The 267086-nt window shown below is 38.4% G+C and overlaps 1 protein-coding gene across 2 annotated transcripts; it reads left to right on the forward strand.

Moving 5' to 3' along the window:
- The first annotated feature begins 10695 nt into the window (after positions 1-10695).
- pvrl2l (PVR cell adhesion molecule related 2 like) lies at positions 10696-219812 on the forward strand. 2 transcript variants are annotated; one of them, XM_056268404.1, is made up of 10 exons: positions 10703-11079; positions 72180-72289; positions 73621-73864; positions 76711-77004; positions 78179-78296; positions 80109-80257; positions 211912-212044; positions 212252-212309; positions 213505-213606; positions 219495-219812. In XM_056268404.1, exons 1-10 carry the CDS (start codon positions 11016-11018, stop codon positions 219693-219695), a joined length of 1473 nt encoding a protein of 490 aa, XP_056124379.1. In that variant the 5' UTR covers positions 10703-11015; the 3' UTR covers positions 219696-219812. The 2 variants fall into 2 exon arrangements, with proteins under 2 accessions (XP_056124378.1, XP_056124379.1); XM_056268403.1 differs by lacking the exons at positions 211912-212044; positions 212252-212309; positions 213505-213606; positions 219495-219812 and adding an exon at positions 91465-92107 and having other exon boundaries at positions 10696-11079.
- Positions 219813-267086: the final 47274 nt, after the last annotated feature.

A 267086-nucleotide genomic window follows, 5' to 3' on the forward strand; every position in this document is an offset into this window, starting at 1 on the left:
CAAACATCCATTACCAGATGGAAACACTAAACAGCTTAATTACATATTGTCTTGAGTTATTGTTTTTTTTTGTAGGGCAATTCAGTCAAATCTGCTTCCTCATTCCTATAGCAGTTTCACATCCTCTTAGTTGTAGCCAATTCAATTCAAATTTACACTCACGCACTGAAGGAGAGGAAATTCTGAGTCTGTTCCTCACACAAAGCTATTGTATAACTTCAGAACATTAGCAATATACTGCATAAGTCATACAGACTTCTTTCATGGTCAAGTCTTTTGTATTCAAAGTCTGATTTCATGTGCGCATTCCTTCAGCGAACACAAGCATTGCTTCAATAAATCATGCGCGGGATGACTGTGAGACCATCACTGACAAAAATGACATGACCTCTGCTTCCTCTCCATCATACACACACACACACACACACACACACACACACACACACACACACACACACACACACACACACACACACACACACACACACACACACACACACACACACACACACACACACCAGTGGAACTGAGTGTGTGTGTGTGTGTGTACTCAGGACCATTCTAAGCAGATCATGGCTGACAAGTAAACGTCCCACAGCTCTGTGATGACAAAATCCCTCCATCTCATTCCCATTCTCATCTGCGTCAAAGTGTGCCTGCACTCCGCAGATAAAGACTGCAGGGCTGTAATCAAACCGGTCCTTCCCTTCGGCTGTACACAGCGCTTTATGTTATTTACCAACAACTACGTGCCGCTCAGACTGCAGAAACACATCAGGACGCGACACGCAATGTATGTGGACGTGAGAAATGAGCTACACGCCAGACAAAGACGGCTGATATATGTTAAGATATTTGTTTTTGTGTGTGCATAAGACAAATTGCTATATGGAAAAAAACAAAACAAAAAGGAAATTAAATAAAAAGCAAAAAAGTAAGCAGAGGAGTGATTTGTTCTATAGACAAGGCCCTCCGGAAATGCCTCACTTTGCAGCATTAGGAGTATTTCGGAATAATTCCAATTGATTTTTTTTCCCCATCACACAATGTCTCATTCTGACTTTGTGAAAGGCGTTTTTTGAATATTTTAAATTTAAAACCGAAATCTCATTACATTAGCATTCAGAACTGTGTAGGGCAGCAGTGATTACATCTTCAAGTCCTTTTGGCTCGGTTTCTGAATAATCTTTCAATTTGTGAAACTCCTCCTGTTTATCCATGCACGCCTTCTTGAGCTTTGTCAGAAATTATGGATGTGAATCTATAAATGCAATCTTCTCTCCCTTTCCAATCGAACTTTGTTGCAATCTGACACCAGTCTTTGGTTGTTGTGATGCTTACAGTATTTTTCCATCTTTTCTCAGGTTGTGTGCACTCCAGGGTTTATTGTCTTCTGTACAGTCTGTGTAAGCTTCATTTGACTTGCTCTCAATGCTCAAGTGGCTTTTGTATATCTCTACTGTAGCATACAGACCTGATGGATGGAGTCCTGCAGAGATGGTTGCCTTCTGACAGCTTCGTCCATCTCTTTATTGTTAGAATTCACTCATAAAAATGGTTTCTAATTAGATCTGAGATGAGTTTTATAATCTGATGCAATACAGGAGAAACTTGAACATTTTATTCTCATGATCTTTCAAAAACAATCTACAAGAAGGAAATGTTCTATAACCTTAAAGGCTTCTGTCACGCGCTTCAAATATAGAACCTTTAAAGTTTTCCCAAGGGGTTATATTATATATATAGTTTTAATTAATGCATTCTAATTTTAATAAAATCTATCAGATCGGATCGTAAACATGTTTTATCACTAGAAAAATTAAATAACCCCTTAAATATGAAAGTATTATGCAATAATTTCAGACATTTCTCTTTATATAGAACCTTTTTGACATAATGGGTTCTTTTAAATTGAGTCAAAAACCATATAGGGTGTAATATAAAAACCCACTGAACCTATTTTTTTCTAAGGGTCCGCTAACACAGAAAAACACGAGACACGGGCAGTGGAATGAGGGAAAAATGCAAGGTCTCAAGACGTGTTTTTAAAAAAAGTTGAACTTCTTTTAACTTGAGAGCCGTGTTTTTAGTGCACCGATTCATAAGCGAGACCAAACACATCAGTCTAGCGCTTTTACATAGAAAATCAATGAAAAAATAGCACAAAGGAATTGAAAAACACATTTTTCTGGGTAAAAACACGAGGTGCAGGTCAGTGAAGCGAGAGAGAGAGAAACCGCAAGGTCTAGAAATGCATTTTTTTTTTTAAATTACCTTTCATGCAGTGTGAAATATAGCTTAAAACATTTGTAGTCAGTTGTCAGCAATTCCAGTCTCACTTCCTGTTACATACCTATAACAATTTAACAGATTTGCATCTATGGTCTTCATTGGCTGCTTGTGAACAATGTCTACTTTGACCCACCCTTAAAGTTGTTGCTAAGACTGGAAAGTTTGGTTCATGTCATGTTTTCTGCGCTGAGAAAGCAAATCCACTTTGCATGCACTTCAAAAGGACTCGTGCTGGAATTGATAAGGAAAAAAATTATCGTGTCGTTACTGTTCGTGTCAGTATAGCAAGCGCTGAGGAAGATCTGGAGCTGAAATTCAAATCTGGTAATAAGCGTTTTGTTTCTGAAGCGCTGTAAGCGGTAGACCAATCACAACAGACTGGGCCATCTGACCAATCAGAGCAGAGTAGGCTTGCAGAAAGGAGGGGTTTAGAGAGCCTGAATCTTCAAACGAACCGTTTTTCAAGTCGAACCGACTCTTTTATAAATTATGTGATGTGCAATGCACATTATATGTAACAAAGTTTTTTTACCTTTGATGCATGTAGCCTACATACGTATATTGTAGGAGACAAACCTTTAAAACAGCTGAGCACTCTAAAAGCTGAACTTGTTTTAACTTGAGTGCCCCATTTTTAGAATGCCTCGACATGCACTAGATGCTGCAAAATATGCGAGACGCGAGCAAGCGGTCAGACACGTCAGTCTAGTGCGTGTTTGAAGGTATAATGTTATTTTACACTCTTTTTAACATAACTTTCTCAATATCCAGAACAGATGAAATATTATTCACTTCAATTACATAATATATAACAGTGTATAAATATATAAAATGAGAGAGAACAGTCCCAGTGGAAGTGAAAAACAACATACCAACTTTCCTGCTTCACACATTCGACTCCAGCTATTTTTTCTCACTCTATCGCTCTTTTAATCCTTTTTTTTTCCAAATGTTGTTTGTGTCCCCCAGGCGGAGGATTTTCTATATATGGAGGGGTGTTGAGAGGATGTGAGCCGATCACAGTGAGCCAGTCATTGTGTGCGTGTCTGAGTACATTCTGGCTTGAGAAGAAGGCCACACAATTCAACACACACACAAGAACAGAGCAAACAGATGCATCGTGAAAAGATGTGAATGGGCAGAATTCATTGAAATGTGTGAGAAGCACATATGCGACATCTTTTTTTCCCATTTTCACACCGCAAGCAGATCCTTTGAAATCTTGAGCTAAATTGAGACATTATTAGTATTTTAGACAAGATTTCTGTATGCCTGTCTTGCTATTTTTTCCACGCTTCCTTCTCCTACACACGCGTAGCTTAAAACTCACATTTTAAACAAATCCGCAGTGAAGCATAAAAGATCTAATGAAAAGAACCACAAACCGGGAGCGAAACAAAGTGCCTGATATCACAGTAATCAAGAGGTGAATAAGCATAAATGGAGAGAAAGAGCACTAAAAAGGAATGTAATGAAAGAAGTCTTAAAGGAATAGTTCACCCTAAAATTGGGTCATTTACTTGTCATTCCAAACCTGTATGAGTTTCTTTGGGGGACTGAAGGTTTGGACACAAAAAGCAATAAAAATCATATTAGAAGTGGCCCATAGTGCACTATTCCACTTTATTCAATGTATTTGAGTGAGAAATAGACTGAAATTTATGTCGAGACTGGATCAATGAGTCAGCGAATTGAACTCAAGAACTAAATCAGTGCAATTTGTGACTGAACCAATCAGAACGATAGGGTTTTGAGAACTGAATGAACTCAAATGAACGATTCGTTCACGAATCATACATCTCTTTTTCTCTCATGAAGATTTTCAAGAAGATTTTCAGTGACTGACATGACTCATGAACCACTTCTATATGGCCCTGTTTACACCTGGTATTAAGATGCGTTTTGCTCGGTCGGATCACAAGTGGACGATGCTAAATACAGGTGTAAACGGGGTCTAAAACGTTTTGAGTTTGTCCACTTTCAAAAACTTCCAGAGAGTCGAAAACACATTAGTGTTAGTTGCTTTAGTAGTGTAAACGCTCATGTGGTCGAATGCGATCGAACAGCCACAAACAACGCCTACTCTCCGCCTACTGACTTAATGAGTAAATATTACGCTAGCCTGACAGGATTTAAACTTTGTCGGCTGGAGGCCCCAGTTTGGTTTGAAGATGAAAAATGTACAAAGCACAATGTTCTCTCACCATTCCTGATTTGTAACACACACTCACAGAGTTTGGCGTGGTCTTGTGGCTGTCAGAGCAGAAACGAAAGCTACTGCTCAGTGTATTTTTCCGATGTCTCCAGTCGCGTTCATATGTAAATTGCGGGAGCTTATTTCGCCTATGAAAGATCTGAAAAATCCCAAACATTTACCCGCCCATATCCCCTCGAAGAAATCAGGACAGTGGTTGAAAGTGGACAAAAGAGACAGATTAAACACCAGGTGTAAACGGGTATGTGTCTCCCTCGTCTACTTGTGATCGACCAAAACCCATACCAGGTGTATACAGGGCCTTTTCGAAGCTTGAAATGAGCATTTTGGGGTGAACTATGCCTTTAAGAAGACCTGAGAAATTAGACATTTGAGGCAAATGAACTGAGACATTTTAGTGAGTGTGTACGCAGAACGTACAAGAACCCTGCTGTGGGGTGGTAGCCTGCTCGGCCCTTTAATGTGTTTAATCATAGCGTATTATCAGCAGCCCTTTGGTGCGTCATTAGCAGAGCAACACTTAGCTGGGCCAGTTTAATGGAGCTTTAAGATATACTGTAATAATGAGGGGCAGAAGGTAACAGGATCGAGACCTGAGGAGAATAGAAAAATAAGGCAACAGTAAGGAAGGGGGATGGACACTTCAGTGTATTAATCAGTCTGTCTGAGAGGGAGAGTTATGCCGGTAAAGGTGTCGACAGGGAACTGATACATGATCACATTAAAGCAGCCACCAAGCTTAATCAATCTGAGCCTGCTGGGCCGAGCTAAGGGACAATCTTTCAGAAAGCTCGGATGGAGGGCAAAGTATGCGAGTGTGAAGGAGGTTTAAGGCCATTTTTTAAAAGGGTTGTCAGATTTGGACATTTTGCCATCCTATTGGACCTCCGGTTAGGACAGTGTGTTGGAGACAATGACATTGAATGCTTGAAAACGTATCATTAGTGCCAAACTGTCAGTGGTTGTTAGAAGCGTTTGGCCCGGTGAGCGGCAATTCAAGCTATTTTTTGGCCGAGATGAGATACACATCGTCAAGCGCAATTGAACACCCAGTACCAAGTGGGGGAATATAGACAGATTCTAATAGGATTCAATTGCTCTTTTTCCTGTATGCCGTCTGACCATGACTCAGCTATATTAAGGATGCATCTGTGTGAGAGGGGGTGAGTGCTGTTAGGTAACAATATAATCAGGAATCTTACTGAATGTTCTGTGGGGTGGTTAAAAGGTGCATATGAAGGTCATAGATTGAAGATGAATTTATAGCCCACTCCCACTGACTATATGTCACTCTTAGTTCACAGGACTCTTGATATACCAGCATTTACATTTGACCTTAAGGCACTCTCAGTAAATGGACACTCCTAGAAAAGCTGCTAATGGTGTACCCGAGGATTTTAATAGTGGTAATTTCCAGAAGGAAATGATTATTTGTATTAGGACGTGGAACTGACATATGTAGCCCTACCGTAATTATCTACCTATTTATAAGAAATTTTAATTTGATGTTGTTCAATGGCCCATTTTAACACAGCTTTGTCAGGTTTCTTGAAAACCTCTGAATGCCCCTTTGGCAGCCTAAGCTCTTAAAATTAAAGTTTAAAAAAGGGGGTTTTAGCAGCGATGCCACAGAAGAACCTTTCAGTGAACAGTTCTGAAAAGAGCAATTTTTTTATTAGTGTGAAGAACATTTTGAAAATATAAAGAACTTTTTTACACTACAAAGAATCTTTTGTCGAATGGTAAAGATCCATGCTAATGGATCCCTTTCTTAAAAAACAGAACTTGGACCCCACAGTGTTAGCCAATTTTAGACCAATCTCCAATTTTTCATTTATGACTAAAATTTTAGAGAAAATAGTCCTACAACAATTACAAAGCTTCCTGACTGATAATGCGATTTTTGAAACTCTTCAATCTGGGTTTAGAAAACATAATTCGACAGAGACTACATTGTTGAAGGTTTTTAATGATGTACTAATAACCTGTGATTCTGGCGACTATACGGCTCTAGTGCTTTTAGATTTAACTGCTGCATTCGACACAGTAGATCACTCTGTACTTATTGCCCGACTGGAACAGTGCGCAGGCATTACTGGCAGTGCATTGGACTGGTTTATATCTTATTTTACTAACAGAAGCTTCTCAGTGAAGATTGGAGAATATTCCTCTAGTAAGGCTGTGCTATTGTGTGGGGTTCCTCAAGGGTCTATTTTGGCACCCATTCTTTTTTCTTTATACATGATTCCACTAGGTTCTATTATTAGAAAACATGGGCGGTCATTCCATTTTTACGTGGATGACACTCAAATTTATCTCCCCTTAAAACACTCATCAGATAGTCTGGAAACTCTTATGGCCTGTTTGACCGAAGTAAAGATCTGGTTGTCTTCAAACTTTCTGAATTTTAATGAGAGCAAAACAGAAATTATTTTAATTAGACCCTCAGACTCCGACCTCCACCATTCCTTAAAGGTGGGGTATGTGATTTGGAAAACGACCGGCAGATTTTGAAAATATACAATTCAAATGGTCCTACCTTCTTTCCTCCAACGCCGGCTCTGACTCCACCCATTCGAAAAACATGGACGCGCAATCATGCACGAGCGAAAACTCAGATGCGCGAGAGATTGTAATGACGATTTACTACTAATCATGGAACCGGCTTTACTGACGAGATGCGCATGCGTCACAAACTTTGAGTATGCGCACGACGGGGGTCACGCGCGCTGGGGGGAGGGGGGTGTGGTACAACCGTTTGATTGACGGACTTACTATCCAATGATTCTGGTGGTCTTGGAAATGATTGGCTGGAGTTTTCGAGTCCTGCCCGTTCCACAGATGATTAAATTGCTTAATTTTCATTTCAGTGCTTCTAACTCAGTGGGTGTAAGTGGGTTAGGAATAGGATTTCAAGTTATTTTGAAAAAATGTACAAAAAAGAGAAGCACATACCCCACCTTTAAGTAAATTTTGGTGCTCTGTCTGCCTGTGAAGCCGTGGGTGAGAAATCTGGGTGTAGTATTTGATGAATCTTTGAAATTTGAGAGGCAAATAAATTCAGGACTGGATTATTGCAACTCTCTTTATGTTGGGACTAGCCATTCAGGAATGTCACGATTGCAATTAGTACAAAATGCGGAAGCTAGACTTCTGACGGGTGCAAAAAAACGGAATCATATCACGCCAATTTTACGTTCTTTACACTGGCTGCCAGTGCGTTATAGAGTGGAGTTTAAACTTTTACTTTTTGTGTACAAATCTCTAAATAGTCTGGCTTCACCCTACTTATCTGCTCTACTAACTAAGCATCATCCGACTAGATCACAACGGTCATCAAATCAGAGACTATTATCTATCCCTAAGTCAAAACTCAAGTCTAGTGCTTTCTCTGTAGTTGGCCCCAGATTATGGAATGACTTGCCCATTTCAATTAGAGTGGCCTCTTCATTATTTGTTTTTAAATCCAAGTTAAAAACATTTTTGTTGGATAAGGCATTTAACACATGCTAAAACATTATTCCATTCTATCTCATCATCATTTTAAATGGGTGAAGCACTTATCCTATAGTACTAAATGTATACTTGTGTTGTTGTATTGTTGTTTGTTTTTATGATTTTTATTAATATTGTAAAGCACATTGGACAATGTAAATTGTATTTAATTGTGCTAAATTACCATACCATACCATACCATACCAATGGTTCTTCATGGAATCATCGAATGCCAATAAAGAACCTTTACTTTTAGTGTGTGTGGTTGCACTAGACTTTGAGCATGCAGAATTGCCTTTGACCCCACAATGAATATAGATGTCAAAAGGATACAATGTCATTTAGGGCTGCTTCAATAAATCACAATTAACAAATATTATTACATTCAAAATGTCACTTACCGGAATACTGTTGGAATTTCCCCATCAACACTTAAAAATAACTAACGGGATGTTACTTTAGTCACCACCATCTTGGAAAAGATGCGTCACACTATGCTTACATGCACCCAAATGATCTGTTTATAAATGGATTGATGGCTCAATCTGACTGAAAAGCCATCATGTAAACACCTCAATCAAATTCGATTGAGCTTGATCTGAATGAAATTTCAATTGGATTGAAAGGGATGGTGTAGACCTGAAATAATCTGATCAACAGGGGAAAAAAATCATGTTAAGGCATGAATCCAACGATTTTCTCAATCGTATTCAAAAATACCTTGTGAACATGCGCAGTGTTGTGATGTGTTTGCATACTTATGTCTTACGAATGTGTTTATTATGTCTCAAGTCGTATGAACTGGTCAGTGGTCAATATTTACTAAATACATTCTATGACGTTAAGCCAAAAACAGCAATTATGCTTGCGGTAGCTCTGGTGACATTATCTCAGTGGCGTTCCCTGGTTCCGAGCATGACCATAAAAAAAAGTTGCTGCCTTAAATTTTTAGGTTCAATCAACTTAAATTGCATTAAACTGATGTAAATTAGTTGAATCTTGTATAACTTATTAAAAAAAAGTTAAAATGCTTAACTTATTTTGATGAGTTAAAGCAATGTAAAAACATATGTTGTTGTCATGACTTATTGATCATATCATTTTTTACAGCACTGCACATACGCTGGATAATTGTTCAGAATACCTATACAGAAGACTAATGCACATGTAAATGTATATCGGATTACAATGGGTTAAACAGAACTTTCAGATTGTGAAATTGGATTGGATTCATTCCAATTGATGGAAATTAGTGCATGTAAACATACCCACTGAAGTCCAGATCCAGTGGTTATTTTCAAGTAGAAGATGGGCGATTTCTTAGTAGTCTCGAATCCAGCAATAGTTCCTACTCTAATTAAACACCTGCAAGAGGCCATCTTTTTCAGTGAAAATGTGTGGCTTTTTTAGTCTATGTCTATTAGCCATGAGGTCGGTCATCCATATGCTAATACACTCCTAGCTGTTAACACAATATGACTAGCTAGCAGATAGGCCTATATGTGCATTTGGACCTAAGTCATACTGCACTGCACAGATTTTTGTCCAATCAAATGGTCTCTGAAATGAGTACGTTTCAACAGTAAACAGAAAAGAAAAGAAAAAAGGTGCCTTTCAATCTTTTCTTGGAGGTATTTCAAGTATTTAAAGTGCACACGCGGCCCATGCAACCTTTAAACTTCGCAGCTTTTTAAGTTTTTCAAGCTGCCAGGCAAGACTTTGTCAGCTAACATCAAAGTTTGCCTTGTCGAACTTCTAGTTAAAACTATAAACGGATACGCAAGCAACCGTTTATGCATAATCGAGGGGACGCTGTATTTCATTTGACAGAAATCTTCCGAGCTCTGCATGCTAATGAATGTGAGCGCGTAATTTCACAGACCAGTCAATAGATGGCAGAGCGAGGTCACTGATTAGTATGCAGGCCATTCCCAGAGGAGAAGATCACTGAATTCATCAATCCTGTCCTTCATTCCTCCTTATTTGAATAAATCGCATTGTTTTGACAGTCATTCAACGGTAGTTATGGGCGTCCGTGTAAGTATGAAGAAAGTCCGCCAATATGAGTTAAAATATTTTAACTTACAAGTTCAGATTCGACTACTAGGCCTAGAACATGCAAAAACAGCCAAGTCGTCTGATTTATATTGTCTGACAATTTTGCCAGTGTGGGAAATTAACTTTTTTATTATGGAATTTAATAGTCGCCCCATGGAAATTGAATTTCAGAATCATTTATTTTCATAATTCACCGTTTACGAGGGCATATTTTGAAGAACATAAAGCAGCGTGTCGTTTATTTGTCATTTAATATGAACTGAAACAAATCTTCAACTGATACAATGATGTCAGGAAACTCTCTTGTTAGCATAGGCTATATTTTTACATAATCGATAGTTCTTTGTTAGACTGTTGTTTACTGTTGTTTACTGTCACAAACTTTAATATCTAATTCGATTTACTATTTCGAATCAAAACAGTGCTATAGAATGTTGTAAATATACAACGTCACATGTTAGGTAAAAACCAGAGGAATTACCACAGGGGGATTTTTGACCATTAAAATCCCCATTTAATTTCGCATTCTGATTACAATCTCAAACAAAACAGTAGGTTACTTTGAAGCGGAGAACCAGAATATCTGAATTATACGCTTTAATGGTGTCTCTGGAACCCAATCCACAAGTTCTAAACTTCAATGCCCTTCCGTTCCCACTATGACGTGACGCGACGATGACATCACGACCACTTCCATCTGTAGCGCTCTCGCGCTCGCGACCGAACAGAACAAGTGAGCTAGTCTCGTCAGGCAGAAGGACTCAACGGCACCATCACGAGCACAATAACATACCTGCACACACTCCGGGCTTTACTAGCAGTTGGAGCGGACTGTAAGACTGAGATTCCGACCTGACGAGCCTCAACACACCGCCTCCGGTTCGCTTCGCTAAGTGAAAGAGATTTTATGCTAAAGTTTTCAGGATTTGTTTAACCTCCCGCGGACAAGAGCGGAATGAGCGACTTTACGATGATAAACTGTTGCCTGATTCTTGGCGCGTGCCTTCTGTCCAGCCAAGGTAATGTGACTCTGTAACTTGTGGGTTAATCTTTTTTTTTTTTTTTTTACTGCTCAACCGGTCTCTTGTTATTTTGAAACTGTACCTACCTAGAGGTAATTTGCATAATGTTTACCTCATGAAGTCGCCCGTCCCAAGTGTATTGATACGCAAGTTGCACGCATGTGTTTCGCTTGCGCGCGCTGATTTCTACGGCTTACCTGCTTATCTGGGTTATCCTGGTCAACTTAACAAGAGCCACTGACCGTAACCCATATCCCTTGTCTCGTACTCCATGTTACGCAAGGTGTGGCCTGTCGTGATCAGTTTTTTCTTCTAAGGCTGGAAGACAGCAGGTGTAATTACACTGCTTTACAGTTTGAAACTTTTACATCTATACATCTTTTGTTATATGTATTATAATGTATATTGGAGGCAAGGAATGCAACATGGTTTAGTTGTTAACACATAGAGGTTATGACAAGTCTATGTTGCTGACTGTAACCTTATAAAATGCAATAATGTCTGAATTTTATGTAAGTCTTCTGCTATTTTGAGATACCACTGCTATAAAATTGCATTTTAAGTTACTGTTCCCCTTGTTTGCCTCACTAGTCTTGCTAGTGGTGATGGTCCTAGACATTTCTTCCCTGGTGGTTTAAACATCACAGTGATTTGATGGTGTCTCAGAGGGGCTGGTTTCCTCTGATAAGGAGAGACATGTCTGCGGTTCTGTCTAAGCCGAGGCTACACTGCAGGACTGAAGCTCTGCACATATTTAAAGACTCAAGTTTCTTGTTTTTGTCAATGTAGTGTGCACTTTGCGCAACTAAATGCAGGTGCGTCAACTACAAGATGTCGTTTTTTAAAAGATTTGCACAAATAAAATAAGAAAGATAAAGGAAAATTAAAGAATAAAAGCCTTTAACAATAACCATAATGATGACATGTCCACACCAACAGACGATAACATTCTGATTATAAGCGCATTTTGCAGTTTTGTTGTCTGCCACTTTAAATGCTCATGCATTCTAATTGGCTGTCAATGTTTTTATTGTTCATCAGCTGAAAAAAAAAAGTTCTGAAAGTGATTCCTGTGATGTTATTGTTAAAGCTGGGGCGTGAATGTCACTATTCTCTTTGAATTAGAATGATTATTAAAACGCTAAAGTTATTGTCCTTGGTATGAATAGCACTTAAATCCAAAAATATGGATGACTTTTGCATGCATGTTTGCATTCTCGCTGTTTCATTGGCTGCGTCTCATTGCTGCTCACCCACTTGTTGGGACAATGTGCACACCTGTCAACTGGTCGGGCAGGTTTCAAACCAGTGTAAATGCACTTAGTTGACTATAATCCAGAGTATTTTATCGCATACTAGTCCCATACAATATTAGCTTCAGTCTTCTAGTGTGCACTTGACTTTTCAGGTACATGGGTAGGGCTAGGAGACTCGAGATGCTGGCAAACGGATGACTGTAAATGAAGTGTTCCCTGTGCACATATTTCACAAGAAATAAGACGAGCATCTTGGCCGTTGGATAAATGAGTTTTGGATGGATGAATCTTGGCACCACAATTAGTCATGCCAAGATTTCAGTGCCGCTCATCTTACGTGGGTACACTCTGGGGTTCGCCTCTATTAATTTCTTCGTGGGATAAGGCGCTTTACACCTCAGGATGAGCGCAAGACTTCTGGTTGCCCATTAATCTTGTTGGTACATGTCAAAGGTTTGTGTATTAGTTCTCAGAGGGGATCTTCAGGGGTGAGGTTAAGGTTCCTCGCAGTTGTCATGGAGACCCCTTTTCATTGGGGATCTGATGGCATCCATCTTGTTTTAGAGTCTTTGAGGAGAGTTTAAAACATTATTGGCGAGTGTTTAATTCAGTTTGGGATCAGGGAAGCACGACAAATGGAAGTAGATACTTTTCTTATTGGTTCCCTTTGGTCTTCTATTACTGTCAGAAGCAACAAATGTCAAAGCGGCGGCAAAGAGCAACTCCCTCACAAAGGCGTGATAATTTCCCTGTATTCTTTTTTTCTTCCTGCCGAACAATATGCTTCTATCTATGGCAACAGGTTTCCAAGAACAAAAGACCTCAGTGTCTGCATTGTCCAAAATAGAGCGTAGAATGAAACTAACACCTTCACAAGAAACCTTTCTCTGTCTTTCTTTCTGACTCTCACCCACACCCACATTGAGCATGCAAGGGACTAAAATTGCTAGCCTTTGAATGAGTGCCCTTTCCCCGCACCCCTCCTTTTTTTTTTCTCCCAGTGTGCATTCAGAGCTCTGTCTCAAGCCTTTGTTCTGGTAGCTTTAGTGATTGGTCGCCTATAAGACCCTCTGTCCCCTTTTTCTTCCATTGTTTATGAGTGTCTGAAGTGCACAGGAGAGCGTTTTTCTCGGAGTGTGTTGATAAAAAAAGTTTCCCCGTCTGTCCTCAATTTACCTCCGCCTCACACGGTTTACACTTTATTGTGGCCCCACAATCTAGAAGCCATTTCCGCGGTCTCTTTTGTAATGTAGATTATATACTGGAAATGAGTGAGTTCCAGAGCATACAAAACCCGAAAATTGTTTGATAGCTGCAATCTTGCTCGCTGGACTTGAAAATATGCTGCAGTCGTAAATGGGGAATCAGATGTTGCCGCATAACAGATGGAAAATCTGTTCTGTGTCTCCGTCCGTCTCCCGATTTATGTGTTTGTCTCACGGCGTGAAAGAGATCTCAGTCTCTCAGTCTCCCAGTCTCTGACTCCCGCCTCCCTCTTTTTTCTCTCCCTTGTTGTCCTCTCCTGCCGCTCAGCACCGATGTGGTCATACGGTGCCGTTAGTGAAGGTCGGAGGACTCCTGGAGGCCAGCCATGCCTTCTTATCACCCAAAACTGTGCTTGATAAAATGATGGTTAAAGAGAAGGTTTTTTTTGTGTGTGTGGGCTCTGAGATCAGCCTTTTCTGTGACCCTGGGCTCATTCAAAGGGTTTTTCCACCCTCTTAAAACTTTCAACGCCTTCATCTCTATCAATCCTTTAAGCAAAGAGCGACAGCCATCTCTCTACTGTGCTGCATTGATGTACCTCAAACATTTTGGTTAGGATTTGTTTTAAAGGGATAGTTCACCCAAAAATTTTCATTCTGTCATTAATTACTCACTCTCATGTCGTTCCAAACCCATAAGACTTAATTCATCTTCAAAACACAAATGAAGATATTTTTTAATGAAATCTGAAAGCACTTCAAAACGTTCATAAAGAGATAGTAAAATAAATCCACATGAATCGAGCAGTTTAATCCAAGTCTTCTGGGTTAGGGTTAGGGTTATGAGGGTCAGTAATGAATGACAGAATGAAAATTTTTGGGTGAACTATCGCTTTATGTTAAAATTAGTTTTATAGGTTTCAGCTTTCATTGTATTCTAACCTGATGGGATATACGTTTACAGAAATGGTTGGTTAGGACACAGTGTTTGCGTCACTATATTGAAGTTTTACTTAAAATGTAGTAAAACATTAATATTAAAGTCCTTATTAGTAGTAGTAGTAGTAGTAGTAGTAGTATCCTTTTATTCAGACTCATGGTCTAACCATACAAAATAAGATAAGATAAAAATACAATAATACAAATACAAATACACAATACAAATCTACAAATGACTCGTTTTTAAAAGACACTTATACCAGTGTTCCCAAAACTGAGACATGCAGCGTGTGGCACTGTACCTAACATTCACCAGCACCACAATTGATATCTTTAAAATGTGAATGACAACTGATGTTTGGGTCTTTTTCGTATATCTATATGCATATTGAATTGGGATGGTGGTGTTTTCTTTGTCACATATTTTTAACCACATAGTTTCCTTTAAATGTTGATATGTTGATTTTCGTATATGCTTGACAGAACACAAAACATGGAGTGTGGCTAGGGTTGTCACGGTACCAAAATTTCAGTTGTCGGTACCAATACCAGTAAAATTTCTCGGTACCAAAAGAGCAAAAACTGTTGAATTAATTGAAATTATAAATGTTGTTTTGTCTCGTCCGTTGGTCATTACTGTCAATCATCACAGTTTCAGATTCAATTACACATTTAAATATGGTAGGCCATTGCGTTCATGCGCTCAACAGATAGGATTGTGATCGACTACGCGCTTTTTTAGGACTGACTGGTACCAGTAGTGCTGGACTGGTACGTTTGACCAGCCCGATCTCACGGCAATTCGTACGAATTTTACGAGGTGGCTAATTCGTACTAATTAATACGACCTCACTCGTACAAATTCGTTCGATTTTTGCTAATTAGTACATATTTTACGAGTTACCAAATTTGTATGAATTCGTACGAATGACCTACCCCTGACCCCGCCCCCATCACGTGGGTTTAGACAAATCGTACAAATTCGTACGAGTGAGGTCGTATGAATTAGTACGAATTAGCCACCTTTTAATCACTCGTACGAATTCGTACGAATTGGTCGTGAGATAGCGTTGGTTTGACAACCTTAGTTATGGCCTTTTATTTGCACAGAACCAAAGCCTAAACCTAAACTTACTTCAAGCATTAGCACTTTTGATTGTTGCTGTGCAAGTGAAAAAAATGTCCTCAAGGAAAATGCAAATCTAGTTCTTTGCAGCTTAACGTGTCTTAAAATGCATGTCAGCTGTCCTTTCATCTGTCAGATGTATTGGTGGTGGATTAAGCACATGAGACACATAAATGTTGCTCTTTCATAACTGAGAAGACTTAATGGAGTTCTCATTTATGTTTCATGTAAGTGGGAACCTCTCGTTTATGTTTGTTTTTATTGCTCATAGGAGTTCTAGAAGAAACATCTAGCCTAAATAATTGAGTGTAGAGCTATAAAATGAATGTGGATAGCATAGACTACCAAAGGTAATTTCATCTTGGAAGAATTTGATGAGAAATATGAGTGCATATTAAAATCACTGACTTTTATTAGCTTAACGCGTCCATACATGCAGGTTAGCCGGCCCTCCATCCATCCGATGGATCGGTGATGGGCATTACGTGCTAACAGCCTTTGCCTGAGCTAGCGCAAACTACGCTGATTCATTGAGATCCTCTTGAGGGCGGAGCTGAAATTGCCTTAATTACTGACTGATCTTCTTCAGAAGCTCTCTGCTTGATTGACTTTCTTAGCCCCACGTCGTTAGCACGGTGCTTTTAATTGTGCCGAAACGCATGCGAACGTGTGTATGTCTTTATGTGCTTAATCTACCTTTTTAATAGAAACCACACTTTCACCTCAGCAGACCTCTGTAATTTACAGCCGCGTTAACCTCATTACCAATTATAAATTTGTGTCATTTAAAAAAGAAGGCTTATAGGATCTAATTTTCTCATCTTTTGCTTTGTATCTGAGAGATGAATTTGAAGACCATGTCAAATGCAATTTGCCATTAAATCTTGAGTTGGCCTACACTTGCAGAATGGTGATTTGGGTCTTCACAATCAGGTCGCAAGGAATTGAATTCTAGCACTGGAATGTTTTCGATTAAAAGCTCTTTTTTTTAAAAAGTCGACAAGTGTGTTTGCAACCCATTTTACTTCCATAATGTGATATTTCTGAATGAACACAATATTTAATGAGGAAAAAAAAGGTGGGAATTGATTGGATTTTTGCAAGTTGTCACAATTTGATGAAAGATTATGAAGATGAACTTGTTGTTTTCAGAAAAACATGCACCGATGAACTGTCGACAGTAAGACCATCAGCATGTATTAAGAAAGTAAATCGTGTCAATTTAGATTTTGTTTATTTAAAGGTGCACTATGCAGGAATTCCGTTTTTGTCAAACAGCGACCCCTAGAGTCGCTGTGGAGTACTTGTACTGTCGTGAATAGCACTCACGCAGAGATGGCTCGCACTCACGGCCGGATCCCCTCCCCCTGTACACCGGTACCTGTTCAGTAGGATGGACGCTGTAACGAGTGGAAATAAGGTGTGGCCCCTTTAAGAGCTGCGCGCGCCCTGTTTAACTGTCGGCAGTCTGTATTGTATGTGCGCCTCGAACACCACATGTATATGGCGGCGGGTTATTTCTGTTTGATGCTTACTTTATCAGAATTTTATCAGATCTTTTTTGCCGTAAAGCAATTCGTTACATCACGAGACCTGATATCACGCAACACTTCCTGATGCTGCGGCCGGCGGCCCAAAGTTGCAAGTGTGTTTTTTCCGCTCACATGCGATAGGGGGGTGCGAGACGACCACCATTCAACCCGAAAAGAGTAATATAACCATTCCAATGACTCCGAAGCTGTTCGGTTGAGGTAAAAAACTTGCATAGTTCACCTTTAAAAGCAACTCGAAAATAGGTAGAGAAACGACCATATGACTAATTTAGATGCAGAAGAGGATATTCTTTTGCTTCATTTTTAATATTTTGAGTCCCTTGGGTGATGGAGAATGACTTCCAACCAGAGCTGTTATACTAAGACTTTCTGTGAAAACAAAACAGAATAAATAAATAAGTTTTATTTCCTGTTTGGCTTTTAAGTTTGGTTCTGTGAATTGAGATGGCAGGCATGTCTCAAGCTGGAAACTTAAACCCTGGAGAGAATTTTCGGAGTTGCTGCCATCCAAAGCTGCTTGAAGGGTGAAAGGCTAATGTTTCTTGAGGATTCTATGGACCTCCAGTCATGATGTAAGGGAAAATGACTTCCGTGGGGAATTTTCATAAATGTTTATTTGAGTGGCTGACTGTGATGCGTTTGACTTAGTTGTCCTGTGTGTGTGTCTCTGTTTCTGCTTTTTAATTCCAGCTGACTTGGCGGTTATATAGCACTAGCAGTTTGTTCAGCTTTTTGTAGCGATGGAAATAGCTGAAAGTGGTTTTAGTAACGGAGCAGGAGCAGACGGGCTTCTGCAGACTTGTAGAGTTACAGTTTACAGAATCACACTTGTCTGGATACTGAGAGCAGAATCGCAAGATATCCAGCCATTGCTTCACACTCTCCTCAAGCACTCAGGAGCTTTTTTTCACAAGCATTTTGTCCACTTCCAGGCACACCTACGTCCTTGCAAATATAGAGAACATACAGGCTTATGTGCAAAGACACAGACACGCTGAAGACAATCTTATTTCTCTGAGGTTTTGCTCTTTTATAGTTCAGGAGTACAGTTATGTGCGGTTTACATGACATCGTCTTTAACAAAAAACGAACAACTTTTTATGCCTTTTGGCCGTTCACTTACACGACAACAGCGTTTTGGTGGGCTGAAAACGCAACATTTTGAAAACGGGTTTCTAAGTGCAAGGTTTTTGAAAACGATACCGCGTTAACTCCATGTAAATTACAAAAACGCGAATGGGATCGTTTTGACAATGGTGTCATCTGTGAAAAAATGCGAAGGATTATTGTACGTGTCGTTTACACGACAACGATGTACTAAGAATGGAAAAGTTTCAATGCCTGTAGTTCACATTGTAAGGTATTTTCATTTTATGTTTTATGTAATATTTCAATTTCTATTGTATTTTGAATTATGTATTATTATTTAATATTTATTTCTATTATTATTAGTAGTATTAGTATTATTATATTTAGCATATAAATGTTTTTTTTTATCAAATGTTCAAGGTTGTTTGCTACAATTTTTATTTATTTTTTGCTGCTAAATGATGGCACACATGGTAAAACATTCCTAAATTGATTCATAATTTTCAACTCATTCTTTCTAATGCTCCCTATACCAAGTCATTCTTGCAATTTCAACAAAAAATTTCCTTTTCTGTTATTGTTGAGCCCTGATCGAGATGCTAACGGAACCTGATCCACAAACTGTTATACCCAGAGAGTTGGTAAAAAGGTCTGAATCCATGTTGAAGGTATACCAAGCAGCGAAATAAGAAATTTAGCTTCTTCGGTATCCAACTAAGGTTAAAATAAACCCCACAAACACAGACATTCCTATCCAGACGTGAATCGATTTCTCAAAGGATGCCTGCCTGAGTTAGCTGAACAACAGCAGGTAAATGCTCCATCATTTTTACACAGGTTATGTGAGGAAAACAGATGTTTTTTGATTCAGATGGAATATAAACTACAAAGTACGCATGCAAAACACATCTTTATAGAGCTATAGTTGATGTCTCTGCTAGAGAACGTCTCAGATGTCTCCCCTCAAGTCAAAGTCTCCATTTGTTCTCCATTTAATCTCACTTCTCATTTTCCGTCCTATGTGAGGGGTCTGGAAAAGATTGACACTCTCATTTTCCCTGTTTCTTCCATCCGATAGCTATCTGTCTGTCAGGCAAAACCTCATGGTGGGTTGAGTGTCAGGCGCTTTGACACTGCACAGGTGGCTGCTCTCGGATCCGGAAGCCCAGAAGTTTCCAAAGTTTGGCCGTATTGTCAAAACCAATGCTGTTCTCAGGCACTCTTATGCCCATTTCTCTCTCTCTCTCTCTCATTCTCATTCTCACACTCACGCTGGCGAGTGTCTCATCCTGCACCATGTCTCAGAACAGTGATAGATAGAAAGAAAGAGTAAAGATCCGAAGGAAATTGACTGTAAATCAGAAGACAGAGGTTAAATACTGCTTCATTAGGAAGCGTGGTCTGAATCATAAGAAGGATGTTGAATGTGTAAGTCCCTCTCAGACTGGAGAAGAAATCATTTCTTGGAATGACACTATTGAATTTGTGGTGAATATAGAAGGCGATGCTGAAATTCAGGAGACGCTTAGAAAGGGAAATTGTCACTTTTCCAATTCATGGTATGTTAATAATTTAAAATACTGTTGGACCTAGAGTTCAGGATAATTATAATACATTGAAATTTTTGATTTTAATGCCATTTCATTTGCTTTTGGTTATTGTCGAGAAGATAATGACCGTTTCTTATACAAAAGTTAATCTATTTACTTGAAATGAGAGAAAAGCCCATCCTTGTGAAATATAAGTGCACTTAATTGTGTTGAATATGACTTGTAATGTGCTTTAAATCTTAAAAATATGTTTTACAATTTTCTTACTTTCAGGTAATATAATATTAATGACATAAAAGTGTACTAAATTACAATACATGACATTTCAATAGAAATAAGTTGACCATAAATGCTTGTCTCTACAGTTGGCAATTATGAAATTACAATGTATGTAAGTCCAAATTATGTAACAAGGAACTCTAAAGTTCAACTAATTGCATTCAATATAAATTTAAACTATAATACATTTTCTTTTAATATCAATTAACATGCAATTGAGTGCCTGAGTGAAAATATAAAAGAATATACTTGAGTGCGAACTGAATGTAAAGTATATTATTTCTGTAATAAGTACTCTTTTTACCAGTATGCTTAAGGATTTTTCACAAGGGTATAGTCTCAAGCAATATCATTTGTACAATTTCCCATAAACTGGGTTTGCTTCAGGAACCATATTTTATATTTAGCCCTGAAACCAAACCAGTTTATACAGGGTAATCCCCTATCATGTTGGCATTTTACAGGCTATTCTTGGATTTCACGTGATGTTATGATGTCGCGTTCCGTCATTTATCTTTTCATCAGCTGTTAGCCTTCTGGTTAATCACATGACCAGATTAAGGTGTGTGTGCAGTAGATCCCATTCATAAACATGCAGTTTCGCTTTCACAATCACATTTTCTTCTGAATGTCAACACCAAACATCCGTGTCCTGTTGCATCCTGCTTTGAACTCGTTGCTCAAGTATTAACCTGACTCCCATCAAATATTACTCAACACAAAAACAAGCTCGTTAAAATATAACATCGCGACCTGTCAGACGTTTCTTTTGAAGTGGCGTTATTTGAGTGGCGGCTTGGAAACTTGCATTGAGCTGTAGACGTGTAGTGTTACACCTGAAATGAGGTCTCTCTGATGAGTCACAATGCCGCAATGCATTAATGCACAAAACTAGACTTGAATGTGTCATTTTAATGTCGTCTTTACCCCCCAAATAAAGCTCTTTTTTGGCACATATTATCACACATATTTCCTGATAGCTTTACTTGAGGAGAGCTAGGATAATGAAGGGAGGTGGGATTTTGCGCTTTGGTGTTCTTGACTAGTTTAGCATAAGCACTGCCGTAGGCCGCGTCACAATCGTGACATATTTAGAACTATTTTTGAAGTCATGATTACAGAGATGAAGCGTGTCCTGATTAGGCTGTGTATATTGTTTTAAGCTCAAATGTTTATGTTGAAATATTTTCTTATGTTCAAATATTTTCTTGTAACAGTCAGTCATTTGTAGATTGTAGGTCTACTACCTGTATTTGTTGGTTGATTCTCCAAAAAATGTATGCTATGCAAGCATCCCAACCAACCTGACACATCAACATTGTCTCAACTCTCAACCAATGGCGTGAGTTTGGGGGTGGGACTATTTGTTTTGTGCAACCAATAGAAGACAAATGGCTGTTTTTGGAAAACCTGTTTGAAACCGTATTTTATTTTGAAATTCAGTTTAGTCAGCCTTGAGCTGCAGAAATTACACAAGGCACTCTAAGGTGTTTTTCTTTCTTCATGTTCCTAGTCATATTGTGATTCATCCGTGAATGTTAAAACTAAAAATAGATATTTTTGCAATCACCTGGCATATAGAGACCACTTTTCTTGATCCAAAAATTTCAGAAGATGCAAAAAAATGTTTTTTTTTTCTTGTTGAATATGATGTTTCACTCTGAAATAAAATGCATAAGACAAGTAAAATGGGAAACAAATGCAATTTTATGTTTACTTTAATTGGCTGCTTCCAATATTCCAAGATGCGTTGTCGCATAAAAGCAACATTTCTTCTTTACATGTGTAAATAAAATGGCATGGCAGAGGCATCGTCAACTTTTCCTTTGGAAAACCAGATGCATGCTGATTGTCATGACAATTTTGTGATAGCCGGGGCTTGACAAACACCCGCCAAATGCGGGTGGATTTCAGCTGTGGCGTGTAACACAGTCACTATACTAGCCACTTTGGCAGGTTGAATTTTATAAATAATATATATACATTTTTCAATTGTAGTATTTGTAAAAAGGCATCTGAAATAATAAACTAAGGGCAATGTAGTGTTGTCAAAAATATAGATTTTGCGCTATACCAGCTGCGCTTTCTCGCTCTCTTATCCCTCCGACAGCGAGTTGACACACAAACACAATTCTCGTATAGTCAGTTATGTTTTAAGTGAACGTAAACGGTTGAGAAAGAAAACGCATGTGTACCAGTATAGTGGATCCGTACATCAGTTCTTAAAGTGACAGCAGCCTAATATACCTGCTGCCAAATTATGAGATTATGGCAGTTTTTCTCATTGATATCAGAATTCTGGCCAGTGAAAATGTTGAGTGGCTAGTAACTTTGTAAAACTACTAGCCACAATGGCTGGTGAGCAAAAAAGTCAAGCCCTGGCGATAGCAATAGTGATTTTTTCATTGCCTCTGCTTTTGGCCGCTTTAAAAGTCATTTTGCAGCCCATTTTACTATAAACAGGATATTCCGTATGATAACGCAGGGTGGGAAAAATGCAAAAATGGTTTCTGTGTGACAAGTGTTTGGAGGTGACATCAGCTGAAAAGAAAAGTTGTTTAAGAGGCAGAGGTAGTTATTGTATTTAATGTAAGTGTACAAAAAAGATGTGTTTCTTTGGAATAACGTGCACTGATGAATCATTCCCACCCCATCTTTTTATGAGGTGGCGATTTTGTTTGAATTCGTATTATGTGAATTGTACAAAACCGTATGATTATTAGAAAAAAAAAGTAAGCATGAATGAAGGTCCACCCCTAAACATATGCGCGTAAGTAGATTGTATGCATGAGATCATACAAATTAGCCACCAATAAGCCAAAACGTAAAATAGTTACGAATTGCCATGAGATTGCGTTGATCATTCACAACAAGTTTAGTTAATATGGACAATATCTAGTCTACTTGTATAGTAAATTTTGTGCTATATATTCAGTGTCGTGCTGCCTTTGCCATGCACAGTTTTCCGTATTACTTTAAGACCAGCATCAAGAAGGCATTTTTCATTCACTTTGTCGACATACTGCATTTTCCCTCAACACTGGTTCTGCGGCGACTCATAACTGAGTCCTTCACAGATGAGCCCAACCGAATCCTGTCAAATCTTGCTGAGTCTATGCAGGGGTCCTGAGTTGGCAAGAGAGTCGGGCCGGTCATGTGGGCGTCCTTGGCATGGCAGGGAGCTGAGGTGGGCCTGGTGCCCTTCCAGATGCCCAGCACTTGCAGGAACGGAGGAGATAGCCAAGACTCGCTATGCTTGCGTCCTCAGCCTCATGTCCGATGGGATGAGTCACACTCGTACGGCACAGAGGGGCCGTAACTAGGTGTTTGTGGGAGGTAGCTGTATCAGAATCTCTGCTTTCAAAATACCTGCAGTAATGAGGATGCTTGCGATCAGCCAACACAATGTATGAAAAGTGCAGCTTTTGACTGGCTGATATCAGAGTAGTAGTTGACCAAAATGGGTTTTTTGAGTGGCTTGTTCTGATCTCTTACTGAAGCATAGTGATTAATCTATTGGATGATAGTAGTCACTTTTACAAGCCACTTTCATACTTGTTATATTGCAGTTTTACCTTTCCGGTAAATGTACCACATCTGTTAATCTCACACGCATGCGCTTTCAGTCTTTTATGAAAAGATTTGGATAAAATCTTTTGATGGAATAGAAACATATAAATAATCTATCATTTTAAACAATAAATTCATGTTTATTTATTTATTTGCATATTTATTCTCTTATTAGGGATGCACAATATATCGGCCACCATATCGGTATCGCCAAATACATGGTCATTTTTAATGTTATCGTTATCGGCCCGATAAGAAAATTTGGCCAGTATATTAAAGCCGATAAGTAATGGATCATTTCCTTCAGCTGCGACACTTCAAATGTGCACTGTTCGCCATGATGGTTTTGAATTGCTTGAAATATGATTGGAAATTCATAAAAGGAAAAAACAGTTAGCCTAAGTGCAACATGTGCAGCGCAAGTCTGTCAATGTCATATAGGCTACATACAATTATAACAGCATTGTAATCGTGTGCTTGGGACATGGCTTTTAATGGTGAGACTTTTGTTTTTGTGATCAGGCTCTTTTAAAAATTCGATAAAAATTTAGATTAATCTTGCGTTGCATAGATATCGGTTATCACCTTTCAAATGTAAAGAGTTATCGGTTGTCGGTATCGGCCAAAATTTTCATATCGGTGCATCCCTATCGCTTCTTCATTTTTTATTTGCTTGCTTGCTTGGTTGGTTTTGCATTCTCTTGACTAAAATTAGATGCCTTTTCAGTAAAATTAACTAAAATGAATAATTTTTTCTGCAAAGGCAAAACCTTGAACACAAAAAACTGTGTAAAAAGGAACGTTGGTCAAAAAGCACCCTAACAACGTACGTGCTCAAAAAAAAACAAAAACATTTCACACATGCAGGACATCAAAATTCAGCATCTTTGCAACTTCTGTATTTCAACAACACATCGTGCCCACACACAACCTCTAAACTGATGAAGAAATCATGTGTGAAAGCGGCTATTGAATACCTTCGTGCATGATAAATTCTAGCACCCACCCATCGCCTGACTCCATTTTGGTATAGAAGAGACACTTGTTGCAATCCAGTAAATTCCCCATACATTTATTTTCTTGTTGAGTATCCTGCACTCCGATTGCAGAAGTAAATGGGCTGCGGAGGTCATTTCATGTGGACCCTAATAATTTGATGATGGCAGTTGTGTGTGATTTTAATTTAGCTGAGTATCTCTTCTCTTTCTATCTGTCAGGAGTTCTTGTAAGGTTTTTCTGTAGAGTGTTTATTTCTGAGTGTCGGTCTTCTCGTTTCTGAGAGATAATGTGTTTTGTAATCAGCATGTCTGATTGCTCTCTCTCTCTCTGTGTGTGTGTGTGTGTATGTGGGAACGTGATGATGCTCTCGGCTCAATACAGGTTACCCCCTCTCAGTCACGCATTCCATTACCATATATGGGCATCAGAGCAAGACGAAGCAATTACTGTCGACCACAGTGTTCTCTCATCGGATCCTCCTCTTCTCGCTCTTCCCTATCCCTTTTATCTATCGCTCTCACTCTTTTCCTTTTTTCTTGGTCTCCATTGTTTCTCCTTTCTTCTTTTGTATGTTCTTCTGTCTTTCGTCTTTCTCCCTGACTGTCTACACCCACATCAATCCCTTCACTTTGTTCCTTCCTTCTTAATTTCCTTCCTTCAGTCGTTTACTGCATTCCGATTTGCATACTTACATTACGCACTTAAAGGGATAGTTCATCCAAAAATGGAAATTGTGTTGTATGACTTTCTTCTGTGGAACATAAAAAGAAGATATTTTGAGAAATGTCTCTGTGATTACATACAATGAAAGTCAATGGGGTCCAATGGGGTAAAATATTTTCTTAGAAGAAGGAAAGTCATACAGGTTTGGAAAAACACAAAGGTGAATAAATTGACAGAACTTTTTTTTTTTTGGATGAACTATCCCTTTTATGTACTAGGGATGCGCAAAACCAAAGTAATACAATAATAAACTACTACAAGGATCAAAACTAAATCTGTTTTGATGGAATATTATGAGAAATATAAAGTAAATGCATTTACTGTATAATGTTACAAACAATGATTTCAAATAAATGCTGTTCGTTTGAATTTTCTATTTAAAGAGTCCTGAAAAAGAATGTAAAAATTAAGCAGCACAACTGCACAATCATCATATTACAATGATTTCTGAAGGATCATGTGACTCTGAAGACTGGAGTAAAATTCAGCTTTGCCAATATTACTTTTCTTTTTAAATGTATTTTGGACCTAATAAATGTGTCCAAACTTACAGACTTGAATGCCTCTTGTAGGAATCATGATTTTGAAAACCAACTTGTTCTTGCATTTTGTCTCCTTTTTCTAGAAGTTAAAAAACTATCACAAGCTCCTTAGCCTCTGTAGAAAGGGATTGTGGGTAATACTATCCTATACTATGGATTTGAAAGTGAACCCCACTAATCCATGTATTGCATGCTATATTGATAGTATGGGATTTAGAATACAGCTCTTGTTCAATTTCCTTCCAAACACCCCACGCAAAAACATGCCATTGGGTCCCCGTCTCCTGGGCCGAGGTGTTCTGTGTCTCTGTTACAGAAGCAGAGCTCAGCCCTTTAACAACTACACCGTTGACGCTCTTCTTATCAAATGCTTTCCTTCGCCTTGATGACATTTCCTTGCCGTGTTCGCTCGCGAATGGGTTTCGATTTAAAGTGTATTCTCTGCAGAGATTCAGAACAATGGAAGGGTTTTAATGCATCAGCCTGGAGAAAAAACATAAATGGTCCTGTCAGGCGGGAAAAAAAACATATCTCTGTTCTTGTGCTGTAAAAGGGTTTAGCACAATGATTACTTGTGAAAGCTAAATTGGCTTTCTGGCCCCTGTCTTCCACTGTCGCCCGTTCGGTATCTCCAGTCCCTCACTCTTGTTTTGTGTCTCCGCCTCGCTTCTCACTAACTCCTTATTTCTTTCATACATCGTAACACAAAAAACTCTGCGCTCCTGGAAATGAAGCCTCCCTCTCTCTCTTTCTTGTTTGGCTCTCTTGTGTAAGTGTATTGAGAAGGTCAAGACTGTGTGTCTATTTTAGTTCTTATCTTTGTCAATGACCTCCTTCAACCCAAGCGGAGATTCTGTCCCCTGATGTCTGACAGACCGACTCAATCTCCCTCCCTCTCGTCTGTCTTTCTTCCTCCCTTGTCACCTCAATCATCTCTTTTATTCCCCTTATCCGTTTTCCCTGCACTCCTCCTCTCACTCTTAGGCATAATTAAAGTTTGACGGTCGGAATACAGACTAGGGATGGCTCAGGATTAGGGCTGACGAACAATTAAGAATTCTAATCAAAGTACATGATATGCCGCATAATACATTATTAATCAAATTAATTGCAATACATTTTTGTTGAGAGAACACTTTAAGATAATTTAAGGGCACATACTTTCATTCCGTTTGTCATTTTAATTAAATGATGATCTATGTACATATGGAGATTGGCGTCTGCGGTGTCTTTTCTGTGTTTTTAAGTCCTTGTTTCATGATAAAAATGCATCCTGACACATTGTTAATTGCCTAAATATTTTGTAAATTTTGATGATTAATCACAATTTAAATTGACAGTTCTGTGATGACTCTTTCGTATAAACTGTTCAATGGCATATTTTAATAACTCTATTGATAAATAGATCAAGTAAAACATTTGGCAAATGGACTGAGAAAAGCAATTGCCCATTTTTAAAACTATTTTTTTAATATATTCTTAGATATTATACAGCAGTGGCCAAAAGTGATGAAGGGATATTTGTTTTTAATGACCCTGCAAGTTCGATTAAACAAAGTATGTGGAAAATATTTTATAATTTTTACATTTTTAAATATGAGGGAAGAACAGAACACTAAACTTGGTTAAGTTATCTGACAAAATTATTTGGCAAAATACAGCTACAAAAAGCTCACAGGAAAAAGCAAACATAATCCGTCATTAATATTTCATTGGTTCTCTCTTGTTTTTGTACGTGCTTTATAATTTCTTTGTGTGATAGTCTGGCCAAAAATGATGTCTGCAGTATTTGGCATGTTTCATTACATTATCACACGGAAAACAATTGACTCCAAGCAAAACTATGCAATGTGCTTATAAATCTTTTAAAAACATTTTTTTCAAAATTGAATAAACGGTAAAGATTTCAGTTTCCCTAGACTGGACATCACTTTTGGACATTACTATTTTTTAATATTTTAGCCATTAGTTAAACTGGGTACTGCAGTCCAAATTCACAATATTGGAGAGTTGTTTCCCGCACCCCTCCTCCTCAGACTGGACGCTCACTTGGGTTGCCAGATTGAGGACACTCAGCAGAAACGAGTGTAATGGACAATGGAACGCAACAAGCTTTACACTGTTAGTTGATGAGTTGATTTATTTTAATACGCCTCAGTCTGTTCATAGAGCTTTTTAGATGGATGCCGAGGCTTTTTAGGTCGGGTAGAATCTTCGTTCGCTGGGTTTCATTGCTGCAATGCGCTGTATTTTCAGCCAACTGGCAACTCAGGGTGTTGAAATACTATTGGGTAAATTGGCAGTGGGCGGGATCACACAGTCCAAAACAAAAACAGATATAGCGACACGGAACACACATTTCAAAAGAGAATAACTGACTCTAGCATTGTTTTGTTTCCAAAATATCTGCAAACATATTATGGTATGCTTAATGCTTCAGGACATGCATACCTAAAATTATATACAGCACCTTTCATAATTTTCTTTTACATTTAACTTGCTTTTAAAAAATGACTACTTAAATTAACACTTTTAAATGTCTTCATTTGTCAATTTAAAGAGTTTATTTAATAACACTGAGTTAAAATAATGCAGTGTTAAATGTTAATTTATTTGTCATTTTATTTATTTACATTTGGACTTAATGACTTGAATTCCTACATTCCAAGAATGGAAATTCTGTCATCACTCACTACCGTCATTTTGTTCCAAACCTGTTTGAGTTTCATTCTTCTGTCGTCGAACACTAAAGAAGAAATTTTAAAGAATGTTGCCATAGGAAAAAAATACTATGGAGGTCAATCGTCAGCTATCCGGTTACCAGCATTTCTAAAATATCATCTTTTGTGGTCAACAGAACTCATACAGGTTCGGAACAACTTGAGTAATTGATGACAGAATTTTCTGTTTTGGGTGCACTATCCCTTTAAGTGGCACTTGTTAAAGAGATGGTACCCAAATAAAAAAAAATTCTCTCATTCAACTCGTTTTGAACACAAGAATGCATCCTTCCTGTGTGACTTAGAAATGCTTCCGATCATGACCCTAAATCAGCTTAATTGTACAGCGTTTCCATAAGACCGACCGCTCGGTTATGAAAATATGTACTTCTGCGCATCTCTGCATGCGCTCGCACGCTCAGTCCTGCCCGCCTGTCTAGTTAGTGTGACAAATTCTCCTCATTTTATTACCAAACTATGTAAATATTATAAATGATTATAGTGCACGATAACAGACCGCTCTATCTCTCCCCTCCTTCTGTTCCGGATACACACTCCTAATCTGTCATTCCGAGGCTCTGCTAGCATGAGCCTGGCTCAGCAGATATCATTGAGAAACTGTCAGCGCGAGACATGTTTATTCTCTTACGTTCTCTTAGAAGCTCTTTTCTTCTCTGCTTTCCTTCCCCCGAGGTGCTTTCCACCATCTTTTCATTTGTATATGTTTTGCGTATGTGTACTGTTTGTTCTCGCTGAGGGCCACTGGTGGGTGTTTAGTCGGGATGATGTAAGAGCGAGTAGATGGACTGGTATCATTAGTCTGCCGGTGAATACTAAATGCTGCGCTTATGTCTCTATATCAGTTAGTATTAGTTTTCTATTATTTCGATTCCTCTACCTCTGTAGTTTATCCGTCTTGTGCGTGGGCGTTTGTATGGACTGTTCTCTGGCTAATTAACTGGTAATTTGTGTGTATGTAAGCGTAATCATCTACTTGCCGGCTTTATGTGGCCTGTTTATGCACACGTGTGTGTTTGTGTGTGTTCGTGCCGCTGTGTGTGTGTATGTTTGAGTGTTTGTAAAGCTGACAGTTCCCATATTGCAGTCGAACTGGCCTTTACCGAATGTCTCAATCCCACTCCTGCTGAGATCTCTGACAGGTTCTTCACTTCGACATCAATCTCCTGCTGCAGAGACTAACAGCCTGAAACACACGCCAGATTATCTGTCCGTCTGTCCGTCTAGCTTACTCTATCTTTCTTTCTTTCTGTCCGTCGTTCTATCTATTGTTCTGTCATTCTATCTGTGTATCGCTCTGGAGTTTTATCTATCGTTCCATCTTTTTGTCATTCTGTCGATCCATCTTTCAATCTGTCTGTCTGTCTATCATTCTGTCTGTCTGCGGTTATATCATTCTGTCTGTCGTTCTTTCATTCTGTCTGTCGCTCTATCGTTCTGTCTGTCATTCTCTGTAATTCTATCGTTGTGTCTGTTTGTCTTTCTCTGTTGTTCTTTCATTCTGTCTGTCTGTCTGTCTGTCTGTCTGTCTGTCTGTCTGTCGTTCTATCGTTCTGTCTGCCATTCTCTGTAATTCTATCGTTGTGTCTGTTTGTCTTCTGTTTTTCGTTTTCTGTTGTTCTTTCATTCTGTCTGTCTGCGGTTCTATCGTTCTGTCTGTCATTCTATCGTTCTGTCTGTCGTTCTATCATTCTGTCTGTCGTTCTTTCATTCTGTCTGTCGTTCTATCGTTCTGTCTGTCGTTCTTTCATTCTGTCTGTCGTTCTTTCATTCTGTCTGTCGTTCTATCATTCTGTCTGTCGTTCTATCGTTCTGTCTGTCGTTCTATCATTCTGTCTGTCGTTCTTTCATTCTGTCTGTCGTTCTATCGTTCTGTCTGTCGTTCTATCATTCTGTCTGTCGTTCTATCATTCTGTCTGTCGTTCTATCATTCTGTCTGTCGTTCTATCGTTCTGTCTGTCGTTCTATCATTCTGTCTGTCGTTCTATCGTTCTGTCTGTCGTTCTATCATTCTGTCTGTCGTTCTATCGTTCTGTCTGTCGTTCTATCATTCTGTCTGTCGTTCTTTCATTCTGTCTGTCGTTCTATCGTTCTGTCTGTCGTTCTTTCATTCTGTCTGTCGTTCTATCGTTCTCTCTGTCATTCTCTCTGTAATTCTATCGTTGTGTCTGTTTGTCTTGTTTGTCGTTCTCTGTTGTTCTTTCATTCTGTCTGTCTGTCTGTCTGTCGTTCTATCGTTCTGTCTGTATCATTCTCTCTGTCGTTCTGTTATTCATTCTATCTGTCATTCTGTCTATCGTTATGTCTGTCTGTCTTGTCATCCTATCGTTGTCTGTCTGTCATTATGTCTATAGTTCTATCATTCAATCGTTCATTCTGTCGTTTATTTTATCATTCAAATGTTCATGTTGTTCATTTTGTCATTCAAATGTTCATTCTGTTGTTCATTAAATCATTACTCTTTTAAATGTTCATCCTATTATTCTATCATTCAAATGATCATCCTATCGTTCATTCTATCGTTCTGTGTGGATGTCTAGTGGGCTAGTTTGTTAGGAAGGAGGGAATGCAAGTGTGTCCATGGAAAGTTAAAATAATGTAAAAAATGTGTCCATCTAGCAAGCTGAATTGTTGTCTGGTGGGCTCGTTTATTGTCAGATAGAAGAAAAAGAAGTAGTTTTATTTATGTAGCGCCTTTCCGTAGCTCAAGGTCGCTTTACATTGTACATTACAATACATTTACACACCCGCACACACATTACAGTCACATAAGGACACATATAGTCACATCATCCAAAATACATGTTACAGTTTTTCTCGATTGCTTAAACACATTTCTTGAAACTACGCCTCGTATTCTCAAAACAGTAAACACAAATCCATAACGTCTCACCCAATTCCCCAAACATCCTATTTTCAGGTCAAAATGAAGCTTTACACTCAAAAACATTCACTCTTGCTGAAAAACCAAACTTTGCCCTCAGACAGGACCAATGTTCCCTCTAATTTTTTTTCTTGCTGAGCAAAACTTTTTTCTATTGGGCGGACATTTTTCGCCACCTGAGCAAAAATATTCTTTATACCTGACCTGTACAGCATACGTAGAAACACAATGGTTTCAACATTCAGTTGTAACTTTTAACTTGAATGTGCCATTTCTATGTTATTTGACCCTTGATGTAACTTATTGGTATTAAATCATATTTTAGAAAAACAAGCCTCTTAACAAATTAAGAAGTCACTAAATGAAGCACATTTTAGGTTACCTGATTTTTTTTTTTTTTTTTTTTTTTACAGTGCTGTTAACTGTACAGTCTTTAGCAAGAAATCCTATGAAAAATAATTTACAAAATCTTCTGCAGGACAGTTCAATTCTTTACAATAATAGAATATAGTATGGAAGAAAATTAAGCTGTTACACTGAGATGGTTTGGGAAATCCATAAAGTGTTTTTGTACAGTGAATTAATTGTGTAAAGGAAGCATTAAATCATCAAAGTTAAATGATTGTTTATTGCTTATGAATTTCCAATATTTTCTTTAGCAGGGGGTTTCAAACCTTTTAATGGCAAGGAGCCCTAAACAATACCCTTGTGAGATTCTTTATTTAGGATTATAATATAATAAAATATAGGCCTGATATAATATAATATAAAAAAACGAATTGAAGTATTTGAAGTGATATAATATATCAGTTTAAATGCTTCAATTTGTTTACATATTATATTATTATAATATGAAAACAAACTGAAGCATTTAAATAGATCTAATATCTAAATATTTTCAAGAAAAGTGAATGTGAACTCTTTTATAATCTAACCATCCCTGAAACTCCCCCCCACACAAAAACATCTATTTAAACTAATGATGTATTTTGAGTTTGCACGCGGGTGGGTGTGTAATTGTTACCGTTCTGTGTTCATCAACCGTTATTTCCACCACTTTAATCAAACCACTCTTCTTTAAAACATGATGATGTGATTTTATTGCACGTCTATGCGTTTCTCGTTGCCTCTCGTATTGAGCTATTTGGTCTGCACACACGACTCACTGCCAATCACACGCGCTCACATCGTTCTCTTTCTATGAAACCTGTAAACTGCATTCACCAGTTTTCACTCTATAGCGGTTGACCAGAGCACTGCAATTATTTCTCACTTAAAATACAATCAAATGGATTTCCCCACACATTTCGCGTCAGTCATCTGCGTGGCATTTTATTCTTTTCTGCGCGCCGCCGCTTCAGAAGTGCGCGGCCGAGGCATCAGAAGTGCGCGGCCGCGCACGCGCGCAGCTTAGAGGGAACATTGGACAGGACACACAAGCCCTCAAAAATACACACACTACAACATAGTCCTACACACTGGTGCTATAAATTCAAAACAACATTTCCAAAACTGGTAAGTCATGTTGCTTGTGGTTTTACTCGCTCCTACTCTTACATAAGATGTGTGTGACCATCATATGACAGTAAAAGAGCACACACAAACCTTATTCAAATCTGGAATTGTATTGGAATGGTAAAGAGTGTTGGTACATGCCTCCACTCAAGGATACAATATGATGAACAAGTCTAAGAATGTTCCACATATGGTTGAAATACCATCATTGGCCTAGAAAGATAACAATTTGGGAGTCAAGACTATAAAGGAGAAAGGATGCCCTCCCTTCACTGTCACACTCTGCAGCCACTCTGTGTGACTGGCCACTGCTGGCCTTTTCTTGCAAGAACATAAACCTCATCACAGACAATTGGAAATGTTTGTCTCTTATTCAGTGATATAAATGTGTTTGCCACCACACCTCCCTGAAGGCTCTGATGATGGAGGCGACGGTGAAGGGACTCAAATTTGTCTGTACTCGTTGCCCAGCCTCCCTCATAGTCATACCATGGACAAGGACATGGTCAACTAAAGTGGCTTGAATTTCATCCGAGACTGCTTGTCTTCTTGCCCTTGCCCTTCCTCCTCCTCTTCCTCCGCCTCTTCCTCAGCCTCTTCCTCCTCCTATTCCTCTTCCTCCTCCTCCTCTTCCTCTCCCTCCTCGACCTATTGCTTAATTTCTCTGTGGATCCATTGTTCCAAAACTCAGTAAACTGATTTTTATCTTTTATGAAAGATTGTATAATTATCTAGATAACTATCTTTTATCTATCTATTGAAGGATCTGACTGATGTGTGTTAAATTTCGACTCTTAGTGTTTTCACCTGGGTAATTGTGTGCTAACTGAGCTGAAGCTGTGCTGACTTGAGTGAACAATATTGAATGCTAGTGCTTTCTAAATGACCACGTGGTGTAGGCAATGAGAAATGAAGGGATTTGTGTGTAGAGTTTTGCAGAGACCGTTCAACAAATCTGACTAATGTGTCAAAACAGGGGAATAGTGTTCATAGTTCAGTGAAATGGGTGTGCTTTTTGATAAATGGCATTATGCTTTTGAAATTTTAGTTCAAAAGCCTGGTTATAGTGTTTAAGCAATCGAGAAAAACTGTAAATAGATATGTTTTTAGCTGAGTCTTGAATGTAGCCACAGATGAGATATTATGAAGTGTAAGGGGTAGTGCATTACATAATTTAGGAGGAGCATTAACACTAAATGGCCTTCCACCTACAGTAGACAACCGGAAACGAGGGATGGACAAACCAAGTTCAGCTGATCTAAGGGACCGGGTCTGTCCATCTGTCTAATGGGCTAATTTGCTGTCTATCAGTTTGCTTGTCTGTCACATTTTTGTGTTATTTCCTTTTAGCCACGGTGAGAGAGGGGAAAAACCACGCAGTCTCTGCGGTGTAGCTTTATTAAGTCTTTACTGGTGAACTTGGCAGGCCGTTTGTTTCTCTCAGCGCAGGGGCAGAAGTCAGCATTTTGCTGAGGCGTTTTCTGCCTTGTATTTAAAATCGCTTTTGCTTATGCTTAATCTGTTACATGCAATATCTGAAAAAACAAAATGCTAATAGCAGATGATGGGGGAACACTTTTACCACCTAATACATTTTAGAGCTGTTACAGCAAGCTCATTAATCTCAAATCAGATATTTGAGATCTCCCTGTGTGTATACTGTACAGCGTAACGTGAGACTGTCTGATAACGAGAGCTAATAGTTTGATTGATTTCCCCATGCATAGGAAATAATGCAATACTTCGTTGTACAAATTCCCCTTAAACATCAATCTTGGGTCCATATTGGAAACACTGTTCTGGAGAATGCCTGTAAAAACCCTTTAACATGGACACTTAAATGTGGTTTTTGGCTGGTTTCTTCACTTTTTCACTATACAAATCTCATTAGTGGTGACATGGTGGCAGTGTCAGTTTCATTTCCTGTTCAGTCAGTGTGATCATAAAATGTGATTGGGGCCTTTGGGATTGGACTTACATTTCCATTACTGAATACAAATCTCATAATGTGCATATGGTGAGCTGGCTGATGGCATTATCTAATAGAGCCGCACATGTTAAGTATTTCACACAAGCACTCAGCCATGTGTTCGAAAGCTTTCTTCCTTGAATATGATGGATGATGGAGTCTGATTTGTGTTTTCCATCAAATTGGTGCTGATTCTCATCAGCTGGTGCAGAAACTTTTCCTAACCTTACCATGTTTTCACTGACTTAAACTAAGCTGAACAATAGTCCACACTCAAACATACAGTAGTGCATACTATTTTGTCTACGAGTCAAACTCTTTTACATCTATAATAAATTGTTTTCATGTATTTATGCCATCAGAAGCTGGTTTAAATAAGTCTGTTATTTTGTTGCGCATCACTGCAACCTTTAATGGCACGATCTAAATATAATTCTAACTCTTTTCATGATTAGTTAACCTTGACGGCTGTAATATAAAAAATTTGGTAAAATACTTCGCTATTTCATGCAAAGATATTAGCCAATCGTAGTGGGCGTTTACACTGACGTCTCACAGCAGACACGCCCCTTCACTGTAAAAAAAAAAAGTGGATACCTTAAATTAAGTACAGTCAACTTTGTATGCTTAAGTTATTTCAACTGAAATTACATCAAACTGACTTAAAAAATTAGTTGCACCTCAAAGTTGAAAACTGCTTAACTTATTTTGATGAGTTAAAGCAATGTAAAAACATATGTTCTCATAACTTATTGATAATATAACTTTTTACAGTGTTCCAAGAGAGCGTTCAATTTAGAGGGCTAAAATAAAAATGCCTTTTAAAGATTATAAAATAATAAAACAATGAAACAATGCAGTTCATGCCTTTTAATAATTTAATTTATTTGTACTTTTTTTTAATCTGTTTATTTTAATTAATTGTTATTATTATTTTTTTTGCTGTTGTTTTGTATGTATTTAATTCACAAAATATACGTATGGTAAATGTTCACATTTATGGAAGATTAAAAAAATTGGTCAAACCCAACAAAAGTCCAAAAAACGACTTGTCGCTGTGGAGCTGAATATTCTGTTCCGGAATTGTTTTATCCAAAAATGAAATGTTACCAAATTGGACTCCGACTCAAAAAAGGGTGTGTGCGCGGAAGTGTGTGTTTTGTGCTGTCTAAAGGGCAAGTGGGCTTGTGGCTTGGGCGCAATCATCTGAGAAAAGGGAACAGACACCATAGATTTGAGAGACGGTGACTTAACCTTCCCCTCCAGTGAGCCGTGTGTGTGCACGTATGTACGCTTTCAGATGGTCAGGCCTGATATGTCTTCCTTAGAGGCCTTCCTGACATTTCAATTCAACAGCCATTCAAACTTCAGCGGCAGCGCTCAAGTCATTAGCAGCTGCCCACCCAGATTTTTCTAAATTTACACACATGCTAACAATCATCTACTGATAAGACTTCCTCTCCGGGTACAAATACAAAGCGGACAGATGTTGTGAAATTTGCATTCTATTACCCCTCCCTTCAATCTTAAACTCTCACGTTCTCCCCTCTCGCTTTTAGCCGGTACACTATTTGATGCGCGCGTGTCTTTTTAATCATCTCTAATTCTCTTCCTCCCACATTCTTCCTCTTCTCTTTCCTCTTTTTTTTCTCCTTCCTTCTGGCCTGAAATCATAAGGATTCAGGAAGAGCTAGCGGAGGTTCGGGGGAGTGGTGTCAGAGAGGCCGTGGGCTAGACAGAGGTCACACAGGTCGCTTGAGTCACCATCAAGACTGACAAATATGGCAGAGGCAGACCAACCCTGATGAAAATAGTTGGAGTTATTAGGTGATTCGGAGCGTATCCACACTGGAGTGGGCAATAGCCAGCGCTCAGCCATCCAAGAACACAACAGTGAAAGAGAGGAGGAGGAGATGGCGAAGAAAACAAAACAATGACAACGTTTTCACAATTTACCTCCAAAATGTCTCTCAGAGGATTCTTGTTTCATCATGTTTCATATGGAAGTTGCTGGACCAGCAGTATTCTCATATATTTTTAATGGCAATACTGTATGAATTGCATTTAATTTCTTGTGTTTTCTAAGGCAAGCATTGCTAGCTCCTTTCTTTCTTTCTTTCTTTCTTTCTTTCTTTCTTTCTTTCTTTCTTTCTTTCTTTCTTTCTTTCTTTCTTTCTTTCTTTCTTTCTTTCTTTCTTTCTTTCTTTCTTTCTTTCTTTCTTTCTTTCTTTCTTTCTTTCTTTCTTTCTTTCTTGAAAATATTTTTAAATGTATTTATTTATTTTGAATTAATTTATTTAAAAACTATTTATTTTTAATGTATTTTATTATTTCTAAATTATTATCTTTTTGTAAATTAAATTAGATTTATTTTTAAGTTATGTAAAATTATTTATTTCTAAATTATTTTACAATAATTTTATTTTTATTTTAAAATGACAAATTATTTATTGTAAAATATTTTTATGGTAAAATATTATTAATATTACATTTGATATATTTTTGTTTATAATATTATTTATAATTTTTAATTCACTTTTTATTTGATTTATGTATTCATAATTGTCGGTACATTACATAAAGGTAGGGGTTTTCAAACTCCCTTTTGTTGTATTATTGTTCTGAGAGAACAATAAAGAGTGACCTGAATAATATTGAGGAACCAAAAAATATATAATTAATAAATAACACTAGGCAACAACCAAAAACTGCTCTAGCAACCACATCATGTAAGTGTGTTTTGTACGGGCAACAACAGAAAATGTGAAGTTTTTTAATATAATTTTCATGCATAAAGCAACATGAACATTAGCAGTGAGCAAGCAAACCGACATACGTGGTAAAATGCGGCATGAGTCAAGCAGATAAATTGACAGTAATGTTGCTCTAAGACTTGTATTTTTAGAGAGAAAACATTAGCTTTTAATACAGCCACATTATAAAAGCTGTAGCCTTGCATTCAAAGATAACAGAAAATTTACTGAATCCTCTTACATAGGAACGTGCTAAACTAGTTGGTGGTGGGACGCTGCACGACTAGTCAACGAATCAATCTCAAGGAAATCCCGAATAAATAGACTGGCTTTAACTGTATTTTCTTCTATTCAGAGTAGGGGTGGTCAGTTAGTCAATTAGTGAGGTAGACAAATTGATCTAGATTTTATTTATATTTATAAAAAATAAATCTAGTTTCATACAACCCCTTTCAAAAGTTTGGAGTCAGGAAGATTTTGTTTTTAAAGAAACATTTATTCATAAAGGATGCATCAAATTGATCTGAAGTGACAGTAAAGACATTTTGACAATTTTTGTGGAAATTGTGATACATGGACTTCAGAATTCTATTATAAACCAAAAGTTCAAAAGAAAAGGATTAAGCAGCACAACTATTTTCAACATTGATGATAATAATAAATGATTCTTGAGCATCACATCAGCATATTAGAATGATTTCTGAAGGATCATGTGACACTGAAGACAGGAATAAATCATGGATGGATGGATGGATGGATGGATGGATGGATGGATGGATGGATAGATTAAATTTTAAATTCTTACATTTCATTATTTGATTTGGAGCCCATATAGGGACAAATGTTTGAGGTTAGGACCCTTGGACGGGCGAGTGAAGTGTGTTTGTTGGCTGGTGAGAGCTTATCAACAGAGCAGCAGAAGAGAGACGATAACAGGGCTTTTAGAAGCATAGCTTGGCTTATCTGTGGTGTTTAGCGTGGCTAGTCCTCTGGGCTTTAGACACTGTCTGCTCCATCTGTCCTTGCTTTGCAAAAGCGCATGGACAAGAATGGACACAATCTCTCCCGTGGCACACTGTACTGGCTTTCTTTTCCTCTCCAATGCTCCACACACACACACACACACCCGTACAAGCTATTACCCTAAGAGGGCCTCATGATTTCGCCGCAAGGCACTGTTTGTAATTTGTTCAGTGTGTGTGTGTGTTCGGATACAGTGTGTAATCGAGTTTTTGGGGAGCGGAGGGAAATGGGAATGGGGGATTGGATGAGGAGAGGGAGTCGTTCTGGCCGTGCCGGCTCATTCGGTGCCCAGAAAATTGCTCTTCCCCTCTTGAGCACCCCTTTCTTCAATCTGCATTGCTCTACTTTCCTGACTCGTTCTTGCGTGCTCCTCTCATGTGGGGCGACTCCGAGCAAACTTTGAACAGAACCAGATTAAAGCCTGCAGAAAACACTCATCTGCTGTGCTTTTTTCCTTCCTGTAGCTCCTTCCCTCTGTCATCTCCCCGCTGAGTGTGAAGAGGGTTTGTCAGCAACTCATTAGTTCATCTTCATTACCACCTTCAGCCTCACAGCCCTTCTCGCATTCTTTCCTCCTTTTCTTTCTTTTTTGTTTGCTTGTATGTTTACTCATTCTGTTGTTTGTCCTCTCCTTCGTTCAATTTTTTTTTTTTGGTTACTTTAGGTTGTTCTGTTGTTGTTTGTTTAGTGTGTCCTTGCTTTTGTTTCATTTGTTTGCTCATTTATCGCTTTGTTCAGTTTTTTGTTAATTTGTACTTTTGTCCTTGTTTCTTTTGTTTGTCCGTTCATTTGTCTTTTTTGGTCCTTTTATTATTTCGATTGTTTAATCTTTTTGTTTTTTTGTTTGGACTTTGTCCTTGTTGTCTGTCTGTCATTTGTTTACTCCTTAAATGAGTTTTTTGTTTCTCCTCTTTTGTTTGTTCTCTTGAATGTTTGTTTTGCTTGTTCAATTTTCACACTTTTTTACTTTCACCCATTTCATTTAGTTAATTTGTTTGTTCTCTCGTTCTTTTTATCAGTTTATTCATGCTTTTATTTGTCCTTAATTTGCTTGTTTTTGTTTGGTCAACTTAAAGTAGAAAATTGCTTAACTTATTTTGATGAGTTAAAGCAATGTAAAAACACATGTTGCCATTACTTATTGATAATATAACTTTTTACAGTTTTCAAAGGAAACGTTTGTTTTTGTTTGGTCAATCTTTCATTTGTTTGTTTCTTGATTTCTTTAGTCCGTCCATCCATCCATCCATGAGATATTGATTAGTAGAGAGATGATAAGAGAGCAAGATGCAGAGGAGAGGGAACGTTGTTAGATATGGATGTGTGCGTATGTGTGTTCTGTGTGACGCAAGCCGCGATTACAGCTGTAACACTCCCCGATTAAACACACATTTAAATAGACACTGCCTCAGGAGAGACGGAGAGAGTGCGAAAGAGAGGGAATGTCAGAACCATGTGCTTTCATCTACAGAGCTTGCATAAGATATTCACACACAGTCTCTCTCAACCTCTTCTAGTCTTTCTGTGTTTCGTGTACTTTCACCTTTTAGTGCACTTTTCCCGATCTGCCATCCTCCACTTTCTTTGACTTTTCTGTAATTTTGCTCGGTCTTTCAGCTAGCAGTACCTCCATTTCATCCCATCTGTAATGTTTTTCTTTCTTCATTTTTTTTCATTTTCTCTCCCCTTTTCAAGTCCTCTTTCTTGTCCATTTCTTTTGCCATCTATATCTGTATTCTCAGTGCCGACATCCTTTCCCCTAATTTGCTCACCTCTATCATTCCCTCATCTCAATCCATCCTGCCCTCTCTTGTCTTTATCGCTGCTCCCTCCCAGATTCGGCCCTTTTCTTTCGTACGCTATCTGTCATTTTGCCTGCTGCATAAATGGTTTCCTATTTCCACATCCAACGGCCCTTTCTTCTCTTTTCATTCTTCCATCGGAGTGTTGCTTATTTGTGTTCTCTGCTAGAAACTACATCTCTCTCTCTCTCTCTCTCTGTGGTATTACTTAAGGCTGCCCATACCAGGTTGAAGTGCCCTACTTTTTCTCCCCCCAACCCTCTTTTCCGCACCCCCTCCCTGTGTTGATTTATTCACATGCAGAGAGCAGAGATAGACAGATAGAGACCCGACTAAATGGAAGGATTGAGGCGGAAGGGAGGTTTGGAAAGAGGAGGTCAGTGGAGAAGTGCAGATGACTATATCTTACGTTCCACTCGTTAAATTGGAATTGGACAACCAATCAGAGAGACAGCAGTTTACCTCTGAAGTCGAATACTTCAGCTCTTCTGCTCTTCAGCTGGTATTAACATGGAGCACACTTCGTGATGCATGTAGTTTGTTGACAAGTGGTCACATTTAAGACTAAGTGTAAACAAAGTGTCTCAGCTGGCCAATTATGAACAATCACCTGAGGCGGATGGTAATACCACCGTGTAAACGGGCCCTGCAAGTTTTGCAGTTTATAAGACAATAAGCTAGTGCAGTGTGCAGGTGCATTTTAAATTTCTATTTAATATAGTTAATTTTTATTTGTATAATTTGAATACAATATTTTTATATTTAATTATAAATGGACATTTTAGATATACCACCAGTCCATGCATCATCTATTTCTTTATTTATACAAAATTCAAATAAAGAAATGTAATATATATATATTAGGCCATGAGACGGGACCCCAAATTTGGGCTAACGGTACCATTTTCAGGGATTACATTTCTTTTGGATTTTCATGAAGGTACACATCTCTAGTGTTGGAAAATGTGTGATAGCATCCGATCCATGGTAGCTTTCATTAGAAATCAACACTTATATCATCCTACCTCAAGGTAAGGTGTTCAGTGACTACAAGAGAGAAAAATGTATCCTTTTATAATTTAAAAAATGTATTAAAAAAATGTAGAATTTTTTTATTATAAAAATGTATAAAAATGTATAAAATTTTATAAAATTTAAAATTTATTTACAGATAAATTCATTTATCCTTTTTCTTGACATATGTTTGAAAATCGTCCTCCGTAACCAAAAACTACCTTGAATCTAATGCTATCACACATTTTTCAAATACAGGGTCATATACCTATACACAAAAATCACCATGCGGTTTAATCCCTCAAAATGGTACCAATCAACCCTCTGTCTCACGGCCTATATATATATATATGCTACCTCTATATTGAATTTATAAATAATAAAAAAATATAATTTTTATATAATATATATATATATATATATATTATATTATATAAAAATTATATTTTTTTATTATTTATAAATTCAATCATTTATATATTATAAATATATACATATAAATTATCTATAATTTATTATATATAAATTCAATAATTGTTATTATATATATATTTAATTTTTATTTTTTATATATATATAATAATTGAATTAATCAATATATATATATATATATAATATAAAAAATAAAAAATATATATACCCCTTTTATTTTATATATATATATATATATATATATATATATATATATATCTCAATATTTTTTTTATTATTTATATTACTATTTTGTTATATATTATATTTATATTAGTCATGATATTTTTAATATATTGTTTATGCATTTGGCTGACACCTTCATTTAAGTTGATACACTGCATTCAAATAGTAAATTTTCTAGATGGTGAATCCATAAACTTCCTGATGTTTTCACTGTACAGGAAAACTATTTAAAATTATTATATGCAAATTAAAACCTTGTCTGTATCCATAGGCATGTCGTGTCTTTGACATTATGTGCATCTGTAAGGTCAGCCTATGAGGTCTGGTGTTAGTCTGCTTGTGTTTCACGCTCAAATTGATTTCGTGACATTGCTGAAATATAGAGGTAGCATGTTATGGTGGAATTAGCAGCTTGCTTCTCTTAATAGAGGCGACTTGACGACAGTGTGGTGTCGTAATATCTCTAGCCGGTTTTGGTGACCCTGAGCACCCACCAGTAATGTGTTTTTATATGACACTGATGGCCAGAGACACTCCGAGTATCAACAGCAGATCATACGTCGGAGGATGTGATGAGCTGAGCTTGAGCATGACAGAGCGTTCTTTGATTGGAAAGACACATACATGGACACACTCGCTCACTGGAGACGGTCCAGGATCTTCTCCGTAAAAGGGAACGGTTTGATGACTCCATTACGGGCCACGGCTACAAGACTTTATTAGACTGGATTTGTACCCGGGGGATTTTTAGTGGAACCAGCCGTGTGTATGGTCCATGTGCACATGACAGCCTGTGAGTAGTTGCCTAATTAATTAGCTCGCAGAAAAGAGCCGGAAAAGTGTGGCTTTATTATTCGCCGGAGCAGTCGTGCAGTAAACCATTTATAACCGCCGAAATGCTGTCAGTTTTAACCGATACAAATTTGCTTGGAGTATCTGAATTAAATGTGAATTGTGGCGTGATTGAAGATCAGCAATCGAGTGACGAACAGAAAGTCAAATAGGGCCTTTTTGGGGGGTTAATGAGGCACAGGTGCTCGAGAAAAGCGAGAGGGGAAGAAGTAGAGAAGGCAAAAAAGATGTTTTGTTAAAGCTAAACAAGCTCGGGAATGTTGAAAAGCAGGATAAGATTGTGGAAGGATACAGTTACTACAGAAAATAGGGCCCTGGCATAAAAATGGAATTTACTAGTGTAGCATGGAATGTTATGCATGGAATGTGGCAAATTTTAGAATAATAAATCAAAAGTAGAGCTGTAAAATTAATTCAATTTAAATCAGGATATGAACTAGAGGAAGTATTCATAATTAAACCACAAAAAGCACTGCGAGAGTCGGCTAATGAGCATTTCACCATTTCATTTGTAAAAAATGATCGGCATGTGAAATACTCATAGAACTCAAAAATCTTCATGACAATCTGCCAGAATAAAAGTTTGGTTAAAGAAATTATGATTATATAATAATTATTATTTTTATTAATAACGACAACAACATTTTTAATATTATTTTAAATATTATAATTATTTTTAAGAATTTCATCATTTTTACATCTAAGTTTAAATTTATACAGTAAAGTTCACAGTTGTACAGCGAAAAATTAAAAAATGGTGTATTTTATTGTAAATTAATAGCTTAACTTTCATTAGATTACTCAATCAATCAAGACTTCAAATGATTAGAAATGCTGTTTAATGAGACAAACTTTTATCAAACCTTTTAAACATAATCCAGGAAAAATAAAACAGAAAACAGAATTTAAACAAAAAAAAACACACACACAAAAAAATGGAACAGAAGATCAGATCAAGATCAGCTGAAGGTGAAAAAGAAAGAGGTGAGAAATAAAAGTCAACTTGAGTGAGGAAAAATGAACGACAGCTCAATTGGTAGAGTCTTTTTGGCACTTAAGCCCGAACGAGTTTGAAGAGGAGAAGGAGAGAAAAAATGTGTGGGGTAACCTCATTATAAGTGTAGGAATCTAAAAACAGGAAAGAGGAGTGCGAGTCTGACAGGGAAGGTGTCTGTAGAGCCCGCTAATGAGCTGATGTGATGCGAGCTTGTGCGAGCGGCGAGGTGATGAAGAAGATTAGGGAGGCCTGGCGCTGGAGTTTCCCGCTGGAAAAAAAAGCCGCCGTAGGAAATGGATGAGGCACGGTTCTACTGACACCAGATCACAAACCCGGGGCCGAATCAATGGCTCTCGGCCTCTGATCTCAGCCGGCATCAGAGCTCTCCTCTAGACTTCACAGCTGACCTCCAGGCTTATCGTGGGCCGCTACGTCTCGGTGTGCAACCGTAACGCCGTGCTACTGCGGACCGCTTTGTTCCGTGGTGGGCCGGTTTAAGTGGTTTACAAGAAATTTCAAAAACTGCCGGCGACTGCTCAGATCAGTAGATCGCACAACTTGTGTTATTACTTCTCACAGCAGATCCCTCTTAGAAGCTGTTAGTTTAGCTACGGGAACCTTGAAGGCGTCGCTTCGCACAAAAATCTGCTTGTGGTTTTCTTTGAAGGTGGAGATGTGTTTGTAGCCTGTTATTGTGAGCTTAGCGAAGCGCTGGAGAACTCCTGTAAGGCATGCAGGAGCTGTCCACCCATCTTGTTTTGTTAGGGGAAGAATTCCTCTGGGAATCCACATACTTTTGGAGTTTGAGGTGTGGGTTTATGAGATACTACATGTTCAGGGCACTCTGTCTGATAGCTAAACTGAAATGCCTTGTTTCATGTATCTTGCACTGTATTGAGGCTAATTATCTATATAGCATCTGACACCGTTGTAGTCGATAGCAATATTACTGAGGTTTTGACCATACCACATAGAATTTGTGATTTGTACCTGCTTTGCAGTTTTGTTTTGTTTGGTCATTTTTTTTTCTCCAAAAAAAAAAAAAAGGTTACATCACCATTCAGAGGTTTTGGGCTGGTAAGATGCCCCAAGGCTGCATTTATTTGACCAAAATTACAATAAAAACTATTGTGAAATATTACTATTTAAAGTAACTGTAAAATGTCATTTATTTCTGTGATGGAAAGCTACATTTTCAGCATCATTACTCCAGTTTTCAGTGTCACATGATCCTTCAGAAATCATTTTAATATTATTATTTGTTGAATAGAAAAGAACAGCATTTATTTGAAATATAAATATTTTGTTATATTATAAATGTCTTTGCATCATGTCCCTTATCCTTGCTGAATAAAAGTAAAAAAAAAAAAAAAAGTCTTACTGACCCCAAACTTTTAACACGGTACTAGCGTACATTTAGTTATCTATTCATATTTATTTATTTTTAATTGATATTGTTGCTCTCAGGTTAAAATGAAGTAAAACAAAATATAATATGACTGTACATCCATTATGATGGAACTCATGCTGTCATAGGCCAGACTCAAAGCACCATCATTCTATCCACCAAGGGGTCCGTTGGCTGAAAAAGGTTGATGACCTCTATTTTAGCGAATCTCATGATGCTTTTAGTTTTAAGTAAGTGTCGCACTTTACATGTTTTACCATATTTAAATTCATTCCACAGATCTTCACTTTTCCCCCCCATCAAATCAGCACCCAAAAATGCAGAAAAATCTGCAATTCTTTCTGGGCCTACTTAGTGCAAATGAAAAATGTGTTGATGTGGGAGAAAAGAGTCCCGACATACTGTACCAAAAAGAGGAAATGGCATGAAAATGACTTTGCTGCATGGCTTAGTTGTTTAGACTGGCTTTGAAAAAAGGAAGTAGGACACGAAAAATGTTTGATAACATCACTGAGGCTCATGACTTGGCTTTTCCTCCCAGTTCGTCCAAAGCAATTCTAGGCCATTTGTTTTATGATTAGCCCCCAATAGGTTTGCATGATGACCACCCAGTGCAGTTTGGAGACGAGAGCTTCTGGAGCCAGCTAGGCCAGGCTTTCCTGCCACAGTCTCTCTGGTTTTTCTTGATAGGTGAGAAATTAGCACAGCGAAGCTTGTGGAGAGCAAGCTGGCGTTTGGAGATGCCGCAGACTCTTGCTAGGGGATTGCCAAATCACAGAGGCTCTTTAAAGTGCTGAAGTACCCTTTTCCTGCGAGCCCCAGTGAAGATTGATGTGCAGATTGTTGTATATTGTGTTAAAGCTCATGTGCAGCCCAGCCCTTTGAATACACTTGCCAGTTCAAGTTTGAGGAAGCACGTGGGTCTCGAAGGTCTTTTAATGCCGGCAGTCCATCTTTATTGTGACCGGTGTGTTCTGCTTTTAGTGTGACAAATGGAGGTAAGCATTATTAAATAATAATGTAGACGCAGGAGGGAGAGCACAGGAGAGCTGTAACTGTCAAGAAAGAATTTCTGCTTGTAAGGAAATCTTTCACCTTGTTTACGCAGTTTCTTTGAATAGCCGATTAATAATTTGTTGGTAACCCAGATGGTTTTTATAGTGTTACATTGTGAGATTGCGTTTATTTGGGTTCAGTTATGGACTATGAGTGAATCATGGGTCAAATTCCACTTGAAATTTAAAAAGAAAAAGAAATAAATTATGAAGTTTATATTTAATAATAAGCCAATAATAATTTAAGCCTATTTTTTCTAATTATCGTTCTCAGTAGATTCTCATTACTACTGCAATTGTATTGAAATTGCTACAAAACTATTATTAAAGCAATTTTGTACTGTAAAACATTACTTTATATTATTAAATAAATAGCAGTACAGTCAGTCTTTTTTTTAACCATGATGTATTTACATTTTAAATAGATTTTTTCCTGCTTTTTTCCGCATTACGGTAATGCGAATTGCTTAATTTGAATGAAAACAGTGTCACAATGAAAAAAATAGGCTTTATTTTGTTACAAAACCGTATTTCAGTTTTCTTTCTTTTGAGTTTGGGGTGAAATATCACCTGGAGATATTTTTTGACAAGTTTGTGAAATTCAGCCAGTAAATTGACCCTTTGCGATGATCGGCGTGGTGTGCCGGAGGAGAACCGGGGTGTTCATGCTTCTGAAGGTCTGCTTAGCACATTGTTTGTTGTTTTTTGAGATGGGTGTTGATGAATAGATGGAGACAGTGGAAGAGGGGGAAAAAACAGCTGGAGAAAGAGAACAGATGTCACATTCTGAGGTAGAACAGACAACGCTTGGAGGCAAAGCAAAATAACTATTGACGGCACATGAGGAATCCAAAAAAGAAGTTCGCAACAGTTGGACTAATTCTCCAGCCCTTTAATGTGGTGTTTTTCTTTATCCTCATGGAAAATATAGCAGGACATTTTAATGTATATAATAATATATAAAAAAGTTCTGCTATATTTTTCTGTGAGGATACAGAGAAACGCCAAGTCTATCTGTCGTTTTTTTTTTAAATAATAAATTTAACATATCATTTAACATTTTTGAGTGGTGTGTGTATATATATATAAAATTTCTCTCTCTCTGCCGTTGCATTTCACTGCACAGCACTGGTAAATCTATCAATTAGAGTAACAAATCAACAATTCCTTAATTATTTTTTTTAGGCAATCAGGAATCACTCATGCTAACACATATCAGACAACATCATCAAGATTACTGTCTGTCAGACTATTGTCTGTTAAAAAAAAAAGGGAAAGAAACATAGCATTGGGATTTGTTGATGTAACAAACTCATATCAAACCCAAAAACCGAGGTACGTACCGAACTGTGATTTCTGTGTACCGTTACACCCCTAATATACTGTGTATATATCAGCTGTTCTTTAATTTGTGTGCCAAAGGAACCCTTTACAAATACATTTATAAAGTGTTTTTTTTAGCCACTTGCGTTTGTTTTTAATGCGAAAGGAACATGTCGTAAGTAAAGGAAACCTTAGATTCCACAGGATTTCGTTAAGGCCAATTAGTTGGCTAGTTGTTCAGGCAACCAACTAATTAGTTCATTTTTGAAAATATGCCGTTTTGAGCATCCCTACTTTTTCTCTCTCTCTCTTCTTGTCTGTTTCTCCATCTCTCCGCTGGCACTCTCTGCTCTGTTGGCACAAAGATGAGCGCTCTTGTCGCCAGATGTGACTGTGAATGAGCAGCTGTTGCTCCGTCACCCAGCTGCCTCTTCTCTCGCTGTCGCCTTGACGACAGTGACTCTTATCACCACAACAAATGTTCCTGGAAAACAAGGGGCGTGACCGAGATTGCAGCTTTTTCCCCCGTATCCCTTCACCATCCTCTTCTCTTGATGTCTCGACGCACTTGTATGCGTTGGCCTTTGATCAGTTCTTCTTTTTTAGGCGGTGTTATTTTTCAAAGAGGAGAAGGGCGACCTTTCTTCCGGGGAAGCGCATATCGGCAGCATATTGGCAGCATATTGTTAAAGCCCTGTTCTAACAAACCCCGGGCAAGCTTGTTAGAAGCCCATCAGGACACGGACTTGCTTGCATAAGGATGTGCTTGCAGTATGGGTTGCAATAGACACCGCAAAGGGCATTATATCAGGCCGCTGATCTCGGATCAAATCCGCATCTGCCCCGTCTGATCAAAGTAACTGTGAGCTAATGAGTGAGAATGATCTGCAAACAGCCCTCTGACTCCAAAAAGATGATAGTTGAATGCCAAAGGCTGTGGCTCTTTAACGTTGTGTACTGAGGTCATGGAAAACGGGGGGATTTCAGGGGTGGTGGTGCAGGGTAATCTTGGCTTAGGACGTTTAGATGTATTGTGATTGATTTGAGGGGCATAACATCTGTGAGAGAGATGTGTGTCTATGTGTGTGTGAAGAGGATTAGCGTCTGAAAAGCTGAATGAAGGGCTTACACACAGCCTGGTGTGAGGTGTGATGTGACAGCCATCTACATTTAAGACAAGATCTTGACCAAAATATGTATGTATCTCTTGATGGAAATAATTGTGATGTTATTTCCATCAAGAGGTGTATACATTTTTAGTCAAGATCTTGTATTACAAAGGTTCAACACAAAGTGCACACATCCAATGGGCAAAAAGCTCAATGAGGTTGCTCAACCTCAATAAATTGCAAAAAGCCTGATGAAGAGACATTAGGCTCGTCACCTGTGGTGAAAACATGAAATACATATTTTTCTATTTTTGGAGCTGCGGTGTGCCAACTTTCTCTTCCTTGTTGCAAGATCTTGTATTGACAATGCAAGAGTCAAGCACTCTGTAAAGTCTTCTCCAGCACATCCCAAAGACTTTCGATGGATTTAACGTCTAGACTCAGAAGTGCCAATTCATGTGTGAAAATGATTCTTTATGCTCCCTACCAACCATTCTTTCACGATTTGAGCCTGATGAATCTTGATATTGTCATCCTGGAATATGGCCATGATGTGTTTTCCTACATGATTGTTTAAGAAATGAAAAGCTACAAGGGTTAAAAGAACTGTTGCCAAACATATAACATAGAAACATAATAATCACTTCAATAATGATCCAATCATATAGACTCTTAAGTATTTGCCTATTTAAATCCAAAAATGCGATGCCCAGGCAGTGTGTCCTGCAAAATTGTAAAGGTTTTATCAAGCCAAGATTCAATTTCTCTTTCACCTGTGTGATTATGGGATATCATAGGCAGTGAGGAATATGCTACCTGCAGAAATCGACCAGAGGAACGTACGAGGTTCCTTAAAAAAAAACACAAAATATCAGAGAATCCTAAATTGTGGCCTTTAAAAGGCATAGAGGGGAGCAAAATCTTAAAAGGTCATGGACAATTTATATTCTCTGTATATATATATATATTTTTTACTAGTTCTAAATGACCATTTATAAGTGCAATCTCTATAGAAATATGGATATTTTTACATCTCTAATACCTTAAAGTCCTGTAAGAAACATGATGTAAATGAAATTGTCAGAAAGTGTGGGAAATGTATCACACAGGACAGGATGTTGTACAAACAATGGTATCGGATGTGCCTTCTTGTCTTCGCATCTCGGTTTGTCATCTTTCAGGAACAGCCCAGGATGTTTTCCTCCAGATGAACTGTAGCCAGCTGGACCTTGACCCCTCAGGATGTTTTGTGGCTTGGCACATCTCAATGTAATCTATCTCAGGTTAACCCAGATGGTGTTCATGCCCTGGCGATCAAATTATTGAGTATTGCTTTTGGTGAAGGACGTGCACGGATGTGATTGACAGCCAGATAAGCCAATGGGGTAATCTTATTAGATGTAGGTAACGTCCTTCATGCTACATGATGTGCAAGCAAGCCACCCAAGGTGAAGCCGATGTTATATAATTGGTTTCCACAGCTCTTGTTATATATATATTTTTATGCATAAATTGAGTTGTAGATCCTTGAAATCCCAGGATCAGTGTGGCGGTAGACACGGAATTAAGCGCACGAGAGAGAGAGAGACCAATACCACGCTCTAAACCGAACCAGAGATTGGGCGCTTTTAATCAGAGCACAGCTCGCTATGGGGAAAATGCGACAAGCAACCTAATTTAGAGCTCCAAATCCCAAAGCCATCAGTGTGTGTGTGTGTGTGCGGGTTTGCCTATGCATGGATACTAACACCAGCGAATGAAAACACCTGACGTTTAGCCCAGATAAGCTGTAGCAGGGTGGTTGTTCTGCCTTCTTCAATTCCAAATACCGTGTTATGATTAAAACGCTTGATATAGAAATCCGCAGCCTTGCTGAGTGTGAGCTTCTCCCTCTAAAATGATTCAAAGGAAACCTGCCTTCTGCGAAGGCCATGGATGCTATGATCTGTTTGTCCGCAGGTGCACCTCTGCCTTGTCTCATATTGAGTTTTTTTTTGAGAGATTGGAAAGTTCAGAAAGGGTATAGAGAATTCAAAGTGCTGGATTTGGAACAATCATGTTTTGTGTACATGTCTGCTTCAGATAGCGTAGTGTTGATAATGTACTGGGTTTCTCCAACAAGTTCGTTGGTGACTTTTTACAATAAGATTTAATTCATTAATATTAGTTAATGCTTTAGCTGTCATGAACTAACGATAAACAACCATCTTTGTTGGTTAATGTCAGCATAGGCGCCGGAAAAGGCCGAGCACCTAAATTAAAACACAACATTCATTGTAACCAATCAAAAAAATCGATTGAGATTCGGGAACCTCTGATTGGTGGATCTTGCATATCGGATTCTTGCGGGTAGTAATTATAGCATTATATTTAGCATTACAATAACCTGACACAAAAAGCTTGTATTTTCTGGGTTTTTTTTTTTTTGCACGATGATAAATTGCATTTTGAAGTAATTAACTGCAAAATCATCAGGTGTATCAGCGAGAGAGCGACTTGTGACAACACTCATGGAAAAATGGCTTTTTTGTTTGGTTGGTAATGTGTTTACAGTCCATGTTTTTCACGAGAAACAAATAACTTTTGTGTAATGAATTCATCAAGCGCACCATAGCACGGAGAGAAAGACAGTACTCTTGACAAACTATCACCAAGTATGATTAATTATTGAGAAATGAGCATGGTGAAATGGTCAAAATCAAAATGAGAATCAATTATAATTGAGAAATCGATATTTTTAACTCGACCCTAGCTATATAATGGATTCTCTAGAACTTGTTGCTTCATTGTATTGTGTCTGGTTAGTTGAAATGCATTTGGTCCTTTCTTATCTAAGTGGGCTAATCTCGACCATAATAAGCTGCAATGATGACCAGACTTAAATTCAAAAGTCTGGCTACGCCGTTCCTCGATTCCTCATTGAGTATTGGAAACATGCTCCGTCTCTTCCACGGTTACTGAATGGAAAGCGTGACTCTGTAAAAGCCTTCAATGTCAGAGCGTCCTGATTACTTGCGCTAGTGTCTATTGTAATCCCTCCCGTTTCGTCTGCTCACTTGTTAACCTCCATTATTCTCGGGTGGATACTCACTGAAGTGTGCTCAGCAACAACCCGCTATCATTTAGGGGGCTAATCACCCGGGATGGGAGCGTGGCGTTTTACCACAGTGGAAGCTCATAAACTTACAGTGGGAATTTCCTATAAATATGAACACTGAGAGGAGCTGCCAGCTGCCGTCGCCTCCAAAAGTTGTTTTTTGCCATGCTGTCTCCTACCAGAGATCAGCGCTAACAGTTAGCTCAGAGGCTACACTCCGGCTTTAATGTGATTTAGGGCTTTTCGGTAATGTGATGAACGCTGAACATTGCATGTCGACAGTAGCTCTCGGGGGAATGTGTGCTCGTATCTAAGTTTGTGCAAGTGGCTCGCTGGAGCTCCATTTATGGGGCGGTCTTGACGATTTTGGCCCACTCATGGGAACATGTCTTACTGTAGCACACACAGGTGTCCGTTAATTGATTCCCGCGCACGGCCGTCGGCCGACACACAGCCACTCGAGTCACACGCAGATGATCACACTTCATCCGAGAGCTCCAGCGCACCTTGAATAATCTGAACGCATGCATAGGCCTACTCACTCGCCCCCATTACGCCCACATCTTTTTAAACATACCGAATCAGTCACGTTTACATCCGTGCCTGTGACCCTCTCATATTTGCTGTGGTGAGGTTTTCTATTATGCAGTTTTTTCGTAATGCGATTAACCTTTGATTCAGTGGGAGAAAGTCCCAGAAGACCGCATTGCTAATCCTTAACATATGAGTTTTGCTTCCCCCTCCCCCGATTTCATTCTCCCTGTGTAAAGGAAAAGTTCACACAAAAAGTATTTTTCACTCTCATGACTTTCTTGTGAGGGGGAAAAAAAGATTTTTTTTAAGTATATCCTGATCTCTTTTTTTGCTATTATGAAAGTGAATGAGACTTCATTTCGCTTTCAGACTTCACAATGAGTAAGAAGAATGATAAAAGTGCTTCATATGATTTATATTCTTAAGTCATATGATACGTTTGAGAGGAACAGACACATTTTGTGAGTCCGGCTCGTGAACAAAAGGTTTTTCTTTTGTCTTTTTAAAATAATAATTTGATCCAGTTCACAAAACTAATCTGAATGATTCATTCAGTGATTGAACGGATTCGGTTCTGGAGTTCAACTCATTTCGTCTGTTTTAGTAGTTTTTATTTTTATATCAGCTATTACAATAATGAATAAGTTTTCATTTTTGGCTGTGTTAATCCTTTAAGCAAATTACTTCTAACTTCTCTAGTCTGAATCTACTAGGGAATTCTGGGAAATGCAGTCAATCAGAAGGGGATTTGGAGGCGAACGCACTGGTCTGGGGAATTTGCAGTTGGCACGCTGTAATTATGGTGGCGGCGGCGGCGGCTTTTCTTTGTTGCCCTGACGTGTGGTAATATGGGAAAATCAATGCCTCGCTCCTGCTGTGGAGGGAATACTTTTGTCCAAACATGCACACTCGCACATGCACACATTAGACACAGTCGGGCCCCACAAAAGCGCAGCGCCTCTCATTCTCCCTCGCTGCGTTTGTGTGGCTTGTTTACATGCTTGTAAGGTAATTGTACACTGTCGTCCCTTTTAGACAGAGTGGCGGGCAAACAGCTTCACTAGTCCTGAATCAATTCTAACAAAGTGATCAGACCTGTGCCGGGCTAATGAGGAGAGAGAATTGATGACGGCGAGTAAATATGCTGTAACAATCCCCGTCTCTTTCCGTTTCTTTAAGTGCTCTCTCCTCCCTTCCGCTCTCACCCTTATTCTCCGTGTACAGTGTTAGTGTAAGTGTACAACCGGAGGAAAGAAAACTGCCTCTAATGGCACTCAAATAAGCCTGGCTGTCCAGCGCCTCGAGGCCCCTGGTGATTCGCCATCCAGCTGGCGGAATAATGGAGGAAGTGCAGCGTTCACGTACGTGTGCCCACCTGCAGACTGTTTATATCGGTTTCTCTCATTTCTTTGTTCTCATTTTCTTCTTTGTCATGCAGATGAGCTGTTTTCCCTTCACTTATCCCCACAATCAAACCTACGTTTTTAGAAATGCACCCACACTCTTAAAAATAAAGATTCTTTATTGGCATGGCATCCATTGTTCCATGGAGAACCTTCAAGATCCATGGAATCTTTCCATTGCACAAATGGTTCTATATAGGGGAAAAAGGTTCTTTTAATTATTCAAATGTTTTTCACAGAAAGTTAAGGGGATACTCCACACAAAAATGAAAATGCTGTCATCATTTACTCACCCTCAGGTTGTTGCGAACCTGTATGAGTTTCTTTCTTCTGCTGAACACAAAGGAAGATATTTTGAAGAACTTTTGGCACCATTGACTTCCATAGTATTTTTTTTTTCTACTATGGAAGTCAAACAACTGTTTGGTTCCAATCGTTCTTCAAAATATCTTCCTTTGTGTTCAGCAGAAGAAAGAAACTCATACAGGTTTGCAACAACTTGAGGGTGAGTAAATGATGACAGTATTTTCATTTTTGGGTGGAGTATTCCTTTAAATTTTTTTTTTTTTTTTACTTTTTTGTGGAAACGAAAATGGTTCTTCTATCGCATCACTGCGAAAACCTCTTTTCGAACCTTTATTTTTAAGAGTTTCTATTCTCGCCAATATCAATGAGCTAGTATTTTCATGATATTATAAATCTACACTATATTAATCAGTAATTTAATATGCTACAAGGGAAGCTTGGCTTCATACAGCATGAAAGATGGAGAAATCATGCATAATTAGTTTATTATGCCTAACAAAGTATCATTTGTAGAGGTTGTTCAAACTTTTTTTTCAAGTATTTACTTTGCCGGCTCATTTCTATGCATGAATGCTTACAGCTTGGGATCTGCTATCGTTATGTGCTTACAGCCACTCAATCTAACATACGCTCTTAAGGGAAAAGAGCTCTTCAGAGCGTCCTGCTTCTATGGATAGTGCTCTTAAAGGGTTAAAGACCCCGTGAAATCTAATTTAGAGTTTTTCTGGCTTTTTGTCCATGTCTGATAGCGCCAAAGTCATCTTAATGCAAGTATTACCCTAAAAGGGAACTAAATTTACATTGAATATTTAAAAAAATGTCTTTCTCTTCCAGGAAAATGGAGTGAAATAGAAATAATAATGCAAACACACTTCTGCTTGGTATTCTCACAAATCACAATATCCAATGTGGTAATGATATATTGTGCAGCTCTAATCCTTTTGAATAAATACTTGCTCTTCTTCTTTCTTCCCTTCTCCCCTGGCATGCTCTCTTCCCCTCATTTGCAGTTTTCTCTCCTCCACCTGTTCACCTTTTACAGATTGGCTCTCCCCCTCACCTCTGCATCAGTGTTCTCTCGCTCACTCCCCGTTTTCTCATTTCACCTGCATCTTTATTCTTTTATTATCTTTCCCTTCTGCTCTCATGCCCTGCAATTCCTGCACCCCCAGCTCCGATCTCTCTGTTCCACCTCTTTCACCTCATTCTTTAGCTCCCTTGCCATCTCCTGCTGCTCCTCTCTCTCTTTCTTTTCAGTCTGTTCCTTCTCTTTTCCCCATACACTCTACATCCTCATTTCATTGCCAGCTGTTCTTTATCTGTCTGTCTTTCCCATCTCGTTCTTGCTCTTCTCAGTGCCCATTTACAACTCCATTTCCTAATGGCAGAAATGGCATGAACATGCCCTTGCAGGGTCCAAAATTATATGCTTTCCCACCCAATTCACTACTTATTTAATCATTTAAATAATGCAGATGTATTTGCTTCTAGTTATAAGTCCATTTTCTATCTAGTAGATTTAATTTTAACTGTGCACATCTCTTACATCAGAGTCGGTCTTAAACCATGTAGCATCTTGCAGTTCCGATTCTAAATAGAGTTACCAGCCAACTGGCAACTACATTTTATTTGGCAAAGCCAATTTTCACTCTCAGTCGGCATTTGGCAAATGTCCATTTTGGATCCTCTGAATAAAAGAAAAGTTATATTGCTTGAAGAATCTTAATGACCCTTAAAACAGGCGTCATTGTCTTCTCTAATTCTGCTCTACAATCTCTCCTCCTCTTTCCCTCCCGGCTCATCAGTTTCTCCTCCTCCTCCTCCTCCTCCTCCTCCTCCTCCTCCTCGGGTCAGGTGCCGGCAGCATAAATGTTGCCTGTCAATAATTTAATAAGAGAGGAGTGGCTGTCTCCCCCTCTTTCAAACAGTTGTATCAATAATACATGGCTTACATGTAGAATAGGTTTGTGCAGCCAACCTCTGCTTTCTGTGTGGAAAATAGCCGTGAGAATTTGTAAAATGAGCAGAAGAATGCATACACACTCATGGCAAAGAAAATCAGTGCATGAGGGTTATGGGAAATAATTCATGTGGCGTGAGTGTAAAGACTGCATGAAGGCAGGAGGGCTTTTTGTCTCCATTTCAGGCGCTCTCACTTGGGGATGAAGAAATGGGCCCCTGCCGCACATGTGCACAAACACAGACAGACACACACACATATGAACACCATCTCCTGGGGAAAAAAGATGGGGCTGCGACTGCTGTTGCTGCCGTTTCGTGGTCCTCGGGGAGGATGGCGAAATGCATGCCTATCTCACACATACACGTGCAAAACAGCCATAATCTAGCGCACCACAGACACTTCCAGTAGGCATACCCATAACCTCTGTCGCGTAACAAAACTCGCACTTTAAATTATTCACCCAAATAAATGCACAATGCGGGAAAGACAATTTGCGTGAAGTGACCTGTTACGGTTTATAGAAAATAAATACGATATTACTTTAAGTAATGTACACACATGCTTGTCAGTGTGTGTTCATAATCCAGTGTCAATACAATAAGAAAACCTATAAGCTGAGCATTTGAAGGCAGCGCACGAAGGCTATTTCTTTGCCTTCTAGGATACCATATTTTGGCCAAAAGGCCCTGCAAAAACATCTCTTAAAGGGTTAATTCACCCAAAAATTAAAATTCTGTCATTGATCACTCACCCTCATATCCTTCCACAGCCGTAAGATTTGCGTTTATCTTCAGAACACAAATTAAGATATTTTTGATGAAATCCGAGAGCTTCCAGTCCCTCCATTTGGAGCAACGCAGTTTACACGTTCAAGGTCCAGAACGATAGAAAAGATATCATTAAAGTCATCATGTGAATCCAATGGTTTAACCTCAATTTCATGAAGCGAGCAAGTGCTTTGTTTGCACAAAAAAAACACAATTTACCACTTTATTTAAAAAAATATTGACTTGCAATCCAGTAGGGTGAGCACCACTCAAGACCGGAAGTTGTTCCATGAACGCGCTTTGGATAATATTTTTTTGTAAATATAGAGGTCAATTATGTTTTTTTGTGTGCAAACAAAGCACTCACGTCGCTTCATAAAATTGAGGTTAAACCACTGAAGTCACATGGATTACTTTAATTATGTCTTTATTATCGTTCTGGACCTTGAATGTGTAAATTGCTCCCAACAGGGACTGAAAGCTCTTGGATTTCATCAAAAAGACCTTCATTTGTGTTCCGAAGATGAACGAAAGTCTAACGGGTGTGGAATGACATGAGGGTGAGTAATTAATGACACTTTGGGTGAACTAACCCTTTAAACTGCCCTGAGATGGTTTATTGGTTTTGGTTAATAACCAAATTATTGGTTATTATTTATTAGTATAACTAAAAGTATTAATCGATTAATCAGAAAAATTGCTAGATAAATCGATTAATCGGAAACATAATCGATTAGATTAATCAATTGAAAAAAATAATCGATAGTTCCAGCCTTACTATTTGTGTGTGTGTGCTATATGAGTTGTTTTAATTTTTTGTTTGTTTTCACTTATAGTATTGCAGTGTTAGCTTAGCAAAATGCTGCTATCAAACTCTTTAGAGTGCATTAGCGCCTATCCACTTTTTCTGTGCCGTTGGTTTTTAAAAGTATTTTCCCATTTATTTTTCCCATAGAGATTTTTTCGTTTAAGAGTTACAAGCCATGAATCAAACCAACCAGCTATGACGTAAATTGCACCATTACAAACATTATGAAATTAGAGAAAATGACAAAACTGTGTAGCGTTGAGTAGAAGACTGTGTAACGTATGTAATTGAGAGAAAGAACTACAATCCCATGTGTAACGTATGTAATTGAGAGAAAGAACTACAATCCCATGTGTAATGTATGTAATTGAGAGAAAAAACTACAATCCCATGTGTATCGTATGTAATTGAGAGAAAGAACTACAATCCCATGAAGCACTGCAAATTACATAATCAAATTACAAAAACTATTGTTTTAAAGATGTTGATTGTGTATATGAGACTGTATAGTACAGAGACTGACTTTGCTTGTTTTGATTCTCTGATTGGAGATTTCTTAATCATGGGTAATGTAGTTTTTCCACCAGGAAATCTGCTGTTAAAGTAATTCACGCCATAGCAGAATAATCCTAAGAATGAGATTCCGACTTGTAAAAAGCGCTCACATCCTCGTACAACTTAAAAAATACAACTTGTAAAGAATTTGCGGATACTCTCACTTATGAATGTTGTTCCCTAAGTAGGCAGTGGACGGCTAGGCGGCTAACTAGCCTTTAGAACCAAACTGAAGTGTACAAAAACAGAATGAGCTGAGTTTCAGTGGAGGAGGAGGAGATGAGAGTGGTCAGGAAACCACGTTCCACTTAGTCGCATGGAAACCTAATGGCACACTTCCTGTTTTAGAGAAAAGGGCTATCTTAGCAGGCCGAGGATGAAAGGCGCAAAGCTAACAAAAGATAAAAGAATGAACCATAAAGTGAAATGAAAGTGAAGTGAAAGTGAAAAGAATCAAAAAATTGAGATGCGGAAAGGAGATGCAGGTAGACAGGCATGAATAGAGGAACTATATAGATGAAAGAGAGAGAAATATGGAGGGATGGTTGAGAGGAAGACACAAGGTGACCTTGAAAAAAAAGGGACGGGAGGAGGGAAAATAAAGATGCAGGAGATGTGATCAAGAAGGAGAAAAGATCTGCTTGATGTCTGAGAGGGAACACACAGCTTTAGGCGGTGTGTGCTCACTCCGAGCTAGTGTTTTATGTCTGGATGAGGGTGTGTCCCCTGGCGTACGTTTGACAGGGGGTGTGTGAGTGAGAGACACAGAAACAGAGTGGGTTTATAAAGGATAGAAGATTACTAGGTAGTGAGAGACAGTAGAGGGAGGGCGAGCCGGCGAGGGTATAAAGCGCCGTCGATGGAATTAGTTTCACGATTTCACATTCAACAGAGTGAGAACTTCAGAGCTGTAAAGGATGGTCGAAATGAAGAGAATAAAAAGAAAAGTACCAGAGAGGGACGGATATAAAGAGAGGTGAGCCGGGCCACCTTTACATAATTCCTCTCAGTGGCCATTTTGCTCCAATCACACAATCAGCAAAGCTAATGGATTCAGTGAGCTGGAGGTGTGTGCGATGATCAACACACACACACACACACACACACATTCAAGGTCTTCTTTATTAGGGCATGGATACCATCGTCGTGCCTGCAGGGAACACCGGGGTCATTCGGTTCACGAGTGAGTACGCGTATGTTTTCACACCCGGATTATAACAAGCTCTACTCGCTACTTTCCCATCACAGCCTGCCTTCAAACTCCAGCGCCTCCCTTTCTTCACCTCATGCCCTCTTCCCCTCTGCTTCCACAGTGACCTTTTACACCTCCGGGCCATTTGGAGATTAAAGATTATAACTCACCTTACTGTCGGAAAATAACTTGCGTCGTCACATACAGCACGTATAGGAGACAGTATGGGTTGGTTCCCATTATTATTTTGCATTTCCTTCCTAAAGAACTGTACTTATTCATATAAAGGCCATAGGTTTGGTTGAAACATTGGTAGGAACCTTTTAAATCAGTCAGGTTACATAATTTGTAATTATTACTCAGTTAAACTGCTGTTACAGCTCATCGGTGGCTCTTTATTTATGGAAGCGTATACGTCCTCATTTGGCCTTTAGCTTTACTACACTTGTTTATTTTATGCAGTGTAAAACTATATGCATTTTTAATGAGTTTAAATGCTATTTTATAGCATACAATTATTTTAAATGTGGAGGCTCTAATGTGAACTGTAAAAAATTAAGTGCTTGAGTGCAGTTTAGAGCCACACAGTTTTGATACTGGTTTATGTGTTGTTGTCTGTCCACTATAGTTCTTCTACATTTTGTTACAAATATGATGGAAATATTAAATTAATTAGTTAATTATTTAAGGTGCAACTCAGTATTTTTGTTTATTTTGTTTTAATGTGTCGATATGGCAGGGTTTGACTTTCAATGACACTGTTGCATCACGCTATTTAAAAAAAAAATTAATTGCTAATTTTATTCAACGATAAAAATACTTGTATTCAACAATCTGTTAAACTGGTCAAAAGTGACAGTAAAGGCATTTACAAAGATTTCTTAAATGCTGTTCTTTTGAACTTTTCATCCATCAAAGAATCCGGAAAAACTGTAAAACATTTTCGATTAAGCAGCATCGATAATCAAAATTGATAATAAGAAATGTTTCTTGAGCATATTAGAATGATTTCTCAAGGATCATGTGACTCTGAAGACTGGAGTAATGATACATAAAATTAAGCTTTGCCATCTCAGGAATAAATTACATTTTAAAATGTATTACAATAGAAAACGGGTATTTAAAAAATATTTCACAATATTACTGTTTTGACTATTTTTATTTAGGCAGCCTTGGTGAGCATAAGATACTTTAAAAACATTAAAAAATCGTATCGACACCAAGTTTCTGACCATTAGTTTACATTGTAGAGAATCTATTTGCCCTGATGAATGATTTATTTATTCCACAAGTGAAGAAAGGCCAGTTTCAGGGGAGTTATTGAGGCAGAACTAGTTGTATTGGTCATTAATCATGTTTTTCAAAAGTAGGCCTACTTGGTGTAAAACTTTTTAATGAGGAGAAAATTACAGTGTGTCCCTTTAAAGTCCCCCTGTAGTCAATAATTTTATCCCTTAAAGGGTTAGTTCACCCAAAAATGAAAATTCTGTCAGTCTGTAATTACTCACCCTCATGTTGTTCCAACCCCGTAAGACTTTCGTTCATCTTCGGAACACAAATTAAGATATTTTTGATGAAATCTGAGAGCTGGCTCACTCCTCCATAGGCTTCTATTGTAATTGAAACTTGCCGGTCCAGAAAAGTTAGTAAAAACATCGTTGAAATAGTCTAAGTGACTACAGTGGCTCAACCATAAGTTTATCAAGTGACGAGAATACTTTTTGTGCGCAAAACCCCCCCAAAATATTCAACTAATCATTTTCTTCTCTGTGGGCCTATGAGTGAGTTCACATAGTGTAACAGCGCAGCGCTTCTGTGTTGTATGTCACACGGATCACACTCATGACCAGCATCGGCCAATAGTGAGCCTACATTCTGACGTACAACACAGAAGCGCTGCGCTGTTACACTATGTGAACTCACTCAGAGAAGTTTCATTTTTTGGGTGAACAAACCCTTTAAGTTAACTAATCTTTAGCCCTATTCGGACGGGACTAGTTTAACATGTAGAGGTGGGGTAAAGTAATAATTACCAGATCTTCTAGGTGATTTTCCGAATGTGCCATCTCAGTAATCATTACGGAAAATGTCAGTGAAGTTTACGGCGACTTTTACCTTCAGTAAAAAGGTCCGGAAAAATTACCTCAGGTAATACTAATCCTGCTGTAAATATGTACATAAATATGTTGTCATTTAGTGTTTAAAAGTAGTTTTCCGCAATTTTTCCAAGTATGGAGACGCTTGAAAAAGCATTCAGTTCTAGACGCTAGGACAAGTCTGGCAAAACTCAATACAAGTGTTTTCCACATACATCAGAAAGAAGATAGAAAGCACTTGTTAGAGGCACGAAACATCTTTTAGCATTAGTTAAGTGTCTATTACCAACACAATCCAATCTGAAATTAATTAATACATCGTTCGACCAGACATAACTGGTTTATGTATAAATATAGGTTATATGTGTTTGCGCACGTGATATCAGGAAGCAACGTAATACCACATGATGATGGGAGGTTGACGGCAATAGACCAACGCTACTTTTGCGTCATCGAAGGGTAACGCCCCTTTTTGGGGGAAAACAAACGGATTCCCCCGAGAACAGAACTCGCTCTAGATCTGCTAAGTTTCTTCAAAAATGGCACAAACATACACACTCTCTTTGCCGGCCGAGGACCGTGAGCGGCAATAAGCTACTGGATACGGGGTTACAGAGGTGTCCCTTTGAAATGGTCGAAAACTGGATGAATGACCCACGCAGTGGCCCAATATGGACTATTCAGACATCTAACGTTACCACTATCTCGTGGAATCACCAAGTAAGTAACGTTAGCCTATTTTTTTTGTCATTAACACTCACAGTATGACAAACTAAACCTTAGCGTGCTACAGTATGACAAACTAAGCGTGCCTAGTGAGAGCTAATCACGTAACGTTAGCTGCTAGCAGCTTCGTCTTTCTAACTAGTAACTAGTATAGCTAGTCGACAACAAAACTATGTCAATAGCTTAAATCAAGTTAAATATGATCCAAGTGACATGGCCTCATCGTAGTTTGTCATACTGTGAGTGTTAATGACAAAAAAAAATAGGCTAACGTTACTTAACGTTACTTGGTGATTCCACGAGATAGTGGTAACGTTAGATGTCTGAATAGTCCATATTTGGCCACTGCGTGGGTCATTAATCCAGTTTTTGACCATTTCAAAGGGACACCTCTGTAACCCCGTATCCAGTAGCTTATTTAAGTTTGTGCCATTTTTGCTATCAAGAAACTTAGCAGATCTAGAGCGAGTTCTGTTCTCAGGGGAATCCGTTCGTTTTCCCCCAAAAGGGGGCGTTACCCTTCGATGACGCAAAAGTAGCGTTAGTCTATGCGCAAATCGAGTTACACCTCCCACTTCTGCTAGTTTTACTGAGATATCTTATCCCGTGCGAATTGGCATTAACAGTTGTCCTGTGGTAAAATTACATCCATCTACCCTTAAATTAATCCCGTCCGAATAGGGCTACCAAATTAGTCACCCTTGCCTCATTTAGTATACGCTGTTCTATGAATATGCAAATTAGCCCCGCCTCCACACCTCACACTAGCTCAGAGACCCACACCTTGACGATCACACGTTGAACTGATTGGTTACAATGTAGTTTGTGACATCATCAGAGACACGACAAACGCGTTTTTGAGACTGTCTTTGGCCCCCAGCAGTTTTAAGGAGAAAATACTCCGCAGTGGTGTTAAGTTATGAATTTGCACATTGTTTGTCTTAAAGCATATTTTTAAAAAAACACCACATAGACATAAACAACATTAAAAGCTTGATTTTCACCACGGGGGGACTTTAAGGAATGCCTTATTTTACCGGAGTCATTATAATAAAACTGAGAGACTTCATCCGAGATTCAAACTCGTATAACGGTCACTCGGGCGGCGGGAAGAAACACATTCCTGTGAGATTCTAAAAGCGCGTGCTGCGTGCCCTCATGTCGCACTCTCACTGTGCTAATTATTTTCCATTCTCACCCCGTGGTCCAACGCCTCCGTTAGCGTCTTTGAGGCTTTTACACATACACGTGTGGAACGGGCTCAATAGCTAACGAGTTCTAGAAATACTTCACCGTTCACGATTGACCTCGGGGAAGCCGCTAGAACCCTCAGAAGTCGACGCGCGTCCCTGTCTCGCGCGCACGGTAGGAGAGTTGAGGCTGGCTGAGAGGAATGTAGATAAAGCTGCTGATAATGTGAAGATATTTCATTACACAGCAGACTGAACAGTCAATCCCTGATTGGTATACCTATTTATTTTTTTAGTTCAGTGGTTTTGACATCAACAAACGATAAAGAGAGCTTTTCCGTAAGTATGTAGCCTACAGCAAGCATGTGTGGTTTGGTAAATGTCTTTTTCCCCTTAAATGTGGTTAGTTTGTGCATCATGTGACTTTAGAAAGACAAGGACGTCTGGGAGAGAAAAGAAATTGAGGCTTAGTGCAAGTAGAATTTTTTTTGATAATGAAAGAAGTATTTGAAAACAGGCTGAACTGACAAGTTCTTGAATGTGTATTATGGCCTTGTCAGTTAAATTATTTCTGTTGTCAATGACATTTTTTTTCAAGGAAGCATTGCTCAAAATATGGTGTGAAATACGGCATACTGAAAAAGACAATCCAAATATTGTTTAGTTGGCTCAAACCTCCATTCAATTTGTGTGGTGTTTTCAAATGGCAAAAGGAATACTTGACTTTCTTCTGGGGAACACACAAGGATTTTGAAGACTCTAATGGATAAGGATGCAAAAGCACCATAACAGCATTGTGTAGTAGTAGCCAATACTACTCATGCACTAGTATCCACATTATTTTTTTATTTTTTACATGAATGTGTGCTCCAGTGTCAGCTGCTTCCAGTTATTTTAGCTGTACAAAATTGTCCGTAATGCCGTTTAATGTTTGTGTTTGGCAAACTGGTAGTTGTTTTCATACTTTATACTAAACATAAACACACTGATTTGTAGTGTAAATAGCTTTACCATTTACTTTTTAGTTGTTTACCTATAGTGGCAATATGAATCGGAAGTCTCGCACATTCACAGGAAATTACTTGCTTCCATGATGAAAAATAAGGTTGATGTCCCAAGTGTTCAGAAGTCATGTGATAACTTTTGTGAGAGGGGTGGATATTAGAAATGTATTTGATTAGTCACTGACAAATCTTCCCCTGCATTGAGCTTTTCAACTCTGTGTCTGGATTGAATTAGTGGACTTGAAGTGGATTCATCTGATTCATAGCATTCACACTGATTTTCTGAACAGAATCAATCAATTCATTGAAAAATCAAAGTCGAAAACGGGGACGGCGCAACACCCTGACTATCCTGCCCCCTCAGTCAAGATGAATGTGAAAATGGATTTTAATGATGAAATGGAATAGACTGTTTAGAAAAAACACATTTACCATAAGCTTTCTTGCGTTAAAGTTCACCCAAAAATGAAAATTATGTCAGTAATTACTCACCCTCATGTTGTTCCAACCCCGTAAGACTTTCGTTCATCTTCGAAACACAAATTAAGATGTTTTTGATGAAATCTGAGAGCTGTCTCACTCCCTCATAGGCTGCTAGGTAATTGCATCTGCCGGCCCAGAAAAGTTAGTAAAGACATCGTTAAAATTGTCCAAGTGACTACAGTGGCTCAACCTTAAGTTTATCAAGCGACGAGAATACTTTTAGTGCGCAAAAAAACAAACAAAAATAACGACTTTATTCAACTATTAATTTTCTTCTCTGTGGGCCTCTGACGCGAGTTCACGAGAGCGCCACAACGCATGCGCGAGAACTGAGAAGAAGACGCAGATGGGTCTCGATGTAGTGTTTACAATGGTTCTAAAGTGTGCATTCGAATTGCGAGAAAACAACGAGAAAACGTAAAAATGCCTTACCAATGCCGTAAAATGAATGGCTTACCTTTCACACTTTCCCATCAAATGATCATGAACGTCTTCTCAGTTCTCGGCATGCAAAATTAATAGTTGAATAATTTTATTTATTTTTGCGCACTAAAAGTATTCTCGTCGCTTGATAAACTTAAGGTTGAGCCACTGTAGTCACTTGGACTATTTTAACGATGTCTGTACTAACTTTTCTGGGCTGGCAGATACAATTACCTAGCAGCCTATGGTGAATTTTTGGGTGAACTAACCCTTTAATATTTGGCTACTATAGCAACATTTTAGTTAAGAGGATAGTTCACCCAAAAATGTACCCATTTAATGTGGCACTGCATTGCAAAAATGTTTATAACCAAACAGTTGATGGACCTTATTGACTTCCATACTAGTATGGAAAAAAAAATACAATGGAAGTCAAGGGGCCCATCAACTGTTTGGTTACCCGTATTCTTCAAAATATCTTCTTTTATGTTCAGCAGAAGAAAGAAATTCATACAGGTTTGGAACTTGAGGGTGAGTAAATGATGAGAGAAATGTCATTTTTGAGGCCAGTCTGTTTAACAAAGTCACATTTTGATTGGCACATTTGACACACAAACTTCCCGCTTCATTGATATAGATGAGTCGAAGTTTTGAAAATGTTGGCCTAGGAAATTTTGCTTTTTATGTGTTTTTATTTCCTTTCGTTTCTTCGGACTCTTCAGTGCTTCACTGGCGCCAGCTCTGGTCAAAAATAGATTTGATACAGTACAAACTGGACATTTCTACCTCTTTTGTGAATTCATGAACAGTCCTACTATTTTAAAGCTATCGTATGGCTTCAGAAAACTTAAAATGTAATGCATGAGTCATATGGACAGTTTAATGATTCTTTTTGCTTTTTGAAGTTTAATAGCTTCAGTCTTCATCGATTACATATTGGTTGTTTTTTTTGGAGCAGTTACAATTTAAGGGTGTATTCACACCTGCCTTGTTTGGTTCGATTGAATCGAACTCTAGTTCGTTTCCCCCCTTGGTGCGGACCTTTTGGGCAGGTGTGAATACAGCAATCGAACTCGGGTGCGGACCAAACAACCGAACCGAGACCCAGCAGAAGAGGTGGTCTCGGTACGGTTCCAAACGAACTCTGGTTCGGTTCGTTTACGGTGTGAACATGAACCGACCCAATTGCAAGAAAGCACTGCGCCTTTGAGTTAAAAGGCTTCCGTAGACGGAGATTTTGGCATAATGGTTTGTGTTATTGTTGTTTAAGTGCGAAAGAGAATTCCATTCCGGCGCGCTGTCTGGCCACACGATACTGTTGTGCGTCTTTCTGCGCGTCATTGGAATGGAATGAATGAATGAGTGTGTGCATCAGGACATTCACATACAGCGCGTTCTCTTTAGTCTAATCGCGCATAGATGCAAAAAAAGCTTTTGCAGTTCATATAATGTAACGATAGTTACAATACAAGGATGACGCTGCATTAAACTGGACAAACTTAAATCGCAATCGTTAACATTGACAGCACTTGTTAGCAGTAGCCTATATACAATAAGATTCTCATTATTTGAATGTGTGAACATAGCCCCTCTCTTTGAATCAAAACTTTATACCTTATCCGTCTTCTGCGCAGTTTCTTCAATTGCATTTGTACAGAATAACACAAAATTAGTAAAATAACAAACATTGGAGTACGAAATATCTCCATGCTGAGCCTTTTTTGCACTTCCTGATTTCCCTACTTGAGAATCCTTGTCCAATGAATGGACGACCTTAGCACACGTGTGGTTTTGTTGACAAATTTTTGGTTCACTTGCAAAAAGAGCAGTGTGAAAGCGAACCGTACCAAAAAATTTTTTTATAAAAAATTATTTGGTCCGGACCAAAGCAAGTGAACTATCGGACTTTCCTGGTGTGAATACACCCTAAGATTGATCAAATCCTCCACGGAGGAAAGAAAGTTGTACGGAATGGCTTTAGGGCGAGTAAATAGTGACAGAAATTTTAATTACTGGGGGAAGTAATCCTTTAAAGTTACACCTAAATATATACCTAAAATTAAACATTTATGCTAGTTAGTGTGCAAATAGGTAACGCCCCAGGGCAGAGTCATCCCTGCGGTGCGTATATATGAATATATTAATGACTCTGAGGTGAATTTCACACGTTATTTAAGCACCGATGAGCTTTGCATTGAGTTCATAAAGCAAGCTTATGTGCTTTTGGTAAATTGCTTCTGCCCCTTAAATGTGTTTGTGTTTTATTGAAGAGCCTGTTGCGGTCCTTTGGTTCGTTTGTCATCCTTAAGTAAAGCGTATCAGCAGTGCGCAGACACCCCGACTGTTTCAGAGGTATTAAAACCAGTGCAAATAGTAGATCAGTACAGGAATATGAACAGAAACACTTGAACACAAAGGAAGGGGGTGAAGCATGCTGGGTATGCATGCAAATGAGACAGATATTTGATCCATGTTGGTTCTTTTCTTTATTGTTCTCATTTTTTCCTTCTTTTTGAACCCATGGCGTTCTTTCATTGACCCTATGAAAAACGAATGACTAAAACATCGTACAACTACATTCCACCCGATGACTCATTTGTTGATGTGTATGGAGGAAGAGGGAGAGAGGGAAATAGAGTTATGAGCCAAAGATAGAAGGAAACAAAAGAGGAGCGGAGCTGAGCGAGAGAGAGAGGTAAAGGGAGCGAGGTGAGTGAATAAATGCTTTGTGTTTCTGTTTCTTATACCACAGAGCTGGTCTGACAGGCCATTGTGTACCTTCAGGGGGAATTCTGCTACATTGAGTCACACGCAGCTCCTCGCCTAGTGAAAACACACACTTCTTGACATGAGAGCCCTGGATACGGACGTGCACTAAGCACACTGACTGGGATATGTGCATACCTTCGCATACCTCTATCCTCGCATGAATGGCATGTTAATTGGAACCTAAATGTAAATACCCAGAACAAATGCATTAGTCAAAGATTATTTGTCAAATACAAATAGCGATACAGCAGCAGTTCTTGTAATGAGAATGAAAAGTTTAGATGAAAATGAATCTATATAAAATTAGTAGTACATAAAAAAAGCTAAAGGGAAATTGGCTTCTATGACAAGATATTATTTAATATTGTCTTTCTATATAAAGTCCATATAAATCTTTATAATGTCTGTATATAGAAACTGTCAAGAGACATAAATTGTGTTGAACAACTATGCGTAAACATTTACATACACTACCAAAGCTGTTCAGAAGTTTGGGGTCTTTTAAAAGTTTTTGAAAGAAAGTTTCTTATGCTCAAAAATACAGTAAAAATAGTAATATTGTGAAATATTATTACAATTAAAAAATATACACATCCTTAAAATAAAGTTTCCAAAAGTTGTTGTTTTTTTGCAACAATTCCACTGAAGAAGCATTTTTGGCTCCCCAAAGAATCGTTCAGTCATCAGCTCTTAAAAGAACCATTTTAATGATCTAAAGAACCTTTTTCCACTAAAGAACTGTTTTTTCAATTGAAACGTTCCATTGATGTTAAAGGTTCTTCATTGACCCATAGATGCCAGTATAGAAGCTTTTTTCTTTTCTTTTCTTTTCCATTACTCCAGTCTTCAGTGTCACATGATCCTCCAGAAATATGCTGATTTTCTGCTCAAGAAACATGCATCTCTTAATATTTAAAAATTTTCTTTGACGAACAAAGTTTACATTTATTTGAAATAGAAATGATTTGTAGCAATATAAATGTGCAGTGCATTGTCGTTGTATGTACCATGGCCCGAAACATAATCTACACAAGTGCATGCGTGCAACTAGCCTACTTTTAGTCGTGCAAGCTCGATTTTGTGCATTGTGCTTTCTTCAAATGTGGCACTTCATTGCATTCTCAGTCTCTCCACAAGGGGTGCTATAGTGGCCTTAACAAACACTGCTTTATGGCTGTTTTTCTGCATGGTTGTCTTTGTGTAAAGTTTGTACCTGGTCTAATATGCGTCCTTGCATTATTGTGACAGATATAAACATCATTAGAATGCTTAATGGTGCGTATATGGAATTTCCTTAAAGTGTCTGTGCCATTAAACCACATCTATTCGATGCTATTCAGGTAAATCAGCCAGGTAAACATGGCAATGTAACTAACTTAAAGCTGTTCAGCAAGATTTTCTTCAAACTGTTGCACAATGGCAGTCCTTGACTTGAAGGAAAAACTGACCATAGACGAAAGCAGTTTTTGCTAATGGATGCTTTAGCACCCCTTGTGGCGTATTTGCAATATAAATTGTGTTTTGACACAATCATGGATGAACTCAAGCTTAAGTCATTGAGCCTAAGGGTTTTTAATACAGACACATTACAGTACAAGTATTTGGCATCTTCTGTAAGTGTGTCGTATACCTTTCAGTCGGTGTTAGGTAACAGATCTGATTTAAGGGAGGTTTGCGAACCTGAGGTCATATCAATTTAATGCCTTTGTGGAACATAAACCGAGTTGGATCCTTTCAATGTGGCGAAGGGGTTATAGCTTAAGAGGAGAATGCTTTGCGTTTCTATAACAGAATCCAGCTCTGTTTATGTATCATTTTATGTGGCCGCAACCCTGTATTTGATAGATTTATTTAATCCTCTCTGGGGTACATGCAATTTGAGGTCTGTCTTTAGAGTGTGCTGATGTTTCTGTAGATTGTCAAATGCAGCTGCTTGTGAATGTGTGTGTGTTTGTGAGCACTGAGCCGTTCCTTATTCCATCAGTATATATGGAGCAGCTCTCATGCTGTTCGCTGGCCTTTGACTCCTAGAGCTCTGAGCTGGAGGTCTCTCGCTTCTGTCTCCACAGGAGCTCGCTGGAGTCGACGGACTACCCGAGTCAAAACACGGGTTGTTTATTTTAACCTGCCTTTGTATACGGCCGGGTGAGAAAACGTGAAAGCAAAGAGAAAGCGAGCGAGTTTTGAAAAAGTTGAACTTTGCAATCTTCCATAAGTGAATGCTGTGCCGACACAAAGATCACTGTCTGGGATCATGGCTACCGGGTCAAAATGTTCAAATGCAGAAGGAAAGCACTTTAAAAGTGCTATGGCTGAGACTGCAATGCAGTGTCAGTTTACCATCAGTGTGATGCAGACTGCAGAACAACTCGTATCGGGTTATAGAATCACAGGTTTGTTTTTATTGCGCTAATAAATGTGCAATCATTTTCTTTTATAGGCTTTAGCCTCCCACTATAAAGTTTTGATCACTTGGCTCAGTTGGCTGTTATGTTGAAGGGCAGAATTGTTTTAAAAGCAGCAGAAACGTCATTTTAATGATGATTTTTAATTATTTGCGCACTTAATTACTTACAAGTCAAGTGTGTAATGTCATTTTCAGTTTTGCAGAATCCATCTGTTATTTGCCGAGAGATGTGTTAGTCGGTGATGCTGAGTAAGTTAAGACTAATTATATTGCGCACAAGCAAAAAACAATTAAATTCTGTTCATATTAATATGAAGCATTTGTACATATAATTAAGATCTAAATTGTTTTCCCCCCCAAAAATGAGAAAGATTTCTATGGGTGGTATATAAAAAGTAAACTTTTTAAAGTGAACCTGGATCAAACGACCTTTAGTTTATTAACTCTTTCCTTGCCATTGACGGAATTTTCTGTCATTTATGACAAATGCTTTTCCATCATTTACGAAATTTTACGTCATTTATGATACAATGGGCGCTATTACGCATCTTCTAAAAGAGTGCAGAAACAGCTAACGCGATCATCAAACATTAAACGGCATATAAATCAAAATTACCGTATGAAATGTCGACACGGACGAGGTATGGGACTGTGAATTTTTGGGGGTGCTTATGGAAGTGACCTACTTCATCTGTGTTTTGATAATCAATCTAAATCTGATCCAGGCGTAGTCTTTGACAACAATGCTTTTTTATGAAACATACCCACATTCAAGTGTTGATAAAAAAAGAATGCAAGCTAAAATGTTTTTTTAAAGCAGAGGCTCTGTTTTTTCTTTTGATTATATTGCATGTTCTGACTGACAACTTAAATAATTCTTGGGGAAAGAGTTAATTTCCTCTTAAAAATAAAGGTTCTTTCTTGACTTCAATGATTCCATGAAGAACTGTTAACATCCATGGAATCCAATCATGTTATTTATGTATAAAATCAAGCGCAACCCTACTTTTTCTTTATTGAACGTTTATTTTTCACTTGGGAATGCATTGCATTATAGAAGTAAAACGTTTCACTTGACTTTTAGAATTGTTCTCATTCAGATGCATTTGTTCAACCGAGCTCTGATCCATATTCGTGATCGTGTAGATTAATGCTGTGATGATGAGATAGCTCAAGTTTTTTTTTTTCTTTAATTATGGGCAATCAAAGCAGGATAAGTCTCATGCTGAGACAGTCTGCACATGCAGTAGATGGATGTGAAGCCACTGAGCTCTAATCAGTCTAAGACTGCATTTTTTCCCGGAGGAAGCTCAGGCCCAGGAATATTACAGTCACTTTGGTGGTGTGTTTCATATTAGTCTGATGTCTGGGTTTCATTTTCATCATTTTAATATAGGCTACGATGCTGGAAAGTTCTAATGTTTCGCTCTTTCCTCTTTTGCAGCTGTCTGGAGTCAGCGTGTTCGAGTAGAATATGAGGTCACTTCGAATCCAAATGGGTCTGTCAATCTGCGCTGTGAGTTCACCGACAGTGGAAGCACCAAACTCACACAGGTGAGACAAGATAAGTTTGATTAGTGTCAAAAATTAGATATTTGAGGCTCTCGCCAATGTCGCCATATATACAGGGTGAATTGGGATACTTTTTGCCATTGAAATGACTGTGTTTTTTTTACTATTATCCTGAATAATCCTATTTTACACAAATATATACAGTACACACACACACACTATGTTGGGTTTCCATGTTTTATGGGGACTATGCATAGACACAATGATTTTTATTCTGGACAAACTGTATATTCGATCCCCTAACCATACATTTCTACACCTAAACGCAACCCTCACTGAAAACTTTCTTCATTTTTGCATTTAAAAAAAATCATTTTGTATAATTTGTATACTGTTTTTCTCATGGGGACTGAAAAATGTACCCACAAGATACAAAATATTAAGCAGCACAACTGTTTCCAACACTGATAATAATAAGAAATGTTTCTTGAGCAGCAAATCAGCATATTAGAATGATTTCTGAAGGATCATGTGACACTGAAGACTGGAGTAATGATGCCTGAAAATTAAGCTTTGATCACAGGAATAAATTATAATAAAATAGAAAAATAAGTTAATGATTTCAAAACTTTTGGAGTTTTAAATCATTAACATTATTGCTTTACTGTATTTTTGATCAAATAAAGACAGCATTGGTGAGCATAAGAGAATTTCTTTAAGTTTGATAACCAGCTGATTACTGATAGCTGATAATAACTCTCTCTCTCTCTCTCTCTCTCTCTCTCTCTCTCTCTCTCTCTCTCTCTCTCTCTCTCTCTCTCTCTCTCTCTCTCTCTCTCTCTCTCTCTCTCATATATATATATATAATGTATATATGTGTGTGTGTGTGTGTATATATGTATATGTAATTATATTTTCATGCAGGTTTTCTTGAGAAAATTGCACAAACAATTTATTAGGCTTTTTAATTTGCCAGAATTAGATAAGATTATACATTTTATACAGAAAAAATGATAGCACCATTCTAAACTTATGCTTTCAAGGTTATCAGAAGTCATCATCACAGTTTTTGATAAAATCTGTCTGCCTGCTTGATAATAATACATTAGTGCATATTTAAATATGCAGAATTCACAACAAGGTTATTCAGTGCATACATGAATATTAATTATTGGCAATCAGTGAAACATCTGTACGTGTTGAAGAAATGCAAGATATAGTGATAGTTCAGCACAGGCCCAGTAATTGTCCAATGTTATCGCCATCCATATGGTTAATCCTGAGTTTAAACAACAAGCAGATGGCTGGCAGCATGCTGTATGTTAAAGCAATGCCATGCAAGGATTAATTCCCTATTTCTTTCTGGTTCGTAGGTTTCGTGGATGTTTGAGCGTGTTGAGGGTGACAGGCACAACATTGCTGTATTCCACCCCATATATGGAGCCAGTTTCCCCAATAAAGATTTTGAAGGCCGAGTTAAGTTCACACAAGGCTCCCTGGAGAACCCATCCATTAGGATCGACAAACTGAGGATGGCTGATGCTGGCAGGTACATCTGCGAGTACGCGACTTACCCCACTGGAAACGAGCAGGGAACGACCACTCTTATCATGCTGGGTAAGTAACTCACTTGTGTTTATTTATAGGCCTGCTTCAATGCTTCCTGCAAACAAGACAGATTCAAGTATGACAATTTAACCATTTAAAAAAAGAATAAAGTTCCATGCCAAATGCTGACGCAAACATACCGGTAGTATAATTGAATTAGTGTTTTCAACCAATGATTTGATATGGTTCAAAAGAACTGATTCATGAAAATGAATCAAACTTTCCAGTCGCTTTTTTGGGCCTTTTGGTTAAAATCAGAGATGCTTTTAAAGAAGCCCTGCTCTCATTCTCCTGAGTCTTGACATGAGCAGGGAGTGTGAAATTAGCCTGCTGACATAGTCTTTAGGAAATGTAATGGCCAGATAATTAGTGCATTCAAATAAAAGCACTGTTTTCTAATTTAAATTGCCAACAAAATTCTATCAAATATGTTTAAAATGTTCATTACATATCTGCCTAAACAACATACCTCAAGGTTGATGCTTCGACTGCTGAATCTTTAGCTACTCTGGGCGTAGTTAGGAGTCGTGCTAAACTACATTAGCTTTGCTCACAATAGCATTTCTGCTGTCTGCTTTAACACTAATGTCACCCATTAGCCTGATTCATCATTTGAATGACTAAGCTAATGCTATCATCAGAGACAGAGTGATGGTATGAATCAGGGCTGCCCGTTTATCCATGTTGGCTGGCTGTGTTCAAGCGTTTCGCTCTGTTTGTCTTTCACTGTTTACCCCTGGGTAAACCAAGTAGAACATTAACTCGGCGTTCATCTTGTATTGTTGTTGTTAACCACTTGCTTTTAAATGTGCTTGGCTAATTTGAAATAATCATCTTACGTCATCTTACACACATCCTGTGTGTGTACAGTATATATATGTACACACACAGTGTGTGTGTAAGATGATCTTATATGCGCAATGATAAAAATAATAAAGATCAGTATTTAAACATTTTAAAATCATGTATAATTTCACAGAGTGATTATTTTATTTAGCTTCAGCTATTTTGTGTCCCAGTTGGTTTCATTAAATTTTATATTCATTTTAGTGGATTAAGTGTAAGGCTGGAAACTTACGCCAATAATCGGAACGAAAAGGCAGTTGAAGGATAACGTGAATAATTCATATATCTGACTGCAATGTAATTAATCTGACTCCATTACAGTTGTTGTTATTCTTAGAATTGATAGGAAAACGTAGGATTTAACCTGAACGTTTAGATAACGAAAGTTATAATCACTTTTGCTTTCAACATAATCAGTGATAAAAGGAAAGATTCTCAAAGCCTTTAAAGCAGACAAAGTTATTTATTAAGATACATGTTTAAATATACAGACAGTAGAATGGAACAACATACTGTATAGAAAACTTAGTTGTAACAAATACTCCTAGCTTTCTTCTAGTTTGAGGTTACCCACTATGGAGTGTGGGAGTGGCGGGGTTAAAGCCTTTCTCCCAGATCAACACTAACCTTTCCTCCTCATACCCTGAGCAAAGCATTGTTAAACATGAGTGGAATACCAACACAGAAACCGACCGACAGGAAACCAAAAGATGAGGCAGATCAAGAGGGGGAGAAGAACATTAGCATACTCTCCTCGATGCATGTTTAACCAATAGTACCTGGATTGTACATTAGGATACTTTAATATCTCTATTAAGTTCACCACCATTCATTTCAGTTTATAAGCTGTCAGATGAGACCAAACATGGCATAGTTACATATTAGAACACTAGTAAATAAACAGTATGTAGTTGAAAGCACATGTCCTGTGAAGCAAATGGTACAGACGTGTCATTGAGGTGCAAATGACTGTCTCTCCCGACAGAACCATCCCGTGCCTGGAGTGTCCCAACAATCCTCAATCCGCATACTGATGAAATCCCTTGCACTAGATAGGCATTAGCATACTGTGATGATGAAGGCCATAGTGCCACGTTTAATTCACATGTATACCTTTAAAAGGCTTTTTGGAGTCCTAGGGCATTAAAGAGTTCTGCCCATATTTGCTCAGCCCTACAATTACGAAAAAACTGTGTAAAAAATGCTGCAGTATTGCAGTAAATACTTTTATTAAATGTTAAATAATCTCAAAATTGTCTTGTTGCTAATATTATATACACATGTTACAATTTATAATAAAAATCAATATTTGCAATACATATGTTTTTTAATTAAAACATTTTAAAAACATGCAAATTGCCACAGAATTATTTAATTTTAGCAATTTAGATTATCATTTCAATTAATTCTATTTAATTTTTCTTTCATTAAATTATCAAACAAACAATGATAATAATAATCAAACAAACAGTTTTACGTTTGGTTGCCACCATTTGTCTTTAACATTTGAGCTCCTCCTTGGCCATCAGGAACATTGATGTCAGAATCAGGCACTGAAAAACGCATTATTACACAGTTCTCTGATATGCGTGATTCCACTCAGTTCTGTGATTAAAATATGTTTGTATAATGACCTCTATAATTGACCGTCCTAGATTGTCCCTGGCATCCAGTTTCCTACATAACTGTGCTAATTTCATGTCTCTTGTATCACTCTGCGCTCTTTCTTCTCATGTAATCAATCAATATTTCAGGTTTTTTATTTGGTAAGTAGCTGTGTAATAAGGTCTGAATGTTTGAAACACCCTGTTGACATTTATTTTTTGAAAATGACCGGCTGCCTGTACATTATCCCATTAATAAGAGTCAATGACATGTCTGAGTACTGTGTTGCTTTGCTGCATGCTTTTTTTTGTTTAGCTCAAGCGCCACTTGATTAATAAAAAAGGCTATTGAAAACCAAATTCATGTTGTAACCTATTTTTTAAATCTTTTTTTCTCTCCATCAGCTAAACCCAAAAACTCAGCTTCCGCCATCCCAGTGCAAGCCGGCTCTTCTGAGGTTGTCGTGGCAAGATGTGAGGCAGCCCAAGGGAAACCAGAGGCAACAATCTCCTGGATTACAGCTATTGCTGGCCGCTATAACCACACTTCAGTGCCCGAGATGGACGGCACAGTGACCGTGAAGAGCGAGTATCGGATGATCCCGACACCTGCTGAAAACGGAAAGGAGATCACCTGCTTGGTGAATCAGAGGACGCAGACCGAACCGAAACCCTTCCACTTGAAGCTGGTGGTGGAGTGTAAGATTCATACATACACACTGCAAGAAGCAGTTCACCCGAAATAAAAATTCTCTCATTATTTTGCTCACTGTATCCATAAGACTTTTTCTTCGGTGGAACACAAAGAGTGACTTTATGAAGAATTTCCTGGCCAGTCAAAATGAATGGGGCTGTTAAGTTCGCTATAAAATGAGAGAATTTCATAAGATATGTAACAATGAACCATTCAGTTTATGAATCTGATCTTTTCTAAAAAAAAAAAAATCTGATCCAGTTTACAAATCAAGGCTTACCCATACAATATATTGTAACAACATTTTCTACAATCTCCTTAGGCTTGCGAGGCGAATGCAGCCCTGGTCTGAATGATTCATTTGTGAATCAGACTGATTCGGTTCTTGAGTTCATTGACTCCTGTCACAGCAGTTAATAGCTAACCGGAGGGGGGAAGATTATCAATAAATACAAGACTTAAATTGTGGTCTGTTCCTCACACATAGCTATCGTATGACTTCAGAAGCCTTTCACAAAAGTTATAGTGCTTTTTGTGTCCCTTTTAAAGCTTGAAAGCTTCGGTTCCCATTCATTGTAACTGAAAAGAAAAGCCAAACAACAGATTATTCAAAACTTCTCTTTTTGTGTCTCACGGAAGAAAGAACGTCAAATGGTTTTGGAACGACACGAAAGTTAGTAAACGAGGACAGAATTTTCATTTCTGGCCGAACTAATCCTTTAAAGAAGTGCGTTCTCAGTGACACACACATGAACTCATAATCCGTCCCGTATCATTCGCTCATAACACCTCTTCTCCCTCACCCAGCCTCATTTTCATCAAAAAATGCATTTTAGCATCTTCGCCTCTGCCACAACACATTGTTCGCATTTTTTTTTTTTTTTCATGAAAGCTATTTACAGAGTGTTTGCATAGCTGAGCGGGAATGTTTGAGGATGTCACAGATTTGCAAGTTCCCCATTTCTTTATATAAATGCCCCTGTTGGAACATCCTCACCTCTTGCACTTTCATTCTGCATTTCTCCAGCATGTCAAAGCCCTTTAAGAGTCTATAGGGCAGTGCCAACTTCAGCAAGCCTGTATCTTCCCTTCCCAACCCTGAACGGCAGATAACCAGCCTTTGAACTGCTTTTTCAATGCAGGATTTTCAGATGAATGTCTCTCTCACATTCTTTCTAGACCCACCCACTGTGACAATAGAAGGATATGACAATAACTGGTATATGGGTCGAACTGATGCCGTTTTGATCTGCGAGGCTGACGCCAACCCAGAACCCACTAATGTTACCTGGACAGCGTGAGTACATTTATAACTTTAAGTAATCGTTTAAAATTCTGTCATCGTTTATGCATGTCATTCCAAGCGCATACGATTTTCTTTGGTCGAACACAAAAGGAGATGTGCTTAAAGGAGAACTCCGGCGCAAAATGAACCTTTGGTCTAATAAAACATTGGTACCTAGTCAACCGTTCTCTGAGATTTGTTTTCATGATAATCGAATGTAAAGAGTTTTATCTCTAAAAACTGTTTAGCGTATAACGCTAGTAATGGGGGCATATAATAAGTCAAAAGAAATCGCTAGTTTATACCACTAACAAGGCTCAAAATAGCCCCACACTAACACAGTAACATAATGAGGGTCCCTACATGCAAAACGAAGCATTGAGAACTTTGTAAGTGTACAGACCGTTTAATAAGAAGATAAAGATAAAGACAGTCCACTTCGTGTATACAGACAGGAGCCATCTTTGGAAAACAGTCTCGACTAATCAAACCACGAACGCCATTCATACAGTTCAGCTCACTTAGCACGTCATTCGTGGTTTGACTAGTCGAGACTGTTTTCCAAAGATGGCTCCTGTCTGTATACACGAAGTGGACTGTCTTTATAAAATATCTTCTTATTAAACGGTCTGTACACATTCGATTATCATGAAAACAAATCTCAGAGAACGGTTGACTAGGTACCAATGTTTTATTAGACCAAAGGTTCATTTTGCGCTGGAGTTCTCCTTTAAGTGAGCACATTTAAATTTGACTTATGCTTACCAAGGCTGCATTTAGTTGATCAAAAATACAATATTATAGTATTATAATTTTAAGTAACTGTTGTCTCTTTTGATATATTAAATTGTAATTTATTTGTGTGATTAATTTTCTGAATTTTCAGCATCATTACTTTGAAATAGAAATCTTTTGTAACATTATAAATGTCTTTATTGTCACTTTTGATCAATTTAATGCATTCTTGCTAAAAAAAGTATTAATATATATATTTTTAAACCTTTTAAATCCTTTTTTTTTTTTTTTACCCACTTCAAACTTTTGAAGTGTAGTTACAAAATAACTGCTTGGACATTCTGCTAAATATCTCCTTCCACAGAAGAAAAAAACAACAGCACGAGAGTAAATTATGACAGAATTTACTCAAAAGAGAAAGAAACAATAACTTTTGTTTTTGTTAGGATTAGTATTTGTTTAGTCTGAAGAGAATCCATATTTCATATTTCATATTTATATTGCTGTGTTGTTGTCATCTCCAATATGACTGAAACAAAGTCAAATATGGCAGTTTTGCTGCAAACAACAGCCACAGGCTAATTGGCTCTGAATTGAGGAAGCATCTTTGCCTGCGGTATAAAAACAACAACAGCCTATTAATGCTTCACTGCTTCAACTTCATTTTCTCACCAAAAACCAAGGAGAACATGAATCGATACAGATCGAGAAACGACATTTATTTGCAAGACTTTTTGGGTGATACTTAGATGTAGCCGTTTGATTGCAGAGTTTTAAGTTAGTTGACAAATATGCAACACTTACGGATTTATTTGGCACATTTTCGAATGGAGTAGGCCTAATTATATAATAGTGTGCATTAAAGTGTCTTAAAAAACCCTGTTTCAGCACACAAAGACAAATTTAAAAAAATAACACAATGCAATCATTGTCTTCTATGTGTCACACAAGTTAATGTCTCAAACGTGTTTAACATGATATTTAGAGATATACGATGTATTTTCAGTAAATTAGTTTTACGTTTTTGAAATAAGCCAACATGCTATCAAAAACTAGCTAGAAATGCAGTTTTCTGTGTCGATTCCTCAGTGCCTCGGGTCAGTTGCCGCCTTCGGTATGGGTTGATCAGAACCGGCTGCGGGTGAGAAAGGTGGATGAAACGGTGAACACCACTTTCGTGTGCGAGGTGAAGAACAGTCTGGGTTCTGCCAAGAAAGAGCTCTCCGCCACAGTCATCGGTGAGTGGCGCAATGCAGGAATGACACATGCACTCACAAGTCTGTGCTGTTGTAAAAATTCAATACACTTTTCAGCTCAAGCACAGTGTCCTAACCAGGCGCAGTGAGCTAAAGCATTTGGTGCCTGGTTAGGACACGGTGTTGCACGCCACCTCCCTCGCACGTAGGAGGACACAAAATGTGGGAAAAGGGTTTCTCCTTGCTAAATACAGATACATTTTGGCAATCATGTACACTTCTTTAATGTGGGTGGGCTTCAAAAGCCATACTCCTACTTGGTGGTTGGATTTCTAGTTGGCCTGTCTAACCTAATTTTGCGGGATTTTCTCCAGAAGCCTTTGTACTATGTGAAGTCACTTGGTGTGAGCCAGTTTGCCGGGTTGCTTTTTATTTCTTCTTTTCACATGTTTTCTTTTCCCTCTTCACCATACCTAACAACACCGTAATGTTGTATCTTTATTTAACCTCTCTTAATGGAAAAAAAAAATCTATTTTTCTTTTCCTCTCTGTTCCTGTGCATGGTTTTCTTTCTTTTCCTACAGCTTTGTTGTGCCGAAAAGCACACTCGCACACATTCTGTGTAAGCATTAATCCACAACACCGTCTTGATGTTCCATTGCTTAAAACGTTAGCCGTAGTCAATAAGCTTTGGAGTGGCTGCTTCACTAAATGGACGTGTGTAGGCCCGCGAGCCACTATGCTTTTGGCACTTTCTCATGCCAAGGCAAGCGCAAGAGCTGCATTTAGAATCCGTGGGAATCCTTTTGGAAATTTCAATTGTCTTGTGGGAGAACAAAGGCTCTTTGTAGGCGCACTGTAGCGAGAAAGTGTGGGATGTTGTTCAAATGTTTTTTCACAACGATATTATAAGGAGACTTTTATCACAGTCATAAAGACGCCTGGTCCTCACAGAAACATTCACGTACCTTCACTTGATACATTCACCGTTGACGCACAACAGTGGCTTGTCACAAAGGCTAAGTCACTGCATTGTTAAATATCTGTTTCTTTTGCGTGATGTTTTGCAAAGCCATTTTGTCTCTGCTTGAAAGGCTGGTTAGTACTGGTCTAGCAGGTCTTTTCAGCAGTATATTTGAGTTGTTTTACTGGGAATTGAGTTGTTATTGAAATGTGCCTTTGGCAGAGAAGTACTCGACTGTATGTGTGATCTTTGATGCTTTCCTTTATACACACTCATATTAGGGATGGGGAAGAGTACCAAAGTACTTTAGTTCTTGGGCCAGCAATGACTAATCTTGCAAACCCTTCTGAAAAACAAGCAGTTTAAACCATCCTAAATAGTTTGCTAGATTTAACTGGTTTAAGGTGGTTTAGCTGGTCTCCCAGCCTGGCAACCAGATGTTTAACTGGTCAGTCTAATGTTATCTCCCACCCTGACCATCTGAAATGTATCCAAAACCCCTGTAAATAATCAAAACCAACCAATTTAACCAGCCAGGTTAGGTTGGTCTAACGCAAACGCGAGTGTGCGTTTCCGCAAAACAAAGCTGGTTTTAACTGGTGGTTTACATTTTTTAGTAGTTTAAACTGATCTAGATGGTATCCCAGAATGGACAAGCTGGTCAGTCTAGCTGATTTCCAACCCTGACTAGCTGAAAATTGTCCCAAATCCATCTAAAATCTGGTCTAATCAGTTTATACAAACTGAGAGACCTTATGATTTAAGCAGTTTTTCTAAGTGCTTGCGGTGACAGCAATCATGAACACCCTACTAAAAAATTTAAACCAGCTCAAAGTAGAAATCTGGTCTTACCTGGTTTAAGCTGTCTAATGTCTCCCAGGTTTTTATGGTATTAGAGGGGTTTTGGACACTTTCAGCTGGTCAGAGCTAAACACTAATTTGTCAGGCTTGGAGACTAGCCTGACAAACCCCCCCCCCCCCACACACACACACACACACCAGGGAACACACAGGGGATAATTCACTTTGAATTGTTCACTACCTACTAGCCGCATTTTTATTTTTACCAGCCACAATTTGTGCTTGGTATTGTATTGCGCCATGTGTATTTCAATTAAGTCATTAAGTCAGGTGTAAACAGGGCCTAATATAAATGCAGACACAAATGCCACACCATGACAAAGCTCAGCGGATTGCAGACGAGACTTGTGCTGACGCAAAAGGAATTAAAATCCCCCTAACTCCTAAAACTGTACACGTGAATGAGGCTAGATTGCACTGGTTCCCAGTGGGTCCACCAGCCAAGCTGGAGAGAAAGTGTGTGTGTGTGTGTGTGTGTGTGTGTGTGTGTGTGTGTGTGTGTGTGTGTGTGTGTGTGTGTGTGTGTGTGTGTGTGTGTGTGTGTGTGTGTGTGTGTGTGTGTGTGTGTGTGTGTGTGTGTGTGTGTGTGTGTGTGTGTGTGTGTGTGTGTGTGTGTGTGTGTGTGTGTGTGTGTTTGCATAAAAAAAGCAGGAAAAGAACGGAAGGAGGGCTGTTTTTAAGAAGAATATCCCCCAGATAGAATTCTCCTGAAGTTGAATTCACTCTCTTTTTCTCTTCCCGTTTTCCTCTCTCCTTGAAAGGAGGGAGACCTTAGCTTGTGCCAGCTAACAGACTAATCATGCAGCTTGCCAAGAAGGAGTGTTTCCTCATTTCTTTCCCCTCCTTAACCATTTTCAGACAGCTAATGCAGAAAACTGAAGGCTTTCATTGTAGACTCTTTAGGGGGAAATGAGAGGCCATTTAGCTGCTTAAATTCTTGGCTGAATCTTAGTGCTGTTTATTGGGGTTGGTAGTGGCTGCACTTAAGGAACCAAACAACTGAGTTTTTGCAGAAAGATGCAGGCGCCCATTTGCATGCATGCATGCAAGTGCATGCACAGCTTAAAACAGCACACAAGGCACGTCCCTGCTGAAAAGACCATTGTGTTTTGAATGCATGAGTTCATTTGTCAGTAAGGCTTCACTTGTCAACTAGCTTCACCAGAAAGTCCATGCTCTTTGACCCATCTTGCCAGCTGAGAAATAATCATCATACTGTATTTTGAGGATTTTGTTTTGCTTTGCCACAGTGCAAAGAATTTTTTTTTTAGCCAACCACATAAAACAACTTTAAGACAAAACAAAAGATTTACAAGTTCCTGCTATGGTTAGTGCGTGTTTGTCAGTCTCTGCTTTACATCTAGACATCACATTGGATAATTAATATTCATGAGTCAAGATATTAAATATTAACTCATCTTGACCTTTCTACTTTTCCGACCATTTCTTCACCCTCAGGGTAAATAGCATGGCTACTGGTCCATCATAGACCAGCACCAAACATGCACTAAAAAAGAAGCTTTTTCTAGTCTAAGCTGGTCTTTTCAACAAGGACATTGAGAGAAGGAGTGAAATGATTTTCTGAATCGAAACATTAGCTCATGCAGTGCTGATTGCAGACTGCAACACTCAACTGCACTCGTTGATGATCTTAGCCATCAGATATGGTTCTGTAATTACTAGATATTCAGATTAATGCTCAATTGTACTGGCCTTAAATGGTTTATTCTTAAAGGTAAAGTGTGTAATGTATAATAAAACTGTTCAAATAAGTGGCACTTTTTTTTTTTTAAGGAAATCAACCTACAAATGTCTATGTTTACACGGAAACGATCTGAAGAGAAAACGCAAAAGTGGCGTTGCGTTATCACTTTTTATTCTGCGTTTAGACGAGTGTTATGGTTGGGAAATCCGCGTGCATATGGTGACGCAAAAGTGTGTGAAATCCGATGTAGTATGCACTCCAGGCTGCTAGGTGGCAATGTGAAGCACTGCCACACAACAACACCAGTATCTTAGAATATTTTGTACAACTGCTGAAAAGCCTCTTGTATGTTTTTCAGAGCTGCTAGGGCAACTTGAAGGTCGGACGTATGGAAATAATCTGACATGTTGGTTGTTATTTTCCTGTGCTGGCGCATGCATGTGACGTAAACGCGTACGCGACAAGAGCCACCGTGAGCTGATTTGCGTTTTTACCGTTTAGACGGGAACGCGACGGTGGAGCGTTTTTAAGATTTCCACTCTGGAGGGTGGTTTCACTTTTTTGCGTTTTTAAGCCCCCAAAACGCTGTTGCCGTGTAAAGGAAAGGCACATCCGTTAAAATATTTTTACGTTTTCACCCGGAATCGTTCTCGTGTAAACGGGGCCTTATTATCAGCCAGCTCTCTATAATAAGTTGGATATACAAGTATGTTCAACTTCATCTGCATACAGGTTTATTACGACCCATCGACACCCAATGCGATATCAACCAATCAAAGAGGTTCCCGAATCTCAATCGTATTTTGATTGAATAAAATTAATTGAGAATATTTTGTGGTTTTCCATGGGTCCTCAGCCATAGATCGGCTCTTACGCTTCAAGTTGACTTTTGCGTAAACATCTAAAAACACACTTCATCTTTAAATTATGACATTTGGTCCCTCCAGTCCTGAACATGTGGTTGTGTACTCGATCAGATTTGATGTATTCCCTTTCTCAGAGCTTTCATATCATATCAAACCCCTGGTCTGGCACTAGCGCTCTTACCTGTAGCGTCTTCAGCCTTACGGTGGGAAAACAATGTCTGAAACTCAGCATGTGAGATAAGGTGAGGGAAAGACCTCACTCGACTGACACCTGGGCGAAGCTTATCACCCCCGGCTTAGCAAGAGAAAACCGAGACAAAGAAAGAGGCAATGAGAGGCCGAGGAGATTTCACCCTGCCAACATTAAGTGAAATGTCAGAAAAGTGGGCTGCCAAGATTACCTGGCTCTTAGCCCACACCGTCCATCATTAGGGCTCATTACAGATACTCCGAAACCTTAGAGCTCACCGTAGAAACATGAGGGCTCACCGGGTTGCCTTTTTCTTTGCTTTGATCAATTACAGAATAAAAATGAGGCTTTCTCTGGGTCTTGCTTTTGGCTATACCTTTCTGACCCGCACGGATTCTAACGATTTAATGATTTATTGGTCTTTCCTTAAATAAGCAATGAATAAATGATTCATCCAGAACATTTAAGTATTCATGAACATTATTAGCCATTTTTTAGAAACCATGAGTTGGCAACAGTAAAAAATTGAATTATGTATTCTTTTAATTAAAATGTTTTTTTTTTTTTTTAAGCAACGATAAATTGAGTATCAAAGCTGCTTTCTTTCTGATGCATCGCTTGTGCAATCTAGCCTAGAAGTGCAGCTCGGAGTGCTTTTAAAGATGTGTCTAGCGATGCATCTCTGGGTCTGAATCAATGGAGGCTTATTTAAAAGCAGGATTTTTACTGAGCCGCTCCTTCATTCTCTCTTAGCAATTCCGTACACATGTCAGAGTTTAGAATGTGCCACGCCGCATATACCAATGCTTTAATGTTCAAAAACAGAATACACGCCGTGCCTAGCCAGATGGAGCCGGCGTTTTTTCATAAACATTTAGTTTTCAGACTCTCATTACTCCTCTCGATTTTCTTTGGGAAAGTAGTCTTCTTTTCTGAGTGGATTATGAGGAGCAGCCTGTCTGAAATGGGACAATGGCACATTTTTCACGAATTTCTCATGGATGTTGACACTGATGTGATGGCGGATGCAATGAACTGTTGAAAAATCATTACAGGATCCTTTTACAGCTTAGTTGTAGTTCTCCTGGCTTAGCTGAGCGATTTCTTCTGCTTCCACAATCCTGTTATCTGTCATTATTCGTCATTACCTGAGCCTTCTCTCTAATAAACTTGTGCTCTGCTTGAAGGGCTGGCCGATAAATGGATCTTGATATTTTCCAACCTTTTGATGATGTTCTATATATATCTATATATCTATATATCTAAATCAGAGGAGTTATCATTTCAACCATAGAGCCAATTGGAGTCAAAACGTGTCATGCAAAAGTGAAATACAAGAAGTCTAGTTAATGTTTTTAATAACTCAAGACTAATCCTTTATTTATTATATTATATTATATAACAATAAACAAAGCAATATTTTGTCTTATATTTTGTCTCAACAAACAGCAATAATTCCCTACACATATTCTTACAAAGTCATTTTAATAAATGAAAAAAATGTCATGCAGTGATTTCTATAAACATTTCAGAGTGATGAGAACATTTTCAGAGTTTTGATTGGAGTCATTGAAAGTGTCTGTATTTGTATATATATATATATATATATATATGTATGTGTGTGTATATATATATATATATATATATATTCAGTATATGTGTGTGTGTGTGTGTATAAGTATATATTTTCCTGAGGCACAAGTATAATTACAGCATTTAGGGTAATGATTTATGTCATTATGATTTGTCTAAGCTATATAGGTTGTAGGTAGAGACCACTTGATGCTCTACAAACTGATTGCTAGCAGAGCTCTGTGTGTGTATATGTATGTGTGTATATATATATATATACACACACACACACACACACACACATGTATATATATTTTTTTTATATTTATTATATATATATTAGGGCTTGATAATGAATCATAAATCATACACACACATATACATATACATGGATAATGTGATTCATTATCCAGCCCTTTTTGCTTGTTATGACATTTTTAGAAAGCTCATGTTCACGACCCAAGACCTGGCAAGGTTTTTTTTCTTTTTATCCTGATGTTGTAATCCACTCAGCATGCTTACGTCCGGGTCTTTGATGTACAGTGCACATGGTGACTTTTGCAGGACAAAAGAAATCAAGATAGGCACCCTGGGATTATTTCCTGCCACAGATCGAAATTGAGAAACATGCATGTCAGAAATACCATCCTCCTCCAGAGAAGCTCTACCGCTCTTTAAGCCGTCAACCCCGTGAGCGGTGTGTGTGTTCTAGCATGGAAACGAGTGTCTCTGACAATAGGGTTATTAGGATCTGCTCAGAGCCCAATTATACATTTGAAATCTGTTGGATTTAGCACTTTCTAACAAGCGTTGCACATGACCTAGTGATATGCGCACTCAATTATGCATCTCAAAACCGGGCCTTCTACTTTTTTTCCAAGTAATTAACTTGTGTAGAACTCAGCTCTTTGGTCAGTGAGCCCTTAGAGCGCTTTCCCATATCACTTTTGGCAGCACCATTAGTGGTCAACACGTCACCTGTCAGTTAGCCTGGGCTTTAGGAGGACAGCAGGAGAGGTTGGTGTAAGCTGAATGTATGTGCCCTGAGTTCTCCAATAAATCAATACAGGACGTGTGAGACTCCAGAAAGGAGGGGCCACCGCAGGCCATGGCTGAGATTTGAGCCTATCCTTTACAGTCAGAGGAAATGCGATCTGTCTGTGTTTGTTTCATCCATCATCTCTTTCCTTTTGTACTGGCAAAAAACCTGTATATTTTAGTAGAAATAAATTAGAATATAATGATCGCACTCACGCGGTGCATGTGCGGATCGCTTTGGGTACGGTGTTTTTCTGTGTGATTGATTGCTTCCATAGCGTTTGTAGTTCTACCTGGGGTGGTGGTAGTTGTGTTATTTTTATAAATGGGAGTTTATAGTCGAGTGAAAAGCGGGTGCCTTTGTGACTTCTCGGTATAGAGCTCTGCTAGCAATCAGTTTTTATTGTGGTAAGTGGTCTCTAACTACAACCTATAGCTTAGAAAAATGACATAAATCACGACCCTAAATGCTATAATTATACTTAGCGTATTCTTGTGCCTTGCCGTCTTGTTGAGTTGAAATTAGCGCGAGTTTATTAACTCTAGTGGGAAACGCAGACGCAATGTGGAGAACTTAATATTGTCCAACATTCGGATAAAGTGCAACAATCGGGTTAATTTTCTGATTGATTTTTATTGTTAACTTATAAACTTTTAAAGACAGTTATACTGTGAGCTCCTAGGTTGTAAATTGATGGTATATGCTTTTGTTGAAGCCATCAGTTTGTATTAGTGCAACCTATTTTTTAAAGAATCTCATTTAACAGTAGGATTCCTGGTGGAAAAACTACATTACCCATGATGCTATAAATATTAGAGAGTCACAGCAAGCAAATCGCAGCAAAAGATCTCAGCAGTAAACAAACACCCACTTCAATGAAGCACCGTGAATTTACTGTACGTACTCAAGTCAGACTCCCTGTGCTCTCAAACTGCTTAAATATTTGTATGCATATTTAGGAATAAATGTAAAATATATTGCTTCTTTATATATAATCAACATCTTTAAATAAAGTTCTCCATTGTTTTTATTTGATTCATGGGGATTATAGTCTTTTTGTCCGATTTTCAAATACTTTTTTTAGCTTCAAATACATTTTTGTAATGTTGTAATTCACCCCGTAACTGGTTGGTTTGGTACATGTTGTAAAATCCCTTATTGAAGACTTTAAAAAAAAAAATCCCTATGAGAAAAATGAATGTAAAAAATACTTCCGGAATCAACACCGCTAAAAAACCTGTGCAGGCACTGTTGCTCTTTATATACCGGTTAATAAAGTCCCTCAGAAGTTGTCATAATTTTTTTAGCTCTCTTACATTATTAGCATTAGTACGCGTGCTACCAAGCAACTGATTCCAGCTATGGATGCATGCAGGAAAAATTGACTTTAATGTCGAAGGGTTTTGTAGCATGCCATTAACAGAGTGCAGTGGAATAATAATGCGCTGTAGTTATGGCACTTGAGGAGCGTAGCGGACAAGTTAAAGGTCACGAGGGCTGAAGAGGTGCTTTGTCCTCGAGCCCATCAACATTCTTAGACAATAATGACCTTTAACAGCTTCCACAACTCTCTAAAGGTTCGCTCTCAATGTGGGTTGTAGGAACTCAATGTTTTTTCAATAACACTCACACAGCGTTGTGCTAGTAAATTTGGCGGCTTAATGTTTTATTAGCCCTGGAGTAGATCAATACTATGAGACTTCTTTGCTGGCCAAGTGCCGTCATTTCAATAACGATATCTCAAATTTAATCAAAGAAAGGATAAGCCCTCACACTACGGCCTATTAAAGATGCAGGGTTGTTAAAATTGAAAATATCCAGAGTGTACTGCTCTTTTTTACCTTAGAACAAGCGGTGCCGTATCTTTCCGCAACCCACCTTTGTCTTTTGTCTCAGTCTTTGAGCCTGATGTCGACCGTAGTTTTCACGGATACTGTCTCCCAGGCCGATGAATAATGGATCCTGAGCTGTGGCATCTGGCAGAGATAGTGTCAGGAGAGTGAGGTTAAGAGAGATTGGGGATGTTAGCTGGCTGTGTAGTTGTGTGTATGTGTGTCTTAGTCCCACATACGAGCCCGTTCTCAGTAGCAGCAGAGCTTGAAGAGACTTTAATAGCAGTGGACTGAGAGGCACGGCGAAATGGAACAGGGTATCCTAAGAAAGAGCTCTTTTAGCACCTCTCTGTCTCCCGGGATAAAACAAACCAGCGGAGGAGCGAACGAAAAGGATGAAAAGTTGTGTGGGAGAGGGAGCGGCTGTATGCTTGCTATATTGCATGGATATTAAGTCGTTTCCAAATTGCGTGGGAAGAAATTGAATGTACGCGTGTACATTTTCGCACATATTTTTTCATCAGTTGCTTACTGTTCAGTCTTTCATGAAAGGTTTCTCAGTAGATCCAGAGACCGTAGTGCGAAAGAGAACTTGAGCAGAGACTGCATGATTTTTAGGGAAAAGCCTCTTGACTTGTTTCTAGTAGACTGAATCCATAATCACTCAAATTGTCATGGTAACAGGGGAAATTGCAGGAGGTGGAATTGGTGATTGCTTGACCGAGAGAAAAGCATACGTTTAGAAGAGTTTGCATGCTATTTGGCCTTTGAATTAAACAACCTAGAAAGCTTCGGTTTATTTCAGTAGCGCTGTTTGCTAAGGCTAGGGTCATTGTTACTCTGACCCTCATAATTATATTATGACCAACGGCACAAACTGCAGGCGGGCAAATTGCGTTTATACCATAAACATTAAGTTAATGTTGAGTAACTTGCATATCATATCTTTGCTTCGCTAGTTTGAAACAAATCCACCGCAGCATAGCCTAACTGTTGTAATTCTCCTAGGAATACACAGTAGTGGTGTTTTCTGCCTGGACGAATTGGAGTTTTATTATTATTTAAACAACCATACACATTGCAACCATATGACTTGGTCAATAAATATAATATGTAAAACCAATGTTTTCTATTATGATTCAAAATAGCATTTCTTGAGTTTGTGAGTCTTTTTGAATGATTATTACAATACTCTATGGACATGATTTTGCAAATTGTGCATCTTGAAGAAAGTGTCCTGTTGTATTTAAGAGACCACTTAGCAATACCTTGGCACCTACAACACTTTAGCAGTGTAGCAAAGAGCTTTGCACTGACAATAAAAACTCAGAAAAGGTAAAAATCTAGCTGTTTTTTTCTAATCAGTGAACTTTTAATCCATTTTAGCTTCTTACAAAACCTCAAACTCATGCACTTTTTCCTAATTCTCTTGCTTTGCATATTTATAAGGTTAGCTGTATGACCAGCGTTTTTTATATATTGACCAGTGTAATGCAGTAATGTAACCAAAATCAATGCAGTGGCCTTGCAAATTACTGTTCTATAAGTTGCACAGACAGGCTCAGTCAGAAAACTTTTGATTAAATCAGACTGTAAATGTAATTACTCTTGACTTCACCACTATATATATATATATATATATATATATATATATATATATAAAATGAATATAGACATCACTTCCTGTGCACGCTGCCTCAGCAGCACATTCCATGCAGGCCCTGTGGGTTGCAGCATGAAATGGGGCTAATCCTTCCTGAAGCAGTTGTTCCTTTAGTGTTTGTGACTTCATTCCCGGGAATTTGGCGGGAATGCACAATCTGACCAATTAGCTGACGTTAGCTGGAAGACTGCGTTCCCAGCATAACTTACGATTCTTCCTCTTTGCATGACCATACTGTGACATAATCTTTACATCCCTTCTCCATCTGTGTGTTTCTCTTTCTTGCTCTCTATATGTGTAGTGTAATTTCACCTGGTCAGCTCCCGAGCGTAGAAGGAACGGACGTTTGTGTTGTTTTCTTGAAACGAGAACCGAGAGCGGATCCGGCAAACTTGGCTCACACCATAGGACTTGTAGCTGGGAACTGGGGGCAGCCAAAAACCATTTCACAGGCTAAACTGAACCAAATCGTACACCACCAAGCTATTGTATGGTGAAGAATAGCTCCCACCACCAAGCAGCAACTTCCTCTTTTGTGCCCCTCCCCTCCTCTGCAGAGTCGACTGAAGCCCCCTCCAGTGCAGGCATGGTGGCCGGAGCCATCCTGGGCAGCTTCTTGGCCCTCGTTTTGGTCGGCGCGTTGGTCACCGTGTTAGTGATGCGAAGTCGTCGCCAGCAGCATGGATATTCGGGCGACGGCGAGCAGGGCGCTTACGGCAACAAAACCCGTCTTTTTGGAGGCAAGAAGGCCAGCAAGAACGGCACAGGGGCCAACAACAACGGCCCAATCTACACGTACCGCGAAAGCGAGCCGGGAGCCCTGACAGAGAAATGCAATGAGTTCCCTCACATGACAACCAGCCCGCCAACCGCTCATGACATCCTGCTGAGCGGCGAGCTGAATGAAGCGGTGCGAAGGAAGTTCGACGCCCTGAACGACAGCTTGGAGGAAGAGGAAGAGGACGCTGAAAGGTACGACCGTTTCAGCGGACTGCCGCCCAGCTACCAAATCCACCGGCACGAGGACGAGTGTGCTCCTTACCTGGATGACGACATGGAGTCTCAACGAGACGGCTCAATCATCTCCCGGACTGCCATCTATGTCTAGAAGAATCAGATAATGCACCTGACTGATATTTACTTGACCTTTTAAAACAAAGACGGAAACGTGCCATCTGAGGAGTGGAAGCAGAATGGTTAATGTCATATCTGTGGATGAAAACCCTCATTATCGAGCAGAAAACACATTGGTTTTGCTTGCCTCACGATGCGTACTTTTAAGAGATATCATAAGTGATTTGATTGTCATGTAACTGTAACCTGTTGTTAACGCCCATTCTAGTCAGAATCCAACCTTCTGTGGTTCATTCACACCCACGAGCACAATACTCAAGCAGGCCCTTTGAAGTGAATAGAAAGCCTTGTGATTGCCCATACAGGGTTGTCAATGCTACATTGCACGAGAGGCTCAGCATCTGTGACCCAGAAGCTAAGGCCGCACTCGCCAGTTTGTATACGGCTTCTTTTATCAATCGCAGAGAATGTCGTCTTCGAGAACAGCTGGATGTTTTGTTAGCTAAACAGAAAACAGACAACGCAACGTTCGCGCCAGCATCTGGGTCATTCATCTGTGCCGCCGATCAACTCCAGTAGTGAACGCTTTTAACTTTCCCCCACAATTTTTTAGTTCTTGTTCATTAATCGGATGTCTTGTTACGCTAAAGGAAATCTCTGATTCGCTCAAGTTCTCGGCAGAGGCGTAATGGTGTTTTTTTTTCTCTTCGGACTCTCCTGTCGGCCTCTGCAGTTTGTTCCAGGCCATGTTTAATTCAGAGTGTTGTGCATTAGCTGTGAGCATTTTGGGCTGATGCATGTTCCCCATCCACCCCCCGCCCCTCGATTAATCCAGTTATATCAAAACCATAGAATGCTACATCTAAAAACTGCAGACAGGAGCACTTCAGCACGACTTCAGCCTCTCGCATTAGCACGAATCCTTCCAGGAGAAAGGCTTGGACTGTTGTTTTTGTCTTTTAACTTCACTACAACAGATTAAGTAGATTAATGCACATCATAGATCTGTGGGGAAGGCGGGGCCTTGAGAGAAAAGCAACTGATGTGCCTTTGAGTGTGGGATTATTTGGACAGCGGAGCGCGGATGGACCCCAGCAGGGACCGTTAAGCCAGGCGGCATATGTTGCCAGGTTCAGCGGAGTCCACGGTCTTGAAAAGCTGCCAGCTGTGAAAAAAGGTCAAGGGACAAGGCGCTCTCACCGTATGTTCAGCAGCGAGATTAGGACACTCACTTTACCGCATTCCTCTAGAGCGGGTCAATGGTTTGTTTTGATGCCTCACGCATAAGCCGACTTTTTTTAAAGTGACAAAAGAAGACATTTCAGACATTTTGTTAACTATGTGTGTGTAACCGTAACGGTGTGAGTCCAGATGTGGATGCATTTGTCTCCGGGTGTCGGCGAATGCGTGTTTTGCATAATATCATGCAGCTTGTATGGATGCTTTGGCAGTGCTTTGAATTACTTGAGCCGTGACTCATTCATCCTTGGTTTCGCTCATCGAGCCTTCGGTGGAGGGAGGTTAGAGCGATAATGACAAAGGAGCAACACTCTCACCAATGCGACGCAACCCAGAGAGAACTCTGTATCCAGCAAAGCAGATATAGCATGAGTAATTTGGAGATTATACTATCTGGACCCAGTGACTGTAAAGACAGTAGTTACTCTAGCCTGCAATGTTCACCCACGCTGCAGATTTGCAAGGCTGTTAATTTTTTTCCCCTCCCTAAAGCTCTTCAAGTTGCAGCACTGAAAAATAAGGATGGGAAAGCTACTTTTCTGAGAGCTGCTAAGGCCTTGACATTTTTTCGACGGAAAAAAGAAGACGCAGAGAGAGAAAATGGGGAGCTTAATGCGTCAGTCAATAGTGTGTTGTTTGCAGTAGTAAATGTATTAACTTTACCTGTTTAGTTATGAAATTGGAATCAATGTCAGGCAGATTCGTGCATTCAGAGAGGCCTGTGATGTCTTGTGAACATTTGACTTTAAAAATGCTATTCGAGACTTGAGAATACTAAAAGAGCAATGTTGCCAAATCAAGTTTTATCAACTCTTAGTATTCGTGTTTTAATAGAATCTTTGGTTGAACTTTTCTGAATGTTACTATAGAATATTAGTATTAAGGGTTAGATGTGATGCCATGTTCTCATTTGCACAATCCCAAGGCTACATAGCGATTAATTATTGAAATAATTGGGTAAAATCTGTCAAGAATATGTCTGGGTCATATTTTACTGCAGAATCTAAAGTAACTTTAATTTACATAAAGACAATTAAGTAGCATAGATACATACATACACATCACAATTTTTATCACAAAGATATTGAAATATATTACGGTAATGAAAATGTATGGAAGCATCCGTTTAATTGTGAAGAATATAATGCCATAATGCAACGTTAGACACTATATATTTATGTAACTATGTACTGAATTTTGTTGATGTTTGATTTTGGAGTGAAATATGACCTGGACTTCGCCTGGTTATCTGGTAATGTTTGAAGATGAAAGTTACCATCTATCCACGTGTTCTCAATATAATAAAACAAAACAGTATGTTTTGATAAGTTGATGTAAGTGCCTTCTGGGATGTGTTTTTAGGGTTGGAGGCTTGCCACAATTCATGCGATGTTGAAATCAAATCCCTGTATATTGTAAAGTAATGCTAGACTTAAAGACTGCAATCAATCAACGATATTAAGGAAAGAAGAAAAACAAGACTGCCTAAACAACGGCAAATTGCCCCCACGTGATGATCCTTAATTGCTCCACATTATGGTGCAAGTCATTATTAACTCATCAGCTGTGGATGCCATCCCGAGCTGGTTTAAACTTGTTATTCATTCACTCTGAATGTTGTGTTGTGCTGTCAGGTTGTGACACTATGTGTATGACGAACACTTGGACTGAACGCTGTTGCCTGGCGTCAGACTTCCTGTTTCTTTTGTGTAAAAACTGCAACTGTCCACGGTTTCCTATCACATCACGTAACTGCTGTACTACAACGAATCTTTGTCAATACTTGTGAGAACGATCTATACTCTCTTCTTTTTGTTCGTTTAGTTTGTTATATACTATGGATGGAAAACCAGTGTTATCCTGTGAGGTTTTGATGGTGTGTATTATGACGTGACGTGTCCTGTGTGTGAGATATCTATATACTGTATATGTATGTATTTATCATCAAGAAATCCAGTGAGAGAAAAGTGTTATTTATCAGCAGTGTAAATAACAGATGTAGTGGTCAGTTATGGCCAGCACCAAATATAAAAGCAGAAGTAGTTTAATAGCCCAGAGTAGATGAGAATAACCTCAGCTGCCTTGAGTCCGGTGATTTCGACAGGCGGGAGTACTGCGAGTTCAGCAGATGTAGCCTCCCCGACGCACACTAGTTAGTTAGTAACTGACTCGCGGCCTGTGTTGAAGTACAGTACAGATTGACGTTCGCACACAAACTTTTTGCACTGACAACTTTTTGCTCTCTCAGCCCTCAACGACATGGCACACACTCTCAGCATGACAAGACTTCAACACTAGATAAACACACACACTCACTCGACTGTAGCGGGCGGATCTTACGCACATGTCCTGGTCATATGACACCCGTGACTCGGAGGAAAGAAATAATACATTACATTTTGTTTAAAGACTATTGTTCCAACGGTCATGGAGAACCTGGAAATATAAGGACCTTTTCAAAGTGGGATTTCCGGGCCTAAAAAAGGGCATAATTATTTCATGACTTTAACAATATTCATTTTATTAGATTTATTTTATTTAATCTGAATTTATTCAAAATATAAAATACAAATATATCACTTTTAAATTAACTTGAGTAAAACGTAAATGTTTTAATAGTTTAAATTTTAGTTGAGTTCATTTTTTAATGTACTTTTATATTTTGAATAAATATATTTTTTTCAATATTGTAATGATTGTGGCATAGAAAACATGCATAATTGTTATGCAAAATAATGGTACAACACTAAAAATCATAATGGTCTTTTTCATAGAAAAATATAATACATTTTTTTCATTGAAATTCATTGGTCAAATGTGCATCATTTTTTCATGACTGTAACAATCTTTATTTTATTACATTTCATCTGAATATTTGAAATTAAAATATTAATTTCAAATAAAAAATCACTTCAAAATTACCTCAAGTAAAACGTAAATGTTTTAATGGTGGAAATATTTTACATTTTAGTTGAGTTGTATTTTTATTTAATATTTGGAATAAATCTTGGAAAATATGCATAGGTTTTATGAAAATAACGAAACAATGCTAAAAAAAAATCATAATTTTTCCTATAAATAGCTAAATAAATTCCTTGTATTGGGCTGAAATCTTAAATCTTAAATTTTATTAAACTGAATATTTAAATTTTAAAATATTTATTCCAAAAAAAAAATACATCACTACAAAATTAACTCAAGAAAAATGTAAATGCTTTAATGGTGTAAAGAGTTTACAGTTGAGTTATTTTTGTAATGTATTTTTATTTGTTTATATCCAGTATTTCAATGATTATATTGCATAATTTTCATGAAAATAATGGTACAATGCTAAAAATCATATCATTTTTTCTTATTTACTTTTTATTTCCTGTTGATGTTGGGCTGAAATATGAACCAGGCATGTTTTATTGTTTTGTTTTTTTGTGAGATTCGCCCTCAAATCACCCCGCGCACACTGTGTCCATCAAGGATTTATTCTCCGCAGTTAAAATCAACGTGAGAAACTATTACGCTGACATACACCAGTATTATCCAGTTTAGTAAAAGACATTATGAAGATTCATATTAGTTTCCTCCGTTCCTCACTGGTCATGGGGTTTTATAACCCTGAAAGACTCCAGATGAAGTGGGAAGCGCTGAGGCACTAATCCTCTCTGAAAATGGTGCCGCAGCGGGCAGAACACTGCCAGGTTAAAACCCAATGTTTCTGGCATACAATTACGCAGCCTGTCCGCGGCCACTACTCTTAATTTTTGACAACAGAAATGGGTTATGGCATCTCCAGTTTGCATCTGCCTCTAGTCTCAAAGCAACTCGGAGTCATTAGGCAAAATTGCGGTTCCATGTGTTTTCATTGCCTGTTCCCTCTCATCAGCTACTTGTGAACACTATAAATAAATTAGAGAACTAGCAAACACATTACTAATTGATACGCAGCCCTGCATTACCTCCACGCCATTCGGTTGTTTTGCGTTTGGCTTGTTGCTTTTTGTTTTGTTTTCATTGTGTAAGATATGTAGTCTCTTTTAGTGGGAATCACTAAGATGTTCCACTGATTAACACTAACAGAAACACTTAAACTTGTGTGGAGTGTTTATTTGGAGCGGAAACAAAACCGTGTACATTCCAAGTCCCAGTTTCGTCCCGTCACATTATTTTTGTATACTGGTTGTAATTAAAACCTGGTGGATTTCTAAGTGCTTTGTCTGACGTGTCTGCTTGTTGACTTCTTATTTTCTGCGTCTTGTGTTCTGCGATCAAACGCAGTGCGTTCACTTCCTCTCAGGAGCGGGATGAAGATACACAGCGTACACACTCCCCTACAGAAATCACATTCTGACCCACCAAAACGCAATCCTTGAAGAATGTTGCTGTGGGTTTTTTTGTACAGCAGGAATAGCATGACGAGCTGCTAAACTCCTCGAGCACACGTCCCAAAAAGTGGGTCACATGTTGTCAGCGGGATCAGCGGTGGGATGTGCTCCATTAGAGGTCAAATTGACAGAAACATGCAGTTTCACAAACAACATTAACTGAATCCTGTCGTCAAACGTCACTAACATACATAGAACCAGTTAGAAATTGGTTTCATATATATATATATATATATATATATATATATATATATATATATATATATATATATATATACGCTGTATATTATGTATCTCTAGGTCTATATTTGTTATAAAATGTTATATAATATAAAAATTATTAATTTTATATATATATATATATATATATATATATATATATATATATATAGTGTGTATATATTCACACACAGTAGGTTATTATTATATTCATATTTATTAATAATATATTAATATTTACATTAAAATCGTTATTGTATATTATCATATAAAATGTAATCTTTTATATTCATATTTATACATTTATTATTTGAATATATATATATATATATATATATATATATATATATATATATATGATTATATAAAAATATTACAATATATTAGAAATATTATATTTCATACAATAGTTTAATATATTCATATTTATATTAAAATACTGTATATTGTCAAATAAAGTGTATATTATTAGTAATATAATTTATAAATATATATTATTTTAATATATTATTGTGTGTGTATATGTATATATATCATTATTTTTAATATTATTAGGGCCCAAGCCCAAAGGGCGAAGGCCCTATTGTTTTCCTTAGGATTATTAGGGCCCAAGCCTTGAAAAGGCGAAGGCCCTATTGTTTTCCTTAGGATTATTAGGGCCCAAGCCCAAAGGGCGAAGGCCCTATTGTTTTCCTTAGGATTATTTATTATTATTAGGGCCCAAGCCTTGAAAAGGCGAAGGCCCTATTGTTTTCCTAAGGATTATTATTTATTATTAGGGCCCAAGCCTTGAAAAGGCGAAGGCCCTATTGTTTTCCTAAGGATTATTATTAGGGCCCAAGCCTTGAAAAGGCGAAGGCCCCTATTGTTTTCCTAAGGATTATTAGGGCCCAAGCCTTGAAAAGGCGAAGGCCCTATTGTTTTCCTAAGGATTATTATTAGGGCCCAAGCCTTGAAAAGGCGAAGGCCCTATTGTTTTCCTTAGGATTATTATTATTATTATTATTATTATTATTATTTTATCGACTATTCGGGCACTTTTGGGGCTCTTAACGTGCACGAAAACTCTTGAAACTTTGCACACTGGTCAGAACCCGCGGCCATCAGGGCCGGGCTGAAGCTGGTACCCGGGCGTGGCAGGGGGGCTCGACAGCGCCCCCTGGAACGGGGTCCGAAAACTTGGTCCATAAATCAAACACGCTTCCATGTAATAATATGAAACTCGGTACACATATAGATCTCATCGGTTCATATATCCTTTGTACTTTTACTTTTTACCCCAGCCCAACAGGAAGTCGGCTATTATGGTTTGTTTGGAAGCGTATGCCCCTGGAATTCGATATACTCCTCCTAGAGAATTCAACCAATCGCAAGGAAACTCGGTCAGCATGATGTCAAGACATTGAGGATGAAAAATTGCCAGGGGATTTTTCATATCTCGAACGGTTTGGCCGTGGCGAGGAAACGAATTTATGGCGAATAATGGAAACAGGAAGTGTGTTATAACTTCTGCATACATTAACTGATCTTGATGAAACTTCAACAGTGTGTTCGCTGTAAGAGGCCGATCACATGGATGTGACTATTGTGAGTCAAAGTTATAGCGCCACCAACTGGCAGCAGGAAGTGTGTCACTTTCTAAATGCTTTTGACAAAAGTGGGGGGGTTAGTTTTATCTACAGTAACAAAACTCGATATGTATATTGTACTCTTCGAGCCGGACAACTTTCTAATTTACCGTAATTAGCTACGACCAACAGGAAGTCAGATATTTTGGTTTGAATGTGGATTTCAGATTCTGAGTTTTTAGCTACTCCTCCTAAGTAGTTTATTTTATTCATGCCAAACTTTTTCAACATGATGAAAATACATTGAAGATGCTAAATTGTGAACAGATATTGAATATCTCAAACGGTTTTGCTATGGTTAAGGGATTCAAGTAATGTCAAAAAAAGAATCAGGGCATGTCTCATATCTTTCTAAAATGTAATTATACACCATTTATTTTTATATAAAATTATACAAATATTAGAACTAAACCCATTTTATTCCTTTTTTTCAATTTAAGAATTATTTTTAAGTTTAAAAACAGCCAGAATGGTTGTTTAGTCAAAAATAATAATAATCCAAATCATATATAGTGCTATACTGCCCTCTTGTGTTCAAAATCAGGTAGGCCTATTGAATTTATACATATTTATATATTAGGGATGTTACTATGGGAATATTTTCCCACCGGTTAATCAACGTGTGATTGTGTAAACCAATTGTGTAAACCTCCCGCTGGGGGGTTTAAAAACACTAACTTGAAAGCGAAAGTATAATATGGACGTCCGCACGGACATTGAAATGGTGGCGCTCGAATGAATTCCTATGGAAGTAGAAATTAACTAAACGTTCGCTCAGCTCTGCTCGCTCGTCGCCATGGACGCGCACCGTTATGAATGCCAGTGCAGCCGCATACTTTTTAGTGTCACTAAAATTAGTGCAATTTCGGGGGCCGATTGCTTGAATTGTGAGTTCAATAGTCTATTGTTTTTCACGGAAAACACAACAATAAAAGAGTACAATGACAGATTCGCTTAAATAGGCGTTTTTACATAAAATAGCCTATTCCGTCATCATCTTTTCAGTCAGCTCTTCACTCTCGTGATTAATGAAATTTGACTCCTGTTGCTGATATTTGCTGCAACTTTCGTTCAGCTCACAATTTAGTAAGCAAACACGTTTCAAATGTGTTTTTATTTTATTTTTGTGTATGTGTGTGTGTATATGTATGTATATATATAAATATAGCTTATGTTTCAAATATGAGTTAATTAACAATCGTTGGAAAGAATGATACTTTTAAACATAACACTAAACCGTCATTAGGTGTCGCCAGGCGACCGTCTTAATGAGCGAGTCATTGATTCATTCGTTTGAACGACTGAGTCATTCATGAATGAGATAGATGTTTATGGATTGATTGGTCATTGAATCTTTGAGTCAACCGATTCGTTCAAAATGCTGAATCATTCAGTAATGAGAACGCGTTGCTGTGAGATGCGCGATGGTTCTGCTGTGATCTTTGTTTAACTATTTTCGCTGCTGAAACAGAAAAAAAGTCAATATTGCATCTAAAATGTAAGTGATTTGACTTGTGTGTGTGTGTGTGATTGTGTGTGTGATTGTGTCTGTTACAGTGATAAGAGTTTAACCCTTGTTAAACTTTAGGCCTTGTCTTTTTGGATATATATCTTTTTATATTAAAAAATAGTCATACAACCCATATATTTTAAATGTATTGTTTGCTTTAAATTACATTAAGATTGTATGTTTGGTAATCGAACCTGAATGAATTATAAATGAATGTGCTATATTTCAGATCATATATTTGTTTTCCTTAAAATTTGAACTAACACTAACTTTATTCTCATCTGAATGATAGATTATTTATTTCTGTATAAAATAAAAACACCTTTGATTTTTCTTTTTTAATCAATGTAGAATGTGTAACTGAAAAAATAAACAGATTAGGGCTCTGTTTGATGACAAGAAATGAAAACCAATGCGATATGATGAATGTCCAAAAGATGGCTCCCACAGACTGTTTTTAAATAGGATTGTTTGATATTTTTTGCTTTTAAACTGTGTGTGTGTGTGTGTGTGTGTGTGTGTGTGTGTGTAAGAGATTTTGGTTGGGTGACAGTTGTAGTTTACAGTTTGACAAGAGTTTATAGTTTGACAAAAGCACAATGTTGTGTTTTATTGCGAGTGTACACAAATATAAGTAAACACTTTGCAGTTTGAATAATGTCCTGTATGAACAAAAGGACGGAGTATGTCTTTATGTCTACATTGTTCAATTACGCCACACACACACACACACACACACACACACAAACACTATTTTTCTAATCAGATCAGGCAAGTAATATTCTGTCTTGTCTCTTAAAAAAACAATATATATATATATTTATGTATATATATATATATATATATGTGTGTGTGTGTGTGTGTATATATATATATAAATATAGCTGCGAGCAGCGATGAAAGGGCCAAAGCCGGCGGCACCGCCACCCCGGTTATAGCGCCACCAACTGGAGCAGGAAGTCTGTCACTTTCAAAAAGCTTTGAAATCACCTGATTGCTTCAAACTTCACTACTATGATGTAAACACACGGCAGATGTAGACCTGGATGTAGACCTGACCTTTCAGAAGGTTGCTCTCGCATACTTTGTGGTTGACATGTGCCCTCAATGCACACTTTTGCAGAGCCCACACTGATACAAGCTCTACAGCACACTTCTTTTCGACAGTCAAAGCAGGGTTACGTTTTTGCACGTCGTGCACAATAACCCTAAAGGCACCAGGGTGGCGGTGCCACCGGCTTTATATATATATATATATATATATATATATATATATAAATAAATATAGCTGCGAGCAGCGATGAAGGGCCAAAGCCGGTGGTACCGCCACCCCGGTGCCTTTAGGTAACTAAAGGCACCGGGGTTGCGGTGCCACCGGCTTGGGCCCGTAATCGCTGCTCGCAGCTATATTTTATTATTATTATTATTATTATTTTACTACCTTTTGGGCACTTTTGGGGGCCTTAACGTGCTCGAAAACTCTTGAAACTTTGCACACATCTCAGAACCCGCGGCCATCAGGGCCGGGCTGAAGCTGGTACCCGGGCGTGGCAGGGGGGCTCGACAGCGCCCCCTGGAACGGGGTTTGAACACTTGGTCCATAAATCAAACACGCTTGCATGTAATAATATGAAACTCAGTACACATATAGATCTCATCGGTTCATATATACTTCATGCTCTTACTTTTTACCCCAGCCCAACAGGAAGTCGGCTATTAAGGGTTGTTTGGAAAACACATGCAATGGAATGTGAAATACTCCTCCTAGAGAATTCAAACACACGGCACGAAACTCGGTCAGCATGAAGTCAAGACACTGCGGATGAAAAATTGCCAGGGGATTTTTGATATCTCGAACGGTTTGGCCGTGGCGAGTAAACGAAATTATGGCGAGAAACGTGAAACAGGAAGTGTGTTATAACTACTGCATACATTAACTAATCTTGATGAAACTTCAGCAGTGTGTTCGTTGTAAGAGCCCGATCACATGGATGTGACTATTGTGAGTCAAAGTTATAGCGCCACCAACTGGCAGCAGGAAGTGTGTCACTTTCAAAATGCTTTTAAATCACCCTCTTATTTTTACCCGATTTGCTTCAAACTTCATGTGCATAATGTAGACACACGCCAGATGTAGACCTGTGAAAGGATTATTGATATCTTAGATACTGTTGCCATGGCAATGCATCAAACATTAATATTCCTTTTTTTAAGCTTTTTCATGCTTTTTTATGCTTTCGGGCACTTTTGGGGTTCTTAACGTGCTCGAAAACTCTTGAAACTTTGCACACGGGACAAAACCCGCGGCCATCAGGGCCAGGCTGAAGCTGGTACCCGGGCGTGGCAGGGGGGCTCGACAGCGCCCCCTTGAACGGGTCAGACAATTTGGTCCATATATCCAACACGCTTTACCCTATTTGCTTCAAACTTGATGTGTATAATGTAGACACAAGCCAGATGTAGACCTGTGAAAGGATTGTTGATATCTTAGATGCTGTTGCCGTGACAACGCATCAAACTTTAATATTCTTTTTGGATACTTTTGAGATTCTTAGCGCACTTTTGGGGCCCTTAACATGCTCAAAAACTCTTGAAACTTTGCACACGGGTCAGAAACCGCGGCCATCAGGGCCGGGCTGAAGCTGGTACCCGGGCGTGGCAGGGGGGCTCGACAGCGCCCCCTGGAACGGGGTCCGAAAACTTGGTCCATAAATCAAACAGGCTTTACCCGATTTGCTTCAAACTTGATGTGTATAATGTAGACACACGCCAGATGTAGACCTGTGAAAGGATTGTTGATATCTTAGATGCTGTTGCCGTGACAACGCATCAAACTTTAATATTCTTTTTGGATACTTTTGAGACTCTCAGCGCACTTTTGGGGCCCTTAACATGCTCAAAAACTCTTGAAACTTTGCACACGGGTCAGAACCCGCGGCCATCAGGGCCGGGCTGAAGCTGGTACCCGGGCGTGGCAGGGGGGCTCGACAGCGCCCCCTGGAACAGGGTCCGAAAACTTGGTCCATAAATCAAACACGCTTGAATGTAATAATATGAAACTCGGTACACATATAGATCTCATCGATTCATATATCCTTTGTACTTTTACTTTTTACCCCAGCCCAACAGGAAGTCGGCTATTATGGTTTGTTTGGAAGCGTATGCCCCTGGAATTCGATATACTCCTCCTAGAGAATTCAACCAATCGCCACGAAACTCGGTCAGCATGAAGTCAAGACATTGAGGATGAAAAGTTGCCAGGGGATTTTTGATATCTCGAACGGTTTGGCTGTGGCGAGGAAACGAATTTATGGCGAATAAAGGAAACAGGAAGTGTGTTATAACTTCTGCATACATTAACTGATCTTGATGAAACTTCAGCAGTGTGTTCGCTGTAAGAGTCCGATCACATGGATGTGACTATTGTGAGTCAAAGTTATAGCGCCACCAACTGGCAGCAGGAAGTGTGTCACTTCCTAAAGGCTTTGAAATCACCCTCTTATTTTTACCCAATTTGCTTCAAACTTTATGTGTATAATGTAGACACACGGCAGATGTAGACCTGAGAAAGGATTATTGATATCTTAGATACTGTTGCCGTGGCAACGCATCAAACTTTATTATTCTTTGTTGATGCTTTTGAGACTCTTAACATACTTGAAATTGCATGAAACCCGACAGACACATCACATTTATTAGACAGTAGACATGTGCAGAGTTTCAGAAACGGGCGTGGTGAGGGGCTCAGTAGCGCCACCTTTTGTCAAAAGTGGGGGGATTGATTTTATCTACAGTAATAAAAATCGGTATGTGTATTGTTCTCCTCCAGCCAGACAACTTTCTAATTTACACTCAATAGCTCCAACCAACAGGAAGTCAGATATTTTGGTTTGAAAATTGTCATTTTATGTCTCTCTCTCTCTGAGCCTACGTCTATGTGTGTGTGTGTGTGTCTGTGAGTGTGGGGAGGGGGAGGGGGGCTAGATTAACCATTTGACTGCTGTGTGGTTTGGCCTGCATTAAAAAAGAAAAAAAAATGTCTTACGCCTTGTATTTTTTAAATAAGTTGTATTAATAAGTAAAGGCATATAACCAGTTGAATTGTAGTGCATTGAAAATAGTTTTATATAATTAGTTTATTAATTAAATTAACTTGGTCAGAAAATTTGGTCCATAAATCAAACACACTTGCATGTAATATTATGAAACTCTGTACACATATAGATCTCATCGGGCCAAACAACTTTAAGCCAGCCCAACAGGAAGTGGGCTATTTTGGTCTTAATGTGGATGTTTTGCAAAACCAGGCTCTACATTTTTACCCACTCCTCTTAAGTGGTTTATTTTATTCCCACCAAACTTTTTCAACATGATGAAAATACATTAAAGAAGCATAATTGTGAATATCTATTGAATATCTCTAATTGTTTTGCTATGGCGAGGGATTAAAGTCATGTAAAAAAAAATAAACACTAAAAGCCTCATATCTTCTAAAAATTTAATTATACACCATTTATTTCTAGATAAAATTATACAAATATCAGAACTAAACCCATTTTATTCTTGTTTTCAATTAAAGAATAATGTACAAGTTTAAAAACAGCCAGGATGCACTATTCAGTTAAAAAATAAATATATCAAATAATACATAGGGCTATACTGCCCTCTTGTGTTCAAAATCAGGTAGGCCTGTTGTATTTAATATAATAGGTAGCTGCTATGTGACTCCGAGAATTTTTTCTCACCGGTTATTTGACGTGTAACACCGGGGGCTTTTATATCGCTAAGTTAAAAGTGAAAGTAAAGTAAGGACATTTATAGTGGTGGCGCTCACAGTGCGCTCGAATGAATTTCTATGGAAGTAGAAATGAAAAAACGTTCGCTCTGTTTTGCTCGCTCGTCGCCATGGACGCGCACCGTAATGAATGCCACTGCAGCCGCATACTTTTTAGTGTCACTTTAAAATTAGTGCAATATCGGGGGCCAATTGCTTGAATTGTGAGTTCAATAGTCTATTATTTTTCACGGAAAACACAACAACAAAAGAGTACAATGATAGATTCGCTTAAATAGGCGCTTTTACATAAAATAGCCTATTCCGTCATCATCTTTTCAGTCAGCTCTTCACTCTCGTGATTAATGAAATTTGACTCCTGTTGCTGATATTTGCTGCAACTTTCGTTCTGCTCACAATTTAGTAAGCAAACACGCTTCAAATGTGTTTTTATTTTATTTTTGTGTGTATATATGTGTGTATATATATATATATAGCTTATGTTTCAAATATGAGTTAATTAACAATCGTTTGAAAGAATGATACTTTTAAACATATCACTAAGCCGTCATTAGGTGTCGCCAGGCGACCGTCTTAATGAGCGAGTCATTGATTCATTTGTTCGAACGATTCGTTCGAACGGCTGAGTCATTCATGAATGAGACAGATTATGGATTGGTCATTGAATCTTTGAGTCAACCGATTCGTTCAAAATGCTGAATCATTCAGTAATGAGAAAACACGTTGCTGTGAGATGCTCGATGGTTCTGCTGTGATCTTTGTTTAACTAGTTTCACTGCTGAAACAGAAAAAAGTCAATATTGCATATAAAATGTAAGTGATTTGACTTGTGTGTGTGTCTGTGTGTGTGTGTGTGTGTGTGTGTGTGTGTGTGTGTGTGTGTGTGTGTGTGTGTGTGTGTGTGTGTGTGTGTGTGTGTGTGTGTGTGTGTGTGTGTATGATTGTGTCTGTTACTTTTTGGATATATATCTTTTTATATAAAAAAAAATAGGCATACAACCCATATATTTTAAATGTATTGTTTGCTTTAAATTACATTAAGATTTGTATGTTTGGTAATTGAACCTGAATGAATTTTAAATGAATGTGCTATATTTCAGAGTTTTCCTTAAAATTTGACCTAACACTAACTTTATTCTCATCTGAATGATAGATTATTTATTTCTGTATAAAATAAAAAAGAGATTTTGGTTGGGTGACAGTTGTAGTTTACAGTTTGACAAAAGCACAATGTTGTGTTTTATTGCGATTGTTCACAAATATAAGTAAACACTTATGAGATAGATGTTTATGGATTGATTGGTCATTGAATCTTTGAGTCAACCGATTCGTTCAAAATGCTGAATCATTCAGTAATGAGAACGCGTTGCTGTGAGATGCGCGATGGTTCTGCTGTGATCTTTGTTTAACTATTTTCGCTGCTGAAACAGAAAAAAAGTCAATATTGCATCTAAAATGTAAGTGATTTGACTTGTGTGTGTGATTGTGTGTGTGATTGTGTCTGTTACAGTGATAAGAGTTTAACCCTTGTTAAACTTTAGACCTTGTCTTTTTGGATATATATCTTTTTATATTAAAAAATAGTCATACAACCCATATATTTTAAATGTATTGTTTGCTTAAAAATTACATTAAGATTGTATGTTTGGTAATCGAACCTAAATGAATTTTACATGAATGTGCTATATTTCAGATCATATATTTGTTTTCCTTAAAATTTGAACTAACACTAACTTTATTCTCATCTGAATGATAGATTATTTATTTCTGTATAAAATAAAAACACCTTTGATTTTTCTTTTTTAATCAATGTAGAATGTGTAACTGAAAAAATAAACAGATTAGGGCTCTGTTTGATGACAAGAAATGAAAACCAATGCGATATGATGAATGTCCAAAAGATGGCTCCCACAGACTGTTTTTAAATAGGATTGTTTGATATTTTTTGCTTTTAAACTGTGTGTGTGTGTGTGTGTGTGTGTGTGTGTGTGTAAGAGATTTTGGTTGGGTGACAGTTGTAGTTTACAGTTTGACAAGAGTTTATAGTTTGACAAAAGCACAATGTTGTGTTTTATTGCGAGTGTACACAAATATAAGTAAACACTTTGCAGTTTGAATAATGTCCTGTATGAACAAAAGGACGGAGTATGTCTTTATGTCTACATTGTTCAATTACGCCACACACACACACACACACACACAAACACTATTTTTCTAATCAGATCAGGCAAGTAATATTCTGTCTTGTCTCTTAAAAAAACAATATATATATATTTATGTATATATATATATATATATATATATATATATATATATGTGTGTGTGTGTGTGTGTATATATATATATAAATATAGCTGCGAGCAGCGTGAAAGGGCCAAAGCCGGCGGCACCGCCACCCCGGTTATAGCGCCACCCACTGGCAGCAGGAAGTCTGTCACTTTCAAAAAGCTTTGAAATCACCTGATTGCTTCAAACTTCACTACTATGATGTAAACACACGGCAGATGTAGACCTGGATGTAGACCTGACCTTTCAGAAGGTTGCTCTCGCATACTTTGTGGTTGACATGTGCCCTCAATGCACACTTTTGCAGAGCCCACACTGATACAAGCTCTACAGCACACTTCTTTTCGACAGTCAAAGCAGGGTTACGTTTTTGCACGTCGTGCACAATAACCCTAAAGGCACCGGGGTTGCGGTGCCACCGGCTTGGGCCCGTAATCGCTGCTCGCAGCTATATTTATTTATTATTATTATTATTTTACTACCTTTTGGGCACTTTTGGGGGCCTTAACGTGCTCGAAAACTCTTGAAACTTTGCACACATCTCAGAACCCGCGGCCATCAGGGCCGGGCTGAAGCTGGTACCCGGGCGTGGCAGGGGGGCTCGACAGCGCCCCCTGGAACGGGGTTTGAACACTTGGTCCATAAATCAAACACGCTTGCATGTAATAATATGAAACTCAGTACACATATAGATCTCATCGATTCATATATACTTCATGCTCTTACTTTTTACCCCAGCCCAACAGGAAGTCGGCTATTAAGGGTTGTTTGGAAAACACATGCAATGGAATGTGAAATACTCCTCCTAGAGAATTCAAACACACGGCACGAAACTCGGTCAGCATGAAGTCAAGACACTGAGGATGAAAAATTGCCAGGGGATTTTTGATATCTCGAACGGTTTGGCCGTGGCGAGTAAACGAAATTATGGCGAGAAACGTGAAACAGGAAGTGTGTTATAACTACTGCATACATTAACTAATCTTGATGAAACTTCAGCAGTGTGTTCGTTGTAAGAGCCCGATCACATGGATGTGACTATTGTGAGTCAAAGTTATAGCGCCACCAACTGGCAGCAGGAAGTGTGTCACTTTCAAAATGCTTTTAAATCACCCTCTTATTTTTACCCGATTTGCTTCAAACTTCATGTGCATAATGTAGACACACGCCAGATGTAGACCTGTGAAAGGATTATTGATATCTTAGATACTGTTGCCATGGCAATGCATCAAACATTAATATTCCTTTTTTTAAGCTTTTTCATGCTTTTTTATGCTTTCGGGCACTTTTGGGGTTCTTAACGTGCTCGAAAACTCTTGAAACTTTGCACACGGGACAAAACCCGCGGCCATCAGGGCCAGGCTGAAGCTGGTACCCGGGCGTGGCAGGGGGGCTCGACAGCGCCCCCTTGAACGGGTCAGACAATTTGGTCCATATATCCAACACGCTTTACCCTATTTGCTTCAAACTTGATGTGTATAATGTAGACACAAGCCAGATGTAGACCTGTGAAAGGATTGTTGATATCTTAGATGCTGTTGCCGTGACAACGCATCAAACTTTAATATTCTTTTTGGATACTTTTGAGATTCTTAGCGCACTTTTGGGGCCCTTAACATGCTCAAAAACTCTTGAAACTTTGCACACGGGTCAGAAACCGCGGCCATCAGGGCCGGGCTGAAGCTGGTACCCGGGCGTGGCAGGGGGGCTCGACAGCGCCCCCTGGAACGGGGTCCGAAAACTTGGTCCATAAATCAAACAGGCTTTACCCGATTTGCTTCAAACTTGATGTGTATAATGTAGACACACGCCAGATGTAGACCTGTGAAAGGATTGTTGATATCTTAGATGCTGTTGCCGTGACAACGCATCAAACTTTAATATTCTTTTTGGATACTTTTGAGACTCTCAGCGCACTTTTGGGGCCCTTAACATGCTCAAAAACTCTTGAAACTTTGCACACGGGTCAGAACCCGCGGCCATCAGGGCCGGGCTGAAGCTGGTACCCGGGCGTGGCAGGGGGGCTCGACAGCGCCCCCTGGAATGGGGTCCGAAAACTTGGTCCATAAATCAAACACGCTTGAATGTAATAATATGAAACTCGGTACACATATAGATCTCATCGATTCATATATCCTTTGTACTTTTACTTTTTACCCCAGCCCAACAGGAAGTCGGCTATTATGGTTTGTTTGGAAGCGTATGCCCCTGGAATTCGATATACTCCTCCTAGAGAATTCAACCAATCGCCACGAAACTCGGTCAGCATGAAGTCAAGACATTGAGGATGAAAAGTTGCCAGGGGATTTTTGATATCTCGAACGGTTTGGCCGTGGCGAGGAAACGAATTTATGGCGAATAAAGGAAACAGGAAGTGTGTTATAACTTCTGCATACATTAACTGATCTTGATGAAACTTCAGCAGTGTGTTCGCTGTAAGAGTCCGATCACATGGATGTGACTATTGTGAGTCAAAGTTATAGCGCCACCAACTGGCAGCAGGAAGTGTGTCACTTCCTAAAGGCTTTGAAATCACCCTCTTATTTTTACCCAATTTGCTTCAAACTTTATGTGTATAATGTAGACACACGGCAGATGTAGACCTGAGAAAGGATTATTGATATCTTAGATACTGTTGCCGTGGCAACGCATCAAACTTTATTATTCTTTGTTGATGCTTTTGAGACTCTTAACATACTTGAAATTGCATGAAACCCGACAGACACATCACATTTATTAGACAGTAGACATGTGCAGAGTTTCAGAAACGGGCATGGTGAGAGCAATTAGAGAATAATGTTTAAGTTTAAAAACAGCCAGAATGGTTGTTTAGTCAAAAAAAATTTTTTTCCAAATCATACATAGTGTTATACTGCCCTCTTGTGTTCAAAATCAGGTAAAAAGCGAAAGTAAAATAAGGACGTCTGCACAATTCATTAATAATGGTGCAGAGTAGAGTGAGCTTTTTCAATTAATTCCTATGGAAGTAGGAATGAACTAAACAACGTTCGCTCTGTTCTGCTCGTCCCTCACCGTGGGCGCGCAGAGTTATGAATGCCCGTGCAGCCGTGAGCATTTTAGTTTCATTTTAAAATTAGCGCCATTTCGGGGGACGTATTACTTTAATTTATTTAACAAAAACACAATGTTGTGTTTTATTGCGAGTGTACACAAATATAAGTAAACACTTTGACGTTTGAATGATGTCCTGTATGAAGAAAATGACGGAGTATGTTTCACTGTTCAATCGCGCTGAGCCACCCAGACCCCCACACACACACTGACACACACACACACACACACACACAAACACACACACACACACACACACACACACAATAATAAAACATTCAACCTAACATATACAAATTACACTGCTATGTTGAAATAGTCAGTAGTACAATTTGTATCATTCACAGTAAGCACCGCTCCACTGTGATTTTTCCAAGCACATTTTTGCACAAGTGAAGAGGATGATTTTTTCCGTCGATATTGGAACGTGAGTGAAGTACAAAGCCTGTAATAAAGAATAGTTTAGCATCCAAATACATCGCAAATGTTGCAACATTTAGATTCTAAAGAGAGATTTACGTGAGCCTAACACCACTTACTTTTACTTTTGTTTTAAATTATTTCGTTTTGGCTTTATTATAGTTATTTTTTTATTCGTGTTCTGTTCTGAATATCATTAAATTTAAAGGATTTGTTGTGGAATATTTTGAGTGTATAATCAAATAACACTAAACCGTCACTAGGTGTCGCCAGGCGACCGTCTTAATGAGCGGGTCATTGATTCATTCGTTCAAACGATTCGATATCAGTACGAATCAACGAATCATTCAGTAATGAGAACGCGTTGCTGTGAGATGCTCGATGGTTCTGCTGTGATCTTTGTTTAACTATTTTCGCTGCTGAAACAGAAAAAAAGTCAATATTGCATCTAAAATGTAAGTGATTTGACGTGTGTGTGTGTGTCTGTGTGTGTGTGTGTGTGTGTGTATGATTGTGTCTGTTACAGTGATTGTTTAACCCTTGTTAAAGTTTAGGCCTTGTCTTTTTGGATATATATCTTTTTATATAAAAAAAATAGCATACAACCCATATATTTTAAATGTATTGTTTGCTTTAAATTACATTGAGATTTGTATGTTTGGTAATTGAACCTGAATGAATTATAAATGAATGTGCTATATTTCAGATCATATATTTGTTTTCCTTAAAATTTGAACTAACACTAACTTTATTCTCATCTGAATGATAGATTATTTATTTATGTATAAAATAAAAACACATTTGATTTTTCTTTTTTAATCAATGTAGAATGTGTAACTGAAAAAATAAACAGATTAGGGCTCTGATCGAGGACAATAAATGAAAACAAATGCAATATGATGAATGTCCAAAAGATTTTTTTTGCTTTTAAACTATGTGTGTGTGTGTGTGTGTGTGTGTGTGTGTGTGTGTGTGTGTGTGTGTGTGTGTGTGTGTGTAAGAGATTTCGGTTGGGTGACAGTTGTAGTTTACAGTTTGACAAAAGCACAATGTTGTGTTTTATTGCGATTGTACACAAATATAAGTAAACACTTTGCAGTTTGAATAATGTCCTGTATGAACAAAAGGACGGGGTATGTTTTTATGTCTACATTGTTCAATCACGCCACACACACACACACACACACACACACACACACCAACTATTTTTCTAATCAGATCAGGCAAGTAATATTCTGTCTTGGCACACTTCATATAACTTTCAAACTTGTGTACTTATTTCATGTGTCCATTAAGTCCATGAGACCGTAGGGTGTCTCATTTTTCATTTTAGGTTTCAGAAGGTTGCTCACGCATACTTTGTGGTTGATATGTGCCCTCAATGCACACTTTTGCAGAGCCCACACCAATGCAAGCTCTACAGCACGCATCTTCTCAAAGGTCAAAGCGGAGTTACGATATTGCCCGTCATGCACAGTAACCCTAAAGGCACCGGGGTGGCGGTGCCACCGGCTTGTTATATATATATATATATATATATATATATATATATAAAGGCACCGGGGTGGCGGTGCCACCGGCTTGTTTATATATATATATATATATATATATATATATATATAAATATAGCTGCGAGCAGCGATGAAGGGCCAAAGCCGGCGGCACCGCCACTCCGGTGCCTTTAGGTAACTAAAGGCACCGGGGTTGCGGTGCCACCGGCTTGGGCCCGTAATCGCTGCTCGCAGCTATATTTTATTATTATTATTATTATTTTACTACCTTTTGGGCACTTTTGGGGGCCTTAACGTGCTCGAAAACTCTTGAAACTTTGCACACATCTCAGAACCCGCGGCCATCAGGGCCGGGCTGAAGCTGGTACCCGGGCGTGGCAGGGGGGCTCGACAGCGCCCCCTGGAACGGGGTTTGAACACTTGGTCCATAAATCAAACACGCTTGCATGTAATAATATGAAACTCAGTACACATATAGATCTCATCGGTTCATATATACTTCATGCTCTTACTTTTTACCCCAGCCCAACAGGAAGTCGGCTATTAAGGGTTGTTTGGAAAACACATGCAATGGAATGTGAAATACTCCTCCTAGAGAATTCAAACACACGGCACGAAACTCGGTCAGCATGAAGTCAAGACACTGAGGATGAAAAATTGCCAGGGGATTTTTGATATCTCGAACGGTTTGGCCGTGGCGAGTAAACGAAATTATGGCGAGAAACGTGAAACAGGAAGTGTGTTATAACTACTGCATACATTAACTAATCTTGATGAAACTTCAGCAGTGTGTTCGTTGTAAGAGGCCGATCACATGGATGTGACTATTGTGAGTCAAAGTTATAGCGCCACCAACTGGCAGCAGGAAGTGTGTCACTTTCAAAATGCTTTTAAATCACCCTCTTATTTTTACCCGATTTGCTTCAAACTTCATGTGCATAATGTAGACACACGCCAGATGTAGACCTGTGAAAGGATTATTGATATCTTAGATACTGTTGCCATGGCAATGCATCAAACATTAATATTCCTTTTTTTAAGCTTTTTCATGCTTTTTTATGCTTTCGGGCACTTTTGGGGTTCTTAACGTGCTCGAAAACTCTTGAAACTTTGCACACGGGACAAAACCCGCGGCCATCAGGGCCAGGCTGAAGCTGGTACCCGGGCGTGGCAGGGGGGCTCGACAGCGCCCCCTTGAACAGGTCAGACAATTTGGTCCATATATCCAACACGCTTTACCCTATTTGCTTCAAACTTGATGTGTATAATGTAGACACAAGCCAGATGTAGACCTGTGAAAGGATTGTTGATATCTTAGATGCTGTTGCCGTGACAACGCATCAAACTTTAATATTCTTTTTGGATACTTTTGAGATTCTTAGCGCACTTTTGGGGCCCTTAACATGCTCAAAAACTCTTGAAACTTTGCACACGGGTCAGAAACCGCGGCCATCAGGGCCGGGCTGAAGCTGGTACCCGGGCGTGGCAGGGGGGCTCGACAGCGCCCCCTGGAACGGGGTCCGAAAACTTGGTCCATAAATCAAACAGGCTTTACCCGATTTGCTTCAAACTTGATGTGTATAATGTAGACACACGCCAGATGTAGACCTGTGAAAGGATTGTTGATATCTTAGATGCTGTTGCCGTGACAACGCATCAAACTTTAATATTCTTTTTGGATACTTTTGAGACTCTCAGCGCACTTTTGGGGCCCTTAACATGCTCAAAAACTCTTGAAACTTTGCACACGGGTCAGAACCCGCGGCCATCAGGGCCGGGCTGAAGCTGGTACCCGGGCGTGGCAGGGGGGCTCGACAGCGCCCCCTGGAACAGGGTCCGAAAACTTGGTCCATAAATCAAACACGCTTGAATGTAATAATATGAAACTCGGTACACATATAGATCTCATCGATTCATATATCCTTTGTACTTTTACTTTTTACCCCAGCCCAACAGGAAGTCGGCTATTATGGTTTGTTTGGAAGCGTATGCCCCTGGAATTCGATATACTCCTCCTAGAGAATTCAACCAATCGCCACGAAACTCGGTCAGCATGAAGTCAAGACATTGAGGATGAAAAGTTGCCAGGGGATTTTTGATATCTCGAACGGTTTGGCCGTGGCGAGGAAACGAATTTATGGCGAATAAAGGAAACAGGAAGTGTGTTATAACTTCTGCATACATTAACTGATCTTGATGAAACTTCAGCAGTGTGTTCGCTGTAAGAGTCCGATCACATGGATGTGACTATTGTGAGTCAAAGTTATAGCGCCACCAACTGGCAGCAGGAAGTGTGTCACTTCCTAAAGGCTTTGAAATCACCCTCTTATTTTTACCCAATTTGCTTCAAACTTTATGTGTATAATGTAGACACACGGCAGATGTAGACCTGAGAAAGGATTATTGATATCTTAGATACTGTTGCCGTGGCAACGCATCAAACTTTATTATTCTTTGTTGATGCTTTTGAGACTCTTAACATACTTGAAATTGCATGAAACCCGACAGACACATCACATTGATTAGACAGTAGACATGTGCAGAGTTTCAGAAACGGGCATGGTGAGAGCAATTAGAGAATAATGTTTAAGTTTAAAAACAGCCAGAATGGTTGTTTAGTCAAAAAAATTTTTTTTCCAAATCATACATAGTGTTATACTGCCCTCTTGTGTTCAAAATCAGGTAAAAAGCGAAAGTAAAATAAGGACGTCTGCACAATTCATTAATAATGGTGCAGAGTAGAGTGAGCTTTTTCAATTAATTCCTATGGAAGTAGGAATGAACTAAACAACGTTCGCTCTGTTCTGCTCGTCCCTCACCGTGGGCGCGCAGAGTTATGAATGCCCGTGCAGCCGTGAGCATTTTAGTTTCATTTTAAAATTAGCGCCATTTCGGGGGACGTATTACTTTAATTTATTTAACAAAAACACAATGTTGTGTTTTATTGCGAGTGTACACAAATATAAGTAAACACTTTGACGTTTGAATGATGTCCTGTATGAAGAAAATGACGGAGTATGTTTCACTGTTCAATCGCGCTGAGCCACCCAGACCCCCACACACACACTGACACACACACACACACACACACACACACAAACACACACACACACACACAAACACACACACACACACACACACAATAATAAAACATTCAACCTAACATATACAAATTACACTGCTATGTTGAAATAGTCAGTAGTACAATTTGTATCATTCACAGTAAGCACCGCTCCACTGTGATTTTTCCAAGCACATTTTTGCACAAGTGAAGAGGATGATTTTTTCCGTCGATATTGGAACGTGAGTGAAGTACAAAGCCTGTAATAAAGAATAGTTTAGCATCCAAATACATCGCAAATGTTGCAACATTTAGATTCTAAAGAGAGATTTACGTGAGCCTAACACCACTTACTTTTACTTTTGTTTTAAATTATTTCGTTTTGGCTTTATTATACTGTTATGACGACTGAGTCATTCATGAATGAGACAGATGTTTATGGATTGGTCATTGAATCTTTGAGTCAACCAATTTGTTCAAAATGCTGAATCATTCAGTAATGAGAAAACACGTTGCTGTGAGATGCAATGGTTCTGCTGTGATCTTTGTTTAACTATTTTCGCTGCTGAAACAGAAGAACAGTCAATATTGCATCTAAAATGTAAGTGACTTGACACGTGTGTGTGTGTGTGTGTGTGTGTGTGTGTGTGTGTGTGTGTGTGTGTGTGTGTGTGTGTGTGTGTGTGTGTGTGTGTGTGTGTGCGTGTGAGTGCGTGCGTGCGTGCGTGCGTGTGTGTGTGTGTGTGTGTGTGTGTGCAATCAATCCCAGGTAAGAGGCATGAATAATGAGAATTGGACTTCTAGGAGTGAGGTTAATATTCCGGAGACGGTTCCCTCGGATTGTGAAAAGGAGGCGGCGCGGGAGTGGCCAGGCATTGCGCTACTTCTATTTCAAAGTTTAAAACAATGCTAATATCATTTTTTTGAACGATTTCATTACAAATGTTTATTTTATATATTTATAAAATATTATAAAATATAATAACTATGTTTTGTCCTATTAACAAAAGACAGGCAATGTACTATTAACAAATGTTAATAGTTTTTTAAAAGTTAAAATGATACTTTATGCATTTGTTTTGTGTCAGATGATTAACAATATAAATTAAACAAAGCTTAAAACAAACAAAATAATAAAACGAAAACAAAGCTTGAACATTTTATTTAATTGAAAAGCCTTTTTGAAATAAAATGTGTTTTTTTCCCTCTGAAATAGCAAAAGCATCGCACACTTAGCTGTACCTGCTCTAAATAAATAATAGTATTTAAATAAAAATACAAAATCGAAATAAATAAATTATATAAAACAAAATCAAATCAAAGAAAATAAATCTTATTAAAGTTATGCAGGCACACATTTAACAATAATTTTCAAGTGACAAATAAAATCAATCAAAATTCCTTACACATGGAGTTAATCCTGACGATTCCTGAGGCGCCTTTCCTCATGACACTCGCTTTTTTTTTCGAAGATATATTTTCTTTGGTTTGATTTTGTTTTTGTAATAATTTATTTTATTTAGTTCGATTTTGTATTTTTATTGAATTACTATTTTTTATTTAGAGCAGGTACAGCTAGTGTGTGATGCTTTTGCTATTTCAGAGGAAAACAATAATTTTATTTAATTAATAATTTTTGTTTCAGTCCACCATATAATTATGTTGTGTTTGATCTATGGAAAAAAGTTAGTTGTGAAATGGTTGAATATTAACAAAAGTTAATAGTTTTTTACAAGTTAGAATAATACGATATATATATATAAACAAGCCGGTGGCACCGCCACCCCGGTGCCTTTAGGGTTACTGTGCATGACGGGCAATATCGTAACTCCGCTTTGACCTTTGAGAAGATGTGTGCTATAGAGCTTGCATTGGTGTGGGCTCTGCAAAAGTGTGTGTGTGTGTGTGAGGCGTGATTGAACAATGTAGACATATAAATATATATATAAAGGCACCGGGGTGGCGGTGCCACCGGCTTGTTTATATATATATATATATATATATATATATATATATATATGAATATAGCTGCGAGCAGCGATGAAGGGCCAAAGCCGGCGGCACCGCAACCCCGGTGCCTTTAGGTAACTAAAGGCACCGGGGTTGCGGTGCCACCGGCTTGGGCCCGTAATCGCTGCTCGCAGCTATATTTATTATTATTATTATTATTTTACTACCTTTTGGGCACTTTTGGGGGCCTTAACGTGCTCGAAAACTCTTGAAACTTTGCACACATCTCAGAACCCGCGGCCATCAGGGCCGGGCTGAAGCTGGTACCCGGGCGTGGCAGGGGGGCTCGACAGCGCCCCCTGGAACGGGGTTTGAACACTTGGTCCATAAATCAAACACGCTTGCATGTAATAATATGAAACTCAGTACACATATAGATCTCATCGGTTCATATATACTTCATGCTCTTACTTTTTACCCCAGCCCAACAGGAAGTCGGCTATTAAGGGTTGTTTGGAAAACACATGCAATGGAATGTGAAATACTCCTCCTAGAGAATTCAAACACACGGCACGAAACTCGGTCAGCATGAAGTCAAGACACTGAGGATGAAAAATTGCCAGGGGATTTTTGATATCTCGAACGGTTTGGCCGTGGCGAGTAAACGAAATTATGGCGAGAAACGTGAAACAGGAAGTGTGTTATAACTACTGCATACATTAACTAATCTTGATGAAACTTCAGCAGTGTGTTCGTTGTAAGAGCCCGATCACATGGATGTGACTATTGTGAGTCAAAGTTATAGCGCCACCAACTGGCAGCAGGAAGTGTGTCACTTTCAAAATGCTTTTAAATCACCCTCTTATTTTTACCCGATTTGCTTCAAACTTCATGTGCATAATGTAGACACACGCCAGATGTAGACCTGTGAAAGGATTATTGATATCTTAGATACTGTTGCCATGGCAATGCATCAAACATTAATATTCCTTTTTCTAAGCTTTTTCATGCTTTCGGGCACTTTTGGGGTTCTTAACGTGCTCGAAAACTCTTGAAACTTTGCACACGGGACAAAACCCGCGGCCATCAGGGCCAGGCTGAAGCTGGTACCCGGGCGTGGCAGGGGGGCTCGACAGCGCCCCCTTGAACGGGTCAGACAATTTGGTCCATATATCCAACACGCTTTACCCTATTTGCTTCAAACTTGATGTGTATAATGTAGACACAAGCCAGATGTAGACCTGTGAAAGGATTGTTGATATCTTAGATGCTGTTGCCGTGACAACGCATCAAACTTTAATATTCTTTTTGGATACTTTTGAGATTCTTAGCGCACTTTTGGGGCCCTTAACATGCTCAAAAACTCTTGAAACTTTGCACACGGGTCAGAAACCGCGGCCATCAGGGCCGGGCTGAAGCTGGTACCCGGGCGTGGCAGGGGGGCTCGACAGCGCCCCCTGGAACGGGGTCCGAAAACTTGGTCCATAAATCAAACAGGCTTTACCCGATTTGCTTCAAACTTGATGTGTATAATGTAGACACACGCCAGATGTAGACCTGTGAAAGGATTGTTGATATCTTAGATGCTGTTGCCGTGACAACGCATCAAACTTTAATATTCTTTTTGGATACTTTTGAGACTCTCAGCGCACTTTTGGGGCCCTTAACATGCTCAAAAACTCTTGAAACTTTGCACACGGGTCAGAACCCGCGGCCATCAGGGCCGGGCTGAAGCTGGTACCCGGGCGTGGCAGGGGGGCTCGACAGCGCCCCCTGGAACAGGGTCCGAAAACTTGGTCCATAAATCAAACACGCTTGAATGTAATAATATGAAACTCGGTACACATATAGATCTCATCGATTCATATATCCTTTGTACTTTTACTTTTCACCCCAGCCCAACAGGAAGTCGGCTATTATGGTTTGTTTGGAAGCGTATGCCCCTGGAATTCGATATACTCCTCCTAGAGAATTCAACCAATCGCCACGAAACTCGGTCAGCATGAAGTCAAGACATTGAGGATGAAAAGTTGCCAGGGGATTTTTGATATCTCGAACGGTTTGGCCGTGGCGAGGAAACGAATTTATGGCGAATAAAGGAAACAGGAAGTGTGTTATAACTTCTGCATACATTAACTGATCTTGATGAAACTTCAGCAGTGTGTTCGCTGTAAGAGTCCGATCACATGGATGTGACTATTGTGAGTCAAAGTTATAGCGCCACCAACTGGCAGCAGGAAGTGTGTCACTTCCTAAAGGCTTTGAAATCACCCTCTTATTTTTACCCAATTTGCTTCAAACTTTATGTGTATAATGTAGACACACGGCAGATGTAGACCTGAGAAAGGATTATTGATATCTTAGATACTGTTGCCGTGGCAACGCATCAAACTTTATTATTCTTTGTTGATGCTTTTGAGACTCTTAACATACTTGAAATTGCATGAAACCCGACAGACACATCACATTTATTAGACAGTAGACATGTGCAGAGTTTCAGAAACGGGCGTGGTGAGGGGCTCAGTAGCGCCACCTTTTGTCAAAAGTGGGGGGATTGATTTTATCTACAGTAATAAAAATCGGTATGTGTATTGTTCTCCTCCAGCCAGACAACTTTCTAATTTACACTCAATAGCTCCAACCAACAGGAAGTCAGATATTTTGGTTTGAAAATTGTCATTTTATGTCTCTCTCTCTCTGAGCCTACGTCTATGTGTGTGTGTGTGTGTCTGTGAGTGTGGGGAGGGGGAGGGGGAGGGGGGCTAGATTAACCATTTGACTGCTGTGTGGTTTGGCCTGCATTAAAAAAGAAAAAAAAATGTCTTACGCCTTGTATTTTTTAAATAAGTTGTATTAATAAGTAAAGGCATATAACCAGTTGAATTGTAGTGCATTGAAAATAGTTTTATATAATTAGTTTATTAATTAAATTAACTTGGTCAGAAAATTTGGTCCATAAATCAAACACACTTGCATGTAATATTATGAAACTCTGTACACATATAGATCTCATCGGGCCAAACAACTTTAAGCCAGCCCAACAGGAAGTGGGCTATTTTGGTCTTAATGTGGATGTTTTGCAAAACCAGGCTCTACATTTTTACCCACTCCTCTTAAGTGGTTTATTTTATTCCCACCAAACTTTTTCAACATGATGAAAATACATTAAAGAAGCATAATTGTGAATATCTATTGAATATCTCTAATTGTTTTGCTATGGCGAGGGATTAAAGTCATGTAAAAAAAAATAAACACTAAAAGCCTCATATCTTCTAAAAATTTAATTATACACCATTTATTTCTAGATAAAATTATACATATATCAGAACTAAACCCATTTTATTCTTGTTTTCAATTTAAGAATAATGTACAAGTTTAAAAACAGCCAGGATGCACTATTCAGTTAAAAAATAAATATATCAAATAATACATAGGGCTATACTGCCCTCTTGTGTTCAAAATCAGGTAGGCCTGTTGTATTTAAATATAGGTAGCTGCTATGTGACTCCGAGAATTTTTTCTCACCGGTTATTTGACGTGTAACACCGGGGGCTTTTATATCGCTAAGTTAAAAGTGAAAGTAAAGTAAGGACATTTATAGTGGTGGCGCTCACAGTGCGCTCGAATGAATTTCTATGGACGTAGAAATGAAAAAACGTTCGCTCTGTTTTGCTCGCTCGTCGCCATGGACGCGCACCGTAATGAATGCCACTGCAGCCGCATACTTTTTAGTGTCACTTTAAAATTAGTGCAATATCGGGGGCCAATTGCTTGAATTGTGAGTTCAATAGTCTATTATTTTTCACGGAAAACACAACAACAAAAGAGTACAATGATAGATTCGCTTAAATAGGCGCTTTTACATAAAATAGCCTATTCCGTCATCATCTTTTCAGTCAGTTCTTCACTCTCGTGATTAATGAAATTTGACTCCTGTTGCTGATATTTGCTGCAACTTTCGTTCTGCTCACAATTTAGTAAGCAAACACGCTTCAAATGTGTTTTTATTTTATTTTTGTGTGTATATATGTGTGTATATATATATATATAGCTTATGTTTCAAATATGAGTTAATTAACAATCGTTTGAAAGAATGATACTTTTAAACATATCACTAAGCCGTCATTAGGTGTCGCCAGGCGACCGTCTTAATGAGCGAGTCATTGATTCATTTGTTCGAACGATTCGTTCGAACGGCTGAGTCATTCATGAATGAGACAGATTATGGATTGGTCATTGAATCTTTGAGTCAACCGATTCGTTCAAAATGCTGAATCATTCAGTAATGAGAAAACACGTTGCTGTGAGATGCTCGATGGTTCTGCTGTGATCTTTGTTTAACTAGTTTCACTGCTGAAACAGAAAAAAGTCAATATTGCATATAAAATGTAAGTGATTTGACTTGTGTGTGTGTGTGTGTGTGTGTGTGTGTGTGTGTGTGTGTGTGTGTGTGTGTGTATGATTGTGTCTGTTACTTTTTGGATATATATCTTTTTATATAAAAAAAAATAGGCATACAACCCATATATTTTAAATGTATTGTTTGCTTTAAATTACATTAAGATTTGTATGTTTGGTAATTGAACCTGAATGAATTTTAAATGAATGTGCTATATTTCAGAGTTTTCCTTAAAATTTGACCTAACACTAACTTTATTCTCATCTGAATGATAGATTATTTATTTCTGTATAAAATAAAAAAGAGATTTTGGTTGGGTGACAGTTGTAGTTTACAGTTTGACAAAAGCACAATGTTGTGTTTTATTGCGATTGTTCACAAATATAAGTAAACACTTATGAGATAGATGTTTATGGATTGATTGGTCATTGAATCTTTGAGTCAACCGATTCGTTCAAAATGCTGAATCATTCAGTAATGAGAACGCGTTGCTGTGAGATGCGCGATGGTTCTGCTGTGATCTTTGTTTAACTATTTTCGCTGCTGAAACAGAAAAAAAGTCAATATTGCATCTAAAATGTAAGTGATTTGACTTGTGTGTGTGTGTGTGATTGTGTGTGTGATTGTGTCTGTTACAGTGATAAGAGTTTAACCCTTGTTAAACTTTAGACCTTGTCTTTTTGGATATATATCTTTTTATATTAAAAAATAGTCATACAACCCATATATTTTAAATGTATTGTTTGCTTTAAATTACATTAAGATTGTATGTTTGGTAATCGAACCTAAATGAATTTTACATGAATGTGCTATATTTCAGATCATATATTTGTTTTCCTTAAAATTTGAACTAACACTAACTTTATTCTCATCTGAATGATAGATTATTTATTTCTGTATAAAATAAAAACACCTTTGATTTTTCTTTTTTAATCAATGTAGAATGTGTAACTGAAAAAATAAACAGATTAGGGCTCTGTTTGATGACAAGAAATGAAAACCAATGCGATATGATGAATGTCCAAAAGATGGCTCCCACAGACTGTTTTTAAATAGGATTGTTTGATATTTTTTGCTTTTAAACTGTGTGTGTGTGTGTGTGTGTAAGAGATTTTGGTTGGGTGACAGTTGTAGTTTACAGTTTGACAAGAGTTTATAGTTTGACAAAAGCACAATGTTGTGTTTTATTGCGAGTGTACACAAATATAAGTAAACACTTTGCAGTTTGAATAATGTCCTGTATGAACAAAAGGACGGAGTATGTCTTTATGTCTACATTGTTCAATTACGCCACACACACACACACACACACACACACAAACACTATTTTTCTAATCAGATCAGGCAAGTAATATTCTGTCTTGTCTCTTAAAAAAACAATATATATATATATTTATGTATATATATATATATATATGTGTGTGTGTGTGTGTATATATATATATAAATATAGCTGCGAGCAGCGTGAAAGGGCCAAAGCCGGCGGCACCGCCACCCCGGTTATAGCGCCACCAACTGGCAGCAGGAAGTCTGTCACTTTCAAAAAGCTTTGAAATCACCTGATTGCTTCAAACTTCACTACTATGATGTAAACACACGGCAGATGTAGACCTGGATGTAGACCTGACCTTTCAGAAGGTTGCTCTCGCATACTTTGTGGTTGACATGTGCCCTCAATGCACACTTTTGCAGAGCCCACACTGATACAAGCTCTACAGCACACTTCTTTTCGACAGTCAAAGCAGGGTTACGTTTTTGCACGTCGTGCACAATAACCCTAAAGGCACCAGGGTGGCGGTGCCACCGGCTTTATATATATATATATATATATATATATATAAATAAATATAGCTGCGAGCAGCGATGAAGGGCCAAAGCCGGTGGTACCGCCACCCCGGTGCCTTTAGGTAACTAAAGGCACCGGGGTTGCGGTGCCACCGGCTTGGGCCCGTAATCGCTGCTCGCAGCTATATTTATTCTTATTATTTTTCTGCTACCTTTTGGACACTTTTGGAGGCCTTAACATGCTCAAAAACTCCTGAAACTTTGCACACTGGTCAGAACCCGCGGCCATCAGGGCCGGGCTGAAGATGGTACCCGGGCGTGGCAGGGGGGCTCGACAGCGCCCCCTGGAACGGGGTCCGAAAACATGGTCCATAAATCAAACACGCTTGCATGTAATAATATGAAACTCGGTACACATGTAGATCTCCTCGTTTCATATATACTTCACACTCTTACTTTTTACCCCAGCCCAACAGGAAGTCGGCTATTTAGGGTTGTTGGTAAAACACACGCAATGGAATGTGAAATACTCCTCCTAGAGAATTCAAACAAACGGCACGAAACTCGGTCAGCATGAAGTCAAGACATTGAGGATGAAAGTTTGCGAGGGGATTTTTGATATCTCGAACGGTTTGGCCGTGGCGAGGAAACAAAATTATGGCGAGAAACGTGAAACAGGAAGTGTGTCATAACTACTGCATACATTAACTGATCTTGATGAAACTTCACCAGTGTGTTCGTTGTAAGAGCCCGATCACATGGATGTGACTATTGTGAGTCAAAGTTATAGCGCCACCAACTGGCAGAAGGAAGTGTGTCACTTCCTAAATGCTTTGAAATCACCCTCTTATTTTTACCCGATTTGCTTCAAACTTCACTACTATAATGTAAACACACGGCAGATGTAGACCTGTGAATGGATTCTTGATATCTTAGATACTGTTGTCGTGGCAACGCATCAAACTTTAATATTCTTTTTTTATGCTTTTGAGACTCTTAGCATGCCTGAAATTGCTTAAAATTGCATGAAACTCGACAGACACATCTCATTTATTAGCCAGTAGACATGTGCAAAGTTTCAGAAACGGGCGTGTTGAGGGCTCAGTAGCGCCACCTTTTGTCAAAAGTGGGGAGATTAATTTTATCTACAGTAATAAAAATCGGTATGTGTATTGTTCTCCTCCAGCCAGACAAGTTTCTAATTTACACTCAATAGCTCCAACCAACAGGAAGTCAGATATTTTGGTTTGAAAATTGTCATTTTATGTCTCTCTCTCTCTCTGAGCCTACGTCTCTGTGTGTGTGTGTGTGTCTGTGAGTGTGGGGAGGGGGAGGGGGGCTATTAACCATTTGACTGCTGTGTTGTTTGGCCTGCATTAAAAAAGAAAATAAATGTCTTACGCCTTGTATTTTTTAAATAAGTTGTATTAATAAGTAAAGGCATATAACCAGTTGAATTGTAGTGCATTGAAAATAGTTTTATATAATTAGTTTATTAATTAAATTAACTTGGTCCATAAACTTCGTCAGAAAATTTGGTCCATAAATCAAACACACTTGCATGTAATATTATGAAACTCGGTATATAGATCTCATCGGGCCAAACAACTTTAAGCCAGCCCAACAGGAAGTGGGCTATTTTTGTCTTAATGTGGATGTTTTGCAAAACCAGGCTCTACATTTTTACCCACTCCTCTTAAGTGGTTTATTTTATTCCCACCAAACTTTTTCAACATGATGAAAATACATTAAAGAAGCATAATTGTGAATATCTATTGAATATCTCTAATTGTTTTGCTATGGCGAGGGATTAAAATCATGTAAAAAAAAAATAAACACTAAAAGCCTCATATCTTCTAAAAATTTAATTATACACCATTTATTTCTAGATAAAATTATACAAATATCACAACTAAACCCATTTTATTCTTGTTTTCAATTTAAGAGTAATGTACAAGTTTAAAAACAGCCAGGATGCACTATTCAGTTAAAAAAATAAATATATCAAATAATACATAGGGCTATACTGCCCTCTTGTGTTCAAAATCAGGTAGGCCTATTGTATTTAAATATATTAGGTAGCCTATGTGACTCCGAGAATATTTTCTCACCGGTTATTTGACGTGTAAAACGTGTTAAATCGCTAAGTTAAAAGTGAAAGTAAAGTAAGGACGTCCGCACGGACATTTATAGTGGTGGCGCTCACAGTGCGCTCGAATGAATTTCTATGGAAGTAGAAATGAAAAAACATTCGCTCTGTTTTGCTCGCTCGTCGCCATGGACGCGCACCGTTATGAATTCCAGTGCAGCCGCATACTTTTTAGTGTCACTAAAATTAGCGCCATATCGGGGACCGATTGCTTCCGGTTTTCAGGGAAAAGACAACAACAAAAGAGTAAATGACAGATTCGCTTATATAGGCGCTTTTACACAAAATATTCCGTCATAATTTTTCCAGTCAGCTCTTCACTCTCGTGATTAATGAATTTTGACTCCTGTTGCTGATCTTTGCTGCAACTTTCGTTCTGCTCACAATTTAGTAAGCAAATACGTTCAAGTTTTAATTGTAGTGACTAAATGATTTTATTATACACACACCAAATTGACGGTGGGGGGCCATGGTATATTTAAATCTGCCAATTGTAATATCTGCTGGGCACCCCTAGTCTAGTCTTATTAAATGTATGCTTCATCTTTCATTTTTAATTTGTAAATTTGATCAATAAATTCAATTATTTAGAATAATAAGACACTATATGGCTGTTACTCTAGGTAGGGGTGATCAAATTAAATCGTTTACACTGAAAAATAACAATGCATTAAATAATGTGAGATTGTTTTAAATATGAGTTGGAAAGAATGATACTTTTAAACATAACACTAAACCGTCATTAGGTGTCGCCAGGCGACCGTCTTAATGAGTGAGTCATTGATTCATTCGTTCAAATGATTCGTTCGAACGACTGAGTCATTCATGAATGAGACAATACATGTTTATGGATTGGTCATTGAATCTTTGAGTCAATCGATTCGTTCAAAATGCTGAATCATTGTGTCTCTTACAGCGACAAGAGTTTAACCCTTGTTCAAGTTTAAGGCCTTGTCTTTTTGGATATATATCTTTTTTTTAAATTCCAAAATATGCATACAACCCATATATTTTAAATGTATCGTTTGCTTTAAATTAAATTAAGATTGTATGTTTGGTAATTTAACCTGAGATGAATGTGCTATATTTCAGATCAATATATTTGTTTTCCTTAAAATTTGAACTAACACTAACTTTATTCTCATCTGAATTATAAATAACTTATTCCTGTATAAAATAAAAACACATTAGAATTTTCTTTTTTAATCAATGTAGAATGTGTAATTGAAAAATAAACAGATTAGGGCTCTGAGGACAATAAATGAAAATCAATGCGATATGGTGAATGTCCAAAAGATGGCTCCCACAGACTGTTTTAAATGGGGTTGGATAAATATTTTTTGCTTTTAGACAGTGTGTGCGTGTGATTTTAGTTGGGTGACAGTTGTAGGTTACAGTTTGACAAGAGTTTATAGTTTGACAAAAGCACTTTGTTGTGTTTTATTGCGAGTGTACACAAATATAAGTAAACACTTTGCAGTTTGAATGATGTCCTCTATGAACAAAATGACGGAGTATGTTTTTATGTGTAACAGTTCAATCGCACCCGCACCCGCACCCGCACCTCACCCACACACACACACAGACACACACACACACACACACACACACACACACACACACACATATTGAAACCTGAGTGAAGTACAAAGCCCATAATGAAGAATAGTTTAGCATCCAAATACATCGCAAATGTTGAAACAGTTTGATTCTAATGAGAGAGTTACGTGAGCCAAACACCACCTACTTTCACTTTCGCTTTCAATTATTTCGGTTATTTCTTAATTATAGTTTTTTTTTATTCTTGTTCTGTTCTGAATATCATTAAATTTAAAGAATTGCTTGTGTAATATTTTGAGTGTATCATCAAAACAGATTAATTCTCTCGGTTTAGTGATTCCCTAGTTATTTTTTTATTGTTTTCATTGTTCTAATCCGGTAAGGCAAGTGATATATATATATATATATATATATATTTTTATTTTTTTATATATATATATAATTTATATATATATATATATATATATATATATATATATATATAAATATAGCTGCGAGCAGCGATGAAGGGCCAAAGCCGGCGGCACCGCCACCCCGGTGCCTTTAGGTAACTAAAGGAACCGGGGTTGCGGTGCCACCGGCTTGGGCCCGTAATCGCTGCTCGCAGCTATATTTTATTTTTTTTTTCTCCTCTTTTATTTTTCTTACGACTATTCGGGCACTTTTGGGGCTCTTAACGTGCACGAAAACTCTTGAAACTTTGCACACGGGTCAGAACCCGCGGCCATCAGGGTCGGGGTGAAGATGGTACCCGGGCGTGGCAGGGGGGCTCGACAGCGCCCCCTGGAATGGGCTCCGAAAACTTGGTCCATAAATCAAACACGCTTGTATGTAAGAATATGAAACTCGGTACACATATAGATCTCATCGGTTCATATATACTTCATGCTCTTACTTTTTACCCCAGCCCAACAGGAAGTCGGCTATTTAGGGTTGTTTGTAAAACGCATGCAATGGAATTTAAAGTACTTCTCCTAGAGAATTCAAAGAAATGCCACGAAACTCGGTCAGCATGAACTCAAGACATTGAGGATGAAAAATTGCGAGGGGATTTTTGATATCTCGAACGGTTTGGCCGTGGCGAGGAAACGAAATTATGGCGAGAAACGTGAAACAGGAAGTGTGTTATAACTTCTACATACATTAACTGATCTTGATGAAACTTCAGCAGTGTGTTCGCTGTAAGAGGCCGATCACATGGATGTGACTTTTGTGAGTCAAAGTTATAGCGCCACCAACTGGCAGCAGGAAGTGTGTCACTTTCAAAATGCTTTGAAAGCACCCTCTTATTTTTACCCGATTTGCTTCAAACTTCACTACTATAATGTAAACATACGCCAGATGTAGACCTGTGAATGGATTCTTGATATCTTTGATACTGTTACCGTGGCAACACATCAAACTTCAAAATTCTTTTTTGAGGCTTTTGAGACTCTTAGCATGCTTGAAATTGCATGAAACTCGACAGACATGTCACATATATTAGCCAGTAGACATGTGCAAAGTTTCAGGAACGGGCGTGGTGCAGGGACTCAGTAGCGCCACCTTTTGACAAAAGTGAGAGGGTTAGTTTCATAGTTTTACCTGCAATCTTAAAACTCGGTAGGCATATTGTTCAGATCAAGCCGGACAACTTTCTAATTTACAGATTTTGGTTCCGAACAACAGGAAGTCAGATATTTTGGTTTGAATGGGATGTTTTGGAGTAATCTCTGTCACTCTCTCCCTCTCTCTGCATACCTCTGTGTCTGTGGGGGGAGGGGGATGTGTCTGTTTGAGTGACAAAGCTTTTAATTATTGTTGATCAAGGTTTTGGGGGCTTTTGGGGCCCTTAACATCCTCTAAAACTCTTGAAACTTTGCACACGGGTCAGAACCCGTGGCCATCAGGGCCGGACTGAAGCTGGTACCCGGGCGTGGCAGGGCGGACCGACAGCGCCCCCTGGACTGGGATTCGAACACTTGTCCATAAATCAAAGACACTTGCATGTAATAATATGAAACTCGGTACACTTATAGATCTCATTGGGTTGAACAACTTTCGTGCTCTAAGTTTTACGACATCCCAACAGGAAGCCGGCTATCATGGTTTGTTTGGAAACGCATACCCCTGAAATTCTATTTAATTCTCCTTGGGAATTGATCGGATTTCAAGCAAACTCGGTCAGCATGACGTCAAGACATTGATGATGCTAAATTCCGGAGGGATTTTTGATATCTCGAACGGTTTGGCCGTGGCGAGGAAATTAATTTTATGACTAAAAAAGGACACATAAAGTGTGTTATAACTTTGCTCGTTTTACCTACAGTTACAAAACTTGCCACACATATTGTTCTCATCAAGCCAATCGACTTTCTAATTTAAAGTCATTAGCTCAGAGCAACAGAAAGTCAGATATTGTAGTTTGAATGGATTTCTTGTCCCCCTGCCATTCTGTTTGTGTGTGTGTGTGTGTGTGTCTGTGGGGGGAAGGGGGAAGGGGGAAGGGGCTCTTTGAGTGATAGTTTAGTTTAAACACCAACTCATACATAGGGCCATACTGCCCTCTTGTGTTCAAAATTATATACATATTTGGTATGTGACTGAGGATCGAGAGCTTTTAAATACGGACGTCCACATTGATAATGGTGGCGCTTGCAGAGCGCTCGAATGAATAAATTAACTAAACGTTCGCTCAGCTCTGCTCGCTCGTCGCCATGGACGCGCACCGTTATGAATGCCCAGTGTTTCCCCTAGGATTTTTTTTCAGGGGGGGGGGGTGGGGGATTGGGGGAACTGCTAGTGTTGCGGAGCAGGTGTATTACGAATACGTGGTGTAAATTTTTTAGCAATCAAAAAGCATGTCTAATTAATTGAAATAGTGTATTATGAATCATTAAACGTATACAACATTTAAAAAAATATATGAAAAAAAATGTCACACTAATTCTGTGTTGTGTTTTTTCTGGTAATAAAATGAAGACATAAAACACAAATTTTATCATTTATCATCAATTTTAATCATATGAAATTAAATAAACTTTTTGTCAAATAACGTGCTGCACAATGAGCTTTACTGTTAAAATTAAAACATGGATTATTCCTTAAATTCAGTTTTGATGATAATTTATTTGGATTAGTGTTAGTATTATTACATTGGGACATATCTAAATTCTACTGTACACCGGTAATATATTTCTGTCAAGTTAAACCGAACTTTTATTTTGACGGGTTGCCGTGAAGACATTTTGAGTTTGTTTGTTTATGTCATAATGATAGTTTTTCTCAAATGAAGCGGTTAAATGATCACGAAGTGACTTTCGGAGTGGATCTAGAGCCTAAATACTAGTATCTATTAATAGGTACTAGTATCTAAAAGGTAATTCTCTCTCTCTCTCTCTCTCTCTCTCTCTCTCTCTCTCTCTCTCTCTCTCTCTCTCTCTCTCTCTCTCTCTCTCTCTCTCTCTCTCTCTCTCTCTCTCTCTCTCTCTCTCTCTCTGAGCCAATATGGCAAGCCGTTTTAACATTTAATCATTTTAACCTACTAGTCTCTATTTTCATGCTACTAGTACTTATTTTTTAGATACTAGTATCTATTCCATTAAGTACTAGTACTTATACATTAGCGACCAGTGCTTATTCTGTTTAGAATATTCAAAGTGCTTATTCAATTTTTAAGCTTATTTATATTTTCAGAGCAGAAAATCCGATTTTTCTGCTTATTCAATATTGCATCTAAAATGTAAGTGACTTGACGTGTGTGTGTGTGTGTGTGTGTGTGTGTGTGTGTGTGTGTGAGAGAGAGAGATTGTGTCTGTTACAGTGACAAGAGTTTAACCCTTTAAGGCCTTGTCTTTTTGGATATATATCTTTTTTTTTTATAAAAAAAAAAGTGCATACACGCCATATATTTTAAATGTATTGTTTGCTTTAAATTAAATTAAGATTGTATGTTTGGTAATTGAACCTAAATAAATTTAAAACTAATGTGCTATATTTCAGATAAATATATTTGTTTTCCTTCATTTTAATCAACACTAACTTTATTCTCATCTGAATTATAAATAACTTATTTCTGTATAAAATAAAAAATCCCGAATAATCCAGACCAACCAGAGCGCACTATTTCTACAACATCATCAGTGTTGAAGCAGAACTACCAGAGCCGTTCGGCAGATAGCGAGCAGATATTTTGTGTCACGTCGTGCACAATAACCCTAAAGGCACCAGGGTGGCGGTGCCACCGGCTTTATATATATATTAGTGCTGGGCAACGATTAAAAAATTTAATCGCGATTAATCGCATGATTTCTTGCGATTAATCGCGATTAATCGCATTGTTACGCGCAATATTGAATAATGAATTCTAAAGTAGTGTATTGCGCACTTTTGATTTAAATGTACTGCTACAAAAGTGCAATAACATGTGGTTTGCAAAAACTTTAAACAAATAAGGTGCTTTTATACCAGCAGTATTCCCTTTACACAGTATCAATAAAATATTTCTTGTAAATCTCAACTTAAACATTAACATAATCAAATCAAATATTTAAACAAAGCTATTTGCCACTGCCAGGGCATTACCTTTTATCTAGCTTGTTAAAACGAGTCCAGTTTTCTTTTCTTTTTTTTCTGAACAGGTATCTTGTATCAGGGAGCAGCAGAAACAGTCTATGTAGTCAAAGGGTCATGATCACTACTACAGATATAAGTCGACCAACGTTACTTCTCTGATAGCAGCTTAGGTTTGGTCATGGCATGCCATGGTTTCCCACGTAAGATTACATTAAACAGAGGTAAAGCCCAATTTATACTTCTGCGTCGAACTCACGCCGTAGCTGTGTAGCGCGCGTACCCTGACGTGCATCTCTCCAAAAATGTAACGTCAATTCTACGCGTACTGCAAGCGCTGTGATTGCTAGAACCGCTCCCCGGGTTTCACACTCTCCCTCTGCATGTGTAATTGCGCGTCAACGACGCAGATTTATAAATGAAAACCAACGCGTAGTCTATAGCGTAGAGGCTCCGGCTTAGGTCCGACGCAGAAGTATAAATCAGCCTAGAGTGAGGTGAAGTGGTCGAGCACTGGTGCAGCGACAAGCGGGTGCGTTCCTGTGAAACTGTTGCGGTCATGCTCGCCTCACGCACGGGCCCGCGCGTTGCCGAAGTTGAATTGTCTAACTTTTTGTACACGACGCGCAGCACAAATCATTGGAAGAGAGACTGATCCTTGGCTCGCTGTTTGTGAGTTTCCAGAATCTAAATAGTTATCAGGACATCAACAGGAGGGAATTCACATGGCAGAGCATCCCCGCTAAACTAAACGCAGGCCTATCAGGTAAAGTTATGTATAATTTTAATTTAAGTTAAAAAGACTACAGCTGCGTAGCGCACAGAAGCCGTTGCATGGTTACTATCCATAGAGCGCCTGTCATTCACTCGCGGAGCGCTTTCTCCCTTTCTGTTCACCTGAGAGAACCTGCCAAAGCCTCTCCACTGCTTGTTTGGGTGGGTTATTTGCTGGCTGACCAACATCCCACCCCTCCTGTGATCATGGTTTGACTGTAGGCCTATGTGTATTCAGAGCCAGTGAGCAACGGACTTTCAAAATAATAATAATAAAAAAAACTGCGTTAACGCGCGATAAAAAAATTGTCGGCATTAATTAATAAATGCGTTAACGCGATAATAACGCGTTAACTTGCCCAGCACTAATATATATATATATATATATATAAATATAGCTGCGAGCAGCGATGAAGGGCCAAAGCCGGCGGCACCGCCACCCCGGTGCCTTTAGGTAACTAAAGGCACCGGGGTTGCGGTGCCACCGGCTTGGGCCCGTAATCGCTGCTCGCAGCTATATTTTATTATTATTATTATTAGGGCCCAAGCCTTGAAAAGGCGAAGGCCCTATTGTTTTCCTAAGGATTATTTTTTTTTTTAGGGCCCAAGCCTTGAAAAGGCGAAGGCCCTATTGTTTTCCTTAGGATTATTATTATTATTATTATTATTATTATTATTAGGGCCCAAGCCCAAAGGGCGAAGGCCCTATTGTTTTCCTAAGGATTATTTTTTTTTTTCTCCTCTTTTATTTTTCTTACGACTATTCGGGCACTTTTGGGGCCCTTAACGTGCCCGAAAACTCTTGAAACTTTGCACGCGGGTCAGAACCCGCGGCCATCAGGGCCGGGCTGAAGCTGGTACCCGGGCGTGGCAGGGGGGCTCGACAGCGCCCCCTGGAACGGGGTCCGAAAACTTGGTCCAAAAATCAAACACGCTTGCATGTAAGAATATGAAACTCGGTACACATATAGATCTCATCAGTTCATATATACTTCATACTCTTACTTTTTACCCCAGCCCAACAGGAAGTCGGCTATTTAGGGTTGTTTGTAAAACGCATGCAATGGAATTTAAAGTACTTCTCCTAGAGAATTCAAAGAAATGCCACTAAACTCGGTCAGCATGAAGTCAAGACATTGAGGATGAAAAATTGCGAGGGGATTTTTGATATCTCGAACGGTTTGGCCGTGGCGAGGAAACGAAATTATGGCGAGAAACGTGAAACAGGAAGTGTGTTATAACTTCTGCATACATTAACTGATCTTAATGAAACTTCAGCAGTGTGTTCGCTGTAAGAGGGCGATCACATGGATGTGACTATTGTGAGTCAAAGTTATAGCGCCACCAACTGGCAGCAGGAAGTGTGTCACTTTCAAAATGCTTCGAAATCACCCTCTTATTTTAACCCAATTTGCTTCAAACTTCATCTGTATAATGTAAACACACGCCAGATGTAGACCTGTGAATGGATTCTTGATATCTTTGATACTGTTGCCGTGGCAACACATCAAACTTTAAAATTCTTTTTTGATGCTTTTGAGACTCTTAGCATGCTTGAAATTGCATGAAACTCGACAGACACGTCACATTTATTAGCCAGTAGACATGTGCAAAGTTTCAGAAACGGGCGTGGTGCAGGGACTCAGTAGCGCCACCTTTTGACAAAAGTGAGATGGTTAGTTTCATAGTTTTACCTGCAATCTTATAACTCGGTAGGCATATTGTTCAGATCAAGCCGGACAACTTTCTAATTTACAGATTTTGGTTCCGAACAACAGGAAGTCAGATATTTTGGTTTGAATGTGGATGCTTTGGAGTAATCTCTGTCCCTCTCTCCCTCTCTCTGCGTACCTCTGTGTCTGTGGGGGGAGGGGGATGTGTCTGTTTGAGTGACAATGCTTTTAATTATTGTTGATACAGGTTTCGAGGGCTTTTGGGGCCCTTAACATCCTCTAAAACTCTTGAAACTTTGCACACGGGTCAGAACCCGCGGCCATCAGGGCCGGACTGAAGCTGGTACCCGGGCGTGGCAGGGCGGACCGACAGCGCCCCCTGGACTGGGATTCGAACACTTGTCCATAAATCAAAGACACTTGCATGTAATAATATGAAACTCGGTACACTTATAGATCTCATTGGGATGAACAACTTTCGTGCTCTAAGTTTTACGACATCCCAACAGGAAGCCGGCTATCATGGTTTGTTTGGAAACGCATACCCCTGAAATTATATTTAATTCTCCTTGGGAATTGATCGGATTTCAAGCAAACTCGGTCAGCATGAAGTCAAGACATTGAGGATGCTAAATTCCGGAGGGATTTTTGATATCTCGAACGGTTTGGTCGTGGCGAGGAAATTAATTTTATGACTAAAAAAGGACACATAAAGTGTGTTATAACTTAGCTCGTTTTACCTACAGTTACAAAACTTGCCACGCATATTGTTCTCATCAAGCCGATCAATTTTCTAATTTAAAGTCATTAGCTCTGAGCAACAGAAAGTCAGATATTGTAGTTTGAATGGATTTATTGTCCCCCTGCCATTCTCTGTGTGTTTGTGTGTGTGTGTGTGTGTGTCTGTGTGGGGAGGGAAGGGGAGGGGAGGGGAGTGGAGGGAGGGTTGGTGTCTGTGTTTATGTGTGTGTGTGTGGCTGGTATGATTTTTCCTGCATTAAAGGATAAAGAAATCTCTAAGTCCTTGTCTTTTTGCATAACAATTTTGTATTTCTTTTTAAATGACAAAATATGCATATAACCCCCATCTTTTAAATGTATAGTTTGCTTTAAATAAAAGTAAGATTGTATTGGTAATTGAAGCTGAATGAATTTAAAATTCATGTGCTATATTTCAATATATTTGTTTTCCTTAAAATTTTAAAACACTAACCTCATTCTCATCTGAATTACACATATTTTTTTTTCTGTATAAAATAATACTCTGACTAAAAACACATTTGATGTTTATTTTTTAATCAATGTAGAATGTGTATCTTAAAGGGGTCATATAATGGTACATGCACTTTTACAAGTTGATTGTACTCAAATGTGTGTTGGCAGTGTCTGTACACAGCCATCATATAATGATAAAAATCCATCCAGTGGTTTTGTTTTAATCTCCTTATATGTTTTCCCCTGCCTCAAATCAAGCCGTTCGAGCCTGTGACGTCACAAGCTCGCACGCCCCTCCCACGATTGTTGATTGACAGCCGCGTTTCAACACAGACCCACCCTCGCTCGTGAGCTAGCTGTCAATCATAGTCCGCGTGGACCGGCGCGGTCATTGTTGATATGCTGGAGCTCACAGCGCTGAGAGATCCAGGGAAGAAAACATTTGAATTCGCCACTGAAGTAATGACATCGCTGCGAGATCTAGTGAGAAGCATTCACATTTCTCCGTTATTAACCGTAGATCTCTATTAGATCAAACAGCGCTGACGTGGACACCAGGAGAAATAGTGTGCCGTGAATGAACTAGTAATACTTTACGTCCACAGACCAGCAACATTCACCATGGATTTAATATAGTAACACTAAATGTAACCAGTTTGGCTGGAATAGTGAAATGAAATGCTTTCAAGTACTTCACACATCTTTTTCCAGCACTTCAAAACTCAAATATTATATAAATAAATATATGAAGAGTTCAGATGCAAAAGCCATTTGAAATTTTCTTCTAGAATTATCATTTTTATGAAGCTTGTATATTTAAGTTCAGTAATTTCACTCAAATGACAATTAATAGGTAATCTTCATTGCCATTTAAGTGAAATTACTGAACTTAAATATACAAGCTTGATAAAAATGATAATTCTAGGAGAAAATTTCAAATGGCTTTTGCATCTGAACTCTTCATATATTTAAATGTTATTTTTAATGTGATTACCAAAACATTATTTGTTCATCCTTCAAAGATGACACCCATTTATAAACCTGAAAGTTTCAAGATGTAGGAAAACTCACACTTATTTAAAAAATATTTTTTCTTTTAACAAATAGGAAATTTCTCTGGCATTTCTTACTTTTTGCTGTATCGAAAACGTACCGAACCGTGACTTTAAAACCGAGGTACGTACCGAACCGTGATTTTTGTGTACCGTTACACCCCTACAGGTAAAATAAGTGTTTTCTTACAATATTTAATTTTTAATTAAAGTATATTACAAACTTTTAATTTAGACCCTAAAGAATCATATTAGCTTGTACAAAAATGGCATTATATGACCCCTTTAAAAATAAACAGATTAGTGCTCTGTTTGAGGACAATCCTGTGTGGGGAGGTGGCAGGGGGATTTCTCTTTTGGGTGAGATTTAATTTAAATTATTGTTTTTCAAGGTAGCATTCTAATCAGGTAAAGCAAGTAATATTCTCTGTATCTTTATATAAATATACACACACATATATATATATATGTATATATATATCACTCTTCGAGTGATAGTTTAGTTTAAACACCAACTCATACATAGGGCCATACTGCCCTCTTGTGTCCAAAATTATATACATATTTGGTATGTGACTGAGGACCGAGAGCTTTTAAATACGGACGTCCAAACATGGACATTGATAATGGTGGCGCTTGCAGAGCGCTCGAGGGAATTCCTATGGAAGTAGGAATGAACTAAAAAACGTTCGCTCTTCTGCTCGCTCATCGCCGTGGACGCGCACCACTATGAATGCCCGTGCAGCCGTTAGTTTCATTTCAAAATTAGCGCCTTTGGCGCCTCTGGGGCTGATTGCTTGAATTGTGAGTTCAATAGCCTATTAGTCTTCATGGAAAACACTTCATCAAAAGAGTATAATGATTCTATTCGCGTTTGGTGTGAACGCAGCATAATGAAGAGGCTGCGATGTCAAGATTGCAATGCTGCGCTGAATTGTGTGTGTGTGCGTGTGTGTGCGCGCACGAGAGAGAGAGAGGGAGGGGTGCGCGGGCGCGATCAAACGGTGTGTGTTATGAATGCCCGTGCAGCCGTTAGTTTCATTTCAAAAATAGCGTCTTTTCTGGGGCCGATTGCTTGAATTGTGAGTTCAATAGCCTATTATTCTTCATGGAAAACACTTCAACAAAAGAGTATAATGACAGATTGGCTTAAATAGGCGCTTTTACACAAAATATTCCTTCATCATCTATTCAGTCTAAATAGCGATAAATTTCGCTCTATTCACGTTTGGTGTGAACGCAGCATAATGAACAGGCTGCGATGTCAAGATTGCAATGCTGGAGTGTGTGTGTGTGCGCGCAGGAGAGAGAGGGTGAGAGATAGAGAGAGAGAGATCTTTTGCTTTTAAACTGTGTGTGTGTGTCTGTCTGTGTCTGTGTGTATATATATATATATATATATATATATATATCTTTTTTTTTTCTCTCCAAAATATTCATATAACCCATATCTTTTAAGTGTATGGTTTGCTTTAAATTAAATTAAGATTGTATGTTTGGTAATTGAACCTAAATGAATTTAAAATTAACGTGCTATATTTGAGATCAATACAATCAATGTTTTCCTTCATTTTAATCAACACTAACTTTATTCTCATCTGAATTATAAATAATTTATTTTTCTATAAAATAAAAAATCCTGAATAATCCAGACCAACTAGAGTGCACTTTTCCTACAACATCATCAGTGCTGAAGCAGAACTACCAGAGCCGTTCGGCAGATTTTCATTCTTGTGTGCTTATTTCATGTGTCCGTTAAATCCATGAGACCGTCTGTAGGGCGTTTCATTTTTCATTTTAGGTTTCAGAAGGTTGCTCATGCATACATTGTGGTTGATATGTGCCCTCGATGCGCACTTTTGCAGAGCCCACACTGATGCAAGTTCTACAGCACACTTCTTTTCGACAGTCAAAGCGGGGTTACGTTTATGCACGACGTGCACAATAACCCTAAAGGCACCGGGGTGGCGGTGCCGCCGGCTTCTTTTATATATATATATATATATATATATATATATATATATATAAATATAGCTGCGAGCAGCGATGAAGGGCCAAAGCCGGCGGCACCGCCACCCCGGTGCCTTTAGGTAACTAAAGGCACCGGGGTTGCGGTGCCACCGGCTTGGGCCCGCAATCGCTGCTCGCAGCTATATTTATTATTATTATTATTATTATTTTATCGACTATTCGGGCACTTTTGGGGCTCTTAACGTGCACGAAAACTCTTGAAACTTTGCACACTGGTCAGAACCCGCGGCCATCAGGGCCGGGCTGAAGATGGTACCCGGGCGTGGCAGGGGGGCTCGACAGCGCCCCCTGGAACGGGGTGCGAAAACTTGGTCCATAAATCAAACACGCTTGCATGTAATAATATGAAACTCGGTAGACATATAGATCACATCGGTTCATATATCCTTTGTACTTTTACTTTTTACCCCAGCCCAACAGGAAGTCGGCTATTATGGTTTGTTTGGAAGCGTATGCCCCTGGAATTCGATATACTCCTCCTAGAGAATTCAACCAATCGCAACGAAACTCGGTCAGCATGATGTCAAGACATTGAGGATGAAAAATTGCCAGGGGATTTTTGATATCTCGAACGATTTGGCCGTGGCGAGGAAACGAATTTATGGCGAATAATGGAAACAGGAAGTGTGTTATAACTTCTGCATACATTAACTGATCTTGATGAAACTTCAACAGTGTGTTCGCTGTAAAAGGCCGATCACATGGATGTGACTATTATGAGTCAAAGTTATAGCGCCACCAACTGGCAGCAGGAAGTGTGTCACTTTCAAAATGCTTTGAAATCACCCTCTTATTTTTACCCGATTTGCTTCAAACTTGATGTGTATAATGTAGACACTCGCCAGATGTAGACCTGTGAAAGGATTATTGATGTCTTAGATACTGTTGCCATGGCAACGCATCAAACTTTAATGTTCTTTTTGGATGCTTTTGAGACTCTTACGTGCCTGAAATTGCTTAAAATTGCATGAAACTCGACAGACAGATCACATTTATTAGCCAGTAGACATGTGCAAAGTTTCAGAAACGGGCGTGGTGCAGGGACTCAGTAGCGCCACCTTTTGACAAAAGTGGGGGGGTTAGTTTTATAGTTTTACCTACAATCATAAAACTCAGTACGCATATTGTTCAGATCAAGCCGGACAACTTTCTAATTAACTGTCATTAGCTCAGACCAAGAGGAAGTTGAATATGGTGGTTTGAATATGGTCATTTTCTCTCTCTCTCTCTCTGAGCCAATATGGCAAGCCGTTTTAACATTTAATCATTTTAACCTTCTAGTCTCTATTTTCATGCTTCTAGTACTTATTTTTTAGATACTAGTATCTATTCCATTAAGTACTAGTACTTATTCATTAGCGACTAGTGCTTATTCTTTAGTACTAGTGCCTATTCTTTAGATACTAGTGCTTATTCTTTAGATATTCTTTTGAATGCGTATTAGTAGCTAATGAATAAGTACTGGTATCTATTTAATAGATACTAGTATTTAATGACTTAGTACTAGTATTTATTGAATAAATACTAGTATCTATTAATAGGTACTAGTATCTAAAAGGCCATTTTCTCTCTCTCTCTTTGAGCCAATCGTATGCCCCTGGAATTCGATATACTCCTCCTAGAGAATTCAACCAATCGCAACGAAACTCGGTCAGCATGATGTCAAGACATTGAGGATGAAAAATTGCCAGGGGATTTTTGATATCTCGAACGATTTGGCCGTGGCGAGGAAACGAATTTATGGCGAATAATGGAAACAGGAAGTGTGTTATAACTTCTGCATACATTAACTGATCTTGATGAAACTTCAACAGTGTGTTCGCTGTAAAAGGCCGATCACATGGATGTGACTATTATGAGTCAAAGTTATAGCGCCACCAACTGGCAGCAGGAAGTGTGTCACTTTCAAAATGCTTTGAAATCACCCTCTTATTTTTACCCGATTTGCTTCAAACTTGATGTGTATAATGTAGACACTCGCCAGATGTAGACCTGTGAAAGGATTATTGATGTCTTAGATACTGTTGCCATGGCAACGCATCAAACTTTAATGTTCTTTTTGGATGCTTTTGAGACTCTTAGCATGCCTGAAATTGCTTAAAATTGCATGAAACTCGACAGACAGATCACATTTATTAGCCAGTAGACATGTGCAAAGTTTCAGAAACGGGCGTGGTGCAGGGACTCAGTAGCGCCACCTTTTGACAAAAGTGGGGGGGTTAGTTTTATAGTTTTACCTACAATCATAAAACTCAGTACGCATATTGTTCAGATCAAGCCGGACAACTTTCTAATTAACTGTCATTAGCTCAGACCAAGAGGAAGTTGAATATGGTGGTTTGAATATGGTAATTTTCTCTCTCTCTCTCTCTGAGCCAATATGGCAAGCCGTTTTAACATTTAATCATTTTAACCTTCTAGTCTCTATTTTCATGCTTCTAGTACTTATTTTTTAGATACTAGTATCTATTCCATTAAGTACTAGTACTTATTCATTAGCGACTAGTGCTTATTCTTTAGTACTAGTGCCTATTCTTTAGATACTAGTGCTTATTCTTTAGATATTCTTTTGAATGCGTATTAGTAGCTAATGAATAAGTACTGGTATCTATTTAATAGATACTAGTATTTAATGACTTAGTACTAGTATTTATTGAATAAATACTAGTATCTATTAATAGGTACTAGTATCTAAAAGGCCATTTTCTCTCTCTCTCTTTGAGCCAATATGGCAAGTCGTTTTAACATTTAAATAATTTTAACCTACTAGTCTCTATTTTCATGCTACTAGTACTTATTTTTTAGATACTAGTATCTATTCCATTAAGTACTAGTACTTATTCATTAGCGACTAGTGCTTATTCTGTTTAGAATATTCAAAGTGCTTATTAGTTTAACCCTTTAAGGCCTTGTCTTTTTGGATATATATCTTTTTTTTATAAAAAAAAAAAGTGCATACAACCCATATATTTTAAATGTATTGTTTGCTTTAAATTAAATTAAGATTGTATGTTTGGTTTTTGAACCTAAATAAATTTAAAATTAATGTGCTATATTTCAGATCAATATATTTGTTTTCCTTCATTTTAATCAACACTAACTTTATTCTCATCTGAATTATAAATAACTTATTTCTGTATAAAATAAAAAATCCCGAATAATCCAGACCAACCAGAGCGCACTATTTCTACAACATCATCAGTGCTGAAGCGGAACTACCAGAGCCGTTCGGCAGATAGCGAGCAGATATTTTGTGTCACGTTGTGCACAATAACCCTAAAGGCACCAGGGTGGCGGTGCCACCGGCTTTATATATATATATATATATATATATATATATATATATATATAAATATAGCTGCGAGCAGCGATGAAGGGCCAAAGCCGGCGGCACCGCCACCCCGGTGCCTTTAGGTAACTAAAGGCACCGGGGTTGCGGTGCCACCGGCTTGGGCCCGTAATCGCTGCTCGCAGCTATATTTATTATTATTATTATTTTTCTGCTACCTTTTGGACACTTTTGGAGGCCTTAACATGCTCAAAAACTCCTGAAACTTTGCACACATGTCAGAACCCGCGGCCATCAGGGCCGGGCTGAAGATGGTACCCGGGCGTGGCAGGGGGGCTCGACAGCGCCCCCTGGAACGGGGTCCGAAAACATGGTCCATAAATCAAACACGCTTGCATGTAATAATATGAAACTCGGTACACATGTAGATCTCCTCGTTTCATATATACTTCACACTCTTACTTTTTACCCCAGCCCAACAGGAAGTGGGCTATTTAGGGTTGTTGGTAAAACACACGCAATGGAATGTGAAATACTCCTCCTAGAGAATTCAAACAAACGGCACGAAACTCGGTCAGCATGAAGTCAAGACATTGAGGATGAAAGTTTGCGAGGGGATTTTTGATATCTCGAACGGTTTGGCCGTGGCGAGGAAACAAAATTATGGCGAGAAACGTGAAACAGGAAGTGTGTCATAACTACTGCATACATTAACTGATCTTGATGAAACTTCAACAGTGTGTTCGTTGTAAGAGCCCGATCACATGGATGTGACTATTGTGAGTCAAAGTTATAGCGCCACCAACTGGCAGCAGGAAGTGTGTCACTTCCTAAATGCTTTGAAATCACCCTCTTATTTTTACCCGATTTGCTTCAAAGTTTATGTGTATAATGTAAACACACGGCAGATGTAGACCTGTGAAAGGATTATTGATATCTTAGATACTGTTGCCGTGGCAACACATCAAACTTTAATATTCTTGTTTGATGCTTTTGAGACTCTTAGCATGCTTGAAATTGCATGAAACTCGACAGACACAGGTATGCATATGGTTCAGATCAAGCCGGACAACTTTCTAATTAACTGTCATTAGCTCAGACCAAGAGGAAGTTAGATATTTTGGTTTGAATGTGGATGTTTCTGAGAATTTTCTCTCCCTCTCCCTCTGACAGAGAGAATGCACCCTGCCATTCGTGTGTGTCTGTGTCTGTGTCTGTGTGGGGAGGGGGGGAGGGGCTCTTTTAGTTTAAACACAAAATTATACATAGGGCCATACTGCCCTCTTGTGTCCAAAATTATATTTATATATACATTATACATATATTTGGTATGTGACTGAGGACCGAGAGCTTTTAAATACGGGACATTGATAATGGCCACGTGCAGAGCGCTCGAGGGAATTCCTATGGAAGTAGGAATGAACTAAAAAACGTTCGCTCTGTTCTGCTCGCTCGTCGCCATGGACGCGCACCATTATGAATGCCAGTGCAGCCGCATACTTTTTAGTGTCACTTTAAAATTAGTGCAATAACGGGGCCGATTGCTTGAATTGTGAGTTCAATAGTCTATTATTTTTCACGGAAAACACAACAACAAAAGAGTACAATGATAGATTCGCTTAAATAGGGGCTTTTACATAAAATAGCCTATTCCGTCATCATCTTTTCAGTCAGCTCTTCACTCTCGTGATTAATGAAATTTGACTCCTGTTGCTGATATTTGCTGCAACTTTCGTTCCGCTCACAATTTAGTAAGCAAACACACTTCAAATGTGTTTTTATTTTATTTTTGTGTATATATATGTGTGTGTATATATATGTGTGTATATATATATATATATATATATATATATATATATATATATATAGCTTATGTTTCAAATATGAGTTAATTAACAGTCGTTGGAAAGAATGATACTTTTAATATCACTAAACCGTCATTAGGTGTCGCCAGGCGACCGTCTTAATGAGCGAGTCATTGATTCATTCGTTCAAACGATTCGTTCGAACGGCTGAGTCATTCATGAATGAGACAGATTATGGATTGGTCGTTGAATCTTTGAGTCAACCGATTCGTTCAAAATGCTGAATCATTCAGTAATGAGAACGCGTTGCTGTGAGATGCTCGATGGTTCTGCTGTGATCTTTGTTTAACTATTTTCGCTGCTGAAACAGAAAAAAAAGTCAATATTGCATCTAAAATGTAAGTGATTTGACGTGTGTGTGTGTGTGTGTGTGTGTGTACGTGTGTGTGTGTGTGTGTGATTGTGTCTGTTACAGTGATTGTTTAACCCTTGTTAAAGTTTAGGCCTTGTCTTTTTGGATATATATCTTTTTATATAAAAAAAAATAGCATACAACCCATGTATTTTAAATGTATTGTTTGCTTTAAATTACATTGAGATTTGTATGTTTGGTAATTGAACCTGAATGAATTATAAATGAATGTGCTATATTTCAGATCATATATTTGTTTTCCTTAAAATTTGAACTAACACTAACTTTATTCTCATCTGAATGATAGATTATTTATTTATGTATAAAATAAAAACACATTTGATTTTTCTTTTTTAATCAATGTAGAATGTGTAACTGAAAAAATAAACAGATTAGGGCTCTGATCGAGGACAATAATGTCAAAAAAAGAATCAGGGCATGTCTCATATCTTTCTAAAATGTAATTATACACCATTTATTTTTATATAAAATTATACAAATATTAGAACTAAACCCATTTTATTCCTTTTTTTCAATTTAAGAATTATTTTTAAGTTTAAAAACAGCCAGAATGGTTGTTTAGTCAAAAATAATAATAATCCAAATCATATATAGTGCTATACTGCCCTCTTGTGTTCAAAATCAGGTAGGCCTATTGAATTTATATATATTTATATATTAGGGATGTTACTATGGGAATATTTTCCCACCGGTTAATCAACGTGTGATTGTGTAAACAAATTGTGTAAACCTCCCGCTGGGGGGTTTAAAAACACTACCTTGAAAGCGAAAGTATAATATGGACGTCCGCACGGACATTGAAATGGTGGCGCTCGAATGAATTCCTATGGAAGTAGAAATTAACTAAACGTTCGCTCTGTTCTGCTCGCTCGTCGCCATGGACGCGCACCGTTATGAATGCCAGTGCAGCCGCATACTTTTTAGTGTCACTAAAATTAGTGCAATTTCGGGGGCCGATTGCTTGAATTCTGAGTTCAATAGTCTATTATTTTTCACGGAAAACACAACAATAAAAGAGTACAATGACAGATTCGCTTAAATAGGCGTTTTTACATAAAATAGCCTATTCCGTCATCATCTTTTCAGTCAGCTCTTCACTCTCGTGATTAATGAAATTTGACTCCTGTTGCTGATATTTGCTGCAACTTTCGTTCAGCTCACAATTTAGTAAGCAAACACGTTTCAAATGTGTTTTTATTTTATTTTTGTGTATGTGTGTGTATATGTATGTATATATATAAATATAGCTTATGTTTCAAATATGAGTTAATTAACAATCGTTGGAAAGAATGATACTTTTAAACATAACACTAAACCGTCATTAGGTGTCGCCAGGCGACCGTCTTAATGAGCGAGTCATTGATTCATTCGTTTGAACGACTGAGTCATTCATGAATGAGATAGATGTTTATGGATTGATTGGTCATTGAATCTTTGAGTCAACCGATTCGTTCAAAATGCTGAATCATTCAGTAATGAGAACGCGTTGCTGTGAGATGCGCGATGGTTCTGCTGTGATCTTTGTTTAACTATTTTCGCTGCTGAAACAGAAAAAAAGTCAATATTGCATGTAAAATGTAAGTGATTTGACTTGTGTGTGTGTGTGTGTTTGATTGTGTGTGTGATTGTGTCTGTTACAGTGATAAGAGTTTAACCCTTGTTAAACTTTAGGCCTTGTCTTTTTGGATATATATCTTTTTAAATTAAAAAATAGTCATACAACCCATATATTTTAAATGTATTGTTTGCTTTAAATTACATTAAGATTGTATGTTTGGTAATTGAACCTGAATGAATTTTAAATGAATGTGCTATATTTCAGATCATATATTTGTTTTCCTTAAAATTTGAACTAACACTAACTTTATTCTCATCTGAATGATAGATTATTTATTTCTGTATAAAATAAAAACACATTTGATTTTTCTTTTTTAATCAATGTAGAATGTGTAACTGAAAAAATAAACAGATTAGGGCTCTGTTTGATGACAAGAAAAGAAAACCAATGCGATATGATGAATGTCCAAAAGATGGCTCCCACAGACTGTTTTTAAATAGGATTGTTTGATATTTTTTGCTTTTAAACTGTGTGTGTGTGTGTGTGTAAGAGATTTTGGTTGGGTGACAGTTGTAGTTTACAGTTTGACAAGAGTTTATAGCTTGACAAAAGCACAATGTTGTGTTTTATTGCAAGTGTACACAAATATAAGTAAACACTTTGCAGTTTGAATAATGTCCTGTATGAACAAAAGGACAGAGTATGTTTTTATGTCTACATTGTTCAATTACGCCACACACACACACACACAAACACACACACACACACACACACACACACACAAACACTATTTTTCTAATCAGATCAGGCAAGTAATATTCTGTCTTGTCTCTTAAAAAAACAATATATATATATTTATGTATATATATATATATATATATATATATATATATATTTATGTATATATATATATATATATATATATATATATATATATATATATATATATGTGTGTGTGTGTGTGTGTTTGTGTGTCTATATATATAAATATAGCTGCGAGCAGCGATGAAAGGGCCAAAGCCGGCGGCACCGCCACCCCGGTTATAGCGCCACCAACTGGCAGCAGGAAGTCTGTCACTTTCAAAAAGCTTTGAAATCACCTGATTGCTTCAAACTTCACTACTATGATGTAAACACACGGCAGATGTAGACCTGGATGTAGACCTGAGCTTTCAGAAGGTTGCTCTCGCATACTTTGTGGTTGATATGTGCCCTCAATGCACACTTTTGCAGAGCCCACACTGATACAAGCTCTACAGCACACTTCTTTTCGACAGTCAAAGCAGGGTTACGTTTTTGCACGTCGTGCACAATAACCCTAAAGGCACCAGGGTGGCGGTGCCACCGGCTTTATATATATATATATATATATATATATATATATATATATATATATATATATAAATAAATATAGCTGCGAGCAGCGATGAAGGGCCAAAGCCGGTGGTACCGCCACCCCGGTGCCTTTAGGTAACTAAAGGCACCGGGGTTGCGGTGCCACCGGCTTGGGCCCGTAATCGCTGCTCGCAGCTATATTTAATAATTGACTTTTTTAAATAAATGTTTATGAAATGCCATTTATTTTATTATATATGCACTTTTGTTAAATTTCAGTCTCTAATGCTCACCAAATCTGCATTTACTTGAGGAATGTTATACACTGATATACACAGGAATATCATGAACTATTGCAATTTGAATATATTTTCAAATGTTTTTTTTTTTCTGTGATCAAAGCTGAATTTTCATCATCATTACTCCAGTCTTCAGTGTCACATGATCCTTCAGAAATCATTCTAATATGCTGATCTGCTGCTCAAGAAACATTTTCTTATCATTATCAATAACAAAAAGCTGTGTTGCTTAATAATTTTATGGAAACTGACACATTTTTCAGGATTCTATGATTTATTTGAAATCAAATTGACACCATTGACAATTTTTGAAAAAACACATCATTGCTGAATAAAAGTATTAGTTTCTTTCCAAAAAAAACCCCAAAAATTCTTAAACCCAAAACGTTAGAACGGTAGTGTATATGTAACAAAAATATATACCTGACCAAACTGCCTCGGGGTTTCCAGAGGTATCCTCCACCAGGATGTGCTCACAGGAGTCTCAGCCCCGTCCTGTTATCCTAGACCTGCTAATGGCTTTTGACAAACCTGGCATCCATTGTGTCCTGGTTCCCAGTGAGACACAGCGAGCCTCCCCTCAGCCTTGAGGGCCCACTTCAGGCTCCCGCATCTGTCGTCTTGACAACGCTGTGTCACCAGCTCCAGTCTCTCTCGTTCCTTCCCTGCACAAGGACACAGTCCACTCGGCTTCTGTGCCAGACACGTCGCTCAGTTAATGAAGAACACCGACTACTGTAGGAGATCTTAAAATAGCTCTGCATTACTGTTTAAATAGGGACCTAGGGAAAGGTAAGGTAGGGAAAGGTACAGTACATCAGCGGTTGAAAAAATTGTGATCTTCCAAAAGATGATCTCAGATGATTGTCATTATTTAATAACATTACATAACTGGAATTGGAATTCCTGAAGGAATGCCACATTCGGCCATCTGCCAGGTGCTTTTACCCGTAGTGCACAGACGCATAACAGGGTGAATTCCGGTAAATTGGCTTTTTGCCATTTATTTGATTTGCCATTTATATATACAGCAGGGTCCAAGAATCTGAGACCAATCAGCGCTCAACAATAGGAATGGCCTGGAGCCAGTGTGAGAGTGTTTCCAGAAAGTTGACAGGACTGTCACTCATCCCTTCAGGCCAGTGCTGCCATGCCACAAAAACTTTATATTCATTGAATATAATTCAATCTACATCCGTTACATGCCTTGTAAACGTAAAGGTTTCTGTGATGTATTCTATACTGTTGTTGCATTACACTGCTGATTTTGTCACCAAGATTATCTATCTGGCTAAAATAGTTTAGTCAAAATTGCAAAAATGACTGTTAAGGCCCGTTCACATCAAGAAAGATAACTATATTAGCGTCCACACTGGCGGATGATATTGTTCCGTTTATTCTAAGTGCGTGCGTGTCTGTCACTTTAAATGCTCGAGCTCGTTACTGCAGGATGGATTCTGATTGGCTGTCAATGTTTTTATCGTTCATCAGCTGGATAAAATCGCTCTGAAAGTGATTCCAACAATATCGTTTCTCTGTGCCATTATCGTTATAGCTGTGGTGTGAACTATTCTTTAATATTGACAACAATTTTATCTTATCTTTATACTTATACTTATACTTATCGTCCTTGGTGTGAACGGGCCTTTAGTCTCGAAAGAATGCTTTATTTTCCTCTGATAAACCGTTTTGTAAAGAAACATTGTAAATAAAATGTCACATTTATTTGAGGATATACATACTTCATATGAAAATACACAGCTAAAAATTTTAATATTTTCAGTTATTTATTATTAAAAACAAGTGTGAAAAGTTGAAACAATTAAAGGGATAGTTCACCCAAAAATGAAAATTAGCCCATGATTTACTCACCCTGAAGCTATCCTAGGTGTATATGACATTATATTCTATATTATATATATATATGAAAATATTAGTATTGAAAATGTATCTACTGTAATTTTCCGTTTTCTATTAAAACGGATATTACCAACATTAATATATATGACACACACTCTATGCATGACAAGACATCAACACTAGATAAACACACACACGTTAAATGAAAATATAAATACTATTTTTTAATATAAAAAATTATATTACCAGTGTAACAACATTGAAACAATTAACATAAATGTAAAAATATTATCTTAGTTTTGAAAACTATTTTAGAATAGATAGAATAGAATAGATATATTTTCTCTTTGTAAAGAAAAAATTGTAAAGAAAATTTTACATTTAATGAAAAATATTAATATTATATCTTGAAAATATAAAAATACATAGCTAATAATATCAATACTGAAAATGCACCTTCTGTATTTTTTATGCAAAATTATATTTCCAGCATAACAACTGTGAAAAGTTTAAATGAATAACATGAATGTGAGAATGTTGTCTTAGTATTGAATTATGTCTTTATTTGCTTTAATTACCACAGTTGATTTCACACACACATATATTTGATTAGTGCATTAGTGCATAGTGCAGGCTCTTAAATATGACGTATGCATTTTATGTCATATTGATTTTCTAAGGATTTTAAAAGGGTAAAATGCTGTTTATTTCCATGTTTAGATGAAAAAAAAACATTTCAGATTTTCTATGTGGTTTCAGTCTTGTGAACCGCACTATATATATATATATATATATAGTCAGAGAAGACACCATATTTTATTTAACACAAACTCAGAAAGGCTTTGAAGGAAGTACAGTCTGTTTGATGTGCCGTCCTGTTTAAAGTCTAAGTCACGTGACGCGTCCCAAGAAAATTTGTGATAACATTTTTGTAATATGAATATGTAAACAAAGCTGAATGCGTGACACATACCAGAGGTGATAAGTTGTTTCGTCGTTTCGGCTATTTAACTTTTTCACAGCGAACAAGGCAAAAAAACCTTGCTTGCTAAATAATTAGTCCTGTTCAGAAACCAATTTCTCGAGGAATGTCGGCTTGCCCTGTTTCTCTCTGCACTTCTCTTTTAACATTCATTTTTCCCGCTGCTTTTCTCAGTGAGAATGTTATTTTTTAATGGCTCACTGAGGACTGATAGGCCTCAATTATCCTGTGCAGCCATTTGCTCAGAGATTTTTGTTTGTCTGACATGGCTTCATGCCGTGGACGAATAAAAATTCTCAAAACAATTCTCTAGAACTACATTTTTTTTCCCTAAAGAACAGGGAAGACAAAGTTATATCAGAAAGTAAGTTGTTTTTTTTCTCCATCTCACTGTTTTCCCCCCTTCCTTTCAGATTGTTGCTTGCATCAAGATCTTTTACATCTAATAAGAAGAGGGTTATTCATTTTTACAGGCTCTGCAGTTTCACAAATTTCCCTTTGAGCCTCGAGAGGAAAGAAAGCTCTTTTTAACCGCTCTTTTTAACCAATACCTATTACCTCAGCCATCTGTTCCCTGGGCGTGAAATAATTCACATATTCTCCGATATTATCTTTTTCATTTTGCCTTGTCGTATTCATTTGAATTATTTTATTCCTGATCTTTAACTTTTATTCGTTTCACAGTCTTGGTAAATTCACCCTTTTGTGCTCGGGCTCATTATGGTTAACACCCCCACTGGATGTGAGATTTTATTAGTCCTCTTGCCTCCAACCTCCTCGTGGGGTCTTCAGAAATTAAGACATTACCAACCAAACGCTTCATGCTGAACTAATGAGCCACTGAAACATGCCAGTGGGGGACTCAGCCTTTTCGCATGACGATCTGCACTCTGTATTAAAGATAAAATGGGCTAAATATTTGTTTCTAAAGTTGGTTTGCATTGCAACAAACCTGTTTGATGAAACTTGTATCAAGTTGTGCTCACTGCAAAGCCAAATGACGTCCAACTCCCCCTCTCTGGATCGAATGGGTTGAGCTTGACCTAATTAGGTTTAGGGTGTGGCTGGACCTTCAAGCCACACCCATTATGTCCAAAGAGGGGGAGCTGGATGTCAAGCTCCACCCATTGGCTCTGCAGAGAGCAGCCTTTTATTTTGAGCTCGAAATCAGCTTTCATGTAATGTAATGCCGTGACAGATCAAATTGCGTTGGGAACGTTGAACCGACTGCTGCCATCTGGAGTTTAGATGGACTTGTGGTAAGACTGAGTGTTATCGTCCATTAACATCAATAATCAATGTGGCGTAAAAGCCACGGCCTAGCGTTTAGCACACATACCTCGCTGTGGTGTGTAGACCACATGTGGCATATCCTGATCTCGCCTCTTCTCTGCATCATTTCCTGTCCTTTTTTGACTCCCTTCACAAATTAAAGAGGCACGAGGCTAAAAGTACTAGATTCTAACAGATGGTAAAGTTCATCAATAGTTAATGCAATGAATTAACAATAACAACATTATTATTTCAACACGTATATTTGGGTTCATATTCATTTACTATTTTAAAGTTTGGGGTTGGTAAGATTTTTTTGAATGTTTTTGAAAGAAGGCTGCATTTATTTGATCAAAAATAGAGTAAAAACAGTAATATTGTGAAATATTATTAGAATTTGAAGTAACACTTTTGTATTTGAATATATTTTAAAATGTAATTTATTCCTGTTATGCAAAGCTGAATTTTCAGCAGCATTACTCCAGTCTTCAGTGTCAGTGTCATTCTAATATGCTGATTTGCTGCTAAAAAAAAATAAAAAAAATTGTCAATTTCTTTCAGGATTCTTTGATGAAAACGAAAGCTCAAAAGAACAACATTTATTTGAAATGGAATATATGAATATATGAAAAAATATATATCAAACATGCACAGTTTTAGCAAATGCTTTCATTTTGGATACATGTTGAACTGTCATTACTCATTATCCTCATTATGTTGGCTTTTAGTTTCAAATGGAAGAGCTGCTAAATGAAAGTGTTTTTTCTGAATGTCCTGAAGGTCTTCCAAGGCAGGTTATCAAAAGCCAGTTTAGGCTACGAGTTGGTTTTAGTGCCAGACGAAAGCCACCAGAGCAGTCGCAGTTAAGTGTCCTGCTCAGGGGCACGAGTGTGCTGGACAGATCAGGACCGTAACCAAATCATCCCCCCCTTGCGGTTGGCTGACTCTCCCTGCCCGCCAGGGCTGGAACTCAAATCCCTCGCCCTTGGCTTGATGGTCTGACCTCACCGAGAGGTCGGGGCGCGCATGGGCTGTCTGGCTGCCGTGGTATTGATGTTTTCTAATGGCTCGTCTGTGTCGGCTAATGGAGGGATGGGATTGGTTGTGACTTGAATCTTATATTTCAGTGTGTGTGTTTGTCTGTTTGTCTGCCGCCAATGCGCACTGACCTCTTTCTGCTGGACATGGGTGGGTTAAGTAGTATGTTAGGATCAGCAGAAAACCATCCTCTTATGAAGAACTTTGTTCTATAGGGTTCTGCCAACGCTATCTCACGACCAATTCGTACGAATTCGTACGAGTGATTAAAAGGTGGCTAATTCATACGACCTCACTCGTACGAATTTGTACGATTTGTCTAAAACCACGTGATGGGTAGGTTTAGGGGCGGGGTCAGGGGTAGGTCATTCGTACGAATTCATACGAATTTGGTAACTCGTAAAATATGTACGAATTAGCAAAAATCGTTAGAATTTGTACGAGTGAGGTCGTATGAATTAGTACGAATTAGCCACCTCGTAAAATTCGTACGAATTGCCGTGAGATCGGGCTGGTTCTGCCTGTTTTCCCCCTGATGTCTCCGCTAAACAGTGTAGATGCTAGCTGAGCATTTTGCCAGATTTAGTCACCTATTTAGGCAAAAAAGTGGGAAATGGACAGGCTCGTCCAGTTGAAGCTGAGATTGAGTATTTGTGTTTCCAGTGCCTACATATCACATAATTGCATTGGTTTCTGGGAAAGGCTGGTTATTATCATGGGTTTTGCCCAGATTTTGCATCTATGTGGCACCCTTGACCGATCTTATAAGTACTAAAGTACCTTTTGAGTGGACCACTGTTTCTCAACAGGGATTTAATGGAGCCAAAGGCCCGTTGGCTAGTGCTCCCGTGCTTGTTGCACTAGACTTTTCTCAACCTTTTTGTTTAGCTGTAGATGCCAGCGAAAAGTTAGGATGGGGTAGAACATCCAATTTGTTATTAAAAAAACAAAAAAACAGAAAACAATGTACATCAGTGAGTTTACTCTGTCGTGGAGGAGGTGGCACTTGCCCTTTTCTTGGCTATCCAACACTTTTATCACACAAGTTTATCTGGGATGATCTGCCATTCCAATTGTTGTGTATATGGATCATAACCCTTTATTATTATTTTACACCGTATGAAAAATTGTAAAGAGGATAATAAGGTGGAGTCTTGTTTTACTTCCATTTTACCTTGACATTAAACATATCGGGGACAGTGAAAATGTTATTACTGATGCCCTTTCTCGAGTATGAGGTTGTATATTCTGTGTTGTGTCTCCCCTTTTTCCTTTTCTTCTTGTTCTATCCTGTTTTCCTAGATCCCAGTAAGCGGGAACCCATTGATGTGAGGAATAATTGTTGGAGTCTTGGTTTTAATTTTTATTTTTGCATTCCTTCGAGGAACACTTTTGTGGGGGAGGTGTAATGCCTGGCTGTTTTCCCCCTGTTGGCTCTGCTAAACAGTGCAAAAGCTAGCTTGGCAACAGGTGCATTTAATTAGTACGTAACCCTCCGATATGGTGTCAGTATAAAGACACATGCACCTTAGAGTGCACTCTCCCTTTTCTCTCTCATTAGGGAATTATAAAAAAAATTATATATAATTTGTTTCCCCTATTATTTTTAGTACTAGAGCATGTGCACATTAATTAACCACACACGTTTATTTCTCCCTAGAAGTCGGTTGTCTTTTGATTGTTTAATAATAGTTTTCTTGTCTTATAAATAAATTGATTTATTGGTTGAAGAATTTGTTGTTTGCCTTATTTATGTTGCAGTATACGGGCCAGCTGTAACATTTTGAATAGCTATTTGTTAAAGTTCTTCATGTTGATTTTGCTTATAGGTTCTTCAGATCACTGTGTCGGTTTAGAGGTACTCTAATACAGGGGTTTTCAAACTTTTAGATGCCAAAAAAAAAAAAAGAGCATCCATGTGCAAGGGACCCCATCCTTAAATTTACAAGGCAGCTATGTATTATCATTTATAAATACCTTATTTATACTGTAAACAACTATTTGGAAAATTGTCCCCGGATCCGCAGTTGGTCTAATATTGCTAATTAAAACAAATGGGACCCCAGCTTTTACCCTATTCGTGAAAAGTGCCATTTTTAAGACCGTAATTGAGGGCGGTTCACAAAGGTGTTCTTGCATCCATCTCCATTCAATTTAATTTAATTATGGATCATGCTAATTTAGAGAAGTTGAACTAAAAATGTGTTGCAATCTCAGCATCTTGAATCCTTTTTTTACTCTCTCACTTTAGAGAGCTCCAGATGTGTTGGATGTTTTTAAACGTGGCGTAACTATATATAAGCGTGTCGGTGTGAGTGTGTTCTTCGTCCCCTGCTCTTGTCTCTCTATTATTCGCTGCAGCTCGATACAGATGGACAGATAAATGGCTCAGGAGGATTCTCCAAACTCACTGTTAAACTCCACTCCACTCTCTTATTTCTCAATTTCAATCCTTTGTTCTCATCCTCCTCCGCAAGGGCCTCCCCAAAACGCAGTGAAACATTCTGACACACACTCGCAGCATCTCATTCACACATACAGTCACTCTCTGTGGGACTTACCCCCTCTTTCATGTAGACAAAACCATGGAGGTTGGATCATCATGTCTGTCTGTTCTTCTGTGAAGCGCTACAGCAGCTCCCGTTGCCTAAAATAGTGTTTCTTCACAGGTTGACATGCTAAGAGAGACAAAGTGAGGAGGAAGGTGAGAGGTGGATGGTAGGATGTGCGGTTTATGGTGTCTACTTTTACATCAGCCATCATCCAATACTCACCTAACATTGATCTTTAAAACGCTAATTGTTTAAAAAACACTTCTATTTTTGGCACTTGTTTGCACTTGCTCCCACAGTGAAATCTCATTTGTCCAAAATAGTTTACGCTGCACATGTAGCTGCGTCCCAATTTCCCTACTTATACTATGCTCTAAAAGTAATGTATGTACTGTTTTTGTGAAGAAAAAGAAAATACATACTTTTGAGTGTGTGGCAGAAGAGTAGGCAAGCTTTGGGACATACTTTGTCATGATTGCGTCTTTAACGGACAGCTTTGTCACTGGGCGTTTTCACACCTGAAAGTCTGCACCAAGGTCTGAACCAAAGTTCATGTTTTGATACATTTTATACATTCAGGAAGTTTTGGTTTGGTTTCACATTGCAATTATGCGAGCGCACTAAAGAACTATACATGACATACTTGCGTCCTGTCGTCATCATCTATGTGGGCTGCATCTTGACATTAGCCATGTTTCCATCCACTTGTCAATCGAATTATCTGAAGTTCGGTAAAAAACCTCATGTGAATAAAGCTGGTGAAAGTGTGTTTCCATCAAACGGCTTTAAAGCGGATAAAAACCTGTGCGTAATGACGTCACATGCTGTTTTGCGATCAAATTGGTATATCGAATTGATTTGAGACATTTTAAGGTGTTTCCATTCATTTTCTCACCGAATTGTACAACATTCAAGCCAACATTTGAGAACAAAGTTTTACTAGGCAAAATGGATCGCACCATAATAACGTTTCCATCCGCGTTTATCGCATAAGCTGTATATCGATCAAGATAAGATCCGATGAGACCGATCGTATTTCATTTGAGTCGATATTCATGAAATTCAATCGAATTTACTGTTTCCATAAGGCATTTTTCATTCGATATCACTTAATGCGGATAAAAACGTGTGGATGGAAACATAGCTATTGATTGGTTTGTAAACGGACGTTCGTCTGACGTCAGCGTGTTGTCAATTCGGCGGGTACTAACTAAATATCCTAATTCTTTTTTAGTTTTTGGAGGAGATTTTAACGTGGCTTTGGATAACATCTTAGATAGATGGCCTCCAAAGTCACCAGATAACTCAAGTCTGTACTTAAAGAGGTTTATGCAGAGATTTTCTTTACTCGACAGTTGGAGAGAAACTCATCCTTCTCAAAAACAATTTACATGGAGCAACAATTCTCTTTCAAACCAGTCTCGTATCGATATGTGGCTTGTCTCTAGTGATCTAAATAATGCATCCTCTGATATTACTCCATCGCCTCTCTCTGATCACAAATGCATATCCATATTTATTCCTCTTTCAGATACTGCTAACTTGCAAAGATTTACCTCCTTTTGGAAATTGAACAATTCATTGCTTAAATATAAAGAAGTAAATGATACAATTAAATGTATAATCACTAGTTATTGGGAAAAAGCAAATAAGGAAAACAATTTTTGCAGTAATTGGGAATTAGTGAAATTTGAAATTGGTAAATACATACGTTCTTTTGGAAGCAAATTGGCTAAAAAGAAAAACAGTGATGAGAATAATATAATATGTAAAATTTCAAATCTTCTATCTAAATTGGTTCTATCTGATGTTGAAAAGGTTGAGCTTGCTCATCATCAAAATGCGTTGGATGAGATTTATAAACAAAAAGCTGAGGGGGCATTTATTAGATCACGAAAAATATGGATTGAGGAAGGTGAGCAAAACTCTTCTTACTTCTTCAGATTGGAAAGACAACAAATGAAAAAAAATCAGATTGAAAAGCTTATGATTGATGGAATTCTCTGTGAAGACCAAAGAGTCATTGCTAATTTTTGTGCCAAATTCTATCATGATTTATACACATCTAAATTTAGCAAGCAACATGCTCATATTTTTTTTGATTCGTTATCTTCCATTGATCAATTGGGTAATGCTGATCAAGCCTTCTGCGATTCTCCCATTACTTTAAAAGAAATTGATGAAGCAATTCAATCTTTAAAAATAAACAAATCCCCTGGTACAGACGGACTAACGTCAGAATTCTATCATATATTCAGTGAAAATATAGCTCCTTTCTTATTAAATGTCTTTAAGGAAAGCATAAACAAATCGTCTCTCCCTCCTACATTATGCCAAGGGCTGATCACTTTAATTCCCAAACCAAATAAAAATATTAATTTAATAGATAATTGGCGTCCTATAACGTTACTAAACAATGATTATAAAATAATTGCTTTAGTATTAGCCAAAAGATTAAAAGGAGTATTACATTCTATTATTGACGAAGCACAGTCTGGCTTTATGCAAAATAGACACATATCTAACAATATAAGATTAATATTAGACATTTTAGATTATTCTGATATAATTAATAATGACAGCTTAATTTTCTTCTTAGATTATTATAAAGCTTTTGATACTTTAGAACACAGCTTTGTATTTCAAGCTCTTAAAAAAATAGGATTTGGTGATTTTTTCTGTAAGATGGTTAAAATGTTATATGTAAATGGAAATAGTTCTATTAAACTAAAAAACGGTACCTCTCCCAGATTTTTCCTTAATCGTGGTGTTCGACAGGGTTGTCCAGTGTCCCCTTATTTATTTTTAATTGCAGTGCAATTTCTTAATTTGCATATTACAAGGAGCAACCTAAAAGGCATCACTGTAGGAACTAAAAAATTAATCATAAGTCAATTAGCTGATGACACAGCGTTGTTTTTAGAAGACTCCTCTCAAATCCCCGTAGCCTTAAATATCCTTCAGTCATTCTCTAGAGCTTCTGGTCTAAGTTTGAATAATGATAAATGTGAATTATTACCCATTAAAAATTGTAATGTTTCTTCAATATGTGGCATAGCTGTTAAAAGTACTGTACAATATCTTGGCATAGAAATAACTAAAGATAAAAATAGATGTGCAACAAACTTTAATCCGATTATTGCTAAAACAAAGAAAAAACTTAATTGCTGGCTTCAAAGGGATCTATCTATTAAAGGAAGAGTTTTGCTCACTAAGGCTGAGGGACTTTCACGTCTCTCTTATGCGGCCCAATCTCTTTATGTTGATAAGTCTACATGTAAATTGATTGATAGAGATCTGACAGATTTTGTCTGGAAAAATAAGAACCACTATATGAAGAAATCGGTTATTCTAAACAATTATAACAAAGGTGGTTTAAATTTGATTGATTTTAGCTCTTTAAATTATACTTTTAAAATAAATTGGCTTCATCGGTATTTAAAAAATCAAGACTCCATCTGGAATATCTTCCCACAACAAGCTTTTTCAAAATTTGGGGGTATAAGATTTTTATTAATGTGCAATTACAACATATCTAAAATTCCCATCAAACTTTCAAATTTCCACCAACAGGTACTTTTGGCATGGGCTTTAATATATAAACACAATTTCTCCCCCCATAAATTCTTTATTTGGAATAATCAAAATATTTTATACAAAAATAGATCTTTATTTTTTGATAAATGGTTTAATAGCGGCTTACTTTTAGTATGTCAACTATTTAACAACCAAGGTTTTTTAATGACTTACACTGAATTTCTTTCTGAATACAATATGCCAGTCACCCCCAAAGAGTTTGCCACAGTCATGGGAGCAATACCAACAGGAATCTGTGTCCTCTTTAAAAACTGCATTCACTCTCCTACTATAATCGCTACTTTTCCTGAGCCAACTGATACTCAAATAGGTAAAATATGTTTTTCAGGAAAAAGAGATAGAAATAATAAAGTTAGATCCCTTTTTCTTGAAAATATAATTTCTGTTTCTCCTGTAATCTCTTATTGGAGTAATTTATTTAAAAATTTAAATTGGAAAAAGATTTGGTCCTTACAACAAAAATATTTTCTAACCAATAAAGTAAAAGAAGTGTCCTTCAAAATAATAAATAAATTCTACCCTGTTAAATATTTTATGATTAAATATAAAAGTAATATTGACACAAGGTGCTCATTTTGTCAAGTTCACACAGAAACTATTTATCATTTATTTTGGTCATGTTTCTATACTGAACAACTATGGAAAAATATTGAAATATTTATTAAAGATAATATCCAGCAAGATATATCAGTAACCTTTAAAGACATTATTTTTGGATACTTTGAGTCTGACCCCAATAAAAAAAAAGCCTGCTTTGTTATTAATTTACTTTATTTTATTGGCAAATTTTACATTCATAAATGTAAATTCACCAATAACAAACCAATTTTTATTGTTTTTTTGAAAGAATTTAAAATGTATCTTAACACTATTTCATCCTCAGTAAATAAGAAAGCAATTAAAACTATTTCAAATTGTAGTGACTTTAATTTGTGTACACTAAATGATGTATAAGATGTTTTACCCTCATGGTTATTACTTTTATTTTTTTCTCTTTTTTTTCTTTCTTCTCCATATCTCTTTTTTTAATTTTTTTATTTGTCTTAGTTTTGCACTGCTATTTTGTATGTTCAGATGACATTCTACATATTATATTTTGTAGTGACATTTGTGTAATTCTGATACAAATTTGTATACCATGTTTGTCATCTCTGTACTGTTCTCAAGCATAATAAAAAAAAAAAAAAAAAAAAAAAAAAAAAAAAAACTTTGACAAGAATGAATGAACAGACGCATATCGTTGCCACTAAACTGTTATTATTGCTGCCTGCAGCAGCACCAACTATCCTCGAGGCTAGTTCAAAGTCCTCGATGTGCGAACATTTTATCGTCGCCGGCAGGAAAGGAGGAGAAAACTGCAAGCAATCCTGCGAGAACCACCGGAACCACCGTCTGCAAGTCCAAACCATACAGAAAATGATTTCACACTAGAAACAAACCAAACCTTTCCTCAGTTTGATCCGGACCGAGACTACCTCTTTTCGTCTGACCAAATTTTGTCTGTTTGGTCCGGAGGAGGTTTCACACCTGTAATTTTGATTCGGATCAAACTGAAAAGTCCGAAAATCCGGACCAAACAAGGTAGGTGTGAAAGGACCCGTGGTTACGTGTATCCTGTCACAGTTTAAACTGCCCTGTCAATCATCTTGTCACATTGAAAATCCTCCACATTCAAGTTAATTTAATTTTCTAACGTTTTGGAAAGAAATGTAGTTGCAGTTGAACTGCCATTCGTGGTCTTTCATGCGGAGAACTCTCCTGATGTGTTTGCAATTTGCATAATGATGCATTTGAAAGTTAAAGACAGAACATGTTACAAAAGTTCACAATGCTGTTGCAGATGAAATATAATGTGGATAACATTGAATAAATATCGTTTCGTCAGGTTAGATACTGATTATTAATCACTCAAACTCCTTTATCTAAACCTCTCTACTCATTCGTCGTCTACCCGCCATGTTTGTAGTTTTTAACACTTGTTATTTGTGTTTGTAGTTCTAATCAAATCCGCATCCAACCCAGTAGCACCTCATTGCAGTGCACGAGATCCAGGGGGCGGAGTTGGGTCCAGATCTAGGGGTGGGGTTAGGGATCAGGGGGCGGAGATGGGTAGGTTTTGGTATATGTAAGGTGGGAGGAGGTGGATCTGGATCCAACTCCTCCCCCTGGATTTCGTGTTCTGCAGTGAGGACCATCTCATCCAACGCGCAATTGGTTGTGGGCAATATTAGCCATTAGAGTGTGCACGGATCTGCACTTCGGATTCTAACCGGAAAAAGTAGACCATCCGGGTATCTTTGTAATACTCATTTCAACATACTACGATTTGGTACACACTAATTCTAATTTCGAATACTATTTTGGGCGGATAGTATGCAAGTTGGGGTTTTTTTTTTCTCACTTCACACAATATTTCTCTTATCTCTTTCACCAATGGCAGAAAAAACTGAAGCAACAGAAGGTCAGGAAGGACATGGTATGATATCCTTTTATCATATACAGTTTTGCATGTGTGCGTGAGACAGACAGAGCCGCTTGTTTGTGTGAAGTGAGCGTTTGTTGTCTGGTTGATTGTGTGTTCAAAAAAAGAAATGTCCTTTCACTTTCAACTGCTTTTTTCCCAGCAAATTTTCTTAACGTGTAAATATTTATATGAAGATAAATAGATTCAGCAACTGAGACATAAATTTCACAGACGTTTGACGAACAGAAAGGGAATAATGAGTCCCTGAACAAAGTGGTGGTCAATATTAAAAATAATATCACCAGCTGCTATAAGTTCTATGGTGCTTCTCATCCTCATGGATGGACTGCAGCAGATTTGCCAGTTCTTGCTGTGTGTGAGATGTTACTTTACTCTTCCACCAAGGCACTTGCAAGTTCTGTAAGCAATATCACACGAATAACGACCGCAATATCGCGAGTAATGAGCACAATATCACACGAGTGCATTTTTGTCCTGAATAGCACAAGTGCAAATGTGATATTGATTTCAGACTATAGTTCAATAAATAAGAAGTTAATATTGTGCTATATTTTAAACACAATATTGTCTGTTTTTGCAAAAATGTTGCCAACGAAAATATTACCTGTACAGCCAGAGCGCAGCTGTTGTATGTCTCTGAGCAACACTGTTGTGTTTCTGAATGAATCAGCGTTTTCAGCTAATCAATCGGGTGAACCAATAATTCAATGGCCCATTCACAAAGAGAGCCATTTACTTAATTCCTGAATAAATCAGCTGTTTGAACACTAGCAGTATTAGAGTATCATTTCATTAAAAAAAAAGAAATCATATTTCCATGTTAATAAAAACCCAATTAAAGGTATATGTATTTGATGCTTTTCTCATTTAACACAATAATCTGGGGGGGTAATTTATCAGCCAAATTTAATGTGCGAATAATTTGCGATTAATTACATTAATTAATAGCCACATTGTGTAATTAATTAGATTAAAAATTGAATTGCTTGTTTTTAAAAACGGTTTACTCTGTTATTGTGTGTGTGCGCGCGCTCGCAGCATATCTATTTAATTTCACTGAAGTAACAACACTAAAACATGTTTTCCATTCTGTAGAAAATGCTAGTAATGCCCACTGGTGAAATGGATGATGTGTGTGAGCTTGTTTTGTGAGAATTGTTTGTGTTATATGAAGTATTGAACCATAGGATTCGCGTAAATTTGGATTCAGCACCTTCGGCTAGAGCTACCTGTGAGAGAGATTGCTATCTGCCTCCATGTGTACGAGTATCTGTTTTGTTATGGATGACATGTCTACACTGATACTGTTAGTGTGTGTTTCTGAGAATGTGTGTGTGTGTTTATCTGCAGACATCCATTAGTGCATGACAGTAGAGTCCGACAGGAACACCGAGAGAGAGAGAGAGATACGGTCGAGACTCAGAAATGCCCCGGCCTTTCTTTGCCTCTCCTTCCCTCCCTCCCTCCCTCTTTTTCCCTCCTTCCCTTTGTCAGACTTTTCCTCTGTCTGTCACTCTCTGAGAGCACAACACCTGAGCTGGACACTTTTTCTGAGAACAGACTGAAGACTCTATCAGAATTTGTGCCCAATGTGTCCCATTTTCTTCCAGTGTCAAAAACAGTCTGAGCTGAATTCACTGAGCGGTTGCTGTGTATTTCAGCACAAAAACCTCACAAAGTACCAAGGCCGTTGCCAGGGCCTGCGATGCATTTGAACCTGACTCTGAAAAAGTGCTGAAATATTGTGCCACTGCATTTAAATCAACTCATTGTCATTCTTTTCAACACAATCACGCCTCCCTTATATGTAAATTAGGGTTTTTAATAGAATGTGGTTTATTCACAAAACTGTTTGCCTATTAACTTTGCGCTATTACTGCCAGAGGATAGCAGGCAGTCAACTGAATTTAATTTACGATCTTTGTACATATTTTCTATTGATTACAGCAGCAGTTATTCATCAAATGAAGATAAAAAAGACGAAGCATTCTAGCCGGCATAGACCTGAATCCAGATGTGTGTGCAGTTGTGCCTTTTTAACTCTATAAATCCGGGGTTAACTCTATAAATCGAATCGTATCTACCTATCTACCTATCTACCTATCTATCTATCTATCTATCTATCTATCTATCTATCTATCTATCTATCTATCTATCTATCTATCTATCTATCTATCTATCTATCTGTCTGTCTGTCTGTCTGTCTGTCTGTCTGTCTGTCTGTCTGTCTGTCTGTCTATCTGTCTATCTATCTATCTATCTATCTATCTATCTATCTATCTATCTATCTATCTATCTATCTATCTATCTATCTATCTATCTATCTATCTATCTATCTATCTATCTATAGTAGTTATTACCAGACAGCTTGTGTCAAAATGATTGATGGTGACCTTTGACCTTGCTCCTCCCCTTGCCCTTCCTGTTTCCGGGGTTATGTATTAACCTTTGACCTCCCCCTCCCGGTTTCCGGGGTTGATGGATTAACCTTTGACCTCCCCCTCCCGGTTTCCGGGGTTGATGGATTAACCTTTGACCTAGCCCTTCCCGTTTCCGGGATTGATGGATTAACCTTTGCCCTAATGAGTGTTCGATCATTTGGTTGACAGAAAGTTTTGACAGGTTGTTTTGATGGATGATTTGCCCCTTTGACCGAGGGTGTATAAATATGTCATTGGTTTGTCTGATGTTTTGGCTTTGATGGTGCCAGATGTTTTTGAAATCCAGGGTTCCCTCCCACCCACTCTCACACAATGCTAAAAAAGATCACAGATCGTGTGACACAAATATCTCTTAAAAGTGTATAAAATATATAGTTTAACTAAAAAAGATTGCAGATCGTGTCACATGATCCCTCCCACAACCCCCCACCCGTGAGCATTGCCTATAAATGGGGTCTCTGTGCTGTACCCAGACCAGACCTGAAAGACGAAATATCATTGATCATTTAAATCAAAATAGCATTGCTCATTTAAAAGTATATAAAGCAGACCAATCATTTCAAAACAAAATCGTCTTACATTTTCAGAGATGAAAAACTCCTAAGACATACATTTAAGTAGATTCTCTCACCAGCATGTGACACCCCCTGAAGCAGAGGGCTGTTTGACACATGATACCATCCCGACTCACCGCATTCCTGAGATCATTGCTGGGACGAAAGTGAGAAAAAGGGATTTTGTAATAATGTTGTATATTTCACGCTGGCTAGAGTTGAAAAATATTGATCTTTAAAACTATATAAATGAAATGTTTATAAAATAAATATCTTACTAAATAACTAAACCTACATTGATCTTTAAAACTATATAAATGAAATGTTTATAAAATAAATATCTTACTAAATAACTAAACCTACATTGATCTTTAAAACTATATAAATGAAATGTTTATAAAATAAATATCTTACTAAATAACTAAAGTTACATTGATCTTTAAAACTATATAAATGAAATGTTTATAAAATAAATATCTTACTAAATAACTAAAGTTACATTGATCTTTAAAACTATATAATTGAAATGTTTATAAAATAAATATCTTACTAAAGTTACATTGATCTTTAAAACTGTATAAATGAAATGTTTATAAAATATTTAACACTAACATCCTGTTCATTAAAAAATCTTATTAAATAACTAAAGTTACATTGATCTTTAAAACTATATAATTGAAATGTTTATAAAATAAATATCTTACTAAAGTTACATTGATCTTTAAAACTGTATAAATGAAATGTTTATAAAATATTTAACACTAACATCCTGTTCATTAAAAAATCTTATTAAATTACTGAAGTTGAAAAGCATTCACTTCTTTAAAAGTATATAAATTAAATATTAAAATAAAATAAATACACATCTTACTGATCCAGATATTTTAAAAAACCACAAAAGACATAAAAATCATACATCAATCATTATGTTTTAGAGAGATGAAATAAAAATGATCTTACTTTTTCAGCCGGTTGAAAAAAGCTCTAAGATGTCCACACATTTAAGTTGTAAAAATCCCATAATGTTTCCAGGAGTGTTTCCCCCGATCACACCGGCATATGACACTCTCTCTGAATGTGCCACATGATACCCTCCGCATTCCTGAGCTCATTGTAGGGAGTGAGAAAAAGAGACTTTCTAATAATGTTGTATATTTCACACTGGCTAGAGTTGAAAAATATTGATCTTTAAAACTATATAAATGAAATGCTTATAAAATATACAACATCATCCTAGTTGTAATACAAAAAGAGCACAGAGCTGCCATTGTGTGTGTGTGTGTGTGTGTGTGTGTGTGTGTGTGTGTGTGTGTGTGTGTGTGTGTGTGTGTGTGTGTGTGTGTGTGTGTGTGACAGTGGGGCAAAATAACATTGTTCATTTAAAATTATATAAAGCAGATAAAACCATCTATTTCACCATGTTGAAAAAACATGTGTTTTTCACCTTAACTATTTCACTTCCCTGCACGCTTGACCGGGGGTGTTGTGTGTATGTGTGTTTGTTTATGTACCGGGCAATGAGCCTGAGAAACAGATGCCATTATCGTTTTATTACGCTTTGAAAAATACAGCTGGTGAACATATCAGTGACTGTCCTAACGTTAAAACATCTCTGAATCCTGAAAACCTTTAAGTCAGAGGGCCCGGGCGCGGGCTTATCTGTGTGTGTGTGTGTGTGTGTGTGTGTGTGTTACATGAGACCCCTCCAAGTGAGGACAATATGTATCATATATTTCACACTAAAGTTGAAAAACATTATGCTCTATATAAATGAAATGGTTATAAAATTTACATCTAGTAATTTACAAATATAATATTTCACATTAACTTAAGTTGAACAACATTCTTCATTTAAAAGTATATTAATAAAATGCTTTTATTATTCATACAAATTAAGCATAGTTTTATCTAAATGAATATATATATATAAATTACATGTATAATTACAAAAAACCTCCTTACATTTTCAGAGCGCTGAAGAAGTAGTAGAATCTAGATCTATGCAATGATAAAAAACAATCCAAACAGCAAATAGTTTAAGTTGTCATAAACAAAGCCCTCCCATATCCGTCAGTGATAGGGTGAGATGAAGCTTCACACCCTCACAGAGACGGAGGAGTTACAGGCCAGATGAGCCTCTGGGCCACAATTATGGCACAGCGTATGCAATGCTAGTCTGCTTTTCAGAGTTTTATTCATACTAAATTCATTTAAAATCATAATCTTAAAAGTTTCAATTGAATCTTTTAAAATTAAAAGACTGTTTAAAGTTTTTATTAAAATCGTATCTTCTATTAATCTTACAAGACTTCTGTATGATATAAATGAGTTTGCATAAATTTACCCTAAGGTACTATTTGTACTAAAATGTAAAAAAAATAAAGCAAAAACTGTGCTTTGGCGGCTTAGATCTTATTTATACAAAAATATTTCAAACAGTATTTTTGTCCATGCCACATGAAACATGTTGTCAAAGTTTGTCACAATGTTTTGTTGTTGTTGTTGTTTTAAAAGAAATCCCAGGACTCTACATTGCTCTTATTTAGATTAAGTTGCATCATTTAGAAAATCACCACACATTTTCAGAGACGCAATGTGTCTCTGTGCTCCATAAGTAAAGTTGGTCTTGAGCGAATATTTAATTTTACTCGTCTTAATTCAAAGCATGATCTTACTTTTTTTTTTTTTACGGTAGCTATGACCAATTGTACGTATAAGATATATCATTTTTACTTTTCTTGTATCTCCCATACTATCCTTATTCATTGTGGAAACACACAGGGTGAAACCCTTCACTGACAATATACTATCGGTTATCTACTCAAAATATATGTAGAATTTTCAAATGTCAGCATTTGTTGATGCGACAGGCTGCTGTTGGCCGCATGAACAGACTTTGGGGAGAGCTGATGATACTATAGCAGAAACATGCCCTTGACCTCCTCCATTTTGGAGGCTTTTTGTTAAAGACCCTATAGCTTAGTCCTTAAATGGTACGCTGTGTAGTAATTTCCCCCATCTAGCGGTGAAATTGTATTTTCCATTCAAACGCATAGTGCTCTCTAGCGCTCTCTTAAATGCGTGTTGCGACTACGGTGACCATTATGTGCCAGGAAGCTACGACATGTCGTCCAATAGCACTTTTTCGAGTTTAACTATGCATGTTCTACCATTATGCCGCCTATATAATGAATGACACAACCATGGAATGAAAAAGCTTGTAATTTAGACCGTAACATTGACTTACTTGTCGAGAAGAAACCAGGACTTCAGCGTCCCTTTCAAAGTCTTTCTCCTTCATTAGTTCTATCCACCGGGGTAAAAGCCATCCCGATATTTACCCTCGTTTTGAATTTGCCGGTCACGTTTCCTTTTAGATAAAATTTTTATGCTTTTTGGCTACGAGGACTGCATTATAAAGTCCCGCGCAATCTTTCAAATTTGCCGGGAGAGTGACAAATGTCTCCCACCTACCTCCTTTGTGTCCGTTTCAGTCAGCCGGCTCTGAATGAAAACGTGTTGAGGTAGACTAGTGCTTTTTGTACCTCTCCGCTATTATAGTTTTTCGAGATGGCGGAACGACACCTCCATGGACGCACCCGTCAGATCATTGTCAGAGCTAATTTTACACCAATGAGATCATATTTATGAATAAAGACATTGATTTTAGGTAATAAAATACTTTTTTAAATATATTTAATCCCCCTTAAAACCAAAGATTAAGTTTAATGACACTAGTTTGCAACGTTCCCCCAAAATCAATTACTCTATACGATTTGTATTACACTTTTTAAAGGATAATCTTACTTTAAAGTTTGAACAAAAATGTAAAAGCACTTCTTCATATTTGCTGTGTTCTGACACAAGGCCATTAACCGGTTCTTTTTCTTTTATAAATTGACTTTCTACAAATATCAGCCTGATAAATATGGACTTAATACACAATGAAACAATATAATCATGCTACCAAATACGTCTGACACAATGTTTTAAGAAAAGTAGTGTTTAAAACCATGATAACAGTTTCTTTCTTTTGACAAACCTACAGAAATGCCTGTTGATTACTAAGTGTCAGGCATAGTGCAAACATCCAATGTTTGAGAACCCTAATATTGGTGTAATCTCTGCGAGGTCTCAACCACAAACGCAAAACTTTGTGGTGGGTGATACGGTCATAGCTTTACTAAAATAAAATATTATCAAACTGTAATTATATTATGGTTTGTTATCAACTAATACCTTTATTTTTAACTAACACTTCAATATCCAGCACACAATTTTGTTCAAAATTGTTTTCTGACCCCAAATAATCGGGTAATGGAATGTTCACAAGCTACAGTTAGATATTCTACTGCATAGTATGTGTGTGTGTGTGTGTGTGTGTGTGTGTGTGTGTGTGTGTGTGTGTGTGTGTGTGTGTGTGTGTGTGTGTGTGTAAATAGCAGCGCTTAAATGTTTGGGTGTATTTTGTCACACCGTAGCGATGCAAAGTACCACACTCTAGCCTATGGACTCACTTTAACACATAATCTTTATACAGTAATTCAACAGACCAAATCACTAAGAAAGGAGGATTGAAAAGCACCGTTTATAATAAATATACAAAAGTTCACAAATGATTACTATTACTATTCAGATGTCACTGTTTCACATTTTGTATGTTGGACCGTGTGTCTGTTTTAGGTGAAGACATTTCTTTGAGAACCGTCAATATTCACTGTTTATAGGAATAAATGACCATTAGTAATTTAAGTGTTTGTACTCTGTTTGACTAAACTTTCCCTCTGTCTACGATGTGGAATCGCACAAAGTATTAACACGTTGTTAATATAAGCAACTATTACTTACTTAAGTTACTTACTTATAAGTAAGTATTAACGCGAAAAGTAAGCGCGTGCTGTTTTACACGTAAACTATTACAACAGAATCACATCTGACTATTGCACTGAGAGAGGCGTAATCATTAAGACTGTTAAACAAAGTTTGGTGTTTAAAATTAATTCTAGAGATCAGTCTGCTTCCATTTAAAACAAATACGAAAAGCCGCTTGTGATCAGTTTTGTATGTTTGTAATTGACATTTTATATACTAATCGATTACGCCGTTTACATCTTGCTCCTTTTTGTTTTTTGTACAGTTTGCAAAAACACGACATATTTCTTTTAGAACATCTTTCAGCTATGTCTACGAAACATTGACATGAAAGCTGAGTATTGCTGCTTTTCTGTTACCTATAAAACTATTCAACACGTCTAGCTATTTCCCATTTCACAGCACAGTCATAGATACACAGTTATTTTGTGTATGTGGCTAAACAACAGTTAAGCTGCATGGTTAAACAACGTGAAAGGCGGTATGATTCATTTTTATTCCGTCTACAGCGATACTTTGACGCAAGAGTTTTAGGCATGGGTCTTTAAGGCCTGATCCAGAAAACAGGCCTTAAAGATTTATTAAAGAGGCCTTTGTTTTATGTCTTAATAATCGTTCTTCTTTTATGAAAAGTAAGCAGTTTTTGGCCTCATCACCAAAATGTTTTGACATATCATAAATATCACTTGCTAGATAAATTATATCTAACTATCAACAGTTATATGTGAAACACGCTCAGTCGCATTAGAGTCGGATTCTTGTTTATATTGAACATTGAACCGCTAGTGTTCTTAAATTGTTTACCACGGTTTCATTTTTAACAACACTTATCGTATTTTGAATGGTGTCTTCTTTACACTTTCACCCCATGGATATCTGTTTCCTACCGTTAGCTATAATGTTAGTGAACTCTAGGTCTTCTCTTTTTCATATACGACACTATTCACATGAATTGGCTTGATTTAATAAAATGATGGTTTTAAACCACATTATATTATTATACCATCCTAGTTTTAAATATCGCTTAAATGTAAATGTTATACTTTAACCCTAGAATACCGCACAAGGATCTCTGAAATATTTTTCCTTGTAAAACATCTATGTAGATCTATGTTTTTAAAAATACAGCAAAACAAAGAATGAAGACATCTTTCTGCCGGTGACCCTCAAAATAAAGTACATTATCAGAAAATTACTTTTGTCGCTTTTTCTGAATAATCCCACCAAGTGCGGGTGCTTTGTAGCTATTAGCAAGCGGTAATGACGTGTTTTACCCGATATTGATATCACGTTTTTAATTTTAACTCAATACATTTGAATGCGCTAAAGGTTTATAACTGAACGTCTTAATAGTGGGTAAAAGTTAACTTAAAGCCTGCGCAAAATACGTCCTAGATACTTTCTAATATATAAAATATTTTTATATTTTGGTGTAATTAATAGAATTCTTTCCGGCGGCATATGCATAGCATCTCCATGACTCTACTTCTGATACTAGGTGGCTTTAATCCTATATAGCTGTTTACGACGTCATGATGACGACGCCCCTATACAACTCCTCCAGCGGGGCGAGGGCGGACCACTATCAGTTGTCCTGATAAACTCTACACAGAGCCCAGCGTCAGTTATCACACACAACCCCTGGGTCTAGCTCTAATAGTCGCGGACTGCTGTGCTACTGCAACATCGATCAAAAGTCGAAGGAACATTGTCTGATTGTTACACGGACTGTCAAAGGCCGCTTCAACCTTCCTGCTTGTCAGACGCAAACTTCTTTGACTCACACTTCTAACCCGAAAACTGTGTTAACATACAAGGCCTGGACGATTGTACTGTAAGGACCTCCAGGAGATTACAGAATCTTTCATCATCGAATAGATAACCGATAGTATATTGTCAGTGAAGGGTTTCACCCTGTGTGTTTCCACAATGAATAAGGATAGTATGGGAGATACAAGAAAAGTAAAAATGATATATCTTATACGTACAATTGGTCATAGCTACCGTAAAAAAAAAAAAAGTAAGATCATGCTTTGAATTAAGACGAGTAAAATTAAATATTCGCTCAAGACCAACTTTACTTATGGAGCACAGAGACACATTGCGTCTCTGAAAATGTGTGGTGATTTTCTAAATGATGCAACTTAATCTAAATAAGAGCAATGTAGAGTCCTGGGATTTCTTTTAAAACAACAACAACAACAAAACATTGTGACAAACTTTGACAACATGTTTCATGTGGCATGGACAAAAATACTGTTTGAAATATTTTTGTATAAATAAGATCTAAGCCGCCAAAGCACAGTTTTTGCTTTATTTTTTTTACATTTTAGTACAAATAGTACCTTAGGGTAAATTTATGCAAACTCATTTATATCATACAGAAGTCTTGTAAGATTAATAGAAGATACGATTTTAATAAAAACTTTAAACAGTCTTTTAATTTTAAAAGATTCAATTGAAACTTTTAAGATTATGATTTTAAATGAATTTAGTATGAATAAAACTCTGAAAAGCAGACTAGCATTGCATACGCTGTGCCATAATTGTGGCCCAGAGGCTCATCTGGCCTGTAACTCCTCCGTCTCTGTGAGGGTGTGAAGCTTCATCTCACCCTATCACTGACGGATATGGGAGGGCTTTGTTTATGACAACTTAAACTATTTGCTGTTTGGATTGTTTTTTATCATTGCATAGATCTAGATTCTACTACTTCTTCAGCGCTCTGAAAATGTAAGGAGGTTTTTTGTAATTATACATGTAATTTATATATATATATTCATTTAGATAAAACTATGCTTAATTTGTATGAATAATAAAAGCATTTTATTAATATACTTTTAAATGAAGAATGTTGTTCAACTTAAGTTAATGTGAAATATTATATTTGTAAATTACTAGATGTAAATTTTATAACCATTTCATTTATATAGAGCATAATGTTTTTCAACTTTAGTGTGAAATATATGATACATATTGTCCTCACTTGGAGGGGTCTCATGTAACACACACACACACACACACACACACACACAGATAAGCCCGCGCCCGGGCCCTCTGACTTAAAGGTTTTCAGGATTCAGAGATGTTTTAACGTTAGGACAGTCACTGATATGTTCACCAGCTGTATTTTTCAAAGCGTAATAAAACGATAATGGCATCTGTTTCTCAGGCTCATTGCCCGGTACATAAACAAACACACATACACACAACACCCCCGGTCAAGCGTGCAGGGAAGTGAAATAGTTAAGGTGAAAAACACATGTTTTTTCAACATGGTGAAATAGATGGTTTTATCTGCTTTATATAATTTTAAATGAACAATGTTATTTTGCCCCACTGTCACACACACACACACACACACACACACACACACACACACACACACACACACACACACACACACACACACACACACACACACACACAATGGCAGCTCTGTGCTCTTTTTGTATTACAACTAGGATGATGTTGTATATTTTATAAGCATTTCATTTATATAGTTTTAAAGATCAATATTTTTCAACTCTAGCCAGTGTGAAATATACAACATTATTAGAAAGTCTCTTTTTCTCACTCCCTACAATGAGCTCAGGAATGCGGAGGGTATCATGTGGCACATTCAGAGAGAGTGTCATATGCCGGTGTGATCGGGGGAAACACTCCTGGAAACATTATGGGATTTTTACAACTTAAATGTGTGGACATCTTAGAGCTTTTTTCAACCGGCTGAAAAAGTAAGATCATTTTTATTTCATCTCTCTAAAACATAATGATTGATGTATGATTTTTATGTCTTTTGTGGTTTTTTAAAATATCTGGATCAGTAAGATGTGTATTTATTTTATTTTAATATTTAATTTATATACTTTTAAAGAAGTGAATGCTTTTCAACTTCAGTAATTTAATAAGATTTTTTAATGAACAGGATGTTAGTGTTAAATATTTTATAAACATTTCATTTATACAGTTTTAAAGATCAATGTAACTTTAGTAAGATATTTATTTTATAAACATTTCAATTATATAGTTTTAAAGATCAATGTAACTTTAGTTATTTAATAAGATTTTTTAATGAACAGGATGTTAGTGTTAAATATTTTATAAACATTTCATTTATACAGTTTTAAAGATCAATGTAACTTTAGTAAGATATTTATTTTATAAACATTTCAATTATATAGTTTTAAAGATCAATGTAACTTTAGTTATTTAGTAAGATATTTATTTTATAAACATTTCATTTATATAGTTTTAAAGATCAATGTAACTTTAGTTATTTAGTAAGATATTTATTTTATAAACATTTCATTTATATAGTTTTAAAGATCAATGTAGGTTTAGTTATTTAGTAAGATATTTATTTTATAAACATTTCATTTATATAGTTTTAAAGATCAATGTAGGTTTAGTTATTTAGTAAGATATTTATTTTATAAACATTTCATTTATATAGTTTTAAAGATCAATATTTTTCAACTCTAGCCAGCGTGAAATATACAACATTATTACAAAATCCCTTTTTCTCACTTTCGTCCCAGCAATGATCTCAGGAATGCGGTGAGTCGGGATGGTATCATGTGTCAAACAGCCCTCTGCTTCAGGGGGTGTCACATGCTGGTGAGAGAATCTACTTAAATGTATGTCTTAGGAGTTTTTCATCTCTGAAAATGTAAGACGATTTTGTTTTGAAATGATTGGTCTGCTTTATATACTTTTAAATGAGCAATGCTATTTTGATTTAAATGATCAATGATATTTCGTCTTTCAGGTCTGGTCTGGGTACAGCACAGAGACCCCATTTATAGGCAATGCTCACGGGTGGGGGGTTGTGGGAGGGATCATGTGACACGATCTGCAATCTTTTTTAGTTAAACTATATATTTTATACACTTTTAAGAGATATTTGTGTCACACGATCTGTGATCTTTTTTAGCATTGTGTGAGAGTGGGTGGGAGGGAACCCTGGATTTCAAAAACATCTGGCACCATCAAAGCCAAAACATCAGACAAACCAATGACATATTTATACACCCTCGGTCAAAGGGGCAAATCATCCATCAAAACAACCTGTCAAAACTTTCTGTCAACCAAATGATCGAACACTCATTAGGGCAAAGGTTAATCCATCAATCCCGGAAACGGGAAGGGCTAGGTCAAAGGTTAATCCATCAACCCCGGAAACCGGGAGGGGGAGGTCAAAGGTTAATCCATCAACCCCGGAAACCGGGAGGGGGAGGTCAAAGGTTAATACATAACCCCGGAAACAGGAAGGGCAAGGGGAGGAGCAAGGTCAAAGGTCACCATCAATCATTTTGACACAAGCTGTCTGGTAATAACTACTATCTATCTATCTATCTATCTATCTATCTATCTATCTATCTATCTATCTATCTATCTATCTATCTATCTATCTATCTATCTATCTATCTATCTATCTATCTATCTATCTGTCTATCTGTCTGTCTGTCTGTCTGTCTGTCTGTCTGTCTGTCTGTCTGTCCAATTTAATATGTATTAAATATGTAATATTTTTTATTTAATTATAATTTTTCTGACTCTTTTACATATAAGGCTTTAAAGAAATGACTCAAGATTTGGGTCATGGACAGATGATGTACAGTCCTATTAAAGTGTGCCAGATCATGGTAGTTTGCCATCTTCCATTACCTCAGAACTGGCCTTGAAGATGGGGAATTTTGGCATGCGAATTGCATCGAGCACTAATTTTGTGGGTGTGTTTGTACTGGTGCTCGATTTACATAATTCCTTTAGTGAATTGGGCGTTAAAACATGCAAAACAAACAACGCTACCAGCATGCGCATTTCATTCTTAATGAAACTCCTAATATATCTGTATCAATTCTGTCTAAAATACTTCCAGCGTGTGTCCACCTGTTCGGGGAGGTGTGGGCGGCCAAGTGTGGGTGCATTTGGGGCGCTTGTCTTGATAATTATTTCTGCTAATTACTAACTAATTGCCATGTTAACCGACTGTTTTTTGGCACATACCTTTATTGCGAAGTCCAGCTGGACATGTAACTGCCTCTGACGGTTTGTGTCACTCAGAGGAACTTGAAAAGCTGCCGCTTGAGCGCTTGTACGTGGTACGCAGTCAGCCGCTGTGATGTTCAAAAAGCCAGAAGATTTCCTCTGATCACAATGACACGGCCAAACTCCATATCATCTGCTGTTAATTGTAGCTGTCACTGACTGACTAAAGTGTGTTTGATTGGCAAATCGAACACTTAAAAGTGTGATTTAACATACCCTCTGGTTGGACTGGGAAAGGAAGGTTAGTCTCGCTACTAAGAATAGCTTTGTGAGACGGAAATGATTTTGATGCTGTGTTTTTGTGTGTGTGTGTGTGTGTGTGTGTCTTTGTGCATACCTACAGGCGCTGTGTGGATCACTCAATGTTTAATCCATTACTTTCCCCTCCCGCACAATTCCCAACATGCAGCGCTCGCCCTGACACATGCGATGCATCTTTAATGCACCCAGAACGTTGAAATGATTCACCTCATTTTTCGCTCTCTTTTTTTCCTCCTTATCTCATCACTTTAACAATGGGAAGCAGAAATTGGATGGAGTGGTTGAATAAGTGCAGAGAAACAAGCGAGATTTTCTGAGCTCACGCGAACAATGCCGAGTAGAGACGACCGAATTTAGTAATTTGATTTGGATCAAGCAGCCTTCATAATTAATATTGGCTTTTATCGACTTCCGTCTCTGTTAAATATTAATAATCTGGCGAATAACAATACAAACAGGCTTCGTTCTACACAGGTTTCCTGCAGGAAAACACACGTCTGGTGGGTCTATTTGCATTTGAGTCGATATTCTCCGGCCGCTGGAAGTTGGAGACGATACCTGGCTCGCTCAGATCTTCAGTATTATTTGCAACTTTAACATTTTAATATTAATAACCGCTTTCACTTCATCCCACGAGCTGGCAGGAAGCACTATTTCAGTTCTCATTCTTTCAGTTGTTTTATTAATCTTCTTTTCTCCTCTGCAGGCTTTCCTCAGTTTGTCATCAGCACTCAACAGAAACACGATTAAATGGTGCTGATGGCTTAGTTGTATTACCCTGTGCTCATTCCCCCCTTATCTTTCAAGGCCCTTTCATATAACATTTGTATTTACTATTACATTACTGTTTTAAAAGGGACGGTTTTACTGTTTATTAAATCATATAGACTAATGTTTATGTTAAAGGCACAACACGCAGCATTACTCAATGTGTTGATGTAATTTCCACTAAAACAAGAAAAGAGGGCGGGACATATCTATCAGCTCCTCCCACTTTTTAAAATAGCCAATAGCGTTTCGTTTATATATCACAGCTCGGCCGGAGCCCTTGAGCTCGGTAAAGCCGCAGTGTCCTCCTAATCTCCTCCATATCGCTTTAAAATATAGCATTCTGTGCAGAATTAAAATGGGTCTGTAGATGTGCCATTCACCATGTAGAAAATAGTAAATGTGTGAACGAAAAAAAAAGATTGTAGCCACAGCTTCCGCGTCTATTTATAGTGTAGGGGGCGGGACGCTTCAGATTCTAGAGAGCATTTGATTGGACAGAAAATCTTATGAGAAGCTGAAGTGCAGCGTGATGTCATCAAAATCATTGATCCATAGGGGGAAGTGAGAGACTAAGTTTTGAATGCTTACAGTATATCTTCTAAATGCTAATTTTGTTATTGTTTTAGGGCACACTATAGCTTATAGTGTAGGCTAACATATTCAGACTAAAAGCCAAAAAACTTCAATTTTGACTTAAGATCCAAACTTTAAGATCTATGAATACACATGATTATCTCAATGCAACATACTTAGGAATTGCACCATGCAAATGTTGTCCGACACTAACTTTGCCTGTTTGTAGCATCTTCTGATTTGCATAATTCCTTTAGAGAATCTTATTCTAAAGCAACAAAGTTCATGCAAACAAATTACACCATCAGTAATTAGTTAAATTAGTATTGTTGTTGTCATTATAATGAATAATAATAGATTATTTTTAACTAATTCAATTATGTATTATTATTATTTAATGCATCATTTAATTTTGTTTGATATTTGAAAAATCCAGTAACTTATGGAGTCAAAGTTGACATTATTTGAACTTTGACCAATATGTTACAACAACACTGATGGTGTTTCGTTCCATAGATTTCAATCCTTTTGGAAACACCTTATAATGCATCATATTATTTGCTCTTTATATACATTTTTTCACTGTTTGCTCCTGTTTTATGAATACTTTGGGGCTGTGGCCTCTCTCTCTTCCTCACTGTCTTCATCTGTCTATCCATATCTTCATTTCTGAAGGGCACTAATACCTCCTCACCTCTCTTTTCTGCTTTTATCTGTCTGTCTATCTCCCTTAAGTCTTATGCAATCATCATAATCTTGCGCAGTCGGAATAGGCCGTTTTCGTTGGGACTTCCCTCCCTCCGTCTCTCTCTCCATCTCTCTGTCAGTCTGTCTTTTGTTGGAGACACTCTTTCTGCTTTGGTTCAGATGATGGTGACACAAAAGATCCAGTTGTCAAATGGCTGGATGTAGCGAATCACTCGCTGAACAGCATGTACGCACGGCACATTTCATGTTCTCTTTTGTTTGTTTATTTCGTTCGGCTTTTATTCATGTCTTTCTCTGGTTCCTGGTGTTGTCACATACACAAACAAACTCAGTATGGAATAAATCAGCGCATTGGGGGACTTTGCGGCTCAAGCTGTGCATCTGACGATACAGATGCCCCACCACACACACACACACACACACACACACACGTCCCCTCGGGTTAGTGTGACGGACGAATGGGACAGCCGGGACACGTGGAAGGCCGTCAACCTGGTTTAAAACCTGCAAGACCTGCTAAAGTATTTGATGCATTCTAGACACACAAATCGAGAGTTTCATGCGGTAATCGGTTTCAAAACACTTTCACAAAAGCCTTTTTTTTTTTTTTCAGACCCCCACGTCACTAAAAGATAACACCCAATTACATGAAAGTAAAGGGTGGAGAGCGTTTATGACTGTCATCCTCTGCGTTCATCTCAGCATAATGGCCCCAAATCTGATCGCAGTGAAACACAGGCTCGTAACAGGTCGAAACGTGCCAGCTCGGTGACTGCAGATCTGCACATTACCCATAATGCATTCTGCCTCTCACTGTATGATTGATAACTGTAAGGCAGACTGAGCACTAATATATAGGCAAGTCTTGAGACCATGCAATTACGTGCATATAATTATAACTGATGAAGTGGTGCTCGGTGAAGTGAGTGAAGTCCGTCAAAAGATGTGTTTTATTTGATTGAAGAGTTCGTCAGAGACTCGAATCAGGGAAAACGAGCTGAATTTCCCATCAGTCAGTGCAGAGGAATGTAAATGGAGAAATGGCACAATCTGGCCTGATTTGACTGCAAATGTATGTTGTTCTTTCTTTTGAATTGGCTTCTGATGACTAGTCGTGGTCGAGTGGTTTCAGGCAGGAATATTTATTCTGTTGTGTCGTGTTTGAGGGAGTCAGTTTTATTTATTATGTCGCGGGATGGGGACCAGGTTTTACTTTAAAATGATTGCGTCATAATTCAGGGCTTTTATGAAGACACACTGGCTGATTGTGAAAAAAGAGCTCATTTAGAGCAACAATATTTCAAAGTGTAGGCCAAACACAACATTAATATACTGGCTTATTTACCAGCCTATCTTGTCTAATATAAGTTTTTGTTTTTTTCCTCTTAAAGGATCTGAACATCCGAAAATCTGCATGAAACACAAAAGAAAATGTTTTTTATTTATTTAGAATGAGAGCATACAGCTATCAGAGGCTGTCAACTGTTATTTTAGTATTATTTATATACTTTTATTATAGTAATATTAATGTTTAATAATACTTTTTACATTTTTAGTTTTCATTTTAATTTTTTTTTATGTGCTTTTGTCATTTCAATATAGTTTTAATTTTTTCAGTTTTAGTAATTTTAGTATTTATTTGACTTATTTCATTGTTTTTTCGTTTAGTTGTTTTTTTAAAGGTTTTTATTTCATATTTATATTTTATTCCAGCTTCATTTCAATAACCAAATCAGTGTTATTTTAGTAATATTGATTTACTATAATAGTTTTTTATTAATATTTTGAATTATATTTAATTTTTATATCTTTTTGATAGTTTTATTTGGTTTAAAAAAATTCTATATAGTTGGTTATTTTAGTATATCAAGTAAAAACCCAATTAAAATTTAAAATTTGCCTTGGCAACAAGCTGAAATAAAATAAGTTTAAGTTTTTGTATCAGTTAACGTTCATATATTTGTTTGTTTGTTTGTTTTAGTTTGCTATAATAACCCTCTACCAAATTCCAATGATTTCAGTTAGTTTTAGTAAACCAGGGTTCTCAAGTTTGATCAAAAGCTTGGAGTGAGATCACATACGGTTAGGGGAGGAGCCTTAATGGAGCCCCGCCCCCTCCCATCCCCGCCCCCAATTTTACCCATTGTTCATAATAACCAGCACAAATTGAAATTATAGCAGTTGGTAAATCTGATAAATGACAGAGCAATTCATCACATCAAATATAGGCCTACTCTTTAATGTTATATTTCAAAATTACAAATAACAAATTGTTTCAAACAGTTTGGAAAAACAAATCTTTTTTGCATTTTTCCCTGACATCTTTGAAAAATACAAATGCAATAGCAATGATTAGGCTATGATTAGTATGTTTTGACAGGATATAAAATATTACCCATGGCACTCTGCTTTAATACACGTAGCCTTAATGTAACTAGAAAGACTATTAATACAGTATAATATATAATTTAAAATAAAATTAAGAAATACATCTTAATTCCTTCCCATAACATTTCCCTTAGTTTCAGATAACTAGCCAAACTGAGTCAAAGCTTCTGGCCTGGTTGCAAAGTAGTTGTAGAGTTTTTGACTGCATCAATAATGTATACGAGGGGCTATATATTAAATGTTCTAGCCTAAAAATGTTAGGCGAGCTTTCTTCCAACTTACATTCTCCATGACGACGTGTGTTCGCGCGATGTCGCGGTGGCCGAGAATATGTCCGTCAACTTCCGTACGTGTGTTCGCAGACTTCACGCATCTATGTTGCCTAGTAACGAACGCAATCTGGCCGAGATACGGACGCGCTGGCGGCAGGAAACTTCACTTTGTGTGCCTGCGCCTCGTATACAACGTTATGTATAGAGCTTGCAGGACAACTTGGTTGGCATGGCATTGCCTTTTCAGCGTGAGAAATACACTGTGTGGCGTGTGAGCGTGTGAACTGGTTGAATTGCGTGTGTCTCACGGCCAATGCGTGAGACTTGAGACTGTCCAAATAGGACAAAAAAGCACACTAAAAGTAATCCATAAGACTCATGTTAAATTAAGTGTTCTAAAGTGATATAATATTTTTGTGTGAAAAGTAGGCCAAAAGTTATTCATTTCTGCAGCTCTCAAATCTCATTTCGCATAAATTTAAGCACCACATTTAGGATGCTAATGAAATTTCAGTTAACTAACTTTGGTCTTATTCTTACAGAAACTTATAAAATAAGCTTCAGAAGTCTTTGAATATAGTGCACAACTCATATGGACTACTTTTATAGTGTTGACAGACCCTGGTCACTATGTGCTTTTGTTATATGGAAAAGTGTGTAAATTGCTAACATCTAATGTGTTTCACAGAAGAAAGACTCGGAAATAACATTAGTGGGAGTAAATGATGACAGTATTGTTATTTTTAGGTTAACTATTCCTTTAAAATATGCGTATAGCGGACTACGCCTCAGTGTGTTTTACTTCTAAACAGGGTGATTTCAATCTCGGTTCATATTGGAGAAGATGATTCATTTCTTAAACATTTGCAACTGAGTGCTGACTGAGTGAACGTGAATCTTGAACTGATTTTTCCCTCACCGTGCAGATTAGATATGGAATTTCCCCAGCGCAGATGAGCTGTGGATAATGGAGAAATACTTAGTGTTTTTGCAGGTCTCGGCAAGTGATTGCACCTTAGCTCGGGCAATCTTTCGCATGATGTTTCTTGTAAATTGAATCACTTTGTTTTGATTTAGTTTGTAATTTGGAACTTTTATTTCCTTTGCTCTGTACTTTCTTTGCTTTCTTTTTCCCTACACTTCCACATTTCTGTTTCATGTTTTTTCCACTCAGCCACAAGCTTGTGAAATGCAGGTTTAGTCAACACTTAGTCATGCTAAGACAAATCAAAATAATATGTGACTAAGTGCTTCTATGTGTATATGTGAGAATCTTTAAATCCACCTACAGATACTTAGTGTCCTGTTCTCATGATTGGCTCGATACTCGTGTTTTATGTGTTTGAACAAGAAAACATTGCTGAAAATCACAGCGCGACTGCATATACGTCTGCGTGTGCATTATTTAAAACATGCTAGTTGATTTGTGTGCACTTGTCTTTAAAGGGATACTCCACTTTTTTTGGAAATAGTCTCATTTTACAACTCCCCCAGAGTTAAACTGTTCAGTTTTACCGTTTTTGAATCCATTCAGCCGATCTCCGGTTCTGGCGGTACCACTTTTAGCATAGCTTAGCATACATCATTGAAGTGGACAAGACCATTAGCATTTCTCAAAAAAAAATGACCAAAGAATTTCGATATTTTTCCTATTTAAAACTTGACTCTTCTGTAGTTACATCGTGCACTAAGACCGACGGAAAATGTAAAGTTGCGATTTTCTAGGCTGATATGGCTAGGAACTATACTCTCATTCCTGCGTAATAATCAAGAAACTTTACTGCCTTACCATGAGTGCAGCAGGCGTAATGATATGACACAGCGCCTGAAAATAGGTTTCTGTCAACACAACGGAACTATTTTCAGGCGCTGCGTCATATCATTACGCCTGCTGCACTCATGGTACGGCAGTAAAGTTTCTTGATTATTACGCAGGAATGAGAGTAGTTCCTAGCCATATCCATAGATATCATATAATAAAGGCTAGATGTCTCGTCCGCGCTGCTGGCCAATGGAGGTCGACATCCGCACGTGGCGGCCATCTTGTCACAGGCAGCTCGCTCACTTGAACATTGTGTTTTAATGGTGCATGTACTTTTAAATAACCATAACTTGCTCAATTTTCTACCGATTTTCAAACGGTTTGGTTTGTTATAAACGTCAGAGATGTAGTTATGACACTGCATACATATGAATAATTATAACATATATGTTCAAGCATTCAGAATTATAGCCATGTTAATAACGTTTGTAAGAAACCAAACCGTTTGTAAATCCGTCAAGATTTCAGCGAGATAAGAGGATTTGTGTTCATGCTGATCACTCACCTTACATCAGAGCCTGCCTGTGACAAGATGGCTGAACGGTGATGCCGGAAGTGACTCCGCCGTAAGACATCTAGCCTTTATTATATGATATCTATGGCCATATCAGCCTAGAAAATCGCAACTTTACATTTTCCGTCGGTCTTAGTGCACGATGTAACTAAGAGTCAAGTTTTAAATAGGAAAAATATCGAAACTCTTTGGTCATTTTTTTTTTTTGAGAAATGCTAATGGTCTTGTCCACTTCAATGATGTATGCTAAGCTATGCTAAAAGTGGTACCGCCAGAACCGGAGATCGGCTGAATGGATTCAAAAACGGTAAAACTGAACAGTTTAACTCTGGGGGAGTTGTAAAATGAGACTATTTCCAAAAAAAGTGGAGTATCCCTTTAAATGCCTTCAGAAATGATGAAATGTCACTCTTAACGTCACAGCATGAAACAACACGCACCAGAAACTAAATATTTCACCCGAAAATGACAATTGAGTGATGCAGGGATGACTTATTTTTTGTAGGCCAAAACCCGGAAACGAGTATTTTAGCACTTCCGGTTCTATTGTCCTGAAGTCAATAGGTTTTTGGTTAAATGCTTGAAATAAGGTCTGGGGTAAACACAAGCTCAAGATTTTTTCTCGTTTTATTCTACTATATATAAAATGCATCAGGAATACCCTCTTGTGTAAAGCTTTTACTCGTCTTGTAAAAGGTGGTTGCTAACTAGTGTCTGAATGAGACTACAGAGGCTGTCGGGGACATTAAATGTCATCAGCCGAACAGATAAACTCATCTTAGGCTCTGTTTACACCTGGTATTAAGATGCGTTTTGGTCGATCGGATCACAAGTAGACGAGGGAGACACAATCCGTTTACACCTGGTGTTTAATCCGTCTCTTTTGTCCACTTTCAACCACTTCTGTCTTGATTTCTTGGAGGGGAGGGTCTATGGGCGGGTAAATGTATGGACTTTTTCAGATCTTTCAATCTAATAGACGAAATAAGCTCCCGCAATTTACATATGAACATGCAGAGACGACAGAAAAACACAACTCAGCTTTTGTTTCTGCTCTGACAGCCTCAAGACCACGGCGAACGCTGTGAGTGTGTGTTAGAAATCAGGAATGGTGAGAGAACATTGTGCTTGGTACATTTTTCATCTTCAAACCAAACTTGGGTCTCCAGCCGACAAAGTTTAAATCCTGTCAGGCTAGTGTGATTCCCATAAAGTTTACGCGTTCAGTAGGCGGACAGTAGGCGTCTTTTGTGGCTGTTCGATCGCATTCGACCACATGAGCGTTTACACTACGAAAGCAATCCAGTCGAATGCGTTTTCATCTAAGTGTTCGAAAGTGGACAAGATCAAAACAATTTACACCTATATTTAGCGTTGTCCACTTGTGATCCGATCGACCAAAACGCATTTTAATACCTGGTTTAAACATGGCCCGATCACTAGTCCACTTTCACAGCCTCGTTGTGTTCATAATCGTGCTCTTGCAAAGTATCATAACTTGAACTTTCTGGGAAAATGTGTTTGAACAAAGACTGAAAGAGTTGTCGGAAGCTTAGTGACGGTGACGTTGATGCGACCGTTCTGTTGTTCGTTAATAGACTACGTTTAGCTTTTGACTTCTGCCGATTATTTACGCTTCAAAATTCATAAAAGTTGTGTTCATTTGTGAAGACTGTCACAATGAACAAAACATGTCAGAATCATAAGCTTTTGTTTGTCACAGACCTTATTTTCAATGGAAAATGGAAAAATCCTATGGGTTTTTGTCAAGGGAGGGTGATGCAGACTTTTCAGGTTGGGCCACAAAAATACGTCATCCCTGCACCATCCTGTCATCATTTACTCACCCTCATGTTGCTCCACACCTTTATGGCTTTCTGTAATGTTCTTATCTTTCTAAATCTGATCTGGTTGATATGAATATTTAAGGATGTTGATTCAGGAACATGTCCTACTTAATATTGGCTTATTTGTTTTAATCAAATGCAGTTGCTCGCTCTAACCGCACTTTGTCTTTCGTGTACTTCACGATTTGGATGTTCCCTTCATATTTAATAAGAGAGATGCATATTTCATCAGATCCGCGATTAATATTTGTTATGACGGCGAACTGGATATTGAGTCTCAAGGCGGTGTGATGTTCGGCTCAGGATTACATGTGTTGGATATGATTGTGAGTGGTTACGTAGTATCGCTAACATGCTTTTAGTCTCCCAGCTATAATTACGTTACTGCACCGGCTGTAAGGAAATGAAGGTGTGTGTTTCTGTAAATTAGATGCTGTGTTTCCTGTGAACACTTTAATCTCACGCTTAGTCTTAAGGCATGATGCCTACAGGTTTGTGCTTGCTATGCATGTGTGTGTGTGTGTGTGTGTGTTGGTATACAGCCTTGATGTTGACTCTGTGTGCATTGGATAAAGGACCCAGTGTTCGTTTCCATTTCAGAGAGTTAGAAGCATATTTACCGTCTGGTCTGGCATGTGTGGATGAGGCTTTGTTCTTGCTCTCCTGGTGGCATCTCAAAGGGTTGCATAAATACATATGAAAAACACAACTTTGAGTACACCAAAAGCTGAGGAAAGGTCTTTGAGAGTGTTTCAACTTGAGTGCTGAGTGAATATTTGTGTTTTCAACCCCCATGGCTGTTTGTGTGTGCATTTGCTAAGCTAGTGTTGCTACTAAAAGTGAGCTAAAAGTGACCAAATGTGTCTCTTTGGTGACATTCATGGCCTTTCTTTATAGTTGAGGGTTAGAGAATCACTGTTTTTGCGTTCGTTCGTTCGATCGTTCGTTCGATCGTTCGTTCGTTCGTTCGTTCGTTCATTCAATGCTAATGTTCAAAGGTTTGGTGTAAGAAAGATTTTTATGTATGTTAATGCATTTATTGGATTAAAAAATACAGTAAAAACAGTAATATTGTTAAATATTATTGCAATTTAACAGTTTTTTTTATTCTTTTGTGGCAAAGCTGAATTTTCAGTATCATTACTCCAGTCTTCAGAGTCACATGATCCTTCAGAAATCATTCTACTATCTTGATTTTGTACTCAAATATGTATTATTATTATCATCATCAATGTTGAAAACAGTTCATATTTTGAAGATTCTCTGATAAATAGAAAGTTTAAAAAAAGATTAGCATTTATTTTAAAATAGTAAAGAAATGTGGAATGTTGCAGATGATTTCTGTCACTTCTGTTGCACCAATTGAATGCGTCCTTGCTGAATGAAAAAAAAAGTATTAATAATATATATTTTAAAATCTGACCCCAAACTTTTGAACAATAGTTTATATAATATAGATTAATAGACATGTCTTACTGAAAATGTAAAAAGAAAAATTTTCAAGGTGTCAGGTTGTAGAAAATGGAAAATATCATTAGCTCGCTGTGTAAACAAGTGTCAATGGAAAGTCCCAGTCATTATAGAAAAATGTGTGTTATTGGTTAGGTAGCAAAAGGAGGAAGAAATGTGGCAGATGGTAGAAATAAGCAAGTGAAGGAGAGAAAAAGAGAGAGTATGTGTCTCTCTTTCACTCAGCAGCTGAGAGCTCCAGATGGTGTGTGTGTGTGTGTGTGTGTGTGTGTGTGTGTGTGTGTGTGTGTGTGTGTGTGTGTGTGTGTGTGTGTGTGTGTGCGCGTGTGTGTGTGTGCTAATATACCATACATGTATATGGAGAGGCCAGGTTTGGTTGGCACAGTTTTCACACTTTGTATCACGGATGGAACAAATATAGATAACATCTAGATGCAAATGAAAGCTTAAGCTCTTAGGCTAAAAACACACCCAATGTCCAAACTATTACCCTCTGTTTTAATTATTCGTGATTAAGGTTATGTTCAGTGCAAATGAGGCTTTTACAACATTTTATTTGTATACTTGTATGCAAACGCTTTGGGAATATAAATGTAAAATATTTTTGGTACCAATAAAACACGAAATTTAAATTGAATGGAACTCTGATTTTAGAAGAAACGTACACTACCGTTCAAAATTTGGGGGTCGGTAAGTTTTTTGGAATATGTTTTTGGAAAAAAGTATCTTATGCCCTCCCAGGCTGCATTTATTTGATCAAAAATACAGTAAAAACAATCATATTGTGAAATATTATGACCATTTAAAATACCTGTTTCTATGTGAATATATTTGAAACTGTTATTTATTCTTGTGATGGCAAAGCTATTATAAAGCTAATATGTTGATTTGCCGCTCAAGGAACATTTACTCTTATCAATCTTGAAAACAGTTGTGCTACTTAATATTTTTGTGTAAACTCTGGTAAATTTTTCAGGATTCTCTGATGAATAGAAAGTAAAAAAAAAAAAAGAACAGCATTTATTTGAAATAGAACTTTTGTGTCATTATAAATGTCACTTTTGATCAATCCTTGCTGAATAAAAGTATTAATTTCTTTAAAAAATAAAATAAAAAAATCCTGCCCCAAAACGTTTGACCGGTAGTGTATCATAAATCAGAATGTTTCTATTTATACGTATATGAATTTTAACCATTATTACAATCTTTAATAATGGTTTAAACGACTTTTTCTTAATGATTTAAAGAATCAGTATGATGATTTATTTGAGAACATTCCTCTTGCTGCAAGGGTTAATGTTTGTTTTGGCAGTGACAATGCATAGAATCAGTGAGTTTGAGTCAAGAGGGTAAATATTCCCTAATTTTTCGTATCCAATTATGATCCAGAAATTACCCCGTACCAACCAATGTCCTGCATTCATACTTATTGCAGCGACTGTGTGTGTGTGTGTGTGTGGGATTTGACTGCATTATGCATGTGACATGTTTCGTCCATGTGTGTGAAATGCATTTGATGGGGCTTCACGGCTGTCAGACAGTGTATTCTCTTTGTTGCTCGGCTCTTCTGTGCTATAGTGTTGAGCATTAGCATGGTGAAACATCTCGTTCCCTGGAGGCATTCCTTCAGCGTCTAAACAGCTGTGTGTACATGTTTTATATGCTATGGAACAGAAGCACGCCCACATACAGAATTAAATTTCACTAAATTCCTCTTTAACTGCAGGGTTGGAGGTGGAACTTCAGTTCTGCAGGGAAAATTCTTTGAAATGAGAAATTGCCATTGATGAAATGGAGTTTCATGTCATTCGAATCATGCTTGACACATGCTTTTGTCTGCATTCAACATCCGTCCGCTGCTCAAAAATGCTTGTTGGATCGATTTTATGTGATTTAATTATTAATCTTGTAACGCTGGTGTATTAAATATGGATTACAATAGTGCACTGTGAGGTACAAAACTATAATGGCATCTTTTCATTATAGCTGTGGCCTGTGGGGAAGGCCGCCTTTTCACCTGGTATTAACGTCCGTCGCGGGTGATCTGATCACAAGTTGACAGTGCTAAATACAGGTGTAACCGGGGGTCCAAAACATTTTGTGATCCATCACTCAAACCACATTCAAAAGAGATCAGAGATGTGACCACGTCGCATTTCTTGTGTAAACGCTAATGCATCTTGATGCAGCAACCCCTACTCGCCAAACACACGGTTTTAAACTCGCATGGCTAGGAATGACTTAAAAGAAAACAACTGCCATAAAAAGTGTGGAAAAGCACTTATGCACAAGACTTCACAGGACATTTTTATGAATGGTTGAAAATGCATGCTTGGGTTGAGGAAAGAAAATATTATATGGAAAAATGATATGTGTACAGTATACAGTATATACACTTATGCATTTCAACCATTTTGAAGAATGTAAGGGCTTTTCTATGTATGTGTGTGTGTGTGTGTTGGTACACAGCCTTGATGTTGACTTGATGTTGACCTTGCATTGGATAAAGGACATCGTTTCCATTTCAGAGATATTTTAATAGTTTTAGTTTATCAGCGTATACATAGTAAGATAAAATCGGATTTGCTCCAGTCATTGTTTCATTGTTGAAAAACAAGCTAGCACAACTTGCTAACTAGCGTTAGTGAAGCGGCCAGGGGAATCGTTCTGCCTCCACCTAAGCTCCGCCCACAAAAAAGTCACAATGTTTACTAACTGAAAAGGGGTCTACAGCCGGAAGTAAAAATTCAATACAATTTCTACATTGACAGTTGGGGTATAAGCCATAAAAACGTAACCATACATGGAAGACTTAAAACCAGCTACGGCTGTACTAAGCGATTGTATATGGTTATATAAACGCCAAAAGTTCATGGGGCGATGTATTGGATAAGTACTTCATTACCCACAATCCTGAACAATCCCATCTGATTGGTGGAAGTCGTGTAACGTGTCTGGTTAAACCCCGCGAAGGTCCGTGAAGACTGAAGATCGTGTAATGACGTAGGGCTAGTTCATTGGTCGCACGTCAGAGGCGCCCGCGCCATTGGATGTGCAGGTGCCGCAGCACAGCCTATGAGCGAGCCAGATGCTCAATGTGTTAGCTGTGCAGCTGCAAATACGTTTTACATATAAACTTCAGTAAATCGAGGAAAAGGAGTTTCCCTGCACATTTACTATATAATTCACTGGAGGAAAAAGTTCACGTGGCCGTCGTCAGATTTGGAAGTCGCTCAAAAGGCTCTTTCGCGGTTGTGGCTTCAGTCAACTTCAGTGAGGCGCGGTGGTTTATGGGATGAGTAGTTCCTTCGCTCGTAAATGAAAATATGTACACAGTCTTGTACCTTTGACTTTTTTGGGATTTTCTCTTCGTCTTTTCACTCGAAATGATATGTTGTATGCTTATGAGTTCAGCCGTAGCTGGTTATCCTCAGACATGCTCTAAAACTCTTTAGATACGGATTTTCCAAAACGTCAATGGGAGAAATGAATGGGAAAATTACTTCCGGCACCAAAGCTCTCTCGGGCTGTGGGCGGGACTGTGAAGCTCTATTACCCCCCACCAAACCCACCACACGCTTTAGTTTAGGGGGTCTGTTAAAACTCAATGGACTCAGTGGAGGCAAGAGAGACGCGCTGAGACTTTACCTACGGGTGTCGCTTTTGGACAGTGTTAGAAAAACGAGAGACTTTTACACTTTAATGTCACAATTTTTTGAGGAGACACTGCCTCCCTTGCCTCGGAGGAAACGCCCCATATGGTCTTAAATCTCACATAATCATCAATCTGTCTGTGCACAGACCTTTATAGTTCAGTTAATTCAGCTCTTCATTTGCTGTGTATATTTATGCATAATTGTATTAGTTCTGTACTGAATGACTTGGTGTTTGAGTTTGCCAAAAGTTAACTTTTCTTTTTCTCTTTGGGAACACCTTGACCATCACCTGACCAGTCCCTGCCTTCATGTTAATGCCACAGTCTCTAATCGCCACAGCACGTTTCTTTTCACACACCTTTCATGCGAGATTTTGAAACCTAATTTTCTCTCATTTCATGTGTGCCAACTCAAATTCACTCGCAATCACACAATGTGCTCCCTGTGCGCTACATATGGAATTATGCCACCCATTTGTGCTCTTACTAAAGAGCTGAAAAGAAAACTATGGTATGAAAAAAATAAAAATTTTTTTTTTTTGTACTTGTAGTGTTTAAGTGCACCGGGAGGGAAAATGGCTGACAGGTTGTCAGCTTGTTTTTAATGGGGCAGGGTTTTCCAGAGAGCACTTTGAGGCGGATCTGCATCGATTTTCGCTTCAAGAGTCTAGTGGCAAAGATTGCGTGTCTGAAATACAGGTGGTACCTCAGCAGTGGAGAGGCGAGGGCAAATATATGTGTGTGTGTTCGTGTCTGTTAGTGTTGCAACCTGCAAGAGATGATCTTTGTGGGTGTGCGATTGTGAAGAAAGGCTGAGTTTTTGTGTGTAATAGAGGAGATGCGTGCATGTGTGTGTATGTGAATGTGTTCATTTATTACAGCGCCGTGGGCTCTCGGTTTCCATGGTAACCAGATCTGACACGCCTCTGAATCAGACTTGGGTATGTCAGGCTTGTGCTAACCCGTCAAGGTGTTAGTGTACAAAAGTGTGAGTGTGTTTTCACCCTTCAAAGCTTTGCTTTTTAAAAACCTCTTCCATTAGAAGCGTCACTTCACAGCTCATGTTTTTTGAAATGCGGGTTGAGGAAAGGAACTTCAGTACAGTAGACTTGGCAGACACAGGGAAGGTAGCCTGGGGGAAAGTTACACTAACACACACGGCAACACACAGAGTTGTCGTTCTAGCTGGCGTCCAGTGCTTCACCTTATCACAAACTGAAGGTGACCGTGACCAAATTTACATTAATGAGGCGTCAGCTTGTTTAATATGCTAATATAAGCAACGTCCTGCTGTGACTGGAGTGTATATTAGGGGCTATGAATGTGTGTGTTTGTGTCTAGGATCGGCTGTGCATATCCATGGGGTGTTTATCAGCAATTTCCATAGCCTCCCTATATGTATGTGTTCATAGTTTATAGTGCTTTTGTTGATCTTACAATGTCATGCAGAAGCTAGTTTTTGCCTCAGAGTAAAAAATAAAGGTAGTTGTGAGAAAGTGTGAAATAAGTAGCCACTCTATGAGAAATAAAGTTTCAATCGTATTTTTTGATCAAATAAATGCAGCGGTAGTATATCTAAAGTCACAATTGTGAAGACATTTTTTTTAATTATGAGATATAAAGTGATAATTGTTAGAAACTGCATTTTCTTATTGCAATTCATATATATAATGAGCTTCCATGTCTATCACTTACAAGGAAAAAGTGCATCATCTGAAAAACACATTGCGTTCTTTTTAAAGCATCAAATTTGTATACAAAGAACTGACAGCCAACTAAACATTACAAACATTATGAATCAGAATCTACAAAAGTGCAAAAACATCCGACAGGGAACGTTTTAGCAACATGATGACACTCTAAACAGTGAAATCTTCCAGATGGAAACACACATATCAAATAGGCGTGAAGTGTCAATGCGACGGTGACTATTTCATCATGTCCAAAACTCTGGTTAGTGTTTGCAGAGGCTGCACTCGTGTGCCTGACTGCACATAAAATATATAATTAGCTGCCTTCTATTAATATCAATGGGCTGTTTACGAGCAGCCAGCACTTTTTAACTTTGTCACAAACAAAGAAGGCAACTGCTCTTCAAACAATGAGAGAGGAACACTTCTAAATTTCTAGTGCCATTTAGTAGTAAAGACTCTCCAGATAGCTTTTAGACCACTGAACATCAAAGAAGACAATTAGGAGATTATGCCCCTCTTCCTCCTTTTCCTTTAAATGTATTTAGGAACGGTCCTGGGGGGCTGAGCGCGACGAGACACTGGCTTGAAAATCATCTTGTGTTACGATCACAAAGCTCCATCTCTTAATGCAGTCTGATCAGAGGTTAATGGGCCTTGAATGTTTACTCTCGGGAGCGGTAAGGTTGGTGTTCTGCGACCATCATCTCCACATAATGTACGTTATATTAGCAGCTAATGATGCTAATAGGGCCGCTAGCGCTTGATGGAGTGCTGAGTGGGATGTCCATTTGTGATGCGGTCCATTTTGAGTGAGAGTGTTTTGTACTCTGAATGTGTTTGTGTGAGAGTAAGTGAGAAAGTGTGGTGAGGCTGTATGGTTTTTATGTAGTGGCTGGTTAGCCTCTTGTTTTCTGGTGATTGCATTGGGCGCAATCAGACTTGGCCTCAACGAGGGGTGGTTAACTAAAAGCTTTTTTGATGAATTATAGATCAATATGTGACCGATTTAAGACTTTTGACTGAGGTAACATTTGACAAAATAGGTGTTACCTTGTATCAGCTCTTCTAGGGTGCTGGTTTTAAAAGTAAATGTTCAGCAAGCACATATGGGTGTGATGTTTAGGTTTCCACATACGTTTGTACGGGTTGTGTATATTGACATTATACAGAATATGATAATTATTCAATAATTTTATCGAATTTTCCAACATTCGTTGCGGTCAGGGTTGTGTGCCATTTTAAATTGAACTGAGAAACCATTTTTAATTCATTTTCTTTTCCAGTATTTGAACTGAATATGAATTTAGGCAGCAAAAAAGATGTAGACTTGCAAGTCAATTAATTTGGATGTTGGTAGAATTGAATTTGAATCAGAAATCCATATTATTTAATATTATTTAAAACACCTTACAGTTTTTTTGGATGGATGGAGATTCATGTTCAAAAACTGGTTGACCAACTTGACCACTCAAACCTGGCACTATTTGTTTTGTTTTTTAGCAGATACATTTCTAAAATATCCACCTTCCATAAGATTCACACTCGCTGCTTGAACTAAAAAAGAAGTTGTTAACCATTATCTCAGACCATTTATACCAGCATAACTTGCAGTTTTATTAGCAGCTTGACAACCGTGGTTGATTTTTCATCATTGCCACTTTTCAGCTTAGATAATTGTCACATCTGCAATTTATACTTTTATTTTGCCAGCGCAGAAAATCAATGCAAATCAAGTAGAAGCAGAGCTTTTCACAAATGCATTTGAAGATCTTCGCAGTCACGTTACACCCTCAGGCTGCATTCAAACGCACGTACACAAACTTTTTAAAGCTTGTCTTTTATTTCGCCTTAAACCCTTCAGCCTTGAACCGCTAGAGGTCAGTTTACCCTGACTTCTCGCTTCTGTATGAGAACCACCAGAATGAGTTTTGTAAAGACCCTAATATTAACTTGAGATAAAAACTCAATTCTCTCTCATAAAGAGCAAGGCCATCTTTGCACTCGGGCTCCATTGTGCGCTCTCGCTCTGTATCTCCTTTCACATCGGGAAGGGAACGCACATTTTCTGATTGGTTCGGATCCCGACTCCTAATGTCATCCGTGAGCCTCCCAACACATTCCCTAAACACATGTTTTCTCACAATAGGGAAGAAACGGTCTTTTCAGAATCTACCATGTGGTGGATTTTCTTATAGTCACGGAATGGAGCTGGAGATTGAATGAAATGAATATTAATGAAACACTTTTTTTTTACTTTCCCTGTTATTGAGTTAGCTTGCAACAAGAAAGAAAACAGTCGGCTTGCATCTGGGGAGCCTTTGATCTCAGTAAGGGTGAGGAGAAATATGTGCAGAGCGATAAAGATGAGGTTTTTCTCTCCGTCTTGCCACTGTTATTATTTATTTCTCTCTTTCTTGATGCTTTCTGACTTGAAGCCTTGTGGGAACTCCCCTAGATAAGATAAGATGATAAGGCCAAATGAGTGAAGTATGTTGCCCGTGCCATTGCCACCGGGCTCTCCATTAAAGCCAGATGTGTGTGTGTGGAGTGTTGGTGTCCCTGTGCGCCCACTTCTCTGCATCGCCCGTGGCTCTGTACGCTACATCGCTGGATTGCATACAGCAGCCCGTAATAGAGGTTAAGTGTGCTTCAGGCTTTCCCGAATGTCCCTCCACTCAATTTCTCTGTCGCTCTTTCTTGAGTTCTGTATTGTTGTGCTAAGAAGAAAGAAAAGAGCTGAAAAGTCATAGTCGAGAGCTGTTTGCTGATGGATGGATTGATGTGTGTGTCTTTGGAGAAAGCTGGTTTGTGTTTTCTGAAAGCGTTTCTTGGTTCAGTGGAGCTGTAGCTGACCTCTCCTCAACCTTTGACCCAGCAACAAAACAAGTACTTGTCCTCCCAGAGCAAAAAAAAAGAGATGAAAAGATAAACATATTGATGAGTAGTGACAGAGCGGAACAAAGAGAAATGCAAGATAAGAGAAAGACTTTTAACATAGAAAAATTACACACTTCAGCATCGAACTAACAAGGTTTTTACAACCTGATGCCGCCAAGAGAACCATTTCCATGTTTTAAAGCAGCATGTAATCAAAAGTGACCTTTTTTTTAACTTTCCTACAACACTTTTCCGATCTTTTTGTGCATGATTTTCAGTGCAGATTATTCTGAAGAAGAAAAATGTTTGTCTTTGTAATCTTTCTCCAAAATGTAATTTCGTGCTGCTTCTCGGAAACGACTTTCCTTTTTGGCTGAGGTCAGTAAGCCTGTGTGAGGTATTATTTAATGTTAACCAATAGCTAATTGGCTATTTTGCCATTGTTGTAGGTAATGCTTTTATATCTATTGGCTAAAATCTTGCCAGTAAGATAGTTGAACAAGATGTCTGCCATGAAGCTGCTTTGAAGGGTGAATTTCAATGTCCTGATCAAAAAACCTTCCCAAATGTGTGTGTGATTGTGTGGTGTTTCAGGTGGGGAGTAGTTTTCCACAATCCACTACTGACTCACATTCAGCTCTGACTCCATCCACTTTTCATGATGCAATCAATTCCTTAATCAATTTTTTCTACTTTCATGTGGAAATACGACACATTATGGTTGCAAATGCCATTTTGACTTTAAAGATGCACTAAATTTGTATTCTCTAGTTCTTCATTTTGTACTCAATCTACGTACCGGTGCTTCCCTACAGCAGGATTATGTGTATGTGTTCTCTAGGGGATAATTAAACAGGCTCATTGGGGTACTTCACTTGGTTTGTGAAACTATAAAACCAAAATGGCAACCTTTTAACTTAAATAAATTTAAATATTATAGTCTTTTCTTCCATATTGTGATGTTTATTTGAGTAAAACAGCTTCTCGAACAAGGAAAAAAATTATGGTGTGAGCTGTGAATGATTTTGTCCATGGGGAATTGATTGGATGGTTGTGGTTTGCTATTGGTTGATCACATTTGAGTGACATGTTGCCTGCCCATAATCCAAACCCAGTTCTGTCATGACGACTCTTGGAGTGTTTGGCTTGGTAATGTTTATGACAATGTTGATATGTTTGGTCTTGGTAGAATAGATCTGCTACTCTGCTGCTGCAGAGCAAGTACGGGACTTGTTACTAGTGCCAATACATGCACAACTTGCTGCTGTGAGCAAGAAACACATGCTGCTGCTGCTGTACAATATATCATGCATGAATTACCCATAACAGATATATACAGGTGGAGCTGGGGAAGGTGAAGGGTTTCTGAAGCTCGCTGCAACTGCAACAGCAATCGCTGAGCAAGTCTTTGAAGGTTGAGCAGTGAGCTCATTGGCTACTGATACAGCAGGAACCAATCAGCTGTGCCCTACAGAGAATGATGTGATTGTAAGCAGATTGAGTTAATGACCGATCAGCCTGCGCCATCTAGAGGTTCATGACAGAACTTTCTATTAGGCATTATTGATGCTTTATCCAAGTGTTTTACCACTGAGCACACAAGCACATTTCAGAAATGAGACTGTTATAGCACTGTTGTTTCTGTCAGGTCAATTTGACCCTGCAAATTATAGAGAAATACAACAGAAGGCTAAATAAACAGCTGGCAGGAGTGTGCTGCTGCTGTGTGTAGCTAATGGTAATGCACTCAACAGAATTAATGATTCTTGAAAAGAGGTACATACAAAAACCTTCGTGGATGGAAAGAGAACAAGTGCAATAGACGGGCAACCATTTTGTTTAGTGCTCACTCGGCGTGGGGCAACTGGCTCCGTTGCAGATCCAGATACTGAAAGCAGATGAATTTATTATGTGCAGCTGAGCTCCACAGAGAGAGAGAGCGAGAGAGAGCAAGAAAATGAGAGTGAGAATAGAAAATGATTGAAAAACATGGCACAGCCTGTGCTGTGGGAGTTTAAGCACATTAAAACAATCGAGCTATGCCATTTGCTTTGGTGCACCATGTGCATGTTTGGCTCGGAGAGGGCTTGATTGGTGGCAGCGACGCTTTTGTTACTATATCTGAGATGACACGGCCAAAAGAATAGGTTGAACAGAAAGAGAAATGGAGCTGAGGTGAGTGGGGAGAGATATTAAAGAACCATGAAATATTCAATTCAGAGTTTTGTGGCTTTTAGTCCTGTAGCTTTGAGTTCATCTCGTAAAAGTTGACTGAATTAATTTTGCCTCAGGACCTGGATTTTATCAATATTTTATATTGTTTTATAAAATGTCTTTTGAATTTTGAATGTTAGCATCTGTTTAATTTGCCAACACTAGTTAAGTCTGATTGGATGCACAACCTTTGGCGTCAACAACAAAAGATTTGGGAAGCTTTTCCCCCTCCCTTTTAAAAGTTGATCAACTAAGTTGGCTATCCTAACTATTAACTTGGTCGAATTTTATTGTTTGTATTTAACTTAGTTTTTTTCTTGTGATCTGATCAGAACAGATCTGTGGCCTGACTTGTTGGCTTTTTAGTCGGGATTTTGTTGCGATAGTCTTTTCTTCTCTATTGTGATATCAGGTGAAACAGCTTCTCAAACAAGAAAAAATGTAGGACGGGACTTGATTTTGTCCATCGAGGAATTGATTGGATCGTTGGATGGTTGTTGTTTGCTATTGGTCGATTTTATGTGAGTGACAGGTTGTCCCGCCCTCGACACATCATCAGAGAAGAAAAGAGATGACGCTGCAAGACTGAGGGGGAAGTTATTTTGGCACAAGAATTAAATTTAAAAAATGATGTGCACGGATAAATTATTTATGATAAACACTGCAATATTTAATAAAAAACAAGAATTGCCCATTTTGATTTCATGGTGACTAAACAATGAACAAAACCTTTGATATGTGCATCTAAATTTCATGTTTCAGTGGGAAATGCATCAAGCGCAAGACAAAAAAAAAACAGCTCGGCAAGCAGAATCCCCAACACTCTACAGTAGAAATATGTGCGTTGGATGAGTGTTATATAGAAAAGTGCAAATGAAGAACAAGATGTGGTAAGAAGAGCGGAACGGAGCACCTCATGAATAGTTGAGAGTACAGAAAACAGTCATTTCACACAAATTGTCGACCCCGGGTATGCTCTTGACTTCTGAATTCCAGTGGTTAAGAATAAAATGGCATAGTGATGCAGAGTGTGTGGATATTGAGATGGGTTCTACATAATACACTACAGTAGACTCAAGAGGTATTCAACGAGAGTACAGGGTCAGAATAACCCATCACATATGATAAAACATACCGAGCGTATCCAGTGCGTGATATACATTAAGGGGCAGCATATGTTGAGGATTTCAAGGATATTGCAGAACGAAGGCCGGATATACATGTCTCTTAGAGAATGAGTGATGGGGAGAAATAAAGAGAAATGGAGAGGAGTGGGGAGACCCTGCTGTGTTGCACTGACACTCACAGGGAAAGAGAGTGAAACAAAGACTGACAGAGAGCAGATTGTTCTCCTACAGAGAGAGAGAGAGATGTGGAAGACGGCAAAGAGAGGGAGAGTTGCCACGGCATAGAAGAGGGTCTTATCATTTGAGAGCTGAGCTGGGTGATATAGCTAAAAAAAATATATTTATATGATATATTTGTCATCGTTTTTACAATGTGATAATGTTTGATTCAGATTGAGTCACTGAATCATAACTGATTCATTCAAAAAAAGAATACATTCAGTAACAAAACATAAAGGTGCAGTAAGCAATTTCTGAGAAATGCTGTTGAAAGTGGATCGGGCCGAGCAGCACAACACACTTGTAGCCAATCAAGGGCGTGTCCACTCATGATAGGGGAGGAGAGAGAGTGAGCAAGCTTTTAAAGAAAGACTGTTGAAAGAGAGATGGCTGAGAGACATTACAAAAGAGAAAAGGTCAGAGGAATATCACTGGAAAAAGAAGGGTTATGATCAGGCAAGAGCTTTAGGACCCGCGTTATTACTAGAAAAGCTTTCCAGCGCTGGAGAGAACTAAGCGGGAAGGCCTGAAAACGGATGCCGAGGTTCCGTTGTTTCTGCTCTTTACGTGAGTTACATTGGTTTTGCTATTTAACAGAACCAAGATATGCTGTTGTTGTAATGTTAGCTCTAGTAACAGGACAGTTTTGAGTGTCATTGTTTGTCTGGAGCTGCTGCGCTGCTGGCGACTAACAACCAACTCTTGCTAGTATATACTCTTGTATGTTCATATTCCTTGTCGTTCGTTCGTCATTTTCACTTTATTTTTCACAAAGCATTATTTTGCTTCGCTTCAGCTATGATAAAGAGACATCCACTCTTGCGTTGTGTGTCGTGCATTTTGGGGGCGGAGCAATGAAGGGAGGGGTGTGTTTGTTTGGGTTGATTTCAAATAATGTGTTTCTCAGAAATCTCTAACTACACCGTTAAAAATGTTATTACTCATAGGACCCACTTAAACATCCATTCCTGTCAAAAACGTTCTAAATATATTTATATGTAATCGCGTAACATATTTAATCATTTTATGTATTTGCATAATTATAACAGTATACATAGTACGCAGCAATATTTACTACATTTTTACTAAAACATTTTATTACATGAAAAATGCCACATGGAGACTGAATATTTAGAATGATGCAAATAATGAATCATTGAAGCAGAGTTCTGAATCTGAATTGAAACGGAGTTTGAACTGATTCAAAACTAATCTAATCTAATGTAACATTCTTTAGGAAACCTAATGGTTGCATTAAAATAATTGCGATATTTGTGCTGTTGCTGCATTTTATATTGCCAGAAAAGTTCGATTTCTCAATCAGCTCAAGTTACAAACCGAGACCGACAGACAGACATCTCACTGTCGTTTGCCGTAATCCACAGACAGTTCAGACGCACGCAGCTAGGATGAGAGGAGATTAGTTTAGACTCTGAACGATGCGGAAATCTGAAGACAAACACACACAGCACTTACTCCAGACAGCACTGTACACTCATACTGTCAATACAGAAAACCACCTCAAGGCGCTGAATGTCTTGTTTTGACGGTTGCTCAAACTTGTGATGTTATGCGTCTTCTACTCTCAGGGTGGCTGTTGGTTGTATCTTATTAACTCAGGTTTTGTGTAAAGTCAGAACAAGTTACGGAATATGATCAGACATCCTGCTTCAATCGTCAGCTATGGTACACTCAAAAACACCACTATATACTGTATATATATTCTATTTCCATATATATATATATATATACAAATATTTATTTCATCATAGATTACCTTTGCCGTCATCTAGCGCTAGTTTATAGTTCATCTTAAAAAAACATGAATAATTTAATTTGACTGTTAAATGTAGGCTAAAGATGAAAATAATATCCATTTTTCATACTGGACATTATAATGCAGTGATGGCCAAATTCACTTTAGCATTTCTAAATAACTTGGCATTTAAAATGATTGACTTTAAGTTTTATTGTTTATATTATTTAAACAAAATAGTATTGAATTTCAGTTGTGCCATCTGTCAGGTATTGGCCATAACTTGAAATAATCAGTTTGTTGATATCAGCCAGAATTGTAATATTGGTGCACCCCTAATATAGATTAACATTTGGCTTTTTAAATAAAAAAGTGTTCTTTTGCATATTACTGTTTGCTGTGCTGTTTGTGAAATGTTCAGTCAGAACAGGGATGCTAGGTATGCTGCTCGAGTGTAAAATTAATTCCTACTCTTTGAATAAGAGTCTCACTTGTAACACACTCATAGTCCAAGGCACTCAGACTAGGATAAAAATTAAAAAGCAAAAGCTTAATATGTCAGTTTGTGGAATGTTTTAACTGAATTGCCTTGATAAAGTACTAAGAAGTATGAGTTTAATTAAATGCAATATTGATATACTTAAATTAAAATCGTGACAGCATAAGTCCCTAGAAATGGCTCTGCTCCCTCTGTAAGTCTGCAGATTTACAGTCCACCAAGCCAAAATTGCTCAAACGATGCCATGAAGTAGCACTGGCTTCTCCTACAGAGAGTCCATCAGATATAAGAGGAGAACCTTAGTGCAATCGAGGATGGTTTGTTTTATTAATTCACGACAAAAAAGAAAAAAAAATGTTTTGCTGCCAGCCACGCAGTTGTTTTGCAACTCCACATGAGCCTGGGCAGCCAAACACACACACACACACACACACACACACACACACACACACACACACACACACACACACTTACTCACTTGTCTCAGGCCCAATTATTTATGCATGCAGTTTCCAGGTAACCACTCCATCAGGGAGGTAAGACACCATCTAGTGAGTTCCACCGCTGAGACAGACCTGAACATAAACACACACAACACAGGAGTCAAAGACACAGCAAGATATAATATTATGTTAAATCAATCTGAAAACTATTTAAAATGAACCTTTCAAGTCGCTGTGACAAACACCTGAGGGTTGTACTTTTTGATAAGAGAAACACCCAAATATGATGATCCCCTTGGAAGGAAAGAAAAGGCTGCTTGATGTACAAAGACCCGTTTATCAGGGTTGTTATTATAACTGAAAACTAAAAGCATAAAAAAAAACATTTTCGCTACTTGAAATAAAAAAAAACTTAACATTTCCTATTTTCATTTAGTTTAAAAAACTAAAACTAAAATAACAATTAATAAAAAATATACGTTTAAAAAAAAACTTAAATGACAAAACACAGAAACAAAAAATATAAGCAAAACCTAATTTAAAATATTTATAAAAACTAATAGTATCTAAATGATTGTAAAATAGCTGCTATTTATACTGTGTGTGAAATTATAAGTGTGATATTAAAGATAACCCTGATAAATTTGGCCTTAAAGGGTTAGTTCACCCAAAAATGAAAATTCTGTCAGTAATTACTCACCCTCATGTTGTTCCAACCCCGTAAGACTTTCGTTAAAGGCACACTGTGGAACTTTTCAACCTTTATAATATATTACCAAAACCCATTGAGATGGTACATCGACTTACAATAGGTTGAATGACACGTCTGCCGAAGCCTGAAGGTGTCTGTATCGCTTTTACTAGCACTATGTAACTTCGGGTTTCGGGTAGGAACCCGAGCACAAAAAGAACTACAAAATTCGACCGCTTTACGGCATACGTCACTTCCCCCACCACCCCAACTTCCTCAAATTCTAACGTGAGAGCTCAACTCGCGTTTGATTGCCGGCGTCTGTATGTTGTCGTCATGGCTGAATCAACAGCTACTCGGAAGAAAGCGAAGAAAGCAAAGATTTTGTCAGAGGAGACCAAAAAAAGAAAAAGGGAGAGTTTAAAATAAACATCGGCATAAAAGTGTATATACCGGTAATGTAATATTTACTGCGAATTCGTGTAACAAAACTGATATAAGTCACAACATACTGCCGTATACAAATGTAAATGTTTTTTTTTTCCTTTCAGCTCATATATGTTTGTATTTGTGTAAAAGGAAAAACAAACTGAAGACTACAAATAACGGAAATATGTAGTGAGTTATATCAGTTTTGTTACACGATTTCCCGACTACTCGATTTCATCTCCAACCCATTGCAAAGAGATCCTGAAGACGTTAATTGTTTGCTTCAGGTGTGTTTGATTAGGGTTGGAGATGAACTGTGCAGGACAGACGATTGGCAGGAGCAGGATTGGGCAACCCTTGTCAATGCGACTTACCTGATCAGACATTGTTTTCTGCGTATGCTACTTTTATTCAATTTGTTTTCTTTATAGGATTTATATTATTAATCTTATATTTATATTAATATTTTGGTCAGTAGTGAATCGATTAACTTTCTCCAACATACAAATCAAATGCCGTCTGCACACACATACAGACACGGGAGGTTGACCGGTTGACTGTTTGTTGACTTTTGCGACAATGCTGCGGCGCTTGTGGCCTCTAGGGGCACTAGACGTGAAAATTACAGGTCGAGCGCACCCTAGTGGCCAAAAGTTCCACAGTGTGCCTTTAATCTTCGGAACACAAATTAAGATATTTTTTATTAAATCTGAGAGCTGGATCACTCCTCCGTAGGCTTCTTAAGGGATCGAAACTGGCCGGCCCAAAAGTTATGAAAGACATCGTTAAAATAGTCCGAGTGACTACAGTGGCTCAACCTTAAGTTTATCAAGCGACGAGAATACTTTTTGTGCGCAAAAAACAAACAAAAATAACGACTTTATTCAACTAATCATTTCCTTCTCTGTGGGGCCGTGATATTTCACGTAGTGAAACTACGCAAAGCTTCTAGGTTGTACGTCACGCATCACACACATGACCAGCGTCGGCCAATAGTGAGCCTGCGTGTGACGTGCAACACAGAAGCTTTGCGCAATATCACTACGTGAAATATCACGGCCGCACAGAGAAGGAAATGATTAGTTGAATAAAGTCGTTATTTTTGTTTGTTTTTTGCGCACAAAAAGTATTCTCGTCGCTTGATAAACTTAAGATTGAGCCGCTGTAGTCACTCGGACTATTTTAACGATGTCTTTCATAACTTTTGGGCCGGCCAGTTTCGATCCCTTAAGAAGCCTATATGGAGGAGTGATCCAGCTCTCAGATTTAATCAAAAATATCTTAATTTGTGTTCCGAAGATGAACGAAAGTCTTACGGGGTTGGAACAACATGAGGGTGAGTAATTACTGACTGACAGAATTTTCATTTTTGGGTGAACTAACCGTTTAATTTGTCATCATACTAAAGACCAAACAAGAAAATTATAAGGAGCCGAGATCAGAACCCTGACTTGCACAAGGACATCTGACCAGATAAAAAAGGTGTCTGTAGATGGTTCTTGTCTTCTGAAATCTTTAAAAAAAGACCTGACCTTGTGAGATTAAGTGTATTTTTGGGCCTCAATGGGTACTGAACAAGCTTCGTTTGAATCCGTTCTTCTACTACTTGCTTTTCATTCAGGCAACTCACAATGAGAGCAATTTAGAGTGATTGGCCTGTATCAAACTGACTTTAGCTTAAAATTGTTCTGTCCTGTTCCTGAAAAAAAGACCCCCCCCCCCCCCCCCCCCCTCCCTCCCCCCATTCATTTGGTTGACTTCACCTTGGCTTTTATGGGAAAAAAAATCAATCCTACTGTTTTATTTGAAGAGGCAGAAATGCACTTATAAATGTGAGGAAGAGAAAGAACGAGGGAGGGAGTTTTGCAGAGACGCCACACGATAGATGTGGCTTTAATCCGTTGAGTAGTGCTGGCAGATGGATCAAATATGGAGTGAATTGTACAAACGTTTTTTTTTTTTTTTTACAGAATTTGCTGCTCCTCGGAAGAGATTGTTCCTTGACTTGCTGTCAGAGAGAGTGGGAAAGAAAATGTGTGTTAGAAATGTCGGTCTTATCATGTACAGGTTCAAATGGGATTCAGATTTTTCAAGTAACAAACTTAAACTGTTTAGGTACTTACACATTAAAAGGTTTGGGGTCAGTATGATTTTTTTTAACTAAATTAATACTTTTATTCAGAAAGGATTCATTAAATTGATCAAAATCAACAGTAAAAACATTTATAATGTTACAAAAGATAAATTTTTCAAATAAATGCAGTTATTTCTACTCGTCAAAGAATCCTGAAAAAAATGTATCACTGTTTCCTCAAAAATATTAAACAACATTGATAATAATAATAATAAAAATAATAAATGTTTCTTGAAAAGCAAATCAGCCTATTAGAATGGTTTCTGAAGAATCATGTGACACTGAAGACTGCTGCAAATGTAGATTTGCCATGACAGGAATAAATTACATTATAAAATATATTAAATTAGAAAAGTTATTTTATGTTGTAATAATATTTCATAAATATATCTGTTTTTAATTTAAAACCTTACAATAAGGTTCCACTTGTTAATATTAGTTAACATGAACAATTTAATTCTAAAACATCTATTAATCTTAGTTCATTTTAGTTTAACATGTACTAATACATTATTAAAATCAAAAGTTGTATATGTTAACATAATAAACCTTAACATGAACTAACAATGAACATCTGTATTTTTATTAACTAATGTTTTCAAAGATTAATACTGTAACAAACACATTGCTCATTGTTAAAGGGATAGTTCACTTTGAAATTAATTTTTGGTATGTTTTAGCTTACCTCAAGGGCATCCAAGATGTAGGTGTCTGTGTCCACAGTAGTTTCAATTTTGATATTTTTAGGTCAATCCGTTCTTGTCTGTCAGTCATATAATGCAGGTCTATGGTCACCACCTCAAAGAGCATGCACAGAGAAGTCCAAATTAAACATGATTTAATGACTCGTAAATGTAAGTACACATTGATGACCTAAGACACGAAACGAGCAGTTTGTGTGAGAAAATATTAAGTATAATATTTAAGTATAAAATATATATTACTATATAAATACTGTTCGTTTTCTCACACAAACTGCTCGTTTCGTGTCTTAGGTCATCAATGTGTACTTACATTTACGAGTCATTAAATCATGTTTAATTTGGACTTCTCTGTGCATGCTCTTTGAGGTGGTGACCATAGACCTGCATTATATGACTGACAGACAAGAACGGTTTGACCTAAAAATATCAAAATTGAAACTACTGTGGAAACAAAGACACCTACATCTTGGATGCCCTTGAGGTAAGCTAAAACATACCAAAAATTTATTTCAAAGTGAACTATCCCTTTAATGCATTAACTAATGTTAACTGAGACGTTGTTAAAAATTGTACTGTATTTTAAATAAAATAATGCAACTTAACTTAACAGACTTTCAAAAATCATAAAACAAATGCAAACTCTAAACTTTAAAATATTTCTTTCTCTATTTGTTTAGAAACACCAGTCTGAATGTAGTCTCAAACCACACAGCCAATCAAAACATTCTCTGTAAGTGCAGGAGCAAATCACAGATGAGTATGCAAATTGGATTTGTGTAAAGGCAAGAATCGACCAGGTCACCAAAATAGGAACAGGGGGCTAGCAAAAACACTTTCAGCGCGTGTGTGTGTTTGTGTGTGTATACATGTAATCCTCTTTGTGGCATTAAGAAGCGGCCGCAGTGGACTGAGCAGGGCTGTTTTTCCACATGTGGACAGATTTCAGACTGCACGTCTCAATTATCATGATCTTTATAAAGCTTTTAAGGGCAGCTCAGCATACAACCTCTCTCTAATTCTCTCTTTCTTTCTAAGTCTGGCGGCTAAGTATAGTGGTGGAATGCTGAAAGAATATGGGCGATAATGGGATGAATCAGAAGTCAAGCTGCTGCTGATAATTATTATTATTTCAACAATGAGTCTTTTGTCAGTCCCTCCAAAATGTCCACCCACCTCTTACACTCGTGTGTGTGTTTTAATTTCCTCCTACACAAGCAAGGTTCGCTGGCCTTGGGTGACATCGCAAGGAAAAGGCCTGTGTATGAGGGGGGGGGAACATGGCGGAAACATAACGGTGTTGAACGTTTTTGAGATATTAGGAAGAGTTTTCTTGATTGTGCGTTCCAGTGATGCATTTGATTTCTGGTTCTTTCCTGTACTGTACTTATCATTACATTCCAGGAAATCAATAGAAATGTCCAAGTCTGTCTGTCTTTCTTTTTGTCATTCCATTGACACTCCGTCTCTGACATTCCTCTTCTTTTAAGAACGGATTCACAAGAAATTGTGGTTTATTGCTGGTCACGGTCTAGTTTTCTTCCCGTCAGTCTTCATTCTAATGAAATTGCAATATGGATGATGCACTCAATGATTTTAAGAAGCTCCTCTCAAACAGACACAAGCAGCGGTTTCAACAGTAATTTCCTGGTGGCAGTCTATTTTTTTTCTAGACTCTTCATTCTTATAAAAATTGTAATTTGGATTATTCTCTCAAGGATTTCTGAAGTTGCCTCCCTGCCCTCAACATTTCTCATTCAATTAAAAGTCGTTTTTTTAAAGACTTTACAAAGCAGTTTTGAAAATTGGTCTTTCGTTAGAGTGCTGATTCTAATGAAATTTGGACAGAAGTAATCCGTTATCAGAGGTGACTGTGTAAAAGTAATGTCCATTAGTCAAAAATGTACAGTTCTAAGATAATACATATCATTAATCATGTACTCATTTAGGCAGAAACAATGATCTCATTAAAGTAATTATTTCACATTGTGATCATTATGATTACAACAATATATAGAACATTTGTCAGTGGTGCATGTTGATTCAGAGTTGGCATCATCTGAAGTCCTCGCAGTGGTTGGGGTCATCCCTTCACAGGTGTTGGGGCATCTGAAATCTTTTTAAGGGGCTGGATCCAAACTGGAGCTGGCGTACTAGTTAGCTCAGGTGGAAATGGAAAATAATTAGTGTAGCTGCTGCTCATAACATTTCAAGCAAAATATCATGTGCATTTCATCTGGAGTACAAGGTTATTCGGTACATTGTGTGAATGCTTGGCTAAAGAGATGCGTCTTTAATCTAGATTTAAACTGGGAGAGTGTGTCTGAGCCTTGAACATTATCAGGAAGGCTATTCCAGAGTTTAGGAGCCAAATGTAAAAACGCTCTCTCCCTCCTTTAGTGGTTATTCCAGAGTTTTGTGACCTGAAAGAGCGTAATGGATTTTAGGGTGATAGAAGATTGGTTACATACGCAGGAGTTGAACCATTAAGGGCCTTATAGGTCAGTAGTAATACTTTGTAATCGATACAGAACTTAATAGGTAACCAGTGTAGAGATGATCAAATTGGTGTTATATGATCATATTTTCTTGACCTGGTAAGAACTCTGGCAGCTGCACTTTGGATTAACTGTAGTTTGTTTATTGAGGATGGAGGACAACCAGCTAGTAGTGCATTACAGTATTTCAGTCTAGAGATCATGAATGCATGAACTAGCCTTTTTGCTTTAGAAAAGGATAACATGTTCCAAAGCTTAGAGATTTTTCGGAGGTGGAAGAAGGCTGTTTTTGTAACATTTGAAATATGATTATCAAAAGACAAGTTGCTGTGTAATATAACACCCAGTTCTTTAACTGTAGAGGATAAAGTAACAGTGCATCCTAAATTGTATTCTAGGAGATTCTTATCTGAATTTAATGAAAGAAACTTACTGGTCATCCAATATTTTACATCTTTAACACACTCTGTCAACTTGGATTATTTAGAGATTTCATCTGGTCGTGATGAAATGTATAACTGAGTATCATCGGCATAAGAGTGGAAATAAATTCCATGTTTTCTTATAATATCAAGAACCAGCATGTACTTTGAAAATAGCAGAGGGCCTAAAGCAGACCCTTGCAGCCCTCCATAATTTGTATAAAACAATGTTAATTTGGATAATTCCCAGTTTAAATAAACCAAATTGTAATAGTCAGATTTGAATCAATGCCTGTCCCTGAATACCAGTGTAATTTTGTAGTCGATCTAAAAGTATGATAAACTGTCAAACGCAGCACTAAGATCAAGTAAAACTACCGTAGTATTGAGATGCAGCCTTGGTCAGAAGCCTGAAGTCATTTTAATGAGTGCAGTTTCTGTGCTTTGATGGGGTAAGGGTTGTCAAAGATTGTACATTTACAGTTGTATTTCTGATGCATTCGATTTTCTCAGTAAAGAAATTCATTAAGTCATTACTACTAAACTGCGATGGAATATTCAGTTCAGGTGACGTCTTTTTATTTGTTAATCTAGCCACTGTAATAAATAAAAACCTTGGATTCTTGTATCGCATTCTAGCTTCAAAGTTTCTCTCTTGAGAGTGCGAGTAAAACTAAATACTCTGTCATTTCATCAAGTTAATGTGTGTTTATGGGAACACTGAGCTGGCAGATCAGGCAGGTTATTTTTGAATCTATCTATAGTGGTGGTTGTGATCATTCTTCTACCTGGTCGATAAAGTGGAGTGTTATGACAAATATCAGCAGTATGCACTTTACAAGGTAGTGATCAGTGACATCATAACTTGGCGGTAGAATATTTATATCAGTAAGATTGGTTCCATGAGATATAATTAAATCAAGTGTATGATAAAACGAAGAGCAGGTCTGGTTACGTTTTGCTTGACCCCAAAGGAGTTTAGTTAGTCTATAATCGCAACTCCTAACATCATTTGTATTATCTATGTGAATGTTAAAATCTCAGACACTTTATCAGCGTTGTACAATAGGTCTGACAGAAAATCTGCAAACTCTCTTAGAAAATCAACATAGGGCCTTGGAGATCTATACACAGTAGCCAGAGCAAGAGATAGCAGGGATTTTTTACTTATCTGAAAGTGTAATATTTAGTACAAGGCAAGCACTTCAAATGAATTAAACCTGTGTCCTGTTTTCCGAGTAACATTAAAAATATCTCTATAGATTGTTGCGACACCTCCACCACGACCAATCAGACGAGGCTCGTGCTTATAACAGTAGCCTGATGGAGTATATTCAGTAATATTTGGTTTAAGCCAGGTCTCATCAAAACTATTATCTGTGATCATTATCATTTCATTTACAATATTGTTTTGTTTTTAGCTTGTCTTCCTACATTCTACTAAAATTGCAAGGATTTTTCATGTTCCCTTCCTGCCCTCAGTGTTTCTCGTTTAATTGCAAGCTGTTTGTTGAGAGACACTACTCAACAAACTACCAATCTGCACAGCATGAGCTACGACCCAAAATAAGCGGCTTCAGAGGAAATTTACCCCAGCCAAGTAAATGTGAGAACGAGAACCCACCAACAGAGGAGACATGCGGAGGAATAGTAGCTAGTCTAAGCCGTGAGCAGACGAATATATTTTCAGGATTGCACGATATACAACAGCCATTTGTTTAGACACATTTGTTATAGATGAAGTTTTAAGTTGCTTTCGGTGCCTGGTCTATACGATAAAGCCCACTGATACATGCACACACACTGAGCAAAACCCTCTCGCTCGGGAGGACATTGATAATAAATGCTCTTATATAATATCCACAGCAGGTAAAAATGATTGCTGAAGGTTTCGTGCTGTGTGGCTATCAGCTTTTATCAAATAAAGACTTTTTTTTCGAACATTCATCTGATCTCTCCACTTCGATGCTGCTGTTGAAAGACTGGTGTGTTTTAAGAGTGTCCAATATTGTTTTCGCCCCCCTACAAGTCCTCAGTGTGTGAGCTTTCATGCATTTCTGTGGCTCACTGCCCGGTTTCATCAAGAATCTGTTTCATATTAAAAATGTATGTGTGACTACAAGTGTATGTGCGTGCAAGTGATGAGCACATCTGTTTCTTTACAATCACTGGAAACAGAGTTAATCTGATCTGTCCGAAAAAAGCTGAAATTCACAGAAAGATCACCATTGTGACTTTGCAGATCAAATGTGCATTTAGGAATTTACAAAATGGCAACCCTGGTGGACAGCAGCGTTACTGCACTGTTGTTTCCGTCCAAACGCAACTGAACTCTTCCCGTCTTTTCCTACCTCTCCCGGTCGTCATACCTCATTTTATTGGCATGACAATGGACAAAGTTTCAATAAAATATTCAGTGATGGCCATCCCCCTTTCTCACCCATCTCTCATCTCGTTCTCTCACTTCCCTTCTGTCTCATCAATCGCTCTGAGAGCAGTGGGGCTTACTAATTTTAGCATACCCACCCCAGCAGCAAGTCTTAGCAAGCTTTGCCTGTGAATACCTCATCAAACTGAGCCGCACTACAAAGCACCTTATCACTTCAGCTTTAAATGTCTAACTGTGAAGGGAAAGATAAGGAGCTGTGGTGTATTAGTTCTCAAACCGGATTACTGGTCCGGGGCACTAATGGTGGACATCACAATGGAGATGAAACAGAAAAAAGGCTGATAAATATCTCTTTACACATCCAATTTGGGCCACTTTCAAATGTGGTTTTAAATCTAGTGCAGTTTATATCTGGTATGTGGTCATCTGACCTATATCTGAACCAGTGCAAAAGTTTGCACTTTATTTTACTGTACGGGCACTTTCAATGTACTTACAGTGTACTTACCAAGAAAGTACTGAATAATATAAGGTGACTACATGGGTACATGGGTTAAGGTTGGGTTTAGGGGTAGGTTCAAGATTAGGACCTAGTTATTACCCATTTATTGTAATCACTACAAAAAGTATATAGTATGTACATGCAAAACAGGACTGTAAAATAAAGTGCTATCTATCTAGCGTTCTGTCTGTCTGTCTATCTATCTAGCGTTCTGTCTGTCTGTCTATCTATTTAGCGTTCTGTCTGTCTATCTATCTATCTATCTAGCGATCTATCTAGCGTTCTATCTATCTTTCTATCTATCTAGCGTTATGTCTGTATATCTATCTATCTATCTATCTATCTATCTATCTATCTATCTAGCATTCTGTCTGTCTATCTATCTATATCTATCTATCGTTCTGTCTGTCTGTCTGTCTGTCATTCTTAAGGCCTATAAAACTTTCAAAGGCTTTATCAAGCTAATATTCTTAGTTATATTCTTATATTCTTTATTTTAATTCGACTTCCTTACATTCAATATTGAATTACAATTCTTCTTCATGTTTGCTGCCACAGTCCAAATTCAATTCCTGAATTGTCTATAGTGCATTAACAATTCAGTTCTGAATGGCACACAACCCTGATATGAACTATCTGTTTGTCCTCAGAATTCAGTCTAAAATCCCCACCTGGCATTCAGGTGGTTAATGAACGTATGGAAATGCCTACCAGTGCATCATGGGAGCACACATGTGCCACCGCTGGTGAGCGATAAGAACAAGAGCACTTGCTATATGTATTTATTTCAGAAATGTTCAAATCCGCTGCCTCTGCATGTCAAATGACATAAACCTATTACAGTAATCCTTCCTCATAGTCCCACAGCCTGTTTCATGTAGTTACAAGCTGTTTGGAAAACCAAATGCTCCAAAAGAGGATCGAACCGTGCTACTGAAATGATCCGCGTGGTGCTGACCAACATCTGTGTGACCCGCTGAACACGGAGCGGATCTTTTCACATGTAATCGCAGGCGGCTATATGTCCAGGCTCAGATAGCATATGCAGATATGATTTGATGGCAGGAAATCTGCATGTTTAAACAGAAAAATGTGTTAAATGAGGCTAAGAGTACTACCGTCTTATTGGATGGAAGAAAAATCAAATTAGATAAATAAACACTGGGGGTGCGTGTATAACTTTGCACATTATGGGCCTGATTATGTCTTAAATAAATATAACAGATGATAAAAATCAGTCAGTAGGTCTTGCAGTGTAAATGAAATTCTTCATTCTCATATATCTGTTTACATAAGTGGTTTGTACTTTGAGAGGACAAAAAAACAAAAAAAACCTCAAAAGATAATTGTATGCGTCTCTTGCTTGTTGTAGATCAACCTTTACCAAAAGTCACCTCGGCTGGGCCAGTTATCGGGGGCATCATTGCAGCCGTAATGATTCTGTGTTTGATCGGCGCTGGTGTGGCCATGTACCGCAAACGCCGTCAGAGGACCGAGAACGGAGAGTAAGTGTGAACGCGCAACCACAAACACAATCACACATACATGTGAAACATCCTTTTTTCCCCTCTCTCTTTCTCTCCTGGCTAGAACACCCAAGCTATTTTCATCTCTTTCGTTCTCAACTCATCTTAATTTGTGCATTCGCGCAATGTATGGCATACATGCGTTCCACGGTTATAGCTTAACATCTCCTTGTATTACTTTTCCAGAGGCCCCCCCAAACACAAGCCACCTCCTCCGATGAAGTCTGGCAGCTCAACAGAAATGGTGAGCGGACATTTTTTCCATCAGTCACCTCTCAACGCTCACATCAAACATTTTCTTTCAACTCAACGCATTGAGCTTTCTTCATTACACAATGTTAAGATTACTTGCAGTTCTCCAGGCTACACGCGGCAATTAAATCAAAGCTGGTGAAAAGACACATATACATAAACCGCCATAAAATAGATCTTTGAATTTAAACCTTTGAAGAACAAGCTTAGTATTGGGACGAGGGAAAATTTGTATTGCTCAAAATAGGGTAATTGCATTTTTTTCCCCGGTTAACGATTATTTCCTGTTCGCTTGGTTGGTTTTGGACCACATTTGAAACAAATTTGTATTGTGAAGTATATGTAAAAGCAAGCGGAGCGAAGAGAATGAGAATTACTAATGTTGCCCTCGGGTTACGGGCGAGAAAGAAAGGGTTAACACGGGGGTAATGTGTATTGATTGAAGCTTAATGTAGAATGTGTGGGTGGAGCTAAATTTGTGTGTGCATATATGTTTGTGTATGTGTGTGCGCACGGGCAAATGAGCCTGTACATCACAGGCATCTTTCATCTTGGCTGCCCTAAAAAAGCTGATTAATTCAGCTGTCAGCACCCTTAAAATATGTGATTATGAGATCTCTCTTCATGTTTGCTGAAAATAGCGGCGGCAGTAAAATATCTGCGGCTTATTTCACTGAACGCTGCCTTTTACCAGTAGAAACTTTAGATTAGCCTCTTTTTTTTTAAAGAAAGAATAAACATACTGTTATTCAGCAAGGACGCATTAGATCAAAAGTGACAATAAATACATTTATAATGTTCTCAAAAAATATTTCAAATAAGTGCTGTACTTTCTATTCATCATAAAATCCTGAGAAAATCCACCGACTTTTTTCAACATTGATAATAAATCTTTCTTAAGCAGCAAATCAGCATATTAGAATTATTTCTGAAGGATCATGTGACACTACACAGACTGGAGGAATGATCGTGAAAATTCAGCTTTGCATTCATAAATATATATTAAAATAGAAAACAGTTATTTTCTCTGTTTTTACTGTTTTTACTGTATTTTTAATTAATAATTTAAACAAAAAGGTGCAGTTTTGTTTTAAAAAGTTGGCAGTTGAGCAAGATTCAGACTCTTGACCTTCTGCACTATAATGTGCGTGCTGAACTCATCATCTCATGTGTTTGTCCCTCTATAGCTGAATAAACCGCAGGACAAGGCCACGGCCATCACAGAAACCCAGCCGCTCAGCAATCCCGAGACATACTACTATGAAACTAACTCTGGCGAGCCCGTTACGGTAAGATCCCTTTTCCAAACTTTGATGTGCAATGCTGAAAGCTGTGAATCCCATTCCATGAGAATCCCTCATTCGGTGGCGTCTCATTTCTTCTTTTACGGTGTTGGAATGAATGACTTCAGCCATCCTGAATGACTATAGGCTATCAAGCAATTCAAATGTTGTATCTAATTAATTACACGATGTGCAGATTAATTAATCATTTAAAGTCATTATTGTGTTAGATGACAACAGCATTGAATAGACATTAAAAAATATTTTGATTCAACAGATTTTATTATACAAACTTTTCAGAAAGTGCATTTAGGTATATTTTCACAGACTGTTTAATGCAGCTCAGAGGTGACATGAATATGAAATGATACTCTAAATATGATATTAAAACCACCAGTAGGTGATGGCAAGTTTAACTAGTGAGTCATTCATTCAACCGATTCATCCAAATGGATGATTCATTCAGGAACAAAGCAAGTGACCGTATTTCTGAATGTGTCACTGAATCATTGACTCACTCATTCTGTTAAAACTGTTCAGTAACCGATTCATTCACACCGCTCTGTGTTGCTCAGATCTGATGGGGCTTTGTTTGGAACTATATTCATTGGTGAAATTGAGCAAAATAAGAGAATATGGTGTGTAAAATGTAATGAGATTATGTAATGTAATGAGAGAGAGAGAGAGCATGCACACACTACTGTTGAATGCTTTTGATTGCTGATCGTTCACTCAGCACACGTGTCATTTGGATTAAAACTAAATCGTAAGTAACCATGAACTGTTACCTTATTTATGTATGACGAGTGGTTCCCTACATTTTTACAGCACGTTTGCAAGTCAAGAAGTGTCATGAACACAAACATCCGAAGCGCTCACCCCTAAAACCCACGTCTCAGACAGCGCGGGAATGCTGAATTTAATTCTCTAACACTTGTGCTTGTATGGATGAATTCACACAAAATTATGTATCCTAGTAAACATAGTCGGTTATATCTCAAGTGAACGTAGACAGTATTCTCAGACCCCTTTTCAGTTGGTAAACATGATGTTTTTTTGTGGGCGGAGCTTAGGTGGAGGCAGGACGATCCCTCTGGCTGCTTCCCTAACGTTAGTTTGCCAGTTTTGTTAGCTTGTTTTTTACAATGACTGGAGAAAATCCGATTTTATCTTAATGTGCAAGGTCACTCACTGTCCAGGACCGCGATTGTTATTTGCAAAAGTTAATTTTAACGGACGGAACCAGATTGGCTGACCCGTACTGTACACGCTGTCAATGGATGGACGATCTGACAGGATTAACGTTAACGCTACCTCCAGTTGAGTGGCCTGACATCTACACCTAACGTTACCTGATAGAGAAATAGAGCGAAAACAGAAACTGAGGGCATATGAATCTTTAGATGCCTATAACTATGTGCTGAATGGTCATGTACAAGACTTGTGTGGTACGATCCGCAGTTCTGCCAAGCCAGCGCCAAGAAGACGACAATGTAAAGAGTGACATTACGGTGCAATTTTAATGATGTGAATATTTTCTAGAAATAAAAATTCCAGGTACAGCATATTCATTTTTCATCGATTCTTGCACCCAACAACACAAGATGACATTTAATAATAATAATAATAATTTAAGCTCCTTATTATGTGGCCGAATCTGTGCTGGTTTGTATTGGCCGCCTCCAGTTTTCCCTTTGTTTTGCCTCCAGCTAGCGCCGTGACGTAACTCTGACATCGGCTCGAAATTGGTCTATTGGACCCGTGCATTCGGTCTTAAAGGGCCAGCAGTCCAATAAACCTGCTTCTGTGTTTTAATGTTAATCAAACAAAGAACAAAGAAATCACTCACTGTTCTTGACTAAATACCTTTTGTAACTTTATAAAGATCCATCTATATTTAATTTATACGGTTATGAATATGCAGTGTTATTTCACATTTGATTACTTCATTCAAATTTCTGTACCTGAAAACTACTGTTAGACCAACCTGGAAAACTCCAAAACACTGTTTATTAAATGTGTATCCTTTCTTTGTTCAATTGTATTTATTTGTGCTATTTCTTATTTGATTATTTGTTCTTATTTTATTACTGACTCCTTACTTGTCTTTAATATTGTTTTAAATTTCCATTAATTAGGCTAGTAGTTTTGATGTAGTATCAAAATTGGAACAGAGAATTGTGATATTTCATCAGTATCTAAACATTTGACCCAATCCTCAGCACTGAGCCCTGCTGGAGCAGCTCTAAAAAAATGCTAAATGAAAGATAAAATATGAGCAATGAGCAATAGAATGAACAGTGAAAGTAACAGAAGCTCATACAATACATTTTAGCAGGCTTAATTAAGCAAGGAAATATATATTTGCTGAAGAAATTAAGCCAACTAATATGATTTATGTTCTTTTGGTTCCTCTACCCAATACATTTAAAAATTACAAATGCAGTGAAAATACAGGTATCCGTACTCTGTATCGGCAAGTACCAAAAATGAAAGTATCGGTGCATCCCTAATTTATATAATTATTTAATAACTGATTTGGAAACGAATATCATGCAGGGGAGCAAGTAATTACATGCGTCTTGACATATATGGCTGTGGCTTCCAAACAAAGCTATCATGTCTGGTGCAAAAAAAAAAAAAAAAAATGCGCCAAGAACGAAATAGGTATCTATTTTTGTAACATTTCAAATTGGATTAAATTGGACCATTACAAACCACTAAATTGGAGAAATAAAAAATAACTACTCCAGTCCAGATCTCCGGGTTGTGGGGTTATTTCAACGAGGGTCCTTCACAAAATTTAGCTTAGGGCCCCCAGAAGTGTAGGACCAGCACTGATTCCATAGGGCGAAATCAAGTCGTTCCACTCGATATATACGTCACAATAGGGAAGAAATGAAAAGACTATTGCAACTTCTGTTTCATGCCGACTTTAACCGCACCGTACTTACCTCACAAAATGTGTACTAAAGACCCCGTCTTGCAGCAGGCGGCTTACACACTTGTGCTAACGGCGAAGGCTAGTGACTCATAACGATGTGTGGCATGTGCGAACACTGCCAAAGGGTCTTTTATGTGGATTAATATGATGAGCTGGTTATTTCATCAACTATGATAACCGTGAAGCCAATTACTACAGCGGATCTGTGTATGAAGGCCAGACTCAGAAACGTACCTTTGTGATAAAGCCCCCAGGGCTTCGGTTTGCGCTTTCAATAACTGCCTGTATTTATTGTTTTAGGTGATTTAGCCAGCAGGGTTGGGCATTATTCAGCATTTAAGAATTGGCTCCATTTAATTTGTGAATTTGAATGGAATTGGCCACACCCCACAGGAAGTTGAATTTAGTGAATTGTACATTTAAATAAAGTCCAACACAGGCACACAACAGAGGAATAATTGTGTGCATAATTAAAGTAATTAATCATTTTTATTTATTCCCTGATGTGTAATCATACATATATTCTAAACTGTGCTGGAAATAGTGTTTTTGATTTACATTACATATATAAATATAGAAAACATTAATTTATTATTACTTTTCTATAATTATTTATTTTAGATTTTTTTTTTCTTCTAGAAATAAATTCTGTGATCACATATTTATGGGTAATTTATACTGAATAAAAATGCATTATTAAAAATAACATTTACAGCTCTTTGAATGTCATTTTAATTCCATTTAAATTTCAGTTCTGCATCTTGTATCGATTTAAATGAAAGAATTTTTAAGGCAATTCATGGCGCATATCTCTGGTAGCCAAGCTAAAATCCCTAAGAGAAATAAAACCCTTTTTATATCCTTTCTGTGTCCAGACCTTTATAAAAAGGTTAAATGACCAGGGGTGAACTGGCATCACCTTATGACATAAAAAAGAACATTCGCCTCACATAATTAGAAACCAACTTTTGCTTCAATCGTTCAGACACCGATTCACACACGTACACGCAAGAGATAGCGATCATACCATATTAACACTTTTAAATTAAATTTTTGCTCACTGTGAGTCAGGAGGTGAAGTGTTCTATCAAATCGTTTTATCAGATGAATCTTCATTCGGTATAAATTAACTCTAATAAATAAGAATGTGTGCTGCTGTTCTCCAGCTATTATACTGATGCTTAATGACCGATTGAGGATCTATTAAATTGGCATTAGTACCACCTCAGTGATTGTAATGAATTGTGAATGTGTGTATACGTGCAGCTAGTTACATGTGTCTGAACCGGACGTGTGTGTCGTGACAAAACTACATCTCTGCCTTGATAATCAGAGGAGCTGTTTGAAATAATTTTGTGAGAACTTTTATTCATTGTTTTTTATTCTTTAAGTATGGGATCATCCATGGCTAGCTGTGCATTTAATGCTTTTAATTCATGTGGAGGCAAAGAATCACCTGACGAGAAGTGGATATCGTTTAATGCACAGCTAGCCGTGGACTTTCTACCATGGTCATTTGCCAGCATTGACAACTTAAATCTGTTATTGATGTAGGCAGCACAATATTTGACCAGGCAGGTAAACATTTTGCCCGCTTTCAATCAGACACAGAGAGAGAAAGTATTGCGTAAGATTACATTTATTTGAATGAATGAATTATAGCATTTATTTGAATTAATTATCGAAAGAGAGATGAGAGATGTGTGTGTGAATGACCTGCATCTGTGCAGGGTCTTTCTCGATTAACAACGAAGCTGTGAGTTTAATTACTTTAAAACCAGCGATGTTGCTGAAAAATATAATGTATTGATTCAGCAGCAAAGCTATTTTATTAATAAACCCCGGGGGCAGTGTTGACAAGTTTCTATGTGTGTGCAGCGCGAACTCTGATCTCTGCGTGTCTTCAATGAAAACAGTGCATTAATACAGAATGGTGATTAAACTTGGTCTTGGAATGGTTTTAATATTTCACCCTAAAATGAAAATCAAGTCATAAATTACTCACCCTGATGTTTTTCTAATGCAGTATGCCCTTCTTTCTTTTAATGTACCACAAAAGGTGGATTCAAAAAAAAGATTCCCGCTCGTGCTCGTCCATATAATGGCAGTGAATAGCAACCAGCATCAAGCTTTTTTTTTAAAAACGCAAAAGTATCACAGAATGATCCCAAGCGACACGTGTACTGGGGGTAAACGATACGAAATGTAATGTATTATTTAACGAAAATCCTGAAATTTGAGCATGGCTACGTGATCAGAACGTTCGCGTGTCTCTGTTAGCACTGCCGTTCACTCCATCTTGCCCAGAAAAAGCACACACAAGTTGCGAGAAATCAAGATTAATAAAAAACAAAATTCTTCTCTTAGGTGAATACATCCCTTGTGTTGGTCGTAACTATAGAAGTTATCACATCTGTCAACTGTCGGTCAGATATTACTGGAGATATTACCTCAGTGAATATATACTTTTTGGGGATTTCTAGCCGTTGTATTTCGTGTTGCGTTTCTGTTTATCTTGATTTCTCACAACTTGTGTGCTTTTTCTGGGCAAAACAGAGTGAACTACGGCGTCGTGTAGCCATGCACAGACCAATGATCAAGGTCGGGATTTTCGTTAAATAATACATTACATTTCGTATACTCACAGCTTGATGCTGGTCGCTATTCACTGCCAGTATATGGACGAGTGTGAACGGGACATTTAAAAAAAAAAAAAAATCTCATTCTGTGGTCCATATAAGAAAGAAGGGCATACCCCATTAAAACAACACCAGGGTGAGTAAATTATACTTCATTTTCATTTTAGGGTGAACAATCCTTTTAATGCACACCTTCCAGCCAATCAGAATCAAGTATTCAGATAAACCATGGTATAATTCATTATATGTTATTTTCGAAAGATTATGCATTTAAATAACTTTACTCTATGCTTTCATTGTGTCTGCTTCAGGATCTAGATGATGACAACATGGGCCCTCCCGTTAACGGCGGCACCCCCAATGTCTGGGACGGCTCGGGACACCCTCCCGATAATGAGTCGACCAATGAGACTCTTCCACCATACGAACCAGCTGACCAGAATGATATTGAAGCTGGCCATGCTAACATAGCCCGTGAAGAAAGTTTCATGTCTCAGCCCATGTTGGTCTAAAGACGTAGGCCGTGCCTGCGATTTGCACTGCCACCGTCCTACCCAGCAGCGGACGCCCATTACAGCACAGCAGGCTATGGTCCACGGCTCCGCACACACGCATCGAAAACCACCCAGCCTGGTGCAAGGTTTTTGTTTTTTTGTTTTTTTACAAGTGGCTAAATGACCTTTTAACCTTTTCTCATGGTTTTGTGGATGGTCCATGAAACATATTGATACCTTTCAGAAAAGCTAACTCTGATTAGAAATTAACGGTAAAACAAAACCATGAGAATTGTAGTTATCCAGTTTTGAGGTACTATGTTATGTTTTAATCCTGGTTATGTGAAAAGCAAGCATAGTCGCACCAGATTGACTTGACAAACATTTAATTTTCCTGAAAGGTCTAAATATAAGAATCTGCTTTCAGTACTTTAAAATACACTGCATATACTGTCAAATGTTGCTTATGTTTCTGATCTCTACATTTTTATTCTGCGATCTTTGGTGTAGTGCTCTTTTAAAGCTTTAGCTTCTGTCGGTTTTGTGCGTTAAGGGAAAAAGTTGTGGTATATGCAATGTATTTTACATACAGCAAAAATGTATTTTTATATTTTATATTTGATGTCATTTTGATCGATTATATCAGCTAAAAACAGATGTATGCATTATTTTCTTATTTTTGTTTCTTTGATTCTTTGGCGTGTTCATTGTTTTTGAAAAGTACCAAATAAGTTCTGTAAATAATTTAAGAAAATAATATATATAGCCAGTCTAACATGCGTCAAAAAATATTAAAAAAAGAGGGGAAAAAAAAGAAAAATGCAAACAAATCCAAAAAAAATACCAGTGGGGTGCAAAATGAAAAAGTGTACATTTTTTTTTACATTTATTTTAACGGGTATTACTAAAGTCGTATGCTGATGTTTTACTTATTGATATGTGTGGATTTTGTTAATGTATAATCTGCATGGCATGGTTGGTTGCTTTCCTAAAAACAGTGGGCACCTGTCGCAACCTTTCCTCGCTCCCCTATTTTCTGGTCATAAGAAGCACAATACGCATATAGAGATGCTGAAGGTGACAGGAGGTTTGAATCATTTTCTGCACTTCTGAAGCGAAACATTAATGTTAAAGACCTTGTGAAATCTCTTGACGAGCACAGTTTTCTTTCTGTACTGACATATTTCCTGTTGAAAAATTTTAGAAGATCAAAAGACGTAAAAGGAAGACCTATTTTAAAATTGCCAATGGGCTTCAGTTACTGTACATGATTTGCTACTTGCTGTTGCTAGTCAAGGCTGGTTGGATTACGGAGAGGGACATTCTCATTCTAGAGAGCATTTGATTGGACAAAACTTTTAGTGCAGGATGAGTCATCAATATTTTTGGTCTGTTTTCCGAAAGAAAGATGTACATTTTAAATGTATTTATCTGCTAAAAACTTAATTTTATCAACTTTAAGGAGTGTACCATGACATTTATCTATTGGTTTCATAGTTAACATATATGAATCGAAAGCCATTGATTTGATGTGGTCTTTAATATTCAAATGCACTGTGTATCACTTTCTTGAGCTTGGCCACAACGCTTCAGTTGCCTTTGTTTGGCCAAATGTTCTCATTAACACTCTCTTATTCCTATAGTTCTTCTCAAAAAGAAGTAGAATTTTTGATTTGCAAAAAGAGGAGAAAACTTACACCTCCTCCACCCCCTTAAAGGAACAGTTCACCAAAGTAAAATCAATTACTCCAATTCTATATGATTTGTTTCTCCTTTAGAACAAAAGTTGAAATGCTTTGAAGAATTTTCACACTGCTGTACGTACGATGGCTTTGTGTTATCGCCATGCTGGAATTTAAGTTGAATTCACTTTGGTCACCATTTACTTCCATTGTATGGAAAAGACAAAGAGAGTTTGATTGAGTTTATTTTGGTGAACTATTCCTTTAAGAGATGTATGAGGAACACTACAGAAGTCGTTTTTAAATGGTCTTTTTTCTTTTTCACTGGTTCTTGGATGGCATGGCAACTAATTTCATCACTGTTTGTGTCTTTCACTCTTGAATGTAATCTTTGCACATCCACTTAAAGCTGTCGATAGATCATCATGTCATAGTGTCTGAATACATTGTTGTAATTGTGCCAAAGAACTCATATCAAAACCACAGTGATGCAATGAACTAAAGACTTGCTAACAGGTGCCAGAGGTGATAAAGTGAATGAATGGATGGCTTTTTAATGGTCACCTGGAGCGGAAACTCGCACATTCACAAAGCTCACCTTAAGATGGGTGAATGGATGAATAAGTGGGCAGGAGCCATGAGAAATCAATGGATGGATGGTACAGTTCCTCCAGATGAATTAACAAGCCCTCCTTCGTTCTTGATTAGCCATCGATCACATTCACTGCCTGATCTTCTGGCCTGTTGGACAACACAGAAAATTACTGATTCTTGCAAAACGGTTATTCTTGACATGACACGACAATCTTTCACCTGTCATCTCGGTTTAGCTGGGTTGTGGTCTCGTCACTGTTTCTGATGAAGGGAATGTATACGTCTGCATGCTGCATGAGGTCTTCACGCAATCATCATTTGCTACAATGGTGCAGTATTAGACAATCACTGTATGTTATACTCATCCATAAGGGTTTCTGTGTGTTAAACTGTGACTTCATTTTTTTTTTAAGTTAAAACTTAATTTAATTATTGCTTATCTGTATTTTCAAGTGTCTTTAAAACGTTTCTGTCTTATATAGATGACATATATTAAAGTCCTAGTTTATAGTCCTAAACTATTTAATGTCATTTTGGATTTTAAAAAGACAATCAAAGGAGTTTAGGAACGTTAAAGGGATTTAGTCAAATTCAATTCTGTCCTAGTTTACTCACCCTCATCTAGCTCCAAACCTGACTTTTTATTTTGAAGAACGCTGTTTTTGTCCATACTATGAAGGCCAATGGGGTCCAAAACAACAAGAAAAAAGTCAGTCATACAGGTTTAGAATGACATGAGGGCGAGTAAATGCTGACAGGATTTCCATTTTGAAATGAATTATCTCTTTAACCAAGTAGTGGCTCGCTAAAATTAGTCTTTGGTTAGCGAACGACTCTTGACATTTATCTCCAGCAAAACAAACATACTTTATTTGCCATATGTTTGTTTATACTTCATTATCACAAATCATATCTGCCACGTGTTCGCTTATGCGCTGCCCTGTCATCGTCAAGCCAGATGTGCCTTTGTTACTTTGTTTTGAGCCATTTAACTGACAGATTTGTTTTGCCTGAGACAAAAGTAAATCATCCACTATATAGACCGCCTAATGGGGAGAATTGTGATTCTTTTTATTTCGAATGTTTGTTTTTGCATCTTATTTCTTTCCCTACTGAGGTTATTTTATATGCATAAGCAACTTGTTCTATGTTTTATGGATCATTGTGATGTCTAATAAACTAAAAGCCAAAGCTCCTGCTGTGAAGCGTCTTTGTGTAATCGGTAATATTGCTTCTGTATAATCTACTGCTTTTGTAGAATTTCCTTGTTCTAAGATTCCTGTGTAATACTGTACATGTATACTGCAATTTGTGGATATTGTGTTTGGCATTCACTTATTGATTTACCATCTGAGAGACCTTCAGAAGATGCGGTTTAACTCTTGAACTCGGAAAATGTCAGACTCTCAAGTCAAACATCAGCCTGTCTAAACTTTAAGTGCACGACTTTAGGTAAATACAAATTTAGAAGCCTTTTAGTGCCTCTGAAATGCTCTCATTCTGTCCATATGTCTGTAGACTGGGCAATATAAATAATACATAATGTGATACATTTTTTTTCCAGTCACAAACAAACTGGAGTTAAAGCTCAGGATATTCTTAGAACAGTTCTCAAACAACTGTGACTTAGAAAGACTTTCATATTCGTTTTTTTAAATTATTATTTGTTTTATGTCCAGCATTTTTAATGGATCTATTTAATAGCTGTCAAAAGTTTTGATGTAAACTTTACATTTCTCAACAAAGTTGTCAGATAAATGTTGACATTAATGACACCATCACTGCTACAGTATATAGGAATTTATGGTTGTGAGGTTGGGGCAATTATAACACAAGTAATGTATAAAAAAAATTGCATGGCTTTTGAATATTTAAAATAGGTAATGAACATCATTTCATTGAAGTATCTGCCCGAAGGCTGCTCTTGAGCTGGTCAATTCATATTTTATATTAAAATGAATTTGACTTAAGTAATTATATGGACCCATTTAGACTTGGGCTTTAAACTCATTATTCCTGACAGCTAAAATAATTTGTATCATAAAATGGATGAAAAGTAGGCTATTCCAAAATGTGAAGAAATATTAAAGCAAATATATTACTTAGCTTGTTGATATTAGTTTGTTGTTTAAATAAACCAAGCAAAATTGCAGCTGAACTTCACAGTCAGTGATCACCATGCATTTTCATTGTATGGAAAACAACTTTGACTAATAATTTGTGTTCCACTGGGGGAACGCATTTAAAGTGACATTTCTAGAAACCAAATATTCAATTTAAAGCAAATTATCTGTGCAAAGCCCAACTTGATTGGACTAACCAAATATAAATTTCTGCATTATTTTAAACTAACACCTCTTTTAACATATAATAATCTTGCAACTTGTGTCAAATACTAGCTATATATGTATTAGGTGCTATATATATATATATATAGGTGATCATGAAATATATATATCATAATCTTTCTCAATGCAGGTCTATGGCTGCATCCAAAATCGCAGACTTCCCTACTATATAGCAGGCGAAAAACAGTATGTGACAAGAGTAGTATGTCCAAATTCACAGTACTCAAAAGAGTAGGCAAAAAGTACCCGGATGACCCACTACTTCCGGCGGGATTCTAAAGTGTGAAGTGGATTCGGAAGCAACCTCCGAGTGGCCCAGCCCGTGGTCCCGCCAAAAACACACATTCACATAAATTCATACAGTAGTACAGACCACATAGCCTAGCAACACGCAAACAATGCAGAGCGTGCCGGTAGTAGCCTAGATTATCAATATGTCTTTCTCAACACTGAAACGTAAAATTGCCAATGAAACCCATCAGTTTAACCCTGCCTGGACTGACAAATACTTGTTTATTTTACCGCCACATCCAAACGCCAAACCGATGTTTAATTTGTAACGAGTACGTTGTAGTACTTAAAGATTACAATGTGCGGAGGCACCACGTTGAGAAACACCAGACTTTCCGCACCAATTTTCCAAAGGGATCTCAAGAGAGGGCTGCAAAAGTGCAGAGTTTGATTGCATCTTCCAACCGGAGCAGTCCTGCCATGGTGCGGTCATTCACAACCCGAGAGAGAGCTACCGCAGCATCCCTTCGTGCTTCCTGGATATTGGCAAAAAAGTAAAGGCCATTCACAGACTCTGAAACCGTGAAGGACTGTATGCTGGCCGTCGTGGATGAGGTGATAAATGACGATAAAATTAAAACGAGCGCGGTATCTGCTACAAAACACGTATCCATCAGATACTTCCAACATTCGTAGGGTTGAAATTCTTGCTGCAGATGTGTATGAAACGCTGTTAGGAGACCTGATGAAAGCTGATACTATGTCTATAGCAGTAGATGAGTCCACAGACAAAACTGATACTGCTCAGTTGTGTATATATGTCTGGGTTTGTTTTACAGCAAATGCTTCCGAGAGGAGCTACTCGGCCTACTGCCGTTAGAAGGACACCCAACTGGTAATATAGTCTTTGGGAAAATTTCTGCTTTTTTTAAAGACAATGGTCTGGATATGATGCAGATGGTGCTCCATCCATGACAGGGAAAGTGAATGGTTTGGCAGCACGTTGGTCCGCTGTTGCACCTCAGCTGATCTCCTTACACTGCATTGTGCATCAGGCAGTGTTGTGTGCGAAACTAAGCGGGGCGCTCAAAACGGCAATGGAATGGCTTCAATTAATTTTATTCGCTTCACATCAAGCCTCAAACACCACTTATTCCGCATGCTGCTGTCAGAAATGTCTGCTGAGCACCACGACCTGCTTTTGCATAATGACGTGAGGTGGCTGTCCAAAGCCAGAGCACTGGAGCGTTTCTGTGGTCTCAGAGAGGAGATCGTAACTTTCCTCCTCCGCAGCAAGCAAAAAAAGGCAGAAACGCACTTGAGTCGCATACTGGACGACAACTTCATGGCCGATGCCTGCTTTCTGAGTGACATATTCAAACACCTGATTGATCTCAATTTGGGACTAGGCTACAAGGCAGAGACAAAACTGTCATCGACCTTGTGGAACGGATGCGCGCATTCCAAGTTAAACTGGACCTTTTCGCAAATGATTTGAGCACAGGCTGAATGCTGGATTTTCCGACACTCCGCAAAATAATGCATCTCATCCAACGCACAAATCACGGATGTGATGACAGATTTCATTGCGAGGTTGAAATAGAACTTTGCTGGTCGATTGGATGGACTTGTTCTGCCCACAGAGGTGGCCGTTTTTGTCAGAGACCCGGGCCATCCAGTGTTGCAATAGAAGGGGACTTATCCGCCAGAGCAAAGGAAGTGGTCCCTTCCATTGACGAGGGGAAATTCACACTCAAACTTGTTGACATGCAGTCATCTGTAACCATGGCACAGGAGCTTTGCACTAACGGGCCTGCAATGTTTTGGACTGATGTCAACGTACATCAGTTCCCTAACATTAAAGCTGCAGTCGGCAAGTCTGGCAGATTGAGTGGATTTAGGAAAATTTTGAATGTTTACAACTCTCATGCCCCTCCCCCACTATCAACGGATACCCTCCCACCGAGTTCATGCTCGTCAGTGCGTGTGCACCAGATTTTCAGTGAACGCGCCCGTCTCATCAGCATCCATCAACACCATGGAGTATTTGGAGGTATGCTGTCCTGGCTAATCTACCGATAGATTGCAATTGCTAACGTCATTTATACTCTAAATGAGCTTACTTGATTTTCCGCCATCACTCTTCGTTACTGCGCGAACTTCCGCGAACTTCAGGCGTGTGCATGCCATGTGATTGTAACGTGCGTGAGGGGTGGCGTGTGCCCGATCTGTGATTGACAGTCAGATCTCACACCCCCCCTGCGCTGATTGGGCATGATGAACCGGGAGCTGTGGATTTTTGCAAAACAAATAACACGCTCCAGGTGGAGTTAGAAGCTCGGTTTTTTTTCTAAAACCACTTTATTTATGTTGTTCTGTCAGATTATAGTGTCGATTTCACTGAATATGATCAAAAAAATGTTGCCGACGGCAGCTTTAAGAAAGTAGCGATCGTCAGTCGATAGTACACCTTGTATTCATGTGTTAGTTATAGTTGTGAATACTGTGCACTTTTTATTTGATGCACTTTGAGATGATCCTGGGTCAAATGTGAGCAATATGTTTATTTTGTTTCAAAAGGAAACTTAATGTTATTGCTAATAGCCTACTACTGTGCACGATTTTGTTTTATGCACTTGTGATCAGATAGGTCAGATATGTAGCCTAGGTCAGTTTTTTTTTCTTTTGTAAGTGGAAAGTAGGGGCTACCTCAGACTTTTTTTAATGCACCTTTTGCTGTGCAAACTGACCAAAGTTAAAAGAGAAACAATGAATAAACCTTACATGTTTTTCAATACATTTGTTTGTTAAATTTGCTGAAATGACTGGCCCAGCTAACCTTCTTGGTTTGAAAATCTGGCCCAACTGAATTTGTAACTGAATAGCCCTGCGATAGACACTTCACTATCCCATGAGGCCACGGGAGAGGATTTATGAATCAGTTAAGCAATGCAACTGAAGTTGGTAGGTCACATGATGGTAATGTCAACATGGTGCATGTAGTACGTCCAGATTATTCATACTATATTGAACATACCTTTTTAGCAGTTGTAAAGTAATTACTTACTCTCTTGAGTAGGTACTTATTTTGAACATGCGATTTCGGACGCAGAGAGTAGGACATGGGGATGCTCACTAGTCACTTCCAATTGGAATTTGCCAAATGCAGTAAAGAAAGCATTATCATGTGGTAGGTCACATGATAAGGACAACATGGTGAATGTAGTATGTACGGATTGCATTTATATACAGTAGCCTATATAAAACATACTTTTTTAGCAGTCGCAAAGTAATTAGGCTACTTATTCAAAATAACCTACTTAGAGTATTCGATTTCAGATGCAGCCTACAACAAATGGTAGGCTACTTCTTTTTTTTTCTTTTTTTTGGCCCCACGTGAAATATGGCAGAAAGACTTTTGGTTGGCCTACTACAATAGCGTGTGAGTTCCTAAGAAAAACTCTGACATGCCAGCCCATGTAACTTTTGATCACAAGGCCCAGGTAGCTTGAAATTTAAAACCAGTCACCATGAAGAATGCAGTTACCTCAATGAGAACTAGACCCCCCTGTTGTGTTTGATTAATATGCTAATTTCATTGCAAAGACATCAACTATTGCTCATTGCTGTTCGGGTCATTTGTATGCCTCACGACACCCAGAAGAAGCAGGCGATTGTAGGCTGCTTGAGTCAGACACTGTTTGCCATTTGTTGCCCACCAAAAGGCTGCCTGATTCATTAGCAGCACGTACTCTGTGTTAATTCCCATTAACTCTTCATAGCATTCACAGTAATTGAAACCCAACTGGCCTCAACACTTGCGCACAACGACTTGACATCGCTTTCATGAGGGACATAATGAATACACTGCTAATTTATCCTCTCAAGCGCCAGTGTACAACAACACCAGTGTCGTAATGGGCCAGTTCCAGCGGCTCGCGACTTGCGACTTTTTTTTAAACGACGTTGCCTCCTTAAGCACCTGTCACCCTGCATTCGTTAGCCCTTTCCTTAATGAGTTGGATCTCAAGGCTCCATCTCTGATGAGATACAAGCTGAGTGTGGCGATTGTTCCGTGTCAGAGCCTGTTAAGTCAGCTGTTGGCGTGCGGGGATGAGACTGGGGCCATGATTAAATGTTGATAGCAATGATGTGCAATCAGCGATTAAAAACGGGCCATTCGCTGACGGCTAATGCTCGGTTTAACCTCTGACTGCAGAGACTGCGAGATGAAGAGGAGAGAGAGGGAGAGAGAACGACGGAAATGAAGACAACACAATGAGGTAAACGGAGAGAAAAATGAAGGCGCAGAACCTGGGAGCCGTTAGTCCCTCTTGGTCATTCTTCTTCAGTCGTGTTTACTCAGCCTTTGACCTCTGTTGTGGATAAAGAGATGACGAAGTGGCTGGGAAAGAAATCGCGAATAAGGTGCGATGCATTAGGAAGCACGCACGTGCGGGGAGAGATGTGGAAAGTGGTGGACTATTGGAGGAAAAAGGAGACAGCTCCTCCATGTGGCCATTAATTATATTGCAAAGAGACTCACAAAAGAGGCATTTACATGTGCCAGAACAACATCTCAGTGCTTTTAGGCTTTTAACAACATTCAATCTCAATATTTATGTAGGCTATTTGCATAAAGGAGGACATTTTATTCTTTTAAATGGGAGGAAGCACACTATTAAGTAAGGACCAGTGTTGTTACTGTTAAAGGGATAGTTCACCCAAAAATGAAAATTATGTCATCATTTACTCACCCTCAAGTTGTTCCAAGCCTGTATGAGTTTCTTTCTTCTCATATATTATGAAAAAAATACTATGGAAGTCAACGGGGTCCATCAACTGTTTGGTTACCGACATTCTTCGAAATATCTTTTGTGTACAGCAGAAGTTTGAATTCATACAGGTTTGAAACAACTTGAGGGTGAGTAGGCCTTTATGATGAAATAATTTTCATTTTGAAGTGAACTAATCCTTTAAGAACAACTTGAGGGAGAGTAAATGATGACAGAACAATTATTTTAGGCGAACTATCCCTTTAACTAAAACTAATCAAATCTGAATACTGAAATAAAATAAAAGATAAATATCAGATTAAAAACTTAAACATAAATTAGAAATGTTGCCTTGGCAACTAAACATGAAATGAAATAATGTAAGCTTCAAGTAGTACTAAAATTACTAAAACTGAAATAAAAAATAAAGTTAAATAGAAGTGTTAAAAAAATGCTAAAACTACAAAAAAAAAGCATAGCACAGCAAAATGTAAAATGAAAACTGAAAATATAAAAATAAAAGCTAATTCGAAATATTATAAAAATATTTCAAAAGTACTATAATAGTATCATAAACCCCAGAAATTCCAAAGCAAATTTTATCTCTTAACATAGTTAAATTAAATATGCAATATAATTAGATCATGTGACCTCAATGTAGCATATTTATCAAAATGTTGCATATTTGTAATAAATATGGCTGCACTGCATGGTGTAAATAGTAGTATTCCAGTCTGAACATATAGGCTGTGTCTTATTCTCCTCCTGGTGTAAACATGAATTCAGGCACTAACAAGGGTCTTTATCCACAAAACATTGGGAAACTGATGCCTCAATTACTGATGTGACACAATTATGAGGTCGCACATTAAAATATAGCTGGTATTTATAAAGACCGTGCCTGTATAACACAGGGCATGACTAATATCTTCCTGGTGTCATTTGATTTGTTTCTTGTGCTTCGTCGGCTGTTAAAAAAGTACTGCGGCATTATAAGACATGCCCTCGTTTTTCATTTCTAATGACTGCAAAAAAGACATGATGACATTTCTTGCAGTGAATATAGCGAGCAGTTGATGCTCACAGGTGTTTATGGTGCGTTCTGGTAAGTGAACAAATGTTTGAAGTTAACCGAAACCATTTTGACAATGGGACTCCTTGGATAGTACTTAGTAGGCCTACTTCAAGGGTTAGTTCACCCAAAAATGAAAATTATGTCATTACTGACTCACCCTCATGTCGTTCCAAGCCCGTAAGACCTCCGTTCATCTTCGGAACACAGTTTAAGATATTTTAGATTTAGTCCGAGAGCTTTCTGTCCGTCCATTGAAAATGTTTGTACGGTATACTGTCCTTGTCCAGAAAGGAAATAAAGACATCATCAAAGTAGTCCATGTGACATCAGTGGGTTAGTTAGAATGTTTTGAAGCATCGAAAATACGTTTTGGTCCAAAAATAACAAAAACTACGACTTTATTTAGCATTGTATTGTCTTCCGGTTCTGTTGTGGATCCGCGTTCAGTGACGCTGCTGACGTAGGACGCTGCTGACGTGTTATCTGTGTATTCGGGTTTTGACAGAAAACTCTCGGACTAAATCTAAAATATCTTAAACTGTGTTCCGAAGGAAGATGAACGGAGGTCTTACGGGCTTGGAACGACATGAGGGTGAGTCATTTTAATTTTTGGGTGAACTAACCCTTTAAGCAGTGAGCAATTTCTGTTTACTTTAGCAGATAGTTCATAACATACTTTATGTAAATCTTAACTCAAACAGAAATGTAATTTCCCAGATGTTTTATCCAACTTAATGCAGGCCACATGCAGTAACAAATTACTGCATCAGACTACTAAACCAGGCCTTCATTAAAAACAGCCCAGCTGTGAGGAATATCTGCGATCGGTTAGTAGCTGAAACTAGAAGCTGTGTGCTTTCCTTGCAGATGTGGATGCAGATGTTCAAGCAAAATGCTGTGTTTAATTTAAGTCAGTGAATGTGTGGGGGGAAAAAAACATTTACAAGATGCTAAAGATTGCAGGAGAATCTAATATTTATACATTTTTGCCCTTTAATCAAATTTGAGGTATGTTTATGGCTGCCAGCACACAGAAATGCAAGTTTCATTCCCTATGAGGGTGTCCTGGAAACTGTGAGTTACTGAGATCACATTCCTGTTTTATCACCATTGTGTCCTTGAGCAAAGCATGTCATCAACAACTGAAGGACTATCCATGCTATCACTGTATTTTCAGTTGTTCTAGTTAACAAGCAGATATCAAATGGCAACTATTTAAGAAGACAGCAATGGGAAAAAAGGTCATACAAATGAATAAAATGGAAAAGATGTAAAACAAGGATTTGGATATAACAGTGCCTATGTGTGTGGGGGAGAGAATTATTACATAGCAGCAACTTGGGAATTTCACCCATGGAAGTATTATATTACAGCATGTTGCACCAGTTAGTGTTACATAACTATAACCAGGTGTTACAGTGGGTTTAAAGCCCATCAAAAAGTTCACTGACAGCAGGAAACAGAAATTCTTTAAATAGAAAATAAGGTTCGATTTCAAATTGGATCAGATAAAATAATAAAACAACAATGGTGTGTTTGTTAGATATAGGGGGCATTGTATAGATAGATAGATAGATAGATAGATAGATAGATAGATAGATAGATAGATAGATAGATAGATAGATAGATAGATAGATAGATAGATAGATAGATAGATAGATAGATAGATAGATAGATAGATAGATAATTAGCCTATTATTGTGTAACATTGTAACACCTATCCCTTAGACTTTTGTTCAAGTGTTAAATGAAATAAGGGACCAACCAAGCTAATTTTACTCATGGTTTATGTGTTTTAGCCTATATAAAGTTATACAGAACATACAAATTCAACATAGCACCAATAACTGATGGTCAAACAGTTGGAACAGACAGAGGAATAAAAAACAGTCCACAACTACCTGACTGGTCATTAGCTAGTGCAAGCTGATCATTAGCTCACTGACCCGCCACCATCTAAAAACCTGCTTGACCACTTAAGGGTTGTATGACCTCTGACCTTGTTGCTGTTGCAAGCTGATCTAGCCTCCACCAGTGGAACCAGCCGTCATACAAAGCATGCAGCTACTAGCTTGAATCGGATTTTCTAACAGGTTTATGGTATTTTGGTGACAACTATGGTTGTGTTATATTGGGATTTTGGAGTTTGATGATTCTGGTTACATGCAGACCTACTAAGGACACTGTAATTGTTAATCGAGCAGGTGAGAAATACGCGGCAAACAAAACTTGTCACAGTTCACTGAATGTCTTAATTTTCATTTCGCGGGCCTACTTAAGCTACGTTTCATTTCCTAATGCTCCGAATTTTAGGTATTTTTATGGTGTCATTCGACCACAAGATGTCGCCACATCTTTTGCCGATAAACTTAGTAAAATGTCTACATAATGCGCTTTAGTTGTGTATACCGGGACTTAGACGTTCGTTTCATTTGATTTATTTGTCACACATCTAAATATAAAATAAAATAAAAATCACATCAATCACATGAATTCCTTATTGCCACTAAACAAGGAGATTGAGATAGGAAAGTGTATTATCCTCCAAAAACAGCAGAGGGCGCCGTTCCTCACATTAACCGCTACAGAAGTGAGCTCAATCTCTGCAACACTTCATTCTCGAATAATGTATTAGTATTTCGCAGGGCTTGTCCAGGAACTAACTGTCAAGGTCATTCATCTGCCTTAATATGCTTGTAAATTAAAGTATTTTGTTGCTTGAGTTGTATTGGCTTTGCTTCATTTCAATTGAATAGTCTCTGTCCATTCAAAATCAATCCATGTAATTTAGAATGGAGCTGAGGCTGTTTCATGGTCCCCAGTGGATTCATAATTCCAGTAAAGCATGCACTGGGCTTGGTTAATATCTTTTTCTGTGGCGCTCTCTCTGTCTCCAGTCATTTGTGTTGAAATTGAGCATTCAAATATCATTAGACAAGTAGGTTTATACTTAAAGGGCTCATATAATAAGGAATTACATTTTCCTTGATCCTTTGAGATAAAATAGTTCAAAAACAAATAAAATCGAAAACATTGTTAATCCTTTATGTGTGTCAAATCTCATAATGTGTGTATTCAAGGAACTTCAATGCATATTTATGCCTATTTTCAATTTATAATTAAAGTTATTTTTAAGAAATTATATTTTCAATCACATTTGTGCCACATTTAATCACATTAAATTTTCATTTTTATGGTCCTGTACTGTGACAAACATGTAGGCTATAAATATTCCCCTTAGTTTCTCAATTTTCTATTTACCGTATACGAGGTCATAAAGACAGCCTCTGTTATCCTCATCAGTGTCCACTGAATAATGAATCTAAAAGAAAATATTTTTAATATTTTTAATATTTTTTAAATAGTTTTAGTGCAAAGGAATATAGCAGCATGTCAACTTCACGTCAATTGCTGTAGTTGAATTTCCTGCAGTGAAATGAGGATATATGTCCAGTTGATGTTGAGGTTAATAATTAATAAGTTTGAATCTTTCTCAAAGCAATAAAGTAATCATTAGTCAAAGACCGCCTAATGTTATTTTAATCTCATACATTAAGCTACATATAAACCCTTAAGATCAAATGCTGCTCCCTGTAAATGAAGTGATTACAGTCATCCTTAGATTTTGAATGAATCAGAATCATGTTGCTCGACACATCTCATTATGTGCTTCAGTGCTGCATGAGTAGAGGTTGGTCTCCATGGCAAATCCCTGAGTATCACTCTGAATGATTGATATAGGAAACACATTTGAAGGTCAGTGGACACTAATGAGGATAACAGAGGCTGTACAAACATCAGCTGAATGACTGTATTGGCTTTTTCTAGTAAAAATCACACTCTGATATTGAGCTTCCAGCATCCTGAAATGGCACCTGCTACAAAATACAGATACAGTATGCATGATGACTAAGAAGAATGGCTGGAAGAAGTCCCATTTCTTCTTATTCTCATTTGTTTAATCTACAATACTCAGTACATGGTTTATTGGTTGCAAATGAAAACATTCGAATTTTTATATATTGAACATATTGAACATTGTATTTAAACCACCAATTGCAAGATAAAACCACTGCTTTAATAAAAAAGTAGCAAACGTTTCGGTCACATGTAAAGAAAGGTCACGTGACCGAAATGTTTGCCACTTCTTCTTTGTTTTGCCTCTGGTTTCCCTTCATTATTAGTGTGCTGGCTTTTTTTTTTTAAGTGTTTCCCTTTAAAATGTAAAATTATGACCAAATCAGTAATGTTTCTTACAATATGCCATGATTTTCCAATGAAAGTGTTTATGAATTTATAGATGTCATGAAGTTACATCATAGCCTTTTTTTCTGAAGAAAAACATATTTAATCATATAAAAATATGCTGCTAATCTTTTTTTTTTTTAGCATATTTGTGAATTTAAGGTAAGAAAAAGCTGAAATAATTGTATTTGTTTTGAACATAACCTCTCTAAATTTCTCAATGAATTTCTCAATTTAATTTAATTTTTTATTTTATTTTAGCTGTAGGATTACTTTAATCATATTCCCAGCAGATGTGCTAATATATAAATATAAAAAAAGTCCATCCAGAACCTTCAGTCAGATGAATTAGATATGAAGTGTCTAATTCTAACTCTGAGTATTACATTTTCTGAGTGGAAAATCAAAATCTCATGATCAGTTTAGGTACGTTCACTTTAATATGTTTCATCACGCAAGAAAAGTGTTAAAATATAGAGGGATTTGGCTTTAGCAGCTTATTGATCAGATGTATTGTTACATTTTTTTGTCATCAGAATGCCTCAGGTCTTCCGGAGGATGTCTCTGTCTTTCACCTGCTTTCCCTCGTCTTAAAACGTCAAACTTTAACATTCATACACAGACCATATGTTAATGTGCATTGATCTTGTTCTTCTTCAGTAATCCATCGTATCCGATGATGACATTCCTCCACACATGTGATAGATACACATTCACTCGCACAGACTCTATCAGCCACGACCAACCTGTTTCTTTTGCTTAATCCATCCTTTTTATGCGTCATTACATCAATCCATTTAGTCTCTCTCTTTCACGCACACACACACACACACACAATCCTCACTTTTTCTCATTAACCATCTTTGCCCCATCTATTTCCCCAGTGACGCCTCCAGCACTACCTTGATAAGCCATCTCCATGGAAACAGCCCAGCAACAGGCTTGCCCCTCATGGCCAATGAGAGCGTGATGATTCCCGGATTCTCCTCCAATGGAGGTGGGCCTGGCGAGCTCAAGGTGAATGCTCAGGGAGGCGTGAGCACTTACATTCTGGTATATTTAGCAGCAAGCATTGCTGAATATCTCTTTCACTTAATCTCTGTCTCTTTCTTTCTGTGCTTCTGAATAATATGGATGCAAAAATGTAATACCTATTTTCTTTTCTTTTAGATTACAGTGCTGGATTTACGTAAAAAGGTGTTGCATGGAAGCCTAATGTAAGTTAACTTAGAAGAGTTGCTTTCTCAAACTCGTCTAAAAGATAATAAAGTGTTTGTATAAGCGTATCTTTTTTGTTAGATGTTATAAACATCTAACAAAAAAATGTAGTTCAATAGAAAAAATGTAGTTCAATTTATTTTTATTTTGCTTTTCACAATAAATAATTTCAATGCTGTTTACAATGAACTTTTACAGTCCTAAAAAATACATTTAGTAATTTTCTGCTATTTCAAGTTTTCCACAGATCCAACCTTCTTGGATGGACGAATAATGAAGCAGTTGAAAAACAATTGAAAAACAATAGATATTAAATTTCAAGAGATTTAAATTAAGATTTGAGCGATTATATTAAAGGTAGACTATGTAACTTTTTTTGTTCAAAATGAACAAAATTTAAATATTCAGTGTAATCAGTAGTAGTCAGTATTCAATCCTTCTTCCAAAATGTGTTTCACTATGGTAATCCCTTAGCGTGTCTTTAGTTGGATCTGGGAGTAGAACCCTTCCCATTCTGTGAGGGTCTTTAAGCAGGGTCCTCCACTCCTCTGGAACCTTCACCTGGCAAGGGGTGAGCGCTCCTCCACTGAATTTGGGAGTAGCTGGCTCCCCTTGGGTGTTCCTGGGCCGTATTCCCTCAAATGCTGTGTCTAGTGTAATAGAAACAGACACTGCCAGATCTTTGAATGCTGTCCTTGGGCCGGGGTCTTTTTGCCTGGCCCTGCAAGGAAGGGAGGAAGGCTGTAAAGGCTAGAACTTTCCTTGTTTAGGGTTTGAAGCTTGGGTTTTGGCCTTAGAGAGTTTTGTCACTGAGAGTCATCAGGTGCATCTGAGTTGGGGAAGCTTTTTGACCTCGCCAGTTAAGTCCGTTGATTCATCATGTTTCTGCCCATTGTGGTAGTGCTTCGACACAGCTAATATGGCAGATTTTCCCCTCAGCATGGCGAAGTGGGTATTTGTCCCCCATAGCATCTTATTTAGACTCAGTGCGAGTTCACATTTGAAAGGGAACGTCTCCGGCACAAATGTAACCATGGTTCCCTGTGAAAGGGAGTGAGACTCCCATGCTTCAGGTATGCCTGCCCACGTCTCCTTCAGACAAAGAAGTTGATGACGTGTAATACAGGCACCCTGTTATACTCAAGGTCGCACCAGTAGTGACGTCATGTACTGTCTGGGCCAATGAGATTGTCACGTTCAGACACGTGCTTCAGATGTCAGTCACGCGGGTGACGTTCCCCAACAGGTGAGTGAGGTATTTTATTGAACGTCTCGGTTGTGTATGCAACCCTCGTTCCCTGAAGGAGAAGACATAGTCGACGTCGACTGAATGGGATTACACCAGGGAGCCAGTCATCTTCGAGTACTATTAAAACGAGCCAATGGAATTGGAGTGCGTGATTTGCATCACACATTCCGCCCCCGCGGTGCGGGTAAAAAAATGGAAGTGGATACTGTACACGCACTAGTTGCTTTTTCGCTAAGGAGCCGAGCGTAACTCGGAGTCAGCGGTGGTCTAGTCTTGCGTAGCCAGACCTTCAGACTGACGGCTGAAGGTCTACAATGGGCTCTATGCACGGCGGTATTTCCGGTGAAGGTCTAAGGATGCTGGATTACTTCCGCCGATCGTAGAGTCCAATGCTATACCGAGAATTTATATTGGTTTTTATACTCTATTGCTATACTAAAGAAACGTTAGTCACAAAAACAGACAAAACAGACACCCCCCCTTTTGTTTATGCTTCTGTGTTTATTATATTAAATAAACATAACTATATATAAAATTACATCTAAACGTATTAAAGTTTCTTTTCAAAGACGAGAGGACAGTAAATTTTGAAGACTCTGCCATAATCCCGTTTTCCTCGGTTTTCCTCCGCTTTAAATCTCCCCAACCGGAAACGCAAGAGCATCCTTGCGTCAAACGTGGAAGTTATGCGTGCATATAGCCCATTCATAGCAGCTTTCTTTGGCCAAGGCCCGCCCATAAGGCCGTTTGACCGACATGTAAAACAACCAATTACAGATCGTTTCGTTCAGCGTCACGTTTCGGGGCGTGGAAATGTCCCCACAACAACAGACCTGCGTGCAACAAGTCAGTCAGCATAGAAAATCAAAGAAGGAGAAGAAAACTTCAAGAGTCTATATCGTGAACCTTGCATACTTTTGAGAATCCTACGTTTAGCTGATCTTGATAAATGCTCATTGTCACTCATGTAAACACAACAGTTTTTCTTCCGCAATCACACGTCTGCGCTTTGTTTCCCGGCGGACCGAAAATAAATGCGACACACGCGCCCCCCGGAAATCCGATAAAATTCAACCAATCAGATGACGACTTCGACATTCCTGAAGTGTTTCCAGTTAAGTGTACCATATGCATCAGACGTTTAGCCAACGTTCCGTGGGCGTGACGTCTGAGGCTGAGACTAGCGGTGGTCCAGCAATAGTGGCGAAGGGACTACGTCTCCGTTCCCTCCTTCAGGGAACGAGGGTTGCATACGCAACTGACAAGTTCCCTTTCAGTCGTTCACGTTCGACGTTGTCGCCGTTGACTGAATGGGATCACCATTGAAAATAGCCACTAGTACTGACAAAAGCCTCCTGATCCCCCGCAACTTGAGGCAGAGATGGGACAGGGCTTCGGCCAGGGAAGTCACTGCTGTTCCACAGGACCACTGGGAAAGCGTACCCTATCAATGGAAGGAAAGGATGCTGCGGAAGCCACATCCTCCCCGAAGGGAGGTAACGTGGAGAATACACATATGGACTGGGCGGATGACCGGTCAGTACAACATATGGAATGTCACTGGGGTAGCTCCAGCCTAAGACAGGGGGAGACTCAACCGGACAGTGACGGCAGAGCAGGCTTTGCTGAGGGAAGACACGGTCTCGCCGCAGGGAGCCGTACCGTGGAAGAATACACATATGGGATTGCCGTAGGGATCATAACATATGGACCCAGCCTAACACAGGTTCCCCAGGGCATACGAGTTATAGGCCTGGCTTCGAACGTTCGGCCACGTCCGTTGCTGAAGGGTATGGAGGAACTCGACAGGGTTCGGCTAACAAGGGGAACTCTACTGGAGCAAAATTGTGCACGTATCCAGTCCATAGGAGGAGAATGGCGCAGCAAGCCGACACTTCGAACCAAGCCTAAAGTGAAACTGGCTTCATGTGAAGGGAGCCCACGGGAAGCAGCGGTTCGACACATAGGCTATATTCTAGCGAACGTGATAGGTGTTGCCCAGCCCCCAACTCTAATAACATCTGTCAGCGAGGCACATTGTGTCAACGCCTAGGAAGGAGCAATTCTCACTTTGGAGGAGCTCACCACCCAGGTGGGCACGAAGATCTTGGGAATTCTACCAAGATGAAGGCAACCACTATTACAGTGGGCTAACCTCTGCTTGGAAATAGCCTTCCCTTCTGCTGATCTTCGTAACGGACAAGAGCTGGTCTGAGGTCCAGGCTTGCATTTTGTTCAGAGAAAAGCCAGGGCTGGGTCTGCCTCCTCCGGGGAAGCGCTTGCAGGCTCACCACCTGGTCCCATAGGAGAGGTAGGAACCTTGGGCACATATCCAGGCCGGGGTCTAAGATTTCGTGAGAGTAGCCGGCCTGAATTCCAGGCACGTATGCAAGTATGTATGCAAGTCCCTACCCTCTAGTAGAGACCAAGCAAGCAGGAGAACTGTTTCTTTAAAAACAGGACTTTTAACTCACTGCGTGCAGTGGCTCAGGGGAGGTCTCTGCAGTGCAGTAGCACCAGAGATTAGTCCCAAGAGGGTAAAGTAAGGCGGATTCAGTCTCCTTGCTCCCCTCAGGAACCTGACGATCAAATCGTGCTTCCCAAGGATTTGCACCCTACTGCATCATCATATGTGTCAATACAGAGGCAACATACGTTTTGAGGGTGGAAGAGACAGCCTCACTCCAACCCATCTTGCAGGAAGAAAGCACTGAAGTGATCAAACACCTTCGGCATCTCCTCACAGAGAGAAGACTCAGTTTAACGAATAGGTTCCACTTCTAAGGGGGAGCATGCCTCATTTTGAGAGGGTGCTATCACAGAAGTGATGGTTTCTAAGGCATAAAAATTCTTGCTGTAGTAACCAGAACCCCCTCGTCCTGTTCTTTTTAGAACCAGACCTGGAGCTCTCCAGGGTCTGAACGTGGGTGCCATCATGCCCCGTCCCTGAGAATGTGCTCAGAGGAAGGAGTCAGGAAGGGCTGTCGAGAGTAGAGGGGTCTGGTTGGGCCAATAAGGGGCAACTAGCAAAACCTGCTCCATCTCCTCCCTGACTTTAGCACATTTTTGTGCAAGAAGGCTCACTGGGGAACGCATTTCTGCGGGGGCCCCGGGGCCAGCTGTGGCCAGAGTCTTTCTGTGTCGAGGGATGTCCACCCAGACAGGAGAAAAAACAACTGGCTGAGGGACGAGTCCGAAGGGGCAACAGATGTAACTGTGCGGCCCCGAAGTAGTCCCAAACAGCTGGACCACCTGGGGACGGAGTCTCCACTCTCCCTGGGCCACAGGCTGTCGTGAGGTTCGTCAGTGGCACGATTGAGCAGGCCAGAAGTAATAAGTGGAATGAAGCGACCTCAGAAGCTTCTGACTCCGAGGAGGAGGTGGTGGGTTGCGTGTTGCAACATGCGAGGGGAGCATAGCTCAACGGTCACAATGTTGTCTTTTCAGACCAATACATGCTCGCTGAGCAGCGGTGTCTCAAAGCAAGGTGAACTGCAAGCAACTCGAGGCAATGGATGCCAATGCAGTCGGAGGGCCTCCCAGACCTCCGTTACTGCATGCCCTTTGTACGTGGCCCCTCAGCCGGTATTGATGGACACTCGTTCTAGGAGCTGTCGGCCCGGAGAAACAAAAGGTCTGTTTACTGACTGAGGGTTTGGCGGCAGGCCAGGGTGTTTTCACACGGAGCGTGCCACTCTGCCACGGCCACCTTGGGACTCCGCCATGAAGTCTTTCTTTGAATATGTGGGTCCACTTTTTTGGGAGCCAGCGGCGGAACAGACACACACATAAAACAAAAACTTCACCCGGCCCTCCTCCGAGTGAAGGGAGTAGATCGGTGACCACCTGCTAAGAGCATCCCTCCATCCCTGGGTGGCCCGCTCAGGAATGCTTTCGCTGTTGCTTGGCACCTGGCAAAACAGCAGCTTCAAAGCTCGCGACCACCGCTGCACTGCACTGTAGAACCACCAGCACTGGGAGAGTCTTTCCAGAAGAACACCGACACACGCTCGTTGTACACAACAGAACTCTTCAGAGACATCAAAGACGATCGCTCCGAAGTGAAAGGCAACTAGTGCGTGCATCCACTTCCGTATTTATACCTGCGCCGCGGGTGGAGTGTGTGATGCAAATTACGCACGCCAATTCCATTAGCTCATTTGAATAGTACTTCGAAGATGACTGGCTACGTCGAACGTGAACGACTGAAAGGGAACAGATAAAATGCCATATGTAGCTCTCTAACAAAGTTCATTGTAAAGCATTATCTATGATGAAGGATCATATTCACCCGCATAGTCATGCAGAGCCAAAACACAACCAAAACAATGTTCTTCCACAAAATACAGGCAGTTTTGTTTTTTTAACCACTTAAGGGCCAAAAGTTACATACCTTTGAATTTTCAGTGTACCTGTACATTTCCTCATAATGGCTGTTACAAATACAATAACCATACTAAGAAATATGAAATTATGGTCTCAAATAGCATTAATGCATGTATCACTAAAACAGCAAGACCTGCAAGTCAAACCTTTATCATTCACAGAAGAAGATGCACAAAATTGTCATTTGTAGATCCCTCTGGTATGAAGATGGAACAGACATACTGTAATTTAACTCGCATACATATTACATCATGGTCTCAACAACTTTAAGTCATCATCAGTTGTGTAATGACCTTAAAAACAGACAAGCAGCTTTTGATTGTTTACACATCTATAAACAGTACAGTAATTTAATCAACAGTGGTTTAATCATGCACTGTGCACTCAATATCCTTTTTCGATTACTTTGATGTAAAGCTAAATGAATAGTGTATTAACACTGATGAATTTGTGTATGTGTTTAGTGTGTTCACCTTTCACACTGTGCATCAATGATGTGATCAATGTAGGCCGAAGATTTCTATTGCCATCCCTGTTAGTGTGCACCTGTATCATTTTGAGCTGGTGCAAAGTGACCCAATCGTTGAGCCGTATCATCATACCTGCATTGAGCGTGTGAAACAGAGGGCTTTTCAAAGGTGAAAGACACTTTTATGAACATTTTTAAGTTACACTATTTAAAACAGTAGGTGATGAGAGTGTGTGTCTTTGTATTTTGTCGTGAGACTGCATTCTATACCAGTGCCAGTCATCTCCAGTCACATGACCTGCCTTGCCAGTGGTCTCCTAGCAACCTCCTCCCCTCCCCCTCCATCCATCCATCGCTGTATTCTGTTACTCCGGGGCCCATGTATACGCGTGGGAGTGGACGTGATCGAGTGAGCCAGTGAGGTATGTGGTTATTTATAGATCTGATGGATAAGTGGTGGGGGAACTTCGTATTTGCTAAAATTAAACCATCTCTCACGACACCCCCAGCCCCCCGCCCCTCCCCCATTACACATGCACACACTCTGATCTAGTCTTTTCTTTACACACACACAAAACACGTAACCTCCCTCTGCAAGTTTCATTCATAACGCTGAAGATGAGAGTGAGAAGAAAAATGGAGGAGCGATGCCAATGAGGCAAGGTGCAATAGAGGCCATACATAGATGTTTTTATAGCAAGACTTTTTTGTATATTTTTTGATGAAAATGTGAGTGGTGTTTTAGCTGGTTTCAGGGTGTTGCTATGCAGCAAGACATGATTTTTTTTTAATTGACAAATTACAGAATCACCCAATAATGGTTTTTCTGCAGTTCAGTTCATTGAGTGCATACAAGCTTCATACTTTAAAGCAGTAAAGTGTGTGAGGGTTTTTAATTAGTTAGTCAGTTATTGTATTTAATTAGATCAATTGAATACTACAATTTGTAATGATATGACATGTAACAAAATATGGAGGTGGACAAAAGCAGAATTGTAAGTCTGATCACTTAAAATTGTAGTTCACTTTTCATCAGTAAACCCATTGATTTGAAGTATCATTCACAAATGGTGTGGGAGAAGTTTGTTCAAATCAAATCACAATAAGTTTGATAAAGAGTCCATGGAAAACAGTTCATTAGTCTTTTTATTAGGCTACATTTTGTCTTAATTACCATAGTGAAATGATGGGGAGAAAATGGGTCAGATGTCAGACATTCTAACCATTTGCCATGGCTCCAATTTGATTTTCCATTTCATTTATCTTTAAAAAAAAGTATTCTTTTTTGTGGATTTGAAACCCAAGCTGATCTCAGACCTGCTCACATTCTTCTTTACGGTCCAGCCATGTACTCTCTGCCTGATGAAACTGATTGTTGTTTTCTTGGTTTGTGTGATTACTGACATGGAACCATTTTAGATTGGATTTTTTAAAACTGAGCACCCAGTGGGGTGTGAAATACTGTAAGGGTGTAATTAGAGGCTTTTGTTACTTGTGGGAAGATGTTGATTGGTTTATAATGATGGGAGGTTCACCTTTCCTGCTGTTGCTTGTTGGGCTTGTGTCACATTTAGCCTGATTGATTGACCTCCTGCAATGACAAAAGACGGGTTACGCCTCTTCCCAGTGGACGGAATGGATTTTTCTTTTCTTAAAAGACTGTATGTAACTGACCTGTATGTAAATGCAGTACACTGTTAAAAAAATTAACTGAATCTGTTGATAAAGGTAGTAAACACTAAACTAGATTCTGAGTCGTTACATTATGTTAGGGTGCTCTGAGTGGTTGTCAACTCTATGCAGTTTTTAGTGTTGTTATGAGGTTGCTAGGGTGTTGCTAGAATGTTGGCTGCAACAAATGTTTCTCGCAAGCTCAGTTTTATACACTGGTGCATTTTGACATATTTTTACCATATTTTTACATAGGCCTAAATGTTTTAATAAAAATCAACCTCTGCAACATACATTACCATTCAAACATTTGGCAATTATTTGATCAAAAAATCAGTAAAAACAATAATATTGTGAAAAATTATTACAATTTAAAATAATTTTTCTAATATAATGTATTTTAAAACATTTATTTCTGTGATGGCAAAGCTGAATTGTCAGCATCATTACTTCAGTCTTCAGTGTCAAATGATTCTAGATGATCCCAAATGAAATCATTCTAATATGCTGATTTGCTGCTCAAGAAACATTTCAAATTATTATCAATGTTGAAAACACTTGTGCTGCTTAATATTTTTGTGGAAACCTCAATACTTTTTTTCAGTAACATTCACAAGAGCTGTATTTATTTGAAATTGAATCGTTTGTAACAATGTAAAAGTCTTTACAGGCACTTTTTGATCAATTTAATGAATCCTTGCTCAATAAAAGTATTCATTTCTTTTCTTTCTTTTTTTTTCACTGACTCGCACCCAAAACACACCCGAGTACATGTTGCGTTCTCAGCATTGCCATAACAGGCACTAGCAGTTAGGCACATTAGCATAAAAGTTTTCTACAGCCATTTTTCTCTTTCAAGTCGAATACTGTCAAGGTGGAGCAACAGTTTTCAGATTTTCTGACCGAATTGTTAAAAGTTAAAGTGTTAACAGCCAGCTTAAGCACTCTTGGTTTAAAGACATTTGAAGGTATCTCTATCGCCCCCTTGAGCACTGAATCTTACAAACATATAGCCTATTATATTCAACAGGACTGCATGCTTGCAATGCTTTGGTAGTTTGCATACTTGCATGAATTATGTTTTTGCCCTAAGAATAAGCAAGCACAACTTTTTATGACACCCTGGGGAAATGTGAAGTTTGCTTCCATTTCCACTAAATGCATTTCCTGCTAATGAGGTGGCACATAATGCAGGCTATCCCTGTGTGTTTGTCCTACCTCAACCTGCCAGTATTAATGTGGCATGGCTCCGGATGACCACCTGTCAAACCCATCCATGTGTAAAACAAGGAGTGGAGGCGAGAGAGGAAGAGAGATAAAAAGAGAGAGAGAAGCGAGCGAGCTTTACTCGTTCATTGATGTGTGCTTTTTCCTTTTCCAGCCTCAAGCTCTTGACTACAAATGCAGAGATTATGAAACATTTACGCTCATGAAATGTAGTGAGGGGGAGGAGGTGAGATGGAGGGATGTGGAGGGGAGGTAACGGAGGAGAGATGGGGGAAGCCGAGCACAATCACTGTAGGATTGGTGTGTTTCCCCGATCAACATGCCACCGTCAATCTTTCTCTTTCTCTCTCTCTCTCTCTCTCTGCTCTTCATCTCTTCCTCTCTGCTGAAACCCATTTATCAGTGCCTCTCATAAACAATTGTTTTCAGTCATGCTGTTCCCTCTTCATCAAGGTCGCGGGCAAGGACGTTCACAGCATCTCCTCTCTGTTTGGCCGACTGGAGCTTAAAGAGACAAGAGCATTTAAAATGGCAGCCATGTTGGATTCCTTCACAGAACAAATATTTAGCTTTTTTTGGTGAAACTTAAATTCAGAATAATCAGGAATGATTAAAATAAGATGCTCAGTGTTTCTTCTTTAACAACTGCACAAGACTACAGTATTGATCATGAGGAGGCTAGTTTTGCCTGAGCATCACTATGAACTGATCTCATCGCTTTGCAGATGTACAGTAGAAGAAAAAGACGAAAATTAAAGAGGAAAAGGCGATGAGCTTTTAGGTGATATCAATGAAGTAAATAAAAAACAGGTTTGCTTAGCTTAAGCTCTGGTTTAATGGGTTCAAATACGATAATGGGCACTTTTGTCACGCGTTTTGCATAGAATTACTGTTTTTTGTGGAGAAACCAAAGCTTGCATGTTGTGCTAGATACATAAGCTTATAGCAAACCCTGAGGAATAATGAAGGAGGGTGGCTATATTGTCACACACAAACAACAAAATTTTGGCATGTAAATCGAATATCCAGATTCAATTTAATCTTGCCACATAAATAAATCTATTCTATAGCTGGACAGAAATTCAATTGCATTCGTTTTGCTTTTTAATGCATTTCATGAATATTAGGACCTCATGTATGATTACTGAATATTTTGACATTTTATGTCTTCCGTAAACATGTGGCTAGATGTGCAGTTCGACCTTACAAAAAGATAATTTTGTTCCGGTGACATTTTCCTCTGCATCTGTTATGCAAAACAGCACCATCCTCCTCCGTGCTTTGTTTGTCTGAGTAGATCTGGTAAAATGTACTATAGTCCTCTTATGTGCATCATTTGTCAATTTGAGAAATGAGAACATGCAAATAATCTCTGTTAATTCATTTCAGTTGCTGTTGAGGAAGCGTTCCAGACAAAATGTGTGGGGGAGAAATGACAAGAGGTGCTTATAGCAAGAAAGAGAAGAGGAGGGTAACAAAAAAAACTAGCTTGAAGGCAGATTAGGCGCTCCAGAAAAATGAGAGAGAGAGAGAGAGAGAGAGAGAGAGAGAGAGAGAGAGAGAGAGAGAGAGAGAGAGAGAGAGAGAGAGAGAGAGAGAGAGAGAGAGAGAGAGAGAGAGAGAGAGAGAGAGAGAGAGAGAGAGAGAGAACGAAAGGCATTAGCAACCAAATCATGTTCATGTCAGAGGAAGTGTGAACATCTTTCACATCTTCCACTAGTTCCAGCATTAATTTTTAGCAGGGGAAGCACAATAGTTTTGGCTCTCTAGAGGCCTAAACTTACATGAAAGCTTAATGAGTCATATTAATATGATGGTGGTGATAGTTCAGACATCATTGGCTGTAAGGTCTTTTGGTCAAATGCAGATTTAACTGGTCATACACACACATCCAAACTCACTCAGGGTTTATGTAACAGCAGGTGTGTGTGTGTGGGTGGGTTCTGACTGCTGTGGTCCTCACAAGAACAGGATCATCTGAAATAACCTATATTGTGTGGACCAGTCAGCGGTACTGTACATACAGTTTATTAAATGTTTTAATGAAAACTTAAAAATACAAAAAAGGTTTGTATGAGGGATATGTTTAGAGACACTGTAGATAGAAAACCAATAGTTAAATGATTCGAAAATGTCAGGGTTTGGGTGAGTGAAAGAAGAGGTACAGTAGGGATTTTTCTTTGCAGTGCGTTTATTTAAAGGGTTAGTTCACCCAAAAATTCTGTCAGTAATTACTCACCCTCATGTTGTTCTAACCTCGTAAGAGTTTCGTTCATCTTCGGAACACAAATTAAGATATTTTTGATGAAATCTGAGAGCTGTCTCACTCCTTCATAAGCTTCTAGGCAATTTCATTCTGCCGGTCCAGAAAAGTTATTAACGGCTTTAAAATAGTCCACGTGACTACAGTGGCTCAACCGTAAGTTTATCAAGCGACGTGAATACTTTTTGTGCGCAAAACCCCCCAAAAATAACGACTTTATTCAACTACTCATTTTCTTCCGTGTGGGCCTCTGACGTGAGTTCATGAGAGCGCCACAACGCATGTGCGAGAACTGAGAATATGGGCATCTTTTTGACAATGTTATCTTTACGGGAAAAACACAAAGTAAAAAAAAACTTTTTTAGTACATTGTTGTTGTGTAAATGTACCCCCAAAAAAACAAACTAAACAGAATATAAATGTGACAGATATCATTAGATCACTTTGAAAAGTGGTACTCATTTACATTTGATAACTTTTTGGATATTGCATATATTTTATTTCACAGCTCCATATAAATAATCCCACAAACATGCAAAACCAAACAAAAATAGATTAAATTGCACAATAAATGTAAAGAGTAAAAAATTGTTTATTAGTCAGTTTCAATTAATACAATTTAATAATATATATATATATATATATATATATATATATATATATATATATATATATTTAAAGCATGTCTTCATTATTTTATATTAGTTGGGGGCCTTAAGCACATTTTCGCGCAAATTCATCTAAAAGCGCCAAATTTGGCACAGATGTAGCTCACATCATACTGAAATGATTTAGCTAGGGCGCCGGAGCCTGCGACCCTCGGGGCCAAGATGGCGGCCAAATCCAATATGGCCGCTGCCCGAGAAGGTTTCCGGCTATAACTTTAGAACCACATGAGTTACAAATACAAACTTATATGTTTTTCAGCTTAATTGATCATGGGAAACACATAGGAATGTTTATATTTATGACACAGTATATCTGGACCCCTTGATCCTCCAATTCCAATATGGCCGCTGTCCAAAAAAGCATTTTGGGCTGTAGGATGGCTATGGGCTTTACAGTAGATGGGACATTGTTTGCGCACATTCATCTACAAGCACCAAATTTGGCACAGATGTAGCTGAGGGCATACTGAAATGATTTAGCCAGGGCGCCTGAGCCAATGGTACCTGAGACCAAGATGGCGGCCAAATCCAATATGCCCACCGCCTGAAAGGGATTCGGCTATAGCTTTTGAGCCAGATGAGATACAAATACAAACTTGATGTCTATTTTACCTTTTTTGACCATGGGAAACCCATAGGAATACTTACATTTATGATTGGGTATATCAAGAAGACTGGTAAGACTGAAGCCAATTTGGGGGAAATTCCCTAAATTCAATTTGGCGGCTGTCCGAAAAAGCGTTTTGGCTACAAATTTTGAACCAAATGCGCTACAAATGAGGATGTGATGTCTATTTTATGTTTATTGACCACAGGAAGTCCATTGGCATATTTATATTTATGCTTGTGTAAGTCTGGAACCTGTATTCTTTTCAAGACTGTGGTTGAAAATCCTTTTTTTTATCACAACTTTGAATGTTGATTTATTTCCTTTTAAATGTAAAATGCTTTTCAGTGTACCACAGGTGAATACATTTCAAAGTGTAATCATAAGAAAGAATAAGACAATTATTATTGCAAGGCAATATTTATATTATCTCAAATTGATAAAAGAATAATATAATAATATAGTCAATTTGTCTAAAACTCTTAAAGGTTTGCTTAGCATAACAAAAAAACAGCAATAACATAAAAAAACAACAGTGAATTCTCATGGTCTCTCACATGAATTATCATTATCACTCACAATCACCCGATCTCTCATCATTTCCACCATCATTGTTTGTACAAGCACCCTCAAATGCACATATAGAAGTGCAACGAACTCCGGCTTTACAGCACTTACGGTGCCCTCTACATGCTGTCTTGCAGCCACAGTGGAGGAGAATGGTGCAGGCTTTACTGGCGTCTCCGAGATAAGTCCATTAAGGTTCCCAAGTCTTGCTTGTAGAGTCCCGATACCATCCCCATGCATTGAACTCTGGGATATCTGGCTGGACAGCGGTTGCCTGATTCCAGTAGAAGCTGGCCTGCAGCAATGCTCTTTTGATGTGCTGAATCAGTGCAGCTTGGGTAGGAGGCAGGTTCTCGAGAGACTTGGTACCATTCGAGAAAAGGTGATGTCTAGCTTCATCCACACGGCTGGAACCACAGCTCTTACTGTAAATGATGACTACCATACGCTCCAGTCTTGGACATGGACATCATTGTTGATCTGTTCAGGCTCTAAGGTGAGGGTAACCAGGGATTCTGTGAGATCTGGTGTTGCCTCCCAAGCTGCCCATGCACTCTTTTTCCCATGGCCCAGGAAGGCTGAGGTTGTGTCACAGCCTGTTAAAGCGTGGAAGAGTGGTAAGGCCAGTGACTTCTGGGGAGCAAGATCCTTGCTGATTTCATGAGCAGGAATGTCCCTGTAGTTTTTTCCACCTGCAAAGCCGATCCAGAGCTCTGTGAGGCCAAGTGTGTTGAAGAAGCGGATGGCAAATATGACAACATCGCTGTCGACAGTCCGAACAAACGCCTTTTTATGGCCATTGGCCCCAGCATGTGCAAGATGCAGGATTATTCTTGTATCTGCTTCTGGATGATTACAAGGCTGAAGGGCAGACATGTCATACCCTGGTCTGTTGGAGAGTACAGCATATTTCTTGGTGGAAAAGGAGGAGTTTACCTGACATGCCATGCTTGGTTATCTCTTCACTGATATATCCAAATAGTTCATCCTTGTTGTCCTCATTTTTTCAGGAAGTCACTGTTCCAGTTACGTTTTGGAATTGGAGTTCTCCCATCTACTTTAGTTTTTGATCCGGTTCCTCTGCGTTGGTGATTTTGTGTTTTGAGGTTCTCCTCTGGATATGTATCAAACACAATATCCAATCGCGTGACAGATTCATAGCTCATGTGTGACCTCACAAACCCAGCAATATTGGTGTTAACATAGTCATGGAATGTTTTTTCAGTAGTTGGCCAGACCATTTGGACCATTACAGCACCATCAAGCACAACTACAGTTGCATCTCTAGCTGCTACTACATGGGTTTTTTCACCTTCATGCATTCGAGAATGTCTGACATTGTACCATTGCGTAAACGCCCCTGGTTGGAAATGCTGGGTGGCTCCCTTTGATTTTCGAACCTGAAGAATTCTGCCATGTCTGCATCAGGCCTGGACTGAAGGGAAAAGAACAGTTGTGTGACGAGTCAGGGCCTACCACCATGAAGAGCGTGAGGGCTTCAAGGTTTTCATAGAGTCTGCTCATGGGACTGATCATATATGTATGACTATGGATCTTGCTCACAAGCATGGAGTAGCACTAAACAGCTGCTCCACCATAGTCCATGCAATCAACTAGTATTCTCAGTATTTGCTCAGTATTGCCCAAATCTATGCTGGAATTCTGACTCTCCCTCATATATGTCTTCCCTACATTCCAAATATTCCCACCAATTTTCTAATTGATAAAGTATGAATGATCAGGTATGCTTTCTTGTAAATGCAAATGTGGGGTATAAACATAGGCAATCACAAATGTAAGTATTCCCGTGTGTTTGTCAAGGTAAAAAAAAAAAAAAAACTATTAAGTTTTCATTTGGTTCAAAAGTTGTCGAAACCCTTTTTCAGACAGCGGCCATATTGAATTTAGGGAATTTGGGGGGTCTTGATATACCCAATCATAAATGTAAGTATTCCTATGGTCAAAAATGTAAAATAGACATCAAGTTTGTATTTGTATCTCATCTGGCTCAAAAGCTATAGCAGATTCCCTTTCAGGCGGCAGCCATATTGGATTTGGCTGCCATCTTGGTCTCAGGGGCCATTGGCTCGGGCGCCCTGGCTAAATCATTTCAGTATGTCCTCAGCTACATCTGTGCCAAATTTGGTGCTTGTAGATGAATTTGCGCAAACAATGGGGTGTAAGGCCCCATACTTCAGCCCAAACTGCTTTTTTGGACAGCGGCCATATTGGAATTGGAGGATCAAGGGGTCCAGATATACTGTGTCATAAATATAAACATTCCTATGTGTTTCCAATGATCAATTAAGCTGAAAAACATATTAAGTTTGTATTTGTAACTCATGTGGTTCAAAAGTTATAGCCGGAACCCTTTTCAGGTAGCGGCCATATTGGATTTGGCTGCCATCTTGGCCCTGAGGGTCGCTGGCTCCGGCGCCCTAGCTAAATCATTTCGGTATGACCTGTGCTACATCTGTGCCAAATTTGGCGCTTTTAGATGAATTCGCGCGAAATCACCTATTTATGTGCTTAAGGCCCCCAACTATATATATTTATTTTTGGGTGAATGATTGGATTTTAAATAACTTAGTTTTGACTCGTACTACACGAATGTACACTTTTAAGTTATACACTGTAAAAATTAAAAACAGATAATGTACTGGTAATTTTCTGCCAGGACATAATCCAGTAATTTTATGGAAATGTCCGTTAACCCTTAAAACACAACCTTATGCAATGTGTAATACAAAATACAGGTAAAACACCTGTAAAAAAAAAAAGTATTTATACAGTACTTTGTGTCCTATTTTTAAGGACTTTTTTTACAGTGTATTCAAGACACCTAAGATGATTGATCAGCATGGTTTGCTGATGATTCATGATTTGCGGCAAATCTTGAACCCTTTCCAAATCGTTCCAACCCTTACCTTTCTTGCTCCAGAATGAGAGTACACCATAGCACAAATCTAAAGATTGACCAACATTTGTTTTTATTAAAAATCTGGTTTCTGCATGTTGTTTATAGACTTTATAGTGGTTTGGCAGCACTGTAAAACTAAAAATGCTTGGTTTACTCTGTTGTGTACTCAACTTCAATAAATATTTCAAAAAGTTTTCCTTATATTGCACTGGCGAAACAGATCTTTAATGTTCTAGCATGCATTGGCTCCATTTTGCACTTGGCTTCAGCTCCAATTTCCTGTAGCCACCATTGAAATCTTCAAAAAGCTTTATAAGTTATTCAGGGAACTGGCCTTTTTTGTTGTATAAAGATCTGATGATGGTTTCATGCGCTCACCACACAAACCAGCACAAATCACGTTTATCCTTGCAGCAAATGAACCTGAATTTGACGTTTTAAAAATACTAAAAATACTAAAATAAGCCTAATTGTTTTCATACCAGAACTATGCATGAGAATATGATTATTTGCATTGTATTATTAGCATTTAACATTTTGTTCATCACCCAGTCTGATGAACCCCAGAGTATGCATTCACTTTACTAACACTCTCTGGATTCTTCAAAAACCCTGAGCCATGTTTATAAAGTTTAACATGTAATACAGTATTGCACAGTTACATATGTAGTTTAATGAAGAATAGAATGAATAGAAAAAGCATTAAAAAGCAAATGAAATCCAACTGGACAAATAACATGATGTTTAGGCATCAACAAAAGGGAGACTAGTGGTATAAACTTCCACAAACTAGAGGTTTCTTGCATATTTAGACAAAGATGAAAATAGAGCAATGACTCATATTAGACTCATATTAATTAAAGTAGAATGTGTCTAAGACATCCTAAACTCTAACTGAACTTTTTCTCTTATGTAGTAATGACCATTAAATTCACCTCAGGGATTAATAAAGCATTTATCTATGACATAAAGATATATAATGTAATACTAGCAGCAGGATTTTATAGAAAAAAAATTGCCAATAGTCTTATTAGGGAACATAATGAGTGCACTTAAATCAAAGAAATATGAAAATAGAGACTGTTTTTAACGGCACTTTCATGCTAAGTTGAATGATTAGACACATTACCTGAAACTTCTACAGCAGTTCAAAATTCAGAAGTATTAGAAGTTTTAGCTTAGAGAGGTTAATTAAATATGTCCTTCAATGCACCTCTACATATCATTTTCTCAATAGCTTGATTAAGTTACTGCAGCTGTATATGGGGACCTGATGGAGGATGAAATGAAAAAGAGGTTAAGTATGTGTGGCTTGGATGTCGTCAGGTTTTTTGTTCTCTGGAAATGAACAACTTTGTTTACCAGACTCAATGGGAGATAAACAAATAGTGTGAACTGTAAAAGATTTATTGATCGCAGCACTGTATTTGTCTGTTCTCGTGTGGCCTTGACAACACCGTTGGAAAGTAATGTTATGGATTGCACAGTATCTTATGTAAATACAGATTGACCACCACTTGCACCACTAATGTTTTCTGAAGAAAATGTAAAAATCTTGTAATGTTCATCTAAGCACCAAGTAAAAGGTAAGTGAAGGTAAAAGTTCAACCAAATGTATTAACTCAGGGTTCTGTCACTTAGGTCGAGTTTATTGGTTTGTTGGCAGAGCTCTGACACTCCTCTCATCTTGTCTCTTGTCTCTTTTGTCGGTGTGATACGTTGTGGTGTTCGGATCCTGGCACTTCGGTCTAGTTCGGTTTTGGTTCAGTGTCAGGTTTTGGACATACATGCTCCATGTTTTGTCTCTTGTTGTGAGTGCACGGGTTGAGTGTTCATTCACTCGTCATGCACTCTGTTTTGTCAAGTGCCTGGTTTATGTTTTCATTGGCCTGGGGTGTATTCCAGAAAGCAAGGTTATCTTACCGTCAAACATACCCTGATTAACCCAAACCTTGCTTACTCGAGGTATACTGGCTCCAAAAACACATCTGGGGTAAGTTTAGTCAACTCAAGAGTATGTTCACAGTTAACATACAAAACATTCTGAACAGAGCGACGAATTGACGAGTCTCCATTGAAACAGACGCAAAGAAAAAGCGCACCATACTTCTTTTTTCTTTTGTTTAATGTCGATTTACATTCTTAGTGCATTTCGCCACCTCATTGGTAGTTGTGCAATCATTTTTCAATCTTTATTAACTGTGAACACCACCAATTCCACCAATCAGGGATAAGCTAGGAGTCCTATGATCATTTCATTATTTACCCACTTCCTCCCAGATCGCATATGAATGGTTGTCAAGGGTGCAAATAGGCACATGCATATTTTATAAAGAGAAAAAAAACTGATTTTTAGGTAAGAATGTAATTTTCTTTTTGACTAAAACTATATTTTGTTTTGCAAATAAAAACAACAGATAAAATCATACAACTTTTATTACATTAAATTGTAGTTTCTCAGGCAAAATGTGATTTTATTTTAACCTGCTAATTCAAACCATTATGCTAATACAGCTAGCTAAACACTGGCTAACCTCAGAGTCCTCAGAAAATGACTTTTGGCAACTCAAAGCCAAAGCAAGTGTGGGTAAAATGTGACCAATGTAGTTTCTGAGCCCACCAAGCCTGCACTCCAGGGTTAAAAACACAGATTTTTCTGTGAGAATATTAAGAATATTCATACATAGACACACAAATTAACATATATTTATATTTTTTATTAGATGCATGTTCCACACAGGTACACTGTAGTCGAGTGTTTATTAAGCATACCGCTAAGGACGTTTGTTCCAGTAGACTCATTTATAGACACATGCACACGCTCCTGAGTCAAACAGAATGTGTATTTGAGCTGTGGTCAATCACAGACAGAGAGAGGCATTGTTTTGTATTGTTCTTTTGAATTGTTTCAGTAAACCTGTTTTTGAAGCATATTGCTTGGTGTGGCTGCTGCCTATCCGATAGTGGGGTATATCGTAACAAAGACACAACATGTGTTTGACATCAACTCAAATGCTGTGATATTCTTACTGAGGTTTGAATGTGTGCCTTTTGTTGTAAACAAATGTGGGTCTGTATAAAAGTTGGAGCACTGTCTCTAGCTAAAAAATTCATTGAGTTAGAGATTCTGAAGCAAAAAGTGTTACAACCATACCCGGCCAAGGCTTCCACCTTGCTTAAAAGGTAAGATATATCACACATGTATTTTTATTATAGCAATACATTATAGCATATATAAACATCCCGTTTATATAACTATATAAATATACACTATATATAACCAAATGCGGGTGGATTTCAGCAGTGGTCTGTAACACAGTCATACCACTTTGGCGGGTTAAATACTATCTAAAACGCTTCCAATGCTCATTTTCCGCAGAATAGATGGGCAAATTCCTATCGGAAGTGATCATCCCTATGCCCTACTCAATCCGGAGAGCAGAGCTCTTGAAGTGTGGACTTTGGAGGGAGCACGGCACTTGTAAGTAATAATGAAGCCGTTTGGAATGCACTTGGCGAAGGGAGCAATGAAAGATGTGGATGACCAGCTTCATGTGGAATGTTACCAGGACAAAGCTAGGCAACGGCAACAGGAATATCTTATTATTGCTGCTAATATGATATACAAATAGGCTTAATGTACATTTATAATGAAGTTTTTAAAATATGCTGTCTGTGTGTGTGTGTGTGTGTATTCCCGATCTGCTCTTAAAGGAGAACTCCGGTCAATTTTAACATTGAGCTCATTTTTTTGTACATTTGGAGAGCTGTCAGTACAGACAAAAACGACAAAAATCGGTGTTGCCTACACCGTGTTATCCTCTTTTTAAAATTCGCACCCTGTTGACTTCAATGGGGCAAGTTCTAAACCTGCTTTTAGCCTCTTAACAACCTTAATGTGTCATTACAAGTGCACAGCCATGTGAGTGGTGTTATTAAGAGTGACCATGGTCAATCTGACTGCAGTAGATGTGAAAGATATTAATAAAAATGATGTTAATTCAGCCAGCTCACATACCTGTATTTACTTCCTGTTTTCGTTCGAAGTCCACAGTAGTCAATTGTCAAGTTCGCGCGCGCGATCATTGGTAACTAATATAACTGATGATCGCACGCGCGAACTCGACAATCGACTACTGTGGACTTCGAACGAAAACAGGAAGTAAATACAGGTATGTGAGCTGTATTTTGTCGTTTTTGTTTGTACTGACAGCACTCCAAATGTACAAAAAAATGAGCTCAATGTTAAAATTGACCGGAGTTCTCCTTTAACTTTATAAGTTAAGCATTAAACACATTTCTTACCTATGAAACTTTTTAAAACTATATATGAAATACATGACGAAAATGTGTCTATATATCACAACAAAACAAAACAACTTAAATTATTCTATAGTTAACTCCAATTCTCCCGCCATATCTAAATTTAAAATGAATTGTGAGGATTCGCAACCTTGGATCACATGACCATAAATGATTAAATGACTTCCTTGAAGTGACCATTGCATGTTGTTCTCTTCGCTAACGGACTTGTGGAACGGCCCTTCATGAAGGGATTTAGCTGTTCACTTTCGTTTGGAATTCCCCTACAAATTGTGTCCTCTTCTCGAAGTGCCCTTCAAGGGTGCAAAAACGCCATTTGGAATTCGCCCGATAACAAGTGCGCTTTCTCATTCTCTCATTTCTCCGACAGCGAGTTGACACACAAACCCGCCTCCCTCACTCACTCATTTCATTTGCTCCGGATGAACAACTTTGTTGGTGTTACAGGGCTTGAATTTCGGCGAGGGATTCTGTAACATCCTGACTGTATGTCCAAAAAGGGACACCGTAGCCCTCGGGCAAGTCTCGCAAATCTCGCGAGACTGTGTCGAGGTTGGTGGGATAATAATAAAAGCGCACAGTTCGAGTGGTCCGTGTCTGGTCCAGTTATTATATGTAAAATATGATTTAGCCAGTGAGCAAACATTACATGGTGTCAGAGTAGAGGCTAGCACCCACGTCCGACACAGAAACATGGATAGTTTCGGCGTCCCAGCACCCAAGATGGATTGGGAATCAGCTAACTTACCAGAAGCGTGGCGACGTTTCAAGCAGCACGCGGAGCTAATATTCTCCGGACCTCTACGGGAAAAACGTGAACAGGACAAATGCAGCTATCTCCTCTTATGGATCGGGGAAAAAGGGGCGCGACATTTTCAACACATGGACGCTAACAGATGAAGACGCGAAGAAACTACAAACATACTACGATAAGTACACCGCGTATCTCACACCAAAGTCTAACCCGATATATGCAAGATATCGTTTCCACGAGAAAACGCAAGGTGATGGGGAAACCTTCTAACAATTTGTCACAGAATTGAAGCTGTTAGTAAAGGACTGTGGATACCCCAACAGTGACGAGATGGTGCGAGACCGCATTGTTTTCGCTACAAATTCACTGCGAGTGCGGTAGAAGTTGCTCAGCCACGGCGCGGAGCTAACGCTAGATCAAGCCATCGACATCGCGCGATCACATGAGCTAGCACAAGTCCAACTCAAAGAGATGGTGGGAAGCAAATACCCCAACAACGACGCGGTACACGCCATAGCCCGAAGACCGGAACACAGACAAACGCGCACGAGTTACAAAGCCAGGCCGAGAGAGCCCGCCACAGCTCATAGAGAATGTGATAGATGTGGCGGCCTGCATACCACCAAAGAAGGCGCCTGTCCAGCAAAAGGAAAGCAATGCATGAAGTGCAAAAAATTCAATCACTTTGCAAAAGTCTGTAAGTCAAAACTACACACAAACACACACACACAAGAAAAGTGATTCACACTATGGATGAAGACACTGAAGATGAGCAGGTAGATCTTTTTATTGACGGACTTACAAGTGAAAACACAGGAAAATGTAATGAACAAGCTTATGCTGAAATTGAAATCGGAACCCAGAAAGTTAAATTCAAAATTGACACTGGCGCACAGACCAATGCAATTCCCGTACACACATTTGAAAGACTGTTTAGAGATACTGCCGCAAAACCAACCACCCAAAAGATCTCCGGCTATGGTGGTGATTTCCTGAAAGTGAAGGGCACCTGTCGTCTAAAGTGCAAGTATAAAAACACCTCCATCGTGCTCGAATTCTACATAGTAGACACCAAAGCACCTCCCATCCTAGGGATGAGAGCTAATCTAGACCTCAAGTTAATCAAACTGATACTGGCTGTGGCCGAGGAAGAAGCGAAACCATGTACAGACACAGACAGCCTCCTTAAAGAATACGTCTTCCAGGGCATAGGAGAGTTTCCAGGGGAGTGCAACCTCCATGTCGACCCACTCGCCACACCAGTAGTATACCCACCACGAAGAGTACCGATCGCTCTGCGAGACAGACTGAAAAAAAGAGCTCGACAAGATGGAAGAGAACAACGTAATTTGCAAAGTGACAGAGCCCACAGAATGGGTTAACGCCCTCGTAGTCGTCGAAAAACCCCAGACTGGCAAGCTGAGAGTCTGCCTGGACCCCAGAGACCTCAACAAGGCAATAAAAAGGCCCCACTACCCCTTGCCGACTCTAGAAGATGTCACCACAAAGCTCGCCGGAGCGCAGTACTTCAGCGTCCTCGACGCCAGATCAGGCTATTGGGCCATAAAGCTGAGTACAACGTCTTCCCTGTTAACGACATTTAATACCCCTTCGGCAGATTCAGGTTCCTGAGGCTGCCGTTTGGAATCAACTCAGCCCAAGACGAATTACAAAGGCGGGTCGACGAGACATATGAAGGCCTCACAGGTGTAGCTGCCATTGTCGACGACATACTCGTCTTCGGTAAGACAAAGCTTGAACACGATAACAACCTCAGGGCCATGCTGAAGCGCACAAGAGAAAGAGGGGTAAAGCTAAATCCCGACAAATGCCAAATAAGTGTATCAGAGGTCAGCTACTTCGGTCACACGCTCTCGCGAGAAGGCGTCAAGCCAGACCCGGCGAAGGTGAAAGCGATACGAGAAATGCAGCCACCCACAAGCAGAGGGGAGTTGGAAACCATCCTCGGGATGATTAACTATTTGGACAGATTCGCACCACACCTCTCCGAGATAAACACACCACTACGCCAACTGCTGAAGCAGGACAGTGAATTTTTATGGGACAAAAACTACGACAAAGCATTCACACAGACGAAAAAATTGATAACAGATCACCCTGTGCTCGCGTACTTTGACCCACAAAAAGAACTCAGTCTCCCAGTAGATGCCTCAAAATGCGGCCTCGGCGCTGTCATGCTCCAAGACGGAAAACCCATCGCCTATGCTTCGAAGTCACTCAACAGCACCGAAGTGAACTACGCCCAAATAGAAAAGGAACTGTATGCAGTTTTATTCGGCTGTAAGCGTTTCCATGAATACATGTATGGCCGGAGTGTGATTGTAGAATCTGACCACAAACCTCTGGAAGCAATCCTCCGAAAACCGCTGGCCGCAGCACCACCGCGGCTACAGAGGATGATACTACAGCTTCAGAAATATAACATTCACATCATCCACCGGCCCGGAAAGGACATCCCAGTGGCCGACACCCTGTCCCGGAAATCCATTGAGCACCAAGACAGCAGCCTCATGGAAAGCATGGAAGCACAGGTACATACACTCATAAGTACTGTTCCAGTGAGTGACAGCAAGCTACTGGAGATCAAGGACGCAACAGCACAAGATGCACAGCTTACTACACTCAGAAAAGCCGCGCAGAACGGATGGCCTGATGAAAGGAGGAAATGCCCGCTCGGCATCCAGGAATATTGGAACCACCGAGATGAGATTTCTGAGATGGAAGGAATACTTTTCAAAGGTGAGAAAATCATAGTTCCCCAGAGCCTCAGAAGAGACATGCTCCAGCGCATACACGCAGGACACATGGGTGTGGAGAAAAGCAAGCATAGAGCACGAGACCTCCTGTTTTCGCCCGGAATGGGAAAACAAATAGAAGCAATAGTAGAACAGTGCTGTATATGCCAAGGACGACGTGATGCTAACCACAAAGAACCCCTGTGGTCACATGACATACCCGAGAGACCATGGCAAGTGGTAGGCACAGACCTCTTCACATGGAACACTCAAAACTTCATCGTCATTGTAGACTACTACAGTAGATTCTTTGAAATGGAGCAACTCACGAGCTGCACCTCACTTGCAGTAATCACCAAACTCAAGTCTGCGTTCGCCCGTCACGGCATCGCAGAGACAGTCATCAGCGACAACGGACCATGCTACAGCTCTGAGGAGTTCCGCTGCTTCGCAAACGCGTGGAACTTCACCCACACCACCACAAGTCCACGCTACCCACAGAGCAACGGCCTTGCTGAAAAGACTGTCCAGACAGCAAAGCGCATCCTGGACAAGGCAAAAGCCGGAAACACAGACCCCTACCTCGCTCTGCTGGAGTACAGGAACACTCCAGTGGACAACCTCCAGTCACCGGCCCAGCTTCTGATGAGCCGACGACTACGTTCCATGCGACCAGTAGGCATCTGCAGCCACAGGTAGCACCTCAGAAAGCTATCCAAGACAGACGGAAGGCGTGCCAACACCGCCAACAAGCATACTTCAACAGAGGCACCAAGCCATTGTCTCACCTACCTGCTGGCACACCTATTCGCTTCCGTCAGGAGGATGGTTCCTGGAGACCTGCAACGGTAACACAACATGCACACACACATAGGAGCTACCACATCCAGAGAGAAGATGGACAAACTCTACGACGCAACCGTTGGCACCTCCGCGAAAGCAGAGATGCTCCAGACACTAAAGACACACAGCATGCAGAAACACACACCAATAACACACAGCCACCAAAACCTGAACCTGCGGGCCACCCGCAACCAACAAACCAACAAAAGCCCAATTACACAACAAGGTTTGGCCGCATCTCCAGGCCAAGACAAGTCCTTGACTTATAATGTAAAGGGTGTAGGCGGATCGCTGCCCTAAAAAAAAAGAAAAGAAAAAAAAGAGAAAATGTGTTTACAAACCTGTTTACCCGATACCTCGGAATTACTGTGAAATCAGTTTGACTGACTGTTCTGTCTTTTCACAACTAGTTCACCTTCAGGTTACTTAAATCATACAAAAAATCAAAACATTGTTTCTGACTAGGAAACAAATGTCTTATCTACATCCACGTCTTATGTCATTTAAATGCTGCCCGTACTTGTTTACATTACAGCAATGACACTAATGATGACCACAGACTGTACTTGTCAGACTGCTTATATATGCATTAAGCACAATTGTTATGTTCACGGAATTAATGTTGCGTGTGTTTAGGTAATGCCATTTGTTTCTTAAGAAGGGAGATGTAACATCCTGACTGTATGTCCAAAAAGGGACACCGTAGCCCTCGGGCAAGTCTCGCGAATCTCGCGAGACTGTGTCGAGGTTGGTGGGATAATAATAAAAGCGCACAGTTCGAGTGGTCCGTGTCTGGTCCAGTTATTATATGTAAAATATGATTTAGCCAGTGAGCAAACATTACAGATTCCGCATACTGCGCATAATTTTACTCATTCCCGCAGATTTTGTGCTCACAAAGTGAGCGTACATAAAGCAGCCTTATTTTTCACTGCTTATTGCACTTAAACATTCAAATACACACAAAATAATGTCAAAATGCCAAATGTTTTAGGTGAATGTAAACAGCTGAGAAAGAAAACGCATGTGTAACAGTATAATGGATCCAGCCTAATATACCTGCTGCCAAATTAATGAGATAATATTAAAAAAAAATGTATATGCAAATTTTTCCCCATGGCATAAGAGTTACAAATTTTGGCCAGTGAAAAGTAACTTTATAAACCTACTAGGCACAGTGGCTGGTGAGCAGCAATAAAGTGAATGTCAAGCCCACTGGAACAGAAGCTACTCCGGAGAAGGTTATGTTCAAGTTGCTATGGCTACTTATACATACCCTGAGAGTAACCCTCAGTTTTTGAAACCGAAAGTTGAGGCTAACCGCTTACTTACCCTTTAAAAATACCCGGGTATGTCACATAACCTGCTTTCTGAAATACCCCCTAGCCATTCTTGTGTTGTTGGGTTTTGTATAGCGCACGGTTCGTGTTTACCATCGGCCGCATGCTTTTTTGTTGTCATTTTTTTGTAGCATGCGGCTTGTGTTCCTCATCGGCCGGCACATGCTTTCGTGTTGTGTTTAGTGTGGACACACACACTATTCACTGTTCTTATTGGCTGTGTGGTCTTCTGTCATGTTTTGTGTGATCACATGTCGTGTTTGTGTGTATGTGCCGTGTGCTCTGCTGTCTATTGTCTTAACCACGCCCTTCTTGTTGCCTGATTATTGGTTTATTTGCCCCACCTGCTCTCCCTCTACCCTCCTAATTTCTTCTATTTCTTCTCCCTGTGTTCACAGGCCTGTGCCAGTACTTTGTCAAATGTATCCCTCATGTCCCACTGTTTCTGTCCTGACTTGCCTTGCCTACTGCCAGTGTTTTCCCCTACGGAGTAGTTTTTGTTTTATTTTGAATTACAAATAAAAGCCCATTGAAACTCTGCATTTGAGTCCTCTGACCCCAAAACTTGACAGGTCATATTTACCTATTACATATTGTTTTAGGCCTCATTAATCTATTATTAGCACATGGTGAAGCGCTTGTCTCCTGTCTTCCTGAGCTTGTTTCATCTGTTTTATTCTGTCTACAGTAATCTCTTTTATGTTTATTTTTCGCTCGATCCAGACTCTGATTAGATGGCTGACTCATTCCGTCTCTTCAGCTCATTATATCTTTTTCTCGCTGCATTTAAAAATACCTGATGGTTTTATCTCTGTTTGCCCCATCTGCCATCCCTCTTGTGCACACAAACAATATCCAGTCTTTATGATTAATAGACAGCAGCAGCATCATCCCCTTTTCACCGCAAGAAACATTCGCACAAAACCAACACTGTCTTAAAAACATATAGTTCTTCATATTTACTGTTTTCAGTCTATTATATATTTTAAAATGTTATTATTTTTTTCTGTCTATTTCATTCTGTCTTTTTATCTGTAATACACCTACAGCTTTGAGATTCTGTCCATTTCGGGGATCAGATAACACCATTAAATTGGCTGATCTTCTGGAACATGTGCCAGGACTCAAAATGTGTTTGAGAAAACTTAGAGCATTATGGGGTGCATTTAGACCAAAATGCCATATGATACTTTTGTAATATTTTAACAGATTTAGTCTAATTGCAGTCCTAAGATTGATATCATTGATATCATAACATTTCAGATATAAATAATGACTATGATTGGGAAAGATTGCTTTTTCCATTACATGGAACATTTCCCTTGGAACATTTAGGATGTGTTTTTTTGTTCATGTTTGCAGGTTCCAGCTCCAGTTTTGAATATTAAGAAAAAAGTTTCCTGGCCTGGCTTTGATATACCTGAATGATTACCATAATCTTCAACCATGCTCGCACTCCAAGCTGTTTCAAAGAATACCATCCCAGCCAGCAATGACATATGGGGCCCAGATGGGTTAAGTAGGGGTTCCATGGTTACTGTGTGGGCATGGGCTTTGGCTGGGTGAAATCAGCGGGTCCCATGTAGGTTTTGTAGTATGAGTCCCACATAGGAAGCCCATATGAGCTGATTACATGGGCCCCATAAGGGACAGGCATGGGTCAATTGGGCATGGGTTTGAACTGAGAACACATATATGGGTCCTGCATAGCATATTTATGGGCCAAGTGGGCATGGGTTTGAACTGGGAACACATATATGGGTCCTGCATAGCATATTTATGGGCCAAGTGGGCATGGGTTTGATCTGGGAACACATATATGGGTCCAGCATATAATTTTTATGGGCTAAGTGGCCATGGGTTTGAACTGGGAACACATATATGGGTCCTGCATGGTTTATTTATGGGCCAAGTGGGCATGGGTTTGAACTGGGAACACATATATGGGTCCTGCATAGCATATTTATGGGCCAAGTGGGCATGGGTTTGATCTGGGAACACATATATGGGTCCAGCATATAATTTGTATGGGCTAAGTCGCCATGGGTTTGAACTGGGAACACATATTTGGGTCCTGCATGGTATATTTATGGGCCAAGTGGCCATGGGTTTGAACTGGGAACACATATATGGGTCCTGCATATAATTTTTATGGGCCAATGGGCATGGGTTTGAACTGGGAACATATATATGGGTCCTGCATATAATTTTTATGGGCCAAGTGGCCATGGGTTTGAACTGGGAACACATATATGGGTCCAGCATATAATTTTTATGGGCCAAGTGGGCATGGGTTTGAACTGGGAACATATATATGGGTCCTGCATATAATTTTTTATGGGCCAAGTGGCCATGGGTTTGAACTGGGAACACATATATGGGTCCAGCATATAATTTTTATGGGCCAAGTGGCCATGGGTTTGAACTGGGAACACATATATGGGTCCTGCATGGTTTATTTATGGGCCAAGTGCCCATGGGTTTGATCTGGGAACACATATATGGGTCCTGCATATAATTTTTATGGGCAAAATGAGCATGGGTTTGAACTGGGAACACATATATGGGTCCTGCATGGTACATTTATGGGCCAAGTGGGCATGGTTTTGATCTGGGAACACATATATGGGTCCTGCATATACTTTTTATGGGCCAAGTGGGCATGGTTTTGATCTGGGAACACATATATGGGTCCTGCATATAATTTTTATGGGCCAAGTGGCCATGGGTTTGAACTGGGAACACATATATGGGTCCTGCTTGGCATGTTAATGGGCCAAGTGGGCATGGGTTTGATCTGTGAACACATAAATGGGTCCTGCGTGGCATATTTATGGGCCAAGTGGCCATGGGTTTGAACTGGGAACACATATATGGGTCCTCCATGATGCATTTATGGGCCAAGTGGGCATGTGTTTGATCTGGGAACGCATATATGGGTCCTGCATGGCATGTTTATGTGCTAAGTTGGGTTTGAACTGGGAACACATGGATCCTGCATGGCAGAGGCGCAAAGTAACTATTTAGGCCTATTGATAACTTACTGTACAATTTTTAGTAACTCTGCATGTAGGCTAATCAAGCATGTTGAGACTGAGTAATTGTAACTCAATACATTTCAAGTCATGCTAGTCACCAAAGAACAAACATTGCTTATGTAGATCTTTTGCCAAAACAATCCATCAGTCATTTTTGTTAGTCGTGCAGAAAATGAAAAATGGAACTTCCCAAAAATGTAAAAAACATCAAAATAGGTCAAAGTTTACGCTGTGTTGAATTATGCTGATTAGTGGACTCTCAGAAAGGTTGCAGGCCTACCGTAAGACTTCAAATAATAGTCCAGTCCCAGACGCCTGTCCCTTGGGGCAGAAACGCATATTTAGACATAACTAGGGATGCTCAATATAATCGGCCGATATTGGCTTTAAAATTCAATATCGGTAACCGGTATAGGTTTTTGAAATGGTTTAAAATGACTAAAGTATGTCATTTTATATCTTTTTGGAAAGCATGTTTCCTCTCAAAGCGAATGCAGACAAAATTTGAGTGTTGCTGTAGTTTACCTCAGTCAAAGAAATGTTCAGTTTGGCATCTTCTCTCGAAGGGGTAGTAAGCACCGCACCCCAGTTAGCCAACCGGTTGCTGGCTAGTCCTTCAAAACATTCAAATCCCCAGTATCAAGTGAGTCATGGAACAGTGGGCAGTAAGCCTATAAAGGATCATATGTTTCGGTGTATCAGCTAATATCGGTACCGGAAATTAAGCATTGGACAATATTGGTATATCGGATATCGGTACAAAATCAATGTCAAGCATCCCTACAAATAACCCCAAACGGTTATCCACATCCCATTTACCTGTCCCAATTTGGTCAAATAAAACTCCGGGATCCAATTTGAAGTTTTACGGTATTTCATTTTTTAAGATGATCGAGGCCAAATAGCTCACAGACAGCTAGTCCCTTTATGGACATGAATATGATGCATTTATTACCTCTTAGGAAATTGTAATTCAATATTTGTTAGAAAAGGACTTGCAGGAGGCCTCATTATCTGTCTTACACTTCTGTTTTGTCCTTGGACCAAGGAGTAGCATGTGTTTCTATCAAGGTGTAGCATACACCAACAATGACTGATTGGCTGTAAAAGGTACAGTAGATCTGTTTGAGAAAAAAATAGGGAAAAACACTTTTGTATCTTATTAATTATTAATGATTAATAGATTGTTGTGGTTTTAAATTTTGGTAAAGGAAAACACACATCCAGGCCGAGAAGTGGCGGTGACATCAGTGGTTAAAAGTAACTCTAGCTGATTAGTTTTTTTTTTTTTTTTTTTTTTTTTTTTTTACAAATTGTACTTCTACTTGAGTATTTCTCTAACACCAGTACTTTTACTTGTAATAGAATAATAGCAATACAGCAGTACTTGCACTTGAGTACAGATTTTCAGTACTCTTTCCACCACTGCCTGTTATGCACACAACACCTAATTAGGCTGATTCATATGAAGCCAGCGAAGCAGTTAACGTTTGTTAATTCTCTCACATATTTACGAATTTTACTGTATTTAATTGTTATTCAGTCAGGCAGTTCTTAGGACATCTATAAGGGGCCTGTATGCAAAGGCATTGTTTCGCGCTCAAAACGTTAACGGTCCATTTGGAAAGCACCCCTGCTAGCTGTCACTTCGAGGAGAAGAACTTCATATCAGACATTCACGAATTGAGGTAAGTTTAAATATTATGTTGCCAGAAAAATAACACTGCAGATTGTACAGTGGTCTGTAATTTTTGGTTTGTGCTGTTTAATCTGATGTAGAATCTAACCAAAGGGAAAACAGCGGGAGAGGTTGGACAATAATTCATATATCACGAATCACGATATACTTTTAATAACGGTGATATGAGCTTTAAACACATTTCCGATATTTCGATATATGATTACAGCGTTTCACAGACTGCCGTTCATTCAGCCGAGCAGAAAGAGCTGCAACACATTGACTACGTTTACATGCAGCCAATAACCGTTCAAAACCGGAATATTAGCAATAACCCGGTCGTGCACGGCCATGGCTACGTGAGTGATGACATACACCACAGACAGGAGCCCAGCAGCAGTTGGCTGTGCTCAGCATAGACATGTATATTGAGAACAGGTTGCACTCCGGCTTGAGTCGGCTGCGCCATGAACGCCAGTCTG

This window comes from Rhinichthys klamathensis, unplaced genomic scaffold (genome assembly GCF_029890125.1).
Source record: "Rhinichthys klamathensis goyatoka isolate OS25496 unplaced genomic scaffold, OSU_Roscu_1.1 h1tg000271l_1, whole genome shotgun sequence".
Taxonomy (NCBI): Eukaryota; Metazoa; Chordata; class Actinopteri; order Cypriniformes; family Leuciscidae; genus Rhinichthys; species Rhinichthys klamathensis.

Coding starts and splice junctions, on each gene's coding strand:
- pvrl2l (XM_056268403.1), top strand. CDS start 11,016: ATGAGCGACTTTACGATGATAAACTGTTGCCTGATTCTTGGCGCGTGC. Junction 73,865..76,710: donor GACCACTCTTATCATGCTGG/GTAAGTAACTCA, acceptor TCTCTCCATCAG/CTAAACCCAAAAACTCAGCT. Junction 80,258..91,464: donor GCTCTCCGCCACAGTCATCG/GTGAGTGGCGCA, acceptor CCTCCTCTGCAG/AGTCGACTGAAGCCCCCTCC.